Below are 288358 nucleotides of genomic sequence, written 5' to 3'. Positions count from 1 at the left end.
CAATAAATGTTGTTAAATGAATACATTCTTGGGGATAATTAGAATAACCTGTAAGGATCTGATGCTGTAACTAAAGCACTTAGTTCAGGGTAATTTCTCAATAAATATGCATATTATTGTGTAAGATTATATAACTGCTCAATCACTGAGCAATTTTATTGATATTTTTCAATGTGCTAAGTCACTTCAGTCGTGTCTTTGCAACTGCATGAACTGTAACCCGCCCCCCAGGCTCCTCTGTCCGTAGCATTCTCCAGGCAAGAACATAGGAGTGGGTTGCTGTGCCTTCCTCCAAGGGATCATCCGGACCCAGGGATTGAAACTGCATCTGTCTCTGGCATTGGTAGGCTGGTTCTTTACTAGCACCACTTGGGAAGCCCTAAAACCAAGGTACTATCAGAAGTGAGATTCGAACCCATGCCTTGAGGGAAGACTGCAACCTGAATGCAATGCCTTAGACCACTCCGTCATCCTGACTCCGCTATTTTTCAATCGTACTTTGTAAATGGCAAAACAGTACATTAATTTATGGTTTTGAACTCTTCAGTTTCCATTGTGGAAACTAATCTCCTGAGAAAATCAAGAGTCCTGAGCATGCCCTGGCCCTGTTACCACTCACCCCACACTCACCCCACACTCTGGGGTGGCCTTCTCTGTACTTAGAAGGCCACTTTGAAATTAGATTGCATGTTACCCAGGTAAGGTGTAATATGTATGTATAGATTTGTTCTCTCTACTCTTGCACCCCTGATTCTAGAATCAGCTTTATAACGTCATTCCTAGTTAGTCCTTTGATTCTGCTACATCTGCTATTATTCCATAGAGGTAGTCTGACCAGTGACCCATCATTCTGCAGATCATACACTGAGATTCCAGAGGTTTCCATACCCCTTCAATGGTCCCTTCTGGAACATTCACTAAGCATCTGGCTCCTATTTCAGAACCCCTATCCCTTACACAGGGCGTCCCTAGTGGCTTAGACAGTAAAGAATCGGCCTGCAACATAGGACACCCGGGTTTGACCCCTGGTTTGGGAAGATCCCCTGGAGAAGGGAATGGCTAGCCACTCCAGGATTCTTGCCTGAAGAATCACATGGACAGAGCAGGCTACAGTCCATGGAGTCGCAAAGAGCTGGACACAACTGAAGGGACTTAGCACATTCCCTTACACAGCAGTGATGAAAATTATTTTCCATCCATCCTATAATAATGTGTTTTCCCTTATGTCCATGATGTACATGATATTATTCTATCAATAGATATGGGATATACAACAGTGAACAAAACAGACACAAATTCCTGACCTCATGGAGCTTACATTCAAGACCAAATAAGTAAAATGTATAATGTGAGATAGTGTGTGCTCGGTCGCTTCAGTTGTGTTCGACCCCATGGACTGTAGCCCTCCAGGCTCCTCTGTCCGTGAGATTCTCCAACCAAGAACCCACTGGCATGGGTGGCCGTGCCCTCCTCCAGGGGATCTTTCCAACCCAGGGATAGAACCTGTGTCTCTTATGTCTCCTGCATTGGCAGACAGGTTCTTTACCATTAGCGCCACCTGGGAAGCCCAGCAGATAGTGATAAATGCTAAAGAAAAAAGTAAAGCAGACAAGGGAGACAGGGAGTTTGGTGGGGGTGGGAAGTGGGTTACACGTGTTAAAAGGAAAGTCAGGTGAGGTTTCACTGAGAAGGCAACATGCGTATATAACCTGCAGGAGGAGAGGATGGAGCCAGGAGAATACTGGAGGAAGAGCTTGCCAGATAGAGGGACCAGAGCTGCAGACCTGAGACAGGGAGGGTGGCCGTGACTGGGAACCGCCAGGGGAAAAAATGACAGGAAACAAGGAAAGAGCCGGATACAGTGGGGCTGGTGGTTGTGAATTTCTTTGGCCTATAGTTTGAGTGAGACAGAAGTCAATGGAGTAAGAGGAACAACATGAACTCACTTAGGCTCTAACTCAATCATGCTGCTGCCATGTCCATGGGGAAGGGGGAGTTAGGAAGTGGGGAGACCAGGGAAGCAGGTGTTACAGTAAGCCAGATAAAATGATGGGGCCTCTACCAGGTGGGAAGGAGAGGTGGAGGTGGCGAGAAGTAGCCAGATTCTAGATATATTTTTAAGGTAGAAAATACAGGATTTACTGAGAGATTCAATGTGGGGGTGAGAGAAAGAAGCACCCAAAATTGGAGGCCTCAGATGAGCCACTACCCTTTAGCCTCCTGTCAGAGAGCTAGGAAATATGCGTTCCTTGCAGCCTTTGCCGTAAACCAAAGCCAATTTTCTAAACTTAGCCTTTCTTTTTTAACCATTGCTCAATGCATGCATTTCTTGAAAAGTAAGTATATTTGAAGTTTCCAAATAGTCTAACAGTACATAAAATATATGATGATTCTCTGCAATGAATACCAATTGCTAAAATGCCTTGCTTCCTGCAGAAATTCTACCAGCAAAATTAGAATTGCAATTTTATTCTACTTCGGTTGTCTGGTTAAAGTTTCATTTAAGCCTTGGGCTTATTTTTCAAAGCCCTATAAACATTTTACACACCTACTTTTTTATTACCAAAGTCATTCTGAATTCAGTCTACAGTAAAATTAATTACCATGTCATGAGTCTGTCACATTTCAAGAGAAATCATAAATATTTACTCAGACCTGTTTCAATGTCACTTTGCAATGAAACAATATTGGCAGCAAATTTCTTTGTATTACAGTATATTCTTTAGTTGGAAGATTTCCATGTGAATATGTCCATAAAGTTTTTAGAAGACCACATCAACATGCACAGAAGCTAGTAAATCAACACTCATCTCTCTTCGAAAATCCAAAGGCTTGTAAAATCCATATGCATTCCCAGTTCCTCCAGGGACCCCACTATGGCAGCAACGGAAACAGAAGCCAAGCCTGGGGGTGAGACAAACTGTTAGGTGTTTAGGAGGCAGTAGGAAAGCCGCCGTGATAGCAGGAAGTGAAGTCCCTGCAGAAGAAGGCAGTGCAAGGAAGAGAGGCTGGAGCTACATGAGCCAGGATTTGAGCGCAGTCTGTACTCAGAAGTCAAATCCGAAACTCACCAACACGGCGGGCCTGGAGGCAGGCAGCGTGGTGTCATGGAAAGCATGTTCCGATCTCAGCTCTGCCACCTGGGCAGGTTCCGATCTCAGCTCTGCCACCTGGGCACTGTGTGACCTTAGGCAATGTTACCTCTCTGTGCCTCAGTTTCCTTATCTGAACTAGCTTCCCGGAGTTATGAGGAGGACTCAGTGTAAGAGGTTTAATACAAGGCCTAATACACACACATATATGATAAATAATAGATACAGATAGATCAATCTATACATAAACATACACACACATAAATATGTATATACATTATATGTATACAGGTATAGTACATATACCATATAGGCTCAATCATGCCCAACTCTGCCACCCCATGGACTATAGCCCAACACGCTCCTTTGTCCATGGGGTTCTCCAGGCAAGAATACTGGAGTGGGTAGCCATTTCCTCCTCCAGGGGATCTTTCTGACCCAGGAGTGGAACCCGCATCTCTTGTATCTTCTGCACTGGCAGGCAGGTTCTTTACCACTCTGCCACCTGAGAAGCCACACACATATACAGTATGGCATAGTATACATAATTAAACTCAAAAGGACTGAATTTTTAAAACTTATTATAGTTGATTTACAATGTTGGGTTAATTTTCACTGTACAACAAAGTGATTCAGTTATATATATATCCTTCGCAGGTTGGGCTAGTGGTAAAGAACCCGCCTGCCAATGCAGGAAACATGAGACACGAGTTCCATCCCTGAGAAGACCCCCTGGAGGAGGAAATGGCAACCCACTCCAGTATTCTTGCCTGGAGAATCCCGTGGACAGAGGAGCCTGGCTGGTTACAGTCCATGGGGTCACAAAGGGTCAGACACAACTGAAGCAACTTAGCACACATGAGCTCACATATATATATATAGATAGGTATGTATATATATAGATAGGTAAATATATATATATATTTTTTTTTTTTACATATTCTTTTCCATTATGGTTTATCACAAGATACTGAGTATAGTTCCCTGTGCTATATAGTAGGACCTTGTTGCTTATCCGTCCTAAGAGTTGGCATCTGCTAATCCCAAACTCTCAGTCTGTCCCTCCCGCTCCACTTCTCCCCCTTGGCAACCAGAAGTCTATTCTCTATGTCTGCGAGTCCATTTCTGTTTTGTAGGTAAGTTCATCATTTGTGTTATATTTTAGATTCCACATATAATAATATCATATGGCCTTTTCTAAAAGGACTGACTTTGAGTCTCCAGCTCTATTACTGATTCTTTTACTTCTTCACCTCAGTTAATTCACCAGGAGGATTGCCATATTAATGGCAATCTTGCCTGGGGCTTGTGAGGGTTAAGTAAGATAGTAGGAAAGAGTTCTGCAAAGTACTTAAAAAGTATAGGTAGATGTGATCTAGAATCATGAGAATATTTTCTAGTCTGTTCTTCCTTTATTTCTGTTCACCTCTCCATCCTGGTGGACCTGACTTTTTCTCAGGGATCTGGACATCCTTGACCCACTGTCCCACCAGTCACAGCAGTGACTGTCAGCAAAGTGCTCCCTCAGGCTGGTTGGGCCCCCATCTCATGTCCTCGTTCAGTGGTGCCCCTTCAGGACTGTCTCTCAAGGAAGCACAGGGGTCTTTAAGAGACTGGAGCTGAAATGTGTAGGTTGAACTTGCTCACACTGATAATTTAGGTCTTTGTGCTTGGCACTTGGATGACTAAAGTCACAGCTAAAAGAGGAGCTGAAGACACTGTCGGCCCGTGAGAGCTGAGAGGTTACGCGTGGGGGAGGCAGCTCAGGGGAGCCAAATGTAACTCTCACTTTGCCTTTCTGATTCCACCGTCTTTAGCAGAAGGAGTATTCTATGCCATTTCCTCCTCTCCAAGGGCAAGAAGACAAAGGAGTTAAATGAAAAGGAAAAAGATTTTAAGCCTGATGCACACCTCACATCAAGACAATAGAGAGCTGCGGATTTCCAACTGTATTTTTTCATCCATTTCCTGAGTTGGAAAAACAGATTTTCAGTACTCTTTTTGGTCTGGCTTCTTTTTTTCCCCTCACACTTAACAGCTTCACTGAGACATAAATTCCATATCCTATAATTCCCCATTACAGGTGTACAGTGGTAACAATTTTCAGTTAATTTTATACAGTGGCATAACCATCACCACAATCTAGTTTTAGGAGAGTTCCGTCACTCCAAATGGCTTCCCTGGTGGCTCAGATGCTAAAGAATCTGCCTGCAATGCAGGAGACCCGTGTTCGATCCCTGGATTGGGAAGATCCCCTGGAGAAGGGAATGGCAACCCACTCCAGTATTCTTGCCTGGAAAATCCCATGGACAGAGGAGCCTGGCAGGCTGTAGTCCATGGGGTTGCAAAGAGTCGGACACGACTGACCCATTAACACTTTCACTTTCATCACTTCCAATAGAAATGTTGTATCCATATGCAATCATTGTGCACTCCCACCTCTATCCCTGAGCAAACACTGATCTGCTTTATGTGAATGGAACCACACTCTATGTAATCTTTCTTTTCCGGCTCCTTTCACTGAACATAGTTTCTGAGATTCAGCCATGTCATTGCATGTACGGGTAGGGGTTCCTCCTTCCTGCTAAGGAGTGTTGCATTATGCAGGTACACCCCACTGTGTTTACCCACTCACCAACCAATGAACGTTTGGATTGTTAGTGGCCTCTTTTTTTAATAATTTTATCTATTTGTTTGTTCTGGGCTATGCTGGGTCTTTGTTGCTGTACGGGCTTTTTCTCTAGTTGTGGTGAACAGGGCTACTTCTCCAGTTGCAGCATACTGGTTTCGCATTGCTGTGGCTACTTTTGTAGCAGGGGCTCTGTGCACCTGGGCTTCAGGAGTTGTGGCTCCTGAGCTCTAGAGCAAGGCTCAATAGTTACGGCACACAGGCCTGGTTGCTCCGTGGCTCGGCAGTATGTGGGATCTTCCTGGATCAAAGCTGCATTGGCGGGTGGATTCTTTACCACTGAGCCACCAGGGAAGCCCATTAGTGACCTCTTTTTAAAAACATTCCAAGTAGAGACTTCCTGATGGTTGACTAGTTAAGACTCCACAATTCTACTGTAGGGGGTATGGGTTCAGTCCCCAGTCAAGAAATTAAGATCCTCATGCCTTGCAGTGAAGCAAAAAAAAAAGTCTCTAGACATTAAAAAAAAAAAAAGTTCCAGGTAAAGGAGGTTGATCTCATTTTTAAAGACCTTCTTAATCTCTATCAGAATTATTCCTTTCCAATAACAGCTGCTGCTGCTGCTGCTAAGTCACTTCAGTCGTGTCCAACTCTGTGTGACCCCATAGACAGCAGCCCACCAGGCTCCCCCGTCCCTGGGATTCTCCAGGCAAGAACACTGGAGTGGGTTGCCATTTCCTTCTCCAATGCATGAAAGTGAAAAGCGAAAGTGAAGTCACTCAGTCGTGTCCGACCCTCAGCGACCCCATGGACTGCAGCCCACCAGGCTCCTCCGTCCATGGGATTTTCCAGGCAAGAGTACTGGAGTGGGGTGCCATTGCCTTCTCCCCCAATAAGAGCTAGGCCCCTTGAAACACATATTATAGCATGGCAGGGCATGCATGCTCAATCATGTCAAATTCTTTGCAACCCCATGGACTGTAGCCCACCAGGCTCCTCTGTCCATGGGATTTCCCAGGCAAGCATACTGGAGTGGGTTGCCATTTCCTTCTCCAACATACTACAGGGCCCCCTTCAAAAGACAGCCTCTTCCAACGTAACAGCGAAGAGTCAACTATGGTGCAGTGCTCAGGCATAACTCATTAGAGGTAAACCCAAATGCTGAAGTAGGGAAATCATCCATTTCTAGCACCTGAAGTCTTATGAAATAAAGGAATTTTCCAGCTGGAGTAGGTACATAGGACTGATGACCGCCTTTGGGCACAGGATGTTTGCAGATCATAGTCCAGCACTGCTAAGCACAAGAAGGAGCAGAACAAGGAAAGCTAGGGGTACCCAGGACCATGTCATCACACCAGCAGCAGGGAAGCAGGCCACAATCCAAAGAAGGAGGATCTAAGGAGAGAACAAAATGTGTGGACCACTGACTCCTATCCTTCCTTCCAAGTGCACCCTCAATGCAGAGGCTAATGACATCTTGGTATTCTAATTTTGTTCTTGACTCATACCCAAACCCCTTCTCCTACCCAGGGTGGGGTGGGGAGGGGGCAGTTGTTGAAGGAGGGGATGTTGCCATGGAAAACCTTGAGTTGCCTCTTGAGGTTACAGTGTAGAGCCAAAAGGTAAGTCAACAGAAGCACCTCACCATTCCTGGCAAAAGGACACCCAGACTCTACAGATAGAAGAGGCTTCATTCAGTCCACAAATACGCATTGATGGTCATGGTGCACAAGTCAGACGCCCTGATAAGCTTGGGAGAAAAGGAGAGATGGAGTGCATGGCCTTGATGAGCTCACTGTCCAACAAGAGAGAGCAACCGGTGAACAGATGAATGAATCCTATAGAAAAGCTTATCCTAGTCCTCTATAAAAAGCGTCCTGTGGACATGGGGGTAAGGGCTGGAGGAAGTGTGCTGTACAAGATGACATTTCATCTGGACCTTAGAAAATGGGAGGCTTGTCAAACAACAAGTGGAAAAAGAGAGAGTGGTATTTAGACAAGGATCCAAGATGATTTTACACTCTCAGGGATAAAGCTGTACTCAGCCAAGCTAAAACCTGGAATTCCCCCCACGACCGAAGCAACATGCTAGTTCTGAGACCTGCCAAGAAGTCCTAGGGGGCTGACTGCTGCCCACTGACAGTGGACCGGCCACTTCAGCTGTTTAACTACATGTTCAGTGAGCCAAGCCAGCTGGAAACAGAATAATGGGGAAAGGGATTCACTTTACAGCCAACTAGGCCAAATGACTCCTATTCCATTAAGGATGTTCTACCTTATGCTTAAAATCTGACTTCTTGAACCTCTCTAGAAAGCAAGCCAGAAAGAACGTTGCTAAAAGGTTAGTTAATACAGCAAATCTCATGTCTACTGTGTTTCATGTGTACTGTGAAACAAAGCAGTGTTGGCTAGCCTGGAGATAGGATGAGCTCAGGCTCTACAACTAGGAGGCATTCCACGCTTCCCCACCACCCCCTCGCCTTTGCCTCTTCTAAACCAGGAATGAAGAGTGGCTGCTTTGGGGAACTCCTGGTTAAACATAACAAGTAGAATGCATACCTTCATCCCTGTTTCCCACCAGAAGTCCACTAAGATGATAGTATTTTTTTCAAAAAAAAAAAAAAAAAAAACCCTACAAAAACTAAGATAATAGGTGAGGAAATTCAGCAGATAATAAATGTCTATAATATTTCCAAAGCTGAGGAGCAGATGGACCAGAGATAACCAGGAACAAAGCTAGCAGGGAGAGAGAGGAAGTTAAGAAGTGAGACTAACTGGACTGCAGATCCCTAGAAAGGCTCACGCCCTGAAGACATCCCAGTTCCAGTGGGGCTGGAAAAAGGACCAGTGATTATGAGACTGAAAGAAGCAGTTAGACCTATCCATCCTCTCCTTTGCCTTGCCCAAGTAGACAATTACTCCTAACCCACCCCAACAAAGGCTGGGGATGTACCCCCTGGAAAGTCAAACCAGACAGTCTCCAAACTTAGGGATACTGGGTCCAACTGATGATGGCTTTCACCCTCTCTACTGAAAACAGGGATTGTATGAAGCCAGCATACTCTAAACCCCAGCCCACTTACCCTGCTTGTTCCAGAATGCCAGAAGCAGGCTTATATTCCTCTCCAGGGACACTGACCAGCACAAGATAAAATGCCTCCCAGTAATGACTTTGGGAGACCTCCAACAAAACAGCCTAACCCCATCTGACCACCATTGCACAGCAAAACCCATCAGACAATAAGCCGCTAGTATGTATACAGAGTGCTGTATTGTAGTGCCTTAAAACACTGGTATTTTAAAAATGGACAGTCAAGGATTACCTGACATTTAGGGAATATCTATAAAGTAAAAGAGATCAAAACAAATCAGTAGATAAAAGAAACTTAGAGGAGAAAGAGACAGTAAAGAGAACAGAAGAAATTCTAAAATCTATAAATATTACCCTCAGAGTAAGGTAAGATAATTGCATCCATGAATTTGAGAATAAGAGATTTTGAAATCAATATTCAGAAAATAATAAAGAGCTCTTGGAAGTCAAAACTATACAAAAAATTTAAATATAATAAGAGTTTTGAAAGATAAAAGTGAGGAAGTTTTCTGGAAAATTAGAATCAAAAGAATAAATAAATGGAAAGTGAAAGATAAGAAAATGAGAGAATAAATCAGAGGATCAATTTTTGAATAATAGACTTACCAGAAAGAGAAAGCAAAGATAAAGGGGAAGAAATTACCAAAGAACCAGTGCATGAAAATTTCATAGGACAGAAGAACATAGGCTTCCAGTCTGAAAGAGCCCCTCAAGTGCATAATGAATGAAAAACAGAGCCCACACCAAAGTTCATAATCATGGAATTTCAGTGCACCAAGAAAAGATACTAAAAAGCTTCTAGAAAGGGGAAATTGGAAAAGAGATCACATACAAATTTCCAAAGCTGGTCAGGAATCAGGATGACAATGATTCCTTCAATAGCAATACTGGGAACTAGAAGACATTAGAACATAGATTTTAAAATTCTGAACAAAAATTATTTTCAATATAGAATCCAAGTTATCAGTAAAGTAGGAGGGCAGAAGAAAGACATTTTCAGACATGCAAGGCCTGAAAAAAATATACTTCCATATACTTCCTCTCAGGAAATTACTAGAAAATGAGCTCCACCAAAATAAGAGAAAAATCAAGAAAGAAGAAAAATATTCTCATTTTCCAGGAGTGGGGAATTAACACACAGAAAGGAGGGAATTCCCAGGATGTGGTGCTGAGAATTTCAGGACTGAAGCTGTGTAGACTAGAGAAAAACCAATCCAGAGATGAGCAGCTCAGGACTGTCAGTGGGGAGGAAGGAAGAACAGGACAAGGGCTGGGCGGTGGGTTTTGAGGAACGGAGAGAATCTTCAGTCTTTCTGTCCTGAGAGGATCCTCAGTTCTGACAGTGCAGGGATTAATCAGTGATGGATACTAAGCAGTCAACTAAGCAAACTAAACAGGAGGTGAATTTTTAACACCAAAAAGGGACCAAAAAGATAAACAAGAAAGAAACTGTAATGGATTGCCCATCTGTTTCAGCTGTGACTAATAATCATAAGAATGTAAACTTTGGTACTTCCCTGATGGTCCACTGGTTAAGAAGGCACCTTCCAATGCAAGGAACGTGGGCTCAATCCCTGATCCGGGAACTAAGATTCCACATGACAAGAAGCAACTAAGCCCTTGTGCTACAACCACTGAGCCCACACACCACACAGCAAAGACCTCGAATGCCACAACTAAGACTGCTGCTGCTGCTGCTAAGTCGCTTCGGTCGTGTCCGACTCTGTGCGACCCCATAGACGGCAGCCCACCAGGCTCCCCCATCCCTGGGACTCTCCAGGCAAGAACACTGGAGTGGGTTGCCATTTCCTTCTCCAATGCATGAAAGTGAAAAGTGAAAGTGAAGTCGCTTAGTCGTGTCCGACCCTCAGCGACCGCATGGGCTGCAGCCCACCAGGCTCCTCCGTCCATGGGCTTTTCCAGGCAGGAGTACTGGAGTGGGGTGCCATTGCCTTCTTCGCAACTAAGACTAGATGCAGCCAAATAAATAAATATTTTTTAAAAATAGAGAATGTAAACTCTGACCTCTGCTGTAAAGCCTTGTTTAACAGTGTCGAGAGGTTGATGCAAGGACAGGCCTTCTAGGGAAGAGCATGAGAGAGCTAAATCTACAGGTAAATCTATTGGTAAAAAACCAATAGGCAACATTTTAGGCAGGAAAAAAAAAGGAATAACAAAAAAAGCATGTTTTTAAGAAATATGGACGTGAGTACCAGATTAAACGCCTAATAGAGTTGAAAGTGGTTGTGATAGTTACTGTTATGTGTCAACTTGACTGGCCTTAGTGCCCAGACATTTAGTCAAAGATTATTTCTATGGGGGTGTTTTTGGATGAGATCAACATTTAAATAAGTGGACTTTGAGTAAAGCAGGCTACCTTCCACAATGCAGGTGGGCCTCATCCAATCAGCTGGTCTTCCTAGAACAAAGACTTGACTTCCCCCAACAAGGAATTCTGCCAACAGACAGCCTTCACACTTGAACTGTATCACTTGCTCTTCCCTGGGTCTCCAGTACACCCACCTACCCTGCAGATTTTGGAATTGCCAGCCTCCATAACGGCATGAGCCAATTCCTAAAAATGAATCTCTTTCTCTATATAGACACATTCTACCCGTTCTGTCTTTCTGAGGGACCCTGACCAATGCAGTGGGTGTCACCTGGAGTGGGACTGGTGTGAGGCACCCAGCAAAAGATGGATGTTTTCGTTACGAACCTGGTTGACACTTGATCTTTTAGACTGTGTACATTTGTTACCTTGAGGGAACAGGATTACATTTTTAAATGGTTAAAAAGGAAAAGCTGATATGCTTTACAATCAGGCAACTCTGGTTTAAATTCCACCACTGCCACTTCCTGGCTGTGTGCCCTTGAACACATCTCTCTGAATCTCATTTCCCCAGGTGTAAGATGGATCCTTAAGATGACCTTAGGGTCATCAGGCAGTGTATGCACACTCAATCATGTCCAACTCTTTGCGACCCTATGGACTGTAGCCTGCCAGGTTCCTCTGTCCATGGCAGGCAAGAATACTGGAGTGGGTTGCCATATCCTCCTCCAGGGAATCTGTCTGACCCAGGGATCAAACCTGTGTCTCCTGCCTTGTCAGACATATTCTTCACCACTGAGACACATGGGAAGCCCAGGGTTGTCAGGAGGGTTAAGTAAACCAATAAATGTAGAATATGGCTGGCACAAACTCAGTGCTAAACAAAGGGTAGTTGTAATGACAAAATGCCTCTCCTTTCATCAGCTTCCCCTGGCAGGAACTTGGGTGTTCCTTTGATTTCGTCAAGATTATTGTTCCAATAAAATACACTGGCAGAAAAACTCATTCTCTTGGAAAAGAGTATTTGCCCTTTTAATATTTTATCCCTGATGTGCTTTAGAAGACAAATGCACTTCAGTGTTCTAATTAAAACTCCTTCCAGCGCAGCGCCTGAGCCCATGAAGCGAGGTCAGGTCCTGGAGCTGCTGTGGATCGATGGCTGCAGACGCCCGCGTGGGGCTGCGGATGCTCAGTGGCTTCCTGCCACCACTTGCTGCGTACGAATAAAATCACTTCCAATGACCTAATGTGTGCTGCTGCCACTCAGAAAACTGCATAAAGGAGCGAAGAGGCAGCAGGATGAGATTCTGGTGGAAAACGGGTGCTCTCTGGCTGGGGAAATGCGAGACTGGATGGGCGCTTGCTACCCAGGAAAGCAAGGTGTGGCGCTGTCAGGGAAACACGCCTGCCTCCCCCAGGGGACGGCTCTTCACCTGCTAGTGAAGTCATCAGAGGCTACCTGGGGGCCAGGGGTGGGCCTCAGAGGGGTCCACAAGGGCTCTGAAATTGTCTGCAGGCTTTAGTGTGAGTGTGCATGTGTCTGGGGGGATTTCCAGAAGTCTGTGCCCCTCAAAATGTGGCATTGCCTTAAAGAGCTGGCAACTTCCCCTCCGTGTGCTAAGGAGCTTCAGTCATGTCTGACTCTCTGTGATTCCATAGACCATAGCACGCCAGGCTCCTCTGTCCATGGAATTCTCCAGGCAAGAATGTTGGAGTGGATTGTCATTTCTTTCTCCAGGGGATCTTCCCCCCCCAGGGGTCAAACCCGTGTCTTTTATGTCACCTGCATTAGTAGGTGGATTCTTCAGCCCTAGCGCCACCTGGGAAACCCAGCTTTCCCATATGGGTTCTCTGAATATCACCAGAGTAAATAAGCACAGGGAGCTCCGAGATGTCCTGGCTGGGAGTGGCCGTGGGTGTCAGCCAAGGTGAAGGTCAGTCCAAATGCATTTCTGCTTTCCTGGGTCCCCCACTGCACCTCAAGTCCTGGACCCAGCATGACCCTGGGGGGAAGCCTGCCCCAGCCTAGCCCTTCATCAGGGGCCACCTGGGCCCCCCCCACAACCAGGGGAAAAAAGTGAGGGAAGGGAAACCACACTTTGGGGTTAGCACGGGGCCATCTGTGACGTGGACACTATAGTCCCCATTTTCTAAAGAACGAAACGAAAACCTGAGACGGTCACTTGCTCAAGATCATACAGCTACCTCACTGCTGGGTCAGGTGTGAGCTCAGTGCTGACACCGGAGCCAAGGCTTTTACCGCTCAATGACACACAAGATCTTTCGGGATCCATAATCTACATGCTGGCTATTCAGAAACATTGTGTTATATCTGCAATTTCCCCACAGCAGTGTCTCCTCAGGCATTTCAGCACCTGCACATTACTATTTCCACTGTCTAGAGTTCCCTCTCAGTCATGGTTTTCTTGAGGAAAAATCAACTCTCCCATGCACACTCAGTTCAGTGTTCTTCTGAGCTCTGAACCCTCCCGCCCCTCCCCGAACCTCCCTGCCCTCCCCCTCCAACCTCCAGCTCCCCCACCTCCAGCTGATTTAATTTAGTCCTCCTTTCATCTCAGCTCTCAAGACACCACACATACTTTTATTAAATAACGTAGCATATTATCTGTTTTCTTCTCTGTCCCTTTCATTAAAATGGGAACTCCATAAGGAAAAATGTTTTTGTCCTTTTCTCTTGGAAAACAATAAAAAAAAAATCATATGTAACCTTCTTCTAGCTACTCAGAGCTACTTATAATTCTCCCAGTGCCATAAGATCTCCACACCTCCCTGCCCTCTTCGAGCTGTGGAATACAATGCCTGGCACATAGAATATACTATTAAAGTGTCTGGAATGTTAGTTATTGAAAGGATGCATTGTTTCCCGAGCAATGCAATATGCTTGCTAATCATGTTTCCTTGTAAGGCTTCTCAAACATGTTCTGAATGAGACACAACTTTTTAAAAAGACATCATATTAGCTCCTGAAGTAATCTCTGCCATTCATTGGAGAAGGCTGGGAGAGAGAGATTACAGAGCCGAACCGCTCCAGCCCTCTTGTGGTGGCAGAAAGAAGCAAGAATGAAAGCAGAATTAGCCTTTCCAGGGAAATGTCCTCTAAATGAAACGGCAAGCAAATTGGACATGATAGATTCACAGACATTTTTATTTCTTGATGTAGCTGGACAAAACAGCCAGTTTCCATCCTCACTGCACTCTCTGTGCTGGGCCTTTATTTATTGCCGGCTTCACGGTCCTGCTTCTCACTCCTCACGAAGAGATTTGCTGGAGGCTGGCTCCCTTCCCATTCAGGTCACCAGAGAACTGTTGGATGCTGAGAAATAGTAACTTCAGCAGAATTTCAGAGAAGATTTAGTGGAAATGAACTCTACATTGTGCCACTCAGTAAGGACTAGAGCTGGCCGAGACCACACACACGGAACCCAGCGTGGCGCCACAAAGGCCAGGGCAGGCTAGACCAGGCCTGGGAGGCCAAGTCCTAGTGGGCAAGGAAAAGCCTCCTTGGGAACCCCAACAAGTGAAAGAGGTCCTTGAGGGTGGGAATCCATCGTGGTACAACCAGCTACCCAGGATCAACAGGAGTCCCCAGACATCTGTTTACCATTAATTTGCAAAAATGTTCAGCAAAACCCAGGGTACTATTCAGTCAGTGACAGAAGAAGAGCAGCATAATGTGCAACATGGAGCCAAATGGATACACTCTCTTCTCCTTCAGTGAAGCCCCTGGAATGTGCCTTCCATTTGTCTGGGCCAACAGCAGTGCCTGGCCAGACCTCCCATCTCAGTACCTTCCATTTTCAAAGGGACTTTTAAGTTCTTCCCCCTGCGAGGGTCTTTCTGTATGTCACGGTGGTTTTCAGGCCATAGGTAAACCAGCTCTCTGAATGGGTCTTGCATTAGGGGTACCTTCAGAAAAGAAACTTAAATTGAAATCCTTTCTAAGTTTACGGGAAGGTGCCCAGAAATCAAACTAGTAACTGAATTCTTCATGTGTTCTTATCAGCACAACACGTTTATTGCTCCACGTGTTACATCCAAATGCATGGATTCATGTTAGATAAAATCCAGATCAATTTACTCCTTCACATTTTGGAAAGGGATATCTTACACAACTCCATGATGGTCACTTAGTTAGCCCACCACATACCTCCCTGAATGTTAGGCATGCGAGCCAGGGCAAACCATTTTCTGGACCTCATTTTCTTCTGCACAATTCAGTGGCACTCAGTGGCCCACAAGGACATCTCCAACTCACCGACACTGTGAGTGTGGCCTAGGGGCAAGTTTGTTTTTCAACAACTTGCTTCCTTCTAGATTTTATTAAGGTGAGAATTTTATGGCTTTATAGAAATCTCTGCACCTTCCTCTGAACTTTGCTGTGAACCTACCTAAAATAGCTCTCAAAAAGAAAATCTTTAAAAAGCAAACAGAAACCAAAAAATAATACATATAAGAAATTCAAACAAAATAGAACAATACACACCAAAAAATTTTTAATCATCCTAAATATTATTATTTCGCTATGTCTCATTAATATTGTTAAGCATTATTCTAGACATCATTTGTGCATATATTCATATATAAGAGTGGATAGGTAAATGCAAATTTTTCAGAAATGGTATAATCTACATAATCACTTCTGTATGTTCATTTTTGTAAAAGTATCCGATTTAATATTTTTTAATTTAACATGAAAAAGAAACTGAAGTAAAACTAGAAATGCCCCCATCACAAGAAATATGCAGTGGCAGATACAGTGGCCAGGGATCACAAATTCTTTGTCATTCTTCTCACTATTTCTTCACGGCCATGAATCTGAGCCTGGCATGTGACTGCTTTGACCAATAGAGTACTGTGGAAGTGTTGCTATTCCGATTCTGAGTCTAGTCCTTAAGAGAACTAGCAGTTTCTACCTCCTTCCTCTTGGAGTCCACCCACCATGCCTCAAGGAAGCCCAAGCAACTACACAGAAAGGGCAACAAGAAGGAATACTGAGGCACCTGGCCAACAGCCGCAACTGAATTCCCAGCCAACAGCCAGCACCAACTTTGCCAGCCCAACGAGTGAGCCACTTTGGAAGCAACTCCTCCAGCTCTAGTTGACATCTTGGAAGCAACTCCTCCAGCCCTCATTGATATCAGGCATAGTAGAGATAAGTTGTCCCTACTCTGAACTCTGCCCAAATTGCCAAATTGTGATCAAATACATGATTGTTGTGTTTTAAGCCACTAAGTTTTAAGATAGTTTCTTATATAACAATAGATCACAGAAAAAAATCCCCTTATAGTTAAGAAAAAAAAAAGAGGGAAAGTTTAAGAATTAGAGTTTCTCAATTATGTATTTCACTTTTCAGTTCAGTTCAGTCGCTCAGTCGTGTCTGACTCTTTGTGACCCCATGAATCACAGCACGCCAGGCCTCCCTGTCCATCACCAACTCCCAGAGTCCACCCAAACCCATGTCCATCGAGTCAATGATGCCATCCAACCATCTCATCCTCTGTCATCCCCTTCTCCTCCTGCCCCCAATCCCTCCCAGCATCAGGGTCTTTTCCAATGAGTCAACACTTCACATGAGGTGGCCAAATTATTGGAGTTTCAGCTTCAACATCAGCCCTTCCAATGAACACCCAGGACTGATCTCCTTTAGGATGGACAGGTTGGATCTCCTTGCGGTCCAAGGGACTCTCAAGAGTCTTCTCCAACACCACAGTTCAAAAGCATCAATTCTTCGGAGCTCAGCCTTCTTCACAGTCCAACTCTCACATCCATACATGACTACTGGAAAAACCATAGCCTTGACTAGATGGACCTTTGTTGGCAAAGTAATGTCTCTGCTTTTTAATATGCTGTCTAGGTTGGTCATGACTTTCCTTCCAAGGAGTAAAGTGAAAGTGAAGTCACTCAGTCGTGTCCGACTCTTTGAGACTCCATGGACAGTAGCCTACCGGGTTCTACTGTCCATGGGATTTTCCAGGCAAGAGTACTGGAGTGGGTTGCCATTTCCTTCTCCAGGAGATCTTCCCGACCCAGGGATTTAACCCAGGTCTCCCGCATTGTAGGTAGACGCTTTACCGTCTGAGTCACCAGGGAAGTCATCTCCAAAGAGTAAGCGTCTTTTAATTTCATGGCTGCAATCACCATCTGCAGTGATTTTGGAGCCCAGAAAAATAAAGTCAGCCACTGTTTCCCCATCTATCTGTCATGAAGTGATGGGACCAGATGCCATGATCTTAGTTTTATGAATGTTGAGTTTTAAGCCAACTTTTTCACTCTCTTCTTTCACTTTCATCAAGAGGCTCTTTAGTTCCTCTTCACTTTCTACCATAAGGGTGGTGTCATCTGCATATCTGAGGTGATTGATATTTCTCCCGGCAAACTTGATTCCAACTTGTGCTTCTTCCAGCCTAGCGTTTCTCATGATGTACTCTGCATATAAGTTAAATAAGTAGGATGACAATATACAGCCTTGACGTACTCCTTTTCTTATTTGGAACCAGTCTGTTGTTCCATGTCCAGTTCTAATTGTTGCTTCCTGACCTGCTTATAGGTTTCTCAAGAGGCAGGTCAGGTGATCCGGTATGCCCATCTCTCTCAGAATTTTCCACAGTTTATTGTGATCCACACAGTCAAAGGCTTTGGCATAGTCAATAAACCAGAAATAGATGTTTTCCTGGAACTCTCTTGCTTTTTCCATGATCCAACAGATGTTGGCAATTTGATTTCTGGTTCCTCTGCCTTTTCTAAAACCAGCTTGAACATCTGGAAGTTCATGGTTCACATATTGCTGAAGCCTGGCTTGGAGAATTTTGAGCATTACTTTACTAGCATGTGAGATGAGTGCAATTGTGCGGTAGTTTGAGCATTCTTTGGCATTGCCTTTCTTTGGGATTGGAGTGAAAACTGACCTTTTCCAGTCCTGTGGCCACTGCTGAGTTTTCCAAATTTGCTGGCATATTGAGTGCAGCACTTTCATGGAGTCATCTTTCAGGATTTGAAATAGCTCAACTGGAATTCCATCACCTCCACTAGCTTTGTTCATAGTGATTCTTCCTAAGGCCCATTTGACTTCACATTCCAGGATGTCTGGCTCTAGACGAGTGATTACACTATCATGATTATCTGGGTCGTGAAGATCTTTTTTGTACAGTTCTTCTGTGTATTCTTGCCACTTCTTCTTAATATCTTCCACTTATGTTAGGTCCCTACCATTTCTGTCCTTTATTGAGCCCATCTTTGCATGAAATGTTCCCTTGGTATCTCTAATTTTCTTGAAGAGATCTCTAGTCTTTCCCATTCTGTTGTTTTCCTCTATTTCTTTGCATTGATTGCTGAGGAAGGCTTTCTTATCTCTCCTTGCTATTCTCTGGAACTCTGCATTCAGATGTTTATATCTTTCCTTTTCTCCTTTGCTTTTTGCTTCCTGTCTTTTCACAGGTATTTGTAAGCCTTCCTCAAACAGCCATTTTGCTGATTTGCTTTTCTTTTTCTTGGGGATGGTCTTGATCCCTGTCTCCTGTACAATGTCATGAACCTCCATCCATAGTTCTTCAAGCACTCTGTCTATCAGATCGAGTCCCTTAAATCTATTTCACTTCCACTGTATAATCGTAAGGGATTTGATTTAGGTCATACCTGAATGGTCTAGTGGTTTTCTTCACTTTCTTCAATTTCAGTCTGAATTTGGCAATAAGGAATTCATGATCATGATTTCACCTTTAGAACGTCTTAATTGGCAAAGAGTCGGACACGACTGAGTGACTGAACTGAACTGAACTGAATTGACTCTAGCTGTTGATATTTCAAAAAAAAAAAACCCAAGATTATTTAGTCTTAGCTACATATTTAAATAGTAAAATGTGTACCATGAGATTTCTTTACCACATGCTCTCAACTCCTAATTTTGTCACTTGGTTGATGGATTTTAACCTCATGTATCCTCCCCACTGGAAAAAAAGAGAGCAAGAGAGATTTTTTGGTTACTATCAAATATTATTTCCCTGATTGCTTTGGTCTCCCAGCCTTTTTGCTTTGTATTTAGTGTTATCTCAGGCCTTTTCCTTTCTGTCAACTTTTCTCAATTAGCACCTGGAAATAGAATTAAATAATACTAAATCACATAGTGGGAAAGTTATTTCCTTTTCACTGTCTTTCAGTTCTGTTTAAATCAAGGAGAAAGTCTCAATCAATTCTCATATATCTTCAACATGATTCCAAAGATATCTACTCTTCCTTTTAACAAAGAGAGAGTAGGCCTTAAGGTTCAGCACCTTTAATAGGCAACAATGTGGAGACAGAATTTAATCATGTTCATTTATTTCCATAATTTTATTTTATTCTATTTTGACAAGTTATATTGGTTTTCAACTTAGGTGATATAAAGTTCCCTTTTAAAATAAATTCCTTAGGTTTAAAAAGTGAGCTGATTTAAAGAAAATATTGTGTATATAATAGAACAGATGGCACCTGAATGGGGCAAAAAATTAGTCTATGATACATGAATGCTTGGCCTTTAGGAAAAAATTTTTCTATACTGTTAAAAAATTTATATATATAGATTCTTAACTCCTTTTATTGTGTTAATTTTGTTAAAAATCTGTTCCTAGGCTCTGTTTCACCCAGCAATGGTATTCTCTCCCTTGTGGAGGAAGCCCCAGAGCTTATGCTTCAACATCACCCCCAGATTGTTCATTTCCTCACTTCACCCATCTACCTACCTGAGAATTCCTTTCCACTTCCCCTCCCAAGTGAGAAGCCAGATGAGGAAAGGGAAGGTGTCTGTGAAGTCAGCCCTGTGTCAACAGTTCCCATACCAGGAGAGGAGCTTTGCTTCAGGGTCCCCGTTCTCTTCTGACTGGCTTCCTGATCCCCCTAAACATCTTGCCTCCTTTACTTTCTTTTTTGTCTTCAAGAATGCTAAGTTCGGGGCTTCCCTGGTGTCTCAGTCGTGAATCTGCCTGCCAATGCAGGAGACATGGGTTCGATCCCTGATCTGGGAAGATCCCACATACCACAGCGCAACTAAGCCTGTGCACCGCAACTACTGAGCCTGTGCTCTAGAGCCCAGGCGCCGCAGCTACTGAAGCCCCCGAGCCCTAGGGCCCATGCTCGGCAACAAGAGAAGCCACCGCAACGAGAAGCCTGCACACGGCAACTGGAGAGTAGCCCCTGAGCAGCATCAAAGACCCAGCATGGCCAAAAAATAAAATAAAGCAAGCTAAGTTCGGGCTTCCTGGGTGGTCCAGTGGTTAAGATTTCATGCTTCCACTGCAGGGGGTGTGGGTTCAACCCCTGGTCAGGAAACTAAGATCCCACATGCCCTGAAGTTTCTATTGGTTGCTGGGACAACTAGTGTGTGTGGTTATTTGTTCTGACTCTTCTTTCTTGGTCTCTCAGGCTCCTGAGTCTCCTCCACTCTCTGTGATACATCTGTGCTTCTCTTCACTCCCTCAGACCACTTTTTTCAGACAGAGGGGGATCTGACAAGCCTCAAGATTTTGTGACTCACATTCTTTCCCCAGTAACAATTCTGACTGAGGCCTCACTGAGCTGCACCAGAATCTCCCATTTCTTTCTTTCTTTCTGTTTTTTTGTTTTTTTTTTTTTTTTGCCATTTAATTTTGAAGTTTGTGGCGTGAATTTGTAACCACATCATTGTTTATGTGGTATGGGTGAGTTGTTTTTGTTATTGTAGTTTTTGCTGGTTTTTACACAATTTTTGCAGAGGAAGAGTCTATGCACTTGCTTTTTTAAAGTTCTCTCCTTCCCTTTATTTTTTTGAAGATCTTTATGATCATTTGAGCTACATTTGATCTAACCAAAGTGTTAGCCAAGATTTTGGGGCACAAACTAAAAAATTCCTGAGTCTCCCCCAGGATGTCACAAGGCAATGTGGTTAGTGGAAAGGATATAGACTGGATTTTAATCTCAGCCCTACCATTTCCTAGCTGTGTGACTTAGGGCAGTACTTAACCTCATTCAGCCTCATTTCTTCACCTGTAAAGTGGCTAACTTGTTGCCTGTCAAATAATAAATAGGAAGTGTTAGACCTTTTTTCACTTTTTTTCTTTCAAACTTTCTCAGTGTCGGAGAAGGCGATGGCACCCTACTCCAGCACTCTTGCCTGGAAAATCCTGTGGACGGAGAAGCCTGGTGGGCCGCAGTGCATGGGGTCGCTAAGAGTCGGACACCACTGAGCGCCTTCACTTTCACTTTTCACTTTCATGCATTGGAGAAGGAAATGGCAACCCACTCCAGTGTTCTTGCCTGGAGAATCCCAGGGATGGGGGAGCCTGGTGGGCTGCCGTCTATGGGGTCACACAGAGTTGGACATGACTGAAACGACTTAGCAGCAGCAGCAGCAGGAGCCCTCTAAGAGTAAGCAAACTCCATTCTCTTCCAAAGAAAATGAGCCAACGGACTCAAATGCATGTGAAAGATAAGATAAAGCCCTTGATTAGGAGGATTCCAAAAGCAGGCTTGACTGATCCAGGTAAGGCCAGTCAGCTCTTTGATTTTTTTAAAGTTCTCTACGCATTTATTCGCTCTCTTTCTCGCTCATTCAAGGTCATGCACACATTCACATGCAAACATGCATATTTTTACATGTATACACACATTCACACACCAGTATGCACACACATACGAGCACTCACACACACATGCACTCATATATATCCACACTCACTTTCACATATGTGCAGACACGCACATACACACATATGTTCACCCTCACTTACTCACACATACATTTCTCTTAAACTCTTCTCCTTATTAAAAGAAAAAAAATCTGCTCTTGGACATCAAAAAACAGTATTTCCTCAGTCACAGAAATACTCCAAAATGTTATCGTAGTTGTTATCTCAGTGGCCTGGAATGTAGCCAACTCAATTAAAATGCAGAGACAATTAACTCCAGGGGTCAAAAGAAACCAGCCTGGGTGGGAGCAGGAGAGTAACAGAAGCCTTCATCCTTCTTACCAAAAGACTAAATTTACAGTCCACTAAATAGACTTGAATACAATATAAAGCCAAACCCCAAGTTTTCTACTTGAGTTTTAAAAATCTCAAATATGATCTTTACCACAGGTGGTAAGAAGCTGAGTTCGCTAAAAACACTTGTTAACCTAATTAGGTGACTGAACTTAAGTACCCGTTCTAAGTTGGAGGACGGGTGAGTGAGCAGACAAGTCAAGTGGGTGGCTTAATTTTCCCAAAATTGCTGCTGGTGGTGATGCATTGTAGAAAGCCACAGTTTTAGTTAAGTGTGAATAGCATCTGATTTATCACGTGTGCCTCATATACTGTAACCAAAGTATTATTGAGTTCAAGGAGCCCTGAAGTTCCCATGAACTAAATCAGCAGCAAGTCTGTGTCACTGGGCAGACACAATAGATGCCGCGTTCTTACCCTGTAATGTCTTCCACTTCATTTAGATGCTCTTTATGGCAGCGTCATCCCTTTTGAGTGCACTCTGAGCACCATCTCAGGAAAGATGGTGCTAAATCTAACATATACATAAATCTAATATATACATATCAGTGGTGGTGGAGCCAACCCAGGATGCAGAACTGGTGGGCTGGTGACCCCTGTGGCATTTGCATGCGCTGATCGTGGGAGGAGTTTTTGAAGGGCCAGAGGTACTAAGGTAGCAGAGAAAAGGAAGGAAATGGGAAGACTGTCCCTGCCACAGTCTCCTCACCTTGCCCAGCGCCTCCCAATTGTGCAGGGTAATGGTGCAGGAGACTTTTACCTTCTGTGGAGAGAAGGGTTAGGACAGAAAGCCAAAGGAGCAGCTTCAGTGAAAGTTCTGGTGAAATTCTTGACACCACTGAGACTGTGGCAGCCAAGCACAGCCAAGCTGGGAAAGAGGGCTCATCACTCCTGTTTCTGTAACCACAACATACCAGCGGGACCTGGCAGGGGCTAAAGCTGCAGGGAACAACTGCAGTGGCCATCCTCCTGGCATAAGACCTGCTCTCACGAGAGGCACCAGCATCAGCAGAGGCCAGTAGCCTCCCTCGAGGACTTGTGCACCACGGGCTTCCCTGAGACGATCAAGCAGAAGACCTCGAGGATACTCTGGCTGAGTACCTGTCAGTTGTCCCTGCAGACTCACAGAAACAGCTGCAGGAGACTTTAAATGGTTGTTGGGTTGAAATCCTTCATTCTTCTAAAGAAGTTCCAGTGTCAATGTCAATATCACTTCTTTTGTTCTGTCCACAGAGAGAAATGAGAGACACTCAGACACACATTCCACAATCAGTAGACAAACGATCCAAACCTTTATGCCGATTCTGTCAGGTGTCTAATAGTGACCAGGTCCTGGCAAACGAAGTGGAAGCCGGAGAAATATGTGCTGCTTCTAGGCCTGGCCCATAATAATCTCCCACTTGCTATGTCCTGCCTCTGTTTCCACCTCTCAGCTGAATGGTGACGATTCCAAAGACCTAGGTAGAGGAGGCCATACAATGTAGTTCACGAAATGGAAGGAGCCCAGCTCCTGAATTTTTCCTCAAAGAAAGCTACCAGACCACAAATAGTCACCTTGGCAGAGCACAGGTGAGAAATAAACTTTTACTCCCTGGTGGCTTAGTGGTTAAGAACTCACCTGCCAATGCAGGAGACACAAGAGACGTGGGTTTGATCCCTGGGTAGGGAAGATCCCCTAGAGGAGGGTGTGGTAACCCACTCCAATGTTCTTGCCTGGAGAATCCCATGGACAGAGGAGCTTGGCAGGCTGCAGTCCATAAGGTCACAAAGACTCAGACATGACTGAAGTGACTTAGCATGCAAGCCACTGAGATTTGGGGATTGTTTATCATAAAAGCTAATGTTGCCTTCCTTATTGTTATACCAGAAAAGTATTATTATCCCTAATCTACCAATGAGGAAATTGAAATTCATAGGGGTTAAGTCAGTGGTTCTCAACAGCAGTGATTTTAATTCCCAGGGGAGTCGAGCTAGAGATAAAAATGATAGAGACAGAGATCTCCTATTAGTTCTGTTTCTCTAGAAAAGCCTGAGTAATACAGCTAGCATTTCTCCATTTTTACTGAAGGTAAGACATGTATACATGTATACACACAAAAGAGATTGCTAGGATAAAATTCGTGTTCTTCTGTTCCTCCTGAGAACACATCTGGAATACATTTCCCAGCCTGCCTTGCAGTTAGATGTGGTCATATGACCAAGTCTAGCCAATGGAACAGGAGCAAAATTGATGTGCACTTCCTCTAGGCCTGGCCATGGAAACCTCTCATGCATACATGCTTCTAGCTGGTTGGGAAGGAGGCAGCCACATGGTGAAGATGATGACACTTTCTTCAGCCTGAGCTCTACATGACTGCTTGAAGGAGAGTCAACCCAAGAACATGCTCACCTGCTCAGGATTGTGATGTGAACAAGAATTATATTTCTACTGTGTACATTAGGGGCCTATTTGTTATACTAGCTAACTTGTTACTCTGTAACTTGCTTCTTTCACTTAAAAATATATAACGTTTTTCCATGTCAGTACATATACTATAATTTCTTATAAGCTATACTTTATTTCCCACAATTTAGCTTTTTGAAGTTGAGAGATACCTCATTAGTGAGGTATAGTTCCCCAAAAGTTCCATTAAATGATCAGGGCATCTTAGAATCGAGGAAATACCACAACTCTTACTTTTTAGGGCTTTACAAAGTTATAAAAATTTACTGTTGCTGTTAAAAACCAAAATAGCACCAGAGGATTTTAAAGAATAAGAAAAATCCTCTGGTATAGCTGAAATGTTTAGACAGGATAACTCTTCACTTGAAGTTCAAATTGAAATAGTTTTGCTAATGAAGGGGCAGAACATTGGTATTAGTTGCTCAGTCATGTTTGACTCTTTGCTACCCCATGGACTGTAGCCCACTGGGCTCCTCTGTCCATGGAATTCTCCAGGCAAGAACAGCGGAGTGGGTAGCCATTCCCTTCTCCAGGGAATCTTCCCAGCTCAGGAATTATACCCAGATCTCCGGCATTGCAGGCAGATTCTTTACTGTCTGAACCACCGGAGAAGCCCCAAAGGGGCAGAATACTCATAGTCAAAAGAGGTAGGGCTTGAAGAAATCTGAGATCCCCAATGCAAATTAGTAGGGAAAGCATGGCTTAAATAGTCTGGTTATATACAGGTTTAATTCTGGAATCTACTCAGGATATATTCAACAATTGAAATGATTATTTTTAAAAAATATTTTGTCAGGGTCTATCCAAACAAAATAAACTTGAAAAAAAAAATTCAGAGCCTTTCTATGAAGAATTAAAGTGGCATGAATGAGACAGAGATATAAAATCAATCAATTTGGTGTGTGCTCAGTCATGTTTAACTCTTTGGACCCCATGGACTGTAGCCTGCCAGGCTGCTCTGTCCGTGGGATTTTCCAGGCAAGAATACTGGAATGGGTTGCCATTCCTTTTTACAGGACAATTTGGTGGACCATCTCCAAAAAGATTGAGAATCTATATTTTTAAGGCCATATTTTATTCCTATTAAAGAAGAGCTACTAAACTCTTTATCTTCAGTTCAGTTCAGTTCAGTCGCTCAGTCATATCCGACTCTTTGCGACCCCATTAATTGCAGCACGCCAGGCCTCCCTGTCCATCACCAACTCCTGGAGTTCACTCGAACTCATGTCCATCGAGTTGGTGATGCCATCCAGCCATCTCATCCTCTGTCATCCCCTTCTCCTCCTGTGCTCAATCCCACCCAGCATCAGAGTCCTTTCCAATGAGTCAACTCTTCGCATGAGGTGGCCAAAGTACTGGAGTTTCAGCTTTAGCATCATTCCTTCCAAAGAACACCCAGGACTGATCTCCTTTAGAATGGACCGGTTGGATCTCCTTGCAGTCCAAGGCACTCTCAAGAGTCTTCTCCAACACCACAGTTCAAAAGCATCAATTCTTCGGTGCTCAGCTTTCTTCACAGTCCCACTCTCACATCCATACATGACCACAGGAAAAACCATAGCCTTGACTAGACGGACCTTTGTTGGCAATGTCTCTGCTTTTGAATATGCTGTCTAGGTTGGTCATAACTTTCCTTCCAAGGAGTAAGCGTCTTTTAATTTCATGGCTGCAGTCACCATCTGCAGTGATTTTGGAGCCCAAAAAAATAAAGTCTGACACTGTTTCCCCATCTATTTGTCATGAAGTGATGGGACCAGATGCCATGATCTTAGTTTTCTGAATGTTGAGCTTTAAGCCAACTTTTTCACTCTCCTCTTTCACTTTCATCAAGAGGCTCTTCAGTTCTTCTTCACTTTCTGCCATAAGGGTGGTGTCATCTGCATATCTGAAGTTATTGATATTTCTCCTGGCAATCTTGATTCCAGCTTGTGCTTCTTCCAGCCCAGCGTTTCTCATGATGTACTCTGCATAGAAGTTAAATAAGCAGAGTGATAATATACAGCCTTGACGTGCTCCTTTTCCTATTTGGAACCAGTCTGTTGTTCCATGTCCAGTTCTAACTGTTGCTTCCTGTTATCTGTCAAATTTTCCAAGTTCAATAAACTCCTTTAAATTACAAAGTTCATTTAGTAATATATGAGAAATAGAATTCTGGGTCTAGATTCATGGGTCAGAGGACATCATTCTCCTTAAAGACTTTTGAAATATTATACATATAAAAAGGGCATTTTCATAGGACTAGTTCCATAAAACATTAAATATGAAAAAATAAGTAAGATCCACTGAAGTGAAACGACATATTAAAATTAATTTTCCTTATAAAATACATTTGCTATTTTCTCTCTAAGGCGGTGAAGGGTTTGTGGTCACTATATAACTCTGTTTGCCTCTTGATGGTTTCTGAGGTGCCTGGAATCCCTAAATTATTCTCTCTAAAATATGATCTTTGGTAAGGTAGAATATTTTTCTCACAGAAAGAATTGGTGGTTTAAGAATGCCTTTTTTAGACACAGAATAAAATATTCATCAAAACTTGCCTTTGGATTTCCCAATATCTATTTTTTAAAATTTGCTATCAAAAGTCTTACAATGACAAATGTTGCTAGGTGATGGGAAACATAATAGATTTACATAATGATTTTTATATTCTCAGTCCAATTTTTCAAATTCCACAAATCTTTGTTTGTGCAGAAAATAACCTCTGGAACTTTCTTCCTCCTCAATTACTAGTTATGCCACAAACACATAATATTAACTAGAATTCACTGTAGAGGATAGTTTAAGATGTAACTCACAAGATTTAATAGAGTAAATTCCAGAAGCTCTCCACCTAATGTCATTTCTGATACATGAAGAAAATGTAGGTTTTACGGAATATAATGTGGTTTGTAAAGCTGACTGAGCCAACACCTTCAAAATAAGAAAGCCAGCCGACAACTCAGTATTAATAGGCAATATTTTTACCCTCAAATCATGTGGTTTCTCTGTTAGTGAGTAATGAAAGCCACTTGGTTTTTCTGTCCAAGAAATAACAAGTCTTGTTCAAAGAAAATAGTTTTATTTAAAGCTTTGAGATTTGGGGGAGTTTTTTCCTTGCCTATAAAAATAGCATCAAAAGACTCTCCTATCTTTATTATAAAAACAGAAAACTGCTTATTCTTTCAGAGTCCTCTGTGGAATTTGTATTTATTGGAGAGTAGATAAGAAATGGTCATCACTTCACCAATGTCTAACTTGCTTTTTAAATTTTTTATTTCATTTATTTAACAAACTCTTATATATAGTGTTTATGCTAGCAATGTTCCAACCAATTTATGTATATTAACTCCATTAATCCTCATGATGCTTATGTAAGATTTGCCTCATAATTTCTCTTCCCCCAAATTTAAGTAAGTGAGTCATTACTATAGATAGGACTCATGTTTCAATTTAAGTCTTTTTGTCCTTCAGAATTATCCCAAACAGATAGAAATGAAGAAAAATAGAGAGTTAACCTTTAAAATATGACTTGGGGATCAACATCAGTAGGGATATGACAAAAAGAAAAGTATACCAAAAGGTAACTATTTAACTCTGATGGAACTTGTAGTTAGGAAATTTGTATAAAAATAGGCTAACTTCCAACCATAAAAGCTAACCACCTTGTATTTATTCTATAAAGAAAAAGTCAGAAACTTTTTAAAGAAAAAAATCAAAAAGTAAATGTAATGCCATAAAATGTAGTGCTACAGATCACATACTAGAGTTAACAGAGTATAGTTAATACAATTTTTACAATGCTTATTTAAGCATTTACAGAAAAGATCACCATGTAGTAGAATGCTGTCTTACACGAAAGAATACCAAGGTCCTATTTTCAGTTCTCCATATGTGTCTTGAATTGTGTCATTGCCAGCACCTTCCTTAATGAAAATTGAGAAATGGCCAGATGAATTCCTGAAGTCCCTCCTCTGTGAGCCAAGATTTTCTTGCTTGTTTCATGTACCAGCTTATTTTCTTCCATCACAGTAGTCCCCAACTATGATTCTCAGGATGCTAGATTTACACAAAAATAAAGCCTTCTAACAAAGTATGTGTCAGAAATGTTTCATATCATGTGGTCCTCCTGGAGATGCACAATGTACCAAAAACTCTGAGAAGATCTGCAATAAATGAACATCAGAATAAAAAAAAAAATGCTTAAAACAAATCCCTAATTACACTCTCACTCCCTCCCCCTTCCATTACAACCTTATTCTAAAGTATTTGATATATATTCTTGGAATTATAAATATCCTTATAAGATTTTTTTGTGAGTTTTGTGTGCCTGATTTTAATTTGCATGGACAGTACCTGTTTCTTTTCTCATTCAACATTATGTCTAGGCTGCATGATAATCATCTAGTTTTAGCTTGTAACATTTGGCTGTGTGTCATATTTCTTGGGCTGCACTTGATTTATCCATCTCTTAATGGAGGAGTCTTGGTTGTTTCCAGCTCCTCTCCAGAAACAATGCTTTCATGTTTCCTTACATGAGAATTTTGTCTAGACAGCAGCTACTATGTTGAAGGGCAGATGGACACTAAGTTTCACTAAACACTGCAACTTCACTCTACAGGGTGGTCCTGCCAGTTTATACTGAAGTCACATGGCCAGGAGTCCTCATTTCCAGCCCACATGCACTGACATGGCTTAGTTTCATGTCACTGGAGAGCAGCAGCGTGGTTCTGGTTTTAAATTATTGCACCAGACAGAGACGATCAAGGACAAGATGAGCTGCCCTGCATTCAGTTCTCCTCTTAGACTGTCTTAAATTGTCCTTGGTGCCAAAAGATTAGGTGGTGATCACCGAATTTAACTTCTTGTAGGGTCACCGCAGGCTCAAGAGTCTCAACAGAGGCTCTGATTTGTAGACATAAACTCCAACAGTGGTTTGGAGTTTCAAGGACCCAGACTGTGGTCTCATCTATGAGTGATAGTGAAAGTGAAGTTGCTCAGTCGTATCTGACTCTCTGCTACCAGGCTCCTCCATCCATGGGATTTTCCAGGCAAGAATACTAGAGTGGGTTGCCATTTCCTCCTCCAGGATAGCTTTCTGACCCAGGGATTGAACCCGGGTCTCCTGCAGACGCTTTACCATCTGAGCCACCAGGGAAGTCCACTGGCAGGTCGGTATAAAGCCCTGACAGCGTTTCTGCCATAAGCTGCATGAGGTTACTGGGGAACCACAGAGCAGGGCTCCTTAACTTGCTTTGCACAGGGAGTGTCATTCATTCACATAAACACACTGTAGAGATAGTAAAGTACAGCAGAAAACATGTTCGCTAGGAGAACAAAGAACTAGAGCTCCAAGCATCCTTACCTTGTCCTGAAGAATTCCGGATGAGCCCCCAGGATGAAAGGTTGCTGCTGAACCACAAAAGATTCCGGGACTCGGCCTCCGGAGGAAAAGAATTCAATCTGGGGCCAATGGTGAGGCTTGATCGCTCAGAGCTTTTGTGTAATAAAGTTTTACTACAGTATAAAAGAGATAGAGAAAATAGTGTTTATTAATGAAGGAACAAAGAAGAATGGGGGACCTTATTTTAAAGACAATACAGCATCTTCTTGGGTGAGACAGAAAGAAAAAGTTCAATGGAATTATTATAAAACCAAAGAATAAGAAGGCAACATAAAAGTCCTGTGCATGAAATCTTCTGACTTTTAGGAACGAGGTTTTTCTCAAGAAATCAAGGAAGAAGAAGAGCAGTTTCAAAAACAAGCCTCATTCTCACACTCAGGGTATTGGAAGATTAAAAATGAAAATAAGGCCAATTAAATAATAGAAGGAGACAGATTTCCATTTAAAACAGCATATAAAACATTGACCATATAAAACTCAAACTGGTTTTCCCTCATTAAGTTGGTTGTTGATTAATCAAACCTGGAGTTATTTTACAGAAACCACATGGCACATGTGTAAGAGGGAACCCCAGGCTCCTGAATGGTCTCAGAACCAAGAACCTTCAATCCAAGGAATAAAAACTAGAACTGGAGCCCTTTAAGAAGTCCTTCAACAGGGAAAATCTGGCTTCCAGCAGCACCAGTGACTCATATGGACTAATTCAAAACTAGCCAATCAGCTTCCAGGTTTGAAATCCCTCTAACCCTTTAAATTTAAGCCCATGACCCAGATCCAGGAGACAGACTTTGGAGTCCTGTCACTGATGTTAGCTGACCTCGCAATAAAGCTCTCTTTTTTGCTCAAACTTTGGCCTCTATATGTGGGTTAGGTAGTGAGTCCTTGCTCAGTAATACTTTGAAGGAAAGCTGAAATCTCAGAAGATCAGATAGGCTGACATGAGAGAATGGAGGAAATGGAGTGGGAAAGTGGGAGTTTTACCTGTTACAAGGTCAGAAAACCTGAGAAGGCAATGGCAACGCACTCCAATACTCTTGCCTGGAAAATCCCATGGACGGAGGAGCCTGGTGGGCTGCCGTCTATGGGGTCGCACAGAGTCGGACATGACTGAAGTGACTTAGCGGCAGCAGCAGGTCAGGTCAGAAAACAGGGCTGGCATTTGGTGAAATCTAACAGATAAAAATGAGGGAGAAGACGGGAACGACTTCACTAGAAATAGCTGGACTCTGGGAAACTCTCTGAGAGGTGCTCTCCTAAACCTACATCTGTTAAGCTCTGTAGTGAGAACAGATGGGGGAGTAATACATTAACAGTTGTAGACTGGGAGGACCGCTGGGCCAAAGAGCTAAGGAAGCTGGACCAACTTAAGGGAGGAACACCAGGAATTCACATAAAATGATGCAGTCATTTTGAGGGGAGAGAAGATGGGGGTCTATGTCCTGAGGGAATGCACATATTGGCTAATGATACCAGTGTAATGGACACGAAGGGAAGATGCTCTCTAAGAGGCACTAGTGGTAAAGAACCCGCCTGCCAACACAGGAGATGCAGGGTTCAATCAGGTTGGGAAGATCCCCTGAAGGAGGAAAGGGCAACCCACTCCAATGGTCTTGCCTGGAGAATCCCACGGGCAGAGAAGACTGGGAGGCTACAGTCCATAGTGTCACAAAGAGTTGGACACAACTGATCGACTTAGCATGCAAAAAGGAAGATACCAGCGCAAGTAAGACTAACCATAGGAGAGTGAGACAGGCTAGTTACAGTCAGATCAGGCTTAACATTGAATGCTGGCCTGGCGGGAACCCCTGCTGGATGGGATGATCTGACAGGAAGGTGAGGGTGGTCATGATTTGTGTAATCAATGGTTACATGACTTGAGCACACTCAGGTCTCACTAAGTTTCTTTCTCCCTGGGAGGTTTCAAAGCCAAAATGAAAAACACTATCTCTCTTTAAATGACAGAATGCAAAAAAGAAAGGACAGCATTTAACTCCAGCAGGCAGTGGTTAAGAGAACAGACCACTCAGGGGTAAGCTGTTAGAGACTCACTGAGCCTTCCTAAGAGGAGCAGGGTAATAGTAAAGCAAAAGAAACACCAACAGTAGAGCAGACCTCTATAAAACTTGCAGCAGAAAGAAATGCTGGGACAGAGATGGGCCTGAGTGCTAGGCATTAGGGGCTTTCCCACAGTGGAGGCAGTGTAGGGTGCCATGTGCCAGGGTGCAGCAGCGAGGCACCAGTGCACTGGGCCAGTCTCAGGAGGCTGTGGATCCTCAGTGGGCCCTGGAGCCAGGGCTGCAGAAAACCAACCACAGCTTCCGCTCATTAATCTGCTCAAAATTGAAACAAATGTGGAGATGAAGGGACAATATTTCCTACCACGGCGCCTGGAACTCAGATGCTAACTCCACCAACATGTGTGCCCAAGAGTCCCCCTCAACACTGAGGCTCACCAATCCAGTGTTGTTGAACCCAAGTTTCTGTGCCTGAGACCAAACTAACACTAGAGCTTGGATCAGAGAAAGGCTAAATTGCAAGGGCCAAGTAAGGGGAATGGGTGTCTCATGCTCAAAAGACCCAAAGTCCCTGATAGGCTTCAGGGAAGAGTCTTTACAGATAAAACTTGGGGTGAAGGAAGCAGGGCATCTGACCTGCCTCTGACTGGTTGGTGTTGAAGTAACAGGGTGCCGTTCCAGGAATCTCAATTGTGGGCCTTCTGGTTCCAACGAGCCTGGGGTCCTTGTGCTAGTATTCAGCCTGAAGTTACCATCCTCTACCTGGATGGGGCCTTAGTGCCTGTGGAGTAACTCAGAATATGTAGCAAACTGTTAACACATCCCCAGGGAGGAACCAGGCCTCTACCCCATCACTTGAACTTTTGTTTCTTTTGGAGTTCCTTCACTCTCCTACTCTGTAACTGTTTGGAAGGTGTAAGAAGCTGAAAGCCTTTTTCTTACAAACAAGAAATGGGATATGGTAAGGCTTTTCTGGCCAGGAGGGCCCAAGAAAGTCCTCTGTTTCAAAAGTGCCCAACAGGATCCCACCAAGCCACTATCCCTCGTTGTCTCGCTCACCTCACAAAGCTAAACCCAGATCACCACTAGGCACCCAGACTCTCAGTTCCCTGTAGATCTTGCATTCCTTTTCCTTAGTATGGGGAAATAGCACATGGCATCAGTCAGGCTTTCTCGCCCCACGGCCTCTCGCTCTTGCCCCACATTTTGTAAATAATGGCATGGCAAGCTATGTAACAGCTGAGAGCATCCATAGTACTGCCCATGCACATGACTACACTCAGCCACAGGCCACTTTTGGTCTGTATGCATTTATAAGCTCCACCTGGAAAGCACTTGAGGCTGCATTATGGCTGTGTCCTCTGGGTCAGCCATGAGAGAATACAGAGCTGCACCAGCCCAGAGAGAATAAACATGTCAGCAGTTCCTATGGCTCCTCGAGTTTTCTTCCAGCTTCCCTGCTCGCACCTTGCCTACCCTGGCTTCAGCCAACAGTGTGTGAAGTGAGACACTCAGGCTTCCCTAAGTCCTCTATGTTTCCTGGGACTCCAGCTGCCCTCAGCCAGCAACCCCAGACCCTCACCCTCTTCTCTGATCAGCTGGGTCACGCTGCTGCAGTGGTGGATATCTGGCTCTCCCTTGAGAATATGACCTCCCCTAAAACCTTCCCACTGAGCCTAGGGGAGGGGCAGATTTCTCCTCAGACATTATTTACAGGCCATTTTGCCTACATCCACCCTAAAGCCTCCAGCTCCTTTATTTATCATGTCAATAAACTACCCAGGGGCTCCTCATTCATATCTTCCAACTTGCTTCCTTTGTTCTTGAAGAGTTCAACACTAGGCTCATTGTCGTTCCACCACTCTTCCCATCATTATTCTCGGAGATTTCCTTCCAATGCTGTGGCCTCTCGCCTCCCTGACCTCCCCTTCTGCAAGGACCTTGTCCTCTGCCAGACCTCAGCCATCCACTTCCATGGCTGAACTCCTTGTCATCACCAATAACTACACCCCTCTGTTTGCCTTTTCATACTGTTCATGGGGTTCTCGTGGCAAGAATACTGGAGTGGTTTGTCATTCTCTCCTCCAGCGGACTACATTTTTTCAGAACCCTTCACTCTGAATAGAAGGTAGGAAAGTGGTAGCAGAGACATTTTATTGAGTTCCAAAATCCCTGGATGGTGACTGCTGCCATGAAATTAAAAGATGCTCCTTGGGAGGAAAGCTATGACAAACCTAGACAGTATGTTAAAAAGCAGACATCAGTCTGCCAACAAAGGTCCATATAGTTGAAGCTATGGTTTTTCCAGCAGTCATGTATGGATGTAAGAGTTGGACCAAAGAGAAGGCTGAGCATTGAAGAATTCATGGTTTCAGATTATGGTGCTGGAGAAGACTCTTGAGAGTCTCTTGGACAGTAAGGAGATCAAACCATTCAATCCTAAAGGAAATCAACCCTGAGTATTCATTGGAAGGACTGATGTTGAAGCTCCAATACTTTAGGCACCTGATGCAAAGAGCAGACTCACTGAAAAAGGCCCTGATGCTGGAAAGATTGAAAGTGAACGGAGAAGCGGGTGGCAGAGGATGAGGTGGTTGGATAGCATCACTGACTCAATGGACATGAATCTGAGCAAACTCCAGGACATAGTGAAGGACAGGAGTACCTGGCACATTGCAGTCCATGAGGTCACAAAGAGTCAGATACAACTTAGAGACTGAACAGCCACAACACACCTCCGTGCTTGTAATTGCAAGCATTCCTCATCCTGTGCTCACATTTCCTATCTTTCCACATCATTCACTCCAATAATCCAACTCCAGAGAGAATTACCAATATCATGGAAGATTAAAGAGATCACTACAGATCCTATAGACATTTAAAAAATAAGATTATGAACAGCTGCATGCCAATTTGACCACCAGTCGAAACTTTTAAAGATAGAACAGGTAAAAATGACAAAAATATCAAAAGGAACTCCTAATTAAAATCCTTACCAAAATGAAAACTCCAGTTTTCAATCCGGGGAATGAAATTCTCCAAATGGTGAATTCTTTTCAAACAATTTAAGGATGAAATAATGTTAATCCTACACAAACTTCTTCAGGAAAAGAAGAAAAATCAATTGCCATCTTATTTTATGAAGTCAAACATTACCTTGATGTCAAAACAGGCAAGAGTATAGACCAATGTCCCTCGTGAATATAAGGGTAAAAATTCTTAGCAAAACATTAACAAATCTAATTCAGTGTTTTAAAGGTTTTTCTGTAACCAAGTGGAACTTATCCCAGGAATGCAAGATAGGTTTAATATTCAAAAATCAAACAATGTAACTTACCATATTAACAGAACTAAGAACATATATGATCATCTCAATATATACAAAGAAAGCATTTGGCAAAATTCAATACCCACCCATAATTTAAAAAAAAAGCTTACATCTATGAAAAACCTACAGTTAACATCATACACAGTTGTGAAAGACTGAATGCTTTCTTTCAAATATCAGGAGCAAGACAAGCATCCATTCTTTTCTATTCAACATTGTACTAGAATTCCAAACCAATACAATAAAAGAAAAATTGACTTTAGAAAGGAAAAGATGAATTTTATTTACAGATGACACATTCGTGTACATGGAAAATCCTAAGACATCTACCAAAAATTTTCCAGAGCTAATGAGTTTAGCAGAGTCACAGGATAAGATAAATATTTGAAAATCAACTATTTCTATAAATAGCAATGAACAACTGGAAATTGGAATCTTAAAATATCATTTACAACAGTATCTACAGTATAAGATACCAATGGATATAATTAACAAATTTTATATTGAAATTTATCTGTACACTAAATATCACTGGGAGAAATTAAAGATCTAAATAAATCAAGAGAAGTACCATGAACCAGAAGACTTGATACTGTTGAGGTGCCACATCTTAAATTGTATAGATTTAAAAACACAAATTTAAGTAAACCTTTTGTTATAAATTGACAAGTTGATTCTAAAATCTATATAGAAATGCAAGGAGCCTGTAAGAGCCAAAGGAGTTTTGGGAAAAAAACAAAGGTGGAGGACATGTGCTATCTAATTTCAAGGCCTGCAGTGATGAAGAATATGTGCTATTGACATTAGGTGAAATATATAGAATGATGGAATATAACAGGATCTAAAAATAGAATTTCAGCCAATTTGGCAAGGTAATTCAATGGGGGAAAGGACAGTCTTTTCAACAAGTGGTGCTGAAACTAATGGGTATCCATATGGAGGGTAAGTAAATCTTGACTCTTAGGTCACACCATACAAAAAAAGTTGAAATGGATCCTAGACCTAAATCTAAACAGTTTGAAACAAATGTCTAAAGATAACCACAGGAGAAATTTTCTCCACCTTAGGGTAAGCAAAGATTGGTTAGGAAACAAAGGCACTAGTCATAAAATAAACTGGACTTGATCAAGTCTAAAACTTCAGCTTCTCAAGACTCCTAAGAAACAAAAGATGCACACTGTCTAGAGTGGGAAGATTCCAAAGGTAAAGTTTACTAAGGCCACTGACTCAAAGCTTTCCCATCCAATGGAAGATGTTGTTTGATAGCATCCTGGTATTTTTCCCTGACTGCGTTAGATTTGGATTTTGCTGAAATTGGTGCTACAAAAGTAGAGTGGCATTTAGCATCAGTATTTGATTCCTGCCCACTGCCCAAACTGGATTTTATACAGCTGGGTAACGAAGTTCAGGGAGAATAACCACTGAGCTCACTTTGTCTCAAATCAGAAATGGAGCCCTTGACCTAAGTGTGAGCCTGTGAGTATGTGTGTTCCTTTGTTCTTTTTATAAAAGCACATGTATGTTCATTTTTAATCAGAAAGGGAAAATTTAATTATCCAAAATGTATTGGTTGCAAGTGGCAGAAACTCAGTTTAAATAGCTAAATGAAAAGGTTGTTGGGACTTACCTGGTGGCGCAGTGGATAAGAATCCACCTGCCAATGCAGGGGACATGGATTTGATCCCTGGACCAGGAAGATTCCACACGTGTAGGGAGCAACTAAGCCCGTGTGCCACAACTACTGAGCCCCATGTGCTCTAGAGCCCGCAAGCAGCAGCTACTGAGCCCCAGAACTGCAGCTACTGAAGCCTGCGTGCCCAGAGCCTGTGCTCCACAAGAAGTTACCTCAGTGAAGAGCAGACCCCATTTGCCACAACTAGAGAAAGTCCTGCAAAGCTACAAAGACCCAGTGCAGCCAAAAAATAATACAGAAATGAAGCAGGGGAGGAAGAGTAGGAGAAAGAGAGGGAAAAGAGTGAGAAAATTTAAGGCAAAAGACTGGACAAGGTCCTACTGTGTTGCACAGGGAAGTCTGCTCAAGTTTGGCAGCTGGGATGGGACAGGGGTTTGGGGGAGAATGTATACATGTACATGTATGTCTGAGTCCCTCTGTGTCCACTTGAAACTTATCACAACACTGTTAAAGGCTATACCCCAACATAAAATACGAAGTTTTTAAAAGTTGTTTGGGACTTCCCTGGCAATCCAGTGGTTAGGACTCCATGCTTCCACTGCAGGAGGCATGGGTTTGATCCCTTGTCAGTGAACTAAGATCCCACATGCCTCACAGTACAGATAAAATAAAATTTAAAACTGTTTTTAAAAGACACTGCTTTAAAAAAGGGCCACCTAACCAGCTCATCCTGAATCATTATGACCCTAAGAAGAGCTGGATCCAAGGCTCCAGTGACAAGCCCAGGTTCATCTTCCACTGTCAGCTCTATATCTTTCCCAATCAGGCCAAGAGCTTAATGATCCTGCCCAAGTCACGTGATTTGACCCCTTTCTGCCAGGGGTATGAAAAATACTCTACCAATGGAATCTTCATGTTAAATGAATAGAATTGTGTATGCCCATTGCCTCCCCCTCCTTATAGAGTACTGCACTGTGCTATCAAGTCTCAACTAGTCTTCACTTGGTCATTTGTTCTTTCATTTCTTCAACAAGAAGCCTGCCATGTGCCATGCCCTGCACTGGGAGCTGAGCATACTAGATTAAACATGGTCCCTGCCATTAGCTGCTGAACTACAGGACCCTTCTACAGTTAAAGGAACCTCTACCATTAGAGGCACTTCCATGGGACCATCAGAAACACTAGTGTGGAGATGAATCCTAAAGAAAAAATTCACGTGAATAAATTCTTCCAAGAACCTTAAAATACGCTTGCTTTTCTCTTGGCTCACAGCTTTAGATTGTGATTCCCTCTAATTCTCTAGAGACCAAATAACTGGTTTCTCACGAACTTGGATATTTAGTTTTTTCTAAGATATTACCCTGGCTTCCAAAGTTACTCAACATCACTTGAAACTTTAATTCCAGCAGAAGTTGCTTGTTAACTAGTACAGACATGTTGGGAGGAATGGTTATTGCAGTCAAGCAGGGTAGGGATTGGGGACACTACAATCATTCCAGAAAATTTCTATCTTATAAACTTGTCTTTTTCTATTGTGTTCAGGAATAGCAACAAAGTCCCCTAGTTCTTCAGTTCATAAATACTTTTAATCTCCCTGGGTAGTAAGATATCAAAAAGCTGTATTTGAAATGTGGCTCCTAGCTGTAATGTATTTATCCCAGTATGCTGTACAATTCTGCATTTATTATGTCTCTTGTGAGGATGAAGTTGCATGGAAAGCAATGAAGACCATCTTAGTGCCATCTTAGTGTATACAACTCAACATTTTCTCCAGCCTTGCAAGTTAAGTATGAAACTCTTAAAGCTAGTATGGAGCCAACATTTTCTGTATTTTTCAAAAGAGATGATTCTTAAGTATACAGAAGATATAAGCACAAATATAAATATATCTACACTTATATACAATTAATACAAAAGACAAATTGAGAGTCACTTGCTTTGGTAAGTGGAATACTCGGCACAAAATTCCTTAAAATAACATTTAAAATTGCATTAACTTGGTGCTTAAAATTGAACATAAATTCAATTTACATGTAATCTGAGGAATACGTCTACATAAGACAGACATGCTAGTAAAGATTTGACAATTACACATACTCTAGGAATGGTCCATTCAGAGGGCCACCTGAGCCTCAGTCTCCTTTCCAAATCTGTGATGAGCCCATACATTTACTGATTGCCCTTCAGGTCTTGGATCCAAACTGACATTTGGTTGGTGGCAGTTGTAGAGGAAAAACGTAGCACGGCAGATTGGAAATTTACGAACCTCCTGGAAAAGCTATTTGCTAAGCTTGTGTCAAATCTGCCTGAGTAGGCTGTGGCAGCTGCAAAATCAAGGCGCCCCAGAGTGCAGATGGTGCTCCTGTCGCATGGCCAAGGGTTGGCTGGATCCCTCGCATCACAGAGCCCTTCAGCCAAGGGAGCTGGGCCCTACTTGTTCAGCACCTGCACCCCACTCCGGCCACCACCACCACCACGCAGGGCTGCAGACACGGTGGCAGAGTGAGGTAGGAGTTAGTTGCACGCCTCCACTTCCCATAGCACACTATGGCGGGCTTGGAAGGAGCATGCTCTCCCAGTGGCACCTAGAATATTTAGAAAACTTAGTTACAACCCAAAATAGATACCTCCCTCCAGCAATGCAAATCCTTCCCAGCCCACTCAAAAGGTATCAACACTCTCTAATCTGGCATCTCTGGCCCCTGCTAATCTGGGTCCGTCTGCCTCCATAAGCCTGCACAGAACCTCACCTTCCAACAAGTCCTTCTGGTTCCTCCACACAGTTCCAGTTATCCCTCTACACAGAATCTTGTCAGTACTTAAAGGCTCTTGACTTATTCATTGTCACTGATTCACTTATTCATTCCATAAATATTCATAGAGCACATGCCACATGCTGGGTGCTGGGGATACAGTTGTGAGAAAGCCCTGAATTAGTAAACAAGAGAAACAAGGTCCTACGTTCCTACTTTCCATCTAGTCGGGAAGATCGGCAAACAAGTAGATAAGTGAGAAGACAGAAGTCGAGGTGTTACAGGAGCACACAAGATGATTGGCAGACTTGGGAGACAGAGTCGTCAAGGGCTGACTGATCCCTCACTGAAACCTAGTGGGTGTTGGGCAGGTCCAGGGTAGTGAGAGGGTGGGTGCAGGAGGAGCCCTGCGAAGATGCCTGGGGGTTTCCAGGCACTACATCCTAGAGAACTGAAACAAGTACCAGAGAGGAAGCGGGACTATAGTCATCTGTGCCATTTTTATTTTGCTTTCTGTGTGCTTTTAAATTCATATCTGTGTTCTGCCTCATGTACTATTGTCTTCTCTGAAGTACCCAATCATTGACAGAGCTTAGTAGGCACGAGCAGTGCAATGCTCTATAAAGTGCTATCAAACAGATGACAACTCCTTGCAAATGTGCTAAAGAAGAGATCTTTCTGTAGCTCCCATATGCTGCCTGTCAGCCTTCCTGTCAGTAAGACAGCCTGGGCACTGGGTGCAGAAGGGATTGCTTAGTGCTAGAGAACGATGGCCAAATAGTACCCGATTCTTTTTTTTTTCTCTAAAATAAGTACATCTGGTGACTAGTAAATGACATCCCATCTCCCAGACTTTGAGAGGGAACAATAATTCACCTTCCAGTGCAACAGACGGGAGGAAAAGGGCAGACTTAAGATCTTCTAATCCTTCAGTGGACATGTCTCAGGTCTCAGCTCTCTGGGCCTCCGGGAAGGATTCAATGCCTGTAACCACGCCACCCTTCTGAAAGCACCTTTCTCACTTGGCTTCTGAAACACAACACTCTTCTACTTGCTTTCTTGTTATTCCTTCTCAGTTGTCTTGGTAGGTTCATCTTCTTCCACTTGGCCTTTTGGTAACTGGGAGGACTCAAGGAGGATTCCAAGCCCCTTGTCTCACTCAGTGCTCACTTCCTGTGGCACAATATATTTAAAATGATAAAAGGGAAAAACGACAACCAAGAATACTCTACCCAGAAAAGCTCCCATCCAGATTTGACGGAGAGATCAAAAGTTTTACAGACAAGCAGAAGCTAAGAGTTCAGCACACCAAACCAGCTTTACAGGAAAAGTCAGATGGGTTTCTCTAAGCAATAAAAAAAGGCCACAACTAGAAACATAAAAATTACAAAGGGAAAAAGCTCACAGGTAAAGGCAAGAGACCAAAGTAGTAAAAGGAGTAAAATCATCTATATCCACAATAAACAGTTAAGAGATGCACAAAACAATTAGATGTAAAGGGTCAAAAACCAGAATAGGGGCTTCCCTGGTGTCTCAGTGGTGCTGAAAAAAAAAATCCACCTGCCAATGCAGGAGACACAAGTTCGATCCCTGATCCAGGAGGATCCCATATCCTGCTTAGCTGCCACAGAGCAGCTAATCCTGTTTGCCACAACTATTGGGCCTGTGCTCTGGAGCCCAGGAGCCACAACTACTGAAGCCCACATGCCATAAAGCCCTTGCTCCGCAGCCAGAGAAACCACCACAACTAGAGTAAGCCCTTACTCACCTTGAGAAAGACTGAGCAGCAACAAAGACCCAGCACAGCCAAAAATAAACAAAGGAAAAGAGCCTTTTAAAGAGTAAAAACACAGTGTTAATGTGTTTGAAATTAACAGATTGGCAAGTTAAAGCTTATATACATGTACATATATGTAACTCATGGTAACCACAAACCTAAAATCTACAACAAACACAAAAGAGAAAAGAATCCAGGTTTTCTGGTGGTCAAGTGGCTGAGAATCTGCCTTGGAATGCAGGGGACACTGGTTTCCATCCTTGGTCTGAGAGGATCCCACATACCATGGGGCAACTAAGCCCATGCATCACAACTACTGAATCTGCTCTAGAGCCCAGGAGCTGGCACTCCTGAGGCCACACATGCCTGAGCGCCTGTGTCCACAGCAGGAGAAGCCCCCGCAATGAGAAGCCCGTGCACCGCAGCTAGAGAGAGCCCACGTGCGGCAGCGAGGACCCAGTACAGCCAAAAGTAAATGTTTTCCAAATGTTAATACAAGTAATTCAGGGGAAAAAATATTGGAAAACAAAAAAAGGAATCCAAACATAACAGTAAAGATAGTCATTGAATCAGAAGATAACAGAATAAGGGAACAAAAAACACACAAATGACCCCAAAACAATTAACAAAATGGCAACAAAAACACACAGTTAATAGTTTCTTTAAATGAACTAAATGCTGCAAGATACATAGTGTCTGAGTGGATACAAAAGCAAGACCTGTATATAAGCTGTCTACAAGAAACTCACCTCAGATCTAAAGATACATACAAAGTGAGGAGATGGAAAGACATTCCAAGCAAATCAAAAGCTGGAGTAGCAATACATATATTAGACAAAAGATTTTACTGTTACAAGAGACAAGGACACTACATAATAAAGGGATCAGTCCAAGAAGATAACTGTGTATACAGTTTATATATCTACACTCAGCATAGGGGCACCTAAGTACCCTAAGTATTATTTGTTTAATAAAACAAATATTAAGACAAAAAGGGAAGAAGTTGACAGTAACACAATAGTAGGGGACTTTATAACACCCCAGTTACATCAGTGGACAAGTATGTGTGTATATATATGCATATATACAAGGTAATACTACTCAGCCATTAAAAAAATGAAATTTTGCTATTTGCAACCACATGGATTGACTTGGATATTGTGCTTAGTGAAATAGGTCAGAAAGACAAGTGCTGTATGATATCACTTATATGTGGAATCCAAAAAGTACAGCTAGTGAATATAAGAAAACAAACATACTCAGATGCAGACCAAACTAGTGGCTGCTAGTCAGGGGAGTGGAAAAGAGGCACCTAGCAGGGAATTAAGAGGTACAAACCACCATGCATAAAATAAGCTGTAAGAATATACTGTATAGCACAGGGAATATAACAAATATTTATAAATGGAGTTTAATCTTTAAAATTGAATCACTGTTGTAAACTTGAAGCTTATATAATATTGTGAATCAAATATACTTAAATATTTTTAAATGGTCTCTTTCTAGAAAATGTCTTCGGTGCCATGTTGTCAATGGCCAACACTTGACTGATTACTCCCATTCTGACTCCAGTTGAAGTGAGCTCAGTGTTATTTTTTTGGCTGCTTTGTAGCATCCAAACCCTTTTACTTATGGAGACTTCCTCTTATAAGTCCTGTTAGGAAGCACAGTTGCAGTCTTCCAGAGAAGCTATAGAGATATCGGGTCATAAGGCGGCTTCAACTTACTGAAGAGCTAGGACTGAGGCCAGTGAGCCAGCTCAGCCAATCAGAGGTTCACTCAGGGCCTCGGTCCACATCTTCCCAGATGACAAAGGTGGTGACACTATGGCAGCACTGCCAGGACCAGGGCTGGAGCGTCAGATACAAGGTGCAACGTGCTGTGTCACAGCAGCTGCAGCGGCATGGCGTCTTCTCCTCGTATGTCTGCTGGTGAGATGCTGGACCGAGTTTTGGACATTGAGCCTCATTTTGATTCTTTCTGCCCAGTTTACAAGCCTGGCTCTCGGCCTCTTGTTGGTCCCATGAGCCACCCAGTGTCTGTTCAGTAAGTCACTTTTCCACATAAGCCAGGGTTTGTTTCCATTCTGACGGCAGCCTGTCCATCACTGGCCCTACTCAGATGGAAGATTCCGACCAGCTCTGCTGTGTTTCACCTTGGTCAGGGACCAAGGGCTTTTAGTCACCAGATCAGTGGCTTTGAGGTGTGATCGTCAGACACCTGAAAGTTGCTGAGACGCTTTCAGGAAGTCTGCAACATGAGTTATTTTCAAAAAATTACTGAGACATTATTTGTCTTTTTCATGGTGTTACATTTTCACTGACACATAAGCAATGATTGAAATAGCTGCTGCTTTGGCACAAATCAAGGCAATGGCACCAAACTGCAATAGAAGCAATGTCTTTATCATCATGCCCTCACAGAAGAAACAAAGCCAGGTTCACTTAAGATATTCTTTTTGAATAAACTACTTAGGAATAAACCTAACCAAAGAGATGGAAGACCTACATGCTATAAACTATTAAATATTGATAAGGGAAATTGAGGATTGAAAGACATAGAAAGATATCCTGTGCTCTTGGATTGGAAGAATTAGTATTGTTAAAATGACCATACTACCCAAAGCAGTATATAGATTTATTGTGATCCTTGTCAAAATGCCCATGACAAATGTCACAGAACTAGAACAAATAATCCTAAAATTTGTCTGGAATCACAGGACCCAAAACTACTAAAGCCATGTGTATGTGCTCAGTCGTGCCTGACTCTTTGCAACCCCATGGACTGTAACCCCCCAGGATCCTCTGTCTATGGAATTTCCCAAGAAATTTTTTTCTGGCAGCATATTTACAATTTCCCAAGAATACTGGAATGAGTTGCCATTTTCTGCTCTAAGGGATCTTCTTTACCCAAGGGATTGAAAGTGCTTCTCTCATCTTCTGCATTGGCAGGCAGATTCTTTACTGCTGAACCACCAGGGAAAAAGAACAAAGCTGGAGACATAACCATCCCAGACTTCAGACAATAATACAAAGCTACAGTAATCAAAACAGCATGGTATTGTCACAGACAGATACAGATCAATGGAAGAGAATAGAGTGCCTCGTCTATGGTCATAGCCTGAATGTACCTGATCTAATCAGAATAGAGAGCCCAGAAATAAACCCACAGACTTATGGTCAATCTTTGACAAAGAAGGTAAAAATATACAGGAGAGAAAACAATCTGAGTGCTATTGGAAAGCTGGACAATTACATGTAAATTATAACACTCCTCATATCATATACAAAACTAAACTCAATGGGGAGGGAGGTGAAAGGGAGGCTCAAGAGGGAGGGGGGCATATATACCTATGGCTGATTCATGTTGATGTTTGGCAGAAATCAACACAATTCTGTAAAGCAATTATCCTTCAGTTAAAAAATAAAATTAAAAACAAAATAACTCAATGGTTTAAAGAGCTAAATATAAGACTTGACACCATTAAACTCCTAGAAAATAACATAGGCAAATAGTCTCAGATATAAATTGTAGCAATATTTCCTTAGATCAGTCTCCCTAAGCCAAAAGAAATAAAAGCAAAAAATAAATAAAAGCAAACAATTGGAGGGAACTGACAGTCCAGTGGTTAGGACTCTGTGCTCTCACTGCTGAGGGCCAACCCAGTTTCAATCTCTGGTCAGGCAACTAAAATTCCACAAGCCACACAGCACAGTCATAAATAAATAAAATTGGCCCACTTAAAAAAAAATGGAACTTAATCAAACTTAGAATTCATACAATTTAACAGCAACAAAATGAGCAGAAGACCTAAACAGACACTTCTCCAAAGAAGACATATAGATGGCCAAGAGGCAGATGAAGAGATGCTCAACATCACTAATTATTAGAGAAATGTAAATCAAAACTATGAGACATCACCTTACACTACCATCAGAATGACTATCATCAGAAAGTCTACAAGTAACAAATTCTGGAGAGGATGTGGAAAAAAGAGAACCTTCCTTACATTGTTGGTTGGAATGTAAACGATGAAGCCACCGTGGAAAACAGTATAGAGTTTTCTTAAACTAATAACCACATGATCCAGCAATCCCACACCTGGGCACATATACAGAAAAGAAACTAATTCAAAAAGACACTTGCACCCCAATGTTTCTGGCAGCATATTTACAATAGCCAAGACATGGAAACAACCCAAGTGTCCATCAACAATTGGTTTAAGAAGATGTGGTATATACACAATGGAATATTACTCAGCCAGAAAAAATGAAATGTTGCCATTTGGAGCAACATGGATGGGCCCAGAGAATATCATACTAAGTGCAGTAGAGAAGGCAATGGCAACCCACTCCAGTACTTTTGCCTAGAAAATCCCATGGATGGAGGAGCCTGGTAGGCTGCAGTCCATGGGGTCGCTAGAGTCTTCACTTTCACTTTTCACTTTCATGCATTGGAGAAAGAAATAGCAACCCACTCCAGTGTTCTTGCCTGGAGAATCCCAGGGACGGGGAAGCCTGGTGGGCTGCCGTCTATGGGGTCGCACAGAGTCGGACACGACCGAAGCAACTTAGCAGCAGCAGCAGCAGTAGACAGAGCAGTGCAGCAGACTAAGTGCATACACAAATATGACATTATGTGAAATCTAAATAATGCAAATGAATCTATATACAAAACAAACTCACAGAAAACAAATTCATGGTTACCAAAGTGGGAAAGGGAGGAGGGAGAGAGGATAAATTAGAAATACGGCGTTAACAGGTACATACTACATGTTACTACTACTACTACAACATAGAAAATAGATAAACAAGGATTTACCATATAACCCAGGAAAATACAGCTAACACCTTGTAATAACCCATATTGGAAAATAATCTGAAAATATATATAACAATCACTTTGTATATGTGAAACGAACTATTATGAATCACTTCTTTAAAAAAAATATCCTTTTGCAAAGAGTAAGAATTAATAAATCTTGACTCATATGTACTTCTTAAAATTCTATTTGTCAAAATGGGAAATATTCAAAAAGCACTTCTACAGCCTCCTGAAATGAGAAGATTGTCTCCAGGCAAAGCATTTGTGTGGTTATTGAGTTGCAAGCTGAACTAGCCACTTTTCATGGAATCATCTTTACTCGAGAGACTGATTGACAAGCTATAGTTAATTCAGAATTGGGTAGCTGGAAGACAAGTTTTTGAAACTGGACAAGTAAAACTGTCTTTTCAATAAAAACTATCCTTTCAAAGAATATGTAGCCAAAGACAAAATTTGAGCTTTCAGGCAAATTAGAATTTTGGAAAATGTATTTCCTCAATATTGTGTTAGAAAAGTCTTAAAGTATCAGAAGCTCTCAAATGAAATTTGTTGTAGTATCAGACATGACTTTTCAATACTGTAAAATGAAATGTACTAACATTTAGAAAATCTGCATAATTCATGAAACCAATATTTTCCAAAAGACAAATATGTGAAATAAAATCATTCATAAGTAAAAGATCTATTCAAAGTGCATGATAACAGATTTTAATGTAACTGAGTGTGAAAGTTCATTGATATAGATTCAGATTCCACATTACAACTAACACTAGTATTTAATGTCCATTGAAACAGTCCTTTTCTCTGAAATTACCCTCATTTTTACCAATATGGCCAAAGTTAAGACTAATTTCTATGCAAAATAAGTCTGGTTAATTGACCACATAGGCTCTTGGAAATTGGCTGTGGTGGGACTTTTTATGTCTCAGACTGAACTCTTAAAGGCCCTTCAAGACCAGGAATCTTAAAGGCCCTTCAAGACCAGGAATGCCACACCAAAGACTTGTTACAGATTTCACCTTACAGATTTGGATGAATTCCTCTTTCCAAGATCCTAAAACACTGAGATTCTTGTACCTGTTAGGAGGCAGCCTTATTTATTCACCTGATCAAACTGCCTAGAACCAGGGTTTCCAATTTCTGGAGGGATCAGATAGAAGATACGTGTTTAATTCTACTTACAAAGGCATGATTTACCAAGGTGCTACAAATAATAATTACTTTAATGGGGAAAGTCTTTCTACATCTGGAAAACACAGATTAAAAGCCTATAATATTTCAGGGCTTCCTCGTGGTCTAGTGGTTAAGAATCTGCTTGAAATTCAGGGGACATGGGTTCAATTCCTGGTCCAGGAGGACCCCACATGCTGCACAGCAACTAAGCCCGTGCACCACAACTGCTGAAGCCTGCACACCCTAGAGCCTGTGCTCTACAGCAAGAGAAGCCACCAAAATGAGCAGCCCGAGCACTGCAACTAGGGAAAGCCTGTGTGCAGCAACGAAGACCCAGTGCAGCCAAAACTAAACAAACATTCATTTAAAAGCCACTATCATTCCAGACAAAACCAAAAATTATAGCCACATTCATCAGTTACCCAATCCCAGGTGACTAATCCTTTTTGGTAAGCTTTATGAAATCATTCTTCATTAGACTTTTTAAATTTCCTAGCTTTCAGGGACTCCCCTGGTGGTCCAGTGTCTAAGTTTCTGTGCTCCCAATGCAGAGGGCCTGGGTTTGATCTCTGGTCAGGGAGCTAGATCCCTGACACCACAACTAAGAGTTTGCACGCCAGAACTAAAGATCCTGAGCGCCACAACTCAGATCTGCCACAGCCAATTAATATTTAAATTTCTTATAGATCAAACTGCTGAACTGGGTAACAGAAACCTGTGCTTGTCAAAGTCCTTTCTATGAGTCTTCCTGAAGATGAAACATTTTTGCAAAGCATCAGCTTAACTGTCTATGAATGACAAGAGACTTGAAGGCAAGATTAAAAATCTGATTACGATGTTTTTGACAAAGAAGCTCAACCAAGTTGCTGTGATATTCACTTCAAGATAACAGCTAGAATTTTGACCAACAACATACCAGGACATACCCAAATTTCAGAAACTTTAATTTCAAGGATGTCTATATTTAAAACATTTCCCCAGAGATATAATCTGAGAAGGCTTATCACTCACTTGACAATGCTTCCCATGTAATTTAACATACCAAACAATTCTAGCTTATTTCTCCCTGAGATGCCTTAGGGGCCCTCATGCATTTCAAAGCTAGCTAGAAGTCAAAAGAACTTTAATTAGGATCTGCTAGCACATTTGTCAAAATATAAAAGTTTGTCAAAAAATCAAAGTTGCAAAATACTTGGTCAAATAGGATCATAGGTTCATTATGAAAATTTATTCACTTCATCAAAGTAACAAAAGATTTCAAAAGCAAATACAAGTTACTTAAAAGTAAGGAAGTTCACCTATCTGTTATAAAAAGCCACATTCCAAGAAAACTTTGTTCTTTTAACAGAAAGAAACCAAATCTAATCCTGTACCAGCCCACTTTTGATTTTTAAAAATCCATCTACCTGATTAAATTTAATCTAATTCCAGCCTGACAATGGGTAAAACTCCTTTTTCAGGGCTCCCTTTTTTTTAAACAAACCTTTCATAACTTTCTGTATCCATATTTAGTTTATCCCTTATCTTTCAATAAACCACCTCTAAGAAACAAATTACTTTTTTTTTCCTTTGACAGAATTACGTAGTTTCATTTTTCACATATTTTACTAAAAACATACATCTTACCTTCCTGGCATACTGAAATGTTTCCCTTATTTTAGTAATTACAGTTATAATTTTAGTCATTTCTCAGGTGGGTCAGTGGCAAAGAATCTGCCTGCAATGCAGGAGTCTTGGGTGCAATCCCTAGGTCGGGAAGATCCCCTGGAGAAGGAAATGGCAATCCACTCCAGTAGTCTTGCCTGGGAAATCCTATGGACAGAGGAGCCTTGAAGGCTACAGTCCAAGGGGTCACAAAGAGTCAGACACAGCTAGTAACAGCAACTTCTAACAATGTTATAATTTTAACCCCTAAAAGCCTTAATCTCTAGCAAATACCAAGAAGCAAGAAATTTTGGATTGTCTGCCATACCAGCACTTCAGACTAGAAGTGATTGACATATTCCATAACATCTATTTGAAATGACTTGGATGTTCAATAAAGTCTCATCTGTGCAAAACTCAACTTACCTAAAATCTGGAGAAAGTATTTAAATGTGTGTGTTTGCTCAATCACTTCAAACATGTGCGACCCTTTGCGACCCCATGGACTGTAGCCCACCAGGCTCCTCTGTCCATAGGATTCTCCAGGCAAGAATACTGGAGTGAGTTGCCATGTCCTTCTCCAAGGAATCTTCCACCCAGGGATCGAACTCACGTCAAGGGCTAAAGCAAAGGATAGGAAGGGCCCCTAAGATCTTGCCTTGTTATAAGACAAGACAAAAGCTTTCTCAACCAGAGAACTTTGGTCTCTACGCCCCTCTCTCCTGTCCAAGTTGATTTTTTTTAACTTCTGACTACCTTCCGACTACCTTCCTCCAACTCTAGTCCTAACTAGTCTTCAAGGGCAGAAAGCTTCAATCTACACACACTCACCAGACATTTTTGCCTGGCCTTTACCTGCTGCATCCTTGAGTCGTTGCCTGTGCTTGTGCTGATCTCCTTTAGGATGGACTGGTTGGATCTCCTTGCAGTCCAAGGGACTCTCAAGAGTCTTCTCCAACACCACAGTCCAAAAGCATCAATTCTCAAAAGCTAGAGAAGAGAAGCCATCCTCTTGAGTACCCAAAGCAAAAGATAAGAAAATGAGTAGAAAATAGATTAACACTCCATATAATTCATGGGCTTCCCAGGTGACTCAGTGATATAAAGAATATGTTTGCCAATGCAGGAGATGGCAGGTTCAATCCCTGGGTCAGGAAAATCCCTTAGATACAATGGCAACCCACTCCAGTATTCTTACCTGGAAAATCCCATGGACAGAGGAGCCTGGAGGGCTACAGTCCATAGGACTGCAAAGAGTCAGATACGACTGAGCAACATAATTTTTATCCACCCTTACAATCCAAAACCCTGTTGAGATGATTGATGGAGTCTCCTCTGAGACCCTAACCCATATATAGAGCCACCTGTTCCACACACAGCTCCTTCCAGCAGGGACACTACCCTCAAAGTTTGACTGTCTCCTGCTTTTCACTCACGTCCTGCTGAACTGAAATGTTGCTTTCTCAAAGGACTTATTTCAGTCTAATTTAAGCCACCTCTCCCTCCAAGTGTCCATCCTTTCCCTTCAGTTCAGTTGCTCAGTCGTGTCCAACTCTTTGTGACACCGTGGACTGCAGCATGCAAGGCTTCCCTGTCCATCACCAACTCCTGGAGCTTGCTCAAACTCATGTCCATAGAGTCAGTGATTCCATCCAACTATCTCATCCTCTTGTCTTTCTGGTCCCTGGCCAGTGCCTTCACCCCTGTCTCATGCACGCTCCCCCACACCCCCTGTCCCACATGGGTGACTGCCTGCACCCCCTTCCCCATCTGGGACCAAACCAGCCTCACCTCACGGGGATGTTGTAGTGCATCCCCAGGCAGAGTAGTGCCCTTGGTCTCTGACCCTGGGCTGCTGTCCAGGGACCCTTCAAAGCATTTATCATAATGTTAACCTTTATCTGCATTTATTTACCTTGTCTCATTAGACTGTGGCCACCAGGAAGTAAAGAACCATGTCTGTTCTGCTTAGTTCTCTATACCCAATTAAGTACTTGATATTAATTTATCTACTAAAATAATGAGGTTAGGACTACACCTATTACTCTTTAGACTTTTTTCTAGTGTATTCATCAGTTCAGTTCAGTCACTCAGTCACGTCCAGCTCTTTGTGACCCCATGGACTGCGCATGCCAGGCTGCCCTGTACACCACCAACTCCCAGAGTTTACTCAGACTCACGTCCATTGAGTCAGTGATGCCATCCAACCAACTCATCCTCCATCATCCCCATCTCCTCCCGCCTTCAACCTTTCTCAGCATCAGGGTCTTTTCAAATGAGTCAGCTCTTCACATTAGGTAGCCTAAGTATTGGAGTTTCAGCTTCAACATCAGTTTTTCCCATGAACACTCAGGACTGATCTTTAGGATTGACTGGTTGGATCTCCATACAGTCCAAGGGACTCTCAAGAGTCTTCTCCAATACCACAGTTCAAAAGCATCAATTCTTCGGTGCTCAGCTTTCTTTCTAGTCCAACTCTCACATCCACACATGACGACTGGAAAAACCACAGCCTTGACTAGGCGGATCTTTGTTGGCAAGTAATGTCTCTCTGCTTTTTAATATGCTGTCTAGGTTGATCACAAATTTCCTTCCAAGGAATAAGTATCTTTTACTTTCATGGCTGCAATCACCATCTGCAATGATTTTGGAGCCCCCAAAATTAAAATCTCTTACTGTTTCCACTGTTTCCCCATCTATTTGCCATGAAGTGATGGGACTGGGTGCCATGATCTTAGTTTTCTGAATGTTGAGCTTTAAGCCAACCTTTTCACTCTCCTCTTTCACTTTCATCAAGAGGCCCTTTAGTTCTTCTTCACTTTTTGCCATAAGGGTGGTGTCATCTGCATGTCTGAGGTTATTGATATTTCTCCCAGCAATCTTGATTCCAGCTGGTCCTTCATCCAGCCCAGCATTTCTCATGAGGTACCCTGCATATAAGTTAAATAAACAGGGTGACAATATACAGCCTTGACGAACTCCTTTTCCTATTTGGAACCAGTCTGTTGTTCCATGTCCAGTTCTAACTTTTGCTTCCTGACCTGCATATAGGTTTCTCAAGAGGCAGGTCAGGTGGTCTGGTATTCCCATCTCTTTCAGAATTTTCCACAGTTTATTGTGATCCATACAGTCAAAGGCTTTGGCATAGTCAATGAAGCAGAAATAGATGTTTTTCTGGAACTCTCTTGCTTTTTTGATGATCCAGTGGATGTTGGCAATATGATATCTGGTTCCTCTGCCTTTTCTAAAACCAGCTTGAACATCTGGAAGTTCATGGTTCACATACTGTTGAAGCTTGGCTTGGAGAATTTTGAGCATTATTTTACTAGCATGTGAGATGAGTGCAATTGTGTGGTAGTTTGAGCATTCTTTGGCATTGCCGTTCTTTGGGATTGGAATGAAAACTGACCTTTTCCAGTCCTGTGGCCACTGCTGAGTTTTCCATATTTGCTGGCATATTGACTGTAGCACTTTCACAGCATCATCTTTCAGGATTTGAAATAGCTCAACTGGAATTCCATCACCTCCACTAGCTTTGTTCGTAGTGATGCTTCCTAAGGCCCACTTGACTTCACATTCCAGGATGTCTGGCTCTAGGTGAGTGATCACACCATCATGATTATCTGGGTCATGAAGATCTTTTTTGTACAGTTCTTCTGTGTATTCTTGCCACCTCTTCTTAATATCTTCTGCTTCTGTTAGGTCCATACCAGTTCTATCCTTTATGAGCCCATCTTTGCATGAAATGTTCCCTTGGTATCTCTAAATTCTTGAAGAGATCTCTAGTCTTTCCCATTCTATTGTTTTCCTCTATTTCTTTGCACTGATCACTGAGGAAGGCTTTCTTATCTCTCCTTGCAATTCTTTGGAACTCTGCATTCAAATGGGTATATCTTTCCTTTTCTCCTTTGCTTTTCACTTCTCTTTTTTTCACAGCTATTTGTAAGACCTCCTCAGACAGCCATTTTACTTTTATGCATTTCTTTTTCTTGGAGATGGTCTTGATCCCTGTCTCCTGTACAATGTCACGTACCTCCATCCATAGTTCATCAGGCACTCTGTCTATCAGATCTAGTCCCTTAAATCTATTTTTCACTTCACTGTATATAATCATAAGGGATTTGATTTTAGGTCATACCTGAATGATCTACTGGTTTTCCCTACTTTCTTCAATTTCAGTCTGAATTTGGCAATAAGGAGTTCATGATCTGAGCCACAGTCAGCTCCCGGTCTTGTTTTTGCTGACTGTATAGAGCTTCTCCATCTTTGGCTGCAAAGAATATAATCAATCTGATTTCAGTGTTGACCATCTGGTGATGTCCATGTGTAGAATCTTCTCTTGTGTTGTTGGAAGAGGATGTTTGCTATGACCAGTGCATTCTCTTGGCAAAACTCTATTAGCCTTTGCCCTGCTTCATTCTGTACTCCAAGGCCAAATTTTCCTGTTACTCTAGGTATTTCTGGAGAAGAAAATGGCAATCCACTCCAGTATTCTTGCCTGGAAAATCCCAGGGGCAGAGGAGCCTGGTGAGCTGCCATCTATGGGGTTGCACAGGGTTGGACACGACTGAAGCAACTTAGCATGCATGCATGCATTGGAGAAGGAAATGGCAACCCACTCCAGTATTGTTGCCTGGAAAATCCCTGGGATAGAGGAGCCTGGTGGGCTGCCGTCTATGGGGTTGCCCAGAGTCAGACATGACTGAGGCGACTTAGCAGCAGCCAGATGTTTCTTGACTTTCTACTTTGCATTCCAGTGCCCTATAATGAAAAGGACATCTTTTTTGGGTGTTAGTTCTAAAAGGTTTTGTAGGTCTTCATAGAATCATTCAACTTCAGCTTCTTCAGCATTACTGGTTGGGGCATAGACTTGGATTCCTGTTATATTGAATGGTTTGCCTTGGAAACAGAGATCATTCTGTCATTTTTGAGATTGCATCCAAGTACTGCATTTCGGACCCTTTTGTTAACTATGATGGCTACTCCGTTTCTTCTAAGGGATTCTTGCCCACAGTAGTAGATATAATGGTCATCTAAGTTAAATTCACCCATTCCAGTCCATTTTAGTTCAAACTGATTCCTAAAATATTGACATTCACTCTTGCCATCTCTTGTTTGACCAATATGCCTTGATTCATGGACCTAACATTCCAGGTTCCTATGCAATTATTACTCTTTACAGCATTGGACCTTGCTTCCATCACCAGTCACATCCATAACTGGGTGTTGTTTTTGCTTTGGCTCCATCTCTTCATTCTTTCTGGAGTTATTTCTCCACTGATCTCCAGTAGCATATTGGGTACCTACTGACCTGGGGAGGTCATCTTTCGGTGTCCTATATTTTTACCTTTCCATAGTGTTCATGTGGTTCTCAAGGCATGAATACTGAAGTCGTTTCCCATTCCCTTCTCCAGTGGACCACATTTTGTCAGAACTCTCCACCATGACCCATCTGTCTTGGGTGGCCCTACACAGCATGGCTCAGTTTCATTGAGTTAGACAAGGCTGTGGCCCATGTGATTGGTTAGTTTTCTGTGACTGTGGTTTTCCTTCTGTCTGCCCTCTGATGCTGTCTCTCAGCACCAACCATCTTACTGGGGTTTCTCTTACCTTGGACATAGGGTATCTCCTCTCGGCTGCTCCAGCGCTGTGCAGCCACTGGTCGCCACTCCAGTGGTGTTATTACAAATGTGTAAATCTCCCTCTAAGTTCTGCTTTAGCTGCATCCCATAAAATTTGAAAGCTGCATTTTTATTTCAGTTAAAAGTATTATTCTAACTTCACTCTTCAGTGATAGGTAGTTTAGAAGCATGTGGTTTACTTCAAATATCTTGTTTTCCTAATCGTCCTACTGATTTCTATTATAAATACATGGTAGTCAGAGAACATCGTATGATTTGAATCCTTTTCATTGTCTTGTTTTATGGCCTCATCCGATCTGTCTTTGTAAACACTTCATGCACACTTGAAAATAATGAGCATCCTACGACTGTAAGATGTTGATTTAATAATATCAACTAAGTTAAGGTGGTTGACAGTGTTCAGATCATTTGTCTTTACTGATTTTTGTCTAGTGGTTTAATAAATCACTAGAAGAGATTTATGCTTCATGTGTTTTGTTACTAGACACATAAGCATTTACAATTATGTTTTCCTAATGAGTTGATATTATGAAACATCCTTCCTGTCTCTGCTTTTGGTCTTGAAGTCTGTATCTGATTTGTTCTACTTAAACTGAAGTGAAATAGCTTAAACCCCAACTTTCTAGCTCATATTATCTCTTCAATCTCAGTATAAAACTGAAAACAGCATGAACCAAAACGATTCCTCCTCCTAATGCAGAAAGGAGAGGTGTGACCAAGAGGCTGGCCCATCCCCTGCCTTCATCCCTGATGTAACACTCTCTCCCTGCTCCACATGCTTTGCTCGTAAGTTTCTCTATTAGATCATGAAACGCAGCTCTACTCGTTTCCTGCATTTTTATGCCTTCAACTGTATTAAACTTGGGCTTTCAATAATGTATTAAAAGAAAAACATTTCATGGCCCATAAAGCAGGATTGGAGGGCTTCCCTCATAGCTCGGTTGGTAAAGAATCCCCCTGCAATGCAGGAGACCCCGGTTTGATTCCTGGGTTGGGAAGATCCACTGGAGAAGGGATAGGCTACCCACTCCGGTATTCTTGGGCTTCCCTTGTGGCTCAGCTGGTAAAGAATTCACCTGCAATGCAGGAGACCTGGGTTCGATCCCTGGGTTGGGAAGATCCCTTGGAGAAGGGAATGGCTACCCACTCCAGTATTCTTGCCTGGAGAATTCCATGGACAGAAGAGCCTGGCAGGCTACAGTCCATGGGTTGCAAAGAGTCAGACATGACTTTCCCTTTCCAGTAGTTAAGACTCCTGCTTTCACAGAGAGTCCCAAGCAGGATAAACCCAAGGAGGAACACAGCAAGACATATAGGAATCAAACTGACAAAAGCTAAAGACAAAATGCTAAAAGCAACAAGGGAAAAACGATAAATAACATACAAGGGGACTCCCATCAGGCGATCAGAGGCATTCTCAACAAACTCTATAAGCCAGAAGGGAATGGCATGACATATTTGAAAGGGAGGAATCTACAACCAAGAATACTCAACCCAGCAAGACTCTCCTTCAGATTTGATGGCGAAATCAAAAGCTTTCCAGACAAGCAAAAGTTAAGAGAATTCAGCACCACCAAACCAGCTTTACAACAAATGCGAAAGGAAATTCTCTAGGCAAGAAACAAGAGAAGGAAAGACCTACCTACAGAAAATAAACCCAAAACAATTAAGAAAATGGTAATAGAATCATACATATTGATAATTACCTTAAACATAAGTGGATTAAATGCACCAGCCAAAAGACAGACTGGCTGAACAGATGAAAACATGTTCATCTTCGCACTTCCACTTACTACATCACTCTGCTTGACCCCCCTCCCCCCACAAATTGTATGTAATTATTTCATATTGTTAGGTTAATCATGTTCCCATTATGGCTTGCAATTGTAATTATCTTTTATTTTTTGTCTCCTATCGATTGTGAAAACTGATTAACATCTTTCACTATTATGATTATGCAACTATTACTTAATACCACTGTATCATGATTGGTCAACAGAAAAATAATAGAATTCTATATCACCAAAGTGAAAGTGAAGTCACTCAGTCCTGTCTGACTCTCTGCAATCCCATGGACTGTAGCCTATCAGGCTCCTCTGTCTATGGGATTTTCCAGGCAAGAGTACTGGAGTGGGTTGCCATTTCCTTCTCCAGGGAATCTTCCTGACACAGGGATCATACCCGGGTCTCCTGCATTGTAGGCAGATGCTTTTACTGTCTGAGCCACCAGGGAAGTCACCAAATAATAGAAAAACCTATAGTCACTTTTTAAAATCCAGATGCATATAGAATTATCTTGGAATTTTTTTGAAAAATACAAATGTCCAGAGCTTTTTTTGCCGGAGATCCAGATATTTTTGCCAGAGCTCCAGATAAGTTTCTAATGAGCAACCATGTTCAAAAACAACTATATGAGCATCTTTTTATCTAGTTTGCTTTACTTCTTCTATTTCATATTCAGTGCTCCCATTTCATTTAGTTTGTTTTTTCAATTTCTCCATCTCTTCCTTTTTTATAGCCTTTCTCAAGCCTTTATCAAGCATAGTATAAAAACCCTTGTATACCTATATATAAAGTGTATAATGCATATTTTAGAAAACTTATGAATTTTTGCTTAACTAAAAATTTATGACTTTTTGATTCCACTTGTTTGACTTAATATGAATGCTAGATTTCTAATTAAAAAAATAGATATACACACAAGTGATAAAGGTTTACTGTGTAGCACCGGGAGCTATAGTTAATATCTTGTAACAACCTATAATGGAAAATAACTTCAAAAATAATGTGTGTATATATGTAACTGAATCACACAAAAAAAATCCTACTTTTTAAAATTTAGTAATGTTTATCTTTTTGCCAGTTTTTCTAAATGTCCTAATGTCTAATAACAATATATGAGATATAAAAGTTTAAATATATTTGTGTAGGATATAAGATTAATATAAATTAATATAAGTAGAAATCTATTATATTTAAATTATTAATGACATTCAAGATGCTCCTATTTTCTGCACTTGATAAAATATTCTCAGATAAATGTTAATATGTCTCACAGTGATTATATATATATTTTCTTTTCCCTTATAGTTCTTATTTTTGCTTTGTGTATCTTTGTTTCTTTGTTCAGTGTCTAATGGTTTATGACATCTATCTCTGAATTGTACCTTTTATCATTAAAAATGTTTCATTTAAAAATTTAATAAAAATTGTAAAGAAATTGGCTAGAGAATGAAATGCAACACATCAGTGGAGAGGACAGCTTGAAAATTATGAAATGTTGGCTTACTCTTCTGTTTCAGATCAACAGTTCCAAGACCTACTATAAAAGAAGAAAAATCTTAAATTTTGTATATGGAATAAAACTTTTAAAAATAATTACTAAAAAAAGACTCCATGCTTCCACTGTAGGGGACACAGATTCAGTCCCTGGTCAGGAAACTAAGATCCCACAGGTGTGAGCTAGTTCAGTTCAGATCATATTTACTGAACACCTCCTATGAACCAGACACCACACCAGCATGAAGATCCAAAGAACTCATGGGAGAAAATGACAGGAAAACAAATACATGTGGAGTGTCATCGTGATGCTATTTTAGGCTGCTATAATGAAGAACCACAAACTAGGTGGCTTAAAAAACAAATACTTATTCCTCACAGTCTGGAGGCTGGAAGCCTGAGATCAAAGTGCTAGCATGGCTGGGTTCTGATGAGGGCCCGCTTCCACACTGCAGACAGCACCTCCTTGTTGCCTCCTCCCATGGTGGAGAAAGCTCTAGACCCTTCACTACCTTGTAAGAGCACCAGGCCCATTCATGGTGTCTCTACCCTCATGACCTATCTTCCTCCCAATGCCCCACCTCAAAACACCATCACCCTGGGGTTGCATTTCAACTTATGAGTTTTAGAGGAACACAAACATTCAGCTCATCACTGGAGCTCTGCAACAAAATCTAGAGGAGGGCATTGCAGAGAGCAACCTAAAGGAAGTGATGCTTGGCTAAGGCAGAGTAGGAATTAGCCTGCTGAAAGGAGGCAGAGAGGCATGAAAAAACAATGTGTGCAAAGGTATGAAGACAAGACCTTGGTGGCTTGCATTTCTGGACCTTAAAAACCAAGTCAGGGAGTAGATGGGGATGTGAAGGTGGCAAGAGGTGAAACTAATGGAGGCAGCCAGCAGCCAAAAGTATTAAGAACCTATTCATATATCCTTGGACAGAAAAGTGTGCATTATATTTTACAAGAAAATATAAACACAAGGGTTTTAAGCAGGGAGATTACAAAGTCAGATTGACATTTTGGATAGTTACTTCTGGAAGTAATTTAGAAGATGAATCTGAGACAAGACTGGTGGCAGGGAAATCAGCTGTGATTTAATACTGTGATTTAATTATTGGATATGTAATAGTATTACACACCCATGCCTTTCCCATGGCACAGTGGGGGCACTACACTCTTTGACCTTGGACTTGATTTGGCCAATGGGATGCTAGGAGACATGGCACAAGCAGAGTTTTGAAATACTTGTGTGGTTGAGCTAACCCCTTGGTGCTCCTGCCCGCACTCTGCATTCCTCTGGTAATCTATATTGCCGGAAGGATGACAGACCAGTGAAACAGACCTAAACCCAACCTGCGGCTGAAGCAAGTCCGCTCAAGCCTATCCTAGATCACTGAACCATAGTCAATGTGTAGGTGCCTGAGTAAGGAGTAAATGCTGGTTGTGAGCCACTGAGTCTTGGGTAGTTTGCTGTAAGAATTATTGCTTCAATAGCTAATGGATATACCAGTTAAACTATGGAAATTGCTCAGTAAGAAGATAATGAAGGCTTAAATTAGGGTAGTGGCAGTAAAAACAAGAAAGAGGTGAACTCATGAAGTCCCTAGGAGGCAGAATCTAAACAATGGGGTAAGTAATTGGATGTGGCCTGCGTGCGTGCTAAGTAGCTTCAGTCGTGTCCAACATTTTGCAACCCTCCGGACTGTAGCCCTCCAGGCTCCTCTGTCCATGGGATTTCCCAAGCAAGAATACTGAAATGCGTTGCCATTTCCTATTTCAGGGATCTTCCCAACCCAGGGATTGAACCCACATCTCTTGAATCTCCTACATTGGCAGACAAGAGTCTTTACCACTGGTGCCACCTGGAAAGTCCAATATCCTCCCTAAATCAACTCCTTTTCTGAAGTCAACCAGAGTGGGTTTCTGTTGTTTAGAGTCAAGAGCCCTGACTAGTAAAGAAACCAGCAATAGGGGAGATGCAAGGAATTTGGAGAGTTGACTGGGGGACTGGTTCTCTGGCTAGTCAGAGGAGAGAGCAGTAAATGCTTAGGAGAGGGAATCTAGCAGCCCCTGACCCACAGTGGTAAATCACTAAAATTGTTATCACTTTTAGTCACCTGGAAGGATGAACTCATTAAAGCAAAACTTTGAAGACCATATTGTTACTTGCATAGAACAAAATGAGGGACATGAGTCATACGGGCTTAGGAAGCATGGTTTTTTCCTAAGAGGATTGGGCAGTTTTTTAAAAATGACATGCTTAAATCGCTAAAATTTCAACCCATAGGCTGTCTAATACTGTGCTCTTATCTACACTGCTTTGAGGCCAAAATAGCTGAAAATCAAGCACAGAGTTGCACTGACAAACTTCAGTATCTATTGAATTGACTAAGTTCCCTAGGTATATTATGGGAAGGCTAGGATATCTTTCAGGAAAGATTGACCCCCCCAAAAAAAATTATAATAAAGATGTTTGGGGAAATCTGGACTCGTAGAACCCTGAGCACTGAACCCCCTCCATCTCTCCCTTGTCAACTGAAACACATCCCCACCCTGTCTGACGCCTAACTTGAAGATGTATAACTCCCTTCACACCTTTTAGCCCAGAAGGAAGCCAGCTCTACTCACGCCTTTCCTTGCTCCATCATTTCTTTTTCTTTATTATGGCACGTAGGATCTGTTTCCCATCCAGAGATTGAACCCACACCCCGTGCAGTGGAAGCTCAGAGTCCTAACCACTAAACCACCACGGAATTCCCTCCCTCGCTCTATAGCTAAAGTCAGACCCCAGCACAGCCTGGAAGTAGGGGGCAGGTGGGGAGGGTTGGGAATAATTACAGTTGACCCATGAACAACACAGATTTGAACTACATGGATCCACTTATATGCAGATTTTTTTCAGTAGTATATACCACAGTGCTGCAACTTGGCAGCTGGTGGAATCTACAGATAGGGAAGAACACAGAGAGAAACTGTCTACATGGAGGGCCAAATATATATGTGGATTTTCAACTGTGCAGAGGGTCAGTCCCTTACCCAAGGGCTGTTCAAGGGTCAACTGTACTTATAAAGTTAAACCTTCATCAAAAGAATTTCAGACTTAGATGGGGATTATTAGCACTCAGAGCTTTAACTAGGGAGTGCTCTGGAGACCCTGGTGGCTCAGACAGTAAAGAATCTGCCTGCAGTGCGGGAGACCCAGGTTCAACCCCTGAGTCTGGAAGATCCCCTGGAGAAAGAAATATTACCCACTCTAGTATTCTTGCCTGGAGAATCCCATGGACAGAGGAGCCTGGCGGGCTGCAGTCCATAAAGAGTTGGACACGACTGAGTGACTCTCACTGGGGACCACGTCTGTGGAATAGAAGGGACAGAAGCAGAGGTGGGCAGAGAGGCTGAGCTGGGCACACCCCCAGCAGAGGCTTCAGCCAGCTCCACTGCAGGCTTCGGAACTGAGATGGCCATTTGGAATTGCACAAAAGTTGGGGCCAAGTGTCTAACTTTGACTAACCTTGGCTGTGGTTGCTCCAGGAAGCGGGGTGACCCAGGGCAGCAATGTTTTCTTCAGCCCTGAGGGGGTTGCCAGCTGAGGCCCACTGCCAGCAACTCTCCCAGCTGCTGAGGAAGCAAGTCCTTCATTCCTAAGAGGGGAGGGCACTGCATTCTGGGAGCACATAATTTCACATCATTACTTAATCAGGAGTATGCTCACCAGAAATCAGGAGTCAGTGTCCCAGCTCCAGTCGCTGTAAGTGGTCCTAATGGCCATGTCAGTTGTTGACTTAATCTGGATTCAACAGTGCTTCATGCAAGATGAAATTCTATGGAATGATGGGGAAAAGAATTCGAAAACTTAGTGATATAGAAATGTTGTAGAGGATGTATCATGTATGATGCACCCATACACCTATCCTATCCCCAGAAGATCAAAAGGCATTGCTGAGTAGATTACCAGCATCTCCAAAAAGCAATTTCATGACCGATTTCCATAAACCAATGATACATTTAGATGCAGAGGAAACAGGATCCTTGATTTTAACGGAAAAGGAAAGCTACAGAGTGGAAGCAGTTGATTTCAGGCACTCAGCTGCCAAAAGCAAGATAATCATGGTAGTTACAGTAGACTGCAGGCCTGGAGTCTGACCTGAATTGGTGGGGACTAATTGACTATGTTGTCCTCCATCATCAGCTTTCTCTGTAGGCTGCATCTTCAGCCTCCTCTCAGCTCTGTGTCATTATATGACTAGCTCATGGCCAATGAAATGTGCAAAGAAAGATAGGTAGGCCACTTTCAGGGAAAGCTTTTTTCTTTTTTTTGGCTATGCCACACAGTATGTGAGATCTTAGTTTCCCAGCCAAGGATCAAACCCATATTAAAGGGGAGTGGGGGGTGGGGAAGATGCCATACTCACTCCATCCTATGGCATGAAACATGGTCTGGGGTGGGGCAACACCTGAGGCAGGGTAGAGCAACAAGGTAAGAGTCTGGATCTCTGGACAACCTCTTTATTTTCTGACCATGCTGGGACTTTGTTGCTGCTCATAGACTTTCTCTAGTTGCAGAGAGTGGAGGTTACTCTCTGCTGCGGTGCACCGGCTTCAGTAGTTGTGGCCCACAGGCTTAGTTGCTCCAAGCGTGTGGGATTTTCCCGGACCAGGGATCAAACCCTCTCAGCCACTGGACCACCAGGGAAATCCATGGACAGCCTGTTAAAGCAGAGTTTCCATACCAACCCTAGACTGCTCACCTTTAGACAATGGCATGAGAAATGGGTAAATTCTAGATAAATCTCTGTTTGGGGTCTCTCTAATACCCAGAAAAATCTGTATGCTGTCTAGGATAGGATATCTGTATCCTATGCAACTTCCCTAGTAGCTCAGTCAGTAAAGAATCTGCCTGCAGCACAGGAGACCTGGCTTCAATCCCTGGGTTGGGAAGATCCCCTGGAGGAGGAAATGGCAACCCACTCCATTATTCCCTGAAGACTCCCATGGGCAGAGGAGCCTGGCAGACCACAGCCCATGGGGTCACAAGAGTCAGACTAAACCACCATCTATGCTGTCTAGATGCTGGTACCTAAAAGTGTGGCACTGATTTAGAAGTAGCCAGAAAGAATCATTTCATGCCAAAAACCAGGGATGTGTGTTATGCCACCAAAACATTTTGTCAAATTGTCACCTACAACACCTTGAGAGGTGTGAATCCAGCCTGTGGTTCTGGAAACAATCAAAATATTTGGCTTTGATTTCAGTTGCTCAGTCATGTCCAACTCTTTGTGACCCCATGGATTGCAGCACGCCAGGCTTCTCTGTCCATCACCAACTCCTGAAGCTTACTCAAACTCATGTTGGTGATGCTATCCAACCATCTCATCCTCTGTCGTCCCCTTCTCCTCCTGCCTTCAATGTTTCCCAGCATTGGTCTTTTCCAATGAGTCAGTTCTTTGCATCAGGTGGCCAAGGTATTGAAGTTTCAGCTTCAGCATCAGTCCTCCCAGTCAACATTCAAGACTGATTTCCTTTAGGATTGACTGGTTGGATCTCCTTGCAGTCCAAGGGACTCTCAAGAGTCTTCGCCAACACCACAGGTCAAAAGCATCAATTCTTTGGTGCTCAGCTTTCTTTATAGTCCAACTCTCACATCCATACATGACTACTGGAAAAACCATCACTTTGACTAGATGGACCTTTGTTGGCAAATTAATATCTCTGCTTTTTAATATGCGGTCTAGGTTGGTCATAGCTTTTCTTCCAAGGAGCAAGTGTCTTTTAATTTCATGGCTGCAGTCACCATCTGCAGTGATTTTGGAACCCCAAAAAATAAAGTCAGCCACTGTTTCCCCATCTTTGCCATGAAGCGATGGGACCGGATGCCATGATCTTAGTTTTCTGAATGTTGAGTTTTAAGCTAACTTTTTCACTCTCCCCTTTAACGTTCATCAAGAGGCTCTTTAGTTCTTCTTCACTCTCTGCCATAAGGGTGGTGTCACTTGCATATCTGAGGTCATTGATTTGGGGTACTCTGTCCCTTTTTAGAATAACATAGGAGAAACTTAGTCTGCAGTGAGGGGCAGAAGGCAGTACAATTCTGTCGGCAGCCTGCACTCAACTTACAGAATGTGGGGCTTTTGTGGATCAAAAAGCAAAGCTAACTGATTTGAATCACTGAAGCAGAGCATTTCTAAATTAGGAGACAGCTTGTGAGCAAGAAATAAGTCTGTGGCATGGCCCTAACCTTTCTCAAGCATCTCCCTTTGGGATCTCTCTCCTAGACAAGAGAATCACCCAGTGGCCCAGAATGTAGGGGCATGGATTTCCTCTACAAACCAGTTGTTCCCAATGGCCTCAAGATAACCACCATTAAACTGGAAGGAGGCTGAGGAATAAACTGGGCACAAAGGTCAGTAAGCCTTCAGACTTAAAAATCTCTGCCTCGACAAGAAAGGTGGCCATTGGTACTTTCACCTGCAATCAACCAGAAGCAAATAGACAGGAGGCCGAGGATAACACAAGTCTGGCCTGAAAATTCTTGTGATTGGTCAACCTTCAAGTCTGTGACTGATCAACCTCAGAGAGAGGTCCACAAACCTTACATAAAGGGCCATCTGGTAACTACTGAGGCTTTATGTGCTCTCTGGCCCTGATTCGACTTCCTATGTTTGCAGAAGCTGCCACAGTGTAAATTTTCTGGTGAGAGGAAGGGCGCCTCCCCTGCCCCCACCAAGACTGGATGTCGCTCTTCCCTCACCCTGGCAGCCAGAACACGGGCAGTTCGCCTAAGCGTGGCCCTACCCTGGGCAAGTGACACAGAGGCAGGGCAGTTAGAACTCCCTCAGGTGACTCAGCGGCATCCCCAGGTCCAGGACCGGTGGTGCCGGGGCCTAGGGGACTAGAGGTCCTAAATCAATGATCCCAATGGCCTGACCCCCTGGCAGAGGTTCTGGCCTCTGATTCCTGCTCCTTTTCTAAGCCTAATCTCCTCAGCTTTCTGGTGAATTCTTGAGAAACTTACTGTCTTTCCAATAAATTCCTTTGTTTCTGCTCAAGTTAATCTGTCTTCTTTGTTATTTAAAGCTAAGAAGCATGACTTGTAGTTAAGGATATCAATTCTTGAAGTCATCAGCACAAAGTAGTAGTAAATATATGAGATGGTTTGAAATTGCCCAGGGAGAGCGTGTAGAACAGAAGTGAGCTGGAGATGGGCCCGTGGGAACAGGAGGAGTGATGGCTAATGGAGCAGTGGAAAATTGAGAGATTGTGTGCAAAGAGATGGAGTTTCAGGTTCAATACTTGAGACTGGAGTCGTTCTGTATGGAAATAAGGTACAAAGAGGCTTGGTGACATTCACAGAAGCCACCAGGGGCTGCGAGTCACTGACCTGGACACAGAGGTCACAGAAGATGAAAACACAGATGCATTTTCACTCAGCAAGCATTTTTCAGAGCAAATTCCTCTAATCCAATTTAATTTCTTAATGTATTTTCCCTATTGTGCCGGTGAGCAGTACCTTTTTTCCATTTTTCACTTCTACAATATTGAAATTCATTGGCAGTAATTCTTTCCCACTTACATCAAAATTGATTCAGCATCAGCTTCTGATCTATATAGTCTACCCATGTAGAGCACCCACAGTTGTGAATTTTCTTTTATGACCATTTGTTCTAATCAAACGTGGTAAAACTTGCCAAGTAGAATTTGTTGTCCTGTGAGTTTTCAGTCAGTGACAAATTCTATCAAGTACATCACTGTCAGCTGTGTTTAGTAACGTTTGGAATGAATTGGATACACCCTGAGAACTTGTATTTATTTCTAGGCTAACCCACGAGAAAATGTGAGCAGTGTTAGGATGCAGAGAGGAGCAGAGAAACAGGAAGGAAGGAGGAGAGAGCGAGCCCTGGACGGTAAAGGAGACAAAGACAGGGGCAGCTCCCCGTCTCTAAGGTTGCTGCCCAGCACTGCCGGCCTCTGACTCCTGAGCACAGTGCAGACTGTGGTTGGTGGGGCTAAGTCATGTGCTGGGCCAGGGAGCTGTGCCCCTCATGCAGTTGGCAAGGACCCTCCGGAGCTCTCCTGCCTCTGACCTAGTGCCCAGCAGGACCCCCAGGCTGGCAGCTCCATGAGACTGGCCCTCAGAGCCAGGACAATGCAGAGGGAAACAATGGACTCGAAATGTTTGTGAGAAGTAAATAAATGGCTTAACTTAAGCCACTGGGATGCAGGGGTCATTTATTACCTTGGCCTAACCTGTCTATTTTGATTATCTGTAGCTGTGTGGCTTGTGGCAAGACATTTAACAGCCCTGATTGCCAGCTTTCCCAATAGAAAACAGAAAACAATACTTGCCGGACTGTTATAAACACTAAAAATACTGAATAAAGGACCTAGTATATAGTAGACACTCAAACAATGGCTTTTTAAAATTATTATTAATAGTAAGAATTTCAATCTGGTTTTATGTGGAAATCAGTTGCCTTTTCATTTCTTTTCCTAAATGCCTTAGGATTCAACCTACTCTAGTGGCAGGAAGGAATGACCCAGTTCTGCCTTCACCTGAAAGAAAGGACCAATTTGTGGATGCCATAGACTTGAGCTCTGTTTTCTGGACCATCAAGGCCTACTGTGCAGGAAAGGGGGATCAGAGCCCTGAGTGAGGGTTCAGGTGGAAGGATGAGGGGAGGGAATTGAAGGGCTGGAAGCAGAGGACGGGTTACTGAATGAGGCACTTGTACAGGATCCCATTCCTAGATTCTGACCTGCAGAAAGTTGCCCAAGAAAAGAAAGCACCTCCTTTTTTGCTGGAGAAGCCAAGTGAGTAGATCAAGGGACTTCTGTGAGCACCAGGAGCGTCCGTGAGGCAGGTGAGCCAGGCCCTCCCCAAAGAGACCCCTCCCCTAGCGGCACCGAGTGCATTCGACCTGCAGCAGGGACCACAGTTCTGCCTGAAGCTCACAAGTCACCTTTCCTGCCAGGGGGACATGTGGCCAGATCCTCCTGTGATGGCCTCCAGGCCCCCACCTCCCATCAGTGCCCAGAGCCCACCCCGGACATCCAGTGAGGGATAGGAGGCGGGGGCCCCAGGAGGAAGTGGGACTTCCTGCCTTCCAAGCCCCTCCTTCCTTCTCCGCTTCTTCCCAACTCCCTCTCAAGGCATTCTGGGACTTGAACAGCAGACAGACACTCAAGTGTGAAGAAATCCTAGGCTTAATTTGTTTAGCAAATGCTTTGTCTACTCCTGGAACAAAGTTGTGCCTCGACAAACAGGGATTATTGCAAATCTTAAATGATCACGAACGAACCAGTAAGCTTTTCCTCTATTTATAAACCTCTAGACCCCATTCTATGCACATGAAAAGACGAAAACATAACTGCCAGTCTCTGACACCTGCCCAAATGTCTGGAAGCCTCTCACTTGGCTCTAGCTGTCCGGTTCGTCTCCAGCGCCCTCTAGCGACCTCGCAGCCATCGCGCCTCTGCGGTGCCGCAATGTTTCTCTCCATAGTGTCCACCAGAGGGCGCCAGTACCCTTCAGACGACTCCAGACTTCACTGAAGCCAGCATGGCGTTGTATTGACAATACAGAAGGCCACCGCCAAACGCTTACCTGAACATGAAGCCCAGGGATTTTTTAGACTGAAACTATTTTACATCCCCTGTGGCAGTCCCTCTCAGATAATAGTGATGATGATGTTGATAGGTACCTTGCCCAGGGAGTTTTCCAGCCCAGAAGAATCTTTCCTTGGCTGTTCCTGTTAAAGTGTTACTACCTTCGGGGGACTAAACCCCTCCCTCAGATGTTTTGCAAAATTCTGGTTTATATTTGCATACCTGTCTAGATTTTAAAGTACTCTTCAAAAAACATCTCATTTAGGCTTCACGAGTCTTTTGTTCCCCTCCCCGCTTTTTGAATGAACAGACAAGTCTGCAGAGGTTGCTATTACTGTTGTTGGAAAGACACCTCCAGCCAATAAACATCGCCTGAACCTAGGTGCTCCATCTCCAATCCCTGGCCTTCTGCCTCCCCAAATCCTATGTGTACCCACTTGCTGTGCTTTATCACACATCCTTTCTTTGACATTTTCTGTCGCATAGACATGGACACCAGGGCGAGCATGGATGAGAGCCCCTGACTCTTTCCCCGAAGCAAGGGGCCGAGAGCCGGTGTAGAAATGGGGCAGTGCGGTGATGAGCTCTCCAGACTGGCATCTGGAGATGCAGGCTCTGGTCCTCATCCTGCCCACACCTGGGGGGCCCTGGACACCATGATAACCCCAGTTCCTGGGCTGTGCACTGCAGAGATGGGCTGACCATAACCTCTGAGGAGACAGTGTGACATGCTCTCGTTCTCGCCAGTGGTTGTCAGGAAGGCAGAAGCTGGGGCGAGAGTGCTCTGGATTGTGTTGGGTGAACAGAGTTCCTGTTACCAGTGCTACAAGAGAGAGAGGTGTCACTTCCCGGGACTTGCAGGCGTCCTTGGGACCAGCTGCCAAGGGAGGCGCCCTGGCTTCCTGAGGAAAGAAGATGGAGCCAGAGTAAAGGGAGAGCGAGTTTATTTAGAGAGAACACCTTCCACAGGCAGAATGCAGATGTCTCATGGTCACAGGTTTTTATGGATTAAGTGATCTCATAGGCTAACGATTGGGACGAATATTCTTGCTACTTTGGGATAGGGTGGAAGTTTCCCAGGAGTTGAGCCACTGCCCATTTTTTGGCTTTTTACCGTCTTCCTTGAGTCTGTCATGGTGGAAGGGAAAGTGATTGTTAGTATTACAATGAAGGTATAATGAGCTTTAAAGGTCAATGACCAGTCTATTGTCAAAGCTACCTCAATCCCAGCCAGTCTTTATCACTTGCCAGCAATGGTACCTCTTAACAATTTTTTTCAATATTTGTTTGCCTGTACTGGGTCTTAGCTGAGGCATGCAGGATCTTTTAGTTACAGCATGTGGGATCTAGTTCCCTGACCAGGGATGAAACCTGCGTACCCTGCACTGGGAGTGTGAAGTCTTAGTCACTGGGCCACTGATAAGTCCCTGTACCTCTTTTTATCTAGTGTTTGTGTCCTGCCCCTTTCCTTACTGTCTCACCAAGGCTACTGCCTCAGAATCATTGCCCTGCCCTGCCCTGCCCTCAAAAGGAAACCATTATTCTTTTTGAAGTTTCAGAAAGAAACTGCACAGAGAAATAAGAACCAGTTAGAACCAACTAGGCCCAATGGCAGAAAGTGAAGAGGAACTAAAGAGCCTCTTGATGAAGGTGAAAGAGGAGAGTGAAAAAGCTGACTTAAAACTCAACATTCAAAAAAGGGGAAAAAATGGTAACAATGACAGATGATTCTCTTGGGCTCATAAATCCATCCACTGTGGATGGTGACCGCAGCCATGAAATTAAAAGGCGTTTGCTCCTTGGAAAGCTGACAAACCTAGCAGCGTGTTAAAAAAGAGACGTCACCCTGCTGACAAAGGTCCGTATAGTCAGAGCTGTGGTCTCTCCAGTAGTCATGCACAATGCGAGAATTGGACCATAAAGAAGGCTGTGTGCCAAAGAACTGATGCTTTCGAACCGTGGTGTTGGAGAAGACTCTTGAGAGTCTCTTGGACTGCAAGGAGATCAAACCAGTCAATCCTAAAGGAAATCAGTCCTGAATATTCATTGGAAGGACTGATGCTGAAGCTCCAATACTTTGGCCACCTGATGTGAAAAGCCAACTCATTGGTAAAGACCCTGATGCTGTTGAAGATTGAGGGCAGGAGAAGAGGGTGACAGAAGATGTGAGATGGTTGGATGGACCTGAGTTTGAGCAAACTCTAGGAGATAGTGAAGGACAGGGAAGCCTGGCATGCTGCAGTCCACGAGGTCTCAAAGTCAGACATGACTGAGCAACTGAACAAGGCCCAAGACAGTGGAAGATTTGACTTGCAGGAGACCTTGAGCCTTATTATACATGCCCTGTAGCTGTAACTCATTAACATGCTAAATGACACACCCACCAGCACTATGAGTGTTTGATGGTTGCCATGACAACAACCAGTAAGATTCCTGTAAAGACTAGAAAGGAGAACTGCACCAGTTTGGAGTCCAACCACACCCCTGTTCTCAGATAAGTCATGAATATTCCTCACACTCTTTCCATTTCCCTCTCTATTACTTTGTTTAGCTGCTAAGTCATGTTGACTCCTTTGCGACCCCATGGACTGTAGCCCACCAGGCTCCTCTGTCCATGGGATTTCCCAGGCAAGAGTACTGGAGTGGGTTGCCATTTCCTTCTCCAGAGGATTTTCTCAACCTAGGAATCAAACCTACATCTCCTGCTTGGCAGGCAGATTCTTTACCACTGAGCCCCCTGGGAAGCCCCCTCCTATATATTTGGTATCTCTGTCTGAATTGGGTTAAAATTGATTTATGAACCAGTTTCCTGCTTCTCGGTTCTTTGACCATTGAATAAAACTTGTGCTGTTCCAGTCCCAACGCTGGTTTTATTATTGGCCACTCAAGTCCAATCAGAAAAAGAACCTCCCTGGCCTGAGACGAGAGATCTTGACTTGGGCTAGGACCCTGGTACAGTTCCAGTCGACCAATTTGGTAACATTTCCACTTATCAGTCAAGTCAGAGAGCACACACCTTCTCACCAAAGCCAGCTTAGAGCCCTGCCCCATCCTTTTTCCATGCCAACAAACCCCTTCTCAGTGAGGCAGGAGATAGATGGACCCCAGGCTGAACAGCTGGAATTTGCCCTCTGTGGACAGATACTCAGAGGAGCTGAGTCCTGTCCAGATAGAGACCTCATATTTCTCATTCTCAAGGAGAACTTCCTGACTATACATGCATGGAAAGGCTCCTGAGATGCCAAAAGGGAGTGATGTCAACCTACCGATAGGCCTCTTCAGGTGAATCCATCTTGACTAAGAGGAGTGTGCACACGTGGGAGCATCCTGAGATAAACTGAATTCAGGCTCCAAACCAGGCAAACCAGGATGACTGGCCAGAGGAAACCTGGAGGAAGTGCCCTGTGTAAGATCCAAACCACCACAGGTGCTCAATTCTGAGTCTGCTGAGAGTGTCTATCCACACGCATTCTTTTCCTCCTCATTAACACTTGTTTCACTATTTCCCTTTTCTTAGTGGAATTCATTTCTGCAAAGTCAACGTGTCAGGGGCCTTGTCACTGGCCACCATCCCTGGTCTAGTGATGAGGATTCAGCACTCTCACTGCAGCAGCCTGACCTCAATTTCTGTCCAGGGAACCGAAGTCCTTCAAGCCGCTGCAGGCCTAGGCCACCTGAGATCATTGGGAGCCAGGTTTTCCACGGCCAAGATTGGGTGGTTGGATCTAACAATTACTTGGGAAAACGGATAACTGAACGGTCAGACCCACGGGACGGTGTCCCTGTGCAGCAGGAGTGGGGGGTGGCCTTTGTGGTGGTGGACACACTCCGAGTGCTGCCCCCACGTCTGCCATGTGCTTCAATTATTGAAGTATAGTTGATTTACGGGCTTCCCTGGTGGCTTCAGATGGTTACAATGATTTCTGCTATATAGCAGTGATTCAGTTAAAACTTTTTTCATATTTTTCATTATGGTTTATCACAGGGTATTGAATAAGGGCTTTCCAAGAAGGGCAATGCCAAAGAATGTTCAAACTACTGCACAATTGCACTCATCTCACACTCTAGTAAAGTAATGCTCAAAATTCTCCAAGCCAGGCTTCAACAGTACGTGAACCATGAACTTCCATATGTTCAAGCTGGTTTTAGAAAAGGCAGAGGAACCAGAGATCAGATTTCCAACATCCGCTGGATCATGGAAAAAGCAAGAGAATTCCAGAAAAACATCTACTTCTGCTTTATTGACTATGCCAAAGCCTTTGACTTGTGGATCACAATGAACTGTGGAAAATCCTCAAAGAGACGGGAATACCAGACCACCTGACCTACCTCCTGAGAAATCTGTATGCAGGTCAGGAAGCAACAGTTAGAACCGGACATGGAACAATGGACTGCTTCCAAATTGGGAAAGGAGTACATCAAAGCTGTGTATTGTCACCCTGCTTATTTAATGTCTATGCAGAGTACATCATGCAAAACGCTGGGCTAGATGAAGTGCAACCTGGAATCAAGATTGCTGGGAGAAAGGTCAATAACCTCAGATACGCAGATGACACCACCCTTATGGCAGAAAGTGAAGAGGAACTATAAAGAGCCTCTTAATAAAAGTGAAAGAGGAGAGTGAAAAAGCTGGATTAAAGCTCAACATTCAGAAAACGAAGATCATGGCATCCGGCCCCATCACTTCATGGCAAATAGATGGGGAAACAATGGAAACATTGACAGATTTTATTTTCTTGGGCTCCAACATCACTGCAGATGGTGACTGCAGCCATGAAATTAAAAGACTCTTGCTTCTGGGAAGAAAAGCTATGACCAACCTAGACAGCATATTAAAAAGCAGAGACATTACTGACAAAGGTCTGTCTAGTCAAGGCTATGGTTTTTCCAGTAGTCATGTATGGATGTGAGAGTTGGACTATAAAGAAAGCTGAGCACCAAAGAATTGATACTTTTGAACTGTGGTGTTGGAGAAAACTCTTGAGAGTCCCTTGGACTGCAAGGAGATCCAACCAGTCAATCCCAAAGGAAATCAGTCCTAAATATTCATTGGAAGGACTGATGCTGAAGCTGAAACTCCAATACTTTGGCCACCTGATATGAAGAACAAACTCATTGGAAAAGACCCTGATGCTGGAAAAGACTGAAGGCAGGAGGAAAAGGGGACAATAGAGGCTGAGATGGTTGGAAGGCATCACCAACTCGATGGACATGAGTTTGAGCAAGTTTCGGGAGTTGGTGATGGACAGGAAAGCCTGGTGTGCTGCAGTCCACGGGCTCGCAGAGTCGGACACGACTGAGCGGCTGAACTGAACTGAAGTGGCGCTAGTGGTAGAGAACGCACCTGCCAGTGCAGGAGATGCAAGAGATGTGGATTTAATCCTTGGGTGGGGAAGATCTCCTGGAGGAAGAAATGGCAACCCTCTCCAGTCGTCTTGTCTGGAGATTCCCACAGACAGAAGAGCCTGGTGGGCTACAGTCCATGGCGTCGTAAGAGTCAGACACGACTGAAGTGACTTAGCCTGCACACATGCATAGCTAATAGTTCTCTGCTGTTTACTCTTTATTACATTAACTCCCCACCCCGGCCCCATCTCTCAATCCTCAGTCCTCTGGGGGAGCTCTGAGCTTCCTGGTTTTTTTCTCCCAGATGCCACACCTGAGGGTAATCCAATGTAATGATCAGATTAGTCACAAAAGTTGTTTTTTCTCTAGGGGAAGTGGCAGCTCTGGCAGCCTTTCATAATAACAGTCTCACAAGGAAAGGAAAGCCGATTCCAAGAACCAGTGCCATTTGCATTTTGCTGTCACGTGTGAGTGTGGTTCAAAGACTTAAATCAGGTGGCTTTCAAAACATTTTGCTCGCTTCTGTTTTTCTGACAAGGACAATCACTGAAATATGCTGCATTTACAGGGCGCCTTTCATCAAGTGCCAGCTCTGTGGTTTCCCTCACAGCTCTCCGTCCAAGTTGCTTTGGTCTCTTCATCCTCAAGACAGGGTTTTCCTGCACCTGGGCCTGACTTGTGTCTCAAACTCAGGAGGGGAGCTGGGCTTTGAGGAGGAGCTTGGGAACCATGGGGCCGGTGGCCAGGCCCCAGGGTGTCAGGCCCAAGGCAAGTTTCCCAGGGGCTCCTGCCAGACACACTCTATGTTCTCCAGGCCATGCCTGACCACCCCGAGGGGGCGGCCCACCTGTAGGCTGGGCACCTTGTGTCCCCTCCAGACTGGGCCAGAACAGGCTGAGCAGGGGGCTGTGGGGCTTCATTCCTGAGGCACTGCAGACCACGGCAGCTCCCAGCACTCAGGCCCCCTTGGGCCCAGCTCTCCTGGAGCAGCAAGCTGCTAACTTGTAGCAACAATTTCCAGCCTCTCACCCCTGGCCTCCCCTGAGGGGTCTTCTCTGTGGGGCAGACATCCTACCCCCCAGGCTCCTCCCACATTCTGCAGGATGCTTGCCCTGGGCAAGGCCAAAAGCCTCCCAGCCTTCCGGTGTCCTTGGTCTGCAGGAGCCAGAGCGTCCTCCCCGCCTCCCTTTACCCCCAGGATTCTGGTCTCCAGGGCACTTCAGAGCCCCAGCTCACAGCCCCACCTCTCCTGGGAGCCCAGGGCAACCAGGGAAACCAGCTGTGTTGAGAGCTGAGATTACAGCATGCTGAACTTCCAATTTCTGTCTCAGCATGCTCATATGGTTTCTGTCTTCATCCTCAGGACTTTCCTGTGAACTCGGTAAGCCTGTGCCCACTGTACCCTGTACATATAAGAGATCCATGGCTTAGGTCTGAGCTTACACAGCCAGAAGCCTGCAGACTCACTTCCTCACTCGAAGGCCAGGAAGCCCACAGTTGCTGCCTCTCTTCTCTTGTAACCAAGCAGGACCCTCTGGGGGGCCTTCCCAGGACAGACCCTTCCCCATATCCTCCACCTCAGCTCCTCTCTGAAATACCTAGATAACAATATCTGGTGCCATTTCCTGAGCTGTGTTACAGATGCTAGATCAGATCAGATCAGTTGCTCAGTCGTGTCCGACTCTTTGCGACCCCATGAATTGCAGCACGCCAGGCCTCCCTGTCCCTCACCAACTCCCGGAGTTCACTCAGACTCACATCCATCAAGTCAGTGATGCCATCCAGCCATCTCATCCTCTGTCATCCCCTTCTCCTCCTGCCCCCAATCCCTCCCAGCATCAGAGTCTTTTCCAATGAGTCAACTCTTCTCATGAGGTGGCCAAAGTACTGGAGTTTCAGCTTCAGCATCATTCCTTCCAAAGAAATCCCAGGGCTGATCTCCTTCAGAATGGACTGCTTGGATCTCCTTGCAGTCCAAGGGACCCTCAAGAGTCTTCTCCAACACCACAGTTCAAAAGCATCAATTCTTTGGCGCTCAGCCTTCTTCACAGTCAACTCTCACATCCATACATGACCACAGGAAAAACCATAGCCTTGACTAGACGAACCTTTGTTGGCAAAGTAATGTCTCTGCTTTTGAATATGCTATCTAGGTTGGTCATAACTTTCCTTCCAAGGAGTAAGGGTCTTTTAATTTCATGGCTGCAGTCACCATCTGTAGTGATTTTGGAGCCCAGAAAAATAAAGTCTGACACTGTTTCCACATCTATTTCCCATGAAGTGGTGGGACCGGATGCCATGATGTTCGTATTCTGAATGTTGAGCTTTAAGCCAACTTTTTCACTCTCCACTTTCACTTTCATCAAGAGGCTTTTGAGTTCCTCTTCACTTTCTGCCATAAGGGTGGTGTCATCTGCATATCTGAGGTTATTGACAGATGCTAAGACCCCCACTAAATAGAAGAAATTAACTACATGATGACCATGAGCACAGTGGCCCTCAGACCTACTAATAACACCTAAGGATTGATAATGTTAACCCCCGTGACCCAGCCCTTTACCTTCGTTACCATCAACCAATCAGAATTGTGCACCAGCTGATCACATACCTTGGGACGTCCCTCCCTCAGCTGATCTTTTAAAATGCTTTCCTGAAACCCATCAGGGAAGGTACTTTGAACACTAGTTGGGACTCCTTGCTTGGCGTCCTGTGATTGATGCTGCACTTTCCTTGACCACAACGCAGTGTTAGTAGGGTAGATTCACTTTACTGAGGGCAAGAGAGTGGACCCAAGTTTGGTTCAGTAACACTCTCCCAGGCTTGCCCCTCAGAGGGGCCCTGAGGGCCATCCTTGGTCAAGAGGGCCTGGGTGAACCATCCAGGTGGGGCTAGCTGAGGCCATTCAATCTGGAGAGTGGCTAAAGCCCCAGTGCAGGTGGGGCATACATAATGGTGAGAAACTCCTATTCACACACGACACCTAACCCTCAGTTACTGTAATATGTGCTTTATTTGAAAAGAAATAGCTTTTAGAGGGGGCCTTGGTGACTCAGTGGGAGAGAATCCGCCTGCCAGTGCAGGAGACATAGGTTCGATCCCTGGTCATGGACGATCCCACATGCCATGGAGCAACTAAGCCCGTGTGCCACAGCTGTTGAGCCGGAGCTCTGAAGCCAGGAAGCCACAATTACTGAGCCCTCACATCCTAGAGGCCGTGCTCCGCAACAAGAGAAGCCATGGCAAGGAGAAGCCCGCGCACTGCAACTAGAGAAAACCCGTGCCCAGCAACAAAGACCCAGCACGGCCAAAGATAAATAAAATTATTTTTATTTTTTTACTTATTTATTTTACTTTATGTGTTTTTGTTTTTGTTTACTTTACTATATTGTATTGGTTTTGCCATACATCAACATGCATCCACCACAGGTGTACACGTGTTCCCCATCTTGAACCCCCCTCCCACCTCCCTCCCTATCCCATCCCTCTGGGTCATCCCAGTGCACCAGCCCCAAGCTTCTGGTATCCTGCATCAAACCTGGACTGGCAATTCGTTTCTTATATTATACATGTTTTAATGCCATTCTCCCAAATCTTCTCCCCCGCCTCTCCCACAAAGTCCAAAAGACTGTTCTATACATCTGTGTCTCTTTTGCTGTCTCGTATACAGGGTTGTCGTTACCATCTTTCTGAATTCCATATATATGTGTTAGTATACTGTATTGGTGTTTTTCTTTCTGGCTTACTTCACTCTGTATAATAGGCTCCAGTTTCATCCACCTCATTAGAACTGATTCAAATGTATTCTTTTTAATGGCTAACACTCCATTGTGTATATGTACCACGGCTTTCTTATCCATTCATCTGCTGATGGACATCTAGGTTGCTTCCATGTCCTGGCTATTATAAACAGTGCTGCGATGAACATTGGGGTACACGTGTCTCTTTCAATTCTGGTTTCCTCGGTGTGTATGCCCAGCAGTGGGATTGCTGGTTCATATGGCAGTTCTAGTTCCAGTTTTTTAAGGAATCTCCACACTGTTCTCCATAGTGGCTGTACTAGTTTGCATTCCCACCAACAGTGTAAGAGGGTTCCGTTTTCTCCACACCTTCTCCAGCATTTATTGCTTGTAGACTTTTGGAAACAGCCATTTTGACTGGCGTGAAATGGTACCTCATAGTGGTTTTGATTTGCATTTCTCTGATAATGAGTGATGTTGAGCATCTTTTCATGTGTTTGTTAGTCATCTGTATGTCGTCTTTGGAGAAATGTCTATTTAGTTCTTTGGCCCATTTTTTGATTGGGTCGTTTATTTTCCTGGAATTTAAAATTATTTTTAAAAATAGCTTTTAGGGACATCTAAACTACATTTGTAACTCATCTACATCTGAGGCTACAAAATGAGCACAATTTATCTAAGAACAGCACATAACAGTTGCTGATTCCTATATGCCAGCTATCGTCTTTACTTAGTGACTCCCATAAGGACCCTGTGAGGCAGGTAATCTTACCATTATTCTTATTTTACAGATGAGGAGGCTGAGGCATGAAACAAGCAAAACACTGTGGGGCTGTCCTGGGTACCAAAGCCCCTCCATGACCCCCATTTCTTATTTTTAGAAAAAGGCTTTGGCACCTTCTTAAATCTGCTCTTTGGACTTCAGGCCTAGGAGACTAATCAGGGACTGAGGGGATGCAAACAAAGGAAAAGCAGTCAAACAATAGTTCAGCCATAAAACAGTCCTAGGGATATATACTAACAATCTGATACCTGTCTTTGAGTTCTGCAGGAAGTACTACTGTGAGCCCTCATAGCACCATAGTAGCAAAGCCTTTGCCACCTAACACCTCAGTCCGAAAGGCTGAACTAATAGCTCTAACCTGAGTCTTTAATCCTAGGTGAAGGAACGATTGTGTACATACACACAGACTTGTTTTACCTGCCCACCCAGCTATCTGGAAAGAGAGATGACTTCTAAATGCAGAAAACTCCCCTATAAAGTATGGGGCTGAGATGTTACACCTCGCAGAAGCTGTCCAAAAACCGAAACAGGTGGCAGTCATCCACAGCCATGGGCAGCAAAAGGGAACTCCTCAAATTTTCCAAGGAAACGATAGGGCAGATAGGGAAGCAAAGACAGAGACCCTGATGCCCATAAACGAAATGGCTCTAATCCCATCCCTCACCCCTTCTAACGTTATACCCAGATACTCGACTTCCAAGGAGAACAGGGTGTGAGACAGAGGGGGAACAAAGGGAACAGTTGGCTGATGGCACACAGACCAGAACTTGCTCATCTCTCTCTGACCAATGGAAAACTATCAAAGGGCTTCATGATTCTCTCCATCTGGGGAGAGGTGCAATGTCTATGATTGCTTTCCTGCTTTTTACAGGGGAAGGGCCCCTGGAGACAGGAGTCACTGGAGCCTTGCCCTTCACATCACCCATAATCCAGGAGGCAATGTCAAGCTTCCGCCTCTTGCTAGTCCAGCCCAGCAATGTGGGACTTACCCAGGAGAGGACTGGCACATAGGTTTCACTCAGATTCCCTCTTTCCAGGGCTTCAAATACATATTGATCTTCATAGATAGCTTTACTGGATGGATAGAGGCCTTCCCTAATAGAACAGAGAAGGCCACTGAAGTAGCGTAGCTAAGGCACTCCTAAAGGAAACTATTCCTAGATTTGGATTGTCCCAAGACCTTGGTTTGTAGCAAAGGTCACACAACAGCTTTCGTGGGCTTTGGGAATCAAATAGCACCTCCATTCATCCTGGAGACCTCAGTCCTCAGGAAAAGTGGAACCAGGCTAATCATACTCTAAAGAAAAACTTTAGTCAAACATCAGGAAACGTCAGGGCCATGGTATCGCCTGCTGCCAACAGCCCTTTTAAGGGTCAGGGCAGATCCTAAAACAACCACTAAGTTAAGCCCTTTTGAAATGACATAGAGAAGGCCATTCCTTACTCTGCACACACTAGCTAACCCAAAAACACAGGCGCATCTTAAATACAATATAAATCTGGGCCAAGTCCAGAAGGGTATGTAAGAACATGGCAACAGTAGAGCCCTCTCCAGATGACAGTCCCAGTTACCCTGTTGTAAAACCTGAAGACTGGGTACTTTTAAAGACCTAGAAGAATGAGTCCCCCAGTGACCAGCTACTCCTGAAATGGAAGGGTCCTTAACCAGTCTGGTTGAGCACCCTGATAGCAGTCAAATTCCAGGGGGTCACCAGCTGGGTTCATATATCCAAGAACCTAAAGATCCATTGTGGATAGTGACTGCAGTCATGAAATTAAAAGAAGGAAAGTTATGACAAACCTAGACAACGTATTAAAAAGCAAAGACATCACTTTGCAGACAAAAATCCATATAGTCAAAATTATGGTTTTTCCAGTAGTCATGTACAATGTGAGAGTTGAACCATAAAGAAGCCTGAGTGCCAAAGAATTGATGCTTTCGAATTGTAGTGTTGGAGAAGCCTCTTGAGAGTCCCTTGGACTGCAAGGAGATCCAACCAGTGAGTCCTAAAGGAAATCAGTCCTGAATATTCATTGGAAGGACTGATGCTGAAGCTGAAGCTCCAATACTTCAGCCACCTGATGTGAAGAGCCAATTCATTAGAAAAGATCCTGATACTGGGAAAGATTGAAGGCAAAAGGAGAAGGGGGTGGCAGAGGATGAGATGGTTAGATAGCATCACCCACTCAATGGATATGAAGTTGAGCAAGCTCTGGGAGACAGTGGAAGACAGAGGAGTCTGGTAATGCTGCAATCCACGGAATCGCAGAGTCGGACACAATTTAGCAACTGAACAACTCCAAAGTCCATCATGGGCCATAGCGATGGGAGGTTTCCATTTTCTTATAATCTCCTCTTCTCAGCCATAGTGATTTTTATTTCACCTAGTGCTTCCATACAGTTGCAAATCTGCAACTAAGACCTTTCAGTCCAAGAAGGGGAGGGATCAGCAGGTTTGAACCTTCTGTTTTAGAAATAGATACTAAATTTTAAACTGGAGATTAACAAAAATATGCTGGTCTTGTACAACCAGATTCCTACCCCTGCATGAGGCTCTGATTATAATAGTCTTTTGCTGATCTTTAGCTCCTGCTTCTCTGGTTTTCTCTGAGGCATCACAGAACAATGGTGATCCAGGGACTCTAGCCATTCCCCACAGCAGATCCTGCTGAAACAACAAAGTCCCCTTGGGGGCCCTTTAATGACAGGGCAAGAGTTCTATGACCCCAGCTAGGTAGGGTGTACAAGCCCCTTGCCAGCCTGAAGTTATGGAAGATCTTCACCCTCATCTTCCCAATAAAGGTTTTGGGGGAGTTTGTATCTCTCAGGGAGGATTTGAGGCAGGAGGTAAATGCCCACCCGTCCCTCTCCAGGGTAAAGCATTTGAAGATTCATTCCCTGTGGACCAAAACTCCAAGATGGGAACAACAGGACACGTAGGGGAGGGAGCTGGGCCCTGCCCAGACTACATATTTCTCATTCTTGAAGTTAGGAGATTCCCCTGACCACACATGCATGCAGAAAAGCTCCTTGGAGATCAAGAGGAGTGATAACTACCCTTAGGACACTTTAGTAGAATCCATCTTGGCTAAGAGATGTGTCTCAGGACTCATATGAGAGGGTCCTGAGATATAACAAATATGGACTGTGAATCAGGCAAATCAAAATGATTTGGCCAAAGGAAACCTGGAAGAAATACCCCATGTAAGTGATTTAAACTGCCACAAGGGCATGATTCTCTCTCTGAGTCCATCTTTGTGTCTATTCACAAATACTGTACTCTTTACCTCTTAATAAATACTTGCTTCACTACTTTCTGTGGAAATTCTTTTCTGAAAAGTTGAATGGCCAAGGCCTTTGTCACTGACCACTGGTCTAGTGGCTATGATCTGGTGTTCTCAGAGCCGTGACCTGGTCTCAATCTCTGCCTGGGAGCCTAAGCCATTGCAGGCTGAGGTCACTGGAGATCATATCAAGATCCCCACCCAGGTGGAGGTCAAGCTGAGCACAAGTATGTGGACCCCAGACTGGTTGGAACCAGAAGCTGATTGAGATTCCTGGACCACCACCCTGTTATCTCACCACCAACTAATCTCAAAAGTCATACCCCCTGTCATCCTCACCCCAAATGTTGCCTTTAAAAACCCTTCCCTGAAAGCCATCAGGGAGTCTGGGACTTTTGCACATGAGTGGCCTGTTCTTGCTCAGCCCTGCAATAAACCTTTCTCTTCTCCCAACTCCAATGTTGTAGTTCACTTGGCCTTACAAACCAAACTTGGTCTTGGTCACATGTAGAATGATAAGTAACTTGCCTCACAACTAGGGTTCAAACCCTGCAGTCTGGCTCTGAGCTCACACTCTTAACTATTATACTTCTGAAGATGTGTCACCAAAAAAAGAAAGGAATACATCTGAGAGTTACAACTGAAACCACACAACTCAGACGGGATTCAAACCCAGCCAAAACTTGAACCCACTGTCTCTTGAGACTGCACACCTCGCCTCAGGACTTAGTGAAGCTCAGGTTCTTTATATCTCATTAGAAAATAACTCAGTGAGAGACAAAGTGACAGGTAAGAAGTGGATTTACTGATAAAGTGGCTATTTCTCCCGTGGTGAATTTTAAAAGGTCTGTGCTAAGAAAGCTTTTATCTAGTGAAAGTCGTTCTGCTGCTGCTACTGCTGCTAAGTCGCTTCAGTCATGTCCGACTCTGTGCGACCCCATGGACTGCAGCCTACCAGGCTTTTCCGTCCATGGGATTCTCTAGGCAAGAACACTGGAGTGGGTTGCCATTTCCTTCTCCAATGCATGAAAGTGGAAAGTGAAAGTGAAGTTGCTCAGTCGTGTCTGACTCTTAGCGACCCCATGGACTGCAACCTACCAGGCTCCTCCATCCATGGGATTTTCCGGGCAACAGTACTGGAGTGGGGTGCCATTGCCTTCTCCGAAAGTTGTTCAATCGTGTCAAACTCTTTGCGTCCCCATGGACTATGCAGTCCATGGAATTCTCCAGGGAGGATACTGGAGTGGGTAAGCCATTTCCTTCTCTAGGGGACCTTCCCAATCCAGGGATCAAACCCAGGTCTCCCGCATTGCAGGCAGATTTTTTACCAGCTGAGCCACTAGGAAAGCCCCAAAATACAGTACTGTGTAGCCTATCCCTTCTCCAGCAGATCTTCCTGACCCAGGAATCAAACCAGGGTTTCCTGCATTGCAGGCAGATTCTCTACCAGCTGAGCTACCAGGGAATATCTATGAGACTGCTTAATATATACCTAGATAGAGAGAATGAGGAATGAATGAAGGGGCTCTTCCAGAAAGAGCCTTACCCCTGTTTAGGGTCTGGACTGCCTCACATCTGAGTATTGGTAGCACGGGAGAGGTAACTGGTTTCAGCAAGCTGGTTGAGTCTTGAGAACAAAGAGCCTCACAGGTGACCTAGAACCACACCCCTGAGAGCCCTGGTGCTGAATCAGGAAGGAGCTAGCCAAGCACCACCACCCTCAATTCATGGGCAGGGCTCACTCTGAATATCTGCCCTGTTCTCCGTCAAACTCACTCCCTGCAGCTGCTCTTTCCTTCACTTATCAATTCTAGGCTTTATTTATTAATACCTCCTATAGCTCCGGCCACATTGTAGTTTCTGTTTCCTCATCACTTCAGCCTGCCAAGACCCCTCAAAGCCCTAACTAGACTTCTTGATCTTGCCCAACCCCATGAGCTTTGATTTTATCCATATTCCCAAATTCAAATGCCTCTTACACCAATCAGCCTAAGACCACAAGGGAGAAACCTGGGTCTTAACCTGACAAAGCAGGTTTCCTGACCCGTGAGCAGTGAGAGAGAAAGCTCACAGGAGAGGAGCCCAGAGGCATCTCGCCAAATGCAAGAGAAACTGGGTTATTGACTTAAGTTGAAAATGCTGTAAGAGTGTAGGTGACATTTAAATGGGCAGGATTTTGTTAGGTTCACAGGAAAGCCAAGCTGAGTGGGAAGAGGTTGGATCAGGTCTAGGCTGCAGAGAGAATCAAGGGCCTCTTCTTTCCTCAGAATCAGAGCCAGGACAGCAGTGGACAGTTGTGTCCAGAAAGCCCTTAACTGCAGCTCTGCCTCTGGGCTGTAAACCCAGGCTGCCCCCCTGTGTCAGGGTGACTAAGACCCTCCAGGCAAGAGGTGATGTTTCATTCACATTGAAAAATTTCAAACAGTGACATTTCTGATCATCTATGATTTCAGAGAACAACGTTTCTCAGTGAGTGAAAATGGTCATTCTAAAAAGGAAGTTATAGTGACATTTTTCAGCTGCAGCAGACCCTTGGGAGATATTGTTTCCCATCAACTTTGCATCTTGATTTATCCATGTCTGTTATTCCTGCATAAATAACCAAAGAGATTGTTGTTTTTTTCAGTCCAAGAGGGAGGATTGGATGGACCCAGTCGATGGCTGGGGCCCAGCTCAGGCACTGGGCATCACGTTGGGATCAGCCCAGCTTGACTGAGTCCCCCGAGGTGGAGCTGGGAGCCAGAGGCCCATTTAGGGTTGCCCTCTCGCAGGGGCTTTGGGTGCTCCCAAAGTCACCCTTGTGTGCCTGGTGTGGGGCAAGTAAATCCTGCACATAAGAACGGGGGCTCCAGCTCCAGAGCTGAGCAAAGTCCCTCATGCCGACAGCCTGGCTCGGCTTCAAAGCATCAGAACGTGTCTACTGCACCTTTCCAAGTAGAAGGCCATATCTTAGAGTATAGTGCAAAGACACTTCACTCGTGTCTGACTCTGTGACCCATGGACCGTAGCCCGCCAGGCTCCTCTGTCCATGGCATTCTCCAGGTAAGAATTCTAGAGTGGGTTGCGTTGGCCTTCTCCAGGGGGTCTTCTTGACCCAGAGATTGAACCTGTGTCTCATGTCTACCTGCATTTGGCAGGTGGATTCTTTGCTCCTAGCGCCACCTGGGAAGCCCCATAGGATAAACTGCTACAACACACATCTGAAAACAGGAGGGCTTAAACAAGATTGAAGCTTCTTGTCTCTCAGGTAACAGTCCAGAAACAGGTGACCAGGCGGGCAGCTCTGCTGCCCTCATGGCTTCCACTTATAGTCCAAGTGCAGAATGCGATTCTTGCCAAGGCCCCAGCCAACAGTGAGGGAAGAAGCGAGGAGCACACACTCAGTCCTGTTAAGTGTGAGCCTGGGCAGGACACGTTATTTCAGCTCCCATCTTGTTGGCAGGGTTGGGCTCATGCGAGGAAAGCTGGGAAATGTCCTTGGCTTCATGGCCACATGCCCAGGTGAGCCTCTCCTATGTGAGAAAGCGGGGAGCAGACAGCCCTCAACACTCAGTGACGGCGACCATGTCAGGCCAGCCTCTGCAACTCCCAGGCACAGAGCTTCCTTCCCTCTTCTGTCCCGTCTCAGGGATCCTAACACTGGAGCCTTCCTGCACCCAAATGGTGAGGGGGCTGCGGATCCTGGCAGGGGTCTCACTGCTGATGGCGATGAAGGCCTGCTTCACCTATCCTTCTGCAGTGTCCCCCACCACTCAGCCCCCTTGCCCACTCACCATCCCTGTATGCCTGCCCCCCGCCCCCCGCCCTCTTTCTTCCAGTGTATTTTGGTGGGTGGAGTAGTCACTGCCCCAGACCCCCTTCTCCAACCCACTGCCGGCAACACCGGAGCATCTTGAGGCCAGTCCTGCCTCCAGGGCTTTTCCCAGCCTCCTCCAAACAGCCTGTTCTCTTCTGCCTCCCACAGGCCAAAAGGTGCGGGGTCACAGGGCATTGAGGCTGTGCTGGCCTTTGCTCAGCCCCCTTACTGCCCGCCCATCTGTGCAACACTCTTGGCTCAGTGACCAGCCACACTGGGGAGGCAGGTGTCTTCAGTGTCCAGAGCAAGCAGCAGAAGACAGGAGGCGTCCAGGCACCTCAAGCACATACCCACGTGCCAGCCCCAACCCATGCAGTCCTCCACAGCCCGCATCCCTGGAGGACCCTCAGGCACTGGTCCCCAGGCCCAGGCAGCCCCTGCATCACCTGATGTGATGGACACTCTTCTGACTCATTTCAAGCCCAGAGAACTGGCGGACACAATGGGCCACACCCACAATGATTATAGACAGACACCTCCCGCGCCAGCACTTGCTTGTAAGTTCACGTGGAGGAATGCACCCCTAGAAACGAATGCGTACTAAAGTAATAGTAACTTCATGTGCTGAGAGGCAGGGTGGCATAGTGGTTGTGCACACAGACCTGAAGCCAGACTAACAACTTAAATCTAAGATCTGCCACTTATTAGCTCTGGGGCCTTGAGCACATGACCTAACTACTCTGAGCCTCAGCTCTTTCATTTATAAAATAGGACTAATAATGGGAACCCACTTCGTAGTCTTCACAGAGAGGATGAAAAAGCTTACGTTAAATAAGTGCTTAAAACTGTGCCTTGTTGTTTAGTCTCTAAGTCGTGTCCAAGTCTTTGGACCCCATGGACTGTACCTGCCAGGCTCCTCTGTCCATGGGAATTCTCTAGGCAAGAATACCAGAATGGGTTGCCATTTCCCCCTCCAGGGGATATTCCCAACCCAGGGATCGAATCCACGTCTCCTACATTGGCAGGTGGATTCTTTACCACTGAACCACCAGGAAAGCCCCAAACTGTGCCTATCACAAAGCATTTGAGAAATATTGGCTATTGGCCTTCTAGAGGCCTCTGGATTTTACTAATGGATAATAACAATGTATGGCTCTGTGAAAAGACACTCCAGCAATGAGCTCCCACATATCAGTTCCACGAGGTTCAGAAACCTTGGCACTTCCTTCCTCTCCATCCCCTCTTGCCACCATAGTCCTGGGGGACGTCAGTATCCTGGTGGATGAGCCATCCAGTCACTGGCTTCTTACCACCTTGACCTCTTCTCCCTTTCTACATCCTCCCATATTCATAGTGGGGATAGTGTCATTCCAGTTTTCCTCACCCCGAAAAACCAGTAACTCCAGTGTCCCATTATCTGAGGACAACCTTCAATCCTTCCAGCTTGTCTAATTGCGACCCCAGCTATAACAGATCTTCAACATCGTTAAAATATCCTGCTCATCCAGATAGTGTTCTCCTTATCCACCACTTCTTCTCATTACCTCTGGTTTTCTTAAAATAATTTTTATTGAAATACAGTTGATTTATATCGTGTTAATTTCAGGTATACAGCAAAGTGAATCAGTTAAACATATATCCACTCTTTGAGATTCTTTTCCCATATAGGTCACTACAGAGTAGTAAGTAGAATTCCCTGTAAGATCCTTATTTATCTATTGCATACACAGCAGTGTGTATATGTCAGTCTCAGTCTTCCAGTTTATCCCTCCTCACCCCTTTACCCCTGGTAACCATGGGTTAATTTTCTACATCTTGACCCTACTTCTGTCATTACCTCTCGCTTGACTTACGGTTCATCTTAATCTGATTCATCACATCATTAATTTCAGTCAACTCCTTTGCCTTCTGTACTCTCTATGTACCATTCAGGCAAACTCCATCCTAACCCTGAAAGATTCTGCTATCCCTCTACTTGCCCTCAGCCAGTTGAGCAGTATTAGAGAAAATAAAGACCTGATATACTTAGAAAACTATATCAGGTACTTTCCTAAGTGCTTCTCACATAACAACTCATTCACTTCTTCCAATGTTCCTATGAGATTACTATTCTTTTCATTGTACAGATGAAGTTCAGAGACATTAAGTAACCCATTCAAAGTCACACAGTCCAGGCTTTTCTGGCTCAGAAGCCTGAACTCTGGTCATGACATTAAATTGCCCCTTACATAAAGTCTCACCAAAAAATCAACTTATAAATTCATGGTCACTAATTTCAAGTAATGCTTCATGAATATCTGAGCTACAGCTATGTTACTCTCCACTACAACTATTTCAAACTTTTATTCTTCTCAAATATCTAATCTGCTGCCTCATCCCTCTCTACAGCCCCTTACTCCCAACTGATGACCCCCAACATAATGCACAGAAAAAAGTGGGTTTCCATTTCCCTCTCCAGGGGATCTTCCTGACCCAGGGATTGAACCCACATCTCCTGCATTGCAAGTGGATTCTTTATTGCTGCACCACTTGGGAAGCACTCAGTGGCATCATAGGGGTGGCCAATCTCCTGCAAGAGTGAGGAATCTCTCATAAAGTACATCACGACTTGGTTTTGGAAGACTCTCTCCTCTTGCTTCTACCAAGGCCCTGGCTATTCCTTTTGTTCCACTGAATCCACCCTCTCACTTACCTTGCCTTCTCCTTTGCCCTTCAAGTCTCCAGCACATCTCTCTGAAAACATTTTGGCCTCCTGATCAACTGAAACATTCCTCCAGGAAATTTAAGCTTTAAGATCTTCCTGAAATTCTCCTGTTAGAGGCCAGCTGGAGAGGAGTTTAGTGGACAGGTTAGAGAGATTAGATAGCCAGGGTGACAAAGACTATTGATGACTAGGAATGGAAGATGCCAAGAGACAAAAATTCATCTTCAAAGACCAGACTCTGCTGTTTCTTGAAATGCAAGTAGCAGTTTATATGGTGGAATGAAAAAGAATCAGGAGTCTTCCAGTCATGACACGCAGTTTTGGAATTCCAGTCTGTATATCCTTACCTAAAACAGATACCCTGTGGGACAACTGAGGCTCACAAGTTAGCTGAGCTCTTGCACATATCAGCATAGAAATAGTCACATACTGACTGACTTAGTCTGGTCTGACTTGAAAGGAAATGTGCATATGGAAAGTAAAGGAATGGGAATGGAACTGTGATGAGGCACTGGATAATGAGGTCTGCTAAATGGATAATCCGTATGAAAGCTCTGTGTATATATGGAGACAACAAAGAAAATGTGTTGAAAGAAATGTTATATAACACACTCCTTCAGCTAGGTTTTTTTCTCTTGGAAGAAGAAAGTGAATAAAAAATGAATTGGTGAGTAATCCATTTCTTACTATTCTTTGGAAGGACTTGGGTAAAATTACTTCTTCCTCATATGGTTAGAACAAGTTTATAAAGTAATTTGTCCCTGGAATTTTCTTTAATGAAAAATTTTAAATTATAGACTTTCTTTAAAAGTTTTAAGAATTTGTATCCGGTTTTATGTCTAGAAACTTTATTTAAATTTTCCAATTTACTGGCAGAAAGTTGTCCATAATACCTATTCTTAAAATTAATTTTAACTTACTAATTATAAAAATACAGAAAAATCACACAAGTATAGTGAATTTTTTTTTTTTTTAGTTTAGTAAACTTTGACAAGGTCAACACCACCTTTGCAGCTACTAATTGGAACAATAGTCACCTGAGGAGTGCCTCCATATGCCTCTTCCTATCACTGCCCACTTCCTCCCTCTAAATGTAACCACCATCCTAAATCATTGGAATCAAGTTTTTAATAATCCAAGAATGCATTCTTACACAATCTAATTTAGCTTTCCCGATGTTTTCTTTTTAAACTGACATGTCTTTTAAAACCCCTTTAACACACAAATTTCAACTTTCATCTCTCTCTTTTCCTCACAATATATCTGCTGAAGAACAAAGGCAGTTCTCTCACAGTTCCATACAATCTGGATTTTGCTGACTGCATAGTCATGGTGCAATTCAACATGTTCTTCTCTGCTCTGTAATTTCAACAAATTGGCAGTTGAATCCAGAGGCTTCATCAGATTCAGGTTTGATTCTTTTGACAGGACTGTAGGTTGGGTTGCATTCTTTCATCAGGAAGCTTATAACGCTTTTCCCCCTACTGTGGATTGCTCATTGGGAAGATCCACCAGTTCACTGAAGGTTGCAAAATGATATTTTGATTCCATAATTTGATTTCCATTCAACTTTATAAAGGAATGCTTCCCTCATCTGCTACTTGGTTACTCAATGACACAGTTCATATAGGAAAGAAGGATATGGTATTTGATTCTCTCCATGCATCTACCATGTTTCCAGTTAATGAATTGGTTCCCATCTTCTAAAGGTGACTGATTTTTATATTATTTAAAGAACTCAAATATAAATGTATTTTATGGGTTTCAATCAATTGCAATTATTCTTTTTGAAATTAAAATTGTATCATTATTGGAAAGTGGAAACCTCTTCACACTGGCTCCTGAGTCCTGATGATATGATAATAGTAGTGATTAACTTCCTTCTTTTTCATATGATAAGATGCTCCAGGCTTATACATTTCTCACACCAAAATTAGAATCAGCCACTTCACAAAAAAATCTGATTAATTTTGGTGGGGATAATATTTCAAGACCATAAGCTAGCTTGAATATAATGACTTCTTCTGTGGAACAGTTAGGAAAGCAAAATAAACTAAAAATTATTCTTTTAAAAATGAGATAATTTAGATAAAATACATCAATTTAAAGTATATAGCTAGATGAATTTTTAAAAATTCATACATTTTTGTAACCACCACCCCAGCCAAAGTGTAAAACATTTTCACTACCAAAAATGTTACGGTCTTTTTCAGTAAATCTAGTCCCCCCACAGGAAATAACCACTCATCTAAATTCTATTACCATAGGTTGGTTTAACCCATTCAAAAGAAATGTATACTTTCCAATTATTGGATATTATGTTCTATAAATCCTTGTTGAAATTTATGTTTCCGTATGCTCGTTTTAGGGTATATTCCTTGTAAAAAAATTAAGTTTATAAATTTTCAAATATAGTTTGACAAAGTTCCTTTTTACTAGGCAGTTTGGTTTGTTTATATTTACTGATTATTAATATTTGGATTTATTTCCATATTAGTTTGTGCTTTCTATTCATCTTTTTATTCCCCTCTTCCTTCCTTAAGTTTCCCTCTTTCCTTGCATGTTTATTACACTATTATTTTTAAGTTATTATTATGCATATTACTATCTAACAGTGACCAGTATCTTGACTCTGCTGTCAAACAATTCAAGGCCCTTAAAATGCTTTTGAGTTTCTCTTTCCTGCTTATATGCTACTTTTGTTCAGTATTTTAGTTCTTATTGTTTATGAGTAGGCTTCTTCATTTTTCCAATTTTTTTTTTTTTTTTTCGTTTTTACCGAGTGGCGTCTTAGTTCCCTGACCAAAGATGGAACCCTTGACCCCTGCATTGGAAGCAGTCTTAAATGCTGGACTGGCAGGGAAGTCCCTCAATATTTATTAAGCTATTTCAAATACTACACAATTCACCCACTTAAAAGATACAATTCCAAGGTTTTTAGCATAGTCACAGATATGCACGATCATTACTACAGTCAATTTTAGAATATTTTTCTTCACTTCCAAAAGAAACTCCATGCCCTTTAGCTGTCAATCCCTAACCCTGCTGCTGCTGCTAAGTCGCTTCAGTCCTGTCCGACTCTGTGCGAGCCCATAGACGGCAGCCCACCAGGCTCCCCTGTCCCTGGGATTCTCCAGGCAAGAACACTGGAGTGGGTTGCCATTTCCTTCTCCAATGTATGAAAGTGAAAGTGAAGTCGCCCAGCCGTGTCTGACTCTTAGCGACCCCATGGACTGCAGCCTACCAGGCTCCTCCATCCATGGGATTTTCCAGGCAAGAGTACTGGAGTGGGGTGCCACTGCCTTCTCCATCCCTAACCCTAAGCAACTACAAATCTATCTTCTGTCTCCTGTAGGTTTCCCTGTATAAACATACCACATACTGTTTAGTCATTGATGAACATTAGGTTATTTCCACCTTTTGGCTATTAGGAATAATATTGCTAAAAACAATTGTGTGCAAGTTTCTGTGTGGAACTAGGTTTTTGTTTGTTTATACACTGCTGCTGCTGCTGCTGCTAAGTTGCTTCAGTTGTGTCCGACTCTGTGCGACCCCTGAGATGGCAGCCCACCAGGCTCCCCTGTCCCTGGGATTCTCCAGGCAAGAACACTGGAGTGGGTTGCCATTTCCTTCTCCAATGCATGAAAGTGAAAAGTGAAAGTGAAGTCGCTCAGTCATGTCCTACTCTGAGCGACCCCATAGACTGCAGCCTACCAGGCTCTTCCATCCATGGGATTTCCCAGGCAAGAGTACTGGAGTGGGGTGCCATTGCCTTCTCCGTTTATACACTAGGAGTGTGATTCTGGATCATATGGTAAAGCTATGCTTAAGTTTCAGGAAGTGCTAGACTGTTTTCGAAAGCAGCTGTACCACATTAGTCTCACCAGCAGTATGAGGGTTCTGATATCTCCACAAGCTCACACTTGTTATTATCTGACTTTTTACTTCTAGCCATCCTAGGCTAGATGGCTCTGCATTTCCCTGATGATTTTGAGCCTCTCTTCTTGTGCTTATTGGCCATTTGTATATCTTCTTTGGAGAAATGTCTGTTCAGATCCTTTACCCGTTTCTTAATTAGGTTATTTGTCTTTTTATTGAATTTTAAGAGGCGAGTAAATTCTGGATATGGTCCCTTTTCAGATGTATGATTTGCAAATATTTTCTCCCATTCTGTGGGTTTTTACTTTCTTGATGGTATCCATTGATGAATATGAAATCTGATATTCATATGAAGTCGTTTATCTTTCTGTTGTTGCTATGCTTTTGGTGTCACGTCTAAGAATTCTTTGCCAAATACAAGACAATGAAGATTTTTCCCCGTCGTGTCTTCTAAAACTTTTATGCATGTGTGTGTTAAGTCACTTAAGTTTGTGTCTGACTCTGCGACCCCATGGACTGCAGCTTGCCAGTCTCCTCTGTCCATAGGATTTTTTCAGGCAAGAATACTGGAGTGGATTGCCATGCCATCCTCCAGGGGATTTTCCCGACCCAGAGATTAAGTCCACGTCTCTTACATCTCCTGCACTGGCAGGTGGGTTCTTTCGCTCTTATAGTTACATTTCTGATACATCTTAATTTGTTTGTTATGAGGTAACGGTCCAACTACATTATTTTGTCCATGACTATCTGATTGAACCACTCACATTTGTTGAAAAGACTATTCTTTTGCCAACTGAATTGCCTTGGCACTCTTGTTAACAAATTAGCTGACCAGAGATTTATGGATTTATTTCTGGAGTTCGTTCTATTCCATTGATCCACTTCTGTTTTTGTGCCCATACCATAATGTCTTGATTATCTTTGCTTTCTGATAAGTTTTGACATGAGAAGCGTGAAACCTCTTTATTCCCTTTCAAGCTTGTTTTAACTATCCTGTCCCTTGCATTTCCATGTGAGCTTTAGAATTACCTCATTAATTTCTACAGAGAAGTCATCTTGGATTTTAATAGGGATTACACCAAATCTATTGACATATGTCAGTTGGAGTATTGCATTATTAACAATGTTAAGTCTTCTGATCCAAGAATGAGATGCTTTTCTAAGTACTCAGATCTTTTAATTCTGTTTTATACTTTTCAGAATTTAAGTTTGGCACTCATTTGGTTAAATTTAATTCCTGTGTTATATACTTAATTGCTCAGTCATGTCCTAATCTTTGTGACCACATCGACTGCAGCATGCCAGGGCTCCCTGTCCATCACCAACTCCCAGAGTTTACTCAGAACTCATGTCCATGGAGTTGGTGATGCCATCCAACCATCTCATCCTCCGTCATCCCCTTCTCCTCCAGCCTTCCAACTTTCCCAGCATCAGGGTCTTTTCCAATGAGTCAGTTCTTCACATCAGGTGGTCAAAGTATTGGAGTTTCAGCCTTAGCATCAGTCCTTCCCATGAATAGTCAAGGACTGATTTCCTTTAGGATTGACTGGTTGGATCTCCTTGCAGTCCAAGGGACTCTCAAGAGTCTTCTCCAACACCTCAGTTCAAAAGTATCAGTTCTCCAGCACTCAGCTTTCTTTATGGTCCAACTCTCACATACATATATGACTGGAAAAACCATAGCTTTGACTAGATTGACCTTTGTTGGCAAAGTAATGTCTCTCTGCTTTTTAATATGCTGTCTAGGTTGGTCATAACTTTCCTTCCAAGGAGCAAGCATCTTTTAATTTCATGGCTGCAATCACCATCTGCAGTGATTTTGGAGCCCCCCAAAATAAAATCTCTTAGTGTTTCCACTGTTTCCCCATCTATTTGTCATGAAGTGATGGGACCAGATGCCATAATCTTAGTTCTCTGAATGTTGAGCTTTAAGCCAGCTTTTTCACTCTCCTCTTTCACTTTCATCAAGAAGCTCTTTAGTTCTTCCTCACTTTCTGCTATAAGGGTGGTGTCGTCTGCATATCTGAGGTTATTGATATTTCTCCCAGTAACTTGATTTCAGCTGATGCTTTCTCCAGCCCAGCATTTCTCACGATGTACTCTGCATAGAAGTTGAATAAGTAGGGTGACAACATACAGCCTTGATGTACTCCTTTTCCTATTTGGAACCAGTCTGTTGTTCTACGTCCAGTTCTAACTGTTGCTTCCTGACTTGCATACAGGTTTCTCAAGAGGCAGGTCAGGTGGTCTGGTATTCCCATCTCTTTCAGAATTTTCCACAGTTTATTGTGATCCATGCAGTCAAAGGCTTTGGCATAGTCAACAAAGCAGAAATAGATGTTTTTCTGCTTCTGTTAAGTCCATACCATTTCTGTCCTTTATTGAGTCCATCTTTGCATGAAATGTTCCCTTGACATCTCTAATTTTCTTGAAGAGATCTCTAGTCTTTCCCATTCTATTATTTTCCTCTATTTCTTTGCACTGATCACTGAGGAAGGCTTTCTTATCTCCCCTTGCTATTCTTTGGAACTCTGCATTCAAATGTGTATCTTTCCTTTTCTCCTTTGCTTTTTGCTTCTCTTTTTACAGCTATTTGTAAGGCCTCTTCAGACAGCCATTTTCCTTTTTCACATTTCTTTCTCTTGGGGATGGTCTTGATCCCTGTCTCCTGTTCAATGTCACGAATCTCTGTCCATAGTTCATCAGGCACTCTGAATATCGGATCTAGTCCCTTAAATCTGTTTCTCACTTCCACTGTTTATTTAGGTTATACCTGAATGGTCTAGTGGTTTTCCCTACTTTCTTCAGTTTAAGTCTGAATTTGGCAAGGAGTTCATGATCTGAGCCACAGTCAGCTCCCGGTCTTGTTTTTGCTGACTGTAGAGAGCTTCTCCATCTTTGGCTGCAAGAATATAATCAATCTGATTTCGGTGTTGACCATCTGGTGGTGTCCATGTGTAGAGTCTTCTCTTGTGTTGTTGGAAGAGGGTGTTTGCTATGACCAGTGCATTCTCTTGGCAGAACTCTTTTAGCCTTTGCCCTGCTTCATTCTGTAATTCAAGGCCAAATTTGCCTGTTACTCCAGGTGTTTCTTGACTTCCTACTTTTGCATTCCAGTCCCGTATAATGAAAAGGACATCTCTTTTGGGTGTTAGTTCTAGAAGTTCTTGTAGGTCTTCATAGAACTGTTCAACTTCAGCTTCTTCAGTGTTACTGGTCGGGGCATAGACTTGGATTACCATGATGTGATATTCAATATCACGGACTTTTCACAGATGTCCTCGGTTAGGTTGAGAAAGTTCCTTTCTACTCCTAGTTTGTTATCTTTTTTTTTTTTTTTTTATCATGAAGGGGTTCTAGATTCTGTCAAGTGTTTCTTCCACCTATTGAGATGATGAAATTTGTTTTTTATTGTATTGATTCAATTGATATCATGTTGACTTTCAGATGTTGAACTAACTTTACATCCCTCAGATAAATCCTACTTGGTCATGGTGTATAATTCATTTTTATGTTGCTTCAGTTAGTTAGCTAGTGTTTTGTTGACCTGTACATCCATAGTAATAGATATTTGTCATATTTGTCTGTAGTCCTTTCTTATGATGTCTAGTTTTGGTATCAGGGTAATGCCTTATAAAATTGGAAAGTATTTCTTATCTATTTTTGGGACCATTTCATGAAAAATTGATATAAATTCTTTAAATTCAGTAGTGAAGCCAAATGAGCCAGGCTTTTCTTCGTGGGTAGTGTTTTGTTTTTAAAATTACTACTTCAGACTCTTCACTGAGTAGAGGCCTATTCAGCTTATCTATTTTTTTCTTTAGTTTTAGTAGTTTGTTTTCCTAGGAATTTATTCATCTAGGTTTATCTAATTTGTTGTCACACAATCATTTATTTTATTCTCTTATCCTTTTTTTTGGGTGGAGAGTGAGAGAGTGATCTCTTGCAGCATTCAGGATCCCAGTTCCCCCACCAGAGGTGGATACTGTGCTCCCTGCAATGGACGAACAGTCTTAACCACTGGACCACCAGGGAAGTCCCATAGTCCTTTTGTTTCTAATAAGATCAGTGGTAGGAAGGAAATATATACTACTATATATAAAATGGGTAACCAACAGGGACCTACTGTATAGCAGAGAACTATACTCAGTATTTTGTAATAACCTAATAAAAAATCTGAACATAAAATACATGTATGAAATATACATGAAACTGAATAGCTGTGCTATACACCTGAAACTAACACAGTATTGTAAATCAACTGTACTTCAATTAAAACAAACCAAAGCAAAAAAGATCAGTGGTAACATTCCATCCTTCACTGGATTCTATTAATCAGAATCTTTTTTTTTCCTGGGTTAATCTAGCTAAAAGTTTGTCAATTCCGTTGATCTTTCCAAAGAATCAGCTTTTGGTTTTATTGATTTTTTTCCCCTATTGTCTTTAGGTATTTCTAAATTTCAGCTCTGGTCTCTCCTTTGTTTGCTTTAGGTGCAGTTTGCTATACATTTTCAGTGTCTTAAGTTGGAAGGTTGCTATGCTGTGCTTAGTCACTCAGTTGTGTCTGACTCTTTGCGACCTGTTGGACTGTGGCCTGCCAGGCTCCTCTCTCCAGTCAAGAATACTGGAGCAGGTTTCCATTCCCTTCTCCAGGGGAATCTTCCCCACCCAGGGATTGAACCAGGGTCTCCTGTATTGCAGGTAGATTCTTTACCATCTGAGCCACCAGGGAAGCCCAAGAATACTGGAGCAGGTAGCCTAACCCTTCTCCAGGGTATCTTCCTGACCCAGGAATGGGTCTGGAGAAAATGGCAACCCACTCCAATATTCTTGCCTGGAAAATCCCATGGACAGAGGAGCCTGGCAGGCTACAGCCCATGGGGTTGCAGAGTTGGATATAACTTAGCAAATAAACCACCTCCTGCAACCCAGGCAGATTCTTTACCATTTGAGCTATCAGGGAAGCCCACTGGAAGGTTAAGCTATTGATTCAATTTTTTTCTTACCATAGGCATTTATAGCTATAAATTTCCCTCTAAGCAATGTTAACTGAATTTCATAAGTTCTTATATTTTGTGTTACTTTTATTCGTCTCAAAGTATATCCTGATTTCCCTTGATTTCTTCTTTGAACCACTGGTTATTTGAGTGTTACACTTAATAATTTACTTATTTGTGATTTTTCTCAAACTTTTTTTTTATTTCATTCCATTGTTGATGAAAAACATTTTGCATTATTTCTATCCTCTTAGACTTATTAGATCAGTTGGTTTAGAGTTTTGTTCATCTTGTCTCATTGTTCTTTCTGGTTGTATCACCCATTATTCAAAGTGGGATATTGAAATTTCCAACCATTATTGTTGTACTATTTCTCCCTTCATGTCTATCAGTTTTTCGCTGTCTTGTATTTTTGTGCTGCTACTGCTAAGTCGCTTCAGTTGTGTCCAACTCTGTGCGACCCCATGGACTGCAGCCTACCAGGCTTCTCCGTCCATGGGATTCTCCAGGCAAGAACACTGGAGTAGGTTGCCATTTCCTTCTCCAAATGTGTAATTGTTAAATCTTCCTGATGTGGACTGACACTTAATCACTTTATAAAATGTTCCTCATACTATGTCTTGTTCTAAAGTTATTCTCTCTCAAAGTGTAAGCACTCCAAGTTTCTTGGGGTTGCTGTTTGCAGGACACATTTTACTCCCTTCTATTCATTTCCTGAAGACAACATATATTTATCCATCCAGTCTGACCATCTCAGTCATTTAGTTGGATTGCTTAATCATCACATTTACTGTTTTTTTTTTATTAACATCATTGGATTACTGCCTAAATTTTTAATTTTTGCTTTCTGTGTCTCATGTCTTTTTTTTTTTTTTTAGTCCTCTTTTAATGCCTTCTTTTGCTTTAAGTAAATATTTTCCAAAGTAGTATTTTAATGTCTTTGAATTTTCACTGTACATTTTGAGGGTTTTTAAGTTTTTCTAGGCGTTACCATACACATCTTAACATGATCAGATACAGGTTTCCAAGCTAATTCCTTATAGGAATATTATCCTTATAGCTCTATTCCAGTTTCCTCCTTTTTGTAATATTATACATAAAATTTCAACAATAGACTATTATAATTATTTAACCAATTTAAATGTTGACAACATGGGTTTGAACAGCATGGGTCCACTATACATGGAATTTCTTCAATAAATACATTCTATAGTACTACACAACCCACAGTTGGCTGAATCCCTGGATACAGAGCGACAGATAGGGAGGGCCAACTATAATGTTACACATGGATTTTCAAATGCAGTGCCCCAACCCCATGTTGTTCAAGGGTCAACTGTATAGTAATTTCCTTATGCCAATATAACTCCCACCCACCTCCTTTATGCTGTTATTAGGAAATACAATATACATATCTTGTATTTCAGTCTGGGTCCAATGACATATAATATACATATTGTTCCATACAGTTGCTATTACAATTAAGTGAAGGAAAATATGCATTTATGTTTATATAGTTACATAATATCTTACACAATTATCTTTACTGAAACAGATTCAGATTACCACATGGTGTCATTTGCTTTCAACTTTAACTCCTCCTTAAATTTTTTGTAAGTCAGATCTCCTAGCAACAAATTCTGTCACATCTTGCTTTATCTGAAAAAGTCTTTAATTTACCTTTACTTCTGAAGGGGACCTTTGCTGGATATAGCAGTCTTGGTTGACATTCTTTTCCTCTGAGCATTTTGAATTTTATCTACAGCCTTCTCGTCTCCAATGTTAAACTGTTGCAAAGTCAATTTTTAACCTTCAGTTCAGTTCAGTTCAGTCGCTCAGTCGTGTCCAATTCTGCGACCCCATGAATCGCAGCATGCCAGGCCTCCCTATCCATCACCAACTCCCAGAGTTCACTCAGACTCACGTCCATGGAGTCAGTGATGCCATCCAGCCATCTCATCCTCCGTCGTCCCCTTCTCCTCACTCCTTTGAAAGTAGGTTATTTTTCTCCTGCTTCTTTCAAGATATTCTGTCTTTGACACTTTAAAATTTTATATCTCTGAAGATTTGCTTTTATCATATTTGGGTTCACTAAATTTCCTGGAATATAGTTATTGATTTGCAGTACTTTGTGGAAATTCCTTGTGTATTTTTACTTCTCTCCTCTCCTGGTATTCCCATCCTGCTTATGTTAAGAGTCTTCAATCGTGTCCCACGTTTTGCTGAAGCTGTATTCATTTTTAATTTCTACTGATCCATCTTCACGTTCATCTATTCGTTCTTCTTCAAGTTCACTTGATGTTGGGGCCTCTCTAGTGAATTTTTAAAATTGTACTTTTCAACTCCAAAATTTCCATTTGGTTTTTTTTTTTTTTTTTTTTTTGCTGCACTACACAGCTTTCAAAACTTCCCTGACCAGGGATCAAACCCGTGTCCCCTGCAGTGGAAGTGTGGCATCTTAACCACTGGACCACCAGCAAAGTCCCTCCATTTCTTTTGAATATCTCTCTATTGATATTCTCCATGTGATGTAACATGGTCATCATATCTTCATTTACTTTTTAACCATGGTTTCCTTTAGTTTTATTTTCAAGTGTCTCTTGTCACTCTCACAGGCAGTTTCTGCTGAATACTTTATTTCCAGTGTGACTTACACTCCCGTTTCTTTGCATGACTATTTGTCAGGAACTGAAGATTTTAGATAATGCATTGTAGCAATGGGTGCTTCCCCTCCTTCACCTCCAAGGATTGGTATTTGTGACTGTCTGAAACTTAGTGTCTTAAAACTGGCTTAAAACTCAACATTCAAAAAACTAAGATCATGGCATCTGGTCCCATCACTTCATGGCAAATAGATGGGGAAACAATGGAAACACTGACGGACTTTTCTTGGGCTCCAAAGTCACTGCAGATGGTGATTGCAGCCATGGATTTAAAAGATGCTTGCTCCTTGGAAGAAAAGCTATGACCAACCTAGACAGAATATTAAAAAGCAGAGACATTACTTTGTCAACAAAGGTCCATCTAGTCAAAGCGATGGTTTTTCCAGTAGTCATGTATGGATGTGAGTTGGACTATAAAGAAAGCTGAGCACTGAAGAATTGATGCTTTTCAACTGTAGTGTTGAAGACTCTGGAGTTCCTTGGACTGCAAGATCAAACCAGTCAATCCTAAAGGCAGTCAGTCCTGAATATTCATTGGAAGGACTGATGCTGAAGCTGAACCTCCAATACTTTGGCTACCTGATGTGAAGAACTGACTCAGTGGAAAAGACCCTGATGCTGGGAAAAGATTGAAGGCAGGAGGAGAAGGGGATGACAGAGGACGAGATGGTTGGATGGCATCACCAACTTGATGTACATGAGTTTCGAGCAAATTCTGGGAGTTGGTAATGGACAGAGAGGTCTGGCATGCTGCAGTCCGTGGGGCCACAAGAGTCAGACATGACTGAGTGACTGAACTGAAATTTAGTGAAATGTTACCTCCTCCCCTCTCCTAGTATTAAGCTTCCGATGTACCTCAAGAGGTACAGCTTTAGGTATAATCACAAATTCTTGGGGTTTAGTAGGGCTCCCTTGTTTGACTATGCTCAGCTGTTACACTCATGTACTGTTTTCAACAATGTTGTGGGGCATAGAAGTGCTCTATAAACTACTCCAATCATATTGGAGTATTCTGGCTCCTTTAAAGGCAGAGAAATACTCCAATCATGTTGGCGTATTCTGGAGCCTTTAAAGGTAGCAATCTATTTGAAACTTACAATCCTAGGGATTGGCTCCTTCAAGCTACCTCATTCCCTATAAACTGGTTCAAAGTGCAAGTTGCTCAATTGTGTCCAACTCTTTGTGATCCCATGGACTAAACAGTCCATGGAATTCTCTAGGCCAAAATACTGGAGTGGGTAGCCTTTCCATTCTCCTGCAAATTTTCCCAGCCTAGCAACTGAACCAGGGTCTCCTGCACTGCAGGCAGATTCTTTACCAACTGAGCTATCAGGGAAGCCCTTATAAACTAGTGACCTACAGTTTAAGACTGTATCTTGAATTTCATCTCAGTTGTCTCGTCACAACCTCTAGTGTGTCCTCTTCTTGGCCTCTACAATCACTGTGGATGGTGATTGCAGCCATTAAATTGGAAGACGGTTACTTCTTGGCAGGAAAGCTATGACAAACCTAGACTGTGTTTAAAAGCAAACACATCACCTTACCAACAAAGGTCCGTTTAGTCTTTCCAGTAGTCATATATGGATATGAAAGCTGGACAATAAAGAAGGCAGAGCACAAAAGAACTGGTGCTTCCAAATTGTGATGATGGAGAAGAATCTTGAGAGTCCCTTGGAAAGCAAGGAGGTCAAACAAGACAATTTTAAAGGAAATCAACCCTGAATATAATATTCATTGAAAGGACTGACGCTGAAGCTCTAATATTTTGGCCACCTGATGAGAACAGCTGACTCACTGGAAAAGACCCTGATGCCGGGAATGACTGAAGGCAGGAGAGGACAGCAGAGGATGAGACACTTAGAAGGCATCACCGATCCAATGGACGTGAACTTGGGACATACTCCAGGAGACTGTGAGGGACAGGGAAGCCTTGTGTGCTGTAGCGCACAGGGTCATAAAGAGTTAGACACAACTTGGCGACTGAACAGCTAGTGTTGTGCCCTCAGGTATGAAGTTATCAATGCTCTGTTGAAAAATGAAGTCACTTCCTTAACAAAAGAAAAGGAGATATTGGTTTCATTAACTGCTTCTCCTTCAAGGCAAAATCTCTTTAAGCCCAAGCTTAGACAATGTCAAATTTCTGAGTGTGACACCCCTAGAAGTGGAGGAGGTTGGGAAAGCAGCTTGAGGTCTCAGTTTGCCTCTCCTGGCATGGAACCACCACTTCATGAGACAGGGCAAAGGTGATCAGTGTCCCAGTGTATTAAGCATGCCACATTCAAGGTGGAGGCTCCTTTCTGAGTGGAGGCTGAAGAGTGCTCCCACTTCTAACCACACTCAAGACTTGGCACCAGCAACAGGTAGCTGAGGGCAGGATGAGACATGTCCTGCTTTTCCTAGGAGAAGAGCCTTCCAACTAGGAGTTGAGAGGAAGCCTGTGTTTTGGGCTAACAGCAGTCTGAAGTGTCTATGTTAGAGATTACAAGGGAGAGGAGGGAGTCTTGGAATGTTTAGAACCTGTTAACAGTTGAACCAACAGAATTTTCACATATTTTCTTGAAGAGATGGTTCTTCATCTGCTGTTTGCACACAGGACCACCTTCAGGGGCTTTATGTGTTTTTTCCAGTTTCCAGGAAGCAGAAATGCTATTGCCATAAATCATTCAGCCTTTTTTTTAACTTGCAAAAACTGACATTATTTTATAAAGTTTACCCTCATTAACCATTTTCTTTGGTCACCATTCCTTACTATGTCTTAGATTTTTGTTTCTGCTTTTCTTGGAGTAAAACCCTCACATTCATTTAATGTAGACAGATATATTGGTAGTAAACCCTTATTAGGCAAAATGTGCTTGCCTTTTTGGATAGTTTTGGGTACAAAATTCTGGCCTAACAGCTTCCTCTCAATATCTAAAATATTATTCCATTGTCTTCTGGTTTTCATTGCTATTCTTAAACAGCTGTTAAGACTACTGTTACTTTCAGGAGAGCTCTTCTCTTACTCTTTTAAGACATTCTAGTTTGGTGGTTTTGCTTTGTAAGAGTATTACTTTGACTTCTCACTTTTTGTCTTCCACAACTTAGCTCAGTAGATCTAGACAATGATTTTTTCCCCAGACGCCACCAATTTGAAGATGTTTTTACTTCAAATTTGGCAAATTCTTAGCAAAATACCCTCAAGTATCATCCATATGTATTCTATCATCTCCATCTCATACTTTAATTAGATGTTCCTTGACCTTCTCCATATATTCTTGATGTCTGTCCTTTAACCTGTCCTTCATATACTCTGTAATATACTGCATTCTGTATCATTTCATCTTGGTCTTTCATCTGTTTTTTATTTCTAAATATTTTAGGTCCAACTGGTTATTTTTCTTTCCATGAACTCTTGTTATCCTGCACCTCCACCATTTTTAATACTCTTTATTCCTTCTCAAATTGTTGATGCTCTATTCCCGGTATTGTATTTCAATGAACCCAAGCCATCAAATATTGAAGGCTACGCCATTTTTTTTTTTACCATGAACATAACCAAAATATACTACAATGCCATCCCAACTTTAGACATGTTAATTTGAACACTCATCCAATATAGTCATTATGGGTCAAAATCTGCTTTCTCTCCCAATTTTAAGAAAACTTCTCATTTTTGCCATTCTGAATGAATCCAAGACTATTGGCATATTACCTACGAACATTATTGGAGATTGGGTCTCAAGTGCTTTCTGTAAGAGTATTAACATTAATTCTGTTAAGTGGCTGTAATCACCTCTAACCTGAACCCACTTTAATTTCTATGACTAGATAAATAATGTGAGTCAGTGTTGGCTAGTGGGTACAAATTCTTAGGGAAGATTTTTTTTCTTCCCTGTACTTAGTTTCCTCTCTGAAGTAGGCTATTCTGGTTCATTCTTTCATTGAGTGTATCATATTTTGAGGTCCCAGGTTTTAGAAAAACACCTCATTCTGACTTCACACTTAGACTGGCCTTATACTTTGATCTCATTCCAAAGTCCTGAGTACACCTGGAGCAATGGTCCTCTTAACTCTTCTCTGGATTCATGCTTTTTGTCCCACCTTTCATTAATTTTATTTTGAAAATTTTCAAGTCTCCAGAAGTTCCAAACAATATGCACTCATCTGCCTTTACCTGACTTACCAGTTTTCCTGGCACATATGCACTATCATACATTTTGCCTAACCATTTATGATAATACTTCATCCCTAGATATTAGAGCATGCCATGTCCTAAGAAAAAAAAGGGATTTTATATATAAGCACAAATCTATTATCACACCTAAGGAAATTAAACATTCCATATCATTTAAGAGTTCATATATAGATTTTCACAGATGTGCCTAAAATGTTTTAATGGCTGGGATGATTTAATTCAATATCAAATCTAAGGTCATGCACTACATGTAACTGATCTAGAATAGCCTCTACATTTGTTTTACAAGTTACTTTAAGAATTCATATCAAGCATCTCTGTAAAAAACATATTCCACTTATGTCTATTCCACATGATTAGATTCAGGCCAAATACTTTTGGCAAAAATGCTACAGGTGACAGACAGGGTAGAGCTTTGAGCATCTTCCTTCTTAGCTCAGCAATACACTTAAACAAGGTTTTTGTTTTTAACTGAGTCTTATTCAGCATTTCAGATGTTTGAACCATCAGGGTTCCTCAGGGCATGCAGTCTGCCATATTGCAGAAACTGATGTCCTGTATATTGCCTTTCCAAATCACCAACATATGTGTAAACAAAAGAACAATGCTGTATTTACCACTACCTGAGGCTCAAGTAATATGAAAAGGAAGCTTGAGACAAAAGCTGGCACTAGATATGTATCCTACCTGTTAATTTTTGCATTTATTACTCCCTAAAAATCTAGGGCAAAATATGAGTATCTGCTGGGATTTAGAAGTCTAACTATCAACTAAATTACTGGCTGACAAGTTAACTACTTCAAAGAGGATAGATTTACAACTCTTACGGATCTGTACTGAAGTCTTTTATCTCATCAGTAAAAAGGGAGAAACTGACATTTCTAACCCGCCCCTTTTCATGGCAATAACAGGCAGGAGAAACAGGAAAAAGGAAGCTAAATGGTTGTTGAGAACTTCCTTTGTAGCCACAGGGATGACACATAGTGTCCTGTCAATTCCATTACCTGGATATGAATATCCCCATTTCTCAACATAAATAATCGAAGTATACACAGATCAGTAAATCTAAGTTTACCACTTCAAATCAAAAGGTTTCAACCAAAGACTGCCCAATGGTCAAAATCCATTCTTTTCCCACTATACAATGCATATAGAAAGCTTAACAATTTGGAAATTTCATTGTGATGCTTTACTTAATTATTCATGACCATTCGCTCTGAATAACCTGAAGAAAAACCAAAGTCGTATTTCTTTAAAGAACAGCCTACACTCAGTCATTAATCTAACCCGCTGAACTCTTGCTGCTGTCTAAACTGGAGCAGGTCTTATCAAAAGGTCATCTATGGCTTCTAAATTCCTACAGTTAATGGCCAGTTTAACATTACTTCATCTCTTGTTCCAACACTTTATCACTGATTTTTTCACATCCCTTCTTGCAGCCTTTTTCCATTATGGCTCTCCTGGCTTTCTTTCATGACTAACCATACTGTACTTCTGAAGTCTTTATTTTTTTCCTACTCCTTAAATGTCTCCTGGCTTTAAGGATTCTACCCTTCTCATTCTATAAATCTCCTAGGCAATAATATACTCTTACACATTGTTACTATTAGCAAGTGGCTCAACTCTGACACTTGTTGGTGAATGCCTACCATGTGCTAGGCATATTCAGTGAATACAACAGACATGATTCCTGATGTATCTTACAGATTCTATCTGCAGCCCAGGATAAGCACCAGAACTATCCTAGGACACCTACCTTCTCCTTAACTTTCCAGAGGAACTTTAAACTCAACAAATCCTCAGATCTATTCCTTTCTCCCCTTATTTTAATAGGTACCACATAAAATATCTTAGGCAACCACATGGAGTCAGTTACTGGGCCATTGGGATAGTTACTGAGATAGCTCACTTTTTAAAGTTCTCTAAAATTTGACTGCCATTTTCCATCTCCACTGTTAGATAACTTAGGGCTCACCTAGATTACGAACAGCCTAAAATTGCCTTTCCAGTACCCATCTCTTCCATAACTCATTCTTCTTAATCAGATCAGAAAGATCATTTTAATTATGTCAACTCACTAAGCCCCATCCTGCTTAAAATTCTTCAGGGACTCCTTGTTGACCTCAGTGAAAAAGCCCCAAGCCCCTTTTATTATAACTTTCTGCATGAAAAGGATCCTGCTCTGTTCTTCAGCTTAATATTTTACTACTCCAATTTACATTCTATTCCAGTTAAACTGACCCCTTCAGTCCTGGAATACAAAAATGTTCTCCTTTTACTTTTAGGCTTCTGTACATTTATTCTCTTCATTTTCTCTTTTACCTGGTCCTGTCTTTTATGAGTGAGAGAGATCATTTTCCTGATGAACAAAATTTGGGGTTAGATCCTTCCCTGTGTTACTTAACTATATTCTGTGTTAATCCCTATCATTCTCAAATGGAGTATAACAATTTGGGAGGGCATGGACTGTATTTTATCTTGTTCATGAAAGTATCTCCGGTGCCTCACAGAGTATAAATTTTTAAAATCTAAGTGATTAAGTCTCAAAGAGGAGGAAGAAAAAAGATTCATTTGAAAACTTTTTCAATTTTCTAATTTAATAGAAATAACCAAAACAACGTGGCTTTCAAACAAGGTTTTAAACTAATCTAATACAACTTCTACAACACATTCCAGAGCATTATAACAAGAAATATTTACAGGCAGCTAATGTATTAAATAACCATGAAAAGAAAACCTTGCTTTTATTACACACCAGCAAAAAACACAGGAATAGAACAATTAGAAACTGCAACCTTGTTTCAAAAAAATTAAATATGATTATTTAGAGAATACAATACCACAGAAACAGCACTTTTTCTTTCAGAATCATATTGAAGGGTAGTTAACTATGTGCAAAAAAAAGTAACTGTAGTATTAGTAATAATAATGAGGAGAGAGAAGAGGGGAACAATAATGAGGGGAAACAAGGAACTAGTAAGGCTGTGAGTTTAACCCTTTCGTGTGTAGGTACGTCTACAAAGAAAATCAAAAGGCTTTCAAATTGCACAAATCTTGTTATAGGCTTATATACATGTTTCACTGTGATTTAAAATATAATTAATGCCTACATTTTCAGACCAGGAGCAGACATGCATTTCGTCCTTAAGATTGAAATTTAGGCCACACTTGAAAGGGAATATTGCAGTGGCACTTGCAAGATCATTCCAGTGCCCTCCCACATACAAATCTGGAGAATTTAAAAGAACAGCATTTTTAACTTTAAAGATCACTTGCTAGAAAAGGGCTAAACTTAATTTTGTACATTTTGTAGTTTGATTATAATAAATATTTCCAAATTGACTTATTTTTGAAGATAATTTTCTTTCTCAGATACAATAAAAATATATAAAAGACCACAAAGGCAAACACAAGGAACTAAGATGGAAGAAATACTATACGTGCATTTTGACCAAGTAAAAGAAACCATTATATCAAGAGTATATGTTGAAATCTGAAATGTCTATGTAAACTGTGGCATATAAATTTTCTTAAAAAAGTACCTTCGATTTTTTTACTCAAATGCCTACTTTTAAAAAAATATGCAACTTTCCCCAATTTTTAAAATAAAATGCCACAATATATTGTCATTAGGTCCAGCATACATTTAAATTCCTTAATTTTTAAAAGATAGATTGGGTGATATGCATACAAACTTTCCTATAAAATCACCATCCACGAGAGGATTATGACATGCTATTAGGCAACAGACTTAAAGCAGTGTTATTGCTTTATCAAGGAGAAGGTAACTGTGGGAAATAAACATCCAGGTCTGGTATATGATGATCAAGTTGTGATTCACCTAACACCTTGGATCACCTCAAGCAGATTATTAATATAGACAGTATGAGTTAAGAATTCGTGGCATGACTTAAGAACCTGATTGTTTGAATTAGGGAAGTTGGGGAGGGTAGACTACTATAAAACTACTCACTGATCCAATGTTGAGTATGCAAATAAGCAGTGCTGACCTCAAGAAATGGCATTTTTTATACTTCATATGTTGTATATTAGTGGGCATGGATAAGGGATTTTAAAAGGCCAAGGGAGATGGGGCCACAGCATTTACTCCATTTTAAATACTAAGAGAATAATGGATGGTAGGCCACAACCCAAGAGCATAGTCCAATAAACCTAAGACTACTGGCTTATTAAAACTAATCATTAATAGTTACATGGCAGGATACCTGCTGAGGTAATTGATAAATCCACAATTTGCAGACTATAAACCTTTTGCTTCTATTTAAAAGTGTTATTTCTTTGGAGTAACTAAAAATCTCAATGTTGTAACAAAAAAATTAGAATTAACTAACTTTAAAATTTATTTAAAATTTCCTTATATAAGAATAGAAGTCAGAAAGTACCTTGTTGATTCCAAAAAGAATAATTTTGACGGTGGATTCAATGCCTTAACCTTTCTCTAGTAATGATTTTATGTTTCAGTAGAACTTGACCTACAACTTAACCATACTTTGGAACACATACATGCTTCACCTTGCAAAGCAGTTCTCTCATTCACTGTATCAGCTGACCCAAGTGCTAAAAAATACAAATTTAGGCCAGAGGAACAGACCGAGGAACACTTTGTTCTTAGTGGAAATGAAAAATGAAGTGTGGTGAAAGTTTAAGGAAATATTTAAATCTTCAAATCAAAAATACTACCTTTTAACAAAGAATACAATTTTAAGGGAGTATTAAAACAAACGGACTTCAGGGATTGATATTCAATGTTTGTCTTTTTAAAACATTAATGAACAGGAAAATGTAAGATATCTGAATATAAATTTTTTATACTTTAACAGGCATGTTTAGTGAATAAATCAGCTTAGAAACACAGTGAATGATGAATGTGAAAGAAAAAAAGGTTTAATGAAATCTACAGTGAATACCTTTATATAATGGTGGTTTGTTGATAAGTTATATAATTTAACAGTAATTCCTCATCAGTATGAACCTACCTTCTGTTAACAGAAATGGAACCTATTAAATGCTGGCAATAACTGGCTTTTTAAGAACCAATATTAAAAGAAAATAAAAACCAAAATCTCCATCTGACATGTAAATGTCTTTAAGGGAACACATTAGCTTTTAAGGCCCCAAATATCAAATATTTTACTTACAATTTGTTTCTGGTAGAATGTGTTATCTAAGACCATGAAAAGGATTCACATGAAGAGCAAGCACAAACTATCAGCACTCAATGGCTTGGCAAAATGAAGTTACATTGCTACTCATCACTTACCAAAATGTACCCTTAGGTAAGTCTCCTGATAAACAGAAATCATGAATGTTGTAGGAAAGAGGAAAATGCACATAGATAAAAGTATTTTAAAATAATTTTTCCTTTTTATAAGAAATCTGTTCTAAAGAATTTGAGATTTGAGTAAATTGATAAGTTTTGGTATATGTTTTAAAGTTTAACTTGTAACAACTGAAAAAGCTAAAAGAAAGCCACAGAATGAAGTCAACAGCAATAATAAAACTAATACACCATTAGAAGGCTTGAATCATATTCATGTTTACCTCCACCACATGTTAAAGAAAAACAACCCAAAGAAATTTGTGTAATAACTTCTTTAGAGCACTTTATTTGATTCAATACGCACTAAAAAATATTTACCTCTTAGACAATTATGTCAAATAAGTTTTTCTGAGTAGTCTACTGTCTGAACTGTTTAAGCTGAATTTGTAAAAAGGCAAATGATTTGCCACAAATATGCTGACATCTGAAAAATATCTAATGGCAAGTCTTCTATTTTGGTCACTTTACATTCTAGTATGTCCATACAAAAGTAGGACTAAAATTTTTAACTCAACAAAAGAGAAGCCTGTACACAGTCTAGAACACACATCTTGGATCTGAGCATCACAAATGAAGAGAAGAAAAATGAAACAGAGCCAAGGTGAGTTTATCTGCCTCGGGTGCTAAAATCAGGGTCGTAAAGGTGGGTCTATTCCAGTAACCATTCAAGTGGGGATTGATTGGCTCATCTTCAGGATATACTTACAGGTCTGTTCTAAGTCCTTAAAGCCCCCAGTCCATGCAAATGTCCCACTTGGTGGACGGATGAGTAATCTAACCCCACCGGGTTTATTTCAATATTTTGATATTTTAATAATAAGCTGCTTCTGAAGATTTTCTGAGAAGTCTGTTCTCTATTAAAATAAGATAGAACCTCAAAATATGAATGTGAACATTAGAAATAGACAGCATATATTACAAATCCATTCTTGATAGGAACATTAGTAAGAATACATATTAGCTTAAAAAACAGGCTCAGCAAATGTTGCTGATCTGCCAGAAGTTTTAGTTCACTATTTACAAATAAGACAAAGTGAAATACAGAAAATTTTACACATTTGGTAGTTGACAGATAACTGTTTGCCAATAGTGGTCTATCAGAAAACCGATATGAAGGAAGACGGGGTAAGAGCCAGCTGTCACCTCAATCAAATTTTAAATGTACAGAAAACTAGATTAATTTTCAAACAACCATTCTACCTTTCATGGGAATAAATGTGTGATCAGATGATTTGATTGGGAAGTACAATTCTGTGGAAGTATTTTCTGGAAATGATTATTATAAATGATCTGCTACTGAAAAGTTACCATATTTATTTCAGTACAACACTAGAGTTGATTAAATGAAGTTCAATAGGCATGTTTCCCAAAGTCTTTAAGTATGAACAGAAAATCTACTGTTGAATTATTTTAACCAATATAAAAACTAAGGCCCAACAGCATCAAAACGAGATAAAATATAATGGCATGATCTAATGTACATCTGCACTGATTGATATCAAAGTGGAATCTGAGAACTTTGATTTTTGACTAGAAAATAACCCAGTATTGTATATGTGTGAAGGGAGAGACATGAAAGTCATTTTAGTAAATGTGCACTCTAGTCCAAAGAGACAACTTAACCAGTGACATGATCCTTAAGTACTTGAACACTCAGTATTTGCACCAATCAATACCAAATGATCATCAACATCAGCCCATTCTAGCAATCAGAACCATTCTCTGAAGTAACAGAAATCTTCAAATCATTTCACTTTGACTTTTGTTTTCACTTTTAAAGTTGCAAATAGAGTCCTTTCCCCCTTTCTTGACCAGAATGTGTTTTCTGTCCATTATTTCAATCTAATACTGTGTAAAAGCTATCATCTTCTTCAAGAAGGAGCCCACTGTAGGCAGGATATTCCAGCAACACTTAAATAGAAGTTTTTCTTTCTTTTTTAAACAACTGGTTTAAGTTCATGTCATTTTACTTTATATGTACTGGTCTCTCATCTGACTTTAGGCGTTTTCTGCGGGGCTGAATAAAGTCTTCATCAGAGTCCTCAGTTACCTCACCATCATCCTCTTCCTGCTCAAACTCTGGCAAAGGTGCGAAGGTCCTGTCTGAGTAGATCTCTGTGAGTTTATCTTCAAAGTACAATGCAACTGCTTTCCCTGCCTGAGCTACTTCTGAATCAGCCTGCAAGCAAAAGATAGGAATATTCACCTATTGGTAATGCATATTCCTTCACCAAGTTTGCATGGTCTGAAAAGCTTACCTTCAAATTAATCTCTTGTGTTTCTGCATAAACTTGAACAACTTTCATCATCTAAAAAGGATACCAGAGTCAAAAAAAAAAAAGGGAAATTATAATCCTTTCTAAAGTTATAAGACTGCATAGGATTGGCGACGAAAGTCAGCCATAATAGGGGGAACAAACTGCTATGACCAGTTCAAGAGCTTCCTAAAATTATACAGAACATGGACCCACTTTCTTTACAAAGCTATTATTAAAGCTACTGTGAAATTTTCTCAAAATTCTGAATTAGTGAGGTCAACCTGAATAGGAGTTGCAAAAAATTATTTGAAACAAATATAAGAAACGTTTTGTTTTTTTTCTAACCAACAAGCTTTCAACAATCAATCAGAATTCCATCTGTGTGGTAATTTGTTAATCATAAATTGTTTAACTATCATTAAAATAGGTCTTCTTCCTGGCAAATGTTATTAGCTATGGCTCATGAAAGCATACTTATTTGAAAATATCTGAATTAGAAAATAAGACAAGAAATTTGGGACTGTATTAATTTAACTTCAAGAGAATGAGGTTTTCCTACATTCTCTGTGACACACTGCTATAAAGGCAACAAAACTTATCACTAATATTTTTAATATGAAATTAAAAAGCCACCTAGATGCTCCTAGAGGCAACTCTGAGTACATTTCACATGATTCAATGTGAATTTTTTAGTAATATTCATACGGCATTCAAATTTTATCAGCAATAAAGAAACTTCTAGTAATCTGAAGATTTTGTGGATTCTCATCCATTTTCTTCTCTTATAATAATTAAAATATTCCTTCACAAAAAAGAAATTTGACCTTCCCAAAGATAACAAAAACATCCCTGAAGGTGATATACATCACATTTCTACTAAAGGCATGGATAGCTCATCTTTATTCTCAAAAAAAATACATAACCAAAGTTAATGAAAGTCATATTGCTGAAATGTTGAGAAAACTCAACGTTGTACACTCTGGGTTACTAGTCAAGATGAGCCACTTGAGTTTATACTTTTAAGGTTCTATATTTATATGGTCACAAATGAAATCAAAGACACTGGTACAAATCCCTTTCCTAAATGTATCCAAAATGTAGGCTTGTATGTAATCATTTCCTACAAAATGTACTTAACTACAGACTATTTTCTATGCTTATCTCAACCCTCAACATATTCAGGAAGGGATATCCAATAATATTCTTAATTTATTACATTATATTTAAGTATATATTTCAAATTATATACAGTAAACTTTCTTCTTTGGAACTGTGGATGCAATCAAATTTTACTTTTGACAGACCTGGAGTAGAATAATTTTTTCAAATCAACAGAAAAAATCTCTTGGCAGGGAAAACAAAATCCAGTAACAAAATAAGCAAACAAACAAAAACTAATAATCCAAGACTCTATAGTTTGGAAGCTAACATACTTCATTAAACCTTTCACAGTTCTTGAAGATCAAACGAACATCAGCCACAAAATCATCTGGGATTTGGTAGTGTTGGGAATGTTTTTTCTGAAGCTTCTTTTTCACGGTGGATAAATCCATTGGTTTCTTTATAATTTTATAGTAGTTTGGTATCTAAAGAAACAAATAAGGATAGATAAGGATTCTCCAAAAATGCCAAAGTGTTTAATTTGAAAATGCGATGTATATTAATGTTAGAGAAAAGTATGTGTTGATTAAGCCAGCTGTGTGCAAATGTGGAGTATAGTGAATTGTACTTGAAATCTTCTGTCACAATTACATGAAAATCAAATCACATTCAGAATATGTGGTAGTCTCCTTGGTCTTCCATGAAGGACCCAAAGTTCCATGTTTAATAAGGAAATTAAGGGGGAAAAAAAAATCAATCAGCAAGGAAAGCCAACCACTAGTGTTAGGGACACACCTTGCCCATCAGAATTGTATGACTTTAAAATAAGGAAAGAAGATTACAAAATGTATTGCTATAGAATATAGTATCCTTTATAGAGGATAAAACCTTATATCACAGAACTCTGAACATAGCAACAGAGGTGAGACTGTAGTGACACAAGAAAAAATTTTATTAACCATTTAGTTGCCATGCCTTTCTCTAGGGGAATCTTCCTAACCCAAGAATTAAACCTGGGTCTCCTGCATTGCAGGCAGATTCTTTACCATCTTCAGCCACCAAGAAAGCCCCTATTATCCACTTAGTGGTCATGCTTGGGCGTTCTGGCCCCAACTCCTGGGCAGAAATCTGTATCTTTGCAAAAATAACTGAACACAGAGAAACAATTTTAAAAGTTCATTAAAAGAAAATGTTGGAAAGTAATTTTCTACCGTAAAGTCCCTGAACTTGAAGACCAGACAGACTTCCTGGTGTCAGATGATTACTATCTGAACAAAATGTCTTCCTTGTATCTAGAACCTTTTACTCTTTCCATTTCTAAGCCTCCCTAAGTAAACAAATTACTATTCAATACCCTATATAACAGGTCTGGTATTCAATAATATCTTAATTCAACAATCAACAGCAAGCAAATACAATATGTGTAGCATATTCTTATCACATTTATAATGTATCCCTGGTATTCCTTTTACTATAGGATTTTAGAGTCTTTATTCCTTACAAAAACCTGCTTACAAAAACCTGCTTTAAGAAAAACAAAGCGCAAAGGCTTGGAAATTCTCCCCACAGTCTTCTATTAATCTTGATTGTTCATAAAAGAGGGCTTATGAAGGCAAAACCATTATAAAAGGTTCAACGTTATACTTTTAATCAAATTAATACTTGCATAGAGATTTTTCTCCCCAAGGTACAGATCTTAGAATCAATCATACAAATGAATTTTAGAAATAATTTTGTTCAAATTCCCTCTCTGTAGTTAAAAGTAGAGGCAGAAAATTATGTCAATCTCCCCAGCTATAAGGCTGGTTAATGGCAGAACTAGGAAAAGTCAAGTGTTCTAATTCCTAGTTCAAGACTCTTTCAATTATACCTGTAGCTGTAACCCTTATGTCCATTTTAAAAGTAAAGAGGATGTAGAAATCATACAACTGAATTTTAGAAATAATTTCATTCAAATGCCTCCTCTATAGTTAAAAGTAGAGGCAGAAAATTATGTACATCTCCCCAGCTATAAGGCTGGTTAATGGCAGAACTTGGATAAGTCAAGTGTTCTAATTCCTAGTTCAAGACTCTTTCAATTATACCTGTAGCTGTAACCCTTATGTCTATTTTAAAAGTAAAAGAGGATGTAGAAATTAAGTTTTGATCAGAGCAACAGTCTTTAAAAACAAACTGCAATTTCAACAGTGAAACTCATATCCATTTAGCCCTAATAACACAGTAAGTACTTCTTATTACTCAAAAATTTTATCAAATACTATGCTAAAATTATTTTACACAGGTTATTGTATAGAATCCTGAAAATAATTCAATGAGGGAAGAAACCATTTTAGAAAAGAGACTGGATGAAGAGATTATTCAAGCCTGAGTTTTAACATCAGCAGACTAAAGCCAGACCCCGTAGTCTTAAATATTATACTAAACTTATTCACCAAGAAAGTACTAAGGTAAACAACTCACCGAAGCAGGAACTGGTTCCTGGAATTCAATACTTAATTCATGGCAATAGAGGTAAAGCAGAAGACGTTCACATTTCTGGCCCAAGAAAAGAAAAGAAAACCCATGAACTGTTTTCCCCCCTAAAAAGATATTCTTGAAAATGAGGACTTTATCAGTATAAAGTATTACTACAATAAACTGAAGATAAGCTCTCTACATACTAGCTATCCTCCTACATATAGCTTATACTAGCTGTAAATACAAAATAAAACTACCTGTTTCCCACTTAGTTCTCAGACTGCAACTACCTTCTATCCTACTGTATATAACTTATTTACCTACTATTACCTCTTATTGCTACTCATTTTAATTCCCCAAGACAGGCGAGACACATGCTATTCCCTTTCTCTTTGAAAGGATTCTGCTCAGGTTCAAAATGAAATAAAAACTGTGTCTTCTCAATCCAATTCAAGAATTTTGTTATACAATCAGAAATGTTTTTGTAACACTCTAAACACATACTTTCTCCTCAAAGATAGTGGAAGATGGATTTATGCATTAGATCAAAGTCAAACAAATCGTAACAGCCACAGAAGTCTGTGAAAGATATTCTCTGTCTTTGGAGATCAGAGTACAGAACAGTTCAGCAGAAATCCGAGTGAAATCAGATGAGGATTTTGGATTTCATTCTTAATATGATGGGTGCTTAGAGGATTTTAAGCATGGAAGCGACAGACCTGTTTACCTATTTTAAAAAGAACACAATGTACTGCACAGAAAATGGACTGCGAGGGTCAAGAGTAGAATCAGGTTTGGTGAAGAGATCTTCTAATTTCTGGCTTGAGCAAGAGATGACTGGTGGTACTATTTGATGGGAATTACTGAGACAGGAAAGCAGTTTTTATGTCATTATTTTCTTGCCTTCGTTTTTTGAAGGAGAGGATAAGAAACCAAGATTAGGCTGGGAAATGTTAAGTGTGAGAAAGCTAAATTTAAGAGCCTAGACCTAAAGGCTCTGTAAGGTCTATACACAAAGATTTCAGAAGTCATGAACGTATATACCATCAGATAATGTGATTAAAAAATGAAAAATTACCAGGTTATATGTATGTTACACTGAAGGGAAAAAAAAATGTATAGACAGACAACTACAGAATCCCTAATAACAAATCAACTTGCCACTTACCCTTTGGTCCACGGGGCTTAAGCCCTGTGCAGTTTTCCCCTTCTTACTATGTTGCAAATTATCACAATCGTATTCAACTTCTGGCTTCCCAATATCTCTGCAAAATGTGCATATCCAGTCCCCACTAAAGAAGGAAACAGGCAGTCAGTCTTTGTAATTATAACAAAACTCACTCTAGGAAAGCTAGCTCTCTAGAGGTTGTCTTCAGTTTCCTTGTTTTCTTTTCTTTCCAGTTTTTGTGGAACCAAAGAGGTACTATTTTTGCCAAATCTCATAAAGTGAAGTTATATGATTAAAAACGTCCCAAAATGTCTCCATTCTTCAACTGATTACCTTCTGGAAAGCAATATAAAACCACTACCTCCATTAAAAATGGGTCTCTTCATAGCACAAAGCTGATGATCAGCACTTGCAGCGTAAGACCAATTTTTTCAAAACCCCAGTATTATCACCATGGTGACTTCATACACATGAAGAAGAAAGGAATACAGGATACAGAGGTCCTCAGGTATCTTCTTTTGGCATGCAATGCCAAAAATAAAACAATTATATTTTCATAGCTAGTCTTTTAAATCTGCTCAGTTAATAGTTTTGTTTACATCATGATTTCTGTCAAGCTATAAACTCCAATTTGATTACTTCGTATGCATTTTCTCCTTTCCCTCCCCTCATCTCACACACACACATATATATATACATATTCTAAGGATTATACTAACACTATGTCACCTTTTCAATTCCTCCCAAAGCATCTGCCTTTGAGAGAAAGTTTTCAGTGGCAAAATTCTAACGTTCCAGCAGATGTTACTATCCAAAGGAAACAAAAGTATAAAAAGCTTTAATTTCAAGACCAAAATGTCAATGCCTTTCTTTTCTGAAAGAGTAAACAAAAAGAAGGCTCTTATTACAGCTATGGCAAGTGACTATACCTTCTAAAATTTAGGTAAAATTACAATTCTTCAGAAAAATATTCTGGCATTGTTCATATATACCCAGTACTTTTCTAATCCTAAACGTTGAATTTTTCAAAAAGGGTAGCACTATTCAACTAAAACCATTGCTTCTTAGGAATCTGAGAGAAAATGTGAATCTTTATCTAGAGGCAAAAAGAAGCTGAGCTTTCCAAAGGACACTTAAAAAATTTTGGGGTTAGAGATGGAGAAGAGGGAAGGCTCAAAGAATTAAGTATGATTCTATTATTTTATGGTCTCTGAAATCAACTGGAGATGAAATAGCATAAACATAAATATGTTAAATGGAAGGGGAGAAAAACAGCTCCAAATTCTACTACTTGTAGATGAAGAAACTAATCCCTGAAAATCAGTGAACTGTCCAAGTTAGTTAGTTCACTACAGAATTATGACGAGACTACAGGCGTCATCACCAAGCCCAGCACATGTGTTCTACTGTGTTAGCTGGTATCATCAGTTTGTACTGCTGCTGCTGGTGCTGCTGCTAAGTCGCTTCAGTCGTGTCCGACTGTGTGACCCCAAAGACAGCAGCCCATCAGGCTCCCCCGTCCCTGGGATTCTCCAGGCAAGAACACTGGAGTGGGTTGCCATTTCCTTCTCCAATGCATGAAAGTGAAAAGTGAAAGTGAAGTCGTTCAGTCGTGTCCGACTCTTAGAGACCCCAAGGACTGCAGCCTACTAGACTCCTCCGTCCATGGGATTTTCCAGGCAAGAGTGCTGGAGTGGGGTGCCATCGCCTTCTCCAAGTTTGTACTGAATGCTCATCAATTAATATTTTAATGTTTGAAACCAGATTTACCTGCCATGGGGTCATACAATGCAGGGACAGTGCTCATATGCTGCCCAAATCTTTATTTATCTTTACCCCCATGCTATTCTCTTCTGAATAAGGATCTCAGTAACTCTCCACTCTAAAGTTAATGACTAAAAGACATTTCAACTAGAGGATCAAGGAAAAAATCTGAGAACTTTGCACGTGGTGCCTCAGGCAGGCACTACTAATGAAAAGATGAAGCTATTCTTCAAAAAAAACTTGACAGTAAAGGTGTTTTCACAAAGTATTTTTTTCTTTAAAATGTCTTCTAAGAGCTTTCAAACATTAAAAAAGTAGGTTTTGGTAAGAGCCAATAGAGTTGCCTAAAACTGAATATTATTCATTATTATAGACCTTATCAAAAATGATGGCAACAGATTAAGAAATTATCTTCAACTAAGTTTCTCAATACTCTAGTCCACCGCTCCTCATAATTTAGAGGTTCATCTAATTTGCTTATATGAAGTATAACTGAAGGTGAGTAAATAGTCTATTTTTTATCACTAATGCATAACTTAGATCTTGGACATTTCTTCATTCACCTGTTAATTTCTCTAGAATGTAACGGAGTAATGGGCTTCCCTGTTGACTCAGGTGGTAAAGAATCCGTGTGCAATATAGGAGACCTGGGTCCAATCCCTGGGTTGGGAAGATCCCCTAGAGAAGGGAATTGCTACCCACTCCAGAATTCTTGCCTGGAGAATTCACTGACACAGGAGCCTGGCAGGCTACAGTCCATGGGGTGGCAAAGAGTTGGACACAACTGAACAACTTTCACTTCACTTCACACAATGGAGTAACAGGCTCCCTGTTTTATATAAATACTAGGCATTGGTTAAGGAGGCCATCTGTCCAGAATAACTTTATTTTTTTTTAGCTCATAAAAAACAACAACAACAAAAAAATCAGTTATCACTTGTACCTTGGAAAGCTAAGAAGTGTTGGAACATGACAAGTTAGATGAAAGACCTTTGGACATTTTTCACAGCACAAGAGATCTCCTCCATTTTGGCAGACAGCACACCAATCTTCATTTGGGTCATCATCTTTGCTGCTGCCATCTCCTCCAATCCTTGCGGACCTGTGCATGAGGCTTCGAACTGGGGACTTTCCATTAACAAGGCTGTTGAGCCCTGACTGTTTGCAGCTTTCATTCATATCTGCAGGTTCAGTTTTCACGTGGTTTTCCAGGCTTGTTAATGTATCCAACTCACTCTCTAGATGCAGGTTGGTTGAAAGAGGTGGTGTCAAGCTACTCTCAGGACTGCTCAACTAAAACAAAGCAAGGACAAATTCTTGAAGAATCATTTAATCCTTATGGCATGCATTGTGTGTGCTACTGTGGGTGTATTTACAACATGATATACTGACATAGCTTAATTATTTTGGAATTTATTGTAAAATTGCTTGAAATCATATCAGTAATATGAAAAATGAAAATAACCCCAAAATTACTTTGGCATGTTCATAAAATGATTTTAGGGAGCAGTCTCTATACTATTGGTTCACTTGATAATAAAGGAATTAAACTGTTAAGCATGTCAATTGGGAAGTAAGTATAGGGGTATTCTCCTATAGACAGCTGGCTATATGAACTGTTGCACAGATTTTCCCCCCTTTCTATTGGCTTTATTTTTTTTAACCATTACTTTTAATTAAAGTATAGTTAATCTACAATGTTGTTGGTTTCAGGTATACAGCAAAGTGATTCAGTTATATATGTACTTTTTTTCAGAGTTTTTTTAATGGGTTATTACAAGATACTGAATACAGTTCACTGTGCTTCCTACATGATAGGTCCTTCCTTGTCACATAGCTTTTGAAAAGAATTTTGAACTATTCTTCTGCCCACTTACCATCCTACTAATATAGAAAGACTGTGACAATGTAAAATCTTTCACCACCTTTTTGCACTGTTTTTCAGGGGAACTTTCCAAACCAAATTCTGAATGAAGAGATAACAGTACTCTCTAAATCTACAGAGTTGAAATTTCTATGTGCCAACCATGTAGAAAATTACACATAAATTGTAAGTAGGAAGAAAAGAACCAAGATCAAAATTTCTAAATGAAGAGAGACTTGGGCCTGCCTTCATTCTGTATTATAAATTTTATAAAATGTTCCAGCTGAGGAATTGGTTAATAATTGTTAAACTGGTTAAAAATTGATTAAAAATTATTAATCGTTATAATTCATAGGCCAAAGGCAATCTTCTCATTACAAAACTCTTTGAGCATTAAACTTCTTTCATGTCAGCAGTCTTAACCCTGAACTCACTGGTCCAGGAAAATGGCCAAGGATTTTTGTGGCTTGAGACTCAATGTGACTAATGAAATGATTAATAAATTTAGAAAAAACTAGAGCCCAATTTAGAATCATGGCAAAATTACATAACAAATTACAAACCAAAAGATAGCTTGAAAGGAGTCCTTAATACAAGTCTTTTCTGATCAATTACAGTTGACACTTTGATGGAAAAAGATCAGTTAGAGAAAGAGATATTTGGCTTATACCAGGCAAAAAAATTTAGAAATGAATACAGGTCCACGGGATCAGTATCCAGACTTACACACGCAGAGATGAAATAATTAGTGAAGTGACCTCCTTACATCACTGAACGGTTCCACTGGAACCTTACCATGCAGGCACTCCGTCTGCCATCCTCAGTCTTTTCCTGTTTCACAGCTCCTGAAAAGCTACATATTTCATCTTCAGTGCCAGGTTCTTGCTTGACCTTCACTTGATCAGACTTAAAACTAAGATTGGTCTTCTCAGCAGTTCTTCCTGATGACCCACAGCTAACAAAAACAACAAATAAAGGTCACATATGTTTGACTGCATGGTGTACATTTATATGAAACAATTATATGAAAAGTTCATTAAGTTATATGAAATGTTCATTAAAGTAAAAACAATTTGTTAAGCTCACAGCAGATAAGGATACATAATAATATGGTTAAGAGGAGTGTATTATAAACTCATAGCTTCAAATTTTAAAAAATGTTTATCAATCTTTCGGAAGACCCTAAACATTTTATCATCTGAGGAACCTACACTACATCATTTAGGGGATCTAGTAAATGATCATTTCCCTAGGCTACTAGTATAGGGACTGCTTCTCTAAATATAATAGAAGTTTAAATTGTTCTCTATCTCCAAAGATCTAAAAACATCAGTAACAGTGGTCTATGAAATGCCCTTCAAGGGAATCACTATTTCAGCTTTTGAGTCCTAATGTGAATTAATGTGAAGAGCAGACTCACTGGAAAAGACCCTGATGCTGGGAAAGACTGAAGGCAAAAGGAGAAGAGGACAGAAGAGGATGAGACAGTTCAATAGCATCACCAATTCAATGGATATGAATTTGAGCAAACTCCAGGAGATAGTGGAGAACAGAGGAGCCTAGCATGCTACAGTCCATGAGGTTGCAAAGAGTCAGACACGACTTAGTGACTGAACAACAACCAAAGGCTAAGAGGGACAGATACGTGACTAATCGGCTCTATCTAGATCATAAAGCAAACCACGGGCAAGAGAAGTGAATAAACTTTAAGACTGTATCACTGACAAAAATGAAAACCCTTTTCACTCAATTTGTACTTTTCTACTAAAAGTACTGATTATTTAAAGTGTAATTTAAAAACAAAGAATTAGTCTTCCAAATGCATTTACATATAAATAAAAGATTCAATGTACCTTAAATAAAATCCTTACTTTGCACTAAATTATTCAAATTAAAAACAGAAAAATCAGTCAACATTTATTATGTTAACCTTCAGCACAATACATTCTCTCTCTTCCCACACTATAATATCTTAGCTCTCCATTCACCAAAAAAGTAGAAGAAACCATGAATAATTCAGTAGCAGTGAATTCAGTAGCCCCTAGAACCCACAAGTTTGTCTCAAAGCACTATTTCCCCACTAATATGACCAGGATTCCTTATACATTTCTTGCCTCAGGCCTGAGATCAGCTATTTGTCTGATGAACATGTGACATCATTTCACAACAGGAAACAAGAATGTTTAAATGACTACTGGGATTATAGCAAAATAACTAAGAAAAAGTTCGGACAGGCCAAATGGAACAATGTAATCATCAATAAAAATAACACCTAAAATATTAAAATATATAAAATATGTTTAAATATATGAACTCATAAAGTTAATATTCATTGGTCACTGTTGGAGGGTGCTGGGAATCAACTCATTATTACTAAAATAGGCAAATAAAGAGAATCAATTTATTCTGCTTTTCCAATAATCAAATAGTTGGCAGAAAATTTTTCTTTACAGAAGTATTCAAAGAAGGTGGTATACAGTAACTAAAATATCATTTTCAAGCCAGGGAAAAAAAAAAGCACTGACAATCACTGGTTGCTGTCATAAAAAAATCTCCATTTTGTGACCCTGACAGTACACGTTACCACGGTGAAGTATTATCCCCATCCCTTCGCCTCAAATCAAACCTGAATCTAATCAAACCTCCTGACCTAAATAGCAATACAGAGAAAAAAACAAAAGGTAGTTTTTACATGAAAAGATGGGAAAATGAGGAAAACTCTGTAAGAAAAACAATACATTTTTCTTCAATAAATACAATGAGTTTGACCTCAACATACATGTTGATGGCAATGTATAGGGCCTATCTGAATCTGATTAAATAAAAATCATTTTTTAAAACATTTATGAGAAAAACTGGGAAATATGAACATTAACTAGAGGTCTACTGATTAAAATTAGCTACCAAATATTTTTTAGGTGTATAATGGTTCAATGGTTATAAAACTTTTAAATCCTTACCTTGTAAGTGATATATAGAGAAACAGTTTCAAATAAAATGACAAAATGTCTGAAATTTATTTAAAATAAATTTAGACTGGGGAATGGGTGGGAGTATAGAATAAATAAAGACTGGCCATAACTTGATCATTGTTGAAGATGGCTGAAAAGTATATGGGAGTTCATTATAATAGTCTATTTTTCAAAGTACATATTTGATTTTTCTTAATAAAAATAAAAAAGCTATTAATGTAATACTCACCTGCCTCGACTACCAGTACTAGAAGTACTAGGGGGTCTCACAGGTGTGTGAGAATTGGATAAACCTGAAAATTAATAAGTCAAAATGAATATCTATGCAGGTAAGAAAATTCAGAATTCTACCTACCCACTACAGAATTCAAGTATTATTATAAAGCAATTCAGCAATTCTTGGAAATCAGACCTAGTCTTAGTCTCTAAGTCAAGGATTTCATGTCTAATCATTGGCAACTGTCAATCAGATTCTCTCAGCTGAGCCCAGAAAGCATTCTCAGAATCCTCTCAGAGCAACACTATTCAATCAGTGGAAACTACCATATCAAGAGAAAGCTATTTGCCATCCCACCCAAAGTCATTTGATAAATACCCTACTTAGATGCCTATTAATTATTCTTTAAAAGTCCTGGAATGCATTCATTAAACCTCAAAAATAGTATTAATCAAAAAATGTATTAAATGTGGATTTTTCATGAGATGCATCATTAAGTCTGAACTGTTCTAACTCTAGAAATAATGAGGTGGTATGTTTCAGTAAGAAACATGAAAAATACATTCCATAACCACTTCCACAGTGTCCATCTATTTCGAGCTGCTTTAATAATTCATTCATGTCATAGGGTTAATAAAACTGGGACTTTGGAAGAGGTCTCTATCTCATGGACTTGACTGGCCACTGAAAATTGAACTTCAAATTGAAAATTCACTTGCCCTTTCTCATTTCTTGCTTTTTGAACAAATTTTCAACTTTTTCATTATTTAACAAAGTGTTTTAAACTTGAGTTGAAACCAAAGAATTCTTCAATTGACAACCTGTGTTGTAAAATAGAAGACATGGAGAGTAAATACATCTACAAATCCAGCAAAAAACATAAATACAGCTGGAGGTTGAAGGAGGGGAACATCAGAGTTCTGAAGAGTGTACACCACAGATACATATTATTTCAATTCACTTTAGACTGCCAACAACATTTGAAGAAAAATAATTAGAGCAATCAAGGAAAAATATTATTATAATGATTAAGTTTATGTCTCAACTTGGCTAGAATATGGTACCCCGTTCTTTGTGGAAAGGTATTTATTAGGTTGGTGCAAATGTAATTTTGGTTTTTGCATTGTTTAGATTTGCCATTTGATACTGGAATACATTCTAAATAAATGTGGTTATGTTATACATCATTTTAATGCACATTTCTCACTTTTTTTGCTAATGACTTATTACTTGCTGTTTATTTTATATTTTAGACTAGGGAAATGATGTTAGACAAAAAGCAATCTCATCTTTGATTTTCTTATTTAAATTCAAAATGGGTCATAAAGCAGCAGGGACAACTCGCAACATCAGCAACACATCTGGCCCAGGAATTGCTAACACACACAGTGCAGTGGTGGTTCAAGAAGTTTTGCAAAGGAGACAAGAACCTTGAACATGAGGCGTATAGCGGCTGGCCATTGGAAGTTGATAACGACCAGCTGAGAGTCATCATCGAAGCTGATCCTCTTCCAACTACACAAGAAGTTGCCAAAGAACTCAACATCGACCATTCTACAGTCATTCAGCATTTGAAGCAAGTTGGAAAGGTGAATAAGCTTGATAAGTAGGTGCTTCATGAGCTGACCAGAAATCAAAAAAAATCATCATTTTGAAGTGTCGTTTCCTCTTATTCTACGCAACACCACCAATCATTTCTCCACTGGATTGTGATGTCGATGAAAAGTGGATTTTAGACAACAACTGGTGATGACCAGGTCAGTAACTGAAGCTCAAAAGCACTTCCCAAAGCCAAACTTGAGCCAAAAAAAAGGTTATGGTCTCTGTTTGGTGGTCTGCTGCCTGTCTGATCCACTACAGGCAAAACCATTACATCTCAGAAGTATACTCACCAAAAACTGCAATACCTCAGCCAGCATCGGTCAACAAAGAGAGCCCAATTCTTCTCCATAAACCTGACCGCATGTCAGACAACCACTGCTTCAAAAGTTGGAACAAATTGGGCTACAAAGTTTTGCTTTATCCACCATATTTAAGTGACTTTTCACCAACCAACTACCACTTCTTCAGGCATCTCAACAACTTTTTGCAGGAAAAATGCTTCCACAACCAGTAGGATGCAGAAAATGCTTTCCAAGAGTTCGTTGAATCCTGAAGCAGGATTTTTATGCTACAGGAATAAACAAACTTATTTCTTATTGGCAAAAATGTGCTGATTGTAATGGTTCCTATTTTGATTAATAAAGATGCATTTGAGCCTAGCTATGATTTAAAGTCAAGGTCCAAAACCGCAATTACTTTTGCATCAACATGATAGATGTTACTGACATTTAAATCAGTAGATATTGAGTAAAACATAATGAAGGTGGGTCTCTAATCAGTTGAAGACCTTAAAAGATTGAGTTCCCTAGAGCAAGAAGGAATTTTGCCTCAACTCAAGACTGGCATCAACTCTTCCCTGGGTTTCCACTCTCCTGACAAGCCCAGCAGATTTTAGACTTGCCAGCCCTGACAATCACATAAGCCAATTAATTCCTTAACCTCTGTCTCCTCTCTCCCCCGACACATACACCCTTCTACTATTGGTTCTGTTTCTCTGGAGAATCCTAATACATACACTGAGAGATACTTTTTTAAGATGTTACAGAAATGAGGCGGTACCTCAACTGACTTTACCTGATGATCCTGGAGATAGGGCAGAGGGTCCTGGGGAGGGATTCATGGTGCTTGTGGGCTGTGGGGGTAGGTGACTGCCTGAGATGTATCTACTTAGTAGATTATCTAAACTACTTGAACCAGCATCTTCCAACTAAAGAAAAAGAACAAAAAGATAAATTTGCTTTGATTAAAGCAGATAACTTATTAATATAATCATTTATACTCAGTTTACTAAAACAGATTATGCTATATCAAACTCAGCTTAATTGTTGCTTCCTTATCCTCCTGAGGACCCACACAATATAGTTTATGCAAATATAGCTATAATTAAAATGATTCAATAAATACCTGGCAGGTCCAGACAAAGCCCAATAACCCACTATATATCCCTTGTGTTTTACTATGAAAATAGTTCTGACACACCCTTACTCTTTTGCCTTTTCTCAAGGCTGATGTAGGATCCTGTTTTCAGCATCTTTGTCCCTAACATCCCCCTAACTTTATTTCAACATCCATGGTCGTGCCAAAATAATTCAACTTAAACAGATACCTAACCACATCCATATCTAATTTTAAAGTTCTGAAAAGTCTATTACTCAACAGAAAGCCTTTATCTTGAGGTATAAGGTCCCTTATTACACACAAAAAAGGAGGCACTCAACAGAAAAACTAAGCCCTTTTAGCACACCAGATGCAGGAAGTTAAAAGCCAGAGGACCTGGCGCTGTGACTGTGGGCTAGCTCCCAATCTGAACATCAGCTCCCTGTCTTTAAACATCCCACTCACAGGGGAGAACTGTGCTGATGAGATGGAAAAATATTCATGTAGAAAAATAAACAGTAGCAAAAAATATTTAACTATGGAAATTATCTTAAGAAAAATTTTATACTATTCCGTATCAGAAACGGTCAAATTATTCTTAGTTAAATAATTGCTCACCTTCTTGATCTTCTTATCTACTGATCTACTTTTACCTACACCTGCCTCTTTTAATCTACTCTCTTACTAGAGGCAGATCTACTTTTTAGGCAAATCTACTTCTCATTCAAAACAGGAAACTGGGCCCTGGTGGTTAAGAAGTCGCCTTGCAATGTAAGGAACGACAGTTCAAACCCTGGTCCAGGAAGATCCCACATGTTGTGGAGTACCTAAGACCATGTGCCACAACTACTGAGCCAGTGCTCCAGAGCTCCTAAGCTGCAAATACTGAGCCCACGCAACACAATGACTGAAGCCTGTGCACCTGGAACCCGTGCTCCACAACAAGAGAAGCCACTGCAATAGAGGCCCACGCACACCAGAGAGTAGTTCCCTCCACCACAACTAGAGAAAGCCCATGTGCAGCAACGAGGACCCACCATGGCCAAAAAATAAGTCTTCCAAAAAAAAAAAAAAAAACCCCCAAACTGAAGACATATCGGTACATTTACTTCTCACTCTCCTTTCCCCCTCAAAATCACACTGATTTTCAAGGCTATAAAATAGGAAAGAGTGGCATCAAATCTTGAAGAAAAACTACAAATATAAACCAAGGTAGAATTGGACTGACATAACAATGATCAGAATAAAGCAGCTCACAACATACTACAGGCAAGAAAGGACTCTCCTAAAGTAAATAGCTTTCATCATAAAAACAAGCTGAACCTATCAACAAAGTGGAAGGAAGGTACCTCAAGACAAGAAAGGCCATTTATGATAAGCTCACAGTTAACATCATACCTAACAGTGAAAAGCTGAAGTGAAAGCTTCTCCTGTAAGATCAGGAACAGACAAGGATGACTACTCTCACCACTACTATTCAACACAGTATTAGAAGTCCTAGCCAGAGTAATTAGGCAAGAAAAAGAAGAAGTAAAACTGTCACTATCTGCAGATGACATGGCATTATATATAGAAAATCCTAAAGACTTCACCCAAAACCTGTAAGAATAAATGAATTCAGTAAAGTTGCAAGACACAAAAATCAATATATGAAAATCTGTTGTGTTTCTGTACACTAATGATGTTCTATCAGAATAAGAATTTAAGAAAACAATCCCAGGGGAGTTCCTTGGATTGGCTAGTGGTTAGGATGCCAGGCTTTCACTGTCAGGCCCAAGATCAATTTCCTGTCAGAGAATAAGACCCTGCAAGCCGTGCGGCATGGCCAAATAAATAAGAGTCTGTGCTCCACAAAGAGAAGCCACCTTTAACGAGAAGCCCATTCACTGCAACAGAGAGTAGCACCCCACCCACTGCAACTAAAACCTAAGCACAACCAAAAATGAAAAAATGAATAAATATAATTTTTAAGAGTACTTAAAAAATAAAATCACATGAAAAAGAATAACCACCTAGGAATAAATTTAACCAGGAGGTCAAAGATATATACACTGAAAACTGTACAACATTGATAAAAGAAACTGTAAGACACAAATAAATGGAAAGATACTCTGGGCTTGTGGACTGGAAGATTAATACTGTTAAAATGTTCATAATAACTAAAGCAATCTTCAAATGCAATGCAATCCCTATCAAAATTCCAATGGCAGTTTTCACAGAAACAGAACAAACAATCCTACAACTTCTTTGGAACCACAAAAAAACACGAATAGCCAAAGCAATCTTGGGAAAGAAGAAAGTTGGAGGCATCATAGGCCAGAATTTCAAAGCCACAGTAATTAAAACAGTATGATACTGGCATAAAACCAGACATACAGATCAATGGAAAAGAATAAAGATGCCAGAAATAAACTTCTACATATATGGTCAATTAATATAAGACAAAGGAACCAAGAATATACAACAAGGAAAGGATAGTCTCTTCAATAAACAGTGCTGGGAAAACTGGACAGCCACATGCAAAAGAATAAAACTAGACTACTATCTTATACCATACACAGAAACCAACTCAAAGTGGATCACTCAAAGACCTGAATGTAAGACCTAGAAGAAAACACAGGCAGTAATAAGCTCCTGGACACTGATTGTGGCAATGATTTTTTGGATCTCATTCCAAAAGCAAAATGAAACAAGTGGGACTACATTCAAACTAAATAGGTACTGCACAACGAAGGAAATCATCAACAAAATGAAAAAGAAACATACTGAAGGAAGAAAATATCCATAAATCATATATCTGATAAAGGGTTCATATCCAAACTACATAAAGAACTCACACAACTGAACAGTAAAAAAACTAAACAATCTAGGGACTTCCCTGGCAGTCCAGTGATTAAGACTCTGTGCTTCCATGGCAAGGGGATGTGGATTTGATTCTTGATCAGGGAACTAAGATCCTACATGCAACTCCCCCAAATCCAATTAAAAATTGGGCAGAGAATCTGAATAGACATTTTCCCAAAGAAGACATAGAGACAGCCAACAGGTACATGCAAAGGTGCTCAACATCACCAATCCTCAGGGAAATGCAAATCAAAACCACAATGAGCTATCACTTCACCCTAGTTAGAACGACTATTATCAAAAAGAAAAGAGATAACAAGTGCTGGTAAGGATGTAGAGAAAAGGGAACCCTTGTGAACTGTCGTGAGAGTGTAAATTGGTACATCCACTATGGAAAACACTATAAAGTTTCTTTAAAAGTTAAAAACAGAACTATCACATGATTCAGCAATTTCACTTCTGGGTATTTACATGAGGAAAACAAAAAACACTAATATTTTTCTAATTTAATTTTTTGGCCACATCAAGGCATGCAGGATCTTAGTTCCCCAAACAGGACCAAATCTGTGCCCTCTGTAGAAACATGGAGTCTTAAACTCTGGACCACCATGGAAGTCACCCAAAACACAAATTTGAAAATATAAATGTGCCCCCATGTTCACTGCAACGTTACTTATAACTAAGATATAAAAACAACCTAAGTGTCCATCAATAGATGAAGAAATAAAGCTATAGATAAATGAATAAAATTGTGTGACATATGCATATACACAATGGAATAAATATTAGCCATAAAAAGGAAATCTTGTCACATGTGACAATATGAATGGACCTGAAGGCATTAAGCTAAGTGAAATAAATCAGACAAATACCATATGGTCTCAGTAATATGTGGAATTTAAAAACAAACAAAACCAGAATCAAGCTTATAAATACAGACAGATTTGTGGTTGGCAGAGGTGGTGGTAAGTGGGTGAAAAGGATCAAAAAGTACAAACTTCTGCTTATAAAACAAATCATGGGGAGGTAATGTACAGCATGGTGACTATTATTAACACTTTATTATATATCTGAGGAGAAGGCAATGGCGACCCACTCCAGTACTCTTGCCTGGAAAATCCCATGGACAGAGGAGCCTGGAGGGCTGCAGTCCATGGGGTCGCTAGGAGTCGGACACAACTGAGCGACTTCACTTTCACTTTTCACTTTCATGCATTGGAGAAGGAAATGGCAACCCACTCCAGTGTTCTTGCCTGGAGAATCCCAGGGACGGGGGAGCCTGGTGGGCTGCCGTCTATGGGGTCGCACAGAGTCGGACACGACTGAAGCGACTTAGCAGCAGCATATATCTGAAGATTTACTTTCTTAGCAACTTTCAAAGTCCTCCTCTCACACACACACAATTTTTATGTATAGTGACTGATGTTAACTAGAAATACTGCGGTAATCATTTTGCAATGTATACAAATATTAAATTACTATGTTGTACAACTGAAACTAAGTCAATCATACCTTAATTAAAAAAAAAGGTAAACAGGCCTTTCTCATAAAGCCCTTTAAAAACCAAATGTCACAGACATAAAAGGCAGAAAGTGAGAGCATGCTGTGGGCTAGCTAGAGGGATGATTAAGAGATATGAAGAGTTGTGCCTGCTCAATGGTCACAGCTATTGGCCAAGGATTCACTTGTTAAGCTGTAACTACAGGAAAATCCCTAGCTGTAACTAAAGTTACCTAGAGAATTGTGAGGAAGAACAGTTCCCAATAAGGGCCACAGACAGAAGCTGAGCTATATATATCTCACCTAAACATAAAGGAGCAGATAGGATGATTCAAAACAGACATGAAAGTTCCATGTTACCTATTTCTATTGCCACTCCTTTTATACTCTCCCACCTACAGTCTGTATCTCTGGCCCAAGTGACAACCCTAGAGACCCTAGAGAAGAGTGAAAATATTAGGAAGAGGCAAACTGCAAGTACATAAAAGGGCTTCTCTGATGCCACCAGCCAGTGCAAGTATTTATCTCGATGTTTCATCAAGCATGGATTGAATCACTATAACTATAGTCAGAAGTCTAACTGGAAAAATATTAATTCACATATTTATTAAACCAATGTTAGTTAAGTGTCCTTGAATAACGGCATGGAACAGGTACATGCTATATAAATAGTTTCTAAGAATTCAAAGGAAAAAGACAATCTACAAAGGAATGTAAATAATCAATGAACTGGACCTCGCTGGTGAGAATCTGCCTGCCAATGCAATGGACAAGGGTTTGATTCTTGATCCAAGGAGATACCACATGCCAGAGGGCAACTAAGCCCATGTGCCATAACTACTGAGCCCACGCTCTATATCCTGTGTGCCCTCGTGCCCTAGAGCCTGTGCTCTTCAGTGAGAAGCCACTGCAATGAGAAGCCCAAGCACCACAACTAGAGAGTAGCCCCCGCTCTCCACAACCAAAGCCCATGCAGCAAAGAAGACCCAGTGCAGCCATTAATGAATCAATAAACATTTTTTAAGCATCAATGAACCTAAAAAAAGATAAAAACTCACACAAATTAAAGAACTATGAAATCAACAAACATCATTTTTACCTATCACACTGGTAAAGATGGAAGACAGCCACTATCAGGAACACAGTACAGAATGGGTATTCTATAACATTTAAATTTACATATAAATATCAGAAAGACACATATGGTTTTCCCAAGACTTCATATTATCCAGTGTAGTATCCAAATAAATTAAGTTATTATGTCAAGTATGGAAAACTGTTTACAAAGAATTTAACACTATTGTTTAATAACCTAATAATAAATAATTTAACACATCTATTGTTTAATAAATCTAATCTGAACACAATCTAATATTCACTTAACTATTCAAAAAGAATCCAGGTTCATCATATATTCCCTCAAAGTCAAAATTACTAACACATATTACAATTCTTCTGGAGATGAACAGTAAAGTCAAATAAAAAAATAATTCAACTTGAGAGAAGTCTACTTAAATCAACTTCTACTCTATACTGGATAGCTGGAATGACCAGTATTAAGATATATCAACAAATACCTGAAATTGCTTTGTATTTATTTCCTGTCTGCACTGCATAGTTAATGCTCCCTTGTCTGCTTCCTGTGTAACCTCCCCCCACATTTCTTTTTCACTATACCATAGAAAACTACAGGCTAGGAGAAAAAGTATGCAATTCTTCAAGAGACTATAGGTTTACTTCCCCTTCTATTTTTGGTTGTACTTCTGTGGTAACCACCTCAAACTGCTTTAAAAACAGGCCTCAATGAGTATTTGCAAAGGAAGCATGTTAGCTGCTCAGTCACGTCCGACTCTCTGCAACCCTATGGACTGTAGCCCACCAGGCTCCTCTGTCCATAGAATTCTCCAGGCAAGAATACTGGATTGGGTTGCCATTTCCTGGATTTTCCTGACCCAGGGATCAAACCCAGGGCTTCTGCATTACAGGCAGATTCTTTACCATCTGAGCCACAAGGGAAGCCCAGAGTATCGGCACAGATGTGGAATAACTAAAATCCTCACACACGGACACTGGTGAGAATATAAAACGGTGCAGCCACTGTGAAGAGTTGGGTAGTTCCTCAGAAACTTCTATGACCCTGAATTCTACTCCCAGAAATTTAGAAAACTGATAATCTATGTTCACAAAAACTTACACACACATGCTCACAGCAGCATTACTCCCAAGAGTCAAGAAGTAGAAACTCAAATGTCCATCAACTGATGGATAGATGAACAAATTTGGTATATTCAGAGAACAGAATATTCAGACAAAAGAAGGAATTAAGTACTGATATATGCTACAACATAGATGGACCTGGTAAACATTATGCTAAGTGAAACAAGCCAGAAACAAAAGGCCACATATTGCATAATTTCATACATACAAAATCTCCAGAATAGGCAAATTCATAAAAACAAAATAAATTTGTGGTTTCCAGGGACTGGAAAAAGGAAAATGGAGAGTGACTGCAAATGGGTAGTTTTTTTTAGGGGGACAAAAATGTTCTGGAATTAGATAGTGGTGATGGTTGCACAATCTTGTGAATATACTAAGAACTACAGACTGTACTGTCCATTTCTTAAAAGTTGGGTCTCATGGTACGAGAATTATATCTCAATTTTTTAGAGCAGACAATACTTTAATAACCTGAAGTTACGCCATATGTCTGCAAGGAAGAAAAGGTTCATGACAGAAAACATGGATCCTGTTCTTTCTATCCCACTTAGAAAAACTAAAGATGGGAGGGGATATATTCTGGAACCTTTTGTCTTGATTTCAAAGCTCTTGTGCAAGGTGACAAGAAAAGTCTAGTAAGGGCTCATTTGCCTTATGATACCCAGGCTTTTCAAAAGTGTGGAGCATCCTTCCTTCCTTCATCTGTTCTCTGTTAGAGTGGCCCTAGAAAATTATGTAAAGTTTGACATTAGCAACCTTTCTAAAGTTGCTAACCTTTGAAAGCTTCTTAAGAATTGGAAACAAGTCTTGTTTCTTTTTATCTTCAGCGTCCACTTGAGCATGCAATGAGTGCTTGAATGACTCCTTTAACACTGTATCTAACTATCCCTGGTTGCCTAGAGCCCCTCAATACTCTACTTTTCCACACCTACAATCCCAAACCGTCTCCCCGCTATCTCTATGGATAGCAGTGGGAGAGAAATGGATTTGTAATCAGGTGCTAGGCTTTGAAATGCAACTTACCATTTATTGGGTGACTGAGAAAGTAACTAACCTCTCTCACTCTCTTTCATGAAATAGGGATACTAGATATCATATGAGATGATTTCAAGCATTAAACCAACATTTTATAAATTACAAGCTTACAACTTACAAATTTTATTTTTTATCGATTTATTCCAAAATTCTACACTGTATAGTCCAGTGCTCTTAACACCACTACACCTACCAATCACTTAGCCAAAAGATTTCTCCTATTACTAGGGAAACAATCAGATTAAGAGAATTCATAAGTTAGTGATTCTGAAACAATTCTGAAGTTATAGAAACATCCTTTAAAACTATACTATAAATCCACTAAATACATTAAGAGAATTCATGAGTTAGTGATTCTGAAACAATTCTGAAGTTATAGAAACATCCTTTAAAACTATACTATAAATCCACTAAATACATAATTACTAAACTGCAGCCATGAAGTCTCACAGGTCCTAATGTTTTAGTGATTTCACTGCTCCTTGCTCCCACAGTGACCCTTGACTCTGAATAACTCATACTATACATGAGATGACTCAATACAACCTTCAAGTTTTATATTTAATTTTTTAAAATGATTTTAATTCAAATACATTTATAAAATTTTAGAAGGCACCAAATAATATTTTTCTTCAGAAATAATGCTACAGGTGAAAGGGACACAACAGCTCAGAGACCCATCCTGCCCATCTTTTACTCCTCACTATTACTTCTCTCTCAGTACTGCCCCTGTACATGCCTGATATCTACACCTTCCAACCTCCTCCTTTCTCAGTCAAACCTATTTGCACAAGTTTTTTTTGCACCTAACAGAAGATTCACAAAAATTTAATTTATTTTGGTCCTGGGTCTTCTCTCTGGATCTAAACCTTCTCTCTGGATCTAATGAAGCAAAAGTGCTGCATTAAACACTAGGTTTGCCTGTTGGCAGATGACACATAAGCAAAGCTGACGCCCTGTAGCTTTAAAATATTGAGAAGTACTAGGTCTAGCACGTGTAAATTTTTAAAATTCAAATATTTAGACCAATTTTTTTTGAAATTTCAAAACAAATATTGCAGCTGCATTAAAAAAAATACAAAAGCAACCAGAAATATATACGCAACTCCCTAATTAACAATAGGTTTTAAATCTCTCATTCAACTTAAATACAAACCTGTATAGGTGGAATATCTGGCAGCGATGGCAGGTTTTCTGGATTGGTAACCGAAGGAATTAATTCTATTGCAGTAACAGATGGGCTGGTGGGACCTCGATTTGCATTCGCCATAGTAGCTGTAGTAGGGCTGGTTGGATTGACTGGGTTGTTATGTACTGACACAACAGGAAAGGGTCCAGCATGCCCTGGGTTTGAATGCTGTTAGGAAAAGAAGATGTTATCATTACTTGATCTGCCAGGATAGCCTAATATGAACGGTATCTTGATGACAATTTTCAGTTAAGTAAGGATACAAAAATTCAGTGTTTGATACCTGTGGCTGAGAGACAAAGAAATGGGCCCTTTCAAACTTATGCAGGAAAAATAAGATTCAAAGTTAGCCATTTCATTTTCTGTCCATTTTTGTATAGTATTTAGGAAAAAAAAATACTTGCCAATAATTGTACCCTGTCAATCTGGTGATATGATTTTACTTGAGAACAAAGATATATAAAAATAGATGATCTGGAAATCCCTAAAGTTTTCAATCATCAGACACAGAGAACCTCTGTTCCATCTATATTTCACTTTGACACTTTTGCCTTAATAAAAATAATTGTGTATTGTGTAACTAATATGGTAGAAAGAATGACAAATTTACAAATGGAAACATGGTTATCAATTCCTAACTCTTAATTCTGTGTGACTTTAGGCAAAATCACCATCTTGGTAATTTAGAAATGTGGAAAATGACAAATGAAAATGGACACCTGTCTTTCTGAGGGTTTTTATGAGGATCATTTAAGATAACATATAGAATTTAGAGAAGAGCTAACACCTATCCTACTCAAATTCTTCCAGAAAATTGTAGAGGAAGGTCAACTGCCAAACTCATTCTATGAGGCCACCATCACCCTAATACCAAAATCAAACAAAGATCCCACAAAAAAAGAAAACTACAGGCCAATATTGCTGATGAACATAGTTGCAAAAATCCTTAACAAAATTCTAGCAAACAGAATTCAACAACATATTAAAAAGATCACACATCACAACCAAGTGGGCTATATCCCAGGGATGCAAGGATTCTTCAATATTTGCAAATCAACCAAATTGAAAGATAAAAACCATATGATATTCTCAATAGATGCAGAAAAAGCCTTTGACAAAATTCAACATCCATTTATGATCAAAACGCTCCAGAAAGCAGGTATGGAAGGAACATACCTCAATATAATAAAAGCCATAGATGATAAACCCACAGCAAACATTATCCTCAATGGTGAAAAACTGAAAGCATTTCCCCTAAAGTCAAGAACAAGACAAGGGTGCCCACTCTCACCACTACTATTCAACATAGTTTTAGAAGTTTTAGCCACAGCAATCAGAAAAGAAAAAGAAATAAAAGGAATCCAGACTGGAAAAGAAGAAGTAAAACTCTCACTGTATGCAGAGAACATGATCCTTGACATACAAAACCCTAAGGACACCACCAGAAAATTACTAGAACTAATCAATGAATATAGTAAAGCTGCAGGATATAAAATTAATACACAGAAATCCCTTGCATTCCTATACACTAACAATGAGAAAACAGAAAGAGTAATTAAGGAAATAATTCCATTCACCATTGCGTCAAAAAGAATAAAATACTTAGGAATAAATCTATCTAAAGAAACAAAACACCTATATACGGAAAACTATAAAACACTGATCAAAGAAATCAAAGATAACAACAATAGATGGAGAAATATACCATGTTCATGGATCAGAAGAATCAATATAGTGAAAATGAGTATACTACCCAAAGCAACCTACAGATTCAATGCAATCCCTATCAAGCTACCAATGGTATTTTTCACAGAACTAGAATAAATAATTTCACAATTTGTATGGAAATGCAAAAAACCTTGAATAGCCAAAGCCATATTGAGAATGAAGAATGGAACTGGAGGAATCAACCTACCTGACTTCACAGACTATGCTACAAAGCTACAGTCATTAAGACAGTATGGTACTGGCACAAAGAAATATAGATCAATGGGACAAAATAGAAAGTCCAGAGATAAATCCACGCACCTATGGACACCTTATCTTTGACAAAGGAGGCAAGAATATACAATGGAGAAAAGACAATCTCTTTAACAAGTGGTGCTAGGAAAACTGGTCAACTACTTGTAAAAGAATGAAACTAGAAGACTTTCTAACACCATACACAAAAATAAACTCAAAATGGATTAAAGATCTAAACATAAGACCAAAAACTATAAAACTCCTAGAGGACAACATAGGCAAAACACTCTCCGACAAAAATCACAGCACGATCCTCTATGACCCACCTCCCACAGTAATGGAAATAAAAGCAAAAATAAACAAATGGGACCTAATTAAACTTAAAAGCTTTTGCACAACAAAGGAAACTATAAGCAAGGTGAAAAGACAGCCTTGAGAATGGGAGAAAATAATAGCAAACGAAGCAACTGGCAAAGGATTCATCTCAAAAATATACAAGCAGCTCATGCAGCTCAATTCCAGAAAATGAACGACCTAATCAAAAAATGGGCCAAAGAACTAAACAGACATTTCTCCAAAGACATACAGATGGCTAACAAACACATGAAAAGATGCTAAACATCATTCAGTATCAGAGAAATGCAAATTAAAACCACAATGAGGTACCATCTCACGCCGGTCAGAATGGCTGCTATCCAAAAGTATACAAACAATAAATGCTGGAGAGGGTGCAGAGAAAAGGGAACCCTCTTACACTGTTTGTGGGAATGCAAACTAGTACAGCCACTATACAGAACAGTGTGGAGATTCCTTTAAAAACTGGAAATAGAACTGCCATACGACCCAGCAATCCCACTGCTGGGCATACACACTGAGGAAACCAGAATTGAAAGAGACACATGTACTTTTTAGCAATCACATCACACCACTTTTTACAGCGCTAGGGCATGGAAGCAACCTAGATGTCCAAGGGCAGACAAATAGATAAGGAAGTTGCGGTACATATACACAATGGAATATTACTCAGCTATTAAAAAGAATGCATTCGAATCAGTTCTAATGAGGTGGATGAAACTGGAGCCTATTATACAGAGTGAAGTAAGTCAGAAAGAAAAACACCAATACAGTATATTAACGCATATGTATGGAATTTAGAAAGATGCTAACGATGACTCTATATGCAAGACAGCAAAAGAGACACAGATGTAAAGAACAGACTTTTGGACTCTGTGGGAGAAGGCGAAGTTGGGGTGATTTGAGAGAAGAGCACTGAAACACCTATATTATCATATGTGAAATAGATCGCCAGTCCAGGTTTGATGCACGAGACAGGGCACTCAGGGCTGGTGCACTGGGATGACCCTGAGGGATGGGATGGGAAGCGAGGCGGGGAGGGTGGTTCAGGATGGGGGACACATGTACACCCATGGCTGATTCATGTCAATGAATGGCAAAAACCACTACAATACTGTAACGTAATTAGCTCCAATTAAAATAAATAAATTAACTTAAAAAAAAAAAGCTATGGTTTTTCCAGTAGTCATATATGGATGTGAGAGTTGGACTATAAAGAAAGCTGAGCACCAAAAAATTGATGCTTTTGAACTGTGGTGTTGGAGAAGACTCTTGAGAGTCCCTTGGACTGCAAGTACATCAAACCAGTCCATCCTAAAGGAAAATCAGTCCTGAATATTCATTGGAAGGACTGATGCTGAAGCTGAAACTCCAATACTTTGGCCACCCGATGCACAGAATTGACTCATTGGAAAAGACCCTGATGCTGGGAAAGACTGAAGGCAGGAGAAGGAGAAAACAGAGGATGAGCAGGTTGGATGGCATCACCAACTTGATGGACAAGAGTTTGAGCAAGTTTCGGGAGTTGGGTAATGGACAGGGAAGCCTGGCGTCCATGGGATCGCAAAGAGTCAAACACGACTGATTGAACTGAACTGAACTGACATACAAAATAAACAAGCTACAAGGATATACTGTATAGCACAGAGAATATAACCAATATTTTATAACTATAAATGAAGTATAATCTTTGAAAATTGTGAATCACTATGTTGCACACCTGAAACACTATTGAAAATCAACTATATCTCAATTAAAAAAGAAAACAAAATATTTGCAGTAGGTTTCTGATATATTTTCTCAGGATAAAGAAAATTTCTTCTATTCAGTTTACAAGATTACCATGAATCATTACTTTTATCAGATACCTTTCTGTATCCATTGAGATGATCCTTAATGTGGTGATTTAAACTAAGAGTTGTTTAATGTTCTTGTTTTCTCAAGATAAATTTAATTATATGTGATAAACATACATATATATGTGCTATATAAAAAAATAAGAGATTAAAATCTCTGGGAAATAACTTAGTATACACATATAAACCATCTGAAATATTTTAAAACTTAAAATTCTAACAGTCAGTGATTTCTGTAGGACCCAAAGTCTAAGGACAAGGTCCTAAGATGGTTGGTCTGATTTTGTAGCTTCTGCACCATTCTAAAGGGTGTACCTGCCTCCTGGTACTATTTGAAGGCTTTCCAAGAACTAAGGGGTCATTGTGTATGTGAATACTTTTAAGGAAATTAAAATCTAGATAGTCAACCTTCATATATACTTTTTTCTGAAGAAAACCCAATTTACCTAAGAATGTACCATGGTCTGTGAGTTTTTCCCAACTATTTCTTTCAAAACTGCCCTTCTCCAAAAATAAGAAATAACACAGGACATCTCTAACTCATCTCTAATCTAATCCAACATATCGCCCCAGCATAAAACACACACACACACACACACAAAAACAATGCTGAAGAGATAGGCAAATGTACAGTTGAAAATAAAGGCATCAATCAATCAGCAGACAGAGTGTCTGGCTCTAAAACCTGGGTAACCAATCTTTGGATTGAGCTCTGATGATACTTAATGATCAACAAAAATGACAGAAGGCCTAAAGAAGTTGTCAACTGGTAAATCAATGCTGAATTCTGACTTACTCTCAACAGTAAAAGGTAACAAACATACAAATATGCATAAATGAATAGGAAAGGAAAAAGGCTCTATCACATAAAGAAATGTATATCTCAAAGAATTTAATTTTTGTTCCCTAATATTCTTAAACCATGTAAATATATATCTTAAACTGTATAGGAATAATTGTAATGAAAATCTGGTCTAAAGAAAAAGTATTAATGCTTGATAACAGCATTCAGAATTTTAAAATAGAAAGACTTCTTTCCAGCAGAAAACTGCAACAAACTGATTCACAATTCTATCAAACATAAATATATTAAGATAAAATTCTATAAAAGTAGAAAATAAATTTAAGTCCAAGGAGAAAAAAGTATGTAATTTTGACTTTCAAAAAATAACTTGCTAAGATAAAGAAATATTGTATGATATCCCCTATATGTGGAATCTAAAAAGAAATAATACAAATGAACTTATTTATAAAACAGAAACAGATTCATAGACTTAGAAAACAAACTTTTGGTTACCATGAGGGAACAATGGGGGCAAGGGACAGTCAGGGAGTTTTGGATCGATATGTACACACTGCTTTATTTAAAATGAATAACCAACAAGGAATAGCACAGGGAACTGTCAGTGTTACGTGCTAGCTTGATGGGAGAGGAATTTATGGGAGAATGGAGACATGTATATTTATGGCTGAGTCCCTTTGCTGTCCACCCAAAACTATCACAGCACTGTAAATCGGCTATAATCCAAGAGAAAATAAAAAAGTTTAAGGAAACAACAACAACAACAAAAACAATCTGCTACTGTATTTGGGACTCCAGTGAATCCACTTAAAAAATAATGCAAGGGTTTTACTTTATAATGTTAGTATTTATAATATGGTAGACAGTAAGCCCTGTAAAGGGCTTACTATTTAAACTTAAACTTGTAATGGAAGTTTTAAATGTCAACCTTCAAATGTGAGGTATTACGGTATGTATTTTCCAAAAGTCTTTCAGAGGTAAATGAGCCAAAAAGTTGGAGGACCACTTCTCTAGGATGGTATTTGTGCAACTTTAGTATGCAGGTCCATCTAAATCAGTACAAGTTCACATATTTCTGAGTATTCCCCTCCTGTAAATTCTGATTCAATGGATATAGTTCAGAATGTATTTATGACAAGATGCCCCAGTAATTCTCATGGCCTTTATATCATACTTTGAGAAACATCACTCTAACAATGATAAAATGACCTTTTTTTTTATATATCACCAGAAATCCTATGTAAAAGTAATCATACCTTCCTATACAATCTACTATTCAAGCAAAGATTAGAAAACATGCCTCTCTAAACACAAGAGTAGGTATACCCATCTTAAAATAAACAACACTGAGTAAAGAGAGGAATAAAAAAGTCAAAATGTCATATTAAAAGATCAGAAGAATAATTTCAAGAAACTAAAGTTTTATTCTTAATTTTACCATTACCTCTAGGAACTCTGAGTAAATAATAAGCTCCTTTATTTTTCACTTCTGTAAAATGAATTGGTTGGACTAAATAAGGGATGCTCAACACAAAGTATACATTGGGTTTAAAGACATCAAAGAAGCTCTTAAAATTTAATACAAATTTTATGTGTATTTTCCTGGGACAGGAAGATAACACAGCATTAGTCAAATTCTCAAAGGTATCAATGACCACCCTTCCTCCCTCCCACAACTGATTTTAAAAAATTGCTGTCTTTTAGTTTTAAAATTGTATGATTCTTACAAATGTAACTCTAGGCATACTTGTCTTTGGAGATGTGGCTGCATCATGGAATACTGAGGGCCGCTGTGCCTGGGTATCCCTGGTATTCGGGTAGCATTCTGAGCCAATCTCATTTGATGGGCTTGGAAAGCTCCACAATTCATGTTGCCTCTTTGCATTGCTTGAACACTGATCAATCTTGGAGGCTGCAAAAGGTATATATTGCATTTATGTAATAATATTTATAAATTTATCTTTCAATTATAAAATGTTACAGTAAAAATAATTTTCTCAGGATAGTAAAAAGTGTAAGTCATTCTGCTCGTGTCTTGCCCCAATCTCCTTCTCTTAGTCTAAGTGTGTTTCAAAGCCTATCAGCATTAACTTAATGAACCCCGGATGAACAGTTTTGATTTGGATGAGAGAGAAGAGAGCAGGGAAGATACAGGAAAGGAAATGATTTGACCAAAAGCCTAAAGAACGTATCAGATATCAGATAGAACACGGTTCTTTGACCCAAAACCACAGGTGCAGAATAAAAAAGATGTGGTATAGAGGGATAAAAGTATGTATACCTCCACAGTGTGTGTGCTCAGTCGCTTAGTGTCAGACTCTTTGCCAAGAATACTGGAGTGGGATGCAATTTCCTACTTCAGGGGATCTTCCTGACCCAGTGATAGAATTTTTGTTTCCTGCATACCTCCATAGTACTAGTGAGTTAATTGTTTCCCATCATAGTATTTAACTCTTGTCCTTCCTCACACGTCCCCCACATCCCTGCCATATCCAAAGAAAATGTTTAAACTGACCTTTGAGCTCTGTCCCTTGATCTCTGTCCCCATTAGTAACTTTGAAATGTGTAACTCACCTATATAGGACAGAGTATATACAGACTTGAGGTCTTCATAATTTGTCTCAGTAATGCGATACAACGCTCACCTGTTGCTGTAACATCTGAGGGGCTGCCTGTCTGGAGTGCTGCTGTGTTGTTGTTGTTGTTGTTGGTACGGGTGCAGGTGGCTGCTGCATCCTCATCTGCTGCAACTGCTGTTTCTGTGCATACACTTGCTGTTGCATATGTTGAAGGCGAAGCTGTGCTAAGTTAATCTGTCCAGGGGTTTTACTAATGTGGTTTGTCCCTGGAGGAACTTGCCCAACTACAACATTAGGAGTATAACCAGGAGCTGGTTTACTCTCTATTACTAGATTACCTGAAGGATTTAAAAAAAATGAGAGTAATTTGCATATAATCAACATCTACATCATGGACTAATCATTATATTTTCCTCTTTCCTCTGACAACTACCACCACTCAAAGCTCCCAATAGCACAACAACAAAGGGAGCTAGGGTCAAAGATGGTAACGGTCAGAAACCTAATATAGTCCAAAGCCAATTAATTGATTTCTGATTACTCAGAATGATATATTATCTGCCCTTATTATTTACACAAATGTACAGAAAATTAAACAGCTGAAAGATACACTATGAGAAGAGGCCCACCTAGTCAGTCTAAATAAATTCTCTCCCGAGGAGATTCAAGGATATCCGAGATTGCTAATACCGATTCCATCTGCCTTTGAACTGTCAAAATGTGCAGGGAAGAGTACTACACTGTTTTCTATGGACATGTTGAATGTTTTAAAACTATTACTATTTATATCCTTGGAAATGACAAATTCTCCTTCCTTTTTCCAGAGTCAAGTACTTTCTAGGAATAGAACGCATATTTTAGGAAGGTTTGACCTAAAGTAGAGTTGGCAAACCTTTTTCATGTAATAAGCCAGATTTTTAGGCTTTGCAGGCCACATAAGATCTGTCATATACTTTTTAACAACTCTTTAAAACATAAAAGCCAAACTTAGCTACCACATCACACAAAAACAGTTTGCTGATGCCTGATCTAAAGCTATAGCCAAACCTGAATATACACAAAGATTATTACTATTTTTACAAAAAGCCTTTCATCTATGCTTTTACAGCTTCCAATGGTGAGCACTTGACTATTCTGAAAATAAGTTTAATCCATCTGTAGACAGCTCTAACTGTTGATTGGGGAAGGCAATGTTTTATTGTAAACTGAGCTGTTTATACATTTATCTATAATTTTCACCTACAGTCCTTAGATCCACATTGTGGAGTAACAAAAGCAAAGTCCATTTGGCTTCCATGTCTAAAGAGCTACTCTTATCTTTCAACCATGCCTCAGAACATGGGATCTGGACACATTAGCATGCTGAAAGGCTTCCTCAAGTGGACAATTTTGTACCATTAATATATAAGCTACTAAGCATGTAAGAAATTATTTAGAGAAAAAACTCATTTGCTAAGTTTTTGACATGTAACAGTCCATAGCAATTTTAAAAGATGTGGGGGAAAAAGTTAGAAATGATCCCTACTATTGAAAACTATACAGAGGAGACTCTCAACATTCTTAAAGATGTAATGAACAAAGCTGAAGTGAGTTTCCAATGAAGAACTTATCTTTCAAAAGTTTACATGCTAGAATGTCACTTAAAATCTTGAAGTACCTAAGATTTGTTTTAGCTGCTTTCTCCTAATTCAGTGTTCCAAATTATAGCCATACAACTAATTATTTCTTACCTAAATTGACTACATTCTTTGCCCAAAAGGTAGGATCACAATGGAAACGTATTGCTCCATTAGCAGCAGGGACAGGATCACACCGTGCTTTCAAAATATGGCGCAACTGAAAAGTAATCTTAAAGGGAAAAAATCACATTAGTCTTAAAATTAAATACCACTTGAGAAAACAAACAAGATAAAGACATAATAAAACCTCATGTAGCCCCAGAGTGTCCATCTCAGATGAGACAGAATCAGTGTTTAAAAAAACTATATTAACAATCAAACACACATGCTTGAATTTCTGCCATTTCTGGTGCTAAACTACATTATACAAGTATTTCCAAAACCTATGATTGACTCAAACCTTAGTGTATGATTTCATTTATATGAAATTCTAGAAAATGACAAAAATCAGACTAGTGGCTGCAAAATGCTAGGGGTAGAGAAAAACAAAAAAACTTTTGCAGGTAATGGAAACTTCCTATATTTTGGTGTGATGGTCATTACTTCTACTGAAATTCAAAATGTAAATTTAAATAGGTGTAAGTAACACCTTAATAAGGTCAACTTAAAGAAAAAGAAGATACTGGGGTCTCACCAGTCGCTTGCTGTACAGTAGTGCCGTGCTGCTACCACTTGCAATTGCCCAGTTAGTAAAGTTCATAACGTGTTTCACCTGCCGGGAAAGGCCTGTGATGTCATTCTGTTGCTGTAGTAACTTCATCTGTCTTTCTTTTGTAACATTCTGAAACAGAACAAGAGGTTCACTGAGGAATTACTATATATATCAGTTCAATTTCTATCACAAATGAACATAGTACTTATATTTATCTTTAAATATGGGATAACTTAAGCTCCTCATTATTTAATGAGTCTATGTTCAAGGACAAAGTTACTAACAAAAGAGGGACTAAAATTTAGTTCTTAGTTCTCTGGGCTAAAATAGACATTGTATATACAGAAACTAATGTTAATTATGTCTTCCTTCTCCTTCAGAAGATGAAAAGTCTTTGTTAAAAATAGTGTCCTTCTATTAGGCTAATCTAATATACAGAGCTTATGACTTATGAGCTGACCTTTAGAAATAATTTTATTATCTTAACTCAGTACACTTCTCAGGCCAAAGAAAATTTTGTGTTACCAGTGCCATCTACTGGTGTGGCAATGAGGCTGAAAAAACCTATTATTTTAAATATTAAGACAAAAGGAGAAAGATGAATTGCAGAGTGGAAGCAAAGATCAATTTGAGGAAAATGCTGCAAAGGAAAAATAAACTGCTTTCTGGGGATGAAACTTCCCAGAAGGAATAGAGGATGCTCTATGTCCTTTGACTTTCAGCATGCTAAACAACTTGCCTCTTCGGTCTTAACCACTTTCTTACAAGTGATTCAACTGAGTTTACTGAACAATATTTCTCCTAAGGAAATAACTTGCTCACTTTATAATGTAAATTAGTAGATAAAAATATTCAACTGATGGGAGTTTTATTTACAACTTCCCAGAAAATCATCCCTTTTATAAAGTTTAGGAAAACCTCTATTTTACAAAGTTTAGAAACATAGTACACTAGAAAATATCTATTGCTTAAATTATCAGCATGTTAGAAATATGTGGCAGATTTATCATTAGGTATTAGTGTATATTTTAGCAATAAAAGGTACTTTAATTCAAAACTTTTAATTCAAAAGTTCTTGAAATGGTTTCAGAACATTACTTTAGACTTATAATTAAAATGTATTTACTGTAAGTTAAAAGGTATCAAAAATAATTGCCTGCTCATGCTCTCCCTTTACAAGGTCCTTTTTAAAATAAAAATCTATTAAGGTTAAATGCAACTAGGCTGGATATACAACAGTCACAAGAAACCTCAAACTAACAATATGTGTGAGAGTACTTTTAATCTCACAATAGTGGAACAATGGCAACATGTATTTCAAAAGACAGAAATTCAGAAATCCTACTCTGCTGACATATATTTATATGTAATTATGCCTAATATTTCACAATTTTGAAGAAAGCAATAGCAACAGAAAAAAAATCTATGAAAAATTTGAGGTTAATAGTAACTAAAAGTTAATCAAATATCCATGTAATTTATTACTTTTCAATTCTGCTTTAAATGTAACCCCATATTACCTAAGCCAATTTAAAACCACAAAATTTTGAGAACAATCAACTATGGTCAGTAGAGTCTCTGATTAAAACAATCTGGATTTCACAAATTGACTGGCTTCTCATCTAGAAATTTAAATCATATATTAACCTCAAAATATGCAACATAAAGACATAATACAACAAAATTACCAGTAAATTTAAAGTTTATAAATTTCAAAATGAATAGCATTTTTAGGAAAACTATGGAACATTAAAAAATAAAATGAAGCACCCGCATGAGTCAGTAAGACTCCCAATATACATTCACACGTAAAAGTTAAACTGAGGGCCCATCTGAGGGGAGAAGAGGGAGTGTGGCAGGTCAGCTTTGTCTTCATTTATATCACATTTTAGTAATAATTCTTTCATTTCTAAGAGGCCAACACTATCTCCTAACTGATATAGCTAAAGTATTATTAATTAAATTGGGCTATAAAGTAACTAACTTGAAAAGAGGATTTTCCAATTAAAAAACACACGAAAAAAATTTTAACTGACTTTACTTTCATACCCCCCACAACCAATCTAAAAGAGCTTTCAATAAACATTAAAAACAGCTAAAGAGCAAGAGAAGCAGTTTTTGTTTTATTTTGGCTTTGAACCATACCTCTAGCTGCTGTAAGAGAGATTTTCCTTTCTTATTAATTTCATTGATAAGGGTGAAAATGGCCACTTTAATTTCCTGTTCTACTCGTTTGTTAGTCTCATTTACTTCTTTTATCCTGAATAAGAGAAATGCATCATTAGGTTATCGACTTATCCTACGTCTCTGAATTACCAACTGTAACAGAAATTCATCCAACTGGGCACTTAAACGAGTAATTAAATTTATGTCAAATGTACAACTTACGTTTTGGCAGGCCTGACCACTCAATTTGGCCCAAACAAGTTATGTATATAGACAAAGAATGAATTAAATATTTAGTAATTTTAAATTAAGTTCATAAAGGACAGTTTATTACACTACATGGCAATCTCCTTTAGTTTCTATGACATGAAAGTGATATACAAACATCTGCCATCAATGATTGCTGGTTTGTGTTAAATATGGCACATTGGTTCTATTTAATCATAGTGCTTTTCAAGAACAATGAGCAAAGAACCAATGTTGCAACCAATACTATTATCTTTTGAAATAGCAGGAAGCGTAGAAGCATTTAGGTTCACTTATAACTACTTCAAATGTGAATTCATATATACTCATTGCATGGGTTTTTCTCAAAATGACTTACTTCTCAAAATGTTTTAAGGGAATAAAACACTTTCATTCCTTTTATAAAAATAGCTGTTAAATGTTTTAGAAATAAATACAAGCTACCATTAAGTTATAAAAATTTTGGTTGCAAATATGAAATAGCCAATACCTTGCTATTTATAAAATAGGAAGAGAAAAATCCCACAAATATAAATACATAAAATGTTAACAAACAATCATAAGATGGTAACCTTCAACTTTTACACATTCTACTTTTATACAAACTATAACTAACACTTTCAACCACTAAAATTGCCTTTCATTTATCAAGTACAAATTTGAATAACTTGAATACACTGGATCAAGAATGTAGTTTTCCCTCCTTTGTACATCAGGCACTGGTTTGAAAGTTTTACTCAGTGCTGTCCTTATCTTATTAATGTGAGTACAGGACAAGTTTTTTTAAATCAGAGTGCTAATTACTAGTGCTAAGAAATACATGACTCAAAATGATTCGGAAAGGAAGGGGAGGTTCAAGAGGGAGGGAACATACACATACCTATGGCTGATTCATGCTGATGCATGGCAGAACCAACACAACATTGTAAAGCAATTATCCTCCCATTAAAAATAAATAAATTTAAAAATTAAAAAAAAAAAAGATTCAGCCAAAGGTTGAAATCATTAAGCATGCTGACAGTAGAGTCAAACACCCCTAGGTTTAAGCATGGATAATTTACATTCGATTGTAAAGGAAGAGAAAAATAAATGAATGTACATTAAAAAATGGAGAAAAGTCATCGAAGAATTTAAAAGAAGTATAATTATAGATTTTAATCTTAAATGCTTTATTTTAAAGCTTTCTGGAGATGAAATTCTTTCTCCAACCATCTGTAATCATACGACACATAAGCCTCACTTGTCTATACAGACTGAGGAACATTTATACAAAATATGCATAACATACATGGTATAAAAATACAGGACTGCATATGAATTCTCTCTCTATCCTTTGTCTGAAAAGGATAACCATCTGTAATTTATGAGAAGACAGTTATCCTCTCCAATATCATCTACAATATAACAGCATAAAAAACATCCTGACATAACCACAAGAACTAGTGGTTCCTGACTAGTATATGTGTATATACATTTACATATTGTCTACACTCTCTGAGGAGCCTCTATTTTCCTTTGGTATAACCTTTTAGGATGAAAGTTATAACATCTCTTAATGTCTAACATATTATTACCTAATATACTATATAATCACCATTCATTCATCTTCAATATTTTAAGTATTTAATGGGTCTTTTTAAATCATCAAAAATTAATTTTAATATTCTAGAGATCCTAGAAGTCTTAATTTTGTGAGTCTAAAGAATAAAAACATATGAACCCTTATTCATACCTCTAGGAACATACGGGTTTTAATTATGCCAGCTCCAAGTGTTTGTCTGCAAGGACTCCTTTAAGAGTCCTAATCTTCTTAACCTACTCACTTATGAACTTAGTCCCAACAGCCATTGTGGGTTTTTTGTGTCTGTTTTTGTTTGTTTTTCTGTGGCCACACTGCATGATCCGAGTCCCCTAACTAGGAATCAAACCCATGGCCCCTGGAGTAGAAGTATGGAGTCTTAACCATTGGACCACCAGAAAAGTCTCAGTCCCACGTGCTTTATCAACAAATTTAGTTAATTTAGAAATTAACAAAAATAGGATTTCTAAAAACTATTGTTGTTGTTCTAAAAACTAGTGTTGGTGATTTTAAAAAGCTAAAATTTGAGGGTTTACTATGTGCCAGAAACTGTGTTCTCATAATAATACAACTAAGATAAGTACTGTTTTTATTTTATTTTATTTATTTTTTTTTGATAAGTACTGTTTTTAATGTTTGTTTTACAGATGGAAAATTTGCCCACCGTTCTTCATATTCTCTCCTCTGTCTTCCACAGTCTCTAGTCAAAATTTTATAATTTAACTCTTTATACAATAATTGCTTTTTCTACACTTAACTAAGCCTTATGAAGACTAGAGTGATATTAACTATATAACAGTCAATGATGTATCCTAAATGAGTATCCAAAATTTTAGTGAATTAAATTTTCTTTAATAAACATCATAATCCAACCTCAAATCATTTACTCCTCAAAAAAAAAAATCTTTTCTATATATGCTTAATATAGAAGGAAAACAAATTTAAACTGGACCCACTGTGTTTAATAATCCTTAATGTGAAATTTTGGTTTTAAGGAACCACACTTACCTATTCTGCACCTGAGTAGCTGCAAAATGAACATAATTCTTCTTCTCAAGAAGCTTAGCCAGTAGATTCTCAATTGCACCTTTCTGGTTTTGAAAAGCTTCTTCCAAAAACTGATACCTTCAAAACAAACAAACAAAAAAAAATTACATTTAAAACAGAAAATTTATGACTGTGATTTGGGAATGAAAACTGCTGGATGAGTCAATCTTGAAACCTTAAATGATCAACATTCTAAGAAGGACACACACCCCTTACATCACCAGCAACTTTTAACTATCAATTCCCCTTCACTCTTAACCTGACCCAGTGAATCCACTATAAAACAAACAAAATCACTCAAAACTGCTCAAGTGTTCTTACATTAGAGTTTTGATTCAGGATTGCATTTTTTAAAAATCCAAATACTGGCATGAGTTATATACATTTTAAATCAGAAAATATAATCACATTGCACAAAATACTTTCAAAGGTGGGAAAACTTCCCACAATTTCAAAATCATAAAATCACTGCTACTATTGTAATATATGTGTGTGTTAGTTGCTCAGTCATGTCCAACTCTTTGCAACTCCATGGACTATAGCCCACCAGGCTCCTCTGTCCATGGAATTCATCAGGCAAGAATACTGGAGTGGGTTGCCACTTCCTTCTCCAGGGGATCTTCCCGACCCAGGGATCAAATCCATGTCTCCTGCATCGCAGGCAGATTCTTTACCATCTGAGCCACCAGGAAAATCATACAGAAATATAATATAAAAGATCTGAAGAAGAGAGAAGGGGAAGATCAGCTAGAACTCTAAAGACAGTAGTTCAGATGATCAGGGTACAGTACTAATGGGTATAGCTGAATAAACAAGCTTGAACAATGGTCTCTGACTTTGTCGCAGTGATCAACATTTTTGGTAATTTGAAAGTTTAACTGGAGCCATAACATCCATGATATAACCTAAAAACTGAACGCCTAGCTAAGGCAGAATCAAGAAAAGATTGCCAGAAAAGAGAAGCTCAAGGCACTGAAGAAGTTTTCATTGTCTATGTGGACACAGATCATTAAAGTAAAAGCAGAAATTGAGATGCAGAGGAAGGCTATGAGCACCTAAATGTTTGTACCTTTAGTAAAGGTCTCCATTGTGGTAAATACAGGAGGAAAGGCTATGAAGTTGTTAACAAAAGGAAAGTTTGCTGAGTGGTGGGGTTTAAGATGTAAAGGAAAAATTGAGAGAATTAGAATGCAAAGTTTAGAACAATAGGGTGAGTGCGGTTACACAAAATAGCTGGCAAATGAGGTTTTTATTTTGTGCATTAAAAATTTTTTATTATAGTGAAATATACATAACAGGCATATCATTTTATGATTTTCAAGGAGAAAAATTTTAAAGCAAAAAAAAAGAACCTATCTACAATGTAAAATCTAGCACATGATAACTTGTATGATATATTAACTAAACAGCACAAAAGCATGTGAGTATTTTAATTTAAAAGGCTTTTAAAAGAGGTTCTGTTACAAAGGTGAGCCAGACTATTCCTTCATTGAAGAAACATTAAAGGAACAAGATTTGATTCATTTCCTATACCATTTATTTCTCAAAGGCCAAAATGAAATTTTACTTTGTTTAATCTGTATGGACAAAGCAGGAATATGAGATTTCCACGCTAACCCTTTTGACTTAAGCTTTACATTGTAAAGAAGAAAGATCTTTTGACCCAGAGTTTAAATATGTCAGCAAATAAGAAGGCATTGGGCAGAAAGGTCAACTAGTACCATAACTTACAAAATTTTAATTCATGAAATTTATATCTGTACAATTTTATTTCTTTTCTCAACTCAAAATAATGTTTCAGAATCCTACTTCTAGAAATGTCTTACTGCATTCATATGAACAAGCAGGAAGCAAATACACCATGATACACCTAGGAGACAGTATATTCCCTTTTCTGCCTTCATATAGGTGTTGACATCTACACTGGATGTTAAAGGGTGAGTAAGACCTTTCTAGGTAAACAAACCTGGGAGAAAGGTAAGAGCTTTCACTGGGGTAAACAATCTGAATGTACAAAAGCACACAGTTCTGAAGTCATCTGTAAGTTTCAGGGCTAAGGAAAAGACAAAGCTAGAAAAACAGGGAGGTACCAGGTGTTAAACACAACTGTACATTTTGCTGAAGGTGGACTCAGATAATAAATAACAGTTAACCATCAAGATTGGTAAAACACTGATAATCAGATTTGCTTCCATTCACTTGAATGAATGTCTACTGTATTACTAGAAGAAAAATACTAACGAGCTTGAAAACCAAATGAACAATACAGTAGTTTTGGCTACAAGCTCCTTCTGATTCTCTTAGCTAACAGAATAAACTAACACTGAGTTTTCTTTTTGAACGAATCAATGTTAATAGTTGAAATACTTCAGAAATGAGGGGGAAGAACAACTAATAAATGGATCAAGCACAATTTTTTTAATATGTAATATGCAGTTTCTTAGATTTTAATCTTGCATATGAAGCAGTGATTCTTAACATGGAATTCTTCACCACAGTGACTTATTTTGTGTATTTCAACATGTCTATATAAAAATTACGCACGCAAACTTAGTAATGATGGGCTTACAAGTTAAGACTTTTTCTCCTTTTGGCTAGAATTATAGAAACTCACTATAACATGTATACTACCAATTATCATGTTTTGAACAGAATCATTATGCTTATACATATATATCAATTTATTGAGAAATAAACTATTATTTAAAGCTATTTGCTAAGTTTTTGAAAAGAGGGCTCTCATAAGTATGGGAAGTGAATAAAGGATTTTTCCGAAGGCTGAGAATCACTTAGCTAAAACTGCAAACTGTAACTTCTGAATGCACATTTAAAGTCTTATCAGACCCTGAGTTGTAAAAGGATGCCACTCTATTTGCCAAGTAATTATTCTTAGTAACTGTCAGAGTGTTTAACAGTTGATAAGATTTTACTCTGGTTACTTCCAGGGAAATATATCATCTTGGTTTGTATGCAAACTGATTGTCTAGGTAAACATCCTTTAAACCTGATATGTAGCAATTCCGATTCAGTTTCTTCCTTAAATCAGTTATCTATAAAATTTCATAAATACAAATTATATAAATTTTCAAGCATAGATTAAAGCACAGATTCAATCCCACAGAACCAATCATCCACTTACAAAAAGTATCCATTTATAGCTAATTTTTTCAGTATACTCACCTATTCTATCCTCAAGATTACTCTGAAAAATAGTCCAAACATAATTTATCTAAGCATTTACCAATCTAGAAATAACAATTAGCTCATTTTGAGAACTTACAATGTTTTCAGGCATTTTGCTAAGTATCTTACATGGATTCTCATTAAATCTTTAGAAAGACTTAATAACTAAGTAATATTACAGTCATCACAGTAACATGATTTGGACAACTTTCTATGTCTCAGGTCTTCTTCAGAAAAATACAGAATAATCATATCTTACAGGATTAGTCCAAGAATTAAATTGATCAAAAAAATATAAAACACTTAAATAAACATACTATTTTGCTTATTAAAGCACAGTAAAGGCTTAAAGCTGTTTATCACTGATATTTTTAGCAATATTTTAAAATGATTTGCATTGTTTAAAATAAAATACCTCAATCCAACAACAACAAAAGACCTACAGCATACATAAAGACTTCATAATAGTACTCGGGAGAATTTTAAACTGAGGTTATGTTCCTTACTCAAGGCAATATGCAAAAAGGAGATGATAATGCCATAAGGATTCAACAACAGCTCTATGAAGACCTACAACACCTTCTAGAACTAACACCCCAAAAAGATGTCCTTTTCATTATAGGGGACTGGAATGCAAAAGTAGGAAGTCAAGAGATACCTGTAGTAATAGGCAAATTTGGCCTTGGAGTACAAAATGAAGCAGGGCAAAGGCTAATAGAGTTCTGCCAAGAGAACGCACCACCGGTCATAGCAAATACCCTCTTCCAACAACACAAGAGAAGACTCTACACATGGACATCACCAGATGGTTGACACTGAAATCAGACTGATTATATTCTTTGCAGCCAAAGATGGAAAAGCTCTATACAGTCAGCAAAAACAAGACCGGGAGCTGACTGTGGTTCAGATCATGAACTCCTTATTGCCAAATTCAGACTGAAATTGAAGAAAGTGGAGAAAACCACTAGACCATTCAGGTATGACCTAAATCAAATCCCTTATACTATACCGTCAAAGTGAGAAACAGATTTAAGGGACTAGATCTGATAGAGTGCCTGATGAACTATGGATGGAGGTTCGTGACACTGCACAGGAGACAGGAATCAAGACCATCTCCAAGAAACAGAAGTGAAGAAAAGCTAAATGGCTGTCTGAGGAGGGCTTACAAATAGCTGTGAAAAGAAGAGAAGCAAAAAGCAAAGGAGAAAAGGAAAGATATACCTATTTGAGTGCAGAGTTCCAAAGAATAGCAAGGAGAGATAAGAAAGCCTTCCTCAGCAATCAATGCAAAGAAATAAGAGGAAAACAATAGAATGGGAAATACTAGAGATCTCTTCAAGAAAATCAGAGATACCAAGGGAACATTTCATGCAAAGATGGGCTCAATAAAGAACAGAAATGGTGTGGACCTAACAAAAGCAGAAGATATTAAGAAGTAGCAAAAATACACAGAAGAACTGTACAAAAAAGATCTTCACAACTCAGATAATCATGATGGTGAGATCACTCACCTAGAGCCAGACATCCTGGAATGTGAAGTCAAGTGGGCCTTAGGAAGCATCACTACGAACAAAGCTAGTGGAGGTGATGGAATTCCAGTTGAGCTCTTTCAAATCCTGAAAGATGATGCTGTGAAAGTCCTGCACTCAATATGCAGGCAAATTTGGAAAACTCAGCAGCGGCCACAGGACTGGAAAAGGTCAGTTTTCATTCCAATCCCAAAGAAAGGCAATGCCAAAGAATGCTCCAACTACCGCACAATTGTACTCATCTCTCACGCTAGTAAAGTAATGCTCAAAATTCTCCAAACCAGGCTTCAGCAATATGTGAACCATGAACTTCCAGATGTTCAAGCTGGTTTTAGAAAAGGCAGAGGAACCAGAGATCAAATTGTCAACATCTGCTGGATCATGGAAAAAGCAAGAGAGTTCCAGAAAAACATCTATTTCTGGTTTATTGACTATGCCAAAGCCTTTGACTGTGTGGATCACAATTAACTGTGGAAAATTCTGAAAGAGATGGGAATACCAGACCACCTGACCTGCCTCTTGAGAAACCTGTATGCAGGTCAGGAAGCAACAGTTAGGACTGGACAGGGAACAACAGACTGGTTCCAAATAGGAAAAGGAGTACATCAAGGCTGTAGAGTGTCACCCTGCTTATTTAACTTATATGCAGAGTACATCATGAGAAATGCTGGGCTGGAGGAAGCACATGCTGGAATCAAGATTGCCAGGAGGAATATCAATAACCTCAGATATGCAGATGACATCATCCTTATGGCAGAAAGTGAAGAAGAACTAAAGAACCTCTTGATGAAAGTGAAAGAGGAGAGTGAAAAAGCTGGCTTAAAGCTCAACATTCAGAAAACTAAGATCATGGCATCTGGTCCCATCACTTCATGGGAAATAGATGGGAAAACAGTGGACACAGTGGCTGACTTTATTTTTCTGGGCTCCAAAATCACTGCAGATAGTGATTGGAGCCATGAAATTAAAAGATGCTTGCTCCTTGGAAGGAAAGTTATGACCAATCTAGATAGCATATTAAAGAGCAGAGACATTACTTTGCCAACAAAGGTCCGTCTAGTCAAGGCTATGGTTTTTCCAGTGGTCATGTATGGATGTGAGAGTTGGACTGTGAAGAAGGCTGAGCACCGAAGAATTGATGCTTTTGAACTGTGGTGTTGGAGAAGATTTTTGAGAGTCCCTTGGACTGCAAGGAGATCCAACCAGTCTATCCTAAGGAGATCAGTCCTGGGTGTTCATTGGAAGGACTGATGTTGAAGCTGAAACTCCAATACTTTGGCCACCTCATGCAAAGAGCTGACTCATTGGAAAAGACCCTGATGCTGGGAAAGATTGAGGGCAGGAGGAGAAGGGGATGAAAGAGGATGAGATGGTTGGATGGCATCACCAACTCGATGGACACGGGTTTGGGTGGATTCCAGGAGTTGGTGATGGACAGGGAGGCCTGGCGTGCTGCGGTTCATGGGGTCACAAAAAGTCAGAGACTACTGAGCGACTGAACTGAACAGCTGCAGAGAGCATGCACTCTGAGCACACATGATGAGAACCAAAAGGATAGAAATCTCAAGAAAGCTTGGGGAAGACATTACGATTCTCATTAAATAGAAAAGGAACAGAAGAAAAACTAAGTCACGAAAGGAACACAATGACATCAACTCATGTTTCAGTTACTGAAAACTTCATTAGTAGAACAAGCTGTTACTTTACATTGCTACCTTTCTTCAAATTTCCTAATCTTTTCTTTTGTAACATCCAACCTGCTCTTAATTCCATCTGAAATCAAACAGAAAAAAACTGGAGGAGAGACCAATAGAGGAACAGTGAGTTTTAGGACAACTGTAATAAAATTAATACATGTATGACTGGCATCCCCAAATGGGGAGGGAGAGGGAAGAGGCAATAAATATTGGAAGAAATTGTAACAGTGGAATAAAATTTCCCGAATTTGACAAAAACTATAAAATGTACATAGATCTAAGTAGCTCAACACCCTCCAAGCACAAGAAACATTTTAAAAATTACACAAAGATATATCGTGTTCAATCTGCTTAAAGTTGATAATAAAGAAAAATTTTAAGTACCAAGAGGAGAAAAGATATATTATGTACAGAGGAATAAAGACAGAACAGTATCTAATGAAATAATCATATGGTTTTTATCTTTCAGTTTGGCATATCATACTGATTGATTTGCAAATACTGAAGAATCCTTGCTTCCTAGCATAAAGCCCACTTGATCATAATGTATGATCTTTCTAATATGTTGGATTCTTTTTGCTAGAGTTTTGTTGAGGATTTTTGCATCTATATTCATCAGTGATACTGGACTGTTGTTTTTTTTGTGTGTGGCATCTTTGTGGTTTTGGTGTCAGGGTGATCATAGCCTTGTAGAATGAGTTTGGGAGTTTTTCTTCCTCTGCATTTTTCTGGAAGAGTTTGAGTAGGATAGGTGTTAGCTCTTATCTGAATTTTTGGAAGAATTCACCTGTGAAGCTACCTGGTTCTGGGCTTTTGTTTGTTGGAAGATTTTTTATTATAGTTTTGCATGTGTAAAGAATGAAACTAGAACAGTTTCTAACACCATACACAAAAATAAACTTCAAATGGATTAAAGACCTAAATGTAAGACCAGAAACTATAAAACTTTTAGAGGAAAACAAAGGCAGAACACTCTGCAACATAAATCACAGCAAGATCCTCTATGACCCACCTCTCAGAGTAATGGAAATAAAAACAAAAATAAACAAACGGGACCCAATTAAACTTAAAAGCTTTTGCAAAATGAAGGAAACTATAAGCAAACTGAAAAGACAGCCCTCAAAATGGGAGAAAATAATAGCAAATGAATTAACTGACAAAGAGTTGATCTCCAAAATATACAAACAGTTCATGCAGCTCAATACCAGAAAAATGAATGACCCAATCAAAAAGTGGGCAAAAGACTTAGACATTTCTCCAAAGAGGACATACAGATGGCTAATAAACACATGAGAAGATGCCCAACTTCACTATTAGAGAAATGCAAATCAAAACCACAACGAGGTATAATCTCACACCAGTCAGAATGGCCATCATCAAAAAGTCTACAAACAAGAAATGCTGGAGAGGGTGTGGAGCAAAGGCGACCCTCTTACACTGCTAGTGGGAATGAAAACTGGTACAGTCACTATGGAGAACAGTTTGGAGATTCCTTAAAAAACTGAGAAAAGGACTGTCATGAGACCCAGCAACCCCACTGCTGTGCATACAACCTCCACCAAGGAAACCAGAATTGGAAAAGACACATGTACCCCAATGTTCACTGCAGCACTATTTATAATAGGGAGAACATGAAAGCAACCTAGATGTCCATCAGCAAATGAATGTATAAGGAAGTAGTGGTACTTATACACAATGGAATATTACTCCGCTATAAAGGAATGTATTTGAGTCAGTTTCAAGGAGGTGGGATGAACCTGGAGCCTATTACACAGAGTGAAGTAAGTCAGAAAGAGAAAGATAAATACTGTATATCAACATATACATGAATTTAGAAAGACAGTACCAACGATCTTACATGCAGTGCAGCAAAGGCGACAGATGTAAAGAGCAGACTTTAAGACTCAAGAGGGGAAGGTGAATGTGGGATGATTTGAGAGAACAGCACTGAAACATATACATTACCATATTTAAAATAGATGACCAGCACAAGTTCAATGAATGAAGCAGGGCACCCAAAGCGGGTACTCTGGGACAACCAGAGCAATAGGGTAGTGAGGGAGGTGGGTTCAGGATGGGAGGAACACATGTATACCTGTAGCCAATTCATGCTGATGTATGGCAAAAACCATCCCAATATTGTAATGAAATACAATTAAAATAAATTAACTTTTTTAAAAAGGACAACAGACTTCTCACTAGAAACAATTCAAGCCATAACAGAGTAGAGCTACATCTTAAAGTAGTGAAAGAAAACTGTCAACTTAGAATTAGAGATATAGCAGAAACAGCTTTCAAATATGAAAGTGAAACTTTTGGGAATGATAAAAATACGTTCACTATTCTGACTGTGATGATGGTTTCACAAGTGTGTTACCTTTGCCACCAATAGTCATTTGCTCCTCTACCACCTCTACAGGACTAAAGGAAAGTTACTATAATGCTGTGGAAGAGAGATGAATCCTTAGAAGTAGTAGTCACAAAGTACACTATACGAATTTTTAGACCAAGTACACATCATCTGATGGTCTAAAACAATTTCATTTTGGGTATTTAATAGCCTCAACCTGGTAGTGCTTAAATGAACTGGCAAAAGGAAATTCAAACCTTTACTGAAGAAAGCATCGTAATTCTAGACAAAGTATTTGCATAAATAATTTTAAAGGAAAATGAGTTCATAGTTTTAAAACAGATATATATACATATATATATACACATACATACATATATATATATATATATATAATGGCATATTTGAATTAAGCAAGCCCATTCACTACGACAAGGCTGTGATAGATGATGCTGTTAAAGCGCTGCACACAATACATTAGTAAATTTGGAAAGCTCAGCAGTGGCCACAGGACTGGAAAAGGTCAGTTTTCATTCCTCCTTCCAAAGAAGGGCAGTGCCAAAGAACGCTCAAACTACCATACAACTGCACTCATTTTACACACTAGTAAGGTTATGCCAAAAATCCTTAAACCTAGGCTTCAGCAGTATGTGAACTGAGAACTTCCAAATGTACAAGCTGGCTTTCGAAGAGGCAGATGAACCAGAGATCAAACTGCCAACATTTGTTGGATCAGAGAAAACAAGGAATTCCAGAAAACCTTCTACTTCTGCTTCACTGACTATGTGAAAGAAAGCCTTTGTGCGGATCATAGCAACTGTGAAAAATTCTTAAAGACGTGAGAATATCAGACCATCTTACCTGTCTCCTGAGAAACCTGTATGTGGAGTCAAAAAGCAACCATTAGAACCTCACATGGAACAACTGACTGGTTCAAAACGAGGAAAGGAGTACAAGACTGTATATTGTCACCCTGTTTATTTAACTTACATGCAGAGTACATCATGCAAAATGCCAGGCTGGATGAAGCTCAAGCTTCAATCAAGACTGCTGGGAGAAATATCAACAATCTCACACACAGGGATGGTAACATTCTAATGGTAGAAAGTGAAGAGGAACTAAAGAGCCTCTTGATGAGGGTGAAAGAGGACAGTGAAAAAGCTGGCTTAAAACTCAAACTCAACTTCAAAAACCTAAGATCTTGGCATCCGGTATTATCACTTCATGGCAAATAGAAGAGGAAAAAGTGGAAGTGGTGATAGATCTTATTTTCTCGGACTCCAAAATTATTATTATTTTTTATACTAGCCAAAATTAGAAACAACCCAAATTACTATCAAAAAAAGAATGAATTAACTATAGCCAAGAGGTTTCCAAACTTCCTTGGCTGATGATGCCATTTGGCATCTCAGCAGTTTTTTTTTTTTTTTTTCTTTTCCACAGAACTAAAGTACCTAATATTTCCATTTATCAAGTAGCTAAGTAAAAGACAAGAATCCAGATTTTATTTCATTTCCATTTTAGTCATTCTCTAAACTGCACTTTTAAATACTTTTCTGTGTATGTCTATACACACACTCATATATAAGTCACAAGATATACATATGAAATCACAAAATATGTATATGTAATATATGTCATAGTGACTTATATATGTCATTAATAGGACTTCAAAGTATCCAGTCAGTGAATTCTTCTATTTGCCAGAAGCATTCAAAGGCTAAAAATACAACAGTAAACAAGACAAAACAGGGTCCTATTCTTCCTTTCCTTATATTCTAATTAATGAGAAAACAATTTAAATAGTGATGTGACAGAGAGGACATGGACGGTTAAAAACTATAGACTGGATATACAGAAAAAGATTCTTTTAGAGTGACATTTATGCTAAGATCTCAAAGCTAAGTACCAGCCATACAGAAATCAGAGATCAACTATAAATGGTGACAGGCAGGCTTACACTGCTGCAAAGGAAAAATGATCAACCATTTTCAACCAATACAGATTTCACTTTACAGAATTTTAGCAACATACATCTCAACCAATCTGTCCCTTTCCCAAATGGTACCTGATGACTCTGAAGAATGTTTCTTTCTCAAATCTTCTGAAATTCCTCTATTTCAAGCTAACTCTCAGCCATGCCCACTTCTAGTCATAGCAAACATTCTGCAAGGTAACTGACTCATTGAGCCTATGAGTTCCTCAGACAGTTGGATAGATTCACAAACTACGATACTAAAATTAACAAGGCTTTTTCAGCAAAACCAAAATAAACGAACTATTTTTGGAGATTATCATGAACTATTACTGAACCATTACTCTATCCTGAGCCTCGTAAAGATGGTGAGGCTCCCAAAACATCAACGACCATCTCTGTTTTTGTATATTATATGCATAATCATCACCCAGCCTGGTACTTGGTACATGGTGAGTACTCAAATACCTACTGAACAAATGAGCTGAATGAACATTGAACAGTAAACAAGCTGCTTTTCTGACAATAAATGCACTTCAGGAAAACAATTTGTCTGATTGGAAAATCTGATTTGTTGCCATACCCCTTCCTGAGAAGACTGATGGTAGATACGAATTTGTATGTCATTTCTACCAGCTATCTGGATCACAAATTTTTGCACAAATCATTTAATTGTAGATATTCTACAATCCATACATATAGATACATGGATTATTTGAGGTGGGGGATGTCAGGGTGAAACAGAGGAATGGGCAGGAATCTAGATTTAGGACAGAAGATCTTATTCTAAATAGGAAACAGGCAAAAGGGAACATAAAAGAAAGTATGGTTCAAGACCCACCCCCCCCGCCACTTCAAGATGAGGGCCCCCAAGCTTATGTTTCAGATCTTTTTGCCTGGTACAGAACATTTTTGCTAAAGATGGTTTGGCTATTTTTCTCAATATAAAAAGAAGTTTGTAAACAATTAAGCCCCAAAAGAACATGGAGAAGACCACACACATTTACACAAACTAGGCCACCAAGCAATCGCCAGATCAGTGACTTGTGAAGTCCTACACAGCACAGACAAATACCATAACTAGAAAAGTGACAGTGCAGTCACTCAGTTGTGTCTGACTCTTTGCAACCCATGGACCACAGCCTACCAGGCTCCTCCATCCATAGGATTTTTCAGGCAAGAGTACTGGAGTGGGTTGCCATTTCCTTCTCCAGGGGGGATCTGTCTGACCCAGGGAATGAACCCGGGTCTCCCACATTGCGGGCAAACACTTTACATCTGAGCCACCAGGGAATCCCATGAAGTCCTACAAAGTGCAGACAAATACAGTAACTAGAAGGGGGCAGCAACTGAGGGAGACTAGAACCCAGGATCAGATGTGTACTACTGCATTTGCCCTGTTACAACACAGTGAGGCAGATTGCGGTGATCTCACAGCATGTAAAAGTAACCCCTTTTTCTTCTTTAACTCCATGACACTAATCACTGCTACAGCAGGATAGGACACTGGCTCTGGGAACTACGAAGAAGCCACCAATGATGGTCTCTCGAAGTCAAGGGGCAAACGCCCAGAAATGTTAAAATTAAGGATCTTGTCCTTGCTTCATATATCCATCCCTGGGCAGCTCAAGGTGGGTACAGAGGCATTGTTCCTAACACCTACCCTTATCCACTCATATTTTTTTACAAAAACACATACATATATACACCCTGCTGTGCACAGTAGACCTAGCCCAATCAAGCAAAGGATGGATCTGGTATGTAAATCGAGTCCCATGCCCTGGGATTAGAGGTTTGTAACAGGAAACTTTGATCACACATAGAGATTCGTCCTATCTTGGCTTCCCCTCTCTGCATCTTTTACCTGGCCCAAGCCTCTTCTAACCTCTCTGCACCACCTTTTTTGCTTCAGACTAATTTCCAACCTTTTAGTAGAAGGCAACCAAGTCACGGGGGCAACCCAGTTAAAACCTAGCCTCCCATGAAACACTGAAGATGAATGGGTTTTAAGAGGACACCATTAGAAAAGCCAGCTCTAACATGCAAATATAAGGTAGTTCAATAGGCTATATAGACCCCAAATAGTTTTTCTTTCTGGTGATACAGCAACAAAAAGTATTCAAACTGTGCAGACCCAGAGCTCCTGCCAACTTATGCTTGAGATTGCTCATATACCTGAGAACACAGTGCAGGAATAAGGGCCTCTGATTAAAATTCACAAAAATACAAAACCTGAATATTTATATTATGAAAAAGAAAGTTAAAATGCACAAGGTAAGTCATTTGCACACAGCCAGTGTGGTTGGCATCCTAGAGAAAGTGGGACCCAAGGAACAGTCACCCAAGGGAGCAAATAAATAAAACTGTCTTTGCCCCAAAAGGGGTGCGAGTGAGCTTAGAAGCAGCAGGTCTGCAGCTGTTCCCTCAACCACCCCTTTCGCCTATCTTCACAACCCACTGCTTGGCACAGTTTTCAGCACCCTTCCCAACATGGGATTATAAGGAGACAAGATGTGGAAGACCCTGCCTTCCCTTGAGATACCCCCTCCCTAAGAATGTAGTAGCTTGTGCTTTGTGTCCATCAATCTGGTCTCATACTTAATCTGTACATTCTGGCATTGGAAATTTTATTTCATACCCTTCTTTAAGAGTAAAACAACTTCCCTCTCCAGGCTACTTTCAAAAACTGGAGATTCTGGAAGTGGAGGCTCAGATAAAGCATGCAGGGAGGGTTATCCCTAAAGCCCTCCTGTGCATCTGGATGGAGCATAACTGGAGTTCCTTTGCATCATCCCTTCCCCCAATCAGGAGGGAAGGTGGGTGACGCTATGGATCCTGGTCTGAGATACACGTCTTACCCACTGTGCTCCTGCTTTCCCGACTTTGACAACTGATGCCTGCTTCTCAAAATTTCCAAAACATCCATCCTTGCTTTTTTTTTTTAAAGCCTAATTCCAAGGAAAGCTATTTCTTTAGGAAAACATTTTTGAGAAATTTCACTTATACAGTTCCAGTCAAGGGACCATCACTATATACTCTTTTGTTACTCTTTAACAAAAATGTCTGACATTAGATTCTAAGCAACTACTCTCTGTTAAACCATACTGATCCTCAAAAACAATCCATAAACACCATTCTCTCACTATACAGAAAACTGTAATCAGGGATAAAAAATATTAAGGTGGAGCAAAGATGACTTCCACTCTTAAACTATCACAGAATAACTAGTACCAGAATAGCCCTGCAACCAAAGATTATTAAGCAAGTCAGAAATATACAACTATATTCAGTCACTAGACTGTAAGCAGAAAAATCTTGTAATTCTTTAGAGAATATTAGAGAATATCACTCTGTCTGAAGACAATTACATGATAACAGCACAGAGGGCTGGAAACTAAGCAGAACACAGAAGTCTCTCTGAGCTGAGGATGCAGAAATCAGGATTTGGGACTCCATGAGCCAGTGAAATTCATGGAGTAGGGCACTAGAATGGAAGGAGCTGTGTAGGGTGAGATTGGGGAGTGGGGGGTCAAAGAGAAGAAAAAATGAATTCCTCACAAATCCTTAACCAAACTCTGGGCAGTAATACACAGGATGAGATTATGCAGGGATTAACAAAGAGCAGCTGTTATAAAGTTGACACTGTAAAGAGAGAAACTCTTTAGGAGTTTCTAGGAGATAGAAGCAGTTCTAGGAGATAGAATTCCAGCTGAGCCAGTAGAAGAAGAGATTTTGTTTATTTCCCCAGGCATCCATCTGAGAAACCAGAAAGGCTACACATTAAAAGAAACAAAGAACTATACTTGGAACTGATGCTTTTGAAGAATTGATGCGTTTAAACTGTGGTGTCGGAGAAGACTCTTGAGAGTCCCTTGGACTGCAAAGAGATCCAACCAGTTAATTCTAAGGAAATCAGTCTGGGATAGTCACTGGAACGACTGATGCTGAAGCTCCAATACTCTGGCCACCTGATGTGAAGAACTGACTCATTGGAAAAGACCCTGATGCTGTTGGAAAAGACCCTGATGCTGGGAAAGACTGAAGGCAGGAGGAGGAGACAACAGAGGATGAGATGGTTCGATGGCATCACCGACACAACGGACACGAGTTTGAGCAAGCTCTGGGAGGTGGTGATGGGACAGGGAAGCCTGGCGTGTTGCAGTCCATGAGGTCACAAAGAGTCAGACATGACTGAGTGACTAACCTGAATTACTACTTGGAATAAATTCTACCATAGGCCTATTCTGTCCTAACGAAGTCTAAAATCAAGTCTTTACAAGATCTTCCAAAAAACAGAGTTCAGAAGCTGAGAGGCTTGGGAAATACCTTGGATTTCCATAGATCCTTACAAAGAGTAAAACCAAGCTTACACAACAAGATCAAGGTGATCAGCCAATAATTCAACTGCTTGCTAGAACAATTAACACTCTACAGAAGAAGATAAAAGAAACGAGAATTTCTATATCATCCATAACATCCAAATCACAATTAGAAATCACTAGGTATTCGAAGAAATAGGAAAGTATGACTCAAAGTAAAGAAAAACCTATTCAATACAAACTGTCACCAAGATAATCCAACTGCTGTATTAAGCAACTACTTCGAATAGGCTACTGTATATTTACTCAAAATTTAAATGAAGTCTCAGCAAAGAAATAGAAACTATTTTTTAAAAGCTAAAATTCTAGAAAAGTACAATAACTGAAATAATTCACTGGATGTGTCTGGCAGCAAATGGGAGATGACTGAAGAAAAGGGTGAGCGAAAATGAACACAAATGAGAAGTTTTAACAACTGAATAAGTGAGAAAACAGACTGAAGGAAAATGAACAAAGCCTCAGGGATCTGTGTAACAAAATCAAGTGTCTAACAAATGTATGACTGGACTCCCAGAAGACAGTAGAATGTGGAGAGAGAAAAATCTTTTTAATGGCCAACTTTCCAAAACTGATGAAAACCATCAACTTACAGGTGTAAGTTCAGTGAACCACACACAGGATAAACAAAATACAAACATAAAAACAACATGGTTCAAATGGTAAAAACCAAAGAAAATCTTGAATGCAGCCAGAGAGCTGCCGAACAACATTCAGTCAAGAATAGTATGAATGATATAATTAAAAACAAAGAAGGCCAGAATACAAAGTAATGACTTTAATTACTTTAAATGTGGAAAGAAGAAACTGGCGGTCCAAAATTTTATAAATAGTGGAAACACATTTCCAAACATCTATTCCAAAGAAACTGACAATATTCATTGCCAGCAGACCTGCAAAACAAGAAATGCTGAAGAACAGCTTTCAGGGCAAAGGAACATAAGAGATGTAGAGAAACAGTAACAGTAATAAATGGGTTAATATGAAGACTGGGCTTACAACTAGAGAGCCCTTGTGTTCCAAGTACTGAGCCCACAGTAGTTGTAGAGTCCCTGTGCCACAACTGGAGAGAAGCTCAGTTGTAACTAGACATTTGTAGTTTAGAACAACATGATCTACCTTTTATAAAACCTGTAATATGTTAAGACTGGGCTTCCCTGGTGGCTCAGTGGTAAAAAATCCGCCTGCCAATGCAGGAGATGCAGGTTCAATCCCTGGGTCAGGAAGATCCCCTGGAGAAGGAAATGGCAATCCACTCCAGTCTTCTTGCCAGGAAAATCCCATGGACAGAGTCGCAAGAGAGTAAGACACGACTTAGCAACTAAATAGCAATACCTTAAAAAGCCAAAAGTGGATATAAAATAAATTACCAAAAAGTTTAACTTAAAAGATGGCAGGAAAGAAACAAAATAATAAAGCACAAGAGGGGCTTTCCTGGTGGGTCAGTGAAAAAGAATTCACCTATTAGTGCAGGAGATATGGATTCCATCCCTGATCCTCAAAGATCCCATATGCTGCGGAGCAACTAAATCCATGTGCCACAACTACTGAAGCCCGTGCTCCAAAACAAGAGAAGCCACTGCAATGAGAAGCTGGCGCACCACAACTAGAGAAGCGCCTCCAACACCCCGCCCCGCCACAACTAGAGAAAGCCCATGTAGCAACAAAGACCCAGCACAGCCATAAATAACAGCCAAAAATAAAATTAATTTTTAAAGCACAAAATAGAAAGTTAAACCTAACCTCATCACTAAATCCAATAAGCCTCCTACACACAAACAAGTTCCATTCCAAGAGAACATTTGTAAGTCCAATTTTTTCATAAGTCCAACAAAGTTAGCATAGGTATCCAACTAAAACAATCTGTGATATAGTACTGTAACAGGTTTATAATACTTTTCACACAAGTAATACATAAAAAACAAACACAAAAAAATTAAGAAAACATTTGTAATCTTACAGTACAGTACCTTGAAAAGAACAGCTGCTGTTTAGTCACTAAGTTATGTCCAACTCTTTTGCAACCCTGTAGACTGTAGCCCACCAGGCTCCTCTGGCCATGGGATTTTCCAGATAAGAATACTGGACTGGGCTGCTACTACCTTCTCCAAGGAATCTTCCCAACCCAGGAACTGAACCCCAGTCTCCTGCATTGGCAGGTGGATTCCTTACCACTACGTCACCGTACAGTACAAAAGCTGGCATACAGGTGCTGGCATCAAGTGAACAGGAGAGGAAGGGGAAGAAGGAGAGGAGGGAGGAGATGGTAGAGCTGAAGGACTGTCAGCAACAGGAGACACGGCAAGGTGCAACTTCACTCATGCCTGACACAGATAGAACACACGTTCGCATCTTTGAAAGTTTTCAAGTTGAAGGTTCATGTGTAGGGAATAGCTTTAAATATTCCAATTAAAAGAGCAAGAGCCTCCAATTAAAAGAGAAGGTAAGAAGCCTTCAACATTTAATTGATAATTCCAGGAACCCTTCTGCACTGTTGACAATGTGAACTGATACAGACATTACAGAATACAATACGGAGATTCCTTAAAAAAAAAAAAAAAACTAGTAATAAGTCTTCCATATGACCTGACAATCCCACTACTGGGGATATATCCTGAGAAAACCACAAATCCAAAGACACATGTACTCCAATGCTCACTGCAGAAACATTCACAATAATCAGGACATGGAAGCAACCTAAGTGTTCACTAACAAATGAATGGATAAACAAGATACGGTACATATATACAGTGGAATGTTGCTCAGCCATAAAAAGGAACAAATCTGAGTCAACTGTAGTGAGGTGGATGAACCTAGAGCCTCTTACAGGGTAAAGTCAGAAAGAGAAAAGTATCATATATTATCAGTAACACACACACACATATATGGAATCTAGAAAATGGTATTGATCACCTAGTAGAGAACAGACCTGTTGACACAGTGGGAGAAGGTAAGGACGGAACAGACTGAGAAAGCAGAACTGACACACATACACGTATCATGTCACCTAGTTGCTCAGTCGGGTCCGACTCTTTGCCACCCCGTGGTCCGCCAGGCTCCTCTGTCCATGGGATTGTCCAGGCAAGAATACTGGAGTGGATTACCATGCCCTCCTCCAGGGGATCTTCCCGACCCAGGGATCGAACCCAGATCTCCCACTTGGCAGGCAGATTCTTTACTATCTGAGCCACCAGGGAAGCCCCTATTAATAGTATGGGGCTAGACTAGACAACTCTAGCACAGTTTAATGGCTTGCACCAACGCATGCTGTCGCTTCACTTGTTTCCAGCTCTGTGCAACCCTATGGACCATAGCCCACCAGGCTCTTTTGTCCATTGGATTCTCCAGGCAAGAATACTGAAGTGGGTTGCCATGCCCTCTTCCAGGGGTTCTTCTTGACCCAGGGATCAAACCCCCATCTCTGAAGTCTCCTGAACTGGAAGGCAGGTTCTTTACCACTATCGCCACCTGGGAAGCCCATATATATATATATTACCATGTATAAAATAGGTATGTAGTGGGAAGCTACTATTTAACATGGAGAGCCCAGCCTGGAGCTCTGTGATGACACAGAGGTGTGGGAATGGGAGAGGAAGGCTCTAGAGGGAGGGTACATGTAAAGAGCCTCCGTGTGTGTGTGTGTATATAATGTATATATACATATGATTTGCATTGTTGTACAGAAACCAACATAACACTGTAAAGCAATTTTTCACCAATTAAAAAAAAAAGGGAAAAAAAGGATAATTCCTATATTCAGGCAGCTCTACTCTTTCTTTCTTCCCCTATACCTAAATTAACAAATATTTATTCAACAGATGAAAGGTCTAAATTTGTGTAAAATATTGGGATTTAATGAATAAAACACTTATCCTCATAAAACTTACATTGCAATGGGAAGAACACAAAAAACAAGCTATAAATTACAGAATATGTTTGGAAAGTGATGTTTTATATATTAAAATATATATTTATATATTTAAAAAACAGCACCATAAGGAGTAAAACGGTTAACTGCAATTTTTAAATTAATCTTTATTGGAATACAGCTGCTTTACAATGTTGTATTCAAATTGCAATTTTAAACACAGTGATCAGAGTAGATCTCATTGGCAAAGCTACATTTAATCAGATACTTGATGGATATATGAAAGTCAGCTATGCAAACGAGTAGAGCAAGAAAGTTCTAGTTAGAGAAAACAGGCAGGCAGCAGCATCCCTAGCATGTTTTAGAAACAGTAAGTATAGCTGTAGCAGAGTCAGAAGTAAGAATAGTAATAGATGAAATGCGTATTTATATGACTCTACAGAAATCTTTTACTCTGAACACAGCACATTTTGAGCAGGGAAGTGACACACTTTGAGATTCACTCTAGCAGTTGTGCTAAGAATAAACTGAATGACACTATTAGAAGCATGAGGAAGATTTATGAGACTACTGCAGCAAATCACACAAGAAATGATGGTGGTTGAGACTAACATGGTTAGTTCCATGTTAGTATCATGGAACTAACAATAATGAGGTAGAAGTTGTGGGACTGGGGGATATATTTTAAAAGTGGAACCAAAAAGATGTTCTGATAAGTTTGGCTTTGGGTATGAAAAAACAGTGAAGTCAAAGATGATCCCAAGATTTCTGGCCTATGCAACAGAAAAATTGCAACAAACTGAGATGGGGAAGGCTTCCAGGGGAAACAGCTTGGAGTAGGTAGGTATCAACTCAATTTTGGATATACAGTTGACTCTTGAATAACGCAGAAGTTAGGGACTCCAACTGATCAATCAGTCAAAAATCCCAGTATGACTTTATAGCTGATCTTGAAATACTTGATTCCACATCTGCAGATTCAACCAATCTTGGATTGTGTAGCACTGCAGTATGTATTTAGTGAAAAAACAAAAAAAATCCACATATAAGTGGACTGACACAGTTCAAACCCATGCTGTTAAAGGGTTCACTGTACTATATGAGAAAGCACTCAAGCAGAGATGCTACAGTCTGTAGAACAGACAAAACTGAAATTTCAGGAGTGTACTGAGCCAGAGATATGAATTTGGACATTGCAGGCATATGGATGGTATTTAAAGTCATAAACTGTAATTGTAGATCATGGAGTAAGGCCTGGCACATCCAACGTTAGAGAAGCAATCAGTGTGGTAAAAGGAAAACTAAAAAGAAGCCAAGTATTCAACAGATAAAATGTACTGAGAAAATGAACAACTGTCAAATGCTGCTGATATATAAGGTATTAAGACAATGACTGAGAAATGACTTCTAGTCTTAATAATGCAAAGGTTACCGGTAACTTTGAAAAGAAGGCTATGACAGGATAAAATGGAGATCATTCTTACAAGCAATTCTTTCAAAACTTCTGTTGCAAGAAATAAAAAAAGAACAGAGACAGTTGTTGGTAGAAAAAGCAGGTTAAAGAGAGAGAGTCTGGTGTTTTCTTTCATTTTTAAAGATAGAAGAAAAGTTTCAGAATACTGAAATACGGATAGAAATAACTGCTAGAGACTGAAAAAACTGAAATTGGCAGAGATGGCCAAACTACCAATGTCCCCAGCTACATAAAATAAGATGGAATCTAAGTGTATATTAATTGGAGCAACTGGCACTATAGAGGAAGAGGGTTTAAATAAGATAACAGAAATGGAGAGCTGTGGGTGCAAGTGTTTGTAGATATGTAAATGTGGTAGAGGGAGCCTGCAGAAGTACTCTTTTGATTGCTTCATTTTTCTCAATGAAGTAGGAAGCAAAACCAGTATCTGGGAGTGAGGATAGAGGGTGACATGTTGGACATTTAAGACAGAGAAGGTGTGACTGCACAGTACAATTGCAGGCAACACTAGGGTGTCTCTGAGGTTAAGTGGTCATGGACTGGGAAAGCAACTATTTGGAGTCAGTATTTTTTCTCCTGTGATATGTATGTAACTACATAAGCAAAGCATCAGGATGGTGGTTCTGCCAAGGAAGTTCAACCAAGTGGGATATGGGAGTCAAGGCTAAATGCCAGGGAATGAAAATGATTAGCCATAAAATTAAAGAGAAAATGGGTTAAGTGAGAACATAAAGAAATGAGGTAAAGTGAAAGAGTCGTACAATCAATGGATTAAAATAAGTCACTGTATGGTGAGTAACTGTGGAAGTCTGGTACTAAGCAGAATGAGCTAGAATGATGGGTAAGTGTTTACAAAGAGGAATGCTTAAAATGGAACATAATTATTGAAAATGCCAAGGTCTAGCACATGATCACAGATGTGAGTGGCAAACACAGAAGACGTAAACCTTACAGAAGAGTTCAAAAACATAAAGACCAGAGTGTCAGAAGGACCAGATCTGTGCGTATTACAACTGCCAGAAATTCTTAGAATTTCTAAGAACTGTAGAATTTCACAGATTACCACTGAGTTAGGAACTAAAATCTGTAAGAGAGAAAGTGGAGTGACCCAAGGGTTGTATGTGAAAGTATCAATGAGCAATACAAACAGTGGCATTTGAGATTAACATCTGGAGATTTTTCAGGAAGGTAAGAGGAAGAATGGTCCAAAAAATAGCAAGTACAAGACCTACTTGGTATCTCTAGGCCCAGTAACACATGAGATATCAAAGGAAAACAGCACCAGTTAAGAAGACGCGGTGGAAGCAGCGTCCAGGAGCTCTGTTTCCATAGAGCAAAGGAGGTACAGAAAGGGGTCAAAAATGAGCCTGAGAATACAGAGACCCTGCTGATGACAAACCATGATTTACAGAGAACAAGTATCTGATACTGTCGCATGGAAAGCTTTATGGGAATTAAAGCAGAGCAAATGAGGGGAGACCTGGGAGTGTGGGGCGTTTCTTAGATGACAAACAGGGGTAAAGACTATAGTATTAGTCCTAGCAGATTTAAAGCAGATAATGGTAGAGAGGGTGTAAATACTGGTGGTAAAGAAGAATGGGGCCTGGGGCTTTCTCTTTTAATCTGTGGAGAAGAAATCCTAGCTCCAGCGAGTCAACAGCATCTTCACTCCAGATGAGGATAGAAGAGTCAGAACTGCGTGATCTTAGAACATGAAGGTTTAGTTGCGACCCTTATTTCGAGAGAAGCAAACTCACTCCAAATGTGCATGTGACATCTTGCCTCAGAATGACAGAGTGAAGGGAGCTGAGAGGTTCTGAGAAGGCACAGTGAGTGTGAGGACCTCTCCACCTATGATAATGGGGACAGAAGGTCTATGAGATGCCTTCCAAAATGAGAGGCCTCTATTAAATAGCTTTATCAATTTCACAGTTAAGAATTCAACATTTACATCACCATCCTCCCTACTTCTATCCTGCTCAATCTAATTTTATCATAAAATGTTTAAGATATCAAATTTATTTAACATGGCCAAAACTTAACTATCAACTCCCGACATACACCTAACAAAGTATGTCTTCACACAGTCTTCCACACCTTAGTAAATTCAAGCCTAATTCTGCTACTTTTGGTTAAGAATGAAAGCGAAAAATCTTGGTGTCACTGGTATCTCATATAAACCATGTATCAACAAATCCACATATAAGTTTCATGCATCAAATCCAAGTTCAAAACATATACAGAACTTGACTCTATCTTACTATCTCCAATGTTAGTCTAAACCACCATTATGTCTTGCCAAAATTATTGATAACAATCTCCAAGCTAATCTCATGATTCTGTCCTTGCTCAGTCTTTAATCTCTCTTCACTAGAGCTACTGTGATATTTTTAAAACAATCATCAGTCAAACCATTCCACTGCTCAAAAGCTTGAGCATCTGACTCAGTAGAAGGCAACATTCTTAAAAAAACCTACAAAGCACTAAATAATTTGGCCCTTTCTGTCCTTACCTCATCTGGTAACCATCTACCCCTTGGTATCTGCACTCAGACCATACAGTTACTTAGAGATGTTAAATATGCTACTATCTCGGCCTGTTGCACTTGCTTTATCTGAAACATGCTCCTTGCCAAATTTAAGCAACGCCTGATCCCTTTCTTCCTTCAGTCTCTACTCAAATGCCACTTCATCATGAAAGCCTTTTAAAAACCACCCTATTTAAAATAAAACCCCGCAAACCTGTACGCTCACGTGCTCTGTCCCAACTTCAGAGCATTTTTCTCTATGATGATCACCATACGATTTATTTACTATTTGTTTTACTCTACCATGAAAAATTAAGTCATGGGGACAGTGACTTTACTTTGTTCACAGAAATAAACCATACCAAGCACTCAATAAGCATACAACTGCTTGTTGAATTACTAAGTGATTGTAAACACTGTCCAATATTGAGCCAAGGAGTGTAATACTTTCTTGAACATTTTTTCTTTTGGAATTGATAAATATCCTTTGTTCTCATTTGCTTAACTATCAATGTACTGATCCCAAACATTTCTAATGTTCCATCAGATATGTCAAACACTTGTTAATAATATTTTTTAAGATCATGGCATCTGGTCCCATCACTTCATGGGAAACAGATGGGGAAACAGTGTCAGACTTTATTTTGGGGGGCTCCAAAATCACTGCAGATGGTGAATGCAGCCATGAAATTAAAAGACGCTTACTCCTTGGAAGGAAAGTTATGACCAACCTAGATAGCATATTCAAAAGCAGAGACATTACTTTGACAACAAAGGTCCATCTAGTCAAGGCTATGGTTTTTCTAGTGGTCATGTATGGATGTGAGAGTTGGACTGTGAAGAAAGCTGAGCGCCGAAGAATTGATGCTTTTGAACTGTGGTGTTGGAGAAGACTCTTGAGAGTCCCTTGGACTGCAAGGAGATCCAACCAGTCCATTCTGAAGGAGATCAATCCTGGGTGTTCATTGGAAGGACTGATCCTGAGGCTGAAACTCCAACACTTTGGCCACCTCATGTGAAGAGCTGACTCATTAGAAAAGACTCTGATGCTGGGAGGGATTGGGGGCAGGAGGAGAAGGGGATGACAGAGGATGAGACGGCTGGATGGCATCACCGACTCGATGGACATGACTTTGGGTGAACTCTGGGAGTTGGCGATGGACAGGGAGGCCTGGCATGCTGCAATTCATGGGGTCGCAAAGAGTCGGACACGACTCAGCGACTGAACTGAACTGAACTGAACTGAAAAGACCTAAGATAACAAATTCAGTAGAAGTAGTTCAATTTTTTTTCTTGAGGCATCCTTCATGTGGTCCTCAGTCCTGATGTTTCAGTCTAAACTAGCTAGGATACACCTGTCATTCTAGGCATTCCCATTCACTTTCTTGGTTTACTAACATTTCTATGGGTCACATTCTTTAACAGCTCTCCAGAAAGTGGTGTATGGGAGGCAGTTTCTGAATCCTTGCATGCTGCAAAATGTCTACATCTTACTCTCACATCGATTAACAGTTTGGATATAGACTTCTAGGTTGAAAATCTTTCCCTGTCAATCTCCCAACTGTTGCAGTTAGTTTCAGTGTCTTCTACCTCCTAGTACTGCTACTTTTAAAGATCATATTTAGATTCCCATTTCTCTGTAGGTTACCTACTCGATTCTTTGGCAACTCTGCTTATCTCCACTCTAACCCATCAAGTATCATCCCTTTATGATGATATACAACTCTGATAGGAATCCTTTACTGTTAGTGTAATGGGCATTAAATGGGTCATTTCAGATTGGCAATTCTGGGTTTATAGAAGAATTTCTTATATTACTTGATAATTTCATTTATTTTTCTATAATTCATACTGGTAAGCAAAGGACCTCTTATACCTTTTAAATCTTTTTAAAAATCTTTTTGTTTTGTTTTCTAGGAGGCTAAATAGAATTTATCGAACCTATCGATAGGATTTCCCTGGTGATCCAGTGGTTAAGAATCCATCTGCCATTGCAGGAGACCCAGGTTAGATCCCGTGTGGGAAGATCCCACATGCCATGGAGCAACTAAGCCAGTAGGTCACAACTACTGAGCCCACCTGCCACAACTACTGAAGGGAGCATGCCTACAGCCCAAGCTCCACAAGACAAGCCATGGCAACAAGAAGTTTGTGCACCACAAGCAAAGCACCCTCTGCTCACCACAACTAGAGAAAGCCCGGATGCAGCAGTGAAGACTCAGTGCAGCCATAAATAAATATATGATTTTTAAAAAAGAAAAGACCAATTGAGTTTTTTTACCTATCATACTTCCAAGAGTTCTTTTCTATTTTAATCACTTGGGGGGTGGGGGGTGGGGTGGGGCCTGTGTCACTAGCATGTGCTAAGATCTTATTTCCTCTACCAGGGATGGAGGAACTTGCACCCCCTACAGTACAAAGCAGTAGAAATCAAAGTGCGGAGTCTTAACTGCCAGACTGCCTTTAAACTGCTTCTTTTGTAGAGACTCTGTCATTAATTTGTAACCAATAGCTTGTCATTAATTCAGAACGTCATAAGTTTTATTTTACATTTCCTTTTGTTCCTATGTTATGTCCTTTCATGCTCTTTCATGTGGATACCTGTATCAATCAGAGACATGTACAGCTGTGGTGACTAACAGTGGGTCATAAAACAAGAACAAACTCGGGCAGCTGACGGTGTTAGTTTAACAACATCAAAGATAGAACCTCTGAGATGCTCTTGCCTTTACCCTCATGAACATATAATGATGTCAGAGTTCTAAGAATCATCCAAATTTAAGGAAGGAAAAAGGAGGAAGATGGGTGACACCAGCAACTTCTGTCCCTTTTATCAAGAAGGTAAATACTTTCTGAAAATCATGCTCTAAACAGATTTCTGCTTGTATTTTAGGGGCATAAACTGTAAATGAGAACTACCTTAATGCCAGAAATGTTGAGAAAGGGAATACTTAGCTTTTCTAGTCCCTATATTTGAAGCCAGACGAGAGATACAAGTTGAGAATTCTTAACTATGTCAAAATGCATGGCATATGACACTGGCTCTCATCAGAAGTCAGATGACCCATTTATATTTAAATATACTTTAAAACTGCTTATAATGGAGAAGGCAATGGCACCCCACTCCAGTACTCTTGCCTGGAAAATCCCATGGACAGGGGAGCCTAGTGGGCTACCATCTATGGGGTTGCACAGAGTAGGATACGACTAAAGTGACTTAGCAGCAGCAGCATGGCATGCAGGATCCTAGTTCACTGACCAGGGATCAAAGCTGTGCGCCCTTCATTGGGAGCAGGGAATTTTAACCACTGGACTGCCAGGGAAGTTTTTTGAAGTTTTGAAAGATTCTTTTTTGAAGTTTTTCTTTTTTGTTTTGAAGTTTTTAAACCTACAATAAAGTTGAAAGAACAATATAAAAAATAAATAAAAATAAAAATGTTTATAATCATCTGTGAGAGACAGTAGAATCTATGAACTGATGGGCTTCACTGTAAGGCAATCTTTTTAATAAGAAATGAACACCAAATAGCAACATTAGAAGGCCTTTTCTAAATATCTACTTTCTCCAGAGAGTGAAAAAACCTCTAATTACAGCAAGCAGAGTGAAGTTTTTTGTTGCTTTTATTGTTGTTCAGTCGCTGAGCTGAATCCAGTCCTACTCTTTGCCACCCCACAAACTATATATAGTACATCAGGCTCCTCTGTCCTCCACTATCTCTTGGAGTTTGCTCAAATTCACGTCACTGAGTTGATGATGCTATTTAACTATCTTGTCCTCTGTCACCCTCTTCTCCTTTTGCCTTCAATCTTTCCCACCATTGGGGTCTTTTCCAATGAGTCAGCTCTTTGCAACAGGTAGTCAAAGAATTGGAGCTTCAGCAACAGTCCTTCCAGTGAATATTCATTGTTGAATTCATTTAGTATCGACTGGTTTGATCTCCTTGTAGTCCAAGGACTCTCAAGAGTCTTCTCCAGCACCACAGTTTAAAAGCATTAATTCTTCAGCACTCAGCCTTCCTTATGGTCCAACTCTCACATCCATACATGACTACTGGAAAAACCAAAGCTTTGACTAGATGGACCTTTGTCAGCAAAGACATCTCTGCTTTTAAATACGCTGTCTAGGTTTGTCACCGCTTTTCTTCCAAGGGGCAAGTGTCTTTGAATTTCATGGCTGGAGTCACCGTCCACAGTGATTTTGGAGCCCAAGAAAATAAAATCTGTCACTGCTTCACTTTTTCCCCTTCTATTTGCCAGGAAGTAATGGGATCCGCAGGATCATGGAAAAAGCAAGAGAGTTCCAGAAAAACATCCATTTCTGCTTTATTGACTATGCCAAAGCCTTTGACTGTGTGGATCACAATAAACTGTGGAAAATTCTGAAAGAGATGGGAATACCAGACTGTCTGATCTGCCTCTTGAGAAATTTGTATGCAGGTCAGGAAGCAACAGTTAGAACTGGACAGGGAACAACAAACTGGTTCCAAATAGGAAAAGGAGTACATCAAGGCTGTATATTGTCACGCTGTTTATTTAACTTATATGCAGAGTACATCATGAGAAACGCTGGACTGGAAGAAACACAAGCTGGAATCAAGATTGCCGGGAGAAATATCAATAACCTCAGATATGCAGATGACACCACACTTATGGCAGAAAGTGAAGAGGAACTCAAAAGCCTCTTGATGAAAGTGAAAGAGGAGAGTGAAAAAGTTGGCTTAAAGCTCAACATTCAGAAAACGAAGATCATGGCATCTGGTCCCATCACTTCATGGGAAATAGATGGGGAAACAGTGGAAACAGTGTCAGACTTTATTTTTCTGGGCTCCAAAATCACTGCAGATGGTGACTGCAGCCATGAAATTAAAAGACGCTTACTCCTTGGAAGGAAAGTTATGACCAACCTAGATAGCATATTCAAAAGCAGAGACATTACTTTGCCAAAAAAGGTTCGTCTAGTCAAGGCTATGGTTTTTCCTGTGGTCACGTATGGATGTGAGAGTTAGACTGTGAAGAAGGCTGAGCGCCGAAGAATTGATGCTTTTGAACTGTGGTGTTGGAGAAGAGTCTTGAGAGTCCCTTGGACTGCAAGGAGATCCAACCAGTCCATTCTGAAGGAGATCAGCCCTGGGATTTCTTTGGAAGGAATGATGCTAAAGCTGAAACTCCAGTACTTTGGCCACCTCATGCGAAGGGTTGACTCACTGGAAAAGACTCTGATGCTGGGAGGGATTGGGGGCAGGAGGAGAAGGGGACGACAGAGGATGAGATGGCTGGATGGCATCACTGACTCGATGGACGTGAGTCTGAGTGAACTCTGGGAGTTGGTGATGGGCAGGGAGTCCTGGCATGCTGCGATTCGTGGGGTCGCAAAGAGTCGGACACGACTGAGTGACTAATCTGATCTGATCTGATCCGAATGGGACTGGATGCTATGATCTTAGTTTTTTTTGAATGTTGAGGTTTAAGCCAGCTTTTTCACTCTCCTCTTTCACCCTCATCAAGAGGCTCAATAGTTCCTCTTCACTTTCTGCCATTAGAGTGGTATCACCTGCATATCTGAGATTGTTGATATTTCTCCCATCAAACTTGATTTCAGCTTGTGATACAGTCCAGCATTTGAAATGATGAACTCTGCATGTAAGTTAAATAAGCAAGGTAACAACGTATAGCCTTGCTGTACTCCTTTCCCAATTTTGAACCCATCGCTGTTCCATGTTCAGTTTCTTAGTCTATTGTCATGTCATTGCTCAGTTGCTAAGTTGCATCTGACTCTTTTGTGATCCCATGGACTGCAGCCTGTCAGGCTCCTCTGTCCATGCGATTTCCCAGGCAAGAATACTGGAGTGGATTGCCATTTCTTTCTCCAGGGAATTTTCCCATCCCAGGGATCGAACCCGTGTCTCCTGCTTTGCACGCAAATTCTTTACCACTGAGCCACCTGGGAAGCATAGTGAAGAATAGTGAAATGTAAAAGTTCACTACTGGCAATCTGGAATCAAGTTGGGTACGTGAACATCCCATAGTTTAGTATGCAGATTTACACTTTAATTTCCTCAATTATAGCCAAGTACCTCATCCAGACCCTCCATCTACACCTATCATCCCCAAGTCCAGAGCCTCTGATTTTACTTATCCAGAGAATAAGCCTAACTTTTGTGATGCCTATCACCTCCAGATTCTGAGCCACCATAGACTTCTGGGAAATAAATCAAGCGGCTTCCTTTATACCTTATTTGCATGATCCTGGGTTGTATTTCACTCAACTCTACTAGGTCAATTATCAGATCCAAAAATATTCAATCCATTTCCCTTGTTTTGAAAAATTAACTGAAATGTTCAATGGTGTCTCTTATTTCATTCTTGTCTTTCATATAAGTCTATACTTTTTTTTAATGAATTAGAATCTTTTTTTCTTGTTTTAAACTTTTAGCTGTGCAGGATTTTTGTTGCTGCACTTGGGTTTTCTCTGGTTGCAGTGCTCAGGCTTCTCTTGTTGCAGACCACAGGATGTAGAGTGCATTGGCTCAGTATTTATGGCACATGGGCCCAGTTGCTCCGGCATGTGGAATCTTCCCACATCAGGGATCAAACCAGTGTTTCCTGCATTGCAAGGTGAATTCTTAAACAGTGAACCGCCAGGGAAGCCCTAGACATTTTTCATACTCGTATACTGTGAACAGAATTACTAGAGAGAGGAGAAATAACCCCACGGTTTAGCTAGAAACTATGCAGTACTTTGAAATAAAAAAAATTTCATAAAATTCTATAGATGCAGGGTTTCCCTTGTGGCTCAGTGATTAAAAAAAAAAAAATCCACCTGCCAATGCAGGAGACATGGGTTTGATCCCTGATCCAGGAAGATCCTACATGCCACAGAACAACTAAGCCCATGAGCCACAACTATTGAGCCTGTGCTGTCTGGGAATCACAACTACTGACACCTTTGCATCTTACTCTGAAACGAGAAGCCAACACAATGAGAAACCCGTGCCCTGTACCTACAGAGTAGTCCCCATTTGCCACAACTAGAGAAAAGCCACTGCAGCAACAAAAACCCAGCACAGTCAAAAACAAATAAATATAAACAATAATTTAAAAAAATTCTATAGATGCTTTCCTTTTTTGAAACAATGAGACTGTTAAGAAAACCAAAAATCTCAAGAAAGTGCTTTTAGAAAAAATAAGGAATTCCATGCTGGTCTGGTGGTTAGAACTCTGTGCTTTCACTGCCGAGGGCCCAGGTTCAACCTCTGGTTAGGGAACTCCAAAAAGCCTGGCAGCATGACCAAAAACAAAATATAACAATGGTCAGACTGCTACTGAGCCCTTACTGTGTTAAGCACTTCATGGGTACAATTCTCAATTCAAACCTCACACCCACTTTAGGGTGGTACTACTAAATTTTCTCCATGTGAAAGATTCACACTCGTGCACATACATACCAGAGTTCACCATCTGTATCACTATACTATGTAGCAGTCACCTTTAAAAGAATGGGCGGGTAAGAGGGGACTAAAAAATATAAATATAGAATATGTAAGTCAGTGTGGTAAAGAATCTGCCTGTCAATGCAGGAGATGTAAGTGACACGGGTTCAATCCCTGAGTCAGGAAGATTCCCTGGAGGAGAAAATGGCAACCCACACCAGTGTTCTTGCTTGGAGAATTCCAGGGACAGAGGAGCCTTGCAGGCTACAGTCCATAAGGCCAGAAACAATTGGACGTGACTGAGTACATATGTAAGTCAGTCATGATTCTTGGAATGAGGCTAAAGTTTGATCAAGAAAAAATTCACATCTTTCTTATAAAATCAAGATTCATCATGCTAAGTCACTTCAGTCATGTCCGACTCAAGCTTAGTAAAGAACAAAAACAAAAGAGAACTGTAAGAATTAGAGTATTTCTTTTAAAATATAATAAATTATTTAAAAAATTAGATTGCTAAAATGACCAATGACTCAAATCTATGGCTATGCTAATAAAATCTTTTATTGTCTATTTCTAAGGAAATACATTTTTAAATCTCTACTAGATGGTGGGATTTTCTAAGAAAATATGTACCATCACAATTACATCAGTGAATCAAGAAGAGATGGGAAACCCAATTTGATTAATAAGCATCTGAGAAACTGAGCCCCTTGAACTAGCCCTAAAGGCCTTAAGTCCAGACATGGAAACGGAGTAGATAAGTTGGAATGAAAGTGTTAAAAAAGGCAAGATACCAAAGTGAACTGGCTTTAAGAAATAGTTCTTGAAACAGACTCTGTATGATTTCAATACCTTTAGACCATGGAATTTCTGCACCATGCTTTACATCCCTAGATATGTTTCAGTGTCTTCTGGTTTACAGTCTATGGGAACTTGAATAGAATTTGTATCCTGCTGTTGTGTGAAAACTGTATAAATTTTAATTATGTTGAATTGGTTCATGGTGCTTTTCAGGTCTACTACACCCTTCTACTTTTCTGTCTATTCATTCTAATTTTTGAGAGTTTGATATTAAAACTCCAACTAAAAATCTTAATTTATCTACCTGAAAAAATAATTATATATAGTGGAACTATATGTAACTTTTTACATACAGTTTTTCCCTTGTGGCTCAGATGGTAAAGAGTCTGCCTGCAATGCGGGAGACCCAAGGTCGATCCCTGGGTCAGGAAGATCCCCTGGAGGAGGAAATGGCAACCCACTCCAGTATTCCTGCCTGGAAAAATCCCATGGATGGTAGAGACTAGTAGGCTACAGTCCATAGGGCCGCAAAGAGTCAGACACGACTGAGCAACTTCACTTTCACTTTCACATGTAACTTTGTTCTGTATTTTCCAAGTCTTTTGCAAATGTGTTATCATATACTTTCATAATTTAAAGAAATAAAAAGAAACATCAATAAAAGAAATAGTTCTACTGACAGTGTTCTGTACGTTAAGAAAAGCAAACCATTAAGAGTATAAATAGGAGATAACAGATTCTAAGAATTTAACTTTGCCCAAAGAGAGGTCTGGCCTTTGCCCTCAGCAGCTGGAAGGGCATCTCTAAGCCCTTGAAATGTACTGCCTGACAAAAGTACTTTTGTTTCAATTTGGGGCCTTAAGGCCACATGCTAATGATATGATTTATTGTAGGGTCTTCAGCTCAACCCCAGGAAGGGCTGGAGACAGGTCAATTACATGGACAGTAAACTCCATCTGTATCTACATGACAGAATTCCAATAAAAATCCTGGACGCCAAGACTCATGCAAGCCTCTTTGGTTGGCAATATTCCCTTCATGCTGTCACACATCATTGCTAGGAGTTAATTACATTAAGAATTTCACTGAGAAAAGACAATGGAAATCCTACATTTAGAACTCTCCTAGACTCTGCCCCATGCCTTTTCCTTGGATGATTTTAATCTATATCCTTTCACTGTAATAAATGTTAGCTGTAAATATATAGCTTTCAGTGAGTTGTAACAAATTATTAAATCTGAGGGTAGTCTTGGGAAATTCTGAACTTGGAACTGGTGCCAGAGTGAGAATGAATAAGATAAATTTTATTTAGAACTGTAAATGGTTTGGGGGGATCACCCCAAATTCTACAGTTGGTATCAGAAGTAAGAGAGGATCTGTGAATTGTCATCTAACTTCATAGTTAACATCAAAAGTGGGATTCACTAGAATGACACTGACTCACTGAAACTTGTGGTAGGGAAGAAGGAGGAAAAGATGACAAGGGTTATGAACCTTTGATTCTTGGATGACTATCTACTCAATGATAGTATGTAACTGCAGCTGTGGTTATCAGAGGTAAAAGTTACCAACAGAACTTAGAAACTAGATCCAACTCCCTAGGAGCTAACTCACTGGATAAACAAGGAAATGCAAACTAGTAAGAAATAAGGTAATTAAACAATTCCTTGGATATTGTCATCTGTACTAGCTAAAATGAAGAGTGTGTTGGGACAGATCCTGACACTCACTGGGCAAAGCTTAGATTGCAGCCAGGCTGAGCTACAGCCACTAGCCTAAGGGCCATTCCAAATGGAAAAATTACACTGGGAAAACAGGCAGCACCTCTACGACTTCCAATAACAATGTAGTCCAGGTTGAGGAAAGACAAAATCAAGAAACTAATGAAATCAGAGTGTAAAATGCTAAGGAATTATTTCATTTTGTGGGTAGACATTGTATGCTTCCTGAAAATACCTTTATGAAAATACTGTGAGAGTGACAACACTTAGAGGCAGTATTGTTGATTTTGAATGCTGCAGAATAGAAGAGCAATGTCTGAGCTGATGTGGGACCCACCACTCATTGCTGAACCACCACAGATGGTTATCCAAAATCTCTATTACACAGCAGGTCATTCCCGAGGGGACAGCTAGCTTAGTGGACTGTCAAGTATTTTTACCCTCAGACAGGTCATTGTCCTTCTCCTATAAATGCCAACTAGAACTTCTCAGAACTGATTGACATGCCTCTTATTCAAGCCATGTGAGATTAGCATTATGAAGATCAGGATATTCGTCTACTGAGTATGCCTCTTACTAAAGTCAAGGTAAATAATACAGTTGAGGGGGACCCTTATACATGGGTACCCCCATGTAATTTTTCTGCTGCAAAACCTAGCAATAATCTGAGATGCCTTATCAGATTTATTGTCTCAGCTTTATGGGCCTTACAGATGCTGAGAAAACGGGTGATTCACAAGAACACAGGAAAAGACAAACAAGAGAGTCAAGGGATTTATCCCAAAAGGATGAAAAATTTTAGATGGCTGTTTAAAAATGGGGAGGGGGGAAGATATGAATAAAGCAAACAATGACGGGGTTGAAACAAAGGACTTAAATGCAGCACTCTAGGGGGTTGGGAGGACCAATGGGAGCTACTGCTGGTCCTCAATGTTAAAAGGCATTAAACAACTCTGTTATATTCACCCTAGGATGAAGAAATGTTAAAAGCTGGAGGAAGAAATGTTAAAAGCTGGAAAAGATGACAATGAGAACCTGACCTTGTACTCCCTGGAGCAACTATTCCATGGACTAATCAAATTGAGAACTGAAGGAGAGGCCAGGGTCTTCTGGCTCAAAGTCCAGCTGGAAAACACAAGGTAATATGCATTTGTGTGGGTAAAATAGCCTGGCGTTGGATAAAAGACATTTCTGGGACTCCCTGACATAGGAGCCTAATGTGCTATGATTCTAAAACCTGCTGAAGTCATAATGGATGTTAAGGTTAGACTGGAAAGAGAGGGATGGTTGACAGCATTAAAGTGAAAGTCTGTGTGAAAGCTGGAACATACTGATATGAACAAACTATGTGAAATAGTTTTATCTCTCCTTTATATGATTAGTAGAATGGGTATTACTGATACTGTCTAATATAGTAAAACACAAGACATACATTTTCACCTTAAGGCAAGTCTTGATTAGACATGCTAAATGGGAACAATTAAAACTGTCCAAGTCCACAGAAGTTGTCGACTTGTGACAGTAGAGGATACCTAATGGATAAAAAGAATTTATGACTTTAATGACAAATGAGAAGCTGCTATGCTCTCATTTGTACCAATGAATTCTTTGTACAATAACCATGTGCACCCTGTGAAAAAATAAATGGTTCATCCAGTTAACAGTAGACTATTTAAAGCTTGAACTCAATAATGCCACCACAGCATCAGCAGTCCTTGATATGGTTTGAACAGCAGAAAAAATATACACAGCAGACTTAATAATAAGTGGCATTCAGGGACTGAACACGCAAAAAAAATTTTCCCTCTAACTCTGAAGAAAAGCCAAATGCAGTTTTTCATGTGGAAAGACCCTAATTTATGTTTATTCTTAGGGATAAGCTAGGTAGGAGCCACCTTTATCATTCCACAGGCAAAAAAAAAAAAATAAATAGCTTCTGCCACCTACATTCCTAGAACTAAACAAGTAGCGCCAATATTTGGTTGGTATATTTGAATTTTAAAGAATATATACTCCACATCTGGGAATTTTACCAATACAACCACCCAAAAGAAAATTATATTTGAATGAGGGCCTGAACTATGTGTGAACAGCAAAAAGCAGTCTTTCTCTTGATGCTTACGGACCCTGTGATCCACAACTAGACGTGATTTGGGAAGTGTTAGCAACACATACGAAGATCGAAACACACGGCAAAAACCTCTGAGTACCACTCAGCAGAGATCCAGGATTTTGGACCAGAAAATTTCTGGATGCCATGGTAAAACACATGCTATTTAAGAGAAAATAACTAGTTTGCCACTGGGCACTGAGGTTGACACTGTGACTGAAGGGCATAACATAACCATGAAACCTGAAATACCCCTTATGTCTTGAGTGACAGGAGAAAACGAATAAGGAAGGCAGAGTCCAGAAGTGTTCCACAAAAACAGAGATGGTTTGTGCAGGAACATGCAACCAAGAGGATGCAAAGAAATATTCTATCATATTTATGAGCAGGTGAAAGTGAAAGTGTTAAGTCACTCAGTTGTGTTCGACTCTTTTGATACCCCATGGAACTGTAGCCTGCCAGGCTCCTCTGTCCAGGGGATTCTCCAGGCAATAATACTGGAGCGGATTGCCATTTCTTTCTCCAGGGGAGCTTCCTGACCCAGGGATCGAACCAAGGTCTCCTGCATTTTAGGCAGATTATTGTCTGAGTCACTATACTCTCTTTCCCTCTAAACATGACTTTGGAACTACCAAAGGAACTGCTGAATGCTATGATCACATAGGTGGTACTCTAAAAACAGCTATTAGCTAACAAAGAGCTGTGTGGTTTATGGATGGTGGTTCCAAAGTGTACAGAAAGCAATCTGTTTAGAAGGGTACCACTTTAACTGAAGAATGTAATAATGAATCATATCAATGAGCTGGCCTGCATGCTGTTATCCCCTGTGTATGCGTTTTTACTGAACCCTGAAGTTGGTATGACAAAAGAGGTGGTCTTGAGGACTGTTTCTGAACTGTGTACAGATGATAAGGAAACAGTCTGGTAAGACTCGCTGCTGCTAAGTCACTTCAGTCATGTCCGACTCTGTGCGACCCCATAGACGGCAGCCCACCAGGCTCCCCCATCCCTGGGATTCTCCAGGCAAGAACACTGGAGTGGGTTGCCATTTCCTTCTCCAATGCATGAAAGTGAAAAGTGAAAGTGAAGTCGCTCAGTCGTATCCGACTCTTAGCGACCCCATGGACTGCAGCTCACCAGGCTCCTCCGTCCATGGGATTTTCCAAGCAAGAGTACTGGAGTGGGGTGCCATTGATAAGTGCTGTATCCTGAACACTTTAGGCTCTGTGAGGTACACGGAAGGGTGTTTTTAAAGTGGCTGGGGTAGGTGAGGCACATGTCAGCCAAATGGTACTGGCAGCAGTACAGACAGAGCGAATCTGACGGGAAAACTCAAAGCAAGGACGCTGGCTGTGAACGAGCTGCGACAGGAGCCAAGGCTTCAAGCCCAATGCCATTGGCTCTGTCACAGTTCACCCAGGAAATCCAAAGTGTGAAAGAACTAAAGAAAAGGCAGGAACATTCAAGAGGCAACTGGGACTTCGATATAATGGTAAAGGAAAGTGGTGACGGAAAAGGAAGGATGAATTACCGTGAAACTTTGAGGTGTCGATGAAGCTATTCTTTCACAGGAAAAAGAATGCTGTGTTCCTATTATTTTTGCTTTACACCATCAATTTAAAAAGTCAAAAGAAGTCTAAAAGCTCAAAAACCTGACAGCAGCTATGAGAAAGTAATTTAATGTCTTACTTAGATTTATTACAAAACAAGGATTAGATCTGGACCCAAAGTGAAGGCATCTACAAAATTAGTCACCTCCAATAAAACAATAGCTAATTTGTAGGTAAGATGAAACACTTTGTAACAAAGGATATGAAAGTTTAAAGTAGCATTTCTACCCAAATGGGCTGTAGAACAGTGAAAGGTGTCTTGAAAAAGGACACAGAGCATTACCTGTATGAGATCAAGTTTGAAAGATTCCACACACTGTATTCTATATTCTGAATATCACATGGGAGAAAGTGAGCAAATGAGCTAAAACAGATCTGGACTCCAACTGACTATGTTCAAGTCTTAGCTCTACCACTTACAGGGACACGCTGTATACATTATTAAAGCTTTCTGTGAGTAGACTTGCTCACTTTGAAATAGCTGAGATGTCAGTACCAACATTTCATGGGCGGTTGGTATGAATTAAACATGTGGCATTCAGAAAAGTGCCCAGCACAAACTATGGATGCAATAGCGAATAGGATTCATGTATCCTCTCTTTAAGAGAACTTTAAAAATTCCAATGGCTCTAACAAATTAAAAGCTCTAAAACATCCTAGAGTTAAACATTAAAGTGTGGTTAATTGAACTTAACAACTAACTAGAAATTTCAGTAGTTTCCAGAACAGTTCTGATGTGACAGGCTGGTGATAAGTGAACATTATTGCATTGAGGGTAAAAGGGTTGAAATACAAAGCTATATTTTAATGAATTAGTAACTATGCTACTTGGATGTTTATAAATCCCCAGTTTTTCTACAAACTAAATCTGACATGAAATCAGTATATTTACATGCTTTGATGCTAAAATGGCTATCAGTCATACACATGAAAATACTACCTTTTAACATGACAGGCCAAAGCCCATAACCCTGTGATAAATACCACAGAACACTTGAAAAAAAAAAGTGAGTTTGAACCAGAGGGATTGTATATGAAGAAATAATATAACTCTTACTATTGCAACCCAAATCCACGTACTAATTAATACATTTTCAATAAATATCCATAAGACAATTAGATATGAATATAGAAACCATTAAATATTTTACCAAAAAATGTATCTTGCTCTAAGACATAAAACACACAAAAAATATCTGTTTTAGGAAAAATAATTCTATAAGAACTTTTAATAATATTTCTTGATAAGCAATAATGACTTCTGTACCTATGTTCTTTGTGTTCCAATAGCTGACAGTCTCTACATGTCAGTCTATCACACGTTTCACAGAAAAGTTTCAACTGTTCTTGTTTGTGAACAGGGCAGAAAACAGGGCGCTGACCAGATGCTCCAACAGACTCTGCAGTAAAATAAAACATATATTTTAAAACTAAACACCATTTTTGTCTGACTTCATAAATTCTTACCGATAATGGTATCAAAAGCTTGTAAAGTTAAGTACAAATGCTACAGGGGCAAAAGAGAGAGATGAATAGTAATCATTAAAACTGCTTCTCTCTTACCTGAGACATCTTCTTTCTTCCTGATCAAGTGATCCTTAGTGAATTTTACTCTTTGATGTGCTTCAATGCATGTCTTACATAGCCATTCTCCACACTCGACACAAAAGCCAACTGCACTCGCATTGTCTTCACAACTAGTACATACCTAAAAGAGGAAAGAAATGCTAACCTACATTAAATTTACAAACAATAGATCCACAAAATAAACAAGTAAACTTTTCTACCTTACTCTCAAATATACTAATTCACTGTACCTAGAATAAAATCATCTTGCTATCCATTTCTCTTCAACAAAATCCTTCCCTTCCAGATCAAACATTCAAGTGGGTAAAAATCTAAGTCTCAGAACATAAAATCGACACAAGCTTTGAATTTTTAAGTGATAACTTTTAATCTCTTTTAGCCAGGTCTGAGGGTGCAGAATAAAGATACTCTTCATTTTCAAATTTAAAGACGAAACTAGGGCATAACTATCCTAATTTATGTAACAATTCAGGCATGTTTTCTTACAATGTACATTCTGATAATGAAGAAAGTAATATAAAGAAAAATTGAGAAGCATACCTGTTCTGACTTCTCATCAGAACTGCTAGGGGTTTCAGATGTATCTTTCACAAAATAATTATCCACAAGGTCTATTTGTCTGCATTCTTGGCGGCATACTGGGCACCGTATTACACCAACTACAACACAAAACAACAACATTAAGAAATATTTTCAGGAAAAAATAAGGAAATTATACACGATGCCTATATGTGAACTACTCATTCATATGTCATAGATAAGAAAAAAGAAAAAGAGCTGGGTAAAATGTTATTCCACTGAGTTATTTCATTGGGGGAAAATAACACCCATTAGGGAGGATAAAATAAGCATTAATATGCAAATAAAAAAGCTTTAAGCTGCTTCTTCATTACAACATGTGGTTGGTACTAATGGCACCGAAAGATATCCAGATCCTAATCACTGGAAAACTGTATGCCTTTATATGGCAAAGGAGATTTTGCGAGTGTAACTAAATTAAAGCTCCTGCGATGGCAACACTGTCCTGGATTCTCTGATAGGCTCTAAAATGTCATCAGTTTCAGTTCAATCGTTCAGTCATGTCTGACTCTTTGCAACCCCTTGGATCACAGCAGGCCAGGCCTCCTGTCCATCACCAACTCCTGAGGTTTACCCAATTCATGTCTATTGAGTAGGTGATATCATCCAACCATCTCATCCTCCATCGCCCCTTCTGCTCCTGCCTTCAGTCTTTCCCAGCATCATGGTCTTTTCCAGTCAGTCAGCTCTTTGCATCACGTGGCCAAAGTACTGGAGTTTCAGCTTCAACATCAGTCCTTCCACTGAAGACTCAGGATTGATCTCCTTTAAGATGGACTGTACCAGTAACGCTGAAAAAGGTTAACTTGAACAGTTCTATGAAGACCTACAAGATCTTTTGGAACTAACACCCAAAAAAGATGTCTTTTTCATTATAGGGGACTGGAATGCAAAAGTAGGAAGTCAAGAAACACCCGGAGTAACAAGCAAATTTGGCCTTGGAATACGGAATAAAGCACAGCAAAGGCTAATAGAGTTTTGCCAAGAAAACACACTGGTCATAGCAAACACCCTCTTCCAACAACACAAGAGAAGACTCTACACATGGACATCACCAGATGGTCAACACCGAAATCAGACTGATTATATTCTTTGCAGCCAAAGATGGAGAAGCTCTATACAGTCAGCAAAAACAAGACAGGGAACTGACTGTGGCTCAGATCATGAACTGCTTATTACCAAATTCAGACTTAAATTGGAGAAAGTAGGGAAAACCACTAGACCATTCAGGTATGACCTAAATCAAATCCCTATGATTATACAGTGGAAGTGAAAATAGATTTAAGTGACTACATCTGATAGAGTGCTTGATGAACTATGGACGGAGGTTCGTGACACTGTACAGGAGACAGGGATCAAGACCATCCCCATGGAAAATAAATGCAAAAAAAGCAAGATGGCTGTTTAAGGAGGCCTTACAAATTGCTGTAAAAAAAAAAAAAGCAAAAAGCAAAGGAAAAAAGGAAAGAAATAAGCATCTGAATGCAGAGTTCCAAAGAATAGCAAGGAGATAAGAAAGCCTTCCTCAGCGATCAATGCAAGGAAATAGAGGAAAACAACAGAATGGGAAAGACTAGAGATCTCTTCAAGAAAATTAGAGATACCAAGGGAACATTTCATGCAAAGATGGGCTCGATAAAGGACAGAAGTGGTATGGACCTAACAGAAGCAGACGATATTAAGTAGAGGTGGCAAGAATACACAGAAGAACTGTACAAAAAAGATCTTCATGACCCAGATAATCACCATGGTGTGATCACTGACCTAGAGCCAGACATCCTGGAATGTGAAGTCAAGTGGGCCTTAGAAAGCATCACTATAAACAAAGCTACTGAAGGTGATGGAATTCCAATTGAGCTATTTGAAATCCTAAAAGAAGATGAGGCTGTGAGTGCTGCACTTAATATGTCCCCAAATTTGGAAAATTCAGCAGTCAATTCAGCAGTGGTCCCAGGACTGCAAAAGATCAGTTTTCATTCCAATCCCAAAGAAAAGCAATGCCAAACAATGATCAAAATACCGCACGATGGCACTCATCTCAATGCTAGCAAAGTAATGCTCAAAATTCTCCAAACCAGGCTTCAGCCAATACATGAACAGTGAATTTCCAAATGTTCAAGCCGGTTTTAGAAAAGGCAGAGGAACCAGAGATCAAACTGCCAACATTTGCTGGATCATCGAAAAAGGAAGACAGTTCCAGAAAAACACCTATTTCTGCTTTATTGACTATGCCAAACTTTTGACTGCGTGGATCACAATAAACTGTGGAAAATTCTGAAAGAGATGGGAATACCAGACCACCTGACCTACCTCTTGAGAAACCTATATGCAGGTGAGGAAGCAACAATTAGAACTGGACATGGAACGACAGACTGGTTCCAAATAGGAAAAGGAGTATGTGAAGGCTGTATATTGTCACCTTGCTTATTTAACTTCTATGCAGAAGAAACGTTGGGCTGGAAGAAGCACAAGCTGGAATCAAGATTGCCGGGAGAAATATCAATAACCTCAGATATGCAGATGACACCACCCTTATGGCAGAAAGTGAAGAGGAACTAAAAAGCCTCTTGATGAAGGTGAAAGAGGAGAGTGAAAAAGTTGGCTTAAAACTCAACATTCAGAAAACTAAGATCATGGCATCTGGTCCCATCACACTTCATGGGAAATAGATGGGGAAACAATGGAAACAGTGTTAGACTTTATTTTGGGGGGCTCCAAAATCACTACAGACGGTGACTGCAGCCATGAAATTAAAAGACGCTAACTCCTTGGAAGGAAAGTTATGACCAACCTAGACAGCATATTCAAAACTAGAGATGTTACTTTGCCAACAAAGGTCCGTCTAGTCAAGGCTATGGTTTTTCCAGTGGTCATGTATGGATGTGAGAGTTGGACTGTGAAGAAGGCTGAGCGCCGAAGAATTGATGCTTTTGAACTGTGGTGTTAGAGAAGATTCTTGAGAGTCCCTTGGTCTGCAAGGAGATCCAACCAGTCCATTCTGAAGGAGATCAGTCCTGCCTGGGTGTTCATTGGAAGGACTAAAGTTGAAACTCCAATACTTTGGCCATCTCATGCGAAGAGTTGACTCATTGGAAAAGACCCTGATGCTGGGAGGGACTGGGGGCAGGAGAAAAAGGGGACGACAGAGGATGAGATGGCTGGATGGCATCACCAAATCGATGGACATGAGTTTGGGTGAAATCCAGGAGTTGGTGATAGACATGGAGGCCTGGGGTGCTGCGGTTCATGGGGTCGCAAAGAGTCGGACACGAATGAGTGACTGAACTCAACTGAACTGAAGATGGACTGCTTGGCTCTCCTTGCAGTCTAAGGGACTCTCAAGAATCTTCTCCAACACCACAGTTCAAAAGCATCAATTCTTTGGCACTAGGCTTTCTTTATAGTCCAACTCTCACATCCATACATGACTACTGCAAAAACCACAGCCTTGACTAGATAGAACTTTGTTGGCAAAGTAATGTCTCTGCTTTTGAATATGCTATCTAGGTTGGTCATAACTTTCCTTCCAAGGAGTAAGCGTCTTTTAATTTCATGGCTGAAGTCACCATCTGCAATGATTTTGGAGCCCCAAAAATAAAGTCAGCCACTGTTTCCACTCTTTCCCCATCTATTTGTCATGAAGTGATGGGACTAGAGGCCATGATCTTTGCTTTCTGAATGCTGAGCTTTAAGCCAATTTTTTCAGTCTCCTCTTTCACCTTCATCAAGAGGCTTTTTAGTTCCCCTTCACTTTCTGCCATAAGTGTGGTGTCATCTGCATATCTGAGGTTACTGATATTTCTCCTGGCAATCTTGATTCCAGCTTGTTCTTCTTCCAGCCCAACGTTTCTCATGATGTACTCTGCATATAAGTTAAATAAGCAGGGTGACAGTATACAGCCTTGGCGTACTCCTTTTCCTATTTAGAACCAGTCTGTTGTTCCACGTCCAGTTCTAACTGTTGCTTCCTCACCTGCGTACAGGTTTCTCAAGAGGAAGGTCAGGTGGTCTGGTATTCCCATCTCTTTCAGAATTTTCCACAGTTTATTGTGATCCACACAGTCAAAGGTTTGGCACAGTCAATAAAGCAGAAATAGATGTTTTTCTGGAACTCTCTTGCTTTTTCCATGATCCAGCAGATGTTGGCAATTTGATCTCTGGTTCCTCTGCCTTTTCTAAAACCAGCTTGAACATCTGGAAGTTCACGGTTCACGTATTACTGAAGCCTGCTTGAAGAAATTTCAGCAATACTTTGCTAGCATTGAGATGAGTGCACTTGTGTGGTGGTTTGAGCATTCTTTGGCATTGCCTTCCTTTGGAATTGGAATGAAAACTGATCTTTTCCAGTCCTTTGACCACTGCTGAGTTTCCAGATTTGCTGGCATATTGAGTGCAGCACTTTCACAGTATCTTCTTTTAGGATTTGAAATAGCTCAACTGGAATTCCATCACCTCCACTAGCTTTTTTCGTAGTGATGCTTCCTAAGGCCCACTTGGCTTCACATTCCAGGATGTCTGGCTCTAGGTGAGTGATCACGCCATCATGATTATCTGGGTCGTAAAGATCTTTTTTATACTGTTTTTCTGTGTATTCTTGCCACCTCTTCTTAGTATCTTAGGCTTCTTTAGGTCCATACCATTTCTGTCCTTTATTGAGTCCATCTTTGCATGAAATGGTCCCTTTATATCTCTACTATTCTTGAAGAGATCTCTAGTCTTTTCCCCCTCTATTGTTTTCCTCTATTTCTTTGCACTGATCACTGAGGAAGGCTTTTTTCTCTCTCCTTGCTATTCTTGGGAACTATGCATTCAGATGGGTATATCTTTCCTTTTCTCCTTTGCTTTTCTCTTCTCTTCACAGCTATTTTTAAGGCCTCCTCAGACAGCCATTTTGCTTTTTTGCATTTCTTTTTCTTGGGGATGGTCTTCAGCCCTGTCTCCTGTACAATGTCACGAACCTCCGTCTACAGTTCATCAGGCACTCTATCAGATTTAATCCCTTGAATCTATTTGTCACTTCCACTGTATAATCGTAAGGAAATTGATTTAGGTCATACCTGAATGGTCTATTGGTTTTCCCCACTTTCTTCAATTTAAGTCTGAATTTGGCAATAAGGAGTTCATAATCTGAGCCACAGTCAGCTCCTGGTCTTCTTTTTGCTGACTGTATAGAGCTCTTCATATTTGGCTGCAGAGAATATAATCAATCTGATTTCACGGCCATCTGGTGATGTCCATGTGTAGTCTTCTCTTGTGTTGTTGCAAGAGGGTGTTTGCTATGACCAGTGCATTCGCTTGGCAAAATTCTTGTGAGCCTTTGCCCTGCTTCATTCTGTACTCCAAGGCCAAATTTGCCTGTTACTTCAGGTGTTTCTTGACTTCCCACTTTTGCATTCCAGTCCCGTATAATGGAAAGTACATCTTTCTTGGGTGTTAGTTCTAAAAGGTCTTATAATCACAAGTGGTCTAACAAGAAGCAGGCAGGGAAGATTAGACTACAAGAAGAGGAGAAGGCAACTGATAATAAAAACAGAGATTAATGTGCTTTGGAGACACAGACATAAGCCAAGGAATATAGGATGCTTATATAAGCTGAAAAAAGAAAATGGATTCTCTCCTCAGAGCCTCCACAAGGATCAAGACATGCCGACACTTTGACTCTAGTCCAGTAAAACTAACTGCAAACTTTAGCCTTTAAGAACAGTAAGAGAATAAAATGTATGTTGTTCTAAAGACAAGTTTATGGCAATTCTGTTATAGTAGAAATAGAAATACACAATCTTCATCTTATAAATTCTGAGTTGATTAAGAGCGACCTGAATTCATCCTAATGTAAAATGTGGGAAGAAATATATTGAGACTTAACATGCCAGTGTTCTAGCATCTATCAGAAGAAACAAACCTGCCAAGGTAAAATGGAAGTTAAAGTTAGTTAAAAATTAGAAAACAGCAGCATAGTCAACACAACAGAGTGACTACTATATATCAGCCACAAAACTGAAAAACATAGAATGACACAATCCTTGCTTTTAAGAAAGGGCTGAAGACTAGTATCTTACAGTTTATACCATGTACAATTGTAGGAAGCACCACACAAAGACAAGGATATAAAGAGTCCAAAGGGTGGTACGTATAGGAGGTATAGCTCAGTGGTAGTGAGGGTTAGGAGGTAGGAAGAAGGAACTAGACACTCTACTTACCACTATGTCTGTCCATGTTTGCATGTTTGTGCGTGGACTCAAATGTGTGTATGTAATCCACTGCCTATTCTTTAAAATTCCTAAGATTAAAATAAGGGAAGAAATCCTGTATGTTGCAACGATAACTTTTTTTTTTTTTTTTAGGAAATTAAAAAGTCTTTGAGCCCTCCATCTTGATTTATGCTTCAGTTATGTGCCACAGTTGCTTTAAAATCTTTGATTATCAGTAGTTTTCCTAATTTGTTTAATAATCCACTTTCATCTGCTTTTTATGTTCAGTTCAGTTCAGTCGCTCAGTCACGTCCCACTCTTTGCGACTCCATGAATCACAGCACTAATCACCCAATGAATCACCTCATGAATCACAGGCCTCCCTGTCCATCACCAACTCCCGGAGTTTACTCAAACTCATGTCCATCGAGTCTGTGAGGCCATCCAGTCATCTCATCCTCTGTCATCCCCTTCTTCTCCTGCCCCCAATCCCTCCCAGCATCAGGGGCTTTTCCAATGAGTCAACTCTTCGCATGAGGTGGCCAAAGTATTGGAGTTTCAGCTTTAGCATCAGTCCTTCCAGTGAACACCCAGGACTGACCTCCTTTAGGATGGACTGGTTGGATCTCCTTGTAGTCCAAGGGACTCTCAAGAGTCTTCTCCAACACCACAGTTCAAAAGCATCAATTCTTTGGCGCTCAGCTTTCTTCACAGTCCAACTCTCACATCCATACATGACCACTGGAAAAACCATAGCCTCGACTAGATGGACCTTTGTTGGCAAAGTAATGTCTCTGCTTTTGAATATGCTATCTAGGTTGGTCATAACTTTCCTTCCAAGGAGTAACTGTCCTTTAATTTCATGGCTGCAATCAATATCTGTAGTGATTTTGGAGCTCCCAAAAATAAAGTCTGACACTGTTTCCACTGTTTCCCCATCTATCTGCCATGAAGTGATGGGATCTGATGCCATGATCTTAGTTTTCTGAATGTGAGCTTTAAGCCAACCTTTTCACTCTCCTCTTTCATCTTCATCAAGAGGCTTTTTAGTTCCTCTTCACTTTCTGCCATTAGGGTGGTGTCATCTGCATATCTGAGGTTACTGATATTTCTCCCAGCAATCTCGATTCCAGCTTGTGTTTCTTCCAGCCCAACGTTTCTCATGATGTACTCTGCATAGAAGTTAAATAAGCAGGGTGACAATATACAGCCTTCACATACTCCTTTTCCTATTTGGAACCAGTCTGTCGTTCCATGTCCAGTTCTAACTGTTGCTTCCTGGCCTGCATACAGGTTTCTCAAGAGGCAGGTCAGGTGGTCTGGTATTCCCATGTCTTTCAGGATTTTCCACAGTTTATTGTGATCCACACAGTCAAAGGTTTTGGTCTAGTCAATAAAGCAGAAATAGATGTTTTTCAATTTGTTAATGGTGTATTACATTGATTGATTTGCGGATATTGAAGAATCCTTGCATCCCTGGGATAAAGCCCACTTGGTCATGGTGTATGATCTTTTTAATATGTTGTTGGATTCTGATTGCTAGAATTTTGTTTAGGATTTTTGCATCTATATTCATCAGTGATATTGGCCTGTAGTTTTCTTTTTTTGTGGGATCTTTGTCAGGTTTTGGTATTAGTGTGATGGTGGCCTCATAGAATGAGTTTGGAAGTTTACCTTCCTCTGCAATTTTCTGGAAGAGTTTGAGCAGTTTAATCAATGATTATAGTAAAGCTGCAGGATATAAAATCAACACACAGAAATCCCTTGCATTCCTATACACTAATAATGAGAAAACAGAAAGAGAAATTAAAGAAACAATTCCATTCACCATTGCAACGAAAAGAATAAAATACTTAGGAATGTATCTACCTAAAGAAACTAAAGACCTATATATAGAAAACTATAAAACACTGGTGAAAGAAATCAAAGAGGACACTAATAGATGGAGAAATACACCATGTTCATGGATTGGAAGAATCAATATAGTGAAAATGAGTATACTACCCAAAGCAATTTATAGATTCAACGCAATCCCTATCAAGCTACCAACCGTATTCTTCACAGAGCTAGAACAAATAATTTCACAATTTGTATGGAAATATAAAAAACCTCGAATAGCCAAAGCGATCTTGAGAAAGAAAAATGGAACTGGAGGAATCAACCTACCTGACTTCAGGCTCTACTACAAAGCCACAGTTATCAAGACAGTATGGTACTGGCACAAAGACAGAAATATAGATCAATGGAACAAAATAGAAAGCCCAGAGATAAATCCACGCACCTATGGACACCTTATCTTTGACAAAGGAGGCAAGAATATACAATGGAGAAAAGACAATCTCTTTAACAAGTGGTGCTGGGAAATCTGGTCAACCACTTGTAAAAGAATGAAACTAGAACACTTTCTAACACCATATACAAAAATAAACTCAAAATGGATTAAAGATCTCAACGTAAGACCAGAAACTATAAAACTCCTAGAGGAGAACATAGGCAAAACACTCTCCGACATACATCACAGCAGGATCCTCTATGACCCACCTCCCAGAATATTGGAAATAAAAGCAAAAATAAACAAATGGGACCTAATTAAACTTAAAAGCTTCTGCACATCAAAGGAAACTATTAGCAAGGTGAAAAGACAGCCTTCAGAATGGGAGAAAATAATAGCAAATGAAGCAACCGACAAACAACTAATCTCAAAAATATACAAGCAACCCCTACAGCTCAACTCCAGAAAAATAAATGACCCAATCAAAAAATGGGCCAAAGATCTAAATAGACATTTCTCCAAAGAAGACATACAGATGGCTAACAAACACATGAAAAGATGCTCAACATCACTCATTATCAGAGAAATGCAAATCAAAACCACTATGAGATACCATTTCACACCAGTCAGAATGGCTGCAATCCAAAAGTCTACAAATAATAAATACTGGAGAGGGTGTGGAGAAAAGGGAACCCTCATACACTGTTGGTGGGAATGCAAACTAGTACAGCCACTATGGAGAACAGTGTGGAGATTCCTTAAAAAACTGGAAATAGAACTGCCTTATGATCCAGCAATCCCACTGCTGGGCATACACACTGAGGAAACCAGAAGGGAAAGAGACACGTGTACCCCAATGTTCATCGCAGCACTGTTTATAATAGCCAGGACATGGAAGCAACCTAGATGTCCATCAGCAGATGAATGGATAAGAAAGCTGTGGTACATATACACAATGGAGTATTACTCAGCCATTAAAAAGAATACATTTGACAGTTCTAATGAGGTGGATGAAACTTGAGCCTATTATACAGAGTGAAGTAAGCCAGAAGGAAAAACACCTATACAGTATACTAACGCATATATATGGAATTTAGAAAGATGGTAACGATAACCCTGTATACGAGACAGCAAAAGAGACACTGATGTATAGAACAGGCTTATGGACTCTGTGGGAGAGGGAGAGGGTGGGAAGATTTGGGAGGAAAAAAAAAAAAAAAAAGACCATATGTATTGTACTATGTAGTTTTCCAAAGAGCATTGACAACGTATATATTTCTGTATAACTATTTCCTATAGTATATTAATTGTGCCAGTGGTGTGATATACTTGACTTATGACTGTGAAATCAAAAAAGTTTATATTTAAGTGAATGAGTCTGCTACTATGTAATGGAAAAAAAAAAAAAGAAATAATGAACAAAAAAAAAAAAAAAAGCTGCTGTCGAGGAAGTCCCACAATGGAATACTACTCAGCCATAAAAAGAATGAAATAATGTCATTTGCAGCAGCATAGATACAACTGGAGATCCTCATATTAAGTGAAGTAAGTCAGAAAAAGAAAGGCAAGTACTGTACTTATATATGGAATCCACAATATGGCACCAATTAACTTATCTAGAAAACAGACTCACAGACATAGAGATCAGACTTGAGGTTGCCAAGGGCGAGTGGGGCTAGAGAAGGAATGATTGGGAGTTTGGAGTTGATAAATGCAATTGAATGGACAGAGTAAAATCCTACTGTATAGCACAGGGAACTACATTCAGTCTCCTGGGATAAACCATAATGGAAAATAATATTAAAAACAATGTGTATATGTATATAACTGTGTCGCTTTGCTGTACAAAAAGAAATTAGTTATACTTCAATTAAAAGCGAAAAAATAAATAAAAAAAAAAGAAATAGATGTTTTTCTGGAGCTTTCTTGCTTTTTTGATGATCGAGAGGATGTTGGCAATTTGATCTCTGGTTCCTCTGCCTTTTCTAAAACCAGCTTGAACATCTGGAAGTTCACCGTTCACATATTACTGAAGCCTGGCCTGGAGAATTTTGAGCATCACTTTACTAGCATGTGAGATGAGTGCAATTGTGTGGTAGTTGGAGCATTCTTTGGCATTGCCTTTCTTTGGAATGGGAATGAAAACTGACCTTTTCCAGTCCTGTGGCCACTGCTGAGTTTTCCAAATTTGCTGGCATGTTGAGCGCAGCACTTTCACAGCATCATCTTTCAGGATTTCAAATATCTCAACTGGAATTCCATCACCTCCACTAGCTTTGTTCGTAGTGATGCTTTCTAAGGCCCACTTGACTTCACATTCCAGGATATCTGGCTCTAGGTCAGTGATCACACCATCGTGATTATCTGGGTCGTGAAGCTCTTTTTGTACAGTTCTTCTGTGTATTCTTGCCACCTCTTCTTAATATCTTAATAGCTTTTTACGTTACTGAATGTAAATTCATAAGACAGAGCTCTTTTATCGCAATTTTTTAAATGCTGCAGGTTGCAGCTATTACCACTTCAAAGAAGTCTGAATGAGGAAAAAATTTTCCCTTGTTAAATTAGTTCCTATTTCTGTAGAAATTTCATTTTTAAATCTGTGATAGATGCGCTATCATAATGCAAGTATATAGTTGTTTTTTTTTTCCTATCAACTACTCATTGTCATTCAACAATAAAGACATTAAAGATATAGCAAGCTTATAAAGTACTATTTTCTGAAAGAAATAGGAGGCATCTTTATCTTAATATTGTACTTTTGGTTATGCAAACACTTTGATAACAGAAATGTTTATGTCCCCCATAAATCTGGTCAGAAATCAATTTTTATTTTGTTAAGTTAAACAGACTATAGGCAGACGGAGTACTGCGTACAAGTGGTCCAAAGTAAGACAGAAGCCTACAGTAAGAATGCTAGATCTTAAAAAAGAAACTGGGGGTGGGAAGGAGGTGGGTGATGAGTTCAGGGTGGGGGACACATGTGCACCCGTAGCTGATTTATGTCAGTGTATGCCAAAAACCATCACAATATTGTAAAGTAATTATCCTCCAATAATTAAAAAAAAAAAGAAACTGGTTTATGAATTTAAAGTTTTGTGCCTTGGTCAAACATTAACATGATGTCACAAATTCCCTGGCAGTCCAGTGGTTCAGAGTCCACACTTCCACAGAAGGGGGCACAGTTTGATCCCTGGTGGGAGAAGTGAGATCACTCAAGCTCCCCCACGTTGTCAAAAACTTAAAAAACAAAAGTCCTGTCATTGAAAAATGATGTCTGTGTAGAATGACAAAAATAACCAGTGTTGAATCATGTTATATTTCCTGACATTCAGCATTATCCCACGTTGCTAAACGTGTGCTTTCCAAGAAATCTGACTTATTATTGTGTTCATTTACTGTCCTACGTGACACTTTTGTCACTGTTAGAGATTCAGTGATTAAAATGGGAAACAGAAGCTTAGGTTATTTTCCTTCTCAAAACTATGTTCCTTGGAGCCACATTATTACGATGGCTTTCGTGCTCTTGAACACGGAATGTCTTAAGCTGAGTGCAATTTAGAGGATCCTAATTACTTCTTTCAACACTGTGATCTGACCTGTAACAAATGTGTATGCACATTGTTAACAAGTCTATTATAAACCAACTGAATGTACAAATCTTAGTGCTGGTGCTGAAATCTCTTCAGAACAGTCACCATGATATCAAGGTTTGTTTCCACATTTGTAAGCATCGAGTGTCAATCAAAACTGAAGATGAAACACTAACAAATGCTGAGTTCTCAGGCTTTAGGTATACTTCCTCTTTAGGTTTTTTGGTTCTCTATTTTTACCATACTGTTTCATTTAAATTTCCTACACACTAACTTCATATGTGCGACTAAAATAAAACTGCAGTATGTATTTTAAAATGGGTTTAAGACTAGTATTTAATTGTTATTGTTTATACCATGCACAACTTACAAAAACAAGGATATAAACAAAGAGCTGTACATACAAGAAGTATAGCTCAATGGTAGAACATTTGACTGCAAAGAGTTGTACATATACAAACTACAGAAGCCTATATAGTAATTGTAATGGGATGTCATGCTAAAAGGAATATCAGCATTGCAGTAATGTGAATGGGAAAAAAGTGCAATAAGCAGGGGCCATGTGTATATACATACAGCTGACTCATCTTGCTATACAGTAGAAACTAACACAACATTGTAAAGCAACCATGCTACACTTCAAGTTAAAAAATAAATCAAAGTAGGAATATCAGTCTCTCAGCAAACATATATACTTTGCTACACATAATTTTACAATTATATATATGAAACAAAATATTGTGTTTATACTACAAAATGCATACAGACATCCCCCTCAACAGAAAGGCATAAAACAATTCATGAAAGCAAAGGAAGAAACAGTATGGTTAGAAGAAAGGGAAAAATGAATATAAATATTTTTACATCGAAGATGGCATGAGTTAAAAGTCATTCAAGAAACATATAGCGTAACTACAAAGGAGAAAAGTGTAAGTAGGGAGCAATAATTTCTTACAGTAAGTCTTCACTGAGAAGGTGACAGTTACACATGATCTTGAAGAATCAACTGCACTCACTAATGTGCAAGAAATTGTATACTTGGTTGGTCTGGGTTCATCAAACCCTGCACATTTCTAAGGAAAGCCTTCAATACTAGCCCTTGATGGGCATATGGGAGATGACTTCTGAACTCTTGTAATATTAATTATGCCTGATAAAAGTGCCTCCCCCTCAAAAAAAAAAAAAAGTTTCTGTTTGCCTGAGGCCATCTGCATTCAGTTTGACCTCTGGATCTGACTGGAGGTCAAGTAGGTGGTATCAGTTCTGCAGAGGTTCTACACCTGTATGACTGATTCCCCAATAAAAACCACAGACAGAGGCTCAGGTGAGCTTCCCTGGTTGGTAACACTCTTTCTGCATACTATTACACACTAACTGGGAGCATAAAGCATCTCCCTGTTTAACTCTACTGAAGGAAGACACTTGAAAGTGTGCACCTGCTTCCTCCTGGATTTCACACCATGCACCATGAGTATAAAGATTTTTCTTAATTCTAAGTCCTTCCAGCAAATCACGAATCTGAGTGTGGTCTTGGAGACCCCATAAAAAACTAGGAAAGAAAGAAACAGCGTGCAAATCAAGAACAGCAGATGCAAAGTTCACAAACAAAAAAAGAATAGGAGCCTACAGAGAGAAAACTATCTGTATGAGTATATATATAGTCATATAACTAAAATATTGAGAAAGTTAAGAAATTTGTGACATCTAAAGGAGTATCTTTCAAAAGGCATACTGTTCTGATCAAGAAACACTAAATATTATAAAAGTATCCATTATATCTGTGTAAAAGAATGATTTGATGCAAATCATACTAGCTTTTGATTTCTGAATAAGCTCAGATTCGTAAAATTTCTACTTCTACCTAGCAAGCTGACATCACAATTCATGACTTTTCATCTTTTCAAAAAATGTAGACAGCAAAAGGATACTGAATACTGCAGAAGAAACACAACCCAAAGTACACAAAGCATAGAGGGATACATTTGAGGAAGACTTCTGTCATAAAGATTTTCAGAGAAGCTTGAAATTCAGAATTTGAAGCATGAAAGAACTCCCAAAGAGACACAAGAAAATTTAAGTTGGCAGACATCAACAAACCCCATTCCTATTCTGACTACTTATTCCTGTCAGATTACCCAGCAAAGTATCTTATCACCAAAACAAAAAGAGCTGAAGTTTCTTTAGGGATCTTTTTGGTATTCTATATTTATAAATAAATGTTTAGATTATATAAACATTTTTGTTGAAAATGAGAATCTTTTGAGTTTGTAAGTATGCCCCTGTAACTAGTGATCAAATGAGTGTGCTCCTGACTCTATCACTCAGTACCAGTTGCCATGTTGTTTTCAGTATTACACAAAACTGAAACCCAAACTTCAAAGCCAAAGCTAGTGACCAGTTTTACACATAATGTTCCTAGAACTGATTTCATTACTTCAAAGCTCAAGTTCTGAGACACTCGTTCATACTCACTAATTTCCTTTAAGTGTTAATTTACTAAAATGTATGATCACTGGGGTGGAGGATGGGAGGGGGTTAAAGGCTAAAATAGACAACTCTACAAACTAGTTTATCTCCACAGTGTTGTTAAGTGGAATTTAGTTTCAGTAAACTGACTGATGGACTTCAAGATGGATCATTAAGCAGATGTGAAAAGACCACATGAACCCCAACTCAAATACAGAAATAGCTAACATACAACAAATTAAAGTGTAAACCCCAAAATACCTAAGTCTACACCCAAGAACGCAAAATTTTGAAGTGCCAGAAACAAAACAGCACTCAAAGCCTAAGTAGTGAGGCAGTGATATAAGTGAGCCACAGAGGTTACCTTACCACTGTTGGGAATAGGAAGATAAAGGTCAAAAGGTCAAACTGAACTGCCTCAATAAAGCCATGGGGCAATCTTTTAAGCACTCCACAGACAAAAACCCTCACCAGTCCTGGAGTCACCCACAAGCAATCTCAACACTAAATAAGCTTGATGCATAGATGTGTAAACAAAGTATGTTCTATTTTGCACAGTACACAGACAGGCCAAGTCAAGAACCTAAGAAGCTTGCCTAGTAGACTAGTAGCTTCCGGGTTGGTGAACTGGTAGAGATTCGCGAAGAGTGACACGGGCGAGCATGGACGCTCCATACCTCTTCCCACAAACCTCGCCCTGTGCATCGCTTCTATCTGACTATCCCTGAGCTATGGCCTTTTATAATAAACTGGGAGGTAATGCTGGATGACTTAAGGGAAGACCACGTAGTGATGCGACCTCTAGTACTGAAGCTTCATGTCCTGGCACCAGTTTTTCCACAATGTCAGAAACACTGAATGGAAAATTAGAAGTAAATCTATTATGAACCAGAAGGAACCCAGTCCATCACACTAGTCATCTTCTCCAAGGGTGAAGTCAACATTCCTCTTCTGTCCTCTATCCTAAGCTCAAGTTCTTATTTAAAATCTTATCTTTAATCAACTCATAACCCCAAGCAAAATGTTCACAAAGTTGAAGTCATTCTTTTTGCCCAATAGCTACTTCTTTTCCTGGAATTCCTACTTAGGTAAATTCACATATTCATTCAACAACAACCAAAAGAAACTTTTCTGAACCCTTATAAACACAAAAACATCTCATTAGAACTCCTTCCAACCCAAGGCACAAATGGAACTCCCAGTGAAGATAAGCTCATAAATAAAACTACAACGCACATGAAGAAACCCAATACTGCTGGAATGAGTAGAAAAACACAATAAACCAAGAAGTAAAAACCTAAAACCACAGAAAAAAAAACAGTTGGATAGACTTCAAATATGTATAAAATGTTCACAGAGATAGAGGACAAACGGAATCTGTGAAAATGGGTAGATATAAAAAAGAAAATGAAACTGAATAAACTTAAAACACTAATTAATAAGCAAGTGGTAACTGTTAAGAAAACTATTAAGATAGAACAGATATGAAGGAATTATATAGAATTCAACATAGAGATAAGGAGAGATAGAATACAAAAGAGAAGAAGCAAGCTAAAGAACTCAGTGAGCCTTTCTGGCAGTGACAACCTCCCCACAAGAACAAGCCTCTCACAAAGGATCTCCTTCATCCCTCTCCATAAAAGAAGAGGAAACATAAGAAGTGCCTGGTGCGGAGCCTTAAATTCCCCAATTTTCATGGATGTGAAATGCTCAAGATGCTAAAAATCACCACCATCTTTGGCCATGCACAAATAGTTTTGTGAGCTGGCTGCTCTACTATCCTCTGTCAACCTACAAGAGGAAAAGCAAGCCTTACAGAGAATGTTCCTTAGACAGAAGCAGCATTAAAAGCACCCTGAATCAAGATGAGTGGGAACCCGTCCCAATAAACACATTCTGGACATCTAAAAAAAACCAAAGGAACTAAATGAGAAATTCCAGCATATGTCAAAAAGAAGTTCATTAAGGAAATGAAGTAGAGATGCTAAAGAGATAAAGACTGGAAATTTCAGACCTAAAGAAATGAGCCCTCAGATTGCAATCCAACTCTTAAGCAAGATAAAAATACCTCTGCACCTAAACATCAGCAAACATGAAGAAAAAATTTTTGGTTTTTTTGGCTACGTCATGTGGCTTGTGGGATCTCAGTTCTCTCACCAGGGATTAAACCCAGGCCACCTCAGTGAAAGCCCACAATCCTAACCACTAGGCCACTAGGAAACCCCTCAAAAAACTCTTAATAACTACTAGTAGTAGAAGAAAATCAGACTTAGAGCTTATCTCGTCAGTTAAAAAAAAAAACAACTGCCAAACAATAACAGGAATAATTATCTTCAAAGCTGCTGGAGAAAATAAAAGTCAACTGGCAATCTATACCCTGATAAAGCTATTATTCTACAATAAGAGCAAATCAAATTACCAGACATAAAACAGTACTATTCATTGCTATAAGAACTAATAAAGCATTGGGCTGAACCATATAAAACTGTAAGTATTCAACCACTTAGGACCAACCACTTAGAATTTTATATAGTTCAATCTGATATCTGAGAACATGGAAAAATATTTAGAAGTGAGATGCAAGAAGTAATTAGCAAAGGCATCAATAAAACATTGATACCTAAACATGCATGGGCTAAAAGTAAATATAACTATGAAAGAGATTAAAAAACATAAACTACTAAAATATAATGATCTGTTCTATTATAATTAAACTTTAAAAATTATTCTAATATGAAAGGAAAATTAAGATATGATTAAAATTATGTCAATTAAAGTAAAAGCTTTCCTTAATAAAATAAGCAAGGGCCTTGAAATTCAATCACACAAACCAGAGTCAAGTTTCAGAAATTCCAAGAAAGAACCTCTATTAGTTGGCATCTTTCAGTCTGATTCACATAAACTGGCTCCTAAAATATTGGGGACATAGGGACTCTGCCACCCCACATTCCTTATCAGATGTTTCCAGTCCAACTCTGCCCTACCTTGTACTTCTGCCCTCATCCCAGTAAGATTTTTAATGTGCCTACGTGAAAATACAGTCTATGCTGGGGACAGGAAATAATCATATCAAATTATGTCTATATTTGCATTTGTACAAGGTTTCACTCTAAGATCAGTTAGTATTTACTGAGAAATTTATATGTATTAGTTCAGTCAGTCCTCGTAACAGCTCTGTAAAGTAGGATCAATTTCTATATCCATTTCAAAAGTGAGGAAACAGGTTCAGAGAGATTAGATAATGTTCTCAAGTCATGGGACAATGTAAGTGGAGGGGAGAGGAGACCAAGGTCTGAAACTAAAATGTACGAACCTACAGCCCTAGTCTTCTTGGAGAAGACTCTTGAGAGTCCCTTGGACTGCAAGGAGATCCAACCAGTCCATTCTGAAGGAGATCAGCCCTGGGATTTCTTTGGAAGGAATGATGCTGAAGCTGAAACTCCAGTACTTTGGCCACCTCATGTGAAGAGTTGACTTCACTGGAAAAGACCCTGATGCTGGGAGGGATTGGGGGCAGGAGGAGAAGGGGAAGACAGAGGATGAGATGGCTGGCTGGCATCACCGACTTGATGGACATGAGTTTGGGTAAACTCCAGGAGTTGGTGATGGACAGGGAGGCCTGGCGTGCTGCGATTCATGGGGTCGCAGAGTCAGACACAACTGAGCGACTGAACTGAACTGTGCACCTAACAAGACTGCTTCAAAATATAAAAGAAAAACCTGGTAAAACTCAAAGTAGACAAATTGAAGCATGAAGATGAATGAATGAGTAGGGGAATAAAATACACAGGCTCACTAAATGTGAGACATTATCAAGTGGCTAAATATATGTGTAATTGGTATTTCAGAAAGGATATTCTAAAAAATGAGAAAAATATTTTAAGAGAAAATGGCCAAATCTTCTCCAACTTGAACAACAATAATCCAAAATTCAAGAATCTCAATAATCTCTGAGGATTACACCTCTAAATAAAACCATACGAAAGCACATCATAAAATCAACTGCTTAAACTAATAATAAAGAGTAAACCTTAACAGCAGTGGGAGAGGCAGGTATGAACACATTACATACAAAGATAACAATGACAGCAGACTTTTCATCAGAAACTATAAATCCAGCGGACTTCCCCTGTGGTCCAGTGGCTAAGATTCCATGTTCCCAATGCCAGGTTCTATCCCTGACCAGGGAACTAGATCCTACATGCCACAACTGAAATATTCTGCATGCTACAACTAAGACACAGTGCAGCCAAAATATATAATTTTTAAAGCCAGAAGTTGTTAATGGAATGCCATCGTTAAAGCAGTAAAAGCAAAAACAGACACATGAATTAACAAACTAAATGAAATGACAAACTACAGGGGAGAAAACGAACAGCAGAGATTACCGATGCAGAATTAGTGCATAAATATAAAATGAATGTTTAATGTAATCAAAATAGAATAGCATTAACTATGACCAAAGGAAAATACAAGAACAGATTTTAAAAAGAACAAAAACCTAGAAACAAAAACAGCTAAGTAATAAATTTAAAATAAATGGAGACCATAACAAAGACAAAAGTATAATGTAACTTTTCAGTACACTTCTGAATGGAACAAAAAAAAAGAGCTTCAAGAAATTTTTTGAGGGAGATTTATTTTCTGGCCCCTGCCACACAGCATGGGGGATCTTAGTTCCCTGACCAGGGGTCAAACCTGTGACCCCTGCAGTAGAAGCAGGGAGTCTGAACAAATGGATACCCAGGGAATTTTAGTTAACTAAAATTTAGATAGCCACAACTAACTAGTGCAATGGTACAAGACCTACGAAGTTCCCAGAACTTCAGACCTCGGAAAATATTTGAGACAGTACTTTAAGAAAATACATTAAGTTTTTAATTTTTTGGGAAAATGGAATTACACACAACAAAAAAATCAACAGCTAGCTAACTTCCACTAATAGAAGAATAAGGAGTTCATGATCTGAGCCACAGTCAGCTCCTGGTCTTGTTTTTGCTGACTGTATAGAGCTTCTCCATCTTTGGCTGCAAAGAATATAATCAATCTGATTTTGGTGTTGACCATCTGGTGAAGTCCATATATAGAGTCTTCTACTGTACTGTTCGAAGAGGTTGTTTGCTATGACCAGTGCGTTCTCTTGGCAAAACTCTATTAGCCTTTGCCCTGCTTCGTTCCGTATTCCAAGGACAAATTTGCCTGTTACTCCAGGTGTTTTTTGACTTCCTACTTTTGCATTCCAGTCCCCTATAATGAAAAGGACATCTTTCTTGGGTGTTAGTTCTAAAAGGTCTTGTAGGTCTTCATAGAACTGTTCAACTTTAGCTTCTTCAGTGTTACTAGCTGGGGCACAGACTTAGATTACTGTGATATTGAATGGTTTGCCTTGGAAACGAACTTTCAGATGTTCAAGTTGGTTTTAGAAAAGGCAGAGGAACCAGAGATCAAATTGCCAACATCCGCTGGATCATCGAAAAAGCAACAGAGTTCCAGAAAAACATCTATTTCTGTTTTATCGATTATGCCAAAGCCTTTGACTGTGTGGATCACAATAAACTGTGGAAAATCCTGGAAGACATGGGAATACCAGACCACCTGACCTGCCTCTTGAGAAACCTGTATGCAGGCCAGGAAGCAACAGTTAGAACTGGACATGGAACAACAGACTGGTTCCAAATAGGAAAAGGAGTACGTCAAGGCTGTATATTGTCACCCTGCTTATTTAACTTCTATGCAGAGTACATCATGACAAATGCTGGACTGGAAGAAGCACAAGCTGGAATCAAGATTGCCAGGAGAAATATCAATAACCTCAGATATGCAGATGACACCACCCTTATGGCAGAAAGTGAAGAGGAACTCAAAAGCCTCTTGATGAAAGTGAAAGTGCAGAGTGAAAAAGCTGGCTTAAAGCTCAACATTCAGAAAACAAAGATCATGGCATCTGGTCCCGTCACTTCATGGGAAATAGATGGGGAAACAGTGGGAACAGTGTTTATTTTGGGGGGCTCCAAAATCACTGCAGATGGTGACTGCAGCCATGAAATTAAAAGACGCTTACTCCTTGGAAGAAAAGTTATGACCAACCTAGATAGCATATTCAAAAGCAGAGACATTACTTTGCCAACAAAGGTCCATCTAGTCAAGGCTATGGTTTTTCCAGTGGTCATGTATGGATGTGAGAGTTGGACTGCGAAGAAAGCTGAGCGCTGAAGAATTGATGCTTTTGAACTGTGGTGTTGGAGGAGACTCTTGAGAGTCCCTTGGACTGCAAGGAGATCCAACGAGTCCATTCTAAAGGAGATTAACCCTGGGATATCTTTCGAGGGAATGATGCTAAAGCTGAAACTCCAATACTTTGGCCACCTCATGCGAAGAGTTGACTCATTGGAAAAGACTCTGACGCTGGGAGGGACTGGGGGCAGGAGGAGAAGGGGACGACAGAGGATGAGATGGCTGGATGACCTCACCGACTCGATGGACGTGAGTTTGAGTGAACTCCAGGAGTTTGTGATGGACAGGGAGGCCTGGCGTGCTGCGATTCATGGGGTCGCAAAGAGTCGGAGACGACTGAGCAACTGAACAGAACTGAATGGAAGAATGAAAAGTGAACCATCCCCTCAAAGTGCAGATATAAAACTTGACAAAATTGTCACAAACAAAAGAACCCATTCATTTCAAAGCACTGGGAAACAATCATTATCAGACAAAATGAGAAATGCTTATTCTCCAAAAATCTGCTATGGTAAAAACAGTGGAAGGCATTGGCCTTCTTGCCTGAGCATGATTCTACGATCCCTACTCCCACTCGAAAATTCTAGTATGCACCATCAGTAGTTTTACTAGAGGGTGACCATAAAAAACAGCAGTTCTGTTCTCATGCCATATACAAAAGTAAACTCAAGATGGATTAAAGACCTGAATATAAGACCAGAAACCATAAAACTCCTAAAACAAAAAAAACGTAGACAGAACCCTCTTGACATAAATGGTAGCAATATTTCTGGATCTATCTCCTAAGGTAAATGAAACAAAACCAAAAATAAACAAATGTTGGGCTTCTCTGGTGATCAGTGCAGGAGACACCACTTATCCCTGGTCCAGGAAGATACGACAACTAAGCTACAACTGCTGAGCCTGCGCTATCGAACCCAAGAGCTGCAAATGAGCCTCTAGGCTGCAACTACTGAAGCCCGAGTGCCTCGAGTCCATGCTCCGTAATAAGAGAAGCCACTTCAATGAGAAGTCCATGCACTGCAGCCAGAAAGTAGCCCCTGCTCATCGCAACAGAGAAAGGCCACACACAGCAGTGAAGATCCAGTGCGGCCAAAACTAAACAAATAGAAATTTTAATTAAAAAATGGGACCTGATTTAACTCAAAAGCTTCTGCACCACTAAGGAAACCAGCAACAAACAAAAAGACAACCTACTGAGTGGGAGAAAATATTTGCATGATATGACCAATAATACCCAAAATATATATTGTTGTTTAGTCACTAAGTCGTTGTGTCCAACTCTTTTGTGACTCCATGGACTATAGCCTGCCAGGCTCCTCTGTCCACGGGATTTCCCAGTTAAGAATACTGGAGTGGGTAGCCATTTCCTTCTCCAGGGGATCTTCCCAACCCAGGGACTGAACCTGAGTCTCCTGTATGGCAGGCGGATTCTTTACCACTGAGCCACCAGGGAAGTCCCATAAAGCTCATGTAACTCAATATTAAAGGAAAAAAACAAATGAAAACTAGGCAGAGGACCTGAACAGACATGTTCCCAAACAGGATATACAGATGACTGACAGTGCTCATCACTGCTAATCATAAGAGAAACCCATATCAAAACCACACTGAAGGACTTTCCTGGTGGTCCAGTGGTTAAAAATCTGCCTTGAAATTTGAGGCACTCAGGTTCAATCCCCGGTCAAGGAACTAATATCCCACATGCTGTGGAGCAACTAAGGTCGTGCACCACAACTAGAGAGTCCATGTGCCTCGGCTAGCGTCTGTGCACTGTGACAAAGGATTCTGTAGGACACAACAAAGATTCCGAGTGTCCCAACTAAGACCTGACAAAGTCAGATAAATAAATATTATTTTTAAAAAACCCTGAGATTATCACCTCACATCCACCCGAATGGCTACTACCAAAAGACCACAAATGCCAAATGCTGGGGAGGATGTGGAGAAAAGGGAACACTCCTACACTGCTAGTGGGAACGCAAACCACTGCAGCCACTTTGGAGAACAATATGGAGGTTCCTTAAAAAAAAACAACTAAAAATAGAACTGCCATATCATCATCCAGCAATTCTACTTCTGGGAATAAAATCAAAGAAAGTGAAAACGCTGACTCAAAAAGATATATGCACCCCAATGTTCATAGCAGCATTATTTACAATGGCCAGGATATGGAAGCAACCTAAGTGACCATCAACAGATGGATAAAGAAGTGTATACATACATAGAGATTATTATTAAGCCATTAAAAAAAAAAGAATGAAATTCTGCCATTTAAAACAATACGGACGGACCTGGAGGGTATTATGCTTAATGAAATAAGTCAAACACAGAAAGACAAATACTATATCGTAAATTTTCATGCAGAATCTAAAAACTAAAACAAGTGAATGAATATAACAAAACAGAAACCAATACAAATACAGAAACATCAACAGGCCGAGGGAAAGAGAAGGCACAATAAAAAGGTAGGTGATTATGAGGCACAAACTCATAAGCATAAGATAAATAAGCTACAAGGATAGCGTTACAGCACAGAGAATATAGCCAATGTTATATAATAATTTTTTGTGTTTATTTTTTGTTCCTTGGTTTTCTTCATATAATAACTTTAAATGGAGTATAATATATAAAAATATTGGCTCACTCTGTTGTACACCTGAAACTAATGTAACACTCTAAATCAACTATCAGATCAGATCAGATCAGTCGCTCAGTCGTGTCCGACTCTTTGCGACCCCATGAATCATAGCATGCCAGGCCTCCCTGTCCATCACAAACCCCCTGAGTTCACTCAGACTCACATCCATCGAGTCAGTGATGCCATCCAGCCATCTCATCCTCTGTCTTCCCCTTCTCCTCCTGCCCCCAATCCCTCCCAGCATCAGAGTCTTTTCCAATGAGTCAACTCTTCGCATGAGGTGGCCAAAGTACTGGAGTTTCAGCTTTAGCATCATTCCTTCCAAAGAAATCCCAGGGCTGATCTCCTTCAGAATGGACTGGTTGGATCTCCTTGCAGTCCAAGGGACTCTCAAGAGTCTCCTCCAACACCACAGTTCAAAAGCATCAATTCTTCAGCGCTCAGCCTTCTTCACAGTCCATCCTCACATCCATACATGACCACAGGAAAAACCATAGCCTTGACTAGATGAACCTTTGTTGGCAAAGTAATGTCTCTGCTTTTGAATATGCTATCTAGGTTGGTCATAACTTTTCTTCCAAGGAGTAAGCGTCTTTTAATTTCATGGCTGCAGTCACCATCTGCAGTGATTTTGGACCCAGAAAAATAAAGTCTGACACTGTTTCCACTGTTTCCCCATCTATTTCCCATGAAGTGGTGGGACCGGATGCCATGATCTTCGTTTTCTGAATGTTGAGCTTTAAGCCAACTTTTTCACTCTCCACTTTCACTTTCATCAAGAGGCTTTTGAATCCCTTTCACTTTCTGCCATAAGGGTGGTGTATTCTGCATATCTGAGGTTATTGATATTTCTCCCGGCAATCTTGATTCCAGCTTGTGTTTCTTGAGTCCAGCGTTTGTCATGATGTACTCTGCATAAAAGTTAAATAAACAGGGTGACAATATACAGCCTTGACAATCTTATATTTCAATGTAAAAAACAAAAAAGCAGCTTTGGCACCATATGAAGCAGGATCAGTTAGGTCAGGAGAGCAAATGTGAACACATCTGCCAGCTACAAGTAGGTATTCCAGTTTGGAAAGAACACCTTGTACACACTTAAGTTTGGGTCACAGCTAATGCAGGTAGCAGGCCACTGGAAAAACATAAGACACTTAAAATGAGAGTCACACAATTAAGATAAAACTCTACACACACCTGGCTAACTAAAAGGGATACTCAAGAAAGCCCAGCAAAAATAAAAGGCCAAATGAGACTAAAACCTGGCTGCAACTTTTAGTGTGTTTCCTAAACAAAGACAGATTACTAATGGTGTGAGGCTGATAAACTCAAGATATTTGATCGAAACTTCCACCCTAAAGCACTGGTTGACCACAAAGCTATGCAGACATACTAACAGAAGCGAACCCTAGAAAGCCAGGCTAAGCAATAAAAATTAAAATAACTGAAAAGAGGTATCAATGACTGTAAGCTGTACAAATTTCATACTTTAAGACTAAGCAAGTTACTACAAAATAGCAACAACCTGCAGAAAAATAAACCAGAAGTCAGAGTTGCTATAATATAGGAAATGATAAAGAAACAGACAAGTGTGCCTTAACCTGGGGTTGGGGGGGAATCAGTCAACTAATCAACGGAGTCCAAACACTGAAGTTAATAAACAGATTTCAAAGCAGCTATTATAAAATACTCCTAAGAATAAAGTAAAATACGATGGCAGGACTCAACATATAGGAAGTCTGAAGAGAGAACTAGGAATTATAGTAACAACCTGTAAGATGAAAAGTAGAACATCCAAAATTAAAAATTTAATCATACATCTAGGCTCAATAGCAGACTTAGTGGATCTGTAGATAAGTCTAAGTATTCAATCCTTAAAAGGCAGAAAGATCAAAACAACAGGGGGAGGAGGAGGAACAGCCAGAGAGACATCAAGATCTCAAAACGAATGCAGTGGAAGTCTCAGAAGATGAGAGCAAGGAGCAGGAAAAATATTTTGAGAAAATAATAGCCAAAAATGTCCCAAACTCAATGAAATAAAAAATCTGAAAAGTCAAAAAGCTGGAAAAATTCAACTATAATAAAACAAAGAGAAACAAACCTTGATTTATCATACTCAAACTACTGCAAGACAAAGATTTTTCAAAGAAAATCCTGAAAACAGCAACAGAAAAACAATTCATCATCCACAGGGGAACAACATTAACATCTGACTTTTCATCAGAGACCATGGAGGTCAGAAAGCAATCAAGTGACATATTTAAAGTAATTGAAAGACTGTAAAACCAAGAATTCTTTATAAAACAAAAATATTCTTCAATCTGAAAGCAAAGTAAGGCAATCCCCAGATAAACAAAAATTAATAGAATGTCATGAGCATATTTGTACCACAAAAGAAATACTAAATGAAGTTCATTCAGGCTGAAAAAAACTGCAATCAGACAATACCCTGGATCCACTGAATGGAAAAAGAGAAGCATTAGAAAGGGTAAACATATGGAAGACATAAAAAAGACTGTTTTTTGGAAGACATAAAAAAGACTGTTTTCCTCTTGATTTCTTTAAAAAAAAAAAACAAAAACAAAACATAAGATCGTTTAAAGTGATAATCAGAATAAAGTGTTTTAAACATATAAACAGAATAATACAATAGTTACAAAGGAGAAGAAGTGAGAAGAGAAGGGAAAGTCGTTCAGTTGTGTCCAACTCTTTGCAACTCCATGGACTGTAGAATGCCAGGCTCCTCTGTCCATGGAATTGTCCAGGCCAGAATATTGGAGTAGGTATTCCCTTCTCCAGGGGATTTTCCCAACCCAGGTCTCCCACATTGCAGGCGTATTCTTTACCATCTGAGCCATCAGGGAAGCCCCTAGTTACAAAGGAGAAAAATGGATCTATAGCAAAGTTGCTAGATTTTAGCAAAATCAATACAATATTACCTTGACATGGCTTGTATTAAATTAGACATATAATTGCTAGAGGAAAAACTAAGACAAAAACAAAGTAAAAACAAAAAGAGAGAAAATTTTAAAGAACATTAAAAATACTGGACACAAAAGGCTTAGTAAAAGAAAGGAACCAAAACCTGACATGACAAAGAGAAAACAAACATCCTAAATCCAACCACATGATTGCTGCTGTTGTTCAGTCCCTAAGTCGTGTCCAACTCTTTGAGACACCGTGGACTGCAGCACCCCAGGCTTCCCTGTCCTTCACCATCTCCCAGAGCTTGCCCAAACTCATGTCCATTGAGTCAGTGATGCTATCCAACCGTCTCATCCTCTGTTGTCCCCTTCTCCTCCCACATTCTATCTTTCCCAACATCAGGGTCTTTTCAAATGAGTCGACTCTTTGCATCAGGTGGCCAAAGTATTAAGAGTTTCAGCTTCAGCATCAATCCTTCCAATAAATATTCAGGACTGATTTCCTTTAGGATTGACTGCTTTGATCTCCTTCCTGTCCAAAGGACTTTCAAGAGTATTCTCTTACACCACAGTTTGAAAGCTTCGGCGCTCAGCATTCTTTATGGTCCAACTCTCACATCCATATATGACTGCTGGAAAAACCATAGCTTTGACTATATGGACCTTTGTCAGAAAATTGATCTCTGCTTTTCAATATGCTGTCTAGATTTGTCATAGCTTTCCTTCCAAGGAGCAAACATCTTTTAATTTCATGGCTGCAGTCACCATCTGCAGTGATTTTGGAGCTCAAGAAAATAAAATCTGTCACTGTTTCCACTTTTCCCTATCAATTTGCCATGAAGTGATGGGGAAAAAATGGAAATGTACTCCAGTGAAAAGGCAGAGATTGTCAACCTGGATAAAAGACAAAATCCAACTATATGGGGTCTAAAGGAAACATTTCTAAAGACACAACAGACTGAAAGTGAAAAAAAAAAAAGGAAAAAGATATACCATGAAAATAATCATGAAAGGTGGAGGGAAAAGACTCTTAGATGAAACAGATTACTTACTAGACATAAAGGTAAACATTTTATATGCTAAAGAACCAATACATCAAAAATAGCTAACAATTATAAATGCGTAGGAGAAGGCAATGGCACCCCACTCCAGTACTCTTGCCTGGAAAATCCCATGGATGGAGGAGCCTAGTAGGCTGGGGGTCGATAAGAGTCAGACACGACTGAGCAACTTCACTTTCACTTTTCACTTTCATGCATTGGAGAAGGAAATGGCAACCCACACCAGTGTTCTTGCCTGGAGAATCCTAGGGACGGGGGAGCCTGGTGGGCTGCCGTCTATGGGTTGGCACAGAGTCGGACACGACTGAAGTGACTTAGCAGCAGCAGTAACTTCTCCCCTGGAGAAGGAAATGGCAACCCACTCCAGTATCCTTGCCTGGAGAATCCCATGGACGGAGGAGCCTGATAGGCTATAGTCCACGGGGTTGCAAAGAGTTGGACACGACTGAGCGACTTTTTACTTTTACTTTACTATAAATGCATATGTACCTAAAAAAATACGTGAAGCAAAACTAACAGAATGAAGAAAAGGATAATTAAACAACTGCAGATGGAGATTTCAATACTCATTTTGCAAAAGTTGATAAAAACAGTCTTTATAAAATATAAAAGCCTTAAACAACATAGTAACCAACTTGATGTAACTGATCTATACAGAACGTTCCATACAAAGATCAGTTCAGTTCAGTTGCTCAGCTGTGTTCGACTCTTTGCAACCCCATGGACTGTAGCCTGCCAGGCTTCTCTGTCCATGGAATTCTCCAGGCAAGAATACTGGAATGGGTTGCCACACCCTTCTCCAGTGGCTCTTCCCAACCCAGGGATCGAACCCAGGTGTGATTAAAAGGGATCTCTTATTAATAATGAAAAGATGCACTTATCATCCCTATCTCTCAGTCTTACAAGTTCTGTCCAGAACCAGGGACAAGGATAAAATACATAATTTACAGTGTCTGTGAGGAAGAGGAAATAAGCCATTTCAGAGACCTTGTGCCATGTACAGAGCCTAAAATAGTATTCAGTTCAGTTCAGTTGCTCAGTCGTGTCTGACACTTTGTGACCCCATGAATTGCAGCAAGCCAGGCCTCCCTGTCCATCACCAACTCCCGGAGTTCACCATAGAGTCAGTGATGCCATCCAGCCATCTCATCCTCTGTCATCCCCTTTTCCTCCTGCCCCCAATCCCTCCCAGCATCAGAGTCTTTTCCAAAAGTATTACCTGGCCCTTTAAAGAAGTAGTTTGCCAATCCCTTTGCTAATTAATGGGCTTCCCAGGTGGCTCAGTGGTAAAGGATCTGCCTACCAAGCAGGAGATGTTGGTTCAATCCCTGGGTCAGGAAGATCTCCTGGAGAAGGAGATGGCAACCCACTTGCCTGGGAAATCCCATGGACAGAGGAGGTCTGGCGGGCTACAGTCCCTGGGGTCACAGAGTCGGACACGACTTAGTGAGTAAACAGCAGCAGCAGTGCTAGTTAATAAAACAAATCTCAATAATTTGAAAGGGTTTAGACCACTCATGGTATGTTCTCCTACCACAATTAAATTAGAAGGTAATAACAGAAAGAAATCTGAAAAGCCCAAATTTTGGAAAGTTTAAAAACCAAATTCTAATTAACCAATGGGTAAAAGAAGAAACCTTGAGGACAAACAGAAAATACCTTGAACTGAATATAAGTTAAAGTTAATATATACAAATTCACCAGATACAGTTAAAGCAATACCTAAGAGTCCAAAAGAAATTCTGCCATAAAATGTTCTATATCTGCAAAGTCAAATGGGGTAGCCATTAGGCACATGAGATCAGTGAACACGTGAAATGTGACTAGGATAACTGAGGAACTCAATCTACTATTTAACTTTAGCATTAACTGCCACATATGGGAGTTACCTAACACATCTGACAGCACAGGCTTAGAAATTTGTAGCTTTAAAAATATACTAGAAAACAACAACAAAAAATTTTTTAACCAATACTCTGATCATGTAATTCAGATTCTGCAAATCAAACCCAAATTAAATAGAATAATATAAAGATCAGAGTAGGTATCAATGGAGGGAAGGGGAATAAAACTCAAAGATGATTCTTTGAAAAGATCAACAGAATTGATAATTAGCAGGATGGGAGATAAGGTGCAGGTGGAAGGGAAGAGATGGGGCTAGGGGTATGCGGAAACATACACTGAGATTGATTTAGAGGTTAAAAAAGAAAACAAAGAATATGAAAATCAGTAATATAAGAAACAGAAGACTTAACAACAAACCCTACAGAAATCGAAAGAATTAAGGGAATATTATGAAAGGCTTTTTTCCTGATAACAAAGATCTTAATTTAAAACGTTCATCTTTTTTTTTTTAACCCTTTTATTTTGTATTGGGGGTATAGCTGATTAACAATGTTGTGATAATTTCAGGTGAACAGCAAAGGGACTTATAAAAGTTTTATACCAACAAGACAGACAATTTAAATGAGTCAAAGGAACTTCCTCAGCCGTCCAGTAGTTAAGACTTCATGCTCCCACTGCAGGGGGCACAGATTTGATCCCTGGTTGGGAAACTAACTTCCCACAAGCCAAGTGGTGCAGTCATAAGCAAACAAACAAATAAGTCAAATTCCTAGAAAATACAAACTCCTAGAAAGTTCCTAGAAAATACAAACTACCAAAAACTGGCTCAAGGAAACAAGAGAAACTGAACACACTAATATGAAGTAAAGCAACTAAATTTGTAATTAAATTCTTCTACAAAAGAAAGTCCAGGCCTGCTGGGTTTTTTCAATGATAAATTCTCTCAAGGAAAAAAATAATACAAACCTCACACAAACTTTAAAAAACAGAGGAGGAAGAACCTGCCCGATGGTACAGTGACTGGATCAGAGTTTATCGGGAGAATTCCACATGCCTCGGAGCAACTGGGCCCAGGGGCCACAACTCCTGACCCCAGGGGCAGTAACCACTGAAGCCCGAGCACCTAAAGCCCATGCTCTGCACCAAGAGAAGCCACTGCGGTAAGAAGCCCACGCACCACAACGGAGAACAGACGCTGCTCGCCACAACTGGAGAAACCCCATGTGCAGCAAGGAAGACCCAATGCAATCAAAACATAAAAAATAACGTCTTTTAAAAAATTAAAAAGGAAAAGAGAACAATTAACAACTCATTTTAAGAGGCCAATATTACCAAAGACATAAGACGCCAAAGGCATCACAGACGAAATATTCTAAGAAAATTATATTGGGGAATAGAGAGACAAGGATCATTCCCAAGTTTCTTGCTTAGGAATAAGAAGAATAAGAGCTTACAAAGAGGACATTTTGAAATTTTTGAGACAAGTTCAATTTTAGACATGGGAAGTTTGAGATGCATCTGGGTCATTCAAGAAGAAATATTAAAGAGGCAGTTGTGTTAAAACTGTACTTGAGTGAGACTGCATAATGATAATATGTTTTACTCTGAGGTAATGTCCTACCAGGTAAGACTTTACTCTTAATAGCTTCTTAGTTGTTTTACATTTTCTGGTAAAAATTATATAACTAGCATTTTACATGTTAGTGATTTCTGGGTTTCAATGAGTTATTATATAATCATTTATCTTGTTCAAAATTTTAACCATCTCCATGTTTTACTTTTTCAAAATAACTATAAAACATGAATAACTATAAAACATGAAATAGTGGGAAAACAGAGCTAAATAACCTTGACCAAGACCCTCTGGCCCGTAAATTTTCTAATCTGCAAAAAATAAATCATATTGGAAATTCCCTGTGTATCCAGGGTTAGGACTCTGGGCTCTCCTGCCGAGAGCCACAAGTTCAATGCCTCATCAAGGAACTAAAATCCACAAGGTGCACGGCATGACCAAAAAAAAAAAAAATACAAATGTACAGATAACTAAATAATAAATTATACTGACCATCCCTTCAATTGTTAAAGTGCTTATTTAGGTCTTTCAAACCACCACATGATATCCTGAGAGCAGAAATCATCCTAATACTGCCTTCCATAGAACAGGAATTGAAGCAAGGATTCAATGAACCATGATTCTATAATTTCACACTTATGAAGTGTCAAATGTCAGGACTTAAAGAAATCCTCACTATATCCACTTCAACAAATAATGTTGGGAAAACTGGATTGCCACATGCAATGTGGAATGAAAGAATGAAACCGAACCCCTGTCTTACACCATACACAAAAATCAAAGACCAGAAACTATAAAACTCCTAGAAGGATACAAAGGGGATACGCGCTTGGACATCAGTCTTGACAACAGTTTTTTTTAGTTTGATGCCATGAGCAAAAGTAACAAAAATAAACAAATGGGAAACATCAAACTAAAAAGCTTTTGCACAGTAAAGGAAAATATCAACAAAATGAAAAGGCAATCTACAGAATGGAAGAAAATATTTGCAAGTCGTTATCTGGTAAGAAGTTAACAACCAAAATACACAAAGAACTCATGTAACTTAATAAAATATAAATAATCCAATTTAAAAATGGACAAAGAAATGGAACAGACATTTTTGCAAAGAAGAAATACAACTGGCCAACAGGTACATGCAAAGGTGCTCAACATCACTATCCATCAGGAAACAGAAACCAAAACCACAATGAGATATTGTCTGAAATCTGTAAGAAAGGCTTTCATCAAAAAGACACATATCAGCTGAGGAGACATCATGAGCAAAGCTCACTCTCCTGAGTTGAAGATATTTATGGACAAGAAGTTATTGAAATTAAATGGTGGCAGGTATGTCCAAGGAATATTGTGGGGATTTGATCCCTTTACAAATCTTGTGGTAGATGAATGTGTGGAGATGGCAACTAGTGGCAACAGAACAATACTGGAATGGTGGTAATACAAGGAAATAGCTTCATCATGTTAGAAGCCTTGGAACGAGTATGAACAACGGCTGTGCTCACCGAAGAAATCAACTGCTTCCATGCATCCCCTTTCCACATTTTACGAGAAAAATTGGGTTGTGTACATTTTCTTACTGAACTTTTTGTTAAATAATTGTAATAGTCAAAAATGCTTTCTCAGCTGTTCTCAAAATAGAATATTTGCTCTTATTTTGATTTTTTTCTATCATGACCTATCCCTGGTTGGAAAAAAACAAAAAAAAGATAACAAGTAGTGAGGATGTGGAAAAAGCAAACAGTTGTGTCCTGATGGTGAGGATGTAAACTGGTATAGCCATTATGAAAAACAGTACAAAGGTTTCTAAAAAAATGAAAACTGCCATATGACCCAGCAATTCCACTTCTGGGTATATATCCAAAAAAAGAAAAGCAAACAAGATGTCAAAGAGATACCTGCACTCCTGTGTTCATGTCAGGATTATTCACAATAACCAGACAGGGAAACAACCTAAGTGTCCATCAACAGATACGTGCTTAAAGAAGATGCAGTGTGTATGCGTAATGCACACATGCATACAAGCGGTCACACAGACCAAAAATGGGACAGTATTCACCCACGAGGAAGAAGGAAACCCTGCCATTTGTGACAACACAGATGGACCTAAAGGAAATAAGCCAGACAAAGACAAATACTGCATGGTGTCACATGTGGAAGCTGGGGGAAAAAAAAAACCTTGAAAGTCAAAAACTCAAAGAAACAGTAGATGTGGATGCCAAGGGGTTTGGGGGAGCAGGAAGAATAGAAGAATAGAGAGAAGCTAATAAAAGGATAAAAATTCTCTGCTCTTAAGATGAATAAGGACTGAAAAATCTGATGTACAACATGGTGACCATAGTTGATAACATTGTATTATACAGTTGAAATTTCCTTAGGGATTAGAACTTAAATATTCTCACCCATACATACAAAAACACAAAGTGATAGATGGGTTAACTGAATAGACATGGAGGAATCCTTTCACACTATGTGCCAAATCATTATGATGTACATTTCAAATACCTTACAATTTTGTCAACTATACTTCACCAGGGCTTCCCTGGTGGCTCAGATGGTAAAGAATTCACCTGCAATGCAGGAGACCTGGGGACAGCTACCCGCCTCAGTATTCTGGCTTGGAGAATTCCATGACAGAGAAGCCTGGCAGGCTCCAGTCCATGGAATTGCAAAAAGTCAGACACAACTGAGCGAATTCACGAGGATATCTCAACAAAGCTGAAAAAAAAGGAAAAAATCCTCAGTATCTCCACTGTTGTGATCTTAAATAAAGGACATTTTAATTGAAGCCAATATTCTTTCTTATTTAAACCACTAAAAGTAAATCTTGCCCTCCATGTCAGAGGGTAGTAACAGGGAGCTGAACTTCTACCCCCACTAGATAATAACAAGACAGAATAACATGGGGGAAAGTGAGGCAAGTCATCACTCTACTTCCAGTCTCTGGTATGCTGAAGTTCAGGGGAAGCTGAGATTCCACCCTTACCCTACAACAAAAAAGTGGAGGGAGTCAGCCCTACGCTTTCTCTCCCCTTGTGTCAGTGACACTCAGTGGAACTGAGCATTGTTGTTTAGTTGCTAAGTCCAGCCTGACTCTTGCTTTTCCCAGGCAAGAATACTGAAATGGGTTGCCATTTCTTTCTCCAAGGGATCATCCGAACCCAACGCCTGTCTCCTGCATTGTAGGCACATTCTTTACCACTGAGCCACCACTACATGCTGTTGTTGTCCAGTCGCTAAGTCGTGTCTGACTCTGTGACCATATGGACTGCAGCATGGCAGGATTCCCTGTCCTTCACTATCTCCCAGAGGTTGCTCAAACTTATGTCCATTGAGTTGGTGATGTCATCCAACCATCTAACCCTCTGTTGACCCCTTCTCCTCCTGCCCTCAATCTTTCCCAGCACCAGGATCTTTTCCAATGAGTCGGCAACAAATTTATGAGTTAGTATATCCCACTTTTGTATGGAAAGAGCAAGTGGGAACTGAAATTTCAGCTCATTCATTTGCAACATGGAGAAGGAGGTGGCAACCCACTCCAGTACTCTTGACTGGAACATCCCATGGACGAAGGAGCCTGGTCGACTATAGTCCATGGGGTCTCGAAGAGTCAGACACAACTGGGCTACTTCACTTTCACTTTTCACTTTCATGCATTGAAGAAGGAAATGGCAACCCACTCCAATATTCTTGCCTGGAGAATCCCAGGGACGGAGAAGCCTGGTGGGCTGCCGTCTATGGGGTCGCACAGAGTCGGACACAACTGAAGCGACTTAGCAGCAGCAGCAGCAGCAGCATTTACAAGGCAGTTAAGAGTCAGCTTCTGCTGAAATGGTGACATTAGGGCCCAAGGACAAGCCAAAACCCATTTAGCTGTCACGTCGTTCCACAGGAAAACTGCTTGCTAAAAAGGATTAAATACAACCCTGAGTATCAGAATATAATACCCACAATATCACAAAACACTCAAAAATCAGTCAAACTAACAACCAGGATCATTCTAATTAAATGAGAAAAAACAACTGACATATGTTCAAGAGAATCAGATCTTAGAAGGATGTGACAAAAAATTTAAAGAAATTAACATACATACATGGGTACACAGTCGTGTCTGACTCTTTGTGACCTCATAGACTGTGGCCCACCAGGTTCCTCTGTCCAGGGAATTTCCCAGGCAAGAACATGGAGTGGGTTGCCATTTCCTACTCCAGGGGATCTTTCTGACCCCATAGATTGAACCTAATTTCTTGCATCTCCTGCACTGGCAGGTGGATTCTTTACCACACAGCTCTCTGGAAGCCTATACAACAGCCAAACTAAAATAACTAAAAAACTTGATAAATTACCTCAATAATAAAGTGAAAATGACAGAGAAGAGAATCATTGAACTTCAGACCAAATCAATATAATATACCCAAAATAGATGAAAAAATATTTAATAGTCACAAGAATCTGTGGGACAATAAGAAAATGGCTAACATTCATACCACTACCATCCTAGGAGGAACAGTGGAACTCAAAAAGCATTTCAACAAATAATGACTAAAAAATCTCCCAAACTTGCCAAGATATAAACATACAGATTCAAAACCCTTAAGAATGGAATTAGAGGGATAAATCTAAAGGACTTACAGAATAAATCCAAAGAAATCCACACCAAGACCCATCATTGAGTTCTGAAAGCTTACAGACACAGAAAAACCTTGAAAGGAGCCCATGTAATTGTGTTACAAGGAACATCAATTCCAACAACAGTGGATTTCTCAATGAGGGACATAAGGAAGTGGAACAAAGTTATTCAAAGAAGAAAAAGAAAAAAATCAACAAGCCCTGCACTCAAAAAGAAATATCCTTCAGGCATGAAAGCCAATCAAAAAGATATTCTCACAAAGCAAACAAAAATTTGTCACTGGCAAATCTACCCTTAAATGAATGATTAAAGGAAGTTTGCTAAACAGAGAAGATGTGTTAATAGAATGAACTTCAATCTTCAGAAAAGAACACTAATGGCTAAGAATGAGGGTAAACAATTCGGTTCTTCATGGGCACCTTAAACCTTACGTGATGGCTGATGTAAAAATTATAACAATATCTCATAAGGTGCTATATATAGAGGAAATAAAGATAATCCTAGTTTACAACAGGAAAGGGTAAAAGGATCTGAATAGAAGTTTCTATACTCAACTCCAAATAAAAAATCAGTATAGACTATAAGTTAAAAATGAATAATACAAGATCTAAAACAATCACTAAGAAACTATTCAGTTCAGTTCAGTCGCTCAGTCACGTCTGACTCTTTGCGACCGCATGAATCACAGCACGCCAGGCCTCCCTGTCCATCACCAACTCCCGGGGTTCACTCAAACTCACGTCCATTGAGTCAGTGATGCCATCCAGCCATCTCATCCTCTGTCGTCCCCTTCTCCTCCTGCCCCCAATCCCTCCCAGCATCAGACTCTTTTCCAATGAGTCAACTCGTTGCATGAGGTGGCCAAAGTACTGGAGTTTCAGCTTTAGCATCATTCCTTCCAAAGAAATTCCAGGGCTGATCTTCAGAATGGACTGGTTGGATCTCCTTGCAGTCCAAGGGACTCTCAAGAGTCTTCTCCAACACCACAGTTCAAAAGCATCAATTCTTCAGTGCTCAGCTTACTTCACAGTCCAACTCTCACATCCATACATGACCACTGGAAAAAACATAGCCTTGACTAGACGGACCTTTGTTGGCAAAGTAATGTCTCCACTTTTGAATATGCTATCTAGGTTGGTCATAACTTTCCTTCCAAGGAGTAAGCGTCTTTTAATTTCATGGCTGCAGTCACCATCTACAGTGATTTTGGAGCCCCAAAAGAATAAAGTCTAACACTGTTTCCACTGTTTCCCCATCTATTTCCCATGAAGTGATGGGACCAGTTGCCATGATCTTCATTTTCTGAATGTTGAGTTTTAAGCCAACTTTTTCACTCTCCTCTTTCACCTTCATCAAGAGGCTCTTTAGCTCCTCTTCATTTTCTGCCATAAAGCTGGTGTCATCTGCATATCTGAGGTTATTGATATTTCTCCTGGCAATCTTGATTCCAGCTTGTGCTTCCTCCAGCCCAGTGTTTCTCATGATGTACTCTGCATAGAAGTTAAATAAGCAGGGTGAAATATACAGCCTTGACGTACTCCTTTTCCTATTTGGAACCAGTCTGTTGTTCCATGTCCAGTTCTAACTGTTGCTTCCTGACCTGCATACAGATTTCTCAAGAGGCAGGTCAGGTGGTCTGGTATTCCCATCTCTTTCAGAATTTCCCACAGTTTATTGTGATCCACACAGTCAAAGGCTTTGGCATAGTAATAAACCAGAAATAGATGTTTTTCTGGAACTCTCTTGCTTTTTCCATGATCCAGCGGATGTTGGCAATTTGATCTCTGGTTCCTCTGCCTTTTCTAAAACCAGCTTGAACATCTGGAAGTTCACGGTTCACATATTGCTGAAGCCTGGCTTGGAGAATTTTGAGCATTACTTTACTAGCGTGTGAGATGAGTGTAATTGTGTGGTAGTTTGAGCATTCTTTGGCATTGCCTTTCTTTGGGATTGGAATGAAAACTGACCTTTTCCAGTCCTGTGGCCACTGCTGAGTTTTCCAAATTTGCTGGCATATTGAGTGCAGCACTTTCACAGCATCATCTTTCAGGATTTGAAATAGCTCAACTGGAATTCCATCACCTCCACTAGCTTTGTTCGTAGTGATGCTTTCTAAGGCCCACTTGACTTCACATTCCAGGATGTCTGGCTCTAGGTTATATATAAATTTATATATATTATATATTATATTTATATACAATTTATATATATTTACATATATTTATTTATTTTACATATATATTATATATATAACTATATAAAAACACTATAAAGATGGAATCTTAGAACTTGCTGATAGTCCAGCAGCTAAGACTCGCTGTCCCAATGCAAGGGGCCCAGGTCCATCCCTGGTGTGGGAACTAGATCGCACATGCTGCAACTAAAGATGCTACATGTCACAAGTAAGACCCAGTGCAGCCAAATAATAAATAAAAGTAAATATTAAGAAAAGATAGAATTTTTTTTAATATTTACATAACATACATGAAGGCAAGAAAATAAAAACAGAGGAATCAAACAGTAAGAGATTTAATACCTAGCATATTAATAACTGCCTTAAAATATAAATGGTCTAAATACACATACTAAAAGACAAAAGTTGGCAGAACGGATAAAATTAAAACATGCTCCAACAATACATTCTCTAAAAGAAACCCACTTCAAACAGAAGTGCCTTTTGTTTAAGGCAAAAAGACAGGAAAAGAAGATATATCATGAAGATACTGATTTTCTTAAAAAAACAGAACAGGAACAATTTTTGAAAATGTAGTGGAAGGAGCTCTGCAGATGCCTTCATGGGGAAATAACCATAACTGGGGGATTTTTTATTTTAATAACCACTTGAAATTTCTGGCAATTGTCCTCAGACCATACAGTTTTTTTAAAAAAAAAAAAAGAAACAAACATTTAAGGAAAGTTACTAAATCTTGGTGGAAAAAACAGCAAGTCTGTGGCACTGAAGCTACAACCCACTCTCCACCTCCCCCAACTCCAGGAAGAGAGGACGAAAAAGACCTTTCCCACAGGCTCCAAGTCAAGGGGCAGGCCATCAGCATTTCTCATCCTGCACAGCTCTGGACTGCAGATGCTAAATTCAAGGAACCGCAACCAAGAGATCAGAAATTCCCTTCCTCCACACAGCCCCAAAATGTAAGACACAACTCTACCCTAGACACAGTAGGACAAAAATTCTCGGGCCAACTGGATCATTTGCTTGTAATGCACAGGTTGCATACCTAAGAGGAGGAAAGCCAGTAAGACAACTGTACTCCATCTAGTATCCTGCTCATACAAGAGGGAAGTCACCCCAAGAAGTGAGCCATTAGCCCCACCTACAGCTCTCCCAACAACACAAGAGACACTCTACACATGGACATCACCAGATGGTCAATACTGAATTGAAATTGATTATATGCTTTGTAGCCGAAGATAGAGAAACTCTATACAGTCAGGAAAATCAAGACCGGGAGCTGACTGTGGCTCAGATCATGAACTCCTCATTGCCAAATTCAGATTTAAGTTGAAGAAAGTGGGGAAAACCACTAGACCATTCAGGTATGACCTAAATCAAATCCCTAATGATTATACAGTGGAAGTGACAAACAGATTCAAGGGATTAGATCTGACAGAGTGCCTGAAGAGCTATGGATGGAGGATTTTAACATTGTACAGGAGGCAGTGATCAAGATCATCCCCAAGAAAAAAAAATGCAAAAAGGCAAAACGGTTGTCTGAGGAGGCCTTACAAATAGCTGAGAAAAGAAGAGAAGCGAAAGGCAGAGGAGAAAAAGAAAGCAATACCCATCTGAATGCAGAGTTCCAAAGACTAGCAAGGAGAGATAAGAAAGCCTTCCTAATGATCAATGCAAAAAAATAGAGGAAAACAATAGAATGGGAAAGATTAGAGAACTCGTCAAGAAAATTAGAGATACCAAGGGAACATTTCATGCAAAGACAGGCACAATGAAAGACAGAAACAGTACGGACCTAACAGAATCAGAAGATATTTAGAGGTGGCAAGAATACAGAGAAGAACTATACCAAAAAGATCTTAATGACCCATATAACCACGATGGTGTGATCACTCACCTAGATCCAGACATCCTGCTTATTGTCACCCTACTTATTTAACTTATATGTGGAGTACATCACATGAAATGCTGGGCTGCATGAAGCACAAGCTGGAATCAAGATTGCTGGGAGAAATATCAATAACCTCAGATATGCAAATGACACCACCCTTATGGCAGAAAGCAAAGAGGAACTGAAGAGCCTCTTGAAAGTGAAAAAGGAGAGTGAAAAGGCTGGCTTAAAACTCAACATTCAAAAAACAAAGATCAAGGCATCCAGTCCCATAACTTCAAAGCAAATAGATGGGGAAACAATGGAAATAATAACAGACTTTATTTTCTTGGACTCCAGAAATCACTGGAGATGGTGACTGCAGCCATGAAATTAAAAGACGCTTGCTCCTTGGAAGAATGCTATGATTAACCTAGACAGCATATTAAAAGGCAGAGACATTACTTTGCTGACAAAGGTCAGTCTAGTCAAAGCTATGGTTTTTCCATATGGATGTGAGAGTTGGACCAGAAAGAAAGCTGAGCACCAAAGAATTGATGCTTTTGAACTGTGGTGTTGGAGAAGACTCTTGAGAGCCCCCTGGACTGCAAGGAGATCACAACAGTCAATCCTAAAGGAAATCAGTCCTGAACAGTCATTGGAAGGACTGAATCTGAAGCTGTAACTCCAATACTTTGGCCACCTGATACAAAGAGCCAATTCACTGGAAAAGACCCTGATGCTGGAAAAGATTGAAGGCAGGAGGAGAAGGGGACGACAGAGGATGAGATGGTTGGATGGCATCACCGACTCGATGGACATGAATGAGTAAACTCCGGGAGTTGGTGATGGACAGGGAGGCCTGGCGTGCTGCAGTCCATGGGGTTGAAATGAGTAAGAAACGACTGAGGGACTGAACTGACTGACAGCTCCAGAGCAGTGGCTCAGAGAATTTACCCAAGGGAAGAGGTAGACTGTAAGAACAGAGAGCTCTGAAGTACTTTCCAAAACAACTGACTTTACATGGAACAGAATATGCAAAAGTTCAAAACTACGAGCACTACCTGAAACAGAAATTTTCATGGTAAACAAGAGGAAGTTGATACCTTGGCAAGAACAATAAGCTAAACTACAAGTCAACTGTTTATCAGAGACCCAAGGAACCTAAAAAGGAACCCACCTGGGATCATGACAAATCTCAAAGACAATCTCAAAAACTACCTTGGAACAAGGTCTGAATTACATTACAAAAGACTGTGGAAAAAGTTATATCCCAAGGCATAGCCTGATATATCAAAAGAGGTGAAAGTGAAAGTGAAAGTGAAGTCGTGTCCAACTCTGCGACCCCATGGGCTGTAGCCTACCAGGCTCTTCTGTCCAAGGGATTTTCCAGGCAATAGTTCTGGAGTGGACTGCCATTTCCTTCTCCAGGGGATCTTCCCAACCCAGAGATCGAACCCGGGTCTCCCACATTGCAGACAGACGCTTTATCATCTGAGCCACCAGGGAAGTCATCAAAAGAGGTAGATATCATAACAGATCAAAAATATAAACAGAACCCACATAAAATCATGATATGCCAGGATGACTACATATGTCCAAGATTAAGCCCTCTGTTAAAGAAATATCAGAGGCTTCATATTGTTCAGTCACTAAGTTGTATCCAACTCTGCAACCTCATGGACTGCAGCATGCCACGCTCCTCCGTCTTCTAGCTCCCAGGGTTTGTTCAAATTCTTGCCCACTGAGTTGGAGATGCTATCTAACCATCTTATCCTCTGTTGCCCCTTCTCCCCTTGCCCTCAATCCTTCCCAGCATCAGGGTCTTTTCTAACGAGTTAGCCCTTCAGGTGGCTGTGGAATTAGAGCTTCAGCAACAGTCTTCCAAAGAATATTCAGAGCTGATTTCCTTTAGGATTGACTAGTTTGATCTCACAGCAGTCCAAGGGACTCTCAAGAGTCTTCTCCAGCATCACAATTCAAAAGCATCAATTCTTGGGCACTCATTCTTCTTTGTGGCCCAACTATCACAAACATACATGACTAATGGAAAAAACCATACAGCTTCTACTATATGGATCTTTGTCAGCAAAGTGATGTTTCTGCTTTTTAATATGCTGTGTAGGTTTGTCATAGCTTTCCTTCCAAGGAGCAAGTGTCTTTAATTTCATGGCTGCAGTCACTGTCCACAGTGATTTAGGAGCCCATGAAAATAAAATCTGTCACTGTTTCCACTTTTTCCCCATCTATTTGCCATGAAGTGATGGGACCAGATGCCATGGTCTTAGTTTTTCTAACGAGTTTCATGGAGAAGGCAATGGCAACCTAATCCAGTACTCTTGCCTGGAAAATCCCATGGACAGAGGAGCCTGGCAGGCTGCAGTCCACGGGGTCACTAAGAGTCAGACACGACTGAGTGACTTCACTTTCACTTTTCACTTGCATGCATTGGAGAAGGAAATGGCAACCCACTCCAGTGTTCTTGCCTGGAGAATCCCAAGGACGGAGAAGCCTGGTGGGCTGCCATCTATGGGGTCGCACAGAGTCACACACGACTGAAGCAACTTAGCAGCAGCAAGTTTCAAGTCAGCTTTTTCACTTTCCTCCTTCACCCTCATCAAGAGGCTCAATAGTTCCTCTTCACTTTCTGCCATTAGAGTGATATCATCTGCACATGTGAGGTTGTTGATATTTCTCCTGGCAATCTTAATTTCAGTTTATCTTTCATCCAGCATGGTATTTTACATGAGGTACCATGTATAAAAGTTAAATAGGTTAACAATCTACAGCCTTGACGTACTCCTTTCCCAATTTACAACTAGTCAGTTGTTTCAAGTCTGGTTCTAACTGTTGCTTCTTGACCCACATACAGGTTTCTCAGGAGACAAGTAAGGTGGTCTGGTATTCTCATCTCTTTTAAGAATTTTCCAGTTTGTTGTGATCCACACAGTCAAAGGCTTTAGCAGAGTTAATGAAACAGAAGTAGATGGTTTTCTGGAATTCCCTTGCTTTCTCCATGATCCAACAAATGTTGGCAATTTGATCTCTGGTTCCTCTGCCTCTTCAAAACCCAACTTGTACATCTGAAAGTTCTCAGTTCACATACTGCTGAAGCCTAACTTGAAGGATTTTTGGCATAACCTTGCTTTGTGAAACGAGTGCAATTGTAGAGTAGTTTAAACTTTCTTTGGCATTGCCCTTCTTTGGGATTGGAATGAAAACTGACCTTTTCCAGTCCTGTAGCCACTGCTGAGTTTTCCAAATTTGCTGACACACTGAGTGCAGCACTTTAACAGCATCATCTTGTACAATTTTAAATAGCTCAACTGGAATTCTGTCACCTCCACTAGCCTTGGTCACCTCTACTAGTTTTGTTCATAGTAATGCTTCCTATGACCCACTTGATTTCACACTCCAGGATATCTAGCTCTAGGTGAAAGAGGACAACATCTTGGTTATCCAAGTCACTAAGACCTTTTTTGTATAGTTCTGTGTTTTCTTGCCACCTCTTCTTAAACTCTTTTGCTTCTGTTAGGTCCTTACTGTTTCTGTCCTTTATTGTGCCCATCCTTCCATGAAATGTTCCCGTGATAAGTCCAGTTCTTTTGAAGTGGAATATAAACTTGACTTCGTTAAAATGATCCAGTCAAGTCACTAAACAAACAAACAATTGGCAGTCCTGGGGGTTGGGGCGATAAGCATTACAAAAGAAGGCAGAAATGAAAAAATGAAAGAACAAAGGTTATATGATATATAAAGAAAAGAAAAAGCAAAATGGCAGACACAAGTCCAACTATATCAACAGTAACATTAAGTGTAAATAGTATAAACAAGCCAACCAAAAGACAGCAATTGTTAGGCTGGATTAAAAATAAAACCAAAAATAAGACCCAACTACATACTGTCTACAAAAGATACAATTTATATTCAAATACACAAATAGATTCAAAGAGTCAGACAGGACTAAGCAATGGAACAACAATGGAAGGTAAGAAAAGATATCATACAAACAGCAACAGTAAGATAATGGCTATACTAATTAAAGTACTTCCTAGTCCCCAGAATATAATGAAGAATGAAAGACTAACGTATAAAACTCAATTGTATTTTTATGCAGTAAATAATGAATATGAAGTAATAGACAACTCAAAAAAATGAAATTAATAAGATATTTTCATTTATAATAGCATTAGAAAGAATACAATACAGTTGACCCTGAACAGCATGGGTTTGAACGGCACAGGTATACCTATACATCGATAGTTTCCAATAGTAAATACTACAGTGGGCTTCCCTGGTGGTTCAGACAGTAGAGAGTCTACCTGAAGTGCGGGAGTCCCAGATTCAATCCCTAGGTTGGGAAGATCCCCTGGAGAAGGAAATGGCAACCCACTCCAGTATTCTTGCCGGAAAATCCCACGGATGGAGGAGCCTGGCAGCCTACAGTCCATAGGGTTGCAAAGGGTAGGACACAACTGAGCAACTTCACTTTTTAATATTATAGTATCACACAATTCATGGCTGGTTTTATCTGTGGATGCAGAATCATAGGTATGGAAGAACCAAACTGTATATACAGAGAAATGACTGTAAATTATACACAGATTTTTGCTTTGCCTGCTCAGAAGGTTGGCATTCCAACCACGACAATGTCCAAGGGCAAACTACTTAGAAATAAATTTCTTAACATGTAAAACCTATATTCCGAAACCTGTAAAATACTGTTGAAAGAAATTAGAGAATTCCTTAATATAGGCATACCTTGGAGATACTGTGGGTTTGGTTCCAGACCATCACAATAAATTGAGTTTCACAATAAAGCAAGTCACACAAATTTTTTGGTTTCCCAGTACATGTAAGTTACACTTATACAATACTGTAGTCTGGTAAGTGTGCAACAGCATTGTGTACAAAAAGATATATATGCTGCTGTTAAGTCGCTTCAGTCGTGTCCAACTCTGTGCGACCCCACAGACGGCAGCCCACCAGGCTCCCCCGTCCCTGGGATTCTCCAGGCAAGAACACTGGAGTGGGCTGTCATTTCCTTCTCCAATGCATGAAAGTGAAGTTGCTCAGTCGTGTCCGACTCTTAGCGACCCCAAGGACTGCAGCCTACCAGGCTCCTCCACCCATGGGATTTTCCAGGTAAGAGTACTGGAGTCGGTTGCCATTGCCTTCTCCAATATATATACACATACCTTAACTTAAAACTACTTTACAATTAAAAAATGTTAATCATCATCTGAGCCTTCAACAAGATGTAATCTTTTTGCTGATGGAGGGTTTGAAATATTGCAAGAGTTACCAAAATGTGACAGATACATGTAGTGAGCAAATGCTGTTCGGAAAATGGCACTGATGTGCTTGATGCAGTTACCATAAAACTTGCATTTGTGAAAAACACAGCACCTGCAAAGCACAACAAAGCAAGGTATGCCTATAAATGTAAAGATATCCTAAGTTCATGAATCATGTTAAGATGGCAATACTCCTGAGAACTGGCTTACAAATTCAACATAATTTCTATCAAATTCCCAGCTGGCTTTTTTGTAGACATCAACAGGCCAACACTAAAACTCACATAGAAAATCAAGGGACCTATAATAGAATAACTAAAATAATCTCAAAAAAGAACAAAGATGGAGACTTACTACCAACTTTAAATCTTACTACAAAACTATAATAAGCAAGACAATTTGGTACAGGCATAAGGATGCACATAAACAGTCACTGCCCAGTATTCATGGGGGAATGGTTCCAGGATCCCTGTAGATAGCAAAATCCTTACATAAAATGAAATAATATTTATATATAACTTACATACAACCTTCTATAACTTTTTTTCTTCTATACACTTTAAAATCATCTTTAGATTACATATAATACCTAACACGACGTAAATGCTATGTAAATAGTTGCCAGGGTGGCTCTGCTCTTTATAACTCTGAAAATTTTTTTCTGAGTATTTTCTGTCTGTAGTTGGTTGAATCCACAGATGTGAAACCTCAAGATGTGGTTACCGGCTAAAATGTCAAAGACAGATAATATCAAGTATTAGTAAGAATACAAAGCAATTAAAAATCTCAAACACTACTGGTAGAAGTATAACTTGATACAACCATTTAAGAAAACTATTTGGCATTATCTAGCAAAGCTGAACTCACGCGCAACTTATCGGCAAGTCCACTCTAAAATAAGGATGTAAACAACAGAATGTGTGCATATTTTCCCCAAGAGACATGTTAAATAAACATATTCATAATAGTAAAACACACTATAAACAACTCAAATGTCCACCAATACATGAATGGATAAATTTTAGTACATTAATACAATGAATGCTGTGGAGACAATGAACAAACTACAATCAAAAGCAATGTGAATAATCTCATAATGCTGAACAAAAGCAGTCAGTCACAAACCAGTACATATTGTACGGTTCCGTTTAAATAAAACTTGGGGGTTCCCCTGGTGACTCAGTGGTAAAGAATCTGTCTGCCAATGTAGGAAAGACAGGTTCGATCTCTGGCGCAGGAGGATCCCACAGGCTGAGGAGCAACTAGGCCTACTACTACTACTACTACTCCACAACTACTGAGTCTGTACTCTGGAAACCAGGAGCTGCAACTGCTGAGCTCATGTGCCATAACTGCTGAAGCCCTGCAGTCCACGCTCTGTAACAAGACAAGCCCTTGCACTACAAGTAGAAAACAGCCCCTCCAGCAATGAAGACCCAGCACAGCCAAATAAATAAATAAATAAAAATTTAAAACAGGCATATTAACCTATGTTGTCAGAAGTCAGGTTCACAGGTTGTATATAATAACTGGAAGGAGACTCAAAGAGTACAGGCCTATAGGGTAATAACGTACTTTCTCATTCTGGTTGTTGAATTTACAAGTGTGTTTACTTTATGCATACTGACTAAACTACATGCTTTAGATCTTTACACCTTTATATATATTTCAATAGAACATTTACTTAAAAACTACATGTCATTAAAAATAAACCAATTATTTTAGTCCCCATCACAAACTACTCTATAAGCAAAACTGATTACTACTTGACAATGCTCTCTACTAAAAGACAAAGTTTTCAAACAACTTTTCAACATGAGATTGCCTTTTTCCCAAGTTTCATCATGCCACATTAAATGACCCATTGGACTCAACAGTAGATCAAACAGACATCAAATGTGCCACTGTAATTAAAATTAATTTCATGCTGTTCAGAATTTGGCAGTAGACCTGTGAATTGCTCGAGTGTAATATACTGCTATTACACATCAGCTGAGAACCCATTCATCTAACTCCCTTTTTAACATGTAAAATCTTGAGTGTTTTCAGAAGTAGGAAGAACAGGTAGGTAAATTTCAGATGTATATTACAACATGGCTTGGTACAGAATTAGTGAAGTTCTGAAGGCATCTATACCACCAGTTAGACTTCTGTGAACTTGCTAATCAACTGAACTTGCATTTCAATCAATCTACCAATTTGACTAGACAATTCATACTTTGAAATTTTTCTCGCATTTTCTTATCTAACTAAACAGTAAAAATAATACTAATCATTCTAATAATGCTTAATTCTTATTAAAATATTACAATATCACTTACTGAGACACTCTAAAAGAAAAAGTTTACATAAGTGGTTAAGCTTTTAAAACTATGATATCAAACTACTTATAAATTGTTAATACGTCCAACTCAAATAAAAGTGACTAATCAGATTCTGAATAAGGGCAAAGGGAGAAAACTGATAATCAGGTATTATCTGGCCAGGAAGGAGTATTTTTTAAGTCTAAATTTTACTGCTTTTAGGTAAGGCAACCTTTGATACTCCCTAAGTCTTACACTTGTTACCTGCCTGGCCTCTAAAGGCACCTATTCGAAGCTGGTCTATTAACCTCCATATGGGAGAGCCACAGTTAGGTAAAATTTTATCTTTCTACCTCAGTGGGTTTGTTTATTTAAAAAAAAAATTGAGAATATTATTTGAGAGATTTCTTATAAGCAAATAACATGAAAAAATTTAACCTGAAGCTGATGTTATTTTACAGATAAGGTACATGAAGTTTAGTCAGATTCAAATAAACTTACCCATATCTAATTCTATCCTGCTGTTACTAATTCAGATATCCTACCTTCGAACCATATGACAAAATAGGGGCTAGAAAACAGAGAAAGAGAAAACTGGATCAATATTAAGACAGCCTGGATTACAGTCAAAAGCATTAAGAGCCAAAGTCAGTCATCTCATACACATGAGAAGGGAGATCATCACCCCCAACCAACAAAAGTGAAAGCTGTGAATTTTAGCCATGATTAATGTCTACTTCTGAACTATATTTGAAAGTTTAAAAATTTTGGTTTCGTTATTTTAAGAAATTCTGCCATGATGAAATATTTCATTCTAAAGTTTCTAATTCTCTGCCCATTGCTTTCCTAGGAATTGGGAATATCGTGTCCAGTACTTAAGTTTGGTATTATACACATATGTTGTACTCTTTTAGCAGAGCTATAGTAAAAATGCATAATACCTTGCCATCTAATTCAAAACAAAATAACCCACATTCCCTTAAAAGTCCCTTAAAGTGTGTCCCTTAAAAGTGTGACATTTGAAATCCACTTTTTTCTTGTTTGAAAAGACAGGTATGCATGGATAACTGAAACTTTTGCAAATATCATGCTACACTTACACATGTGCCTATCAAGTTATAACTGCATCACTGCAATTTGTAGTACACCAAAAAGCAGCACAAAGTAATGAAAACCACAACCAACCTGTCACAACTCCTCATTCTGCCACTGCAGCATGAAAGCAGTCATACGCATTAACAAACGGGCATAACTGTACTCCAAAAGTGTAACTCACAAAGACATAAAATTTTCACATCACAAAATATTCTTTTGATTTTTGTTCAATGATTTAAAAATATAAAAAATCACAAGTCGTTAAATACCAGCCAGCAGTCTAGATGTGGTCCATGGGTAGTATTTTGTCAATCCTTTATCTACAGTAAGATCAAATAATTAATAAGCGCTGAACTTCCAATCAGAATTTTATTGCCTCACTCAAATATTGAGTGGCCCAAAAAGTCCGTTTGTTTTTTTTTCTGTAAGATGGTTCTGGGAACATGCTTAGTTGTCTTTAATTTCATTTAAAATAATTTTGTCAGATTGTGTCGCGACAGCTGTCTTATTAATGTGCATTAAAAAAAGCTTATTAAAATGGTAAATTTTTGTGTAGCCATTTTAATATTGAAAACGGAAGATAAAAGCAACATTTTCAGCATATAATGCTTTACTATTTCAAGAAAAGTAAAAACACAACTGAAGTGTAAGAAAAGATTTGTGCAGTGTATGGAGAAGGTACTATGAGAATTGAATGTGTCAAAGTAGTTTATAAAGTTTTGTGCTGGAGATTTCTTGCTGGACCACGCTCCATGGTCAGGTAGACCAGTTGAAGTTGACAGAGATTAAATCAAGACATTAACTGAGAACAATCAACATTATACCACACAGGAGCTAACCAACATACTCAAAATAGCCAAATCAAGCACTGAAAAATCATCTGTACCAGCTTGGTTATGTTAAATTGTTTTGATGCTAGGATTCCACGTAAGTTAAGTGAAAAAAAAAAACCTTCTTGACCGTATTTCCACATGCAATTGTCTGCTTAAAGGTAATAAAAATGTTCCATTTTTAAAACCAATTGTGATAGGTGATGACAAGTGGATACTGTACGACAATGTGCAATGGAAGAGACTGTGGGACAAATGAAACAAGCTACCACCAACCACAACAAAGCTGCTCTTCATCCAAAGAAGGTGATGATGTGTATATGGTGGGATTGGAAAACAGTTCTCTATGATGAACTCCTTCTGAAAAGCCAAACAATTAATTCCAACTGGTACTGCTCCTATTTAGACCAACTCAAGGCAGCACGTAACAAAAGGCATCCATCCAGAATTAGTTAACAGAAAACACATACTCTTTCATCAGAATAATGCAAGACCACATGCTTCTTTGATGACCAGGCAAAAACTGTTACAGCTTGACTGGGAAGTTCTGATTCATCTGCTGTATTTACCAGACACTGCACCATCAGATGTCCATTTATTTTGGTCTTTACAAAATTCTCTTAATGGAAAAAATTTCAATTCTCTGGAAGACTGTAAAAGGTACCTGGAACAGTTCTTTGCTCAGAAAGATAAAAGTTTTGGGAAGATGGAATTATGAAGTTGCCTGAAAAATACAATGTAGTGGAGCAAAACGGGGAATATGCTGTTCAATGAAGTTCTTGGTAAAAATGAAAAATATGTCTTAAATTTTTACTTTAAAAAACTAAAGGAACTTTTTGGCCAACCCAGTAGAAGAGAACCAAGGACTATTCACTGTATGAGGAAGCCCCTCTGAGACAAAAAGAGATCAATATAAAAAGGAAAAAAGAAGATTAAAAATCAAGTCAAGGAAAGCTTTCAAAATGTCAACTGAGTAACCAGTGGTTAAGACTCAATGCTTTTACTGTGCAGAGCCTGGGTTCAATTCCTGGTTGGAAAACTAAGATTCCACAACCTATGGAGAGTGGCCAAAAAAAAAAGGAGAAGGAAAGCGGTAGGTGACGGCATGAACCCAGTAATGCAAACATTCAAATAGTAACAGCTCCAAAAAAAGTGAGGGGAGGGGAGCTTTAAGGGGAAATGCATGGAGAGGGTCCTTACAAAAAACTTTTTTTGAGTTTAAACCTATTTTCACTATAAATGAATAGTACAAAACAGGGAAAGCACAGTGAACTTTTAAAATCAATGAAAGGAAAAAAAGAGACACATCACTGTATTTCAGAAAAAGATGAAGAAATACTGAAAAGTGCCAAGAGGAAATAAATAAAACGAAATCTAATTGGGGTCATACAAAGGAGCAAAATCAAACTAGCATCAGCAACACTGTCTACTTGAAAATACTGGAAGAGACAACTTAAAATTCTGAGGAAAAAAATTTAACCTAGAATTCTATATCAAAGCTATCATTGAAATAGAAGAATAAAGAGAACCTGAAAAATGCAAAGGCTCAGAAACTGTATTCTTATTCTTTCTTGGGATGTACAAACAAGGGAGTAAACAAAGAATAGGGAAGCCTACGTAATGAGAACCAAGCCTCTGCAAAAGGGAGGCCTGAAGCATCACATCCTCAGAAGAGCACCTAACAAATAATCAAGAGTCAAACTTCAAATCAGACCAACGGCACAGGGAAAAACTGCCACTCTGACTTCAGAGTGAGGGAATACGTTTTCTTCTGAGAAGTTTCAAATACAAGTCAGCCTATAAAAACTCTAAATCAACATTTGCAGGTTCTAAGAAACACCAAACTAAAAATTCACTTCAGTGACTTTTCAATGGTGGCACCAGACAGAAGCAAAGGCTCTTTTTTACTGTTTGGAGACTTGCTACCAAAAACCAGGTCTGGCAGGATTCATAATTAAAGCCCTAGTATATATATGCTCAAAATCCAAAACTATGAAACACTGGAAGACACCCTCTACCATAATCTCGAACAAGCAGAAGCAAGTAATAGTAAAACAGGACTTCAGGAACTTCAGATAATGGAATTATCAGATGGAATTATTTCAATATAAACATGAAATCAGTACACTTCAGATATTTAAAAAGTAAAATGAAAAACAAGAAAAACAAAGCAAACACAGTTAAATATAATTCAAGGGAAACATTTATAGTAAAAACAAAGTAAGTATATAAGAACAACTCATAAAGGATGTTTAAGACTTTTCTAAGGGAAAAAACTATATTAATATTCAAAAACAAAACATTTCAGCAAATTGAAAAGCATACAATATTTCTGAACAGGCAGACACCATACTGTAAAGATAGCATTTTTTCCCAAATTAATCTATATATTCAAAGCAATTCCAACATAAATACAGACAAGTTTTTAAAATGAACTTTCATAAGATGATTCTAACGTAAGAGCTGAAAGTCTAGATCAGTCAAGATAATCTTTAAGATGAACAAGGTATATATGGAGGGGGATGAAATTAATGTATAGCAAGGTTTACTGTAGCTTTATGAAAAGCACTAAAGGTAGAAAAAAGGGGGGAAACTGACTTTTCAAAAACCTCTCATCTATCCAAAGACAGCTTTCTAAGTGTTAGTCGCTCAGTCGAGTTCAACTCTTTGTGACCCTCTGGACTGTAGCTCGCCAGGCTTCTCTGTCCATGGAAATCTCCAGGCAAGAATACTGGAGTGGGTTGCCATTTCCTTCTCCACAGCTTTCTAAAAAGAAAAAGTCTGGTATACTAGTTTATTGTTGTGTAACAAATTATCCCAAAACTTAGCGGAGTAAAACAATTTCATTATCTTTCACTTTCTTTGAGTCAGGAATCTGGGAGTGATATGGCAAGTGGTTCTCTCTATGCTCTAATGAGACTGCAGTCAGATGTCAGCCGGGATGCAGTTATCTAAAGCCTGATCACGTTGGAAGATCCACCTCCAAAGTGGCTCATTTACATGGCTGGCAAGTTGGTCCTGGATGCTAGCAGACCCCAGTTCTTTTCAGAACTGTTAGAGTGACAGCTTGTTTTCACTGAGAACAAGGAATCCAAAGGATAAGGAAAAAGCTGTATACCTTTAATGAAGCCTCAGAAGTCACTGTTAATTCTGCGATATTCTGTTGGTCACCCAAACAAGCACTGTGAGCAAAGACTAAAGAAGGGTATAGATACTAAAGAGAACACTGGGGCCATCTTAGAGGTTGCCTATCACACCAAGCCATAAACCTTCAATTTACATAACCAACAAAGTATCAGTATATAGAACTCACCAAGAATTCTTATGAATCAAAAATTTTTCTAAAATGTTAGCAAACTAAAGAGAAATAGAAGACATATGGACATGTTATTCACAGAAGCAATAACAAACTGCACATAACAAGCATTCAAAAAGTATTTTTCCCTGGTACCACATAATTTATGCTATTTACACATCATTAAGATATAGATTTTAAATATTTTTCTAAAAATGGTGCATTTATGTTCATTCATCCTTGTTTTTTCCCACTCCCCCTTGGGACTGATGTTCATTATAGAAGCAGGGTAGGGAAGAAGGTGATATAATCTGTGACCACAGAGAAGACAAAATTAATGTATTCAACACCATGAGCCCAACCTCAGAACTTGTCCTCTGAAAAATAAAATGATAGAACTCAGTCGACCAGTCATAAATAGGAAAAAACAAAATTAATAGATCCACAGCAAGCTATTTACAAAAGCTATTTACTTAATAACTCATTACTCTTTTCCTCTTTATATTCTTTTGGGGAGAAGCTCTTTATGAACTGTGATGGGTACCCCAAAATGAAGGCCTATAAACATATGAATCTGCTGTCTTCCACTATTCCATGGTCTGACACTCTAATGACTCTACATTATCACTTTGTTATAGTGCCTTTAAAGAAGCAAGTCTCAAACTTTTTGTTCTCAGAATCCCTCTTACGCTCAAATCATTGAGAAATTAAAAATGTTTAGATGGGTTTTATCCATCAATATGTACTGTATTGTTAGAAAAACTGGGGATTTTTAAATATCTTATTTAATATCATTTTTTAATTTTTATTTATTTTTTAATTTTTTTAAATAGGTGGCTAATTACAATATTCTGGTGGTTTTTGCCATACATTGACATGAATCAGCCACAGTTGCACATGTTTCCCCACCCGCCCCCAACCTCCCTCCCACCTTCCTCCCCATCCCATCCCTCTGGGTTTTCCCAGTACACTGGCTTTGAGTGCCCTGTTTCATACATTAAACTTGGACTGGTCCTCTATTTCACATATGGTAATACACATGTTTCAATGCTATTCTCTCAAATCATTCCACCCTCATCTTCTCCCACAGAGTCCAAAAGTCTGTTCTTTATATGTGTCTCTTTTGCTGTCTTGCATATAGGGCAGTCGTTACCATCTTTCTAAATTCCATACATATGCATTAATCTACTGTATTGGTGTTTTTCTTTCTGACTTACTTCACTCTGTATAATAGGCTCCAGTTTCATCCACCTCATTAGAACGGACTCAAATCCGTTCTTTTTACTAGCTGAGTAACACTGCATTGTGTTTATGTACTACAGCTTTATCATCCATTCATCTGCCACTGGACATCTAGCTTGCTTCCATGTCCTAGCTATTGTAAACAGTGCTGCAATGAACATTGGGGTACACGTGTCTCTTTTAATTCTGGTTTTCTCAGTGTGGTATGCCCAGCAGTGGCATGCACTGGGTCATATGGCAGTTCTATTTCCAGTTAAAATCTTCATTTATTTATTTTTTTTTTCATTTATTTTTTTTTTCATTTATTTTTAACACCAAAAACATTTTGTATCAGGGTATAGCTGACTAACAATAAATGACTGTTAATAATAATGTTTCATTAAAATATTTTATTAATTCATTTAAAAATAAACATACAGAATGCTGAAGTAAAATATTTATCAGAAATAATTTCCAAAACAAAACAAAAAGTTTTAGTAGAGTGACACTGATTCATATTTTTTAAAATCTCTTGAATATCCAGTTTAATAGATGTCTGAATACAGTTTTTGCATTTAACCTGTTGTGAGAGGTTGTTTTGTTTGAAGGAAAAGTTGGCCTCATACAACCATTTTAAGAAAAGGGAAGAATATTTTAATAGTCTTTTCAGACAATCTGTGGATACTCTTCTTTAATATATTCGAAAATCGCCGAGTTTTTATTTATTTCTTAAACATCAGTTGCAATGTGAAATTTACCACAGTGACGAACTTTTACTGCTCCCTTAAGTTAAAATCTATTGGTCTATTTTGCACTTTTGAAACTTTCTTCTATGTATGATTTTGTAATATCATGCATTGGTCATTTGGAAAATGTTGGCTCACTATGTAGATCTTCCAAATGTTGACATTTCATTGTACAGTATCGAAAAAAAAAAAAGTTAGTATCACTACCAGCCTTATCAGAAAAGCCTTTAAATATTGATAATATACAAGTCTCCCAAAATCCTAATTTTCATTTAAAAGCTCAATTTTTATCACTGGCAACATAAAACAACAGTTGTTTTCCTGAAAGTGACAGAGCTCAGTTCATTCATTTTTAAGAAAATGGCTGCCAAATGTCCACACCATAGTTTGTTAATCATTCTTTCAAGTAAAAATTATTTTCCAAGGAAAAAAGCAGCTAATCCAGCTTGGAATTCAAACAACTGCATGAGTATTTGTCTTACCGCACTTCAGTCTGCAGAAGCACTCTACATTATCACATTTTATCACACACAATATTAAGGATCAAGATTTTTAAATTTTTACTACTTCAAGGACATAAAACTAATGTGATTTTTTTTTGTTGGTGGCGGTAGTTTTACTCTAAGTATGTGATGGTAGAGATAGAATAACTTTTAAGAGGGGTATGGAGGTACTATCTTAATTCCTGCTAAGGTGCCAAGCAATTTTATCCATCACTGATATCTTATTATTAATACAAACATCAGAACAGTGAATAAGGCAAATAATGAATCAGTGTTATAAGGAAAACAGTTTCAACTTTGCCAACAGCTAAAAGTGTGTCAGAGACAATCCTCTCCCCACTGTCACCTCCCCCCAACTCAGTTTCGTAGACCAACTCTGAGAAACTTTTTAAGTTACTATTCTTATTTAGTGTCTGTTTTGAGGAGTATATATAAGGAAATGAAAAGCAATTAGACTTTCCTAACTAAAACTTTTGGTGTAGAGATATTAGACATGGTAAAGACTCTGGATTTAGAATATCAATTTACCCAAGTTTTAGGCAGCTGGAGAAATCTGGAATGCAAATAACTGTCAGGCGTGGTCTATTTCATCAAATGTCAGAAAAACACCAACAATTTGCCTTCCTGCCTCTTCTTTCTGCTTATCGTGAGACAGAAGTAATCACAAAAGCAATGGGGGACAACTGGAAGTCAACAGAAATAAGAGCAGTACAATTAATTGGGGGCTTACCAGGTGCTGGGCACTATATGAAGCAATTTACAGTGTATTAATCCATTTAAGCCTCACAATAATACTATGAAACAGGTATTATTATTCTTCTCAATTTACAGATGCTAAGTAACAAACCCACAGTCATTCAAGTAGTAAATAATAGAGCTCAAAAATAAATGCAGGCATTCTGACTGCATTCTGATTCCTGAATTGTGTACATTTAACCAACCACAATGCTAGAAGTTGTTAAAGTGCTTTTGTTTGGTACATCTTTAATGACTGATTGCTGATGACTATATTATCATTCAAAAACTCAAGGAGGGCCTAAAAAAAATTCCCAGATAAGCCACACCCAGAACTAGCCAACTGTCATTTATTACACATACTGCTGGGGAAAGAACTTCCAAGAGCTCTAATGGAAGGCTCCCCTAGTGGTTCACCACCTGCCGTGCTAGGTCACTCCAGTGGTGTCCAACTCTGCGACCCTATGGACTATAGCCCGCCAGGCTCCTGTGTTCATGGGATTCTCCAGGCAAGAACGAATACTGGAGTGGGTTGCCATTTCCTCCTCCAGGGGATGTTACTGACCCAGGGATCAAATCCATGTCTCTTATGTCTCCTGCATTGGCAGGAGGGTTCTTTACCACTAGAACCCCCTGGGAAGCCCATGCTCAGTGATAAAACCATTTTCAGGAAGAGCTCTTCACACTATATCCAGAGGTATTCTCTCTCACTTACAACATGGATGTTGCCATCTCAGACTTCACAAAAAGTTGAAGATTCGTAAACAGAATCATTTTCCCATGTTGATTCTTCCATTATTCCCCACAAAAGGTAAGTATATTAAACTTATGTAGATGTGAAAAGTTAGCATTAAAAACAATAACAGAATCAGAATTTTACTGGATAAGAACTCAACTTCATATTGCAGACCTGGAGAGGCTGTCTAGCTGACCCGCCCAAAGCTACACAGTAAACTAATAGCAGCACCTAATCCAGGTTACTCCCAAATCAGATCTTCATCCACATCACCATGCTGTCTATGCCCTACTACAAAAGTCTCAACTCCTTCAAGAGTTCATCTGAGAGGCTATTCAGATGCATCAATACATATTTGTACTTTTATTGATACATTATTAGATTTGCACATAGTTCAGTTCAGTCACTCAGTCGTGTCTGACTCTTTGCGACCCCATGAATTGCAGTACGCCAGGCCTCCCTGTCCATCACCAACTCCCCAAGTTCACTCATACTCATGTCCATCGACTCGGTGACGCTATCCAGCCATCTCATCCTCTGTCGTCCCCTTCTCCTCCTGCCCCCAATCCCTCCCAGCATCAGAGTCTTTTCCAACGAGTCAACTCCTCACATGATGTGGCCAAAGTACTGGAGTTTCAGCTTTAGCATCTTTCCTTCCAAAGAACACTCAGGACTGATCTCCTTTAGAATGGACTGGTTGGATCTCCTTGCAGTCCAAGGGACTCTCAAGAGTCTTCTCCAACACCACAGCATCAATTCTTCGGCGCTCAGCTTTCTTCACAGTCCAACTCTCACATCCATACATGACCACTGGAAAAACCATAGCCTTGACTAGACAGACCTTCATTGGCAAAGTAATGTCTCTGCTTTTGAATATGCTATCTAGGTTGGTCATAACTTTCCTTCCAAGGAGTAAGCGTCTTTTAATTTCATGGCTGCAGTCACCATCTGCAGTGATTTTGGAGCCCAAAATAATCTGACACTGTTTCCACTGTTTCCCCATCTATTTCCCATAAAGTGATGGGACCAGATGCCATGATCTTAGTTTTCTGAATGTTGAGCTTTAAGTCAACTTTTTCACTCTCCTCTTTCACTTTCATCAAGAGACTTTTTAGTTCCTCTTCACTTTCTGCCATAAGGGTGGTGTCATCTGCATATCTGAGGTTATTGATATTTCTCCCACTACTGACATACCCACTATTGATACCTATTCTGACTCAACCTGAAAGAAACCTAAAAAAAATGAACACAAAAGCACTTTAAAAAGCTCACTATTGAGATTCAACAAATATTAACTTATCTATTTTGATTTTCCAAATACTCCAAAAGCACATAAATCAGTTTTTCTCCTCAAAATATTTAAATCCATGCCTCTCAAAGTGTGAAAGGTTCCAGAATCAGAATTAATAAGATACTTATTAAAAATTCACATTCCCAGTGTCATCCCCAATTAAACTGAAACAATCTCTTAAACTCCCAAAATGGTATTTTAAAAAACTCTCCATATGATTCTTATTCATCCAAAATCTACTTATTGAGCATTCATTCTACAACATTCCAGTGGGAAACAAGGAACAAACAAGTAAACAAAAACAAGAAAACATTTTGGATTTTATCTGTGCAATGAAGAAATAAAGGTAATATGTCAAAGAGCGACCTGGAAGACTACAATTTTCCCTTAGTAATCTCAAGGGATTGGTTCCAAAACCCCCATCAGATATGGGACAGCCAATTAACAGTACTTTAAAGAGCAACCAGACACAGAGTTTTCAGGGCAGTGAAAATACTATGTATGATATTATGACAAATCCATGTTATTATACTACATTTGCTCAAACCCTCAGAATGTACAAGAGTGAAACCCTACCACAAACTGTGGACTCTGAGTGATTACAATGTAGGGCAGTCAACTCTCAAAAATGTACCACTCTAGTGGAGGATGTTGATAATGGGAGATACTATTTAGGTCTGGGAGGGTAGAGTTATATGGGAAATTTCCTTATCTTTCTGTATCTCACTTAATATTGCTGTAAACCTAAAATTGCTCTTTAAAAATAAAGCCTTAAAAAAAATAAAAGTCAGGAGGTCTTTCTGCACAGGCAAAATTTGAAGTGAGTAGCCCTTCACTTAAGAACAGTGGACTTACTGAAAATTATTTCTGGTTAGATGGTCTTGAGAGGGGCCCATTCCTAACAAGAGTGCAAATAATGTTGATGCTGCTAGTCCAGAAACCACACTTGGAGAATGATGGATCTAAAAAGGAACAGCTAAAGGGTTTGAATAACTTTGGTGTGTTAGAAAAGGAGGAAAACAAGGCCATTAGAAGGGAGGGTAATGTCATTGCTTCGGAACCACTTAAGACAGTAAATCAAACTACCAACCATGCCTATCCAGACCAGAGATAGAATCACAGGCTGTTCAATAATACAATTGCAAAGCATTTCACAGATTAAGAAAGTATTTTCACTTTCATTACTTAATTTGATTTAATGAGATATAAGTGAAGAACTATAAGCTAAATTTTAGAGATAGAGAAACTGAAGGACAGAAACATGATGAACCTGAGGGAACCAGAAAACAAAGGGCAGAACTATGTTCCCCAACTTCAATCCAGTGTTCCTTCCAGACAGCAAGTTTGATTTTTTTAAAAAGGCAAAGCAAAAGATACACACAGTGGAGAAGGAAATGGCAACCCACTCCAGTGTTCTTGCTTGGAGAATCCCAGGGATGGGGGAGCCTGGTGGGCTGCCGTCTCTGGGGTCGTAGAGAGTCGGACACGACTGAAGCGACTTAGCAGCAGCAGTGACTATAAAACATCCAGCTGAAGACTAGCAGGGGGGTACTCTTTCTGCCCCCTTCTGATGCCTATGTCAGAAGCTTTCTCTATCTCTATCTCTATTTATACTTTAATAAAACTTTATTACACACACACACACACACAAAAAGATACACACAGGAGGTAATATTAAGTTATTTTCTAGACTCTGCTGCCTAAAAACATGGTGGCTTCCAGACTTAATTTGTTCCAGATACTGGTTAGAAAGCAACACTATCTGAAGACTGACAGTATTTAGTCCCGTCTACTTATTTCTCCTAGTTCAAAAACAAAGGATGACGAAGTGAAGAGGATATTTACACACAATGAGTCTCTGTCCTGCATAAATAAAACAGAACTAATTTCATAACCTCAGTCCCTCAGCCACATCAATCACACACAATTTTCATCTTGTATCCCCTCTAAATCTCTCACCTAATCCAGGTTCCCACAAGAACACTGAATCTCACAAGTCTTAACTATACTCATGAGGCCCTCAGCAGTTAGTTACACACCCATTATCCACCCTCCCTATACCCAGTATCATTTAGTATCTTCTCCATCAATTAAACCCTCACTTTTAACATTCTTACCTGCAGGTCTCAATAATACTTCAAATCCAAAACTGCCATCATTACATCCTCCCTCCAAAACACACAACACACACACACATACACACACCTGTTTCTGTGCCTGAATTATCTGATTTTGCATTAACAGCACTGCCACCCACCAAACAAGAAACCTGGAACATGGCCTAGACACCTGTGTCTCTCTCACATCAATCTCAATTGGCCCCTCATCTCCATTCTCAGTGCTACTTACAATTAGTTACCATCAATGATAAACTAGCTGCCATTTCACTCATAACTACCATGTACTAGTCACTTTGTTATATGTACTAGCACTATGTACTAGTCATTTTGTTAAGTCACTTCATTCTATCAATAACTTTATCAGGTAGATCATTTTTGTCCTTGTAAAATTAACCTGTCCAACTCACAAGCAAGAAGTGACCAAGTAGGCATCCAAGAAAAACGTTTTCTCCAGAAGTCCATACCTTTCCCCCATAACAACACACTTTTTTCTTCAATACCTGACAACAGTCCTTTACGGGCTAGTTTCTCTCCTAGATTACTGCCAGAATTTTCCTAACTAGTCCAGCCTCAGGTTTTTTCTTCCCTTACCTTTCAATGTGCCCCCAAGCAATCTTTCTAGATCACAAATGTCATCCTTTTATCCTAATACAAACATCTGTGAGGAGACTTCCCTGGTGGTCCAGTGGCTAAGACAAGGCACTCCCAATGCAGGAGGCCCAGGTTTGATCCCTGGTCAGGGAACTAGATCCCACATGCCACAACTAAAAGACCCCGCATGCTGCAAGGAAGACCCGTGCAGGATAAATAAATATTAAAAAATAAAAGTCTGTGAGGGACTCCCTTTAGTCTATCTACAATGTACAGGATACAGTCTACAGGATGAATCCAAAACCCTTTAGTACAGGTCGACAATCCCTTACCTTCAGCCCCAAACTTCAAAAGCTTTGAAATTTTAAAGTTTTTTCCATGAGTCTGCAACAAAACCCACCCTGAACTGTAGGGGGTTATTTCTCTATCCCATTAGTGATATTCATATGCCTCACTACAGAAACATTAATACTTAATAATGAATTGTTAACCCAGACCCCGCTGGAGTATTGAAGACCTCAGCAGGAAAAAAAAATTTTTCAAAGTATTCTGACCTCTAAAATACACCTGGTCCCAAGAGCTTCAGGTAAGGGATTGTGACCTCTTACCTACTCAGCCCATCAAACCAACTTAATCTCCAGTGATGACCTGATCCGTCCCAGGAATGTATAAGGTGCCCTGTGTTCTGAAAACTCTACAACTCAGTGACCTACTCACCCTTCAAGAAACCTACTCAAGGACTGCTCTTCAGTGAAGTTTTCCTGACCTTCTCTTGACTATGCCACAACCACTGTATCCACCTCCACTGCTGTATCTCACACGTCTGTTTCCCCTATGGTGGGCAGTGAACCGGCTCCTCACTGAGTATTTTATCCAATCGTAGCACGGTATCCGAAACAGTAAGGGTCCATTAATGTCCAAGAATTAAAATTCATCCCAACTCTCCCTAACACCCAATTCCCTTCAAAGGTCAGTTCTCCTTTACCCCTAAACCTAAGGTCTTTTCCCTAGCCATACAGGCCCCACACAGCGATTTTGTCTCTAGAGTTCCTTCTTCTCAATGTCATCCTAAAGTTACTTTCTACCAGACGCCTTTTCTTAGCCCCAAATTCTCCAGTGCCCTTTAACCTTCCCAGTCCTTCTTTCCCCTAGCTTAGAACAGGTCTCCCCTCAAGGCAATTCATCCCCACTGCCCTTCTCTCTTACCTACTCCCTCCTCAACACCTCTCGGGGCTGGGCCCTCCCTTGAAAACGCTTCTCACAGGCGGATTCCCAGACACCCTCTTCGTTCACAATCCGTTCCATCAGCTCCCGAACCTGCGCTCGGCTTGAGTCCACGCCTTCCTGGCCCGTATCTGCACACCACGAACCTCCCCTGCAGCCGGCGTCCCCTCCCCCAGCCTCTCGCAGCCGGCACCCCTCCCTTCACCCTCCGCGTCTCTCTGGAGGTTCAGCTTCTCTGAAAACTGTCCCAGGAGCCGTGTCTTTCACCTCTGAGACTCCTCAGGATCACGCCGGTCCGAGCAGCCCCGCGCCCAAGTACTCTCAGAGGACCCCAGATCCCCCTCAGCACAGCAAACCCCTTCGGCCCAGACCTCGGGCCGGGCCTCCCGCTCACCTTGCTGGATGTCGCCGTTGCTGCCCCCCGGGATGGGCACGTTGAGTTGGCGCTCGGGCTCAGGCAGGCAGCGCAGGCAGAAGGAGTGAAGACAGGGCAACAGCTTGGGCTCCGCCTCACGCCGGCTCTGCAGGCTCTGCTGACACACGGCGCAGGTGTCCAGGAGCGAGGCTGGCGGTCCAGGAGGCGGCCCCGCCGAGGGACCCGGAGCAGGAGCCGAGGCCGGAGCTGGGGCTGGCGTCGATACCGCCCCCCCGGGAACTCCAGGGCCCATTGAGGCTGCAGGGGCTGAGGCAGCCGGGGCCGAGCCCGAGGAGGCCGCGGCCACCCCCCCGTCGTCGGGCCCGGCCGCGCCGCTCTCCGCGCCGGCCCTGCCGCCTTCCTCCTCCTCCTCCTCCACCAGCACCGCCGCGAGAGGCGGCTCCGCCTCCTGCGCCGCGAGCCCGGCGGCTCCGGCAGTTACCGGCGCGCTACTGCTGCCCCCGCCGCCGCTCTCAGCCTCGCCGCCGCCTTTGTTTTCCGCCATGTTTTCCTCTTTGAACCCGCCGGACCGCCCCGCGCCGCCCGCCGCCGCCGCCGCCCCCAGCCCCAGCCGCAGCCGCAGCGAGAGCGGCCGCCGAGAACGAGCAGGCTAGAGAACGAACGAGAGCGCGCGCGCACGCGGCACCCCAGCCTCGCGTCGCGCGGTTGCTGGAGGGCGGGCACGGCGCGCGCACGTACGCACGGACGTCCTCCGGAGGGAGGCGGGAACTCCGGGCGCGGGCGCGCAGCCGTCCAGGTTGCCCCTCCCGACCTCTGGGGCCCGCACGTAAGATTCCGCCCCGCTGCAGTTCCGTTCACAGTGAGCTTTTAAAGCCAGAGACTGTTGACGTTGAACTACCTTTAGTCACGGGTGGTTAAGAGCTCGGACGCGGCCACTATACGGGGAAAAGTGGGAAAGGGTGGAAGGCCGGGACTGTTTCCCGCGGAGCGAGCGACTCTCGGGTGGCGCGGTTCCCAGGGTGGGCGCATCTCCGCGGAAACCCCCCTCCGCGCGGGGTTAGACTCCCAGGCCTCCTGGGTCTCTGTGCTTTAATTGGCCGCGTTCCTTTGGATGATTGTATCTCTCGGGAGCAGTAAAGGGAGGATTTTTGTTTTTAACTGGCGGCGCACCAGAAATAGGCTGAAAAAACTCGGTGAAGAAAAAAAAAAAAAAAAAACTCTTTAACCGCTATTTTTAGCTTTTTAAGGTGATTGTTTCTCTGCCGTTGCTACGCATCAGGAAACCAATCAACTGAGGCTTTTTCAGAGCGGAGATGTGCCAGGACCACACCCCAGACCTGCATCAGGAAGTGGGGGAGAGCTGATGAATGTTGAAAGCGCTTTGACTGACTGATGGGCGTCAGTTTGAGAAGTCACGCTCTAACCAATATTATGTCTCCAGAGTCCCACTTAGTGTCCGGGCGTGAGTTGAGTCGCAAATGCCCTAACAAGTGTAGGTAATAGCAGCTTTCAGGAAGGGTTGTCTTTATTTGGGAAACAAGTACTATGGCTGTTTTAATGTTCAGATCATGAAGTACTTTCCTCTTCAGACAGTGTTCCCAAGAAATGTTATTCTTGAGCTGGTTTAAGTTCTTAAAATAAGCCACCTCGAAACATTTTTCATTTATTTGTTCAAAACAGTGACCTCTTACTGTGTGACAGGTAATGTTTTAGAGATGCTAGGATTGCAGCAGGAAACAAAGGAGACCCTTGACTTTCAAGGAGTTTGCAGTCTGTGGGAAGAGTGACGTAAATATATACAGGGAATGATAAAAGCTATGAAGGGGAAAAAAGATTTCAGATTAGAGATGATTGGGGAAGTCCTCTGTTGATCAAGCTTTGGTTCTCTTGCAGAAGAGTGTTCTAATCAGGAAAAGCAGTAAGTACAAAGGGCCTGAGGTAGACAGATTCTTGGCTTGTTACAGTCTGTGTGACTGGAGTGACTTGACAGAGACAAAGAGAAGTTGAAGAGGAGATTAAAAAATTAAAGGAGCCGGTCACATACAGAGATGATGGCTTTCAACATGCTAAACTTTTGTGTCTTGGAAAAGAACTTGGAAAAACTGCTTTCTCACCTCAAACAATTTAAGATGATCCTTAAATTTTCATCAAGAGTGTAAATAGTTGCAGAGACTGCCATTTCTGACATTTTGCATTACTAACATTTTTCAGTTGTCACATTAATTTTAAATCTACCCAGTGGAAAGGTAAACAGGTGGTTTAACAAGCATCATCCATTTAAAAAGTACATAATCAAAAGTGTTCCACTTCATTAAATAATAATAAACATGGAAAGTAAAATGTTAATTGGGAATGTCTCTTAATGAGATGACTGGTAGTGGGTTTTTTTTTAGTTTGTATAGACATAGATGTATATAACATTACTAGGAAGAGATATAGTCCTGTATCACATTTTATTGACTTAAGTCACTACATTAAAAAAAAAGTGTGTATATGTGTATGTATACATATATACATATATAAATGAGAGTCAGATCATAAAGAGGGCTGAGTGCTGAAGAATTGATGCTTTCAAACTGTGGTAGTGGAGAAGACTCTTGAGAGTCCCTTGAACTGCAAGGAGACCAAACCAGTCAATCCTAAAGGAAATCAGTCCTGAATATTGACTGCAAGGACTGACGCTGAAGCTCCAAGATTGAGGGCAGGAGGAAAAATGGGTGACAGACGATAAGATGGTTGGGTGACATCACCGACTCAATGGACAGTTTGAGCAAACTCCGAGAGATAGTGGAGGACAAGGAAGCCTGGTGTGCTGCAGTTTATAGGGTAGCAAAGAGTTGGGACACAATTTAGTGACTGAACAACGAACAACAGTACCTGGCACATGGTAAACATTAATGTAAAAGTAGACCCAAAGGTTCATGAAGGGAACGCAACTGGAGGTAGAAACAAAGGTACCAGAGAGAAAAATCTCGAAACCATACGTGGACTGAACTGAGCAGTGGGTATAAGGATCCTACCATTTCCCTGACTTTGGCTATCTTTTACTCCAACTGCCTTGCAAGAACATTGTAAGAAAAACACAGTTCTGAAATGAAGAGAGATTCAATCAGTGCCTAGTAGCTCTGGCTGTGGAGGAAACTGCGATGTTGCTGGTAACCAGAAGAGGAAAGAACTTTCCAGCTATCCAGAAAAGAGAAAGAGCACTGGGAGTGAGCCATGGTGAGGGCATAATTCATGAGCTGGGTACAAGAGGTTGGCAGCAGTGAGACAGAGTAGCCCAAGAGTACCATGAAGGTTTGCAATGGCCGGTTCTACCACTCTTGGACAGAGCAGCTTTGGTTGTCAGCAGGATTGGAAGCAATTCACAAAGACCAGCAGAGGAATGCTGAACTGCAGTTAAGATTTGGGGCATTTCTGTTAATGCACCATGCTTACAATCATGAGTGGGTGAGACTAGAGGATATAAAGGTGACATTTTGTGATTTAAAGTTCACTTCTCTAAACACAGGGGCATAAGCACAGGTACCTTGGTTTAGCACGTCTTTGGACTTATCAGAAAGTTCAGTTTCATAACAAGGACCTTCCTAATGCACGTGTCAAAAGACCAAAATTTAAATGGGTGATGTTGAGAAGGGCAATTTTTGTCCAGAAATAATGCCCAGTGCTCCACCATGGAAAAGCAAAGGAAGTACAGGAATGGTCTGGATGGAAGACAGGTCAGGCCCCTGGATTCTCTTACACTGATGGCAACAAGAACAAAGGCATCACCTCGGAGAAGGGTATTTGGAGGATCCCAAGAAGTACATCCCTGGAACAAACATAATCTTGGCTAGTTAAGAAATCAGAAAGGGCAGACTTGATAGCCTATCTCAGAGCTTCTAATGAGTAGTAGTTGCCCCACTGCCTTATTTCTTCAAAACCCAAATCTCAACTCTTACATGTAACATTTAAATCGATCGCATATACCAGAATTCAGATTGTGAATGGCTGTTAGAATATTTCTGTTGGACAGTCCTGATTTAAATAAGACTGGCTGTGGTTAAATTAATATATTCAGCTGAATTTTTATAATAATTTGAATTTTGATAGTAATTCCAATTCAACAAGTACTATCACTGTTTCCCTCTTCTAAAGGTTTGACTGGTAATGTCCAGCTTTTCAAAGAAATGCTGAATGCCATTTCAAAACCTATAGGAGACTGGTTTTAATTTAGATTTATAGAACTGATTATATGAACATAAAATCAATATTTAAATACTGGGAAATCCCTTTAGTGTCTCATAGAATTGAGCAAGATTCACCTGCATTTCAATTTTTGTTCATTAGACTGTAAAGGGCTGGAGATAGGTAGCAATGTCCTCTTTATCATTTTGGTCTTAACTATGCCAATCCAAAATTCCCTGTATCTAAAATTTTGCCTTTTGGGAATTCCCTGGTGGTCCAGTGACTAGGATTGTGCAGTCTCACTGATAAGAGCCTGGATTCAATCCCTGGTCAGGAACTGTTAATAAGATCCCACAAGCCATGCAGTACAGTCAAAAAGAAAATAAAATGTTGCCTTTTACTTAATGAAAGGCATTTTAGTGTGGTTTATGTAAGATATCAAAGAATATTTAACACTTCACATTTTATTGATGACCTATAATAGCAAATGCTTTTAAAAGTCGATGTGACAGGATATGAGCAAGTTAAACTTTGCTTGTAAATCCTTTCAGTCTTAGACTGAATTATAATTCAGGGTGGTCTTTAAACGACTATTCAAAAACACATGAAACTGTGAAACTCCTGTACATTGTGATTTGTAATATTTTTGCAAACTCATTAGAAGGATTAAAGTACAGGAGGTATGCCATCAGCACACATTTGTAACTTATGTCATCGTAAGACTTAATTAAAAACAAAATCTTAAAAAAAAAAAAAATCTTAGAAAAAATAAAATTTATTTCTCAGCATTTCATGATGTTGGGCAAAGTGCACTTTGATTTCCTGGTGCTCTGTTTTCTGAGTTTGAAAACCGCTAGTACCAAGAAAAGTCTTCCCAGGCGGTGCTAGTGGTAAAGTACCTGCCTGCCAATGCAGGAGACATAAGAGACGTAAATTTGATCCCTGGGTTTGGAAGATCCCCTGGAGAGCAGCATAGCATTCCATTCCAGTATTCTTACCTGGAGAATTCCAAGGACAGAGGTTGGCTGTAGTCCATATGGTCGCAAAAACTCTGATACGACAAGTGACTTAGCCCTCGTGCACAGAGTACCAAGAAAAGAGGGACAAATGACAGAATTCTAAGTTCTAGCTCTTTGGCTTTTCTATATTTCTAAAGCCTTCCAAGGCACATGGTTAATCCCAATAATAAAAATAACATCTAAACAGCAATTTACAATTTGTAAAGTGATTTCACACACATTATTTCTTGCAACCAGTAAGATACATTCCAATTTAGATAATAGACTTCATAATGTGAGTGTACTGTAGCGTATTAGCTGTCTGTTGTCACACAATAAGGTTATTTTCCATTTTTGCTATTATAAATAATATTGTGATAAGCATTGCAATGAATAATACTTTGCATGTCTATAGTTATTTTTTCTGAATATTCCTAAAGATAGAATTGCTGATTCAACAAGTATAGCCATTGTAAAAAAATTAAGATGTAAATAAAAGTTATTAGGTTATTAAATAACTAGATTGTGCTTGATGTTTTTGCCACTACAAATAAAGATAAGTTAATGTGCAATCTGTTTTTCAGATTTGTTTCTAAAGTTCTGTTTCCTCACATCCCACTTACTCCCCAATCTCTGGCATGGCTTCCATTTCCAACAGCTCTTGCTAAGGTCATCAAGGACCTCCATGTTTTTTTAAATCCAGTAGATGTATTTTTTCCTAACCTTATTTGTCTTCTCAGTGGGATTTCATATCTTCAACCATTCTGTCTTCTAGAATCACTTTCTCCCATAGTTTTCATGATACCACACTCTTCTACCTCTTCTACTGCTGTTTTTCTTTTACAAACTGTGTTGGGGTCCCTAAGAACAGACTAGAAGAACTCACAGGACTCAAAAAAGCTGGTATACTCATGGTTATGGTATATTACAGTGAAATGAACAAATTAAAATCAGCAAAGGTAAAAGGTGCATGGAGAAAAGTCCACAAGAAAACAAGCACAAATTCCAGGTGTCTCCTCCCAATGAAGTTGCATGCACTAATTCTCCCAGCAATGATTTGTGACATTTTGTGAAGTGTTACCAGACAAGTTCACCCAAGCCTTGGTATACAGGGTTTTTACTGTGGGGGAGAGTTTGTCCCATAAGGTATGGGATCACCCACATAACTGACCTCAGCTGTTTGAATTCCAACCGGCAGAGGTCAAACTGATACATCATAGCCCAAGGCCTCAAGCATGCTAAAACAGGCATTCAGCATAAATCACACTGATTCAGCCAAAGTAATAGAGTGTGGCCCAAGGCCTCATGTATACCTAGGACTCTTGCTAGGCAGAGTAGTCCAAGGGCTCAGAGGTTATCTCCCAGGAATCAATCAAGGACTAGTTCTAAAAACAAGCCCTTCTTTTGACTGAGCAGGGTTTGAGTAATACACGTCTACTAAGTTAGCCCTTTGCTGCACTCAGACTTACTCAAAGTTGGGCTTTCTGAAATATGCTCTAGACCCCCTTCTCAATAAGGTTTTGTTCCCCTGGGCAAACTCATTATGTGCACCTTCATGTGCCATCCATACAATGATAACTCCCAAGTATATGACTTTCAGTTCAGTTCAGTCGCTCAGTCATGTCCGACTCTTTGCAACCCCGTAAATCACAGCACACCAGGCCTCCCTGTCCATCACCAACTCCCCGAGTTCACTCAAACTCATGTCCATAGAGTCAGTGATGCCATCCAGCCATGTCATCCTCTGTCTTTCCCTTCTCCTCCTGCCCCCAATCCCTCCCAGCATCAGGGTCTTTTCCAATGAGTCAATTCTTCACATGAGGTGGCCAAAGTATTGGACTTTCAGCTTCAGCATCAGTCCTACCAATGAACAGCCAGGACTGATCTCCTTTAGAATGGACTGCTTGGATCTCCTTGCAGTCCAGGGGACTCTCAAGAGTCTTCTCCAACACCACAGCTCAAAAGCATCAATTCTTCGGTGCTCAGCTTTCTTCACAGTCCAACTCTCACATCCATACATGACCACGGGAAAAACCATAGCCTTGACTAGACGAACCTTTGTTGGCAAAGTAATGTCTCTGCTTTTGAATATGCTATCTAGGTTGGTCATAACTTTCCTTCCAAGGAGTAAGCATCTTTTAATTTTATGGCTGCAATCACCATCTGCAGTGATTTTGGAGCCCCCCAAAATAAAGTCTGACACTGTTTCCACTGTTTCCCCATCTATTTCCCATGAAGTGATGGGACCAGATGCCATGATCTTCGTTTTCTGAATGTTGAGCTTTAAGCCAACTTTTTCACTCTCCTCTTTCACTTTCATCAAGAGGCTCTTTAGTTCCTCTTCACTTTCTGCCATAGGGTGGTGTCATCTGCATATCTGAGGTTATTGATATTTCTCCTGGCAATCTTGATTCCAGCTTGTGCTTCGTCCAGCCCAGCGTTTCTCATGATGTACTCTGCATATAAGTTAAATAAGCAGGGTGACAATATACAGCCTTCACGCACTCCTTTTCCTGTTTGGAACCAGTCTGTTGTTCCATGTCCAGTTCTAACTATTGCTTCCTGACCTGCATACAGGTTTCTCAAGAGGCAGGTCAGGTGGTCTGGTATTCCCATCTCTTTCAGAATTTTCCACAGTTTATTGTGATCCACACAGTCAAAGGCTTTGGCATAGTCAATAAACCAGAAATAGATGTTTTTCTGGAACTCTCTTGCTTTTTTGATGATCCAGCGGATGTTGGTAATTTGATCTCCGGTTCGTTTACCTTTTCTAAAACCATAGCCCAGATCAATTAACATCTCCAGAAGAATGTCTCAAAGGCACCTCAATGTCAGCCTGTCCAAGACTCAGTCCTCTTTTCTCCAAACCTCCTTTTCTTCTTCCACATTCCCTATCTCAATAAATGGTGTTTTGCACTAGAAAGGAAGATATTTAGTAGATACTGACAGATTAGATACAGAAGAGGATCATCCTTAAAACACAACTTCTTACATTCATATTCATTCTGTTAGCCAGTCCTGTCAATTTGACTCTAAGTATTTCCCCAAATCACTCCACTGTTCTCCATTTCCATTGTCACCACAATCCTCCTTTCTGCATGCACTGTGACTCCCCCGTAATCCACTGTCCAAACTGCAGTTAGGGACTCCCCTGCTGGTCCATTGGCTTAGAGGCTAAGACTCTAAGCTCCCAATGAAGTGGCCCAGGTTTGATCCCTGCTTGGGGAACTAGATTCCACGTGCTGCAACTTAAGAGTTCACATGCTGCAACTACAACCCGGTGCAGCCAAGTAAGTAAATAAATAAAAATAAAATAAATATTTAAACTGCAGTTAATCTTTTCAAAGGAAACTGATCCTTTCTTCCCCAATCCTTATCTTCATGACTTTTTCTTGCTCTTAGGATTAAAAACAAAATCCTTAAGGTAAAAGAATGCTTGTTTCATATGTCTAATATGGCCTGGACTACTTCACCAACTACATAATACCCCACTTCCCCCTTGCTTTCTGCATTCTAGCTACACTGGCCTTTCACTTTGTTCACTGTTCTGTGCCCCCTCTCGCCTCAGGGCCTTTGCACATACTGCTCTCTAGGTGAAATGATTGTTTTGTGAATGTATTGCTTTCTCAGAGAGCTCCTGTCTAGATCAGTTTGTCTAGATCAGTTTTCTTTGCTGGATATTCTCATTGATCTCTCTTTCTTTCCTTCACAGCTACTTGTGAGAACCAGTATAGCATAATGGTTAAAAGCAGGGCCCAGGTTATCCAGGTTTGAATTCCAGCTCTATCACTTATTGACTGTGCAACATTGGACAAGTCACTTAACCTCTCTCTGACTCACTTTCATTGTCTGCAAATGTGTATAATAGTGGTGGGGATAATAAAATTACATATATATATATATATATATATATATACATATGCTTCCCTGGTAACTCATCTGGTAAAGAATCCACCTTCAATGCAGGAGACCCCAGTTTGATTCCTGGGTTAGGAAGATACCCTAGAGAAGGGATAGGCTACCCATTCCAGTATTCTTGAGCCTCCATGGTGGCTTAGGCGGTAAAGAATCTGCCTGCAATGCAGGATACCTGGGTTTGATCCCTGGGTTGGAAAGATTCCCTGGAGGAGGGCATGGCAAGCTACTCCAGTATTCTTGCCTGGAGAATCCCCATGGACAGAGGAGCCAGCCAGGAGTCAGACATGACTGAGCAACTTTCATGTATATATATATTTTATATATATATATATATATATAAGTACATTTTGGGCTTCCCTGATGGCTCAGGAGGTAAAGAAGCTGCCTGCAAAGAGACACAGATGATGTGGGTTTGATCCCTGGGTCAAGAAGATCTCCTGGAGGAGGAAATGATAACCCACTCTAGTATTCTTGCCTGGGAAATTTCATGGACAGAGGAACCTAGTGGGCCCAAAGGGTTGCAAAGAGTTGGGTATGATGGCACATGTGTAGCATGTATGTGTGTAGTAGCATAAATTAAAGCATGGAAAGAGTTTAGAATGGGTTCCAGTGAACATAAGTACATAAGTTTTCATTTTATCATTAAGGTTTCAATTTGCAATGATGCATTCATTTGTGTGATTATCTGATTGATACTTGTCTCTCTCATTAAGCTCCGTGAAAGAAGGGATGATAGCTATTTCTGCTTATTTTATTCATCGTACCTGGCACATAGGTACTCATAAATATTTGATAAATTAAGTGATTCCAAGAAGTAGAATTATATTGGATCCAAAAAATTGTATATAGTAAATGTTTTCTGATAGAGGAAGATTTACCTTTGTTTAGGGGACTGGAATGCAAAAGTAGGAAGTCAAGAAACACCTGGAGTAACAGGCAAATTTGGCCTTGGAATATGGGATGAAGCAGGGCAAAGACTAATAGAGTTTTGCCAAGAAAATGCACTGGTCATAGCAAACACCCTCTTCCAACAACACAAGAGAAGACTCTATATATGGACATCACCGGATGGTCAACACTGAAATCAGATTGATTATATTCTTTGCAGCCAAAGATGGAGAAGCTCTATACAGTCAGCAACAACAAGACCAGGAGCTGACTGTGGCTCAGACCATGAACTCCTTATTGCCAAATTCAGACTTAAATTGAAGAAAGTAGGGAAAACCACTAGACTATTCAGGTATGACCTAAATCAAATCCCTTATGATTATACAGTGGAAGTGAGAAATAGATTTAAGGGCCTAGATCTGATAGATAGAGTGCCTGATGCACTATGGAACGAGGTTCGTGACACTCTACAGGAGACAGGGATCAAGACCATTCCCACAGAAAAGAAATGCAAAAAAGCAAAATGGCTGTCTGGGGAGGCCTTATAAATAGCTGTGAAAAGACGAGAAGCAAAAAGCAAAGGAGAAAAGGAAAGATATAAACATCTGAATGCAGAGTTTCAAAGAATAGCAAGAAGAGATAAGAAAGCCTTCTTCAGCCATCAATGTAAAGAAATAGAGGAAAACAACACAATGGGAAAAACTAGAGATCTCTTCAAGAAAATCAGAGATATCAAAGGAACATTTCATGCAAAGATGGGCTTGATAAAGGACAGAAATGGTATGGACCTAAAGAAGCAGAAGATATTAAGAAGAGATGGCAAGAATACACAGAAGAACTGTACAAAAAAGATCTTCACGACCCAGATAATCACGATGGTGTGATCACTGACCTAAAGCCAGACATCCTGGAATGTGAAGTCAAGTGGGCCTTAGAAAGCATCACTACGAACAAAGCTAGTGGAGGTGATAGAATTCCAGTTGAGCTATTCCAAATCCTGAAAGATGATGCTGTGAAAGTACTGCACTCAATATGCCAGCAAATTTGGAAAACTCAGCAGTGGCCACAGGACTGGAAAAGGTCAGTTTTCATTCCAATCCCAAAGAAAGGCAATGCCAAAGAATGCTCAAACTACTGCACAATTGCACTCATCTCACATGCTAGTAAAGTAATGCTCAAAATTCTCCAAGCCAGGCTTCAGCAATATGTGAACCGTGAACTTCCTGATGTTCAAGCTGGTTTTAGAAAAGGCAGAGGAACCAGAGATCAAATTGCCAACATCCGCTGGATCATGGAAAAAGCAAGAGAGTTCCAGAAAAACATCTATTTCTGGTTTATTGACTATACCAAAGCCTTTGACTGTGTGGATCACAATAAACTGTGGAAAATTCTGAAAGAGATAGGAATACCAGACCACCTGATCTGCCTCTTGAGAAATTTGTATGCAGGTCAGGAAGCAACAGTTAGAACTGGACATGGAACAACAGACTGGTTCCAAACAGGAAAAGGAGTATGTCAAGGCTGTATATTGTCACCCTGCTTATTTAACTTCTATGCAGAGTACATCATGAGAAACGCTGGACTGGAAGAAACACAAGCTGGAATCAAGATTGCCAGGAGAAATATCAATAACCTCAGATATGCAGATGACACAACCCTTATGGCAGAAAGTGAAGAGGAACTCAAAAGCCTCTTGATGAAGGTGAAAGAGGAGAGTGAAAAAGTTGGCTTAAAGCTCAACATTCAGAAAACGAAGATCATGGCATCTGGTCCCATCACTTCATGGGAAATAGATGGGGAAACAGTGGAAACAGTGTCAGACTTTATTTTTCTGGGCTCCAAAATCACTGCAGATGGTGCCCACAGCCATGAAATTAAAAGACGCTTACTCCTTGGAAAGAAAGTTATGACCAACTTAGATAGCATATTCAAAAGCAGAGACATTACTTTGCCAACAAAGGTTCGTCTAGTCAAGGCTATGGTTTTTCCAGTGGTCACATGTGGATGTGAGAGTTGGACTGTGAAGAAGGCTGAGCGCCGAAGAATTGATGCTTTTGAACTGTGGTGTTGGAGAAGAGTCTTGAGAGTCCCTTGGACTGCAAGGAGATCCAACCAGTCCATTCTGAAGGAGATCAGCCCTGGGATTTCTTTGGAAGGAATGATGCTAAAGCTGAAACTCCAGTACTTTGGCCACCTCATGTGAAGAGTTGAATCATTGGAAAAGACTCTGATGCTGGGAGGGATTGAGGGCAGGAGGAGAAGGGGACGACAGAGGATGAGATGGCTGGATGGCATCACTGACTCGATGGACGTGAGTCTGTGTGAACTCCGGGAGTTGGTGATGGACAGGGAGGCCTGGCGTGCTGCGATTCATGGGGTCGCAAAGAGTCGGACACAACTGAGCGACTGATTTGATCTGATAAGAGAGACTTGACCATGTTTCTGCTTAAAGGAAACAACTAATAAGAGTTCAGAATTTTCAAAAAAAAGGGTAGAATGAAAACTTTTAATGAAGCTGACTCCCTAAGAATCTGGGAGAAAATAGGATGTAGAACACAGCTGAGCAGCAAACATAAGAGATGCAAGTTCAATCCCTGGGTTCAGAAGATTCCCTGGAGGAGGGCACAGCAACCCACTCCAGTATTCTTACCTGGAAAATCCCATGGACAGAGGAGCCTGGCGGGCTACAGTGGGTCATAGAGTTGGACACAACTAAAGCAACTTAGCAAGCACGCACACACGCAAGAGAAAGAATATCATTGCCTGGAAATTATGGGAAAGAATATAGAGAACTGTGGAGATGTAGGTAATTTTGTCCCTTTGGGGGTGTGGATACAAGGGTTGGAAAAGCCTATGTATCCTCTGAGGAAGAAGCAAAGCTGCGTGCTGAGAGAGGGGCATCAGTAAGTTTAGCTGGGCAGTTAGAATTCTTTTGGCTGTAAGTAACAAAAGATGATGGAAAGAATGGTTATTGAGAAGGCAATCAGCATTGTGTGTTACAAATGATAAATATTAAAAACAGTCACGGGGCTCTTCTTAGCTTTCCCCTTTCCCTTCCCTAGCAATTGTGCCCAGAAGCCATTAAGTGGGATCAAAACCACAGTTCTGTGCCTGAGACAGAGAACAGCTGTGCTCCAGAGCAGAGTCAAGACTGAGCAGGGTTTCCGCATGGGGAGAGGGGTCAGCCTCTGCAGGATGGAGAGAAAGGCTTCTACATGGTGGAGTCGGGGGTGGGAATCAGGAGTTTGGAGAACAAGCAGCATGACAAGGGTGTCCATGCAGGGAATTACCAGCCACAGACAGTCAAAGCCAGAATGGGGGCAGCTGGCATGGACTCAGAGCCCACAGTGTGAGGAGGGTGGCCAGCACAGAGGGATGGCCTGTCTCTGGTATCAGAGCTCAAGATGGATGAGGAAGGCATCTGTGTAGAAAGAAGACCCAGTGCAGGGTACTGAACTCTGAACCTGAGTGGGGTAAGGAAGACGTCTAATGGGAGAACCACCTTGCATGGGCAGGGGTTAGCCCAACATGGGGTAGCCTAGGAGGGTTACGGAGGGCATCGGTGCAGGAAAGGAGCCTGTCATAATGTGTCAGAGCCTTGGTGGGGTGAGGGCATTCTTCTCAGTTGCAAATATGGAAAGAGAAAATTAGACTGAATTCTGCTGTGCTGGGTTGGAATTGTGGTATCTATGTGTCCCAGTGGGTGTCAATGGATAGAGAATAATAAATACACTTGCAGAAATAAATGCAGACTTAAATGTATATGTATGTATCTGTAAGTGAAAGTGAAAGCCGCTCAGTCGTGTCCGACTCTTTGCGACCCCGTGGATTCTGCAGTCCATGGAATTCTCCAGGCCAGAATACTGGAGTGGGTAGCCTATCCCTCCTCCAGGGGATCTTCCCGACCCAGGAATCAAACCAGGGTCTCCTGCATTGCAGGTGGATTCTTTACCAACTGAGCTATCAGGGAAGCCCATGTATCTACAAGGAAATAAAAAAATTTACTTTCACCCTCTTAAGATCTCTGACTGGGCCTGAGAATTAAATTGATGTAAAACAGATTAAGAGGAGAAAAGCATACAGATTTATCTAATGTAAGTTTTACATGAAATGGGAGCCCTAATGAACAAATGAAGACCCATAGCAATGAAAGGGCTTATATATTAGGTACAACAAAGAGAGGCAATTATGAAAAAGTAACTACAAAATATGAGGGAGACTAAAGGAAGATAAGAGTCTTTTGTTTGTTTTTCTGGCTGTATCACATGGCATGTGGAATTTATGTTCCCTTACCAGGGATTGACCTGTGCCACCTGCATTGGAAGAACAGAGTCCTAACCACTGGACGGCCATGGAATCCCAGATAAGAGTTATTTTAGCAAGATCTATTTGTATAAAATTCTCTCAGCCTCAACTCCCCATCTCTGGTGATGAAAATGTTTCCTTCCTCTTTGTGTGAAGAAGACATCTTTCACATGGGGATTTCATCTGCTTTCAGGTAGAAAAGGGGAAGTCAGAATCCTTCCTGCACCTACTGTTTTTTAAAAATACTTTGTTCAAAGTAATCCTTAGGCCTTAGTAGCACACTTTGCGGTGACACATTCTGCTGCCCTTTATATATATTCATGTGTTTGTTAATATATGTGTGTATGTAGGACATATATTCCTTAGACCTGTCCACTGAGAGGCTCCGTAGCAACAATAAAATAGGAAACCATGAATCCAAACTGATGAAAATAAGTAAATGGATCAAAAGTTTGTTGAGGAAATGTTATTAACCTAGCCTCCAAGTTTACATATTTGCATAATTTTTCTTTTATATAATTCCAAAGTACCAAAATATTACTCACAAAGTATTTGTTCTTTACAAAGAAAAAAGGAATAACTTTTTAGCAGAGGAGAATAGTGTCTAATCAGGAATTGAACGTAAGCCACCAATAATGAGACAAATCAAAACTGTATTAGGAAGGCAAGAGAAAACAGAAAACAATTCTTTCACATTCCTGCTAAAATTGAATAACCTGCCTCCAGTCATGAGGAAACATCAGATAAACCCAAACTGACAGACAGTCTACAAAATAGTATGTCTCCAGTCTTCAAAAGGTTCACAGTCATTTGGAACCACATTAAGAAGATGGCAAACTGCGAGATGGAAGAAACCCGGGATTTTGAATCACTATCTACTGATTATGAAGATTGTTTTTGGAATTTATGGGAGTGATAATTAAATTTCTGCCTGAGCCAATATCCGTTTGGAGGAACAAAAGAAAAAGCATCAAGGTCATGAACATCAAGAAGAGACTGAAAACCATTCCAGATTGAAGGAGACTTAGATGTGACAAAATGCAAATCAAAACTGCAGTGAGATGTCACTTCACATACAGGTTGCCATGTCCTTCTCCAGGGGATCTTCTGGACCCAGGGATTTAACCTCGGTCTCCCAGGCTAAAAGTCTGCCAGCAGACTCTTTGCCTTTTGAGCCACCAGAGAAGGCCCTTACATTAGGACATCTATTATCAAAAGAAAGGAAAAGAAAAGAACAAGTGTTGGCTATTATGTAGAGAAATTGGAACCCTTGTACATTGCTGATGTAAAACGATGCAACTGCTCTGGAAAACAATATGGCAGTTCCTCAAAAAATTGTACTTTGAATTACCATGTGATCCAGCAGTACCACTTCTGGGTATATATCCAAAAGAACTGAAAGCAGGAACACTAATAGATATTTGTGCACTAATTTTCATAGCAGCATTGTTCACAATACCTAAAAGGTGGAAAGAACTCCACTGATGAATGAATTATAAGTAAAATGTGATATATACATATCAGGGAATATTATTTAGCCTTTAGAAGAAAGGAAACTGACACATGCAAAAACATAGATGGACCTTGAAGACATAATACTAAGCGGAAAAAAACCAGACAGAAAAAGACAAATACTCTATGATTCTACTTATATGAAGTACCTAGAGTAATCAAATTCATAGAGACAGAAAGAATGGTGGTTGTCATGGTGTGGGAAGGAAAAACGTGGGAAGTTATTGCTTCATGGGTAAGGAGCTTCATTTTGGAAAGATGAAGGAATTCTAGAGACGGATGGTAACAACGGCTGCATGACAATGTAAAGGTACTCATGCCACTGCATATATTTAAAATGGCTAAATGTAAATATTTTTAAATGGTTAAAATGATAAATTTGTTTTGATACAAAAGACATTTCGGGAACTTTATGAGGAAGTTTACTGATCAGTAAAACTTGAATGGGTCTGAGGTAGCAGTGATACACGAATATTAATTTCCAGGTCTTGACAGTTGTCCTAAGGCTACTTATGAAAATATCCTTCTTTGTAGGAAATACATGAAAATGTTTCAGAATGAAGACGCATCTCTGTTTGCTCTCAATGATCCAGGGAAAAAACATTTTTGTGTTGTGAACTCTTCAACAAATTAAAGATTATTTCTCTAAAAAATTTAAAGGTAAAATATAAATGGAGCAGTGATCTGTGATACGGTTGAGAAAAGTGAATCCTGGGTTAGTTTTCACTTCAGGATTTAAGCACAGGTCTCCTGGATTATAGTCTTGGAGCACTTTCGTACATAGTCAATACAGTGTTAATATAATAAAGACTTCAAGTATGTATTTTTATATATACAGGGCTTTACTTGTTAAAGGTTCACTTTTTCTAACTACTTGGCACCTTATTGGGTTATGAGTCACCATCCTCCAGACAATATATCTTTAGGAAAGATCAACTCAGTTCAGTTCAGTTCAGTCCCTCAGTCCTGTTCGACTCTTTGCGACCCCATGAACCGCAGCACGCCAGGCCTCCCTGTCCATCACCAACGCCCAGAGTTTACCCAAACTCACATCCATAGAGTCGGTGATGCCATCCAGCCATCTCATCCTCTGTCATCCCCTTCTCCTCCTGCCCACAATCCCTCCCAGCATCAGAGTCTTTTCCACTGAGTCAACTCGTCACATGAGGTGGCCAAAGTATTGGACTTTCAGCTTCAGCATCAGTCCTACCAATGAACACCCAGGACTGATCTCCTTTAGGATGAACTGGTTGGATCTCCTTGCAGTCCAAGGGACTCTCAAGAGTCTTCTCCAACACCACAGTTCAAAAGCATCAATGCTTCCGCGCTCAGCCTTCTTCACAGTCCAACTCTCACATCCATATGTGACCACTGGAAAAACCATAGCCTTGACTAGACGAACCTTTGTTGGCAAAGTAATGTCTCTGCTTTTGAATATGCTATCTAGGTTGGTCATAACTTTCCTTCCAAGGAGTAAGCGTCTTTTAATTTCATGGCTGCAGTTACCATCTGCAGTGATTTTGGAGCCTAAAAAAATTAAGTTTGGCACTGTTTCCACTGTTTCACCATCTGTTTCCCATGAAGTGATGGGACCAGATGCCATGATCTTAGTTTTCTGAATGTTGAGCTTTAAGCCAACTTTTTCGCTCTCCTCTTTCACTTTCATCAAGAGGCTCTTGAGTTCCTCTTCACTTTCTGCCATAAGGGTGATGTCATCTGCATATCTGAGGTTATTAACATTTTTCCCGGCAATCTTGATTCTAGCTTGTGCTTCTTCCACCCCAGCGTTTCTCATGATGTACTCTGCATAGAAGTTAAATAAGCAGGGTGACAATATACAGCCTTGACGTACTCCTTTTCCTAAATGGAACCAGTCTGTCATTCCATGTCCAGTTCTAACTGTTGCTTCCTGACCTGCATGTAAGTTTCTCAAGAGGCAGATCAGGTGGTCTGGCATTCCTATCTCTTTCAGGATTTTCCACAGTTTATTGTGATCCACACAGTCAAAGGCTTTGGCATAGTCAATAAACCAGAAATAGATGTTTTTCTGGAACTCTCTTGCTTTTTCCATGATCCAGCGGATGTTGGCAATTTGATCTCTGATTCCTCTGCCTTTTCTAAAACCAGCTTGAACATCTGGAAGTTCACCGTTCACGTATTGCTGAAGCCTGGCTTGGAGAATTTTGAGCATTACTTTACTAGCATGTGAGATGAGTGCAATTGTGCAGTAGTTTGAGCATTCTTTGGCATTGCCTTTCTTAGGAATCGGAATGAAAACTGACCTTTTCCAGTTCTGTGGCCACTGCTGAGTTTTCCAAATTTGCTGCATATTGAGTGCAACACTTTCACAGCATCATCTTTCAGGATTTGAAATAGCTCAACTGGAATTCCATCACCTCCACTAGCTTTGTTCATAGTGATGCTTTCTAAGGCCCACTTGACTTCACATTCCAGGATGTCTGGCTCTAGGTCAGTGACCACACCATCGTGATTATCTGGGTCGTGAAGATCTTTTTTGTACAGTTCTTCTGTGTATTCTTGCCACCTCTTCCTAATATCTTCTGCTTCTGTTAGGTCCATACCATTTCTGTCCTTTATTTTAGGTAGTCATAAGTTAATAATAAGGAAAAGACAATGGAAATAGGAAAGCAAGGCTGATGTACCAAAAATTCTGTCTGCATTCTAAATCTAATTACCAGTGATTTTTAACTTTTTTGTTATTTTGCGTTATATTTGTCATTGAAATGTGTGAATTTACTACAGGAAGTTGGTTACAAATAACTTTCCTTAGTTGTAAATATGCTGTCTTCAAACAGAAAGTGCAACCTACCTATTTTAAATTACTTTCACATTTTATTTGGCCTTAAAAACACTCAATGACTGTCTTTTATTATGTAAACAAACAAATTAATCACTGAAAGGAATGGTCCAGGAAGTTCACTTGGGATTGAAATAGAGTTGTTACGTAGATTGATGGATAATGTCATGGAAGAAGCAGGGAAGAACTGAGATCCTGAAATGGCCCTGGTGGGTAAATGTTCTGAGGCAGCTCTTTAATGTGCAGAGGTAAGATATCAAAGGTCAGGACCAAATCTAGCCTGTTTTTGCATGTTCCCAGAAGGTAAAAATAATTTTAATGGGTGAATATTTAATGGATGAACTGATCTGAGCCCTCAATTAAGGAAAATGTTACTCCTAAAAAAAAAAAAGTTAAACTTTTTATATAAAAACCGCATTCAGTTCAGTTCAGTCGCTCAGTCATGTTTGACTCTTTGCTACACCATGGACCGCAGCATGCCAGGCCTCCCTGTCTGTCACCAACTTGTGGAGTTTACTCAAACTCATGTCCATTGAGTCAGTGATGCCACTCAACCATCTCATCCTCTGTCGTCCCCTTCTCCTCCCGCCTTCAATCTTTCCCAGCATCAGGGTCTTTTCCAATGAGTCAGTTCTTCGCATCAGGTGGCTAAAGTATTGGAGTTTCAGCCTCAGCATCAGTCCTTCCAATGAATATTCAGGACTGATTTCCTTTGGATGGACTGGTTGGATCTCCTTGCTGTCCAAGAACTCTCAAGAGTCTTCTCCAACACCACAGTCAAGGCATCAATTCTTTAGCGCTCAGCTTTCTTTATAGTCCAAATCTCGCATCCATATATGACCACTGGGAAAACCATAGCTTTGACATGTGGACCTTTGTTGGCAAACTAATGTCTCTGCTTTTTGATAAGTGTCTAGGTAGGTCATAGCTTTTCTTCCACAGAGCAAGCATCTTTTAACTTTATGGCTTCAATCCCATCTGCAGTGATTTTGGAGCCCCCCAAAATAAAGTCTGTCAAAGTTTCCACTGTTTCCCCATCTATAACCCATGAAGTTGTTGCAGGAAGGGAGACCCCATCCAGGGCCTGAAACTGGGCTCTTGTCTAACACTCGGAAATGAATTGTCCGAGGAGGCACATCTGCTGACAAAGCAAGAAATTTTATTGGGAAAGGGCACCCGGGTGGAGAACAGTAGGGTAAGGGAACCCAGAACGCTCTGCCGCGTGGCTCACAGTCTCGGGTTTTATGGTGATGGGATTAGTTTTCACGTGGTCCCTGGCCAATCATTCTAATTCAGAGTCTTTCCTGGTGGCGCAGGCATCACTCAGCCAAGATGGATGCTGGTGAGAGGGATTCTGGAAAGTGGACGGACATGCGGTGTCTCCTTTCGACCTTTCCCAAATTTGTCCGGTGGTGGTGGCTTATTAGTTCTGTGTTCCTTATCAGGATCTCCTGTCATAAAACAACTCATGCAAATGGTCACTATGGTGCCTGGCCAAGGTGGGTGGTTTCAATCAGTGTGCTTCCCCTAACAAAGTGATGGGACCAGATGCCATGATCTTAGTTTTCTGAATGTTGAGTTTTAAACTTTTTCACTCTCCTCTTTCACTTTCATCAAGAGGCTGTTGAGTTCCTCTTCACTTTCTGCCATAAGGATGATGTCATCTGCATATCTGAGGTTATTAACATTTCTCCCGGCAATCTTGATTCCAGCTTGTGCTTCTTCCACCCCAGCGTTTCTCATGATGTACTCTGCATAGAAGTTAAATAAGCAGGGTGACAGTATACAGCCTTGACGTACTCCTTTTCCTACATGGAACCAGTCTGTCGTTCCATGTCCAGTTTTAACTGATGCTTCCTGACCTGCATATAGGTTTCTCAAGAGGCAGGTCAGGTGGTCTGGCATTCCTATCTTTTTCAGAATTTTCCACAGTTCATTGTGATCCACACAGTCAAAGGCTTTGGCATAGTCAATAAACCAGAAATAGATGTTTTTCTGGAACTCTCTTGATTTTCGATGATCCAGTGGATGTTGGCAATTTGATCTCTGATTCCTCTGCCTTTTCTAAAACCAGCTTGAACATCTGGAAGTTCACCGTTCACGTATTGCTGAAGCCTGGCTTGGAGAATTTTGAGCATTACTTTACTAGCATGTGAGATGAGTGCAATTGTGCAGTAGTTTGAGCATTCTTTGGCATTGCCTTTCTTAGGAATCGGAATGAAAACTGACCTTTTCCAGTTCTGTGGCCACTGCTGAGTTTTCCAAATTTGCTGCATATTGAGTGCAACACTTTCACAGCATCATCTTTCAGGATTTGAAATAGCTCAACTGGAATTCCATCACCTCCACTAGCTTTGTTCATAGTGATGCTTTCTAAGGCCCACTTGACTTCACATTCCAGGATGTCTGGCTCTAGGTCAGTGACCACACCATCGTGATTATCTGGGTTGTGAAGATCTTTTTTGTACAGTTCTTCTGTGTATTCTTGCCACCTCTTCCTAATATCTTCTGCTTCTGTTAGGTCCACACCATTTCTGTCCTTTATTTTAGGTAGTCATAAGTTAATAATAAGGAAAAGACAATGGAAATAGGAAAGCAAGGCTGATGTACCAAAAATTCTGTCTGCATTCTAAATCTAATTACCAGTGATTTTTAACTTTTTTGTTATTTTGCGTTATATTTGTCATTGAAATGTGTGAATTTACTACAGGAAGTTGGTTACAAATAACTTTCCTTAGTTGTAAATATGCTGTCTTCAAACAGAAAGTGCAACCTACCTATTTTAAATTACTTTCACATTTTATTTGGCCTTAAAAACACTCAATGACTGTCTTTTATTATGTAAACAAACAAATTAATCACTGAAAGGAATGGTCCAGGAAGTTCACTTGGGATTGAAATAGAGTTGTTATGTAGATTGATGGATAATGTCATGGAAGAAGCAGGGAAGAACTGAGATCCTGAAATGGCCCTGGTGGGTAAATGTTCTGAGGCAGCTCTTTAATGTGCAGAGGTAAGATATCAAAGGTCAGGACCAAATCTAGCCTGTTTTTGCATGTTCCCAGAAGGTAAAAATAATTTTAATGGGTGAATATTTAATGGATGAACTGATCTGAGCCCTCAATTAAGGAAAATGTTACTCCTAAAAAAAAAAAAAGTTAAACTTTTTATATAAAACCCCACATTCAGTTCAGTTCAGTCGCTCAGTCATGTTTGACTCTTTGCTACACCATGGACCGCAGCATGCCAGGCCTCCCTGTCTGTCACCAACTTGTGGAGTTTACTCAAACTCATGTCCATTGAGTCAGTGATGCCACCCAACCATCTCATCCTCTGTCGTCCCCTTCTCCTCCCGCCTTCAATCTTTCCCAGCATCAGGGTCTTTTCCAATGAGTCAGTTCTTCGCATCAGGTGGCTAAAGTATTGGAGTTTCAGCCTCAGCATCAGTCCTTCCAATGAATATTCAGGACTGATTTCCTTTGGATGGACTGGTTGGATCTCCTTGCTGTCCAAGGAACTCTCAAGAGTCTTCTCCAACACCACAGTCAAGGCATCAATTCTTTAGCGCTCAGCTTTCTTTATAGTCCAAATCTCGCATCCATATATGACCACTGGGAAAACCATAGCTTTGACATGTGGACCTTTGTTGGCAAACTAATGTCTCTGCTTTTTGATAAGTGTCTAGGTAGGTCATAGCTTTTCTTCCACAGAGCAAGCATCTTTTAACTTTATGGCTTCAATCCCATCTGCAGTGATTTTGGAGCCCCCCAAAATAAAGTCTGTCAAAGTTTCCACTGTTTACCCATCTGTTTGCCATAAAGTGATGGGACCAGATGCCATGATCTTAGTTTTCTGAAATTTAAGCTTTAAGCCAACTTTTTCACTCTCTTCTTTCATTTTTGTCAAGAAGCTCTTTAGTTCTTCACTTTCTGCCATAAGGGTGGTGTCATCTGCATATCTGAGGTTGTTGATATTTCTCCCTACAATCTTGATTCCAGCTTGTGCTTCATCCATTCTAGCATTTCTCATGATGTACTCTGCATAGAAGTTAAATAAACAGGGTGACAATATACAGCCTTTAAGTACACCTTTCCTGATTTGGAACCAGTCTGTTGTTTCATGTCCAGTTTTAACTGTTGCTTCTTGACCTCCATACAGATTTCTCAGGAGGCTGGTTAGGTGGTCTGGTATTCCCATCTCTTTCAGAATTTTCCACAGTTTGTTGTGGTCCACACAGTCAAAGGCTTTGACATAGTCAATAAAGCAGAAACAGATGTCTTTCTCAGAGAAGGCAATATGGCAACCCACTCCAGCACTCTTACCTGGAAAATCCCATGGACGGAGGAGCCTGGTAGGCTCCAGTCCATGGGGTCTCGAAGAGTAGGACACGACTGAGCAACTTCACTTTCATTTTCACTTTTCACTTTCATGCCTTGGAGAAGGACATGGCAACCAACTCCAGTGTTCTTGCCTGGAGAATCCCAGGGATGGCAGAGCCAGATGGGCTGCCATCTGTGGGGTTGCACGGAGTCAGACATGACTGAAGCGACTTAGCAGCGGCAGCTATGTGACTGGTTACATGTTAGCAAGCCCTTTGTTGTATATGACTGAGTTTTACAACAAATAGGTGCTAGGAGAACAAACAATTAAGGTTAAAGTGGGGGGAACAACGATTATACATCAAGGGGGGATGTCTCCATGGTTGATCTAACAGGGGCAGCCTGACCTCAATACAATCTCCGTTTGTCATCTGCAGGGAGGGAAGTCTCCAGGTGACCTGGTTTTCATTAGCAACAGTTTCCTAACTCTTGGGCAGAGTTCATGCCCAGTTCACACCTTGTCTTTAAGATGGATGACAGGCTTCAAGATGGAGTCTCTCTTGCTTCTCTCACACTGGCCCCAACACATGTACTGTAGCCTGCTGGGCTTCTCTGTCCATGGGATTTCCCAGGCAGGAATACTGGAGTGAGTAGCCATTCCCTTCTCCATTAGATCTTCTCAACCCAGAGATTGAATCCATGTCTCCTGCAGCTCCTCAATTGATGGCAGATTCTTTACTGCTGAGTCACCAGGGAAGCCCTAATAGAGCGTGTGGAAGACCTTAACAACAACAGAGAAATTTTATGCATGTAAGTGACCACACTTGTATCTTGAGTTTGTGGAGCAGATCATACTATTTACACTAATATAGAAAGAACTCTTAAAAATCAAGACGAAAGGTCCTATTGTTAGGGAAACACTGACTGAAACCACCTGTCCTGGCCAGGCAAGATAGAAACCACTTGCATGAGTTATCTTTACAACAGAAGGTACTGGGAAGGAAAGCAGAACAAACAAGCTACTACCAACCAGAGGAACTCGGGAAAGGTCTAAAGGCGAGAGGAGACGCTAGTCCGTATGTCCTATCAACCTCCCAGAATCCTTCTTGCTGATTCCATCTAGGCTGAGTGATGCACACACCACCAGGAAGGACCCTGAGTCAGACTGATTGGCCAGAGACCACCCAGGAACTAACTCCACCATCGTAAATCCCGAGTCCATGAGCCATGTGGCAGAGCTGTTCTCCTGGGTTCCTTTACCCTGCTGCTCTCCACTCAGATGCCCCTACACTACTAAGTCTCTTGTTTTGTCAGCACATGTGTCTGCTTGGACGGTTCATTTCTGAGTGTTAGAGAAGAGCCCACTCTTGGGCCCTGGCGGGGCTCCCCCTTCCTTTAACACTACTGTATATCACAGGGAACTATATTCAATATCCTGTGATAAACCATAAAGAAAAAGAGTATGAACAGAAAAAAAGAAGTCTAAAATTTTTTTTAAAAAGCTACTGAGACTCCCCCTCAAGAAAAAAATCAAGAAGGAATAAGCATTCAATGTAGAATAGACAAAAAACATGAGTAACCAATTATTTAAAAACAAAAATAAATGTATATTAAGTACATGAAAAATGTTTAAGATGCACTGGTAATCAAAAAAAAGAAAACAACTATACAAATAAAAAGTGACATTATTTGTCACAGATCAGATAGTTCAAGAAGATATTATTCAGTGTTGTAGATGTGAAAAAATATATGTATTCCCATGTATAAGTCAAGAGGTACAAGTTGTTATTAGTTCAGTTCAGTTCAGTTCAGTCCCTCAGTCATGTCCGATTCTTTGTGACCCCATGAATTGCAGCATGCCAGGCCTCCCTGTCCATCACCATCTCCCGGAATTCACTCAAACTCATGGCCATCGAGTCGGAGATGCCATCCAGCCATCTCATCTTCTGTCATCCCCTCTTCCTCCTGCCTCCAATCCCTCCCAGCATCAGAGTCTTTTCTAATGAGTCAACTCTTCACATGAGGTGGCCAAAGTACTGGAGTTTCAGCTTTAGCATCATTCCTTCCAAAGAACACCCAGGGCTGATCTCCTTCAGAATGGACAGGTTGTATCTCCTTGCAGTCCAAGGGACTCTCAAGAGCCTTCTCCAACACTACAGTTCAAAAGCATCAATTCTTCAGTGCTCAGCTTTCTTCACAGTCCAACTCTCACATCCATACATGACCACTCGAAAAACCATAGCCTTGACTAGACGGATCTTTGTTGGCAAAGTAATGTCTCTGCTTTTGCATATGCTATCTAGGTTGGTCATAACTTTTCTTCCAAGGAGTAAGCGTCTTTTAATTTCATGGCTGCACAAGTTGTTATTAAGTATAAATAAATAATATGAATATTTGTTTAATTTTAGAAAATCAATAGAAGAGGGTTTTCTAAGGAAGTAATTGGACAAGCACCCAAAGATATGAGAACATTTGTTGTAGCATTGTTAGATAATATATACAATTCATGAGTTCAATAGATTAGTCTATGTCTTGGAGTTGAGTTCAATTCAATAAAAGAGATTGGTGCAATGCCTTCCAAGTTTATGAGAGTCCTAAAACATCCCTTCTGTTTAATGTCTATATTATTGGAAACTCATTCACTGCCATCCACTACCAAGTCCTACCAACTATACCTAATTTGCTGGAAATCCTGTCAACTGTTTTTGATAAGAACAAAAGAAAGTATCAAAGTTGAATAAGAAGGAACGAAAAGAGGGTGAAACCAAGAGTAATCATCAGTTCCATTAAATGATAACTTGCTAAATAAGTAATAAACTATAAACTGCTCTCATTGATCAAGTACACTTTGTTTTTACAAAAACTTGCATATCCTTCAAGCATCATGTAGCCTAAACAGTGTCCTGAGTCTTAAAATGTTTGCCCAAGTTTGTTTTTCAGGAACTTTGAGTCAGCTGTTGTCCATTTTGAGCTGGTTAATACTGGCTGAGACCAAGGATCGTCCAACTGAACAAATGCAAGTATCCAACTGATTACGTTTTGATGACAGAAGGCCCCAAACTCCACGCTAGAACATGGCTATTGCCAACATTTTCTGAACGTTTGTTCCATAAAGAAGCCTATAGTTTACTTTCACCTGTATAGAATGATAACCTGATAATTTCCTCATTTCCAATTGAAGTGTTTGGTTTGCTGTGTGTCAGGCAAAGGAACTTGGTTTGGTAAGAGGAAGAACTGGGATTTCTCAGTCTAAAAATTTTGACTTTGTCTGTAGCTATAAGGAACTCAAGGTCTTTTGTACTAACATGAGGGAAATTGTACTGGGCTTCACATGAAATGTAAGTATGATTGAATCATTTCTAAAAGGTAGACTCTCTACTGACCCTTTTCAGGTCATTACTAACAGCTCCACTTGGATCAGTTCAAATGCCCTTGTTCTTTGTGTATAAACTATATAATTTATCATCTAAACCAAAATACTTGATGATGAAAGGGGATGTTATTAATAATTATGCTGTGATTGTCCTGAGAAAACCCTATTTATACACCATACGATTTTGCCATGTTTGGGGTGGGGGAGGAAACAGGTCTAATTGACTGCAGATATTATTGGATGTAAATTGAAACACAAATCAGATAGACAGCTAACTCAGCCAGAGAAATAGATATTAATTGATTTGAGAAAGATACAGAGACACATGGCGCAATAAATTTTAATAGCTATCCATCTTATTTTGTAATATAGTCCACTAAATTTGCTTCTCACCTGGCTTCTGCTTCTCAAATAGGCTGGTTTTTATTATAACTACCTTTACAATTTTGAAAAATGCTGTTGCTAGTTATTTAGATCCTTATCCTTCTGTTACTGAACCAGGTTCATTTGCCAGGTAGATGCTGAGGTCTGCAGCAGAGATAGGGTTTTATTCACGTGACAGTCAAGAAAGGAGGCACGGGAACAAATCTCAAATCCAACTCTTTCAAAGACGAGGGGTTTCAAATATTTATGGGTAGAGGGCACAGGATGGTCAGAAGTGCAGGGGAAGGTGATTGGAGGTAATAAAAAAGGAAGCAAAGTAACTGTTGCTCTGCACAGGTGCAGCTGGGCTTCATGCTCCTTCATAAGATGTGTGTTCAGAAAATGTTGGTTTTGGCATGATCCAAAGCTGGAATTTTTAGCCCTCTGACTCAAAAGGTCACCTATGGAGCACATGAGCACACCCAGTTAATGGGTCCATGGTCTCAACAGGCTAGAACTGGACAAAAGCTGACTCAGAGTTCCTGAAAAACAACTTGAGCACATATCACGCCAGAGACGCTATCTGTAGCAGGCGGTGAAGTGAGTCTTATAATTCATTGTCTAAGCTACATGAAGCTTGAAGAGCATGCAGTTTTGCAAGCTTGATCAATGAAGACAGATTATAATTTACTATTTACTAGACAAACAAATTATAGTTTAATAGATTTAACTAATAACCATCCTCAGTTTTGCTTTTACATATTTTAAAATCTAAAAGGGGAGGAGTGGCAGATACAATAGGTTGGCTCATTCAGCCTTCATTTTGAACTCTTTTTTGCTTTCCTTAATCTAACTGTAGAGGCTTGTGCTCCCAGGCCCTGTTGTTGCTGAGTGTGAGGATGCAACTCAATTCAGGCTGATGAAATTTAAGTGGAAATCTGCTGCTACTTTCTTTTTTTTCCTTCTTCCTGTTTGGAATGTATAAAATATTTGTTGCACAGCATCCATTAGTAAGAAAGCAGAAACAGGATTGCTAAGGGACTGTTTTCTTCCTGCTATATATGTGTGTTGGTTTTCTTTTTTTTGGGGGGGGGAATGTGTACTTATTCATATTTCTCCTTTTTTATTATACAAAACTTAGCACAACATATATATTATTTTGTGGCTTACAATTTCTCTCCTTCTTAGTACATAGAGATCTTCTTTGTTCTTTTTAATGGCCACATATTATTCCATTGTGTGAACTTTAAATGCAAACCTCAACTTTTAATAGAAAGAAAAACAAATTTCTAGTCCTTCCCTCTCCCACCCCTGGAAGGACTGGAAGTTTGGGATTAGCAGAAGCAAACTATTACTATATACAGGATGGATAAGCAATGAAGTCCCACAGTATAACACAGGGAACTATATTCAATATCCTGTGATAAACCACAATGGAAAAGAATATATTCATATATATATATATATATATATATATATATGTATAAATGAGTTATTTTGCTGTACAGCAGAAATTAAAGACAACATTGTAAATCATCTATGCTGCTGCTGCTGCTAAGTCACTTCAGTCGTGTCCGACTCTGTGTGACCCCATAGACGGCAGCCCACCAGGCTCCCCCGTCCCTGGGATTCTCCAGGCAAGAACACTGGAGTGGGTTGCCATTTCCTTCTCCAATGCATGAAAGTGAAAAGTGAAAGTGAAGTCGCTCAGTCGTGTCCGACTCTTAGCGACCCTATGGACTGCAGTCTACCAGGCTCCCCCGTCCATGGGATTTTCCATGTAAGAGTAGTGCAGTGGGGTGCTATCTCCTTCTCCATAAATCATCTATAGTTCAATAAATTTTGAAACAGAAAATTTTAATTGTATACCAATGATATAACCTCAGAGAGAAAAAGAATTCAAATAATTTTGAGTACACATTTCTCACTGTATACATTTAGTGGGATATGATTTGAAGACAAACAGAACTACAATTAAATCTTAAAATTTCACTTAGAAGATTTGTTGTTGGTAGTGATATTGGTGTTGTAACTCTGAAACTCTTGTGTGTGACATAGGGAAGAGAAAATAACAGACTGACACCCCAGAGTTTTCTCTGCAAGAGAAGGAAAATAAAATACGGAATTGGGGAAAGTGAGGAAAGACCTTGTGATGTTTGATTAAATTGGAGGGGTCTATGTAAACTGATGGTTTTTGTTTTGTTTAATTTTTATAATTTTATTTATTTATTTATTTTTAGCTGAACTAGGTCTTCCTTGCTTCGCAGGCTTTCCTCTAGTTCAGTGAGCGGGGGCTGCTTACTCTGTAGTTGGAGTGCACAGGCTTCTCGTTTCGATGGCCTCTCTTGCTGCGGTGCCCCGGCTTCAGTAGTTGTAGCGCCTGGGCTCAGCAGTTGCGATTCCCAGGCTCCAGAGTACAGGCTCAATAGTTACAGCGAACAGGTTTAGTTGCTCCGCGGCATGTGGGATCTTCCTGGACCAGGGATTGAACCTGTTGTCCTCCGCATTGGCAGGCAGATTCTTTATCATTGAGCCACCAGGGAAGCCGCTGTTTTAAGTTCTTTTCCTAGCTTTGCCATTGAAAAGGCTTCAGTTCAGTTCAGTCGTTCAGTCGTGTCAGACTCTTTGAGACCCCATGAATCGCAGCACGCCAAGCCTCCCTGTCCATCACCAACTCCAGGAGTTTACTCAGACTCACGTCCATCGAGTCAGTGTGCCATCCAGCCATCTCATCCTCTGTCGTCCCCTTCTCCTCCTGCCCTCAATCCCTCCCAGCATCAGAGTCTTTTCCAATGAGTCAACTCTTCGCATGAGGTGGCCAAAGTACTGGAGTTTCAGCTTTAGCATCATTCCTTCCAAAGAAATCCCAGGGCTGATCTCCTTTAGAATGGACTGGTTGGATCTCCTTGCAGTCCAAGGGACTCTCAAGAGTCTTCTCCAACACCACAGTTCAAAAGCATCAATTCTTCGGCGCTCAGCCTTCTTCACAGTCCAACTCTCACATCCATACATGACCACTGGAAAAACCATAGCCTTGACTAGACGGACCTTTGTTGGCAAAGTAATGTCTCTGCTTTTGCATATGCTATCTAGGTTGGTCATAACTTTCCTTCCAAGGAGTAAGCGTCTTTTAATTTCATGGCTGCGGTCACCATCTGCAGTGATTTTGGAGCCCAGAAAAATTAAGTCTGGCACTGTTTCCACTGTTTCCCCATCTATTTCCCATGAAGTGATGGGAACGGATGCCATGCCTAGAAGCAATGACAACTCAGAACTGTTTCTATGTATTATTTTCTACTATGAAGAACCAGAACTCCTTAAAGAAATGGCTGAATTCAGGTCTGGGGCAGAGAAAGCACAAGGTAAGCCTGCAGTGTTTTCTTGTGCCAGAAAGCAAGGAACTGTTCAAAAGACTACTGGGAACAAAAGGACAAAGGAACCAATGTGAAGGGTCTCCCATTGTCCAGATTTGAGGCAATATGGGAATCAAACAGCATAATGATGGGAAAGGGCTATAATATACTGAGTTTTTTTTTAATTCCACAAGTTCACACTGATATGTGAGCAAGAGGGAGAGAAGCAGATGCTCTGATTCCCTGTTCCACCTTACCCTCACAACCCACTTGCATTTTTTTTCTAGCCACAATTCACATCACCCTGATAATTCCCATCTTCTTGCCTGTTTTCTTTATCCTCTTCTTGAGATCTTTCTCAGGGACCACTTAAAGTACATGGCTTCTGAGGGATGAGGAAGGTGGGACCATTAATACCTCCAGGACAGGTCTTAAGTAACGTGTGTTGGGGTTAGTGAGACAATTCTAAAGCATTCCATGCGGTTTCTCCGTGGGACAGAACCCCAGTTATCCACAGCAGAACTGTTCACTGATACACTGTTTACTAACTTTTCTCCTTACCCTAACTTTCCCCATTTTCTCTGTTCCTCCAGTATCATCTCCCAAATAAATACTGACAACCAAGTTCCTGTGTCAGAGACTGCTTTGAAAGACACAAAAAGTAAGAGTTAAAGAGGCTAGACAAAAGGGGAAAGGGTAACCTTGCTTTATAAAAGAATGCCTGCTAATACATATAAAAGGAATAAAAGAATTGGGAAAATCACCATTCTGCAACCTCAAATTAAAATTTGATTCAGGCAAGAACTATTATTAATTTATATTTAAATTATTATGAAAGGTTAATGGGGAACAAGATATTCACACACTCTCAAAATATCACCCCTCAGTTTACTTAATGATTACAAGGAGACATACGTGTTATGTGGAAGGACGGGCCACCAACTCTAACAAGTGTACTAGTCTGCTGGGGCTGCTATAACAAAATACCGTAGATTGGGTAGCTTGAACAACAGAAATTTATTTTCACCGTTCTGCAGGCTGGCAAGTCAAAATGAAGGTTCTGGCTGGTTTGGTTCCTGGTCAGATCTCTTCTCCTGACTTGCACATGGTCACCTGCTTGCTGTATCCTCACATGACAGAGAGAGAGAGAGACTGTGCCTAACTTTTGATGTTTCATTTTTTAATGACACTAATCCCACAATAAGGACTTCACATTCATGAACTTATCTAAATCTAACTACCTCCCAAAGGCTTCATCTTCAAATACCATCAGTTTAGGGGTTAGGGCTTTAATTTATGCATTTTAAGTAAGTTTTATTTCTTTGTTATTTTTGGCTGTGCTGGGTCTCGGTTGCTGCGCGTGGGCTTTCTCTAGTTGCAGGGAGCAGGGGCTACTCTCCAGTCGTGGTCCACGGCTTCTCTTGTTGCAGAGCACGGGTTCTAGGTGTTGGGCTTCAGCAGTTGCATCACACGGGTTCAATAGTTGCCGCACACCGGCTTACTTGTCCCTTGGAATGTGGAATCTTCCTGCACAGGGATCAAACCATGTCCCCTGCATTGGGAGGTGGATTCTTAAGCACTGGGCCACCAGGGAAGTCATAACTTATGAATTTTGGTGAAACAAAATTCAGTGCATTCACCAAAGATCACACTTAACATCACAATAGTTGAGCAAACTGACATTATGTACCTTCTAATGTTATGCAAGAAATAAATCCTGAATGTGGAACATTCTATAAGAAAACTGCCCCAGACTCTTCAAACAGTATAACTAAATATTTTTAAAAGGCCAGGAGAACCATTCTAAAAATTTTCAAAAGTGAAGAGACATAACACCAGATGCAAATTGTGGACTTTGAAAAAAAAAGCAGCTGTAAAAAAGATATTTTACAGACAATTGTGAATATTTAAATGAGCCTAATATTAGATGATTAGACACTATTGTTCATTTTTCTAAATGTGATAAAAGCAATGTGGTGATAGGAGAATGTTCTTATTCCAAGGAAGAGGATTCTTTACCCCATTTACTTAGGAATAAAGTAATATAATATCTACAAATTACTTCCAAAAGATTTAGCAATAATAAATGAAGTAATACAGAGTTTGAAAAATAATAAATAGATTAAAATTTTTTAAATAAGGCAAGTGTGGCAAAATATTAGCAGATGGTGGATCTAGGTGAAAAATGTTCATTGTGCTATTCTTTCAACTTTTCTATAGATTTGAACTTTAAAAAAAAAAACTGAGTTAACATGGAAGCTGTATAAATGTGATTTTTGTTGTCAAAGTGGAAAAATGGATCCCTGTGAATGCCTTTATTCCAAGATTCCCAGGCCAATGTGTCATTTCTTTTATGCTCTATGATGCAGAATTCTAGGACTTTAATAAAAAGTTTGCCCTACTTCTTGACCACTCCTCTTAAAAGGTTCTGGGTCATTTCTAATGTTTCAGTATTATGAATATATTTTATGTATTATTTTTATATCCTTAAATAGTTGCTTAGAATCAGTTCAGTTCAGTCACTTAGTTGTGCCCGACTTTTTGCGATCCCATGGACTGCAGCACACCAGGCCTCCCTGTCAGTCACCAACTCCCGGAGTCTACTCAAACTCATGTCCATTGAGTCGGTGATGCCATCCAACCATCTCATCCTCTGTCATCCCCTTCTCCTCCTGCCCTCAATCTTTCCCAGCATCAGAGTGTTTTCCAACAAGTTAGTTCTTTGAATCAAGTGGCCAAAGTATTGGGGTTTCAGCTTCAGTCCTTCCAATGAATATTCAGGGTTGATTTCCTTTGAATGGACTGGTTGGATCTCCTTGCTGTCCAAGGGACTCTCAAGAGTTTTCTCCAGCACCACAGTCAAAAGCATCAACTCTTCAGTGCTCAGCTTTCTTTATAGTCCAACTCTCACATCCACACATGACCACTGGAAAAACCGTAGCTTTGACGAGATGGGACTTTGTAGGTAAATTAATGTCTCTGCTGTTTAATAAGCTGTCTAGGTTGGTCATACTTTTCTTCTAAGGAGCAAGCGTCTTTTAATTTCATGGCTGCAGTCACCATCTGCATGATTTTGCAGCCACAAAAATAAAGTCTGTCACCGTTTCCACTGTTTCCCCATCTATTTCCCATGAAGTGATGGGACCAGATGCCATGATCTTAGTTTTCTGAATGTTGAGCTTTAAGCCAACTTTTTCACTCTCCTCTTTCACTTCCGTCAAGAGGCTCTTCAGTTCCTCTTCACTTTCTGCTGTAAGGGTGGTGTTATCTGCATATCTGAGGCTTTGGGATGAAATGTCCTATAGATATCAATTAGGTCTAACTGGTCTATTGTATTGTTTAAAGTTTGTGTTTCCTTGTTAATTTTCTGTTAAGTTGATCTATCCATAGGTGTGAGTGGGGTATTAAAGTCTCCCACTATTATTGTGTTATTGCTAATTTCTCCTTTCATACTTGTTAGCATTTGTCTTACATACTGCGGTGCTCCCGTGTTGGGTGCATATATATTTATAATTGTTATATCTTCTTCTTGGATTGATCCTTTGATCATTATGTAGTGACCTTCTTTGTCTCTTTTCACAGCCTTTGTTTTAAAGTCTATTTTATCTGATATGAGTATTGCTACTCCTGCTTTCTTTTGGTCCCTATTTGCATGGAAAATCTTTTTCCAGCCCTTCACTTTCAGTCTGTATGTGTCCCCTGTTTTGAGGTGGGTCTCCTGTAGACAACACATGTAGGGGTCTTGTTTTTGTATCCATTCAGCCAGTCTTTGTCTTTTGGTTGGGGCATTCAACCCATTTACGTTTAAGGTAATTACCGATAAGGTAATTACGTTTAAGGTAATTACTGATAATTCACCTTTTTCTCAAGCGCACATGGAACCTTCTCCAGGATAGATCACATCCTGGGCCATAAAGCTAGCCTTGGTAAATTCAAAAAAATAGAAATCATTCCAAGCATCTTTTCTGACCACAATGCAGTAAGATGAGATCTCAATTACAGGAGAAAAACTATTAAAAATTCCAACATATGGAGGATGAACAACACCCTGCTGAATAACCAACAAATCACAGAAGAAATCAAAAAAGAAATCAAAATTTGCATAGAAATGAATGAAAATGAAAACACAACAACCCAAAACCTGTGGGACACGGTAAAAGCAGTCCTAAGGGGAAAGTTCATAGCAATACAGGCACACCTCAAGAAACAAGAAAAAAGTCAAATAAATAACCTAACTCTACACCTAAAGCAACTAGAAAAGGAAGAAATGAAGAACCCCAGGGTTAGTAGAAGGAAAGAAATCTTAAAAATTAGAGCAGAAATAAATGCAAAAGAAACAAAAGAGACCATAGCAAAAATCAACAAAGCCAAAAGCTGGTTCTTTGAAAGGATAAATAAAATTGATAAACCATTAGCCAGACTCATCAAGAAACAAAGGGAGAAAAATCAAATCAATAAAATTAGAAACGAAAATGGAGAGATCACAACAGACAACACAGAAATACAAAGGATCATAAGAGACTACTATCAACAATTATATGCCAATAAAATGGACAACGAGGAAGAAATGGACAAATTCTTAGAAAAGTACAACTTTCCAAAACTCGATCAGGAAGAAATAGAAAACCTTAACAGATCCATCACAAGCACGGAAATTGAAACTGTAATCAAAAATCTTCCAGCAAACAAAAGCCCAGGTCCAGATGGCTTCACAGCTGAATTCTACCAAAAATTTAGAGAAGAGCTAACACCTATCCTGCTCAAACTCTTCCAGAAAATTGCAGAGGAAGGTAAACTTCCAAACTCATTCTATGAGGCCACCATCACCCTAATACCAAAACCTGACAAAGATCCCACAAAAAAAGAAAACTACAGGCCAATATCACTGATGAACATAGATGCAAAAATCCTAAACAAAATTCTAGCAATCAGAATCCAACAACACATTAAAAAGATCATACACCATGACCAAGTGGGCTTTATCCCAGGGATGCAAAGATTCTTCAATATCTGCAAATCAATCAATGTAATACACCACATTAACAAATTGAAAAACAAAAACCATACGATTATCTCAATAGATGCAGAGAAAGCCTTTGACAAAATTCAACACCCATTTATGATAAAAACTCTCCAGAAAGCAGGAATAGAAGGAACATAGCTCAACATAATAAAAGCTATATATGACAAACCCACAGCAAACATTATCCTCAATGGTGAAAAATTGAAAGCATTTCCTCTAAAGTCAGGAACAAGACAAGGGTGCCCACTTTCACCGTTACTATTCAACATAGTTTTGGAAGTTTTGGCCACAGCAATCAGAGCAGAAAAAGAAATAAAAGGAATCCAAATTGGAAAAGAAGAAGTAAAACTCTCACTATTTGCAGATGACATGACCCTCTACATAGAAAACCCTAAAGACTCCACCAGAAAATTACTAGAACTAATCAATGATTATAGTAAAGTTGCAGGATATAAAATCAACACACAGAAATCCCTTGCATTCCTATACACTAATAATGAGAAAACAGAAAGAGAAATTAAGGAAACAATTCCATTCACCATTGCAACGAAAAGAATAAAATACTTAGGAATATATCTACCTAAAGAAACTAAAGACCTATATATAGAAAACTATAAAACACTGGTGAAAGAAATCAAAGAGGACACTAATAGATGGAGAAATATACCATGTTCATGGATTGGAAGAATCAATATACTGAAAATGAGTATACTATCCAAAGCAATTTATAGATTCAATGCAATCCCTATCAAGCTACCAACAGTATTCTTCACAGAGCTAGAACAAATAATTTCACAATTTGTATGGAAATACAAAAAACCTCGAATAGCCAAAGCGATCTTGAGAAAGAAAAATGGAACTGGAGGAATCAACCTACCTGACTACAGGCTGCATATCTGAGGCTATTGATATATCTCCCAGCTATCTTGATTCCAGCTTGTGCTTCATCCAGTCCAGCATTTCTCATGATGCACTCTGCATATAAGTTAAATAAGCAGGGTGACAATATACAGCCTTGATGTACTCCTTTTCCTATTTGGAACCAGTCTGTTGTTCCATGTCCATTTCTAACTGTTGCTTCTTGACCTGCATACAGATTTCTCAGGAGGCAGGTCAGGTGGTCTGGTATTCCCATCTCTTTCACAATTTTCCACAGTGATCCACAGAGTCAAAGGCTTTGGCATAGTCAATAAAGCCAAAGTAGATGTTTTTCTGTAACTCTTGCTTTTTTGAAGATCCAACAGATGTTGGCAATTTGATCTCTGGTTCCTCTACCTTTTCTAAATCCAGCTTGAACATCTGGAAGATCATGGTTCATGTACTGTTGAAGCCTGGCTTGGAGAATTTTGAGCATTACTTTGCTAGTGTATGAGATGAGTGCAACTGTGCAGTAGTTTGAGCATTCTTTGGCATTGTCTTAATCTGACTTTTTCCAGTCCTGTGACCACTGCTGAGTTTTTCAAATTTGCTGGCATATTGAGTGCAGCACTTTCACAGTATCTTCTTTTAGGATTTGAAATAGCTCAACTGGAATTCCATCACCTCCACTAGCTTTGTTTGTAGTGATGCTTCCTAAGGCCCACTTGATTTTGCATTCCAGGATGTCTGGCTCTAGGTGAGTCATCACACCATAATGATTATCTGGGTTGTGAAGATCTTTTATGTATAGTTCTGTTGTGTATTCTTGCCATTTCTTCTTAATATCTTCAGCTTCTGTTAGGTCCATACCATTTCTGCCCTTTATCAAGCCCATCTTTGCAAGAAAATTTCCCTTGGTATCTCTAATCTTCTTGAAGAAATCTCTAGTTTTTCCCATTCTATTGTTTTCCTCTATTTCTTTTTATTGATCGCTGAGGAAGGCTTTCTTATCTCTTCTTGCTATTCTTTGGAACTCTGCATTCAGATGCTTATATCTTTCCTTTTCTCCTTTGCTTTTCACTTCTCTTTTTTTCACAGCTATTTGTAAGGCCTCCTCAGACAGCCATTTTACTTTTTTGCATTTCTTTTCCATGGGAATGGTCTTGATCCCTGTCTCCTGTACAATGTCACGAACCTCCGTCCATAGTTCATCAGGCACTCTATCTATCAGATCTAGACCCTTAAATCTATTTCTCACTTCCACTGTATAATCATAAAGGATTTGATTTAGGTCATACCTGAATGGTCTAGTGGTTTTCCCTACTTTATTTAATTTAAGTCTGAATTTGGTAATAAGGAGTTCATGGTCTGAGCCACAGTCAGCTCCTGGTCTTGTTTTTGTTGACTGTATAGAACTTCTCCATCTTTGGCTGCAAAAAATATAATCAATCTGATTTCGGTGTTGACCATCTGGTGATGTCCATGTATAGAGTCTTCTCTTGTGTTGTTGGAAGAGGGTGTTTGCTATGACCAGTGCATTTTCTTGGCAAAACTCTATTAGTCTTTGCCCTGCTTCATTCCGTATTCCAAGGCCAAATTTGCCTGTTACTCCAGGTGTTTCTTGACTTCTACTTTTGCATTCCAGTCCCCTATAATGAAAAGGACATCTTTTTTGGGTGTTAGTTCTAAAAGGTCTTGCAGGTCTTCATAGAACCGTTCAACTTCAGCTTCTTCAGCATTACTGGTTGGGGCATAGACTTGGATTACTGTGATATTGAATGGTTTTCCTTGGAAACGAATGGAGATCATTCTGTCACTTTTGAGATTGCATCCAAGTACTACATTTCAAACTCTTTTGTTGACCATGATGGCTATGCCATTTCTTCTGAGGGATTCCTTCCTGCAGTAGTAGATATAATGGTCATCTGAGTTAAATTCACCCATTCCAGTCCATTTTAGTTCACTGATTCCTAGAATGTCGACAAGTATCCTTGAATTTTTCCTGATCTTAGAGGGAAAAGCTTTCAGTCTGTTACCATTGAGTACGATGCTAGATCTCAGACTTTATAAATGTCCTTTATTAGGTTGAGGAAATTCCCATCTATTAGCAATGTATGCTCTTGGGTTGGATTATTTTTTTATAAAGTATATTTTGGGGACACCTGGTTAAATCTGAATGGGGCCTAGGGTTTACATAGCATTAATTTCCTGATTTTGATTATTGCAATGTAGTTATATTGGAGAACATCCTGTTTGTAGGAATCACATGCCAATCTGTTCAGGAGAGTTGTGTATCATAGGCTCAAATGAAAGTTTTCTGAACTATTCTTGCTATATACTTGAAATATATTTTTCTGTAAGTTCAATATTATTGGGTAGGCTAAAATGTTCATTCAGGGTTTTCTATAAGATCTTATGGGAAAACCTGAACAAACTTCTTGGCCAACCCAATACTTCAAAATAAGTACTTTTTTTAGGTAAACATTTTTGTTCGAAGAAACCCACCACAGACAAATTTAACAAATGACTAAATGAGATATTTGCAATTTAAATTAAATAAGGGATAAACATCTAGAATATAAACTCTGGTAAAGCAACAGGGAACATCAGTAACTCCAACAGAAGAATGAACAAAGGATATGAACAGATAATTCAGAGAAGAGGAAACTCAGAAGGCTACCTAGTATATGAAGAAATGCTCAGATTCACTGATAGTCAGACATTTAATTTGAAACAAAACAGGTATGTCTTTTTAGTTATTGTATTACCCAGGAACTTCATGCCCTGCTGGTGGAGAATGTAGCCTGGTGCACACTTGTGGAGAGCATGTTTGCTCAAGTTAGTCAAACTAAGGATATCCATCCTCCAACATCTTCCCTCCTGGGTGTGTGTGTGTGTGTGTGTGTGTGTGTGTGTGTATAAATAAAATTATCCCATGGGACTATGCAAGGAAATAAACAA

At 40.0% G+C, this 288358-nt stretch overlaps 1 protein-coding gene and 1 pseudogene across 2 annotated transcripts; one reads left to right on the top strand and one right to left on the bottom strand.

Annotated features, from left to right (window-relative positions):
* Positions 1-105584: 105584 nt before the first annotated feature.
* Positions 105585-250087, bottom strand: TRIM33 (tripartite motif containing 33). 2 transcript variants are annotated; one of them, XM_027536004.1, is made up of 20 exons: positions 249521-250087; positions 187616-187734; positions 187052-187196; positions 186756-186888; positions 148799-148915; positions 145945-146059; positions 143782-143928; positions 143199-143316; positions 141535-141806; positions 140637-140801; positions 133883-134083; positions 124828-124960; positions 122164-122227; positions 119758-119917; positions 118042-118391; positions 115335-115458; positions 114170-114244; positions 112042-112194; positions 110609-110659; positions 105585-110529 (listed from the first exon to the last, which is right to left on the bottom strand). In XM_027536004.1, the coding sequence occupies exons 1-20, from the start codon at positions 250044-250046 to the stop codon at positions 110317-110319; spliced, it is 3381 nt and encodes a 1126-aa protein (XP_027391805.1). In that variant the 5' UTR covers positions 250047-250087; the 3' UTR covers positions 105585-110316. The 2 variants fall into 2 exon arrangements, with proteins under 2 accessions (XP_027391805.1, XP_027391806.1); XM_027536005.1 differs by lacking the exon at positions 110609-110659 and having other exon boundaries at positions 249521-250086.
* LOC113889285 lies at positions 219579-221574 on the top strand (annotated as a pseudogene).
* Positions 250088-288358: the final 38271 nt, after the last annotated feature.

The sequence above is a fragment of the Bos indicus x Bos taurus genome, chromosome 3 (assembly GCF_003369695.1).
Source record: "Bos indicus x Bos taurus breed Angus x Brahman F1 hybrid chromosome 3, Bos_hybrid_MaternalHap_v2.0, whole genome shotgun sequence".
NCBI lineage: Eukaryota > Metazoa > Chordata > Mammalia > Artiodactyla > Bovidae > Bos > Bos indicus x Bos taurus.
Note: the sequence above shows the minus strand (reverse complement) of the source record. Positions and strands in the feature narration are given on the sequence as shown.

Bases quoted from the DNA above. Each gene is read 5' to 3' on its own strand.
- TRIM33 (XM_027536004.1), bottom strand. From the start codon at position 250,046: ATGGCGGAAAACAAAGGCGGCGGCGAGGCTGAGAGCGGCGGCGGGGGC. The intron at 187,197-187,615 runs GTATGCTTCTCA...TTCCTCTTTTAG, and splicing joins CTGATGAGAAGTCAGAACAG to GTATGTACTAGTTGTGAAGA. The intron at 141,807-143,198 runs GTAAGAAATAAT...TAAATCCTTCAG, and splicing joins AAAGAATGTAGTCAATTTAG to GTAATCTAGTAATAGAGAGT.